The following is a 242,285-nucleotide window of genomic DNA, read 5'->3' as shown; positions in this document are numbered from 1 at the left end:
AACAAGTCTATCTGCTGATTACAAAACTAAGAAAATGAAATTATGATATGATATCATGATATAGAATAATGAGATGAAATTAAAGGTTTGTTTGGATATGCAATATGGGATTTTTGTGTTGTATATTTTCTCATAAACATAAAAATCCCATAAGTTGTAAAACTATTAAAATAGCTCCAATTGTTTATTCAATCTTATCAAATAAACAAAAAATTATAAAATCGCATAATAAATTATTACAAAGTTATTTGTTTTCCACTTAAGTAATTGTTTCATCTAACTTTAATTTAATAAAAAAAATTGAACATAAATTGTAGTGTACTAGTCTTTAATATAATCCTCCCACATAGTACGGACAATTTCCTTACGTTGAACTTGCATTTCTCGATCATGTGACCGAGAAGATGAACCAACATTGTTACTTTGAGCCGTTTGTTGGTCAATATCCTCCGCAACTAGATCTTCATGTTCATAGACCATAAAATATTTCATCACTACTTTGGTATTCTCGCAAATAATTATGTAACACTGCACAAACTATGACAATTTTCACTTGTGTATCAATATCATAATGGTTCATGCCTTGTTTCAGTATTCTAAATCTATTTTTCCAAGCTCCAAAAGTCCGTTCAATCACATTGCACAGAGATGAATGCCTATAATTAAATAGTTCTTTGGCATTTTGAGGCTCTCTTTCACTTCCTCGGTAATCTTGCAAATGATATCGTAGTCCTTTGTATGGAGCTAAAAATCCTTTTGTGCTTCGAAAACCAGCATTAACAACATAATATTTATCTACCAAAAAACATTTTATAAAGAATTACTAAAAGCATATGTGACGTAAGTGAGACAGCTTTGTGTAAATAAATAATATTTATTCTAAGGATGTAATTTAAAGTTACCATGTGACGGAAATGAAAATTGTGACGTTGGCTCAACAAGTGCATTCTCAAGTACCTTGCTATCATGTGCAGTACCTTCCCAACCAACAGCAACAAAGGTAAATCGCATATCAAAATCACAAGCACATAAGACATTTTGTGATGTTCTTCCTTTGCGATTACGATATGTTTGTTGCACCGCTTTAGGAACCTCCCCTTCTATATATGTTCCATCAATCGCACCAACACAATCCTACCAAATAAAAAATAAATCAATATTAGTTTAGTGAACATAAAATAAATTGGAAGCATTATAGAATGCACTTCATAAAAATAATGTTTGTAAGAGTAATAAAAATAGTGCTTCTAAGACAATGCAAAGTCATAAAATAAATATTATCTCTTTAAACAAAGTTGATAGAAAATATGTAACTAAATACAAATAACTTACACATAAAATATAAATGTTCACTTATTAAGGCCATAAAATAAATTTATCAATGTAATTGAAATTTTACCTTAAACCAAGGCCAAAATCGAGTATTATGTTGAATTTTGGAATGTACACCAGTCATATTTTTTGGTTGTATAAATGTTGGTGTCATCTTGCTAATTGCCTCGGCAACTATTTTAACATGCCGGTTAATTGTTTCAAGTGAATGTTGAAAAGTTTCACAATCGTGAGGTGTGAGTTAAAGTGACTATATGTTGGTGAGAATAATAAATTTTATGTCGGTGAGAATAATAAATTTTAATAAGTAATGATGTGATTATAAATTTATTTACATATGAAACAAATGGTTAGTAGATATAAATGTGAGGTTGTTTTAACAAAATATAAACTCATGGATTAATTATTGTATTAAAATATCTCAAATCATGATATGGAACCACCATATAATTTCATATCATGGTTTTTGGAGAGTATGATATCACCTCTAATGATATGGAATCATGAGATGAAATCAGCGTAAAATCGCATGTCCAAATGCTGATTCCATCTCACAATACCATATCGTAATATGGTATCACATGGCCAAACGCCTACTAATACTTATGATTTTATTTTCACAATTAGAACAGCTACTTGTTCTATGACTTAGACTAACATCTACTACAATAAAGTACATTGTGATTATTGCTTCATTGTGTTTGCCATAAAATTGATCTTGTAGTCATTAATTATCAATCCCAATCTTTTTCTGCATCATGCTAATGTGATTTTTGAGCCATTGTTGTTGATCAAAGACGGCGCCAAGATCATTTGAAGCTTGTTGATGATGATCAATTCTACGAATAAATGTTCCATGAGTAGTAGTAGTACTACTACTGGAGAAGGAATTCCCATATTTCTTGTACAGGAATTTAAATGGACATTCCTTCGGAGCATGATCAACACAAAATAGACGGAGAATCGCCAGAAGAACAACGAAGAATCCTACTAATTTTGCTGCTTCAGCCATGTAGGAACCCCAATTGTGATTGTCATTTTTACCGGTACTTTTCTCTGTATGCATCGCGATAATGTGATTTCTGAGCCATTGATGTTGACCAAAGAAGTCGGGATCATGAGATGTGTTGTTGTTAACATGAATTGAAGGGTGTTGTCGATGATCAATTGAGATTGAACTCGCATATTGTTGGTACAGATACTTAAACGGACATCCTTTCGAAGCATGAGCAGAGCAAACACAAAATAGACACAAAATCGCGAAGAAGACAACTAATTTTGTTGCGACAGCCATATGCATATGTTAATTTGTGAAGAACGGAGTAATTTAGGTGTTTTGGGAAGGGAATTAGTATGCTGTATATATAGAAAGACTGGACAGGGCATGACATGATAAACCAAATCCTTATTGTATTTGGACTATAATAATTTGGTGTTTTACCAAAAAAAAAAAAAACTGGTGTAAAATAATAAAATATACTGTATGAAAAAAAAAAAGTTGGCTAGAAGATCGAATTACCCGTTTTACTTTTTCCTATTTTTAGATGAAATGGGATCATTGAGGTATGAGAGGGTAAAACAAATTTAAAATTAAATACTAAAATTGGTCTAGGTAATAATAATAAAAAACAGCAATAACAATTTAAAACTTTACTTTTCCACCCTTAATTTGCTTTAATTTTAGATAATTATATAGTGAAAAATTAGGTACGATTTCAGTGTACGCTTCTGAAGATATATACTTGACGGTAATTGAATTATTATTAAAAATAATTTTTGAGTTTTTGGATCGAAATAAGGGAATTAATGTTCATATTGATCCATAACTAGTATAGTTACATATATATTGATGTAAGCACGCTTGATTAGTTTAACTATTTTTAAATTAACGATTTTCGTTGATCACTGACAATATTCTTTTCTTGACTTATTAACTTCTAGTTCTCGAGATAGATTTACATTGTAAGGGAGGTTTGAAAGAAATCTCATATGTTAATTAGTTTTTTCTTAATTTACTCATTAGGACACAAAAATCATTCAGTTTACTTCTAATCACTTTCCAATATCCATATATCTATTGGTTTTTTACTATTAAGAAAGGAGAATAAGATATCATCTCTCTGTCAACATATCTGTTTTTTGGATTAGATATTCAATCTGAGGCTATTTTTGTCGATTCATGTTTTTTTTATAATAATTCTTAATGAATTGATGATAATAGTGGAATCAGGATTTTTATTACGAATGTTCAAGCATAATGGTATGTAGCTGTTAAAATAAAATAAAAAAACATTACTGTATTTTATTTGGGATTCAAATTCAAAACTCTTTCATTCAAATGGACACACATTACCGAAAATTTTATTTTATACCAGGCAAACTCATTGTTAGTTGTATGAGGGCCTCTTTGGCTGGCATTTGTATATTCTGGGACCCACTGGCTACTATTTACCTATTTCAATTTCTTACTTTTTACCTCTTTGGTCTTCTTCTTTTTTTGCTTCTTTAACTCTTAACACAATTTTAATTTAAATTCATTGAGAAATTTTGGATTTAAAAATAAATGGTCGAAAAATAATATGTAAGATTTAAATCCAATTTTTTGGATGAGTTTGAAGAAATTAGTGATAGTGAAACTAAAAAATAAATTGCACTCTCACCAACAAAATATAAATTCATATAGTCAACTAATTGAACTACTAAAATTCAACCGACCTTAGTTATTACACTTAAATATACAATCTAATTTTAACTGTTTAAATTTTGGTCTTGATTTATTTTTCGGGTTTCAATCTTAACTACTCAATTCTTAATTATTAATTTTTTTTGTGTTTATTTTATAACCACTTAACATATCTAAATACGTAATATTTATAATAATATGTTAGTGATATTAAGCACCCAATTATCTTTTATTCTTTTTATATTTGTTAAATTCTTTCTTTGCTTGACATCAATACAATAATATATTATTGCTAATATTAAATTTGTGTTTCTTGTTCGAATTTTCTCTTTGAATTTTCTTTATACTTGATGTTTTAAGATATGAAATGAAATTTTTAAAGATTCAAATTTTTCCGAACTTTCAAAAATTAATAGTAATATCAATACCTTTTTTTTTGCACTAAGAGGTAGGACTTAAAAATAAAGATCTGTAGGAATGTTGGTAAAAAAACGATGCAGAAATAAAATTAAAAAAATGCAAATGAAAAATAAACTAAAATTTGAGAAAATGGAAGAGTGAGAGAAAAGGTGCGACAAGGAAAGGGACCCACAAATACACTTGTCAAAAGTAAATTGTGCTCTCATACAACTATTGTTGGTTGTACTTCAACCATCATAAAAAAAAATTCCACATTACCACTGTACCAAAGGCATATCTTTTGACGTCCAACTTTAAATATAGAATTTGACATATCTATACAACGTACTTACATATCTATACAACGTACTTTTCTACGCCACTGATTGGTGGTTTATTTGATAAGAAAATTGGGTAATTCGCCCCGCATTGATAAATCGGTAATTACAAAATTTTAATATGTTCATTAATTGTTCATCCAAAATCCAATACCAATAAGTCAATAACCAAAATTCACAATTAAATTATCGATTATGATTCGATTTTGAACAACTCAAATTAAAATATGGTAATATAAGTTTGGTGCAACATGGGAGTGGTTGGGAGTGCAAAATAGTCAAAACTTGAATTTTAAAAAGTATTGGAAAAAATTGTAAAATAATGTGTTACAATGCACTGCCCTCGTGAGTTTTAAATTTTCATTGATGATAAATATAACGTAATGGGATCCCTGACACAAGCCCAACATGAGGTCTTTTGGACAACAAAAGTGTGTGTTGCACGATCAACATGAGGTTTGTTTTACTAAAAATAGTTCTCAAATGGAGAGAAGGAAATAAAAGAGAGTAGGAAATAAAAAGCTTTTGTAGTTAAAGCCTTCAATTCAATGTATTTTGATATTTATTCGTTTTCAAGGAAGAATGTGATAATCTGAGAGAGTAGGTGAAAGCCACCCTTTTTAAAAAAACCTCATAATTGTGAACTTATTTTAGTAGGCGTTTGGCCATGCGATACCATATCACGATATGGTATCGTGAGATGGAATCAACATTTGGACATGCGATTTTACGCTGATTCCATCTCATGATTCCATATCATGAGAGGTGATACCATATTTTCCAAAAACCATGATATGGAATCACCATGTGATTTCATATCATGATTTGAGATATTTTAATACAATAATTGATCCATGAGTTTATATTTTGTTAAAACAACCCCACATTTATATCTACTAACCATTTGTTTCATATGTAAATAAAATTTATAATCACATCATTACTTTTTAAAATTTATTATTCTCACCGAAATAAAAATTATTATTCTCACCAACATATAGTCACTTTAACTCACACCTCACGATTGTGAAACTTTTCAACATTCACTTGAAACAATTAACCGGCATGTTAAAATAGTTGCCGAGGCAATTAGCAAGATGGCACCAACATTTATACAACCAAAAAATATGACTGGTGTACATTCCAAAATTCAACATAATACTCGATTTTGGCCTTGGTTTAAGGTAAAATTTCAATCACATTAATAAAATTATTTTATTGCCTTAATAAGTGAACATTTATATTTTATGTGTAAGTTATTAGTATTTAGTTACATATTTCCTATCAACTTTGTTTAAAGAGATAATATTTATTTTATGACTTTGCATTGTCTTAGAAGCACTATTTTTATTACTCTTACAAACATTATTTTTATGAAGTGCATTCTATAATACTTCCAATTTATTTTATGTTCACTAAACTAATATTGATGTATTTTTTATTTGGTAGGATTGTGTTGGTGCGATTGATGGAACATATATAGAAGGGAAGGTTCCTAAAGCGGTGCAACAAGCATATCGTAATCGCAAAGGAAGAACATCACAAAATGTCTTATGTGCTTGTGATTTTGATATGAGATCTACCTTTGTTGCTGCTGGTTGGGAAGATACTGCATATGATAGTAAAGTACTTGAGAATGCACTTGTTGAACCAACGTTACAATTTCCATTTCCGCCACATGGTAACTTTAAATTACATCCTTAGAATAAATATTATTTATTTACACAAAGCTCTCTCATTTACGTCATATATGCTTTTAGTAATTCTTTATAAAATGTTTTTTGGTAGATAAATATTATGTTGTTGATGCTGGTTTCCGAAACACAAAAGAATTTTTTATCTCCATACAAAGGACTACGCAAGTTCAACGTGAGGAAATTGTTTGTACTATGTGGGAGGATTATATTAAAGACTAGTACACTACAATTTATGTTCAATTTTTTTAATTAAATTAACGTTAGATGAAACAATTACTTAAGTGGAGAACAAATAACTTTGTAATAATTTATTATGCGATGTTATAATTTTTTGTTTATTTGATAAGATTGAATAAACAATTGAGGCTATTTTAATAGTTTTACAATTTATGGGATTTTTATGTTTATGAGAAAATATACAACACAAAAATTACATATCGCATATCCAAACAAACCTTCAATTTCATCTCATGATTCCATATCATGATACCATATCGCATGGCCAAACGGCCCTTATTGTATGTGTATGGACTTCTTTCAATTGATCAGAATGACAATTGTAAACTTTTTAAGTAGGTTAGTTTTCAACTTCTTTCTCAGATCATCACCATCTTCCCTATAAATAAATAAGAATATCAAAATACATTGAATTGAGGGGTTAACAACAAAAGTTTCCTGATAAAAACCTTCCTTAATATGAAATAAAGGAAATATTAATTATATACAATTTATATATCCCACTTTCTGAGTTGATTTATTTTCTTTTTAAAAAATCACTTTTTGATATCTTTCTTCAATATCTCATGTTGTATCTTTAAGATTTCAATATATTATTAATATTTTTAATTTAAAATTATAAAATTCAAATATCTCACTCATTTTATAAAATTTTGTACTCACTACTCATGATATATAAATAAAATGAAAAGCTTGTATTTATACATGCTCATAGTTATTACTCCATTGGTAGGGATGGCAAACAGAACAAGATGGAATGGTTACAGGGCAAATTTGCATAAATCCGCAAACACTCTAATATGCTTCGTCCCGCCTCATATAGACACATGTAATAATCTCTTTGAATAAGACACACATTCAATTCATTCGTTGGTCCCATAATTAATAGCAAATTATATTAATTTATAACCACACACAATAATAAATTGAAAGTGTAACCATATTGATATAATAAACTAATAATATTTGCCAACTTGTTGTAACACCCCGACTTTTTAAAACATCTAAATTAACTCATATCTTCGTGGAAAGATAATGAGGGTGGGTAATAAATCAAGAATGATGTGGTATGTCATATTTTAAGTGTTCAAGGGTTGTATCTCAAGTTTTGAAGTTAAGTAAGTGGCAAAATAAAAGTTGGCGAAAGTTATCATAAGTTCCTTTTTAAAGATTTCTCTGAAATTTGGGTCAAATGTATTGGATGTTTTCTCCCAATATATAAAGAGTTAGAAGTCCTATTATCCATTGAATCGAAGGCCTACGAGTCTAGTTTGCAACGCACAAAACCCCGTATCAAACCGACATCAGAATAAAAAGTTATGAGGGTTTTACTAAGGACTATCGGGGCAGGATCCGGATCGGGTAAAAAATATTGTATGTCAGCTTATTTAACATTTTAAGCTATGAAAACATTTCATTTCAGTTCTAAATTACGAGAGAGAAAGCTTAAGAGAGGGTTCCTATGGAGTTTTAGCATGATGAAGGTTAGTTTTTGACAATTTCTACCATTAAACATTGCTTCATGCCTAGAAACGTAATCCCTACACGTGACAATTGTTTTTCCCTTCTATTAACTACGTTTGAAACTGGTTTTTGAAGATATAAATTTGTAGTTATTGGTGTTTTTTCAAGGTTTAAACTTGGTTAACTAAGGTAATCATCTAGGGACTCTTTTATGATTGTTTTTATGAATTTCTATGGACGTTTCGACAAGTTGGGTTAATATGACAAATCTGCTTATTTAAGATTAATTATGAATTATTTATATGTGCGTACCAACTATGTGTATATAGTGTTTGCGAAGCTTAGAACATAAGGAACAACTTTCGTGAAGGAACTAAGGTCTTTCGAGCGTTCATTGGAAAGGTATGTTAAGGTTATTCCCTTCGTCAACATGTTTCCTTAGAAGTAGTTTACGTTGGTGATCTTGTAGATGTAATTGTGAGTGGTTGGCTAATTGAGTGGTTATAAACCCTCATTTTAGGGACTCATAATCTGTTAAGAACAACCCTACGTTAGAAACGACTTGGAGATTATTCATATATATTGTTTATAGCTAAATTGCTCGTCTTTAGCCTATTCAATTGTTTGTTATCACCCTTGGGGCTATTGTGGTTAGTTGTCAAGCTATGAACTGTCTATGAAGGTTATGATATTGTCTAATAAGACTATGTTATTTCCAAAGATGGATATGTGTTGCCCACGTGGCTATATTGATGCCAAAGAGTGTTATGTGTTGCCTACGGGGCTATTTTGACGCCAAAGAGGGCTATTTATTGCCTACAGGGCTATGTTGATGCAAAAAAGGTCTATGTGCATCCCATAGAGCTATGATGTTGCCTAAGAGGGTTATGTGCTGCCTACGGGGCTATATCGTTGCCAAAAAGGGCTATAGTGACTTCTTACAAAGACAAGGGGCTATCGATAGGGGTATGTAGATTGATTTGACACTTTCTGGGCTTATGAGGGCCTAGGTAGGTGGTATGTTGTTTGTACCTGCCGAGCTTATGTGGGCTTGGTTAGGTTGATGTTTGATAATTTTTGTATTTTTAGATTCAGTAGCGGGTTAACATGCTTATCTAAAATTTTGATTTCCTTACGTGATTGCTTTTGGTATATTATGATACTTGCTCACTAAGTCTATTGCCTTTCATACTTTATATATTATGATACTTGCTCACTAAGTCTATTGCCTTGGGGGTGCTACATTCATGCATGCAGGTCCTTACAGATGACCTAGTAGACCTGCTCAGTAGTAGGATTGACTTCTATCCGATTGGCTAGCCCCTTTCCTCCGGAGCTGCTAGAGTTGGGATGTTTGTTACCTTTTATTGTATATATCTTCATAGGTAGGCTGGGGCCCTGTCCCGCCAATCTTTTCTACTCTTAGAGGTTTGCAGACTAGTGTGTGAGGTGTATAGCTACGTTATAGCTACACTGGTCTAGGTTGTTGCTTTGCTGAAGCTTGTGAGTTGTTTGATATATTGTCTTAATATATACATGCTTTCAGTTTTGATATAGATATCATGGTGGCCTCGACGGCCCAATCAGGACTTCTGTGCTAGTTGGCTATTTATTTATATGATCTCTTGGGAATTGCTGTTTCTTTTATAAATCAGTTGACAGGGGCCTTGCCGGCCGATGGCTTAGTTTTAAGCCGAGATATACTTGTTTGTTTCCTTGATTGCGTGTGGCTACCATGCGCTAGTAGCAAATGGTTCAGCAGGGTCGACTCGAGCCTGAGTTTTGACATTAGGAGCCAGTTGCATCCCTCGAGTTTGGGGCGTGACACTTGCGTAATTTTCCCATATATTGTGTAAAAAATTGTATTTCATGTACATTGCATTAATATATTAAACAATAGTCAGTAGTATATATTTGTTGTCTATTACTTTGCTGGACGACTATTTATGTCAATTTATCTAAATTCAATTATACAACAAAAAGGTGTGCAACAACTAAACATAAAACAATCTAAACACGCGTTTGAATATGTGATATAATGTCATGATTTTCAGCGTGCGAACATGTGATTTTGGATCATGATTTTAAATTTTTAATTCTCTAAATTTTTTATATATATGATTAGAGATTCCAATTCGTGATTTCAATTATTTAAAAATTGTAAAACTTAAACCATAAATTTACATTTTGTTAAAAAAAAGGCTCATCATTTTAAATTTTTAAAAAGACTCATGCTCGTGTGAAGAGATTGTTCGTACAATGCACAAATATTTTATTAAAAATAATTAGTTACTAGTATTATAATTAGTGATTTTTTATAAAATTATGTGTATTTGATATTTTGCAACAGAAAATATTTATTTATACAAAGAAACATGTAAATATATGATTTATCAATACAACACTTCAAGATATTCTGAATTTTTATTTATGAACTATAATTTACTCATTTGGTAAAAATATATAGTAATTAAAGAGATCTTGATAATTTTTATAACTTGTGAATTTTCATGTTTATCAAAAAATGTCAATACAAGGGCCCTAAAACAAAGAAAATAAAAGGCTTAAGTCATCTACGGCCCCTTAAAATTGTCCGCATATTTCACTTTAACACCTCAATTCAACCTTCTACCTATATTGTAAGAGATTTATACCTATTGCTGACATGACAACATGTGTGTAATACACACACATGCATGAAAAGAGCGTGAAAGACATCATTTAGCAAAAAGATAAAAAATTATCTTTTTAAAAAAAAAATTAATTTAGCATCTCTTCTTCTTGTTAGACTCAATCACCATTGCCACCACTTTCTCGCCACCACAATCACCTGCGTCACCACCATTAAAGTTCATTCCCCTTCTTTCTCGAGTTGCAATCATTCTTCTTCTCCACACCACCTAGTTTTTTAATCAGATCTGCCGTCACCATATCCACGCTTCTCCTTTCCGTTCTTTCTCCGATCATCTTTTTCCCTTTTTTTTTGCTTGCCATCATCTTCTTTCCCTTTTTTTCAGGCCATCATCTTCTTCTCCTTTTTCATCAGTCATCGACCCATCTCCCACCATTGACACCACCTTAATTTTCTCCAAATCTATTGTCGTCAATATCTTTCTTTCTCCCGTTTATTGGAAAACACTGCCACCACACCGCTTTCTTTCTACCAAATCAACTCAAATATGAATCAAATCTAAGCTTAAGAACAATTTTTTTAAAAAAAATTAGAAAAACTTAGAAGATTTAAGTTTTGTTTAAAAAAGGGGAAGAAGATGATTTGATTAAAAAAGAAGAAGATGAAGGTGGGTAGGTCGGAGTCGGAGGTGGCAACACAATAGTTTAGGATTTTAGTTTATTTTTTTTAATTATAATTATTTTGGAGCCCAAAGACACACGACTTCTTTTAATTAGTTACTATTTTGCCATGTCATGGCAAGTGCATCACACACGTGTCTTTACATTTTTTTGCTGATATCAAAATGTGTCTAATAAGAACAATTTTTATATAGGGAAAAGTGTTCAACATGTAAGAAGTTTAATTGAAGTGTCTAAATAAAATATGCAGACAACTTTAAGGGGATGTGTATGACTTAAGCCAAAATAAAAAAATCTATAGAATGAATAACATTTAACAAAATAAATAAATAAATAAAAATACACACACATACACACAGTTGAGCGTGTGCATCCAACTAGGGTTTAAGCTGCACTTCTAAAACCCTTGTGTGCAGAATAACCTATAAGCTTTACCAGCGCTTCAATTTTCTCGGCGCCAAAAGCTTCAAAGTTTGTGGAGAAAAGGAATGGGGATTTTCGAGCCTTTTAGAGCAATTGGATACATTACAACCAATGTTCCTTTCTCTGTGCAGAGACTTGGTACTGAAACCTTCGTCACCGTCAGTGTCGGCAAAGCTTTTCAAGTTTACAACGTATGGTTTTCCTCTTGACCATTCTCAAGTTTTTATTTTTTTTTCTATTTCGATTAGGGCTAATTTATTTATTGTTTGAATCTGCAGTGCGCTAAACTCAGTTTGGTTCTCGTTGGTAAGCAATTTGTTGATTGATTTTTCTGTACAATTTTCAGCATTTCTAAGCAGTTTAATTCTTGAAATTTGTTTAATTTGAACTAGTTTTGATTCAGTTAGAACTTAAAAATCATGGCCCTTGGGTGATGGGGTAGTTGAAGTGAGAAAGAACGTAGTTTCTTTGCTGTTTGGTGTAGGTTATGTGAGGTATTGGATGTAGTCACTAGAATAAATTTCCTGGTAAGTGGTTTATGCACTAGATAGGCATCTTAAGTTACACAGAGTGACAGAGAAAGGGGAATAACGAAGGGAAGGAAAGCCTGTATTACATGGACTTGGAAATGGGTATGCATTACCTGTTCTCAGGGGCGGAGCCAGAATTTCGACTAAGGGGTGTCAAAATATGAAGAAGTAAAATTGCATAAAAGTCAAGGAGTGTTAATATGTAATATATATATACATAAAAAATATATTTTTTCCTAGATACACAGTGTAATTTTTCGACCACCCCTCAAATATATGTGGCTCCGCCCCTGCGGCTGTTCTTCAAGTTTTGCCAAGCTTTTTTTGCTGCATGTTGAAGGATCTGCGACATGCATACCCTTGTTTAACTTGTTAACTCTAAATTAGGAGTCCCATCTCTGTTGTCTGAAATTATTGCTATGTATTTATCTTGTTTTACCTCCTGCCTGTGGGTGATGTTAGACTGAAATATATTAATGTACTCTTGAATATTTTCACTAGTGTAGGCTGCAAAGTACGAGGACGTAGAGTTTTGAAGAAATTGGTTGGTTTTTAATTGTTATTGGGAGTGTAAAACAGTTACATATATTATTCACCTAAGAAGCCAAGAAGGTACAGTAGAAGTCAAAGTTAGATGATATAACATTGTACACATGAACTTTTGAAATGTAGTTGAGCATGATTAGAATATATTCTATACCGCACTATGTGAACCAATGAGTTGGACTATGATGCTATCTATTGGTGTCTCAACCTTCAGTTTGAATACCAGGCTGACAACTATTATTCTCACTGAACTCATCCAATTCTGCGTCCAAATTTATCAAGATACTTCTGTTGTAGAGGAATGGTTCCGAGCTGAGAAATAAATAGATGAATGTTCTATAGATATCGAATGCCTGACAAATTGATATGCCAAATTTAGTTGTCATTGGCTAGTATTACTGGGCTTTAGAACAGATGGAGCTTATTGTGTTTCTTTTCAGTTACTGCAATATATCTGGCTGTTGCTGCAAAGATATTCCTAATTTAGTGTAAACATCCTTGAAGAGATCACCGTCAGGGGAACTGATACTCTTAACACTCAAGTCTCTTTGAACCTTTCGTGATACCCTTTTTGGGATTCCATGATAGCTTCACTCTATTAGTTATTTAATAAAGTTCCATTTTTTCTATTCAATAGTTTTACCTTCTAATTATTTTTGAAAAAGAAATGATGCTTAGGTATCGCGACTTTATTGGCATCCCACAAACTGTATTTAATCAATAACTATAGGATGTGGGAATTAATGTCGATGGTTGGAACTGAACTTTTCATTTCAGGTTTTCTTTATGGAGTTCAATTTTAAATGTGTGAAGGGATTTATAAGAGGGATATAAAAATAGATACAAGTTCTTTATACAAAGAATTGAAATAGATACAAGTTTTAACAGAAAGCTGTCTTCAGAAGGAGATATGTGGGTTGTTCCTGCTGGTAGCCAACTCACTACAGTGTTTTGCAGTTATAGGCTCAGGGGAAGCTCAGTTGATTAATATATGGAAAAGGCATAATGTAAGAAGGCCATTTCTGTAAAATAAGAGAAACAATGTGCTGTTGGACAAAAAAAGGAAGAGAAACCATGGGCTCTACTCATCTAGAAACAATGATCAGTTTAATTTTACTTCTTATTATTAGTTCTAATACTAGATTGTGGCCTGTACTAGTTGGCTATACTGCCATGTTCAGATTATTGTCTAAAAATCAATGATGCCTCGATCCCAGAGTAGTTGGGGTTGGCTATATGGTTTCTATATCCATTCCACTCTATTTGCATCCTTTTCATTTCAACATCAATTCATCTGTCTTTTCAAAGCAATTTACTGGTTACTAAAATTATAGTTTTCTCTGAATCTTCATTTATCCCTATACTTAAATACAAGTGTCAAACCTGAATAAAGACTTCTGGCAAACATCAGACCTAATTTAAGTGGTGTTCAACCTATTGTGTGGTGGAAAAAGTAGTATCTAATTCTTTGTGGCGTTATTTAATTTCATCCTTAATTTTTTTCCTTGCACTTCCTCAACATTCATATTTGGATTTTCAATAAAGGCCCACAATTGCCAAAGAAGATTCGAGCTCTTGCTTCTTATCGTGAATATACTTTTGCTGCCTATGGGAGTGACATTGCGGTTGTCAAGCGTGCTCATCAGGTTTGTTTTTTCCTCTAAACATATTAATCTTGATAAGGGTTTGTAGGATCTTGCCTGCTCTCTCTCTCTATCTCCCCCCCCCCCCCCCCCCCACCCACCCACACACACACACACAATAGTAAAAACTGTGCATGTTACTTTGTTGAGGAGGCTCAAAGGTTTCCCAGCGCTAACGAACTTCCATGAAGAGATAAAAGAATCTTTTGATGATTGATCACATTACTGTTGTATCAGTTTGAAGAACGCCTTCTAATTTTCTAATATGCTTTGAAGATTTCTTGGCCTTGTGTCGGGGCCATTATTGCTATACTGTTACTTCTGTCATTTGTCATTCACAAACAAACCATGATCTCTGGAAAGTTTTACTTTTAAGGATGCGTTTTGACTTCCCATAACTTGTGGGTGGATGGATGATCTGAATGTTTCTAAAGTAGGATGACAGAAAGAATTCTACTGAAGCATCTGATATCAGAGGATCTTTCGTTGAATATACCCCCTTCTTGATCTCTCCTTTTGCCTTCATTTTGTTTGGATGAAGGTCAGACTTTGGTCAAGTGGTGCGAGGCTTGGGTCCTTATGATACCTGCTACTGTGTCATTCTTTCTACTTGATATGTTATTAACACCTTTTTTTCCCCCTCGTTTTTTCCTTTTAAGTATCTTGGTTAAGATTATTCTTTTGGGCTCATCGTCGACTTTCAGTGTGAATTAATGAGCCTTTTTATGTTTTTTTGGTGCAAATGATTCGGTTTTCTTTGGTCAGGTGGCAACATGGAGTGGACATAGTGCTAAGGTGAACCAATTGCTTATTTTTGGTGAACACGTCCTAAGTGTTGATGTTGAAGGCAATATCTTCATATGGCAATTTAAAGGTATAGACAAAAATCCTGCTCCAATCGGACACATAAAGTTAGAGGACGAATTCTCCCCTAGCTGCATAATGCATCCAGATACTTATTTAAATAAGGTATGAATTTTCTATTTTTAACTTTCGAATAACACAATAATTGAAGCATGGGGTTTGTGACAATAATTAATACAACCCTCACTCCCCCCTTTCCCTGGAAACCCCAAAACAAAATGAAAAACTCACGCATCGTAAATGAGTAAAAAGGTAATAGTTTAGCTAGTTTCTTTGGCTTCCTATGTTTCATTTGACAGATTAATCTCATTAAGTGGCTTGTAAACAGGTTGTTTTAGGAAGTCAAGAAGGTGCTTTGCAACTCTGGAATATAAGCACAAAGAAGAAAATTTATGAGTTCAAGGGATGGGGATCTTCTATTACTTGTTGTGTTTCATCTCCAGCACTAGATGTTATTGCTGTTGGATGTGCGGATGGGAAGATTCACGTTCATAACATTCGCTATGATGAAGAGGTAGCTTCATTTAGTCACTCTACAAGAGGCGCCGTTAATGCCTTGTCATTCAGCACTGATGGGCAGCCCCTTCTTGCTTCTGGAGGTTCATCTGGTGTTATAAGCATATGGAATCTTGAGAAGAGAAGGCTGCAGTCTGTCATCAAGGAGGCCCATGACTCTTCCATAGTTTCACTTCAGTTCTTTGCTAATGAGCCTGTCCTCATGAGTTCATCTGCAGATAATTCAATGAAAATGTGGATCTTCGATACAAGTGATGGGGAACCTCGTTTACTACGGTTTAGAAGTGGTCATAGTGCTCCTCCTCTATGTATCAAGTTCTATGCAAATGGGCGCCACATCTTATCTGCTGGTCAAGATCGAGCCTTCCGTCTCTTTTCTGTTGTTCAAGATCAACAAAGTAGAGAACTTTCCCAGCGACATGTTTCTAAAAGAGCGAAGAAGCTTAAGATGAAAAAGGAGGAGATAAAATTGAAGCCTGTTATTGCATTCGATGTTGCTGAAATTAGGGAACGTGATTGGTGCAATGTGGTTACATGTCATATGGACACCCCGCGTGCTTATGTATGGAGGCTTCAAAATTTTGTTCTTGGCGAGCATATTTTAACTCCATGCCCTGAAAATCCAACTCCAGTCAAGGCTTGCGCTATTAGTGCCTGTGGAAACTTTGCTGTACTAGGGACGGCCGGTGGTTGGATTGAGCGGTTTAATCTTCAGTCAGGAATCAGCCGTGGCAATTATGTTGATGCGTTAGAAGGTGAAAGTGCTGCTCACAATGGGGAAGTAATTGGCATAGCTTGTGATGCGACAAACACCATCATGATAAGTGCTGGATACCATGGCGATGTAAAAGTTTGGGACTTCAAATGTCGCCAGTTAAAATATAAGTGGGAGGTTGGGTGTTCCTTAGTTAAGATTGTGTTCCACCGTTCTAATGGTCTTTTGGCTACAGTGGCAGATGACTTAGTTATCCGTCTATTTGATGTTATTGCACAGAGGTTGGTTCGTAAATTTGAGGGTCATACTGACCGTATTACTGACATGTGCTTTAGTGAGGATGGGAAATGGCTTTTGACATCCAGTATGGATGGGACTCTCAGAATCTGGGATGTAATTTTAGCTAGACAGATAGATGCAATACAAGTTGATCTGTCTATCACTGCATTATCTTTATCGCCTAATATGGATATCTTGGCCACATCACATGTTGACCAAAATGGTGTCTATCTGTGGGTCAATCAAGCAATGTTCTCTGGAGCAGCCAGCTTTGCATCATATGGAAGTGGAAAAGAAATAGTCAATGTTAAGATGCCGTCTGCTGCTTCTGAAAAAGATGGTGACAAAAGCGACAACAGGACTATCTTTGTGCCATTGGAGTCCTCTGATACTTCTCAGTTTCTAAATTCCAGCCATCAAATTCCAGATCTAGTCACTCTTTCACTTTTGCCTAAGAGTCAATGGCAGAGCTTGATCAACCTGGACATAATAAAAGCCCGCAACAAACCTATCGAGCCTCCAAAGAAACCTGAAAAGGCACCTTTTTTCTTGCCTTCAATTCCATCTCTGTCCGGTGAGATATTATTTAAACCAAGTGAAGGTACTAATGAGGAGAGTAATGCACAAAATACCAGATTGGAAGAGAGCAGTAAGAAAACGGATCTTCCAGTATCCAAATTCTTGCAAATTCTCAAGTCATGTGCGGAGAAAGAGAATTGTAAGCTCCTCTCCTTCTCTTAATGTGTATCTACTTTCGTTATTGGACTGGCTCTAGGTATGACACATATATTGCCTTTTGCAGTTGCACCATTCACTAATCATATCAAAAGCTTGTCTCCTTCAATATTGGATATGGAGCTGCGAATGCTTCAGATAATAGATGACGATGACGAGCAGGAGCCTGAGAAGAGACAAGAATTGCATTTTATTGAACTGCTACTTGATTACTTTATACACGAGATTTCATGCAGAAGCAATTTCGAATATATACAGGCTCTGATTAGATTGTTTTTGAAGGTAAATTTCTGCATTCACAAGCTCTCTAGTATATTTTCTCTGTTTGACATTGATGAGAGAGATAATCAAGTTTAGGTTCAAAGAATGTTCTGAGGCTCCATTTCTGATAGTCCTGCTTAAAATTTCTCTATGATGTCTGTTTGAATAATACCATTTAACATCTCTTTTAATTTGTGCTGGACAGATTCATGGTGAAACAGTCCGACGTCAGTCAAAACTGCAGGAGAAGGCAAGAAAGCTTTTAGAAGTTCAATCTGCAGTTTGGCAAAAAATAGATAAATTGTTCCAAAATACCAGATGCATGATCACGTTTCTTAGCAACTCCCAGCTTTGATTAATTTCAACGTGACATCCCTTAGCTGTTGTAATGTAATTGCAATTTTGTTTTTTTTCTTATAGGTATATTTTATTAAAACTATTTCACTTTAATCCCATTTTTATAAGCGTAATTGCAATTTTGTTTTCTTGGTGTTCAGTTTACTACTTTTGAATTTATTAACATAAGAGTATTGTAGATGTAAATATGTCAAACTATTGGTAAGACAACAAAATATGTGCCCGAGTGTTGAAAGAAATGTAAAAACACTCATCCTTGTGGTGAATGACAGTTGTTTATGCGATGAGCAGTTAGAAGAAACTTAAGGATTGTTTGGTGTGAAGGATAAAAATAAATAGTGATGGGATAAATTTTTTGTGTCTTGTTTGGGATAACTAATCCCACCATAGTGATGGGATAAGTTATCCTAAGAAAACTAATTCTGGGATGACTTGTTCCCAACCAAACGGTCCGCTATACATTCCTATTAAAGAAGGGTATGACTAACATTTCTTATTTTCTTCTCTATGATGCAAAATTCAACTAATGAATAAGCTTGAGATTTAAAGGAAAACAGGAAACTAGGAATTAAATGAAAGAGCAAGAAGAATAATAATACATACCTGTGGTTTCTTATTTCTTAGAAGTGCAGCTTTTTAGTTGTGCCCTTTACATGTAATTTTGTTACTAGTTTTTATATCTTTTTTTTTTCTTACATACCATTTACATACATATTAGGATGTGTTCCTATGAAATACATATTGATTTCAAACAAACAATGTGAGAATATCAAGTTGCAAAAACATCAACATCATAATTTTTTCTTCCCAGTAGAAACAAGACTTGACCTTCCAAGTTACTCTATTGCAGCCATACAAGTTTCATAAACCACAAGGATCCATGTCTAATACAGTTTGGTTCTTACTTGGATCTTCAAGTCAGAAAATTCCAATAAGAGTAAATCTAACAATCATCTCCCTTTTTAACAATAATCCAACCAGTTAGTAGATTTTCGTTTGAGCTTGGCATCGTGAAATGTCAAAAGAACTTGTGAAGAAGTTCTAGGAATATTCAAAACTTTCTTCAATGCCTCTTCTGATTTCAGAGCATAACCGGCCCAAACAATCGTAAGTTTTTCCAATACCCGTGCATTCTTCAGAAAAAACTTTAGTAGTTCTATCTCGTTTTCTTCATCTTTGAAACCAATCAACTGAATCGACTTTAGATGAGAGTCCAAGCACACAATGCTTTCTTCAGGATCATGCATCTGCCAACAATGACAGATCTAAGATTTTCATTAAGGAAGTTCAAAAAATAAAAATGTTGTTTTTGAGATCTGAAACTTGCAACCCCAAGGTAACTTTTGAACTCCCTAAATCACTGAGTCAATCTCTAGTCTTGTGTTTAGGGGACTCAAAATCTATATATATATACATAAGTAAAGAATTACCTTATATGTACAGTGTAATTTTTTACCAAGGGGGGTCGGGTGGAAAACCTCATGCCCCCGGCCTTGATCTTCTCGTGCCGGCCAAAAGTCACACCATTCATAATACATTAGAGAATTCTCTCTCCATTCTCCATCCTAGCAGACAGTTGAGAGTCAGAAGAGAAACCAATTTCTCGAGTACACTAAACACTTATAATGAAACAACAATAAATCAGAATAAGCAAACAATCCAACATAAGTAACAATTTTATCCATTACAAGTGAAAATGCCAAACATGATTCACTTTCAAGTGTCACTGATTCATCAAAAATCCCAGTGATCTGTTCGTATTGCAGAATGCAGAGTATGATACGTACAATTCAAACCAAGCCATCCATCCAATCAACATGTTATTCATCTCAGGCTTTCATCACATCACTTCACAGTTCAATTCTATTTCTACCATTAAGTTCCATACACCAAACATGATTAAATTCAATGGCATGAGTATGCAGGTGATGCTTTCCAACTTCCAAAGTGAATTGTATTAGGTTAAAACTGATGAACAGTCAGATCCTCTCTGACTTTCATTGTGACATGTTTCAACATTTTGGAGAGTTGAATCTTGGATATAGGTTTATAGTTTAGCATTATTACAAAAAAATTCTCAACTAAAGTAAGCCCAGTTTTCAAGCGTAATTTCACCAACTTCTGATTTTGAAAGAATCTTTTCATGTAAATCAACTTTGAAAAGTTACAAGTTGCCTTTCGACCAACTACCATATAAAACAAAATGTAATTTGTGCACAAAATTCTTTAAAAAAGATGAAGAGCTTTACCTCATCGCACCACAATTTTAGAACCTCCAGATTAGGCGAATACTTGAGCAATTGTATCATAACTTGCATATGATCTTCATCAACTCCCAATTTCAGTTTTAAGGACTTCAGTTTATTAAAGCATATGGGAGAGAGTCTTACTTGGCGAATCTCTTCGTACAGACCCTAGAACAACATAAGAAGAAGCAAAAATTGAGAAAAATTAGACAATGTTTTTACACTTGTATGCTTATTCCAAAGAAAACTTTACCTTAAGGGAAACCTTGCATAGTTTCAGAACTGATATAGAAGGGACTTCCTTGATCATCTTATGCACAAGAATTCCAGTTTTCTCAAATGAGAAACCAAAATCATCACATTTTACATCATTATCCTGAAAATTGATGTCAACATATTCTATTGAAAAGAGATTCTTGATTACTATATCCTTTGGAATCTCACATTTACATTTTAAGAATTTGAGAGCCGGACAAGAAATTTTGATTTCACAATTGTCATAATAATCGCCCTGAAGAAAAGTGATGTATAAAAGAGATGCCGAATCAATATACAGCAACTTCATACGTTTTAAATTGCAATCAATTAATTCCAAATTTTCAAGGAGTTGACATTTTGAGAACAAGCAATTTGTCAAATGTTCATCTGATAACTTGACACTGCAAAGATGAAGAAATTTCAGCTGACGAAATCCGTCAAAATGATTAGGCAGTTTAAGTACATCACCACACAAGTTTAGTTTCAAAACTTGCAAAGATTCACAAGTTACAAGACAATGCGGTAACACAAATGGCTCACGATGCCAAAACAACAACACAAGTTGTTGAACATTTCTTCTTGTTGTTGCATGAATCAACCGCAACATATATGTGCTTTCAAGCATATCGCTACATGAGAGGGTATAACGGACAAGGTTAATCGTGTTTTGGGAAATTAAGAAGGTATACATAAATTCTTTGAATTTCTCTACATTTGAGTAAAGAAGTGAAGTACAGTAACTACTATGAAAGCGGAAGTAGGGGATGATAGTGCATATGTATTTCCATCTTTTGGACAATACAGACATATGAATCACATCAAAAATACAGAGATTTGAAAGGATGTTGTGAAGTATATCAACGGGCAATGAACTTATCCTATCAATCTCATTCATTGTTGATGTTTCCATTCTAATCTTCCGATTTAGATGCACAAAAGGGGATCCAAAAACCAAAACTGTCTATGGGCAGATGCAGAGAGAGAGGAGAACGGCAGATAGGGTTTTCCTGTTTATACAATGAGAAGTGACCAAAATGGTACTTAATGTATCTGTAATATTTTATTTTGGTCCTTAATTTCTTTTATTTGATTGAAATAGTCCTTAATGTATATCAAAGTGTTATTTTGAGGAAAATGTTAGGCAAAATGGTCTGATAGACCTTTATACTTGTTGAGTTTGTATTATGGACCCTTATACTTAACAATCTTTAAATTCAATCAAAACAAGATTTTTAAACCCCTCATACCATGTGTGTAATTTACTCGCCCATAAATAGATGACATGTCAAATTCATGTCTGATAAATTTCTACCTTAGCTTATGCATGCAGGTAGAAATTGAAATTGGCCACGAAATGAGAAAGAAGACATGTTGGAAATTGAAGTTGACTGAGAAAAGCAAAGTGACTAAAAGGAAACGAAGGGATGGATTTAGACTCTACACTTATAGGTTTAAGACTAGCTTTTGAGTTATATGGATCTTCCGATTAGCTCAACAGACAAGTGTACCTAAGGGTAAATATGTTTCTTTCTTTTAATGCTCCACTACCCGCCTTCCTGCCCACCATAGAGAGAAGGGGAAACAATTTTCTGCTTTTTTCCCTTCCATAAATCATATCAAAATCTTGGAACATTTCCAGCAGGATGGCTAAAGTGCAACAAATAACTTGAATGATACGAACAAAACTTAAACTATGTTTCTCCAGCCATTTCTGGGAATTTACATCTTCCGTTGTTCTGTACTCAAAATGCAATACATTTTCTTTCACATGTTTAGTATTCATGGTGATTGCAAGCAGAAGATATCAATGTTGATCACAGCCAAATATAAGTTTTACTTGAGCAAAATGAATTTTGATGACCTGCCTAGCACAAATATATATATATATATATGCTCAGCATGCATTGATAGAATGTTTCATAAAGAGCCTCCTTGAGTGATCTTCGGTATCATCATTTTTAGAGTTCTAAGGTGGGAAGAAATTTGGTGGATGGCCCAACTGAAGAGAAGCCTACCATCATAGTTTTCTTCCCTCCTGGAAGTATCATCAACAAATATCGCACGGTACTAGTTAACAACATCAAAGAGATGCATCTTTTGAGGTATTCATAAGCATTTCTCTAGTCCAAGTCATCAAGGATCCCAGAAAGTCATTCCTGACGGCACCTTAGAAAGTGTTGAAGGGGAAAAATTGGTCAAGTATGGGTTAAAGAAATAAATTATAAGAAACAACTGAAATAAATGAAGACCAAAAAGCAAACTGTTGGCTAAAACCAGCTGTTGTTAAAATATATCAATCTCACATGTAACCGCATCTCATACTTAATTGAACACCCCTATACGATGCAAGTATCCAATGATACGCAGGTATTCTGGCAACTGCAGCAATAAATTGTAAACAGTTAGGTCTTAAGCTTCATAATTTATGGAGAACTTCCATTCCAGTATGCTCCAACATCAAAACTGTTACAAAATCAAATAATCTATGCCAGAAATCACCTCAATGTTTGACCTAAGTCTTTGGAGAAGCTGAGAAATAAGAGATTGAGTGGCCTGCCGAACTTCTGCAGCAATGGCTTGAATGACTGGTAACCTTCAGGGGGAGACGAAAAAGAAACAAAAGTACCTTAGTAAGATTTCATCAAATTCAATTATATCAGTTCCTACAGAAAAACAAAGAAACGATCCAAGACTCACTTGGGGTGCATTGCTGAAAGCTTGGAAACAAATGCTTCTAAATCAAGAGCTTCATCATAGTTTCCATTTCTCACACATCTGCAAAATTAAGAGACCACTCAAGTCTAGCACCACCAAAGCACAGAAGCTAAAAGATATGAGTTCATTTTCTAATATGAAATATTAAAAATGTTCTGAGTCTCTCTTTTCGTGTGAATCATCCTCTATGATAAATGTTAGGTCTCTAACTTAGATCTCACCTTGCTAGCTTATGGTGATCCACTGTATTTTGCTACTAGTATCTAGGCACGCGTGTTGCACGTGTATCCCATATGAAAATCAAAACATATAATAAACTATTGGGAGGACATGCATGTTTGTTACAAGTGTTTCTCATATGTTCAATCTATTGTCCAGTAGATAAGCCTCAAAATAGGCATGGTCAAATTAAGCTTAGCCGTCTATAAGCAATTAAGTGTACTTACCGTCATCAACAACTAAAAAATACATAAAATTATTAGATATCAAGATTTGTAAAATATTCCAGGAAAAGCACCGCAAGTTGAAGAATTAAAAAGGGCATATCACATATGTGACGTTACTTAAAGTCTTTTTGAGCTTCTTGTATTCTCAATGTGTGTTCCGTTACAAATACAACTACTGCATTATATACTTTCAGATATACACATACACTTACATTTATAGGCCTACAACTACTATCACTGCTAGAGAAGACTTGGAGCTGCTACATTTGTTTACATTTTACTACAGCAACTACCTATATATTCCTTTGATAAAAAGTAAGTACCTATATCTATCAAGAAAAATTGAACAAAAAGATAATGTAATATATTTGCTAGCAAACAACTGCAATTTCAATATATTAAAAGTATAAAATTTATAAAGCATAGTTTCTTTTCTATAGAAATTATCATAACAATTAACTATCATGTTTAGTTTTATGGAACACTTCTAATATATGATTATAAAAATAGTTTCAGCTGCAATGCTTAGGTTCAAAGAGAGTTGATCATGATTAGGCATCAAATCACATATGTATAATACTTATTTCTTTACGTGTGATTATACCGTTCAAACTATTTCTTTCACCTATTAAAAAAATTAGAAGATTATCATTCAAATGAAGTTAGCAAATCAAACGGAAAAATCTAGACTTAATAAGAATGGACCTGAAAATTAGAAGACACTTTTCTACCCACTGAAGAACGGAAGCATATATTGAATGACTAACATTAGGTATGTTTTTATAGTGTAGTCTTGAAGATTTGATGATAAAAACTTTTTCATATTCCTCAATTACTTAATTTGATTCCTTTCAACTTCTCATAATTAGCAAAAATACGTGGCAACTTCTATATTAATTGAAAACTTTAGTGTTCACCCATTACCATCAAAAGAAAGAAAACACATATTTAAGGAGAATTAATCTTTAAAAAAGAATATAATATTCAGCTGTTTCAACACATAATAATAGAGTAGGACTTCGGAACTTCTCATTTTAATCCTTTATTAAGTAATTCAAATAATACTACTATATTAGATATTTAATTTTTGTTTAGATTAATTATTTTATTACATTTTAATTTAGTGTAGGGCAAAATGATAATTCCACTTTACACTTTGGAGCTTCTCACTTTAAATAATATATGGTAGGAGGTAAGGTCAATGTCCCCCTCCTATGTATTTCTACGTTATTATTAAAAAAATTAAAAAATAAACTTGACTACTTGCATGGCTATGCAATGCAAGACAATCCAGGCTGAATCTCCAGATATGACAAGAATGATGGCTCTCAGAACAACACAACATTGTTCATCACCCACCATATTAGAAAACTTGGATCTTTTTATATGCCAAACCCCACACCCCAACCCCTCTACCTAGAACAAAACACTACACCTCTTCCCACGTAACTCTCTTTGGTGACTCGTACCACTAACCTCATGGCTCATGGTTTGAGGGAAAAAGGCCTTTTCCAGCTAGACTAAGATACCTTGTCTTTTGGGAGTAAGAAACCTAAAGATACACAACAACAACTTACTTACCAAATGGATGTGGAGATAAAATTTGGAAGATCAAGCTCTATGGAAGGAACTCATTTAACACAAGTACGATTAGGAAGGTCAATGGTGCTCCGAGGAAGCGACAGAAACATATGCTGTGTGAGTATGGAGGATATAAGGAACACATGACTGACTTTCAGAGACAATGTAAGGATAAAGGTTGGCCGAGGAACTAAGGCTTTGTTTTGGAAGGAAGATTGGACTGGTCAAGGGTCCTTGGAAAATTTATTCCCTGGGCTGATTTCCATTTGCTTGAATTCTTATAGCAAACTACAAGAAGTTTGGTCTCCACAAGGATGGAATTTGCTCTTTAGGAGATTTTTTAATGATTGGGAAACATAGTGGGTATCCGATATGCTAGCTTTGATAGGAGATTTTTCTGCACAAATCTGAAAATAGATAAATTGCTATGGAGGCATCATACTAATGGTCAATTCTCTGTGAACAGAATGTATAAAAGGGATCTAGCCACAACTACAGGGAAGAAATCAGGGCCATGGAATGCTATATGGAAGAGTGTTGCCCCTACTAAGGTTAAGTGTTTCACCTGGTTGATAACTGGGAGAGCTTGACTGACACAAGATAAACTTCAAAAGAGGGGAAGAATTATTGCTTCAAGTTTTATCTTTGTAAAGAGGCTCTAGAAACCAACAATCATATGTTCCTCCACTGCAAAGTAACAACACAAGTATGAGCTCTATTCACCAATTTAGCTAGCCTAAATTGAATTATGCCAGAACATACATCAGACCTACTAAGTTGTTGGGTCAGAAGGGGAGGTAGTAAGAGCCAGAGGAGGTGGTGGAGAACAGTACCTGCTTGTATATGGTGGATCATTTGGAAGGAGAGAAACAGAGAATTTTTGTAGGGAAAGAATGCACTACAGAGAAGATTAAGTGGAAAGTAATTACCACTTTAGGTTTTTGGTGTAAAGAAATGAACATAGAAGAAGAAATTCAACTAGTGAATTTCATAGGATCTTTGTAAGTAGTCCTGTTTTTTTTGTTTTTTTGTTGTTGTTGCTATTTCTATGGAACTAACACTTTTGGAGGTGGCCAGCATAGCCCTTAATGCTGAGGAATGATATAGAATTCTGAAAAAATAAGCAAATACACTGTGAGAAAGGTAAGCCAAATAACATATAAAACTAAATGTGTTCAAATTTGTAAATTAAAAAAAATCAAATTTAACTAATAAAACTATAAGGTATTATGATAGAGTTTCATAACATTAATTAGTTCTGAAAGACAAGGCCAAATAATGGCGCACGTGAGACGTTTCTGTCAAAAATAAAACAATCACAATTTGGACAAGGAAAAGAATTTGGAGTCAAATCTGGAGTTTTAAGTAGAAGGAAGAGAATCACCTATTTTGGGTCTCATAATCTTTTGTAACATAAGTAATGACGATTTTCAACAACTTTATCTAATTTGAATATTCTCTATCTTGATTTTCTTTAATTTGTTATTTGTTAGTTATATTATGTTAAGTTAAATGAAGAAAAATAAATGAATCAACCCATATCAAACTAAAATATTGACATTTGAAAGTGTGGGTAAGAAATCATATTAAATGCTAAAATATTGATGTTTTGAAAATTTCCTCTAAATTTTATCTAAGAGTAAATTTTAGGTTTAGCAAAAATAAAAATTATATTTGTATGTTATAGCTATAGTTTGTATAATTGCGCTCCATAACAAATTTTATGTTTGCTATGACTATTAATCTATAGATTTCGGTATACTTATACATAAGAATCAATTGTATAAGTATATATTTGGAATATGTATACAAATAAGAAACTGACTTTATATATGCTTTTTTTGTTGTAATTTTCAGTCGTATATGTATATGTGTATTATATGTATCAAACATAAATATGTATATGTATATGTAGTTGTATTTTTGTATACAGATAAATTTGTATACAAATCTCGCTCGTGTTTTATACAAACACGAATTATACATTGTATTTTGTATAATTTAGGTTGTATAAAGCAAGAAAGATATTGGACAGAGGAAGATTTGTATTGTATAATTATAAGTATATAGGACGAAGAGATATGTATTTGTATTTATATATACAGTTTTCCCTCACTTTCTACAAACACAAATGCAATTTATAAATTTGTGTTTGTATAAAGTGAGAGAGACAGATGACAAAGTATTTACTACGAATTAGAATTAAATAAAACTGTGATTATAACATATAATTTGAAGTAATAATTTGTTATTTTATATAAATTTTTTCCCATTATCTAATAGGTCTAATTTGTTCCCTGAATTAGTTAGATGAGGAAAAGACCAAAGAAATAATTAAGGAAAAATTGTGCATAATGGCAAACTATTAATTTAAAATAAATAATATAGCTACTGTTTTATTTAATTCCTTTGAGTAGCTACAGTTTCACATATCTCGCTACTACTGACGGGTCCCACGATTTGTATAGGTAAATAAAAAAAACCGGAAGTTATTCCTTTTATACAATTCACTTCATCTTTTTCTGCTCTCCCATACCCTTCAATTTCTCCTAAATTCTCTCCACAAAATTAGTTTGAATTTCAAATCTTCATCACTACGCTCTCAATCGCGACTTCAAAAATTTTAGGTACCGCCAAAACCTGCCTAAATCGGTTTTTTTTTCTTCAATTTTTCAGATCCAAATTTGAAAATGACCCAATTAGAATGGATGAAATTATCACAAAGTCAAATATAAAAGGCGAATCTAGTTCAACATAGAAGAGGAAAGCAAAAGCAGTGGATTCTACCAGTGATCAGTCAAAATCATCTGAAGACATTGTCCCTAGCTTAGTGGAGCGAATGGATCTGAAGAAGTTAATGTATATGTATAAACAATAATTATTTTATTCTATTTTATGATTGTATAATAATCCCTTTTGTATATATGGAGTAATACTTTCTCAGATTTATTATGTTTAATTGTTTGTTTTTACAGATTTGTATATTTTTTTGATTATTTGTTATATACACCACTATCATGCATATAAATTTCCTTTATACAATTATATGTTGTATAAAAATTAATTGTATATATAAAACATATGTTTGTATATAATTTGTTGTTTGTATATGTGGCATAGTTATACATAACAAGATCTGTCTGTATAATTTCTTTAAGTATATATGTAGTAATTTTGTTTATATACAATAATTATGTTTTCGTTTTAGTTTGTTTATACAGATTCTATAAATTTTGCACAAAAGACACTGTATATACAAGTAGCAGTAGATATTAGCATTTGTTTGTATATAATTTTTTGTTTGTATATTTTCCATAGTTATACATAACAATACATGTTTGTATAATCTCTTTAAGTATATATATGTAGTAATTTTGTTTATAAACAATTACTATGTTTTAGTTTGTTTATACATATACAATAGAGTCCCAACTAATGAAGAAGTCGTAGAAGGAAAGAAATCCTATTAAAATATAATGTGCGTGAGTTTAGCGATTTTTTTTTGTGACAGAAATTAGCGTATTTTTCTTTATTTATTTTTTAAAATCAAATTGTATATAAATTGGCATGATTATTAAAATATACATATTAGAAAATCACAATGAAAAAGAACATATATTTATACAAATTATAGCCAAGTCAATTTAATATACATATTTCAAAAATATACTTATACAAAGTATATCTACATATACAAATTACAACCATATACAAATATTCAATTGACAAGCCTAACATAATAGGCATATACTTAAACATATTGTATATAATATACAAACTAAATTATCACAACAAAACACGAACCTGCACTGAATTAATATGCAAGTTCACAAAAATTGAACCACAACATATAAGATTATACAGAACGGACTAAATCATATAAAGATTCCACGTATATACAAATACATAGAGTATATGTATATATAAACTACAACTACAAATAAATATATAATTGACAATCATAACATAAAAGACTTATACATATACAAATTGTACACAATATACAAACTAAACTATTAGATATACAAACTAAACTATCAGAACTAAGGACGAATCGACACTGTGTATACATACAATTTCATTGTTCATTCATAGATTCAAATTAACGACAACAAATATACAAATCAGAACAAACAACATAGATTACTATCATAATATACAATACTGAAAATCAATGACTTTCAAAAAACAAATCTACTTTCAAAAATGAAGGATAAACAACAATATCTTCCGCAACATTTTAGAATCACAATTTTTTACAGAAATAAACGGACGATCTTACTCGAATTTGAATAGTACTTTCAAAAATGAAGGATAAACAACAATATCTTCCAGAACATTATACAAGCACAATTTTTTGCATAATTCAACGGATGATCTTACTTGAATTCAAACAATGATTACGACTATATGAGTTAGAATCTATTACATCTAAAAAAAATACAATTCAGATTGTTCATTCAATTGATGAATGTTTAAAAGCAAAAATGAGTTTCAATACACGAAAAACACCAATTTCGATATGAAAAAAGTAAAATCAAAGCATTTTTTGGCATGAAATACATTTTACTTCCTCTTGTTATCTCTAAAATTGATTTGATCTCGATTGCTTGAAGAGAATCACCAAAATTTGATTGATGTGATTTACCCAGTTACAATGGAGTCACTATTGATAAATGAATTTTCTACCCACTAATCCTTTTCCCTCTTTTCTGGTCTTTGTATGAACGTCAATGAATTTCCTCGGTGCCACCATCCATTAGACCTGAAACACACATTACTCATTTACCCTCAAAACTTTCATATACTTATTAGATTAAAGTTCTAGTATTTGGAGACCCAAGATTATTTATTTATTTTGTATTGACTATTTTATGTTTTGATTTACTTTTGATATTCTAATATTTATTTCACCATTTACGATTATGAACAGTAAGACTAGTGATTAATGACCCTTGTCAAATGAAGTTCTAAAATGTAAATGACGCTTTTCAATTGTAAATGACTCCAATTCTTTACCTCTATCTCAAATAACTTTTATTGAAAGGTATGAGAAGAAGTAGATTTCAATTTCTAATTTTTTATGTAGTTGGTGATCAATTTTGCCCATTATTTAAACTCAAATTTGTTTCTCATACGTTCATTTTCATAAATACTAAATGATTAATTAGTTATCAAATCCGTCACTAGTTTTAGCTTAATGTATTAACTTTAGTTCGGACAGTAAATTATTTTCCATTAATCTTAAAGAATGCCTTACTCCTTTTTTATAAAATTAATTGAATTTTTATCTTAGAATCTCGAATTGGTTAGATAGACTTTTAAAACAGAGTCAATAATCTTTATAAAAAAAATAGATTCAATAGTAGAAAATTTAGATGCTCTAACTCACCTTTGTAATAGTTAGGTGATGGCTTTTTAAATTACGTTATTTATTTTAGGAATCTCATATATGTTGTATTCAAATTTGACCTTGGTTAAATGGGGTAACAATATAGAATTAAATAGTCATTTACTTATATTTATATCTTTCTTTATTGAATTAGATAGGAAGCAAAGCTAAATTAATTAAAATTTTACCCTATATAAGTGGTTACTTACAATTATAACTATCTATTTTAATATTTAGGGTGAAAGGAATAGACGTTCTGAGGTTAATTATGATAGTTGCCGGCTTATATAAGTTGTTACTTAATTATGATATATCTAATAGGGGTAAATAGTTTATGAAATTAGATTACATTTCTTGCCATATTTCGGTCATTTCTTGTTGGAGAAAACCGTTGTATGCTTCTATAAATTGAGAATTATTTCCTTGTACAATGATATATTAGGTCCATAATATGGTCCTCATTTAGTCTTCTCCCGATATTTTTTAATCAATAAATCAATTGATTTATATATAAGTCTCTTTATATATATATATATATATATACATAATTTCTCTTTGTTATCCATCCTTGTTAAAGGTTTCTTTGTTAGTTTTTAATATAATACTTTAAAATTATTTTTATGATATTGTTTTTATAATAGATATGTCATTGTTAAATTGTATTTACCATTCTATTGTTGTAGTAGACAATACATGCGGGAAAATATCAATTAGACTTAGGCCTTTAAAGGAAATATAACAAGTTCTTAAATTAGTTGGTTACTTGTGTCTCCAAACTTAATCTCATTAACATCCTTTCATTAAATTTTTACTATATCAATATTAACATTTATGATTTTGCTTAGATAATTAGAAACTAGTTGAAAGTATAAATAGGCAAGCTATGATCATTATGAAAATGTACACTCAACTAATTCATAGAATATTTGAGACATACCTTTTCTTATGTTGGTCATATTTCACTTTCTAAAATAGTTATCGTTAACATGAATCATTCGTATCATAATTCAGTCTTTCTTTTACTACTTACTATGCTATATTTTGAAGGCATCCATTCACAATATGTTCTTATGCAACATGTGCTCCAATGGCCCCCGACATTTTGTCAGGAAAAAGTATGCAAACCAAACCTTTCAGAAAGGTTTTCAATACATGGCCTCTGGCCAGCGGATAGTTTACGATCAATGCGCTGCCAATGCTCCAATTCATCAATTGAAATAAATAAAGTAAATGCTATGGTAAGTGTGTCTCTCAATTGCTGCATGTTTTATTTTTATTTTTGGTTATATACTTCTTATTTAAGGGTGGTCTTTTAAGTTATAATTTGTTATGATTTGGACAGATGCGACAAAATCCAAATTTAAATAACCAGCTCAAAATTATTTGGCCAAATCTGATAGCTGGGGTTAGTGATGTTCAATTTTGGCAATATGAATGGATTCAACACGGTTATTGTAATCAAAATATAATCCCCATGATTCAGTACTTTCAAGCGGCGGTAAGAGTCTCCAAGATGATGACAAATCTGATTGACTACATGGATGTACCAGGAGGAGTACATCCATCAAAACACACATCATATTCGGAGTCTCACATAAGACAATCTATTTTTAATCTGGTTGGACCCAATATTGATGTCTTTCTGTCGTGTATGATAAATAGCACTGGACACGTGCTTCTCAAAGAGGTTTATCTTTGTTTGGACCGAAGTGTGACACATTTCATTACTTGTCCAGGACCAATTAAAAGTAAACTTTGTGGGGTGAACAATATATTTCTTCCAACTTTTTGCTTAGTAGGTAGTTTGGTATTTGTACGTGTTCTAAAATAAAAATACAACTATGATATGAATGTTATTACATAACTTTTTAAAATATAATTATGATGAATTTCGTTGTTGGAAATTTACCTTTCTCTTTTATTATTATGGTCATTTAAATATGAAAATTGACACAAATACATTAAGAACACCTGTGAAAGAAATAAAAGTTGCAACAACGTGAAAGAGAATCAACGGACTCAATTTTGATGAAGGGGCGTGATCCATTGTCTCTTTAATTTAAATAATACTAAAATAGCTGAAAGAGAATCCATTGTCTCTTTAATTTCTTGCCGAAGCAATCTTGAGTATAGTTTCGTCTTTTTTTCTGTTATTCAAGATCAACAAAGTAGAGAACTTTCCCAGCGACATATTTTGTAAAAGAGTGAAGAAGCTTAAGTTGAAAAAGGAGGAGATAAAATTGAAGATTTTGCTGAAATTAGGGAACGTGATTTTGTAAATATTGTTTCTTTTTTATTAGTAATAAAAGTGGCCTAATTGCCCGTTTGGATTATTATTTTTTTCTAAAAAAGCTTGGGTCAGTCTAAAGCAATGTTAATTAAGTATTATTTGTCCATTTATGGTATATTTTTAATCAGGCTGCTCTTATTTTAGATAAACGCTACAAGTAGAAATTCCTCTCCTTAAATTATTATCGACTCAAAAACTAATCTGCTCATTACCCAACATTATTGTAATTCCAAAAATAAAATTAATACAAAATTTTGATGCTCTAACTCACCTTTGTAATAGTTAGGTGATGGCTTTTTAAATTATGTTATTTATTTTAGGAATCTTCAATATGTTGTATTCAAATTTGACCTCGGTTAAATGGGGTAACAATATAGAATTAAATAGTCATTTACTTATATTTATATCTTTCTTTATTGAATTAGATAGGAAGCAAGGCTAAATTAATTAAAATTTTACCCTATATAAGTGGTTACTTACAATTATAACTCGATCTATTTTAATATTTAGGGTGAAAGGAATAGACGTTCTGAGGTTAATTATGATAGTTACCGGCTTATATAAGTTGTTACTTAATTATGATATATCTAATAGGGGTACATAATTTATGCCATATTTCGGTCATTCCTTGTTGGAGAAAACCGTTGTATGCTTCTATAAATTGAGAATTATTTCCTTGTACAATAATATATTAGGTCCATAATATGGTCCTCATTTAGTCTTCTCCCGATATTTTTTAATCAATAAATTCCAGATCTAGTCATTTTTGCCTAAGAGTCAATGGCAGAGCTTGATCAAACTGGACATAAAGAAATCTGAAAAGACACCTTTTTTCTTGCCTTTAATTCCATCTCTGTCCGGTGAGATATTATTTAAACCAACTAATGCACAAAATACCAGATTGGAAGAGAGTAATAAGAAAACCAATCTTCCAGTATGCAAATTCTCAAGTCCTATATCTACTTTCGTTATTGGACACTCTATGTATGACACATTTATTGCCTTTTGCAGCTGCACCGGTCACTAATTATATCAAAAGCTTGTATAAAAACAGTGACAAATGTTTTGAAGAATCTGCCCTGCTTCTCATTCCAAAAAAGAAGAATATATATACATTGAATCTTCTACTCCTAAAATATTTCCTAAAGATATCTTATTCCTATAATATATCATATAATATCTCATAGAATATTATATCTCTCACAAAATTATGTACCCAATCCAAAGTTACTATATTTACATATCTTTGCTTAATACCCCCTCTAGTTGGTGCCTGAAGATTTTGAATGCCCAACTTACAAAGAAGGTAGTCAAACTGATGTTTTCCTAATGCTTTTTTAAAAAAAAATCAGCGAGCTGCACTTTAGAGGAAACATTTGTTGAATGAATGTTGCCCTTCGTTATCTCGTCTCGGAGAAAATGGCAATCTATTTCTATATAAATGTTAATTCAAAAATTATATATTATAAGTTTTTTTTTTATAGTTTCTCTTTGTTATCATTACTAGATAAGTATTTCTCGTGCTAAGCACGGGCCCAACGTGTAATCTTATATTTAAAATTGATTAATATAAGTGAGACAATAACATATAAACACCATTATATAAAATAAATAAAAATACTATTATCTTGAACATAATATAGTAGTCAAACGTGTTATCTATATATTTTGTAATATAGTAGTCAAACATGTTATTTATATATTTTGTGAATGTCATTCTATTGAATGTTGTTTTAAAGTGAAATATTTACGTAGTTGAACATTATACATATGAGAGTACTAATTATATTTATATATACTATTTATAAATCAGTTACTAACAGATATATGCTTGTGATCAAAATTATCTATTACATTTGAAATGAGGATGAAATATCAATATTTTAATAATTCTAGAGAGTCCAGATTTAATCAATTCAAACAAAAATAACAGTTATTTTATCTTTCCATTAAATATCAGCTCAAATATACATAAGAAATGACCAAGTACAATCTCAAATTATTTGAGGTAAATTATATGTCTCATTCATACTAAAGTTTTTTCAATAATTATTGTTTTTAGAAGCAACTTTCGTATTTTAGTGCTTAGTTTTGTTGATTTATTTACATGGATGTGATATAGCTACAAATACTACTATTACAATTCAAATATTAACTCGTAACTAAATTAAATTAATTCAGATTTTACCTCTAAAGTAACCAAATTATATTTTCATGAACTCAGTCCTCCTCAGAAACGTACAACTCCCATCATAAAAATGAATCAAGATATACAATTTTTCTTATAATTAAATAATTCAATTTGATGAAAAAAAAATAGACGAGACTGTTTAAGAAGCAAAGATAACTTGCACCTATACTATCAATACATGTATTTCATTGGACATGTGCATTTGGGCACACCAACAATTTCACTTCTTGAATTAAATAAGGGATAAAACACAAGTACCCCTAGACTATGACCGAAATCTCAGAGACACACCTTAACTAATCTAAGGTCCTATTACCCTCCTAAACTCATTTTTTGTGTAATTTTTTTATACACCTTTTGGCTTACGTGGCACACTCTGTGACTCCACTTAAGTGAGGTGCGTGGGAGATGTTTGGAGGCCATGTTGGCCAAAAAGGTGTACAAAATTATAAAAAAATAAGTTCAGGGGGTAATAGGACCTTAGTTTAGTTAAGGTGTGTCTTTGAAATTTCAGTCATAGTCTAGGGAGGTACTAGTGCCTTATCCCATTAAATAATGACAAAAGATATGTCTACAATACACATGAATTCAGTTCCTCCAGATTCTTTGAAAGAAGAGGAGGCCAACAACATACCCCGTGAATGAGAAGGATAAAGTGTAAGCAGACCTTACTACTAACTCATGGAACAAAAGATTGTGTCATATTTGTGCAAGTATGAGTCTTCACATCAAAGGGAATCTCCTAAGTCCTGCACAATTATATCTGTTAGTGACTTTAAAATCATGTAAAACAGAATACACTGGCCTCATACCAGTTAACTATATCCATAATATAAACTATATCCAAAAATTTGTTACAGTTAACTTACCTCTGTATATTACCTAAATATGTGGATTATTGGAGTGTTAAAAGTACTCTTCTATTTTAACACCTATATATATATATCTACACCTATAGATATTATTAGGCAAGAACTTCAAAAATCAATCCAACACTCCCCAGAGTAAGCCTGGATCTTGGAGAATGTAAGAGAGCCATATGACATGACTGCAGAAGTACATAAAACAAAATATAGATATTTTATGCTAATCTGACCATCAAAAAATTATTCTTAATCATTGTCACTGAATCAGAGAGAAAAGGGTTCAATTTTTTCTGAATAAACTATCTTTATCTATACTTTTTAATGACTGGCAAACTGAGGTCGAAAAGACTATCAACTTATTTCTTTTTAATTAATATAGTCATCTATTCTTAGCAACAACTTGATATAATGATATCCTTAAGGTTTAAAACTGTGGCTAGCTATCTATCTAAGAATTTCTCCTTGAACTTGTAATGAATTTGTGATATGGCTTTCTAGATTCATGAAATAAAAAGAAACTTCAACTACATCCAAGAAATTGTAGTCCCTTACGGTTGAGAAAGGTGTGTTGATAAATCCTGGAACTCACATTTCATTCTATCCGAAGTAGGCCCCTTTATCTGTGCGAAGATGCCGCTTGGTCCCACATATTTCACACACAATATGTTGGTCTCTATGTGACACTCAAACATCTGCCGCAAGAAATGTTTCGTCAAGTAATCTGTTCCATAGTAACTGGATTGACATTCATCTACATGAAATACAAATGACCTTTGTTTATGCAAATTATCAAGAGTAAAATATTTTAAGCACGTTCTAATTTATGGAGGTCCTAGAGCAAAGTGCTTGTATGCTAATGAACAAAAAGGAAAGTTATTTTTGTTAAATCAAAGAGTGGTGTGTGAGCAACCTTACCCCTACTTGTGAAGGTAGAGAGTTGTTTTTCGATAGACTCTCATCACTATTTTTGGATATACTTCTGAAAAAACATGTTAACATAAATTTTCAACAACAACAATTGCTAGATACAATAGAATTGACTGAGCAAAAGAACAATCAAGTTCATTTAGTTTCTCTTATAAGCATAAAGCTTATACATATTACAACATAAAAGAAACTTGATTCTTTATTCAATCTACTTAAACAACATGCCCAGTGATTCACTATACTCAAAATAGAACATAAAAGTGATTTAAAATATACAATACATATACAACTTTAAAGATAAAATATAGGCAAGACAAACAATAATTACCTTTATTTTCATTATTGCTCCACATACAAGATATGAAAGATTTTTCACACTTATATTGGAACATAAATTTGGAAGAGATGATGGAGGCAGGAGTTCATTTTGGTCATGGTACTAGGAAATGGAATCCTAAAATGGCGCTATTGCAATTCTTTTCCTGATAGCGGGTCACATGTATAGGACCAACTGGGGTATTGGTCATGGACTTTAAGATATTTTAGAAGCCCATAAAGGTTCATTTACAGGTCAGGGCCGGTTGTGGGTGAGGAGGGATTCGAACCCCCGACACCATGGTTCGTAGCCACGTGCTCTAATCCTCTGAGCTACAGGCCCCACCCCGACTCCACTGGATCTGTTCCGGGGAGTACCCTCAAAAAAAGCCACCCCAAGATGAGTGCTCTCCTATTCCAACTTCCCCAAAGCTTCCGGTAGCACAACCGAGACAGCGACGGGTTCTCTGCCCCTGTGGGGATGGAGCGACAGAAGTTTTTTTGAGAATTCAAGAGAAGGTCACGGCGAGTAAATTGCACTGCTAAAGTACTGTTGCTTCATAATATTAGTCTTTTCCATGTTGTTTTGTGTACCCGTATTTTTGCAATTTCATATACTTGACATAGGCTTTGACCCAACCACATTTATTTAAATCTTCAGATTTCTTTAACTTCTCAATTTCTGTTAAGTCACAAATATAGCAACAAACATACATCTACTAATTGAATCAAAACCTACTAATGGTCTTGGCCCACTCGCTCTCCACCAATTCCCTTTTTGTAGTACTCTCATCTCCAGCGCCAAGATACGTCTTTTTTATGTTATATATATATATTTATTTTTTTATTTTTTTATTTTAATTTTTTTTTTTTTTTTTGGGGAGAGATGGTTGCATAAAAAACTAAAATATTTTACTCAACTTTCTCTTATTACCTCGAAGCAAAACTCTTAAAGTAATTACAATAACAAGTTTCTATTACACGATTTTAAAAAGTCAACCTTTCTCGTTCTCAATTCTCCATCTTAAATTAGATTAGATGTGCATCGTGTTATAATGAAAATCAGATTAAGTTTCTTCTATTGATCTCTCTACCCTCTCCAGTATAATAAAAATTAATTATTATCTTTACTTATATGATTCATGACCAAACTATTCATATTTTGTTACATACTAAGGATTGTGTCGATCATTTTATTGGGAATATAGCAAGAGTTAATGGGAAATGGAGGGAAGATGAAAAGAGAGGAACTTGGAAAGTTGGGAACTTGAAAATTCCTCTTATGCTTTAGTGAAAAGGCATTTCTCCTTCATCGGTGGTGGAAAGAAAAATAGAAGAGTTTAAATATAGAAACACTTCTATTAATTGTTAAAAGGGTTGGAAAGAGGGACCCACCTCGCGCCGTCGTCGTCGCTCGGCTTTGGCTTCGGAAAATGATCGATCGAGAGATTTATTTTATTCCTCTTGCTTATAAATACATGTTATACTTCAGACTTTTTACTTACGAAAATTTCTGATTTCTTCTACTACTTCTTTTGCACAAATTTCTTCGTGTACTTTACTGTTGTTGAGTGGTTCGCTGACACCAGCGTTTTGGTATCAATACACTGGTGATTGAGATCATTCTATCTTGGGAGGACATATTCCAAATCAAACCTCGTATACTAGAGGGGAATAATTTCCTTAAGGGGACACTGTGCATTCAGTGTGCTTGATCTTTTCCGTTCTGTTTTTCCAGATTCTAGTATGTTTACAGATTATAGTTTTTTTGTGAGTTAATTTCTGTTCATCTATTTCTTCACTGGTTCAGATAAACTTTGGTATCTCGTGTTTCTGCAAAGTTTGCTAAATCAATAATATTATTTTTAAACACAAATTGGTCAACAATCTTAAGGAAATTATTTTATTTATTTTAATCTGTGTTTCTGGTGGAGACAAAAACCTTTGTGGTTTTATACTCCTATCAAGTTTGCAATTTAAGTTATTGCTTACTAAGTCTGTATCGATTTTTGTTTATCAGAAATGACAAACAACAATGTTAAAGTGGATGTTGCTTCACCAACCCGAACTGCTATACCAACAACAGAGAAATCGGGAAAATTCTCTAGTGCGAATTTCAAAGGATGGCAGCAACATGTATTTTTCTGGCTTACCACTCTTAATCTACAGAAATTTACCAATGAAGAAACTCCAATGCCTGCTGCTGAAATGCCAGACAGAGAAACTATCATGATTATTGAAGCATGGAAACATGCAGACTTCCTATGTAAGGGCTACATTCTGAGTGCTTTAGAGGATGACTTATATAATGTCTATAGTGCAATAACAACTTCGAAAGAATTGTGGGATGCACTTGAGAAAAAATATAAGACAGAAGATGCATGCTTGAAAAAGTTTGTGGTTGCAAAGTTTTTAGACTATAAAATGTCAGATAGTAAAACTGTTGGTTCACAAGTGCAGGAACTTCAACTTATTTTCCATGATCTAATTGTTGAGGATATAGTAGTAAATGAAGCTTTTCAAGTGGCTGCAATGATCGAGAATTACCTCCTTCGTGGAACGACTTCAAGAATTATCTAAAGCACAAACATAAGGAAATGAAGCTTGAAGATCTTGTAATTCAGCTCAAGATTGAGGAAGATAACAAGACTGCCAAAAAGAAGTCTCATAAAAGTTCGACAATAATTAGAGTTAATATTGTTGAAGAAGCTCCTACCAAAGACAAGAAGAGAAAGAAGTCCAACGGACAAAAGTCAGAACAGGCCAAGAAGAAATTCAAGGGCAACTGTTACAATTGTGGTAAGGCTGGTCATAGGTCTTCTGAGTGTCGTGCTCCAAGAAAGGATAAAGACAAAGACAAAGGCAAAATTCAAGCAAACATCGTGGAAGAGATGGAAGATGCAGATGACCTCTGTGCAATGATCTCGGAGTGCAACTTAGTTGGAAATCCCAATGAGTGGTTTCTCAACTCAGGTGTCACTCGACATATTTGCTCTGCAAAAAAAACCTTTGCAATGTACATTCCTGCTGAGTTCGATGAAGATCTATTCATGGGAAACACAGCAACAACAAGGATTGCAAGAACTGGGAAAGTAATGTTGAAAATGACATCCGGTAAGGTGTTGACTTTGAACAACGTTCTGCATGTTCTTACTATTAGGAAGAATTTAGTTTCTGTTGTACTGCTCGTTAAAAACGGGTTTAAGTGTGTCCTAGTTAGTGACAAAGTTATAATAAGTAAGAATGTGATATTCTTAGGAAAGAGCTACCTCAATGAGGGCCTCTTCAAACTGAATGTAATGGTTGTTGACAATACTAATAAGAATTCTGCTTCTGTTTACTTATTAGAATCAAATGATTTATGGCATGCCCGTTTGGGACAGGTAAATTACAAAGCCTTGGGAAAATTGGTTACTTTAGAAGTATTGCCTGATTTTAAATGCGATAAATCAAAATGCGAAATTTGTGTAGAAAGTAAGTTTGTTAAACATCCTTATAAGTCTGTTGAAAGAAATTCAAAACCTGTAGACTTAATTCACATAGATATATGCGATATGAAGTCGCCATCATCTCGTGGTGGGAAAAGTACTTTATAACTTTTATCGATGATTACATTCGATTTTGTTATGTATATTTGCTTATAGTAAGGATGAAGCAATTGATGCATTTAAGCAATACAAAAATGAAGTAAAGAATCAATTTAATCTAAAGATAAAAATGATTCGGAGTGATAGGGGTGGAGAATACAAATCTCATTTTGCAGATTTAGAATATGATATTATTCATCAAACTACTGCACCCTATACACCACAGTCAAATGGTTTGGCGGAATGGAAGAACAGAACATTAAAGGAAATGATGAATGCTATAATCAGTTCTAGTTCACTGCGAAACCTATGGGGGAAACCATCATTACGTCTAACAAGATACTGAATAGAGTACCCCATAGCAAAACGCAATCGATTCCATATAAGTTATGTAAAGGAAGGAAACCCAACTTGAAATATTTCAAAGTGTTGGGGTGTCTAGCCAAGGTAGAGGTTCCTTTACCCAAGAGGGTGAAGATTGGACCCAAAACAGTGGATTGTGTATTTATTGGATATGTTGTGAACAGTAAGGCCTGTCGGTTTTTGGTTCACAAATCTGATAATCCTGAAATTCATGAGAATACGGTAATTGAGTTAGATAACACTGAGTTTTTTGAACACATTTATCCTTATAAAATTGAATGTGAGTCGACAAGTGAAAGACCTAAACAACCACAGGAAGAATTAACGGAAAATACACAACCTAACGAGGATCCTAGGCGTAGTAATCGCCAATAGAAATCCACTTCTTTCGGACTAGATTTTGTGGCATTCTTGCTTGAAAATGAGCCTCAATTATTTAAAGCAGCTATGTCTTCGTCTGAGTCAATTTATTGAAAATAAGCAGTCAATAATGAGATCGAATCAATTTTAAGTAACCATACTTAGGAATTGGCTGATCTTCCTCCAGGAAATAAACATTTAGGATCAAAGTGGATCTTTAAAAGGAAAATGAAAATCGATGGGACTATAGACAAATATAATACTAGACTTGTAGTCAAAGGATACTGACAAAAGGAAGGTCTGGACTACTTTGATACATACTCTCCAGTAACAATGATAACATCAATTAGGATGTTAATAGCACTAGCGGTAGTGCATGATCTTAACAGCCTTCTTAAATGGAGAGTTGGAGGAAGAAATTTACATGGAACAACATAAAGGGTTTGTGGTTCCTGGTAAAGAAGAGAAAGTGTGCAGACTTGTGAAGTCGTTTTATGGGCTCAAGCAAGCACCCAAACAATGACATGCTAAATTTGACCAAACAATGTTGGCAAATGGATTCAAGATTAATGAATGTGATAAATGCGTTTACATTAAAAACATTCTGAATCATGAAGTCATTGTTTGTTTGTATGTTGATGAATGTTAAAAATGAGTAAAGATATTGACGATATAAATGTTACTAAGCGCATGATGTCCATCAAGTTCAATATGAAGGACTTAGGAGTTGCTGATTTGATCTTAGGGATCAAGATTCTCAAAACTCCTTAGGGATTAGCATTATCTCAATCTCATTATATTGAAAGAGTATTGACAAGTTCAAGTACTTGAATTTCAATGTTGTCAAAACTCAAATTGATTTAAGCTTTACATTTCATAAGAATGTAGGTGAAAGTGACTCTCAATTGGAATATGCCAGAGTGTTGGGATGTTTGATGTATATTATGAATTGTACGCGACCAGATATAGCGTGTGTTATTAGCAAACTGAGTCGGTTCACTTGTAATCCGAATCAAACTCACTAAATGGCAATGAAATGTGTGTTGGGGTATCTGAAACATACACAACACTATGTTTTGCATTATAATAAATATCATGCCGTGATTCAACGATATAGTGATACAAATTGGATCACTAGGTCAAATGAAGTAAAATACACAAGTGGTTATGTGTTTACACTTGGTGAAAAAACAGTCTCTTGGAAATCGTCCAAACAAACATGTATTCCTCGCTCCACAATGTAATCTAAATTTATTGCTTTAGATAAGGTTGGTGAGGAAACTGAATGACTCCGAAATTTACTAGAGGATATTCCATTCTGGCCCAAACCTGTGGGACCTATTTGCATACATTGTGATAGACAAAAAGCAATAAGTAGGGCAAGGAACATCATGTACAACGAGAAGTCTCGTCATATACGACAGAGACATAACACCGTAAGACAACTGCTCTCTAGTGGAGTTATCACAATTGACTATGTGAAGTCAAGCGATAATGTGTCAGATCCACTAACGAAAGGCCTAGTGAGAGAGGCAGTTGAAAGATCATCTAAGGGAATGAGTTTACGGCTTAGGACAAGTCAGGATGGCGATAACTCTATCTAGCATGCTGGAGATCCCAAGAGCTAGATTCAAGGAGAAAAACAAAGTTGTGACTGACGGTTCGACATTGTCAATCAACTCAATCCATTCTCATGATGATGTTCAGGAACACGGTTAAGAATTTAAGGCTTGTTAATGAGTTAATAAAGCTTAAAGTTTTTAATGATTTGCTAAGTTTGGCAGATTTGATCAAATGGTGTATCTACGAGATGACACGGTTAGAAATCACCTATGTGAGTGTGAAAGTGTAAGCCGCTTCAAAGAGAATTATTTTGTCAAAAGCCTATTCTCTATACACTCGAAACCGAGAGGTGTTTATGGATGAAACGAACACAACCATAAGAACCATAAAAGGTAAAGGGTTAATTGTGTGACATATGATTGTCTAAGTATACACCAAAGCTCGACGGTTCAAAGATATCACATTTACCGATTGACCGAGTATATCCGACATATGTTCACTATGGAAAGTCCAAGGGGAAACCCACTTATCCAGATGCAATTGATCCTTGCTTGTAAAGTACACGCTCGTCCGTGCATTCCTTATGTTATAACAATTCCCCATTCATGTGAGGGATTTTTGGGTATATAGCAAGAGTTAACGGGAAATGGAGGGAAAATGAAAAGAGAGGAACTTGGAAAGTTGGGAACTTGAAAAGTCCTCTTATGCTTTAGTGAAAAGGCATTTCTCCCTCATCGGTGGTGGAAAGAAAAATATAAGAGTTTAAATATAGAAACACTTTTATTAATTGTTAAAAGGGTTGGAAAGAGGGACCCCCCTCGCGTCGTCATTGTCGTCGCTCGCTCGGCTTCGGCGCGCCGTCGTTGTCATCGCTCGCTCAGCTTTGGATTTGGCTTTGAAAAATGATCGATTGAGAGATTTATTTTTTGGATCCTCTTGCCTATAAATACATGTTATTCTTCAAACTTTTTACTTACGAAAATTTCTGATTTCTTCTTCTTCTGCACAAATTTCTTCGTGTACTTTACTGCTGTTGAGTGGTTCGTTGACACCAACATTTTGGGTATTAATACACTGGTGATTGAGATCATTCTATCCTGGGAGGACATATTCCAAATCAAACCTCGGATACTAGAGGGGAATAATTTCCTTAAGGGGACATTGTGCATTCAGTGGGATTGATCTTTTCCGTTCTGTTTTTCCAGATTCTAGTATGTTTACAAATTTTAGTTTTTTTGTGAATTATTTTTCGTTCATCTGTTTCTTCACTGGTTCACATAAACTTTGGTATCTTCGTGTTTCTGCAAAGTTTGTTGAATCAGTAATATTATTTTTAAAACAGATTGGTCAACACATTCTTTATACACTAAGGATCAAATAGAGTCAAAACAAATACATTGATTAAGGACAATTTTGACCATTTTCTCTACATGAACTCACAATTTCAATAAAATGTATGGACTTTTTTGATCATTTTAATACCTTGTGAATGTGCTTTGTCAACAATATTCATTTTGTATTGAAATATTATTTGTACAGGATACTTCCAATTTTTCTTATTCAATTCAGTTCATGCTTCAACTAACTTCTTAACTAAATGACCCTTTTGTTTTTGAGCCTAACAATTAATTCCAAGGATATATAACTAACTATTAATACTTATAGTGAAATTCTAGAGAAAATACGTCTAATTGGATCATGATTAAATAAGCTCTCTGTGCTCTTGATGGTTTATAAAGCGATCAAAAATGTGAAATTCCAATTTATCAATTTGCTTACCTTAACTAAATGATAATCTATAACACCATTGATATTAAAATTCATATCTGCACAGTTTGCTAATTTTACGCTCAAATACTTGCAATTAATTCATTTCACAAAAGAATAAAACACAAGTAGCAATTCAAGAACCTGATTTTGATAATGCTGATGCAATTAAAGAGCCATCAAAGTGCAGCAATACCCACTTCAATAAACCCTCATGAGGACTTCTAATCCCTGCAAATTGATGAAAGAAATAATTATAAATAATTAAAAAATCAATGAGAAATAGAATTCAAAAGCTCCTCGGTGAAAAAAATAATCATGATTGACTTCCAAAATTAATTTGAAGATAAAACTGGTAAACATATAGAACCAAATTATAAAGAGATATTGTAAATGGGAAACAAAGGTAATAGAAGTAGGTACATGAGTTTAAAGCTAAACAACAAGAATGATAAAAGTGCATCCCTTCAGAGCAACAAGTACACCATCTCTTCTACCTAAAATAGCTAAAAATTACAACATTTCAATGAAGCAAATATCACAAGAATGATAAAAGCGCATCCCTTTAGAAGGAGCAATAAACATTGAGCACATTAGTTCTCAACTCAAATCTATAATCTATCCCAATCAACTTGAAAAATGAAGTAAAATATTATTAAAACGATGGAAATTGAGAAAAAAGAATGTAAAAGAGACTATATCTTAAATAATTTAATGAAAAAAATAGAGTAAAATTTATACATATTTCAAGAACACAAAGAATGAATTTAACTCCTCGGGAAAAATCCTATGTGCATTTGGTGACTTTTTGATTGCTTGATCAATCTGTTGAATGAGAGAATATAATTACACTCTTAAACCCCCAATTTTCATTCAAACCTTAAAATAAAAATCTAAAACTCCTAAACAAACAAACAAATATTAACATAAGTGAAAGTCAAAAATTCAAACGCTCTCTAAAGAAAACCCTACAGCTGCCGTCAATATTTTATCTTTTCCGGACTGCCATGGCCGCCACGGCCACAGGTCATGTCACGCCCCAAGCCTACACCCTGGACTTGGCCGGCACACGAGAACCATTGCTGGCCCCCAGCGAACCCTTAGCCTGACTTACTTACTCAGCGGAAGACTTAACTCATGAAAAACAATACTTTTTAAAATACACTGAAATTGCTCAATAAACACTTAGAATGTATCAAGATAACATTCACTGGCCAAAAGTGGCAACTCAAGTCTCAACCATTAAAACAAGAAATAGAAAACTCAAGCACTAACATCTGACTGTCTATATATGAAGCCTCTAAACAACTGACAGGGATGCCGGGACAGGCCCATGACATCCTAAGGAACTAGCTAATAAAACTGAAAGCAATAAAAGGGATCCTCCGAAATGCAAAGAGGCTCACCAATAGACTCTGAATTGCTCACTGGATTAACGATGCGCTGGATGTTGATCCTAGTTACTTGTGTCTGCATCATAATAAGATGCAGGCCAACTGGCATCAGTACATTGAATGTACGAGTAGGTGAGTTGAAATGCTAAACACAACATAACTTAACTCATTTCAATATAAAGCAGTTTAAAACAAGTGCAATATAAAGAAAAGTTGTTTAAAACATAATGTCAACTCTGTGTGTATGCAAAGATACATATAACTCTAAGATGTATGTAAAAATACAAATAAACTGTGTACTTAAGAATACAATTTCTTCTGTGGGAGTTTCTAGGGATCGGCATAAACACCAAAAATCGAAATACCGAACCAAGCTGAAGAATTTCAGTATTTCGGTTTTCGGTTCGATATTCGGTATGAGTTTTTACATTTTTCGGTATTTCGGTTCGGTTTTCGATATGTAATTTTTGTATTTGGTATTTTGGTTTATCAAAATATATTATATTAAAAAATAAATATTATAATTTAAATTTAAAAGCAAAATTAAATTAGGTCAAAAGAGTGCACAAGACTCAAGACTTTACTGTTTACTCTTTTTTCCACTTTTGAGTTTTGACTCAAGCGACAAGCAGCAGGCACTAGGCAGTGACCCTTTCCCACTTTGGCACAGTTCCACTTCCGGCGATCGGCGTCGAGCAACAGCAGCTGCCACTCGCCAATCCCAGTCGACCAGCAGCACGCACAGCAGCAGCAGCCGCCAGTCCCAGTCAACCAACGTCCAACAGGCAGCACGCACAACAGCTCAGAGACCACTTTCCGGCTTCCGCAATCGACCGACGGCCATCATCAAATTGTATTCAATAGATTGAGCCCACTAAGTAGGCCCATAACAAAATAACTGAACTAATAAAAACCGAACTGAAATAACATAAACCGAACAGAAATAATACCAAATAGAATTATTTTGGTTCGGTGTTCGGTACACATGATACAAGAACCAAAAACCAAAAAAAAATGGAAACCGAACCGAAATATCGAATGCCTAGCCCTAGGAGTTTCCCTAACCGACAACCATCACTTAAGAGCTATGGTGATGATACAACATTTTGCCTCACACTGCCAGGGCCGTCCTATACCTTTCCGGGGGTATAGAACCTGAACTACTAAGTGGATCCACTAGTCTATGCTAAAAAGCACTAAAGAATCATCTAAAAAGTATGACCCTTTTCTACCCATGATGGCTACATGGTTTATGTTGGCTTGGAGTTTTCTGAACTCTCCCCCATATCGGTACTCAGTACTATTGCTAAAATATACTAGCTCTTTGTGTTTTAAAAACATACTTCTTTCTGTGATTTGAGATTAGTGCTCAAAAACATATCTCAAAGTCTATCTTGGAAATCAAAGTTTCTACTCTTGCTTAATTATGAAAGCATTTACTCTTTTATGAAAACTAGCTCAAAGGCTCTTTGGAAATCAAGGTTTCCTTTCTTATTTAAATATGAAAACATTTTAAACCCTTTGGGAATACATAGTCCCCATATACTCTTGGAGAAATGAATTTCAATTTTACTCTTTACTGAACTCAAAACTTAAGTCTTTAAACAAAGTTAAAATGTTTGTAAAAGACTTTTGGAAAAACTTTATGAACTCTTCTTAACTTGACTCTTAACTTTCCTTGAATTGAATTTATGGATTCAAGGATCGTGATTTGTGATAGAAAAGATCTCATGATGTTTAAAAATGAACTTAGATAGATAAACATGAGAAAAGACCAAAAATCAATATCTGAGGGTGGGTCCGCGACGCAGAGAAACATTTAAATTATTAGTTCAAAAATAACTTTTGAGGCAAAACGGTCTGTGACCGCTCCGCTCCGCGAAATGACTTTTCCCAAATCAGGAAACTAGCTCAGCGACGCAAAGGCACTACCAAATTTCGTCAGAGGAAATTTCTTCTTCGTTTTACAGCTCTAAACCCTCTAAACTTCATTGGTTCTTTCCCCAAACACTTAGAATCATTTATAACCTCAATAATTGATAGATTCAAACCGAAATTTCACCCAGAAACATGAATCAAATCGCAAGAAACTTCAACAACACAACCCACAAGAATTCTAATGAATTTCATCAAGAACTCAAAGGATTTTCTTTCAAATCAAACATATTTCACTGAATTGAATCATGATTGGAGCGTGGGTGAACTAACCCAATGTGAATCTCACATAACTTGTAGGGATCACCCCCGACGAAATCCACAAGCTAAACTCGACGATCTTGACAATTCTTGCTTCTCTTCTCCTTCTCTTTCTCCTCTTCTTTTCTCTCTTCTCCAAGCCCTAACATATTTTGGTAAAAGCATAAAAACTGATCTAATCCTGTTTAGACCCTAACTTAATTACCAAAAATGAAATAAAATAATAGGGTAAGGAAAAGACAAACTACCCTTTAAAAATCCGATTGGACTTTCCTTATTCTAACAACCCAACTTCCAAAAGTGCATATATCACTCATACGAACTCGAAGCAAACTCGGTGGCGTTGGAAAGATCATTCTAAGGGATTTCCTACCATATCTGGAAGTGCTCTTAACTCATCCTGAGATAGAAGTTATGGCCGTTTTAAGTTGACCAAAAACTCACTTTTTCCTAACTTAAGTAAAGTTCTAGATTTTCATTCTTTCCAAAAATGACTATTTCCAATTATTGGCTTCTTCCTATTTATTTCAAATTGCGAGATGCTATAGGTCAACCTCCTCCTGAGGTTGGCCAAATTACGTCTGCACCTGAATGTATATATGCGGAGAAGTTGAAAAAAAGAAGAAGCCATTTTTAACCCATTCTTTTAAAACCAGCCACTTATTTGCATAGAGAACCACAAGTAATATGGGAGCAAGATGAGGTGAATCAGATGATTGTTAACGAAAATCTTGAATATGCAGTGATTGGTAAGTTTTCATATGGTTGGCCAGATCTACAAGATGTGCGAAAACTCATCCCCAAATAATGCGAGTTAAAAAAAGATTGCAATATTGGATTGTTGAGTAATCGACATGTGTTGTTTAGGGTGACTTTATTAGAAGATTATGTTCACTTGTTATCGAAGCCTGCGTTCCACATTACTTAAAACAATTGGTCTTACCCAATGAGAACGTTAAAGTGGGATCTCATGTTTAATCCGGAGGAAAAGACATCAAAAGCGACAGCTTGGATCTCCTTCTCTTCTCTCCCACCAATTTTTTTTTAGCAAGGAGGCAATTTTTTCTATAGCAGCAGGAGTAGGGAAATCCCTACATGTCGATATGGAAACGAAGAATCAGACGAGGCCAAGTTGTGCAAGAGTAAAAGTGGAAGTTGATCTGTTAATGGAGTTCCTTAAACGAATTAAAATTGGAATAAGGCTGCAGAATAATGAAGTTGCGGAGAAGTGGATCAAAATCAATTATGATTACGTCCCAAAGTACTGTCAGACGTGTACGATTCAGGGGCACAATGAAGAACAAAGCTATGTTGTACATCTAGAACTACACCCATACAAGGAGAAATCAAGCCAGTAAGGGGATGACAAATGAAGTATACAATGGGGAGAGGAGAAGATAAGCTATATGCGCTTGAAGGGGAAGATTTATGGAACCAAGACGTAAATTTTGGGGAGGAGGAAGAAACAAAGAACCCCAAAAGGTATGGAATAAAGTGGGAACTATAACAGGAAATAAATTTAACATGTTAGACACGGGTAACCAGGAACAAAGTTTGAATCAAGAGGAGGTACAGACTAATGGCAAGGAAATTGAAATGGAGAATAGGCAACCAAATGACCTTTCCCACGGATTACAAGGCATAGTCACAACAAGCAAATGCACAAGCCAGGCATTTCCAACAATAATAAAGGTATGACTAGGGAAAAAAAGGAAACAAGCAGTGAACATACAATTAGTGAAGTCTGGAGCAGGATAGAGAAACATGGTGATTCTCAACATAAAAACTTACAACCAGGGTCCGATGAAGAAAGATTGAGGTCAAAAAGTAAAGGGGAAGGCAGTAGATCTACAACAAGGAGAGAAAGTGAGGCGACATCAAGAAATTTGTTTGCAACTGATTCTGGAGAGGATAAGAAGAATTGTTAAGAAGCGTATGAGATATCAAAAGGTACAGATTTAATAGAAGTTGAGGTTGAAGGAATGCAACATAAAAAAGATACAGAAGAAGATGAGGACATGGAGTACAACATTCAATAGATAAGTAAGGCGGGTGATTTGTGCCCACGGCATACCAATAGTCTGAAATATGAGGCACGAAAAAGTAGACAAGCAATTCCTTTACAGGTCAAAACAAGGAGCAACATGGATAGGGGATCTAGCATTGATCATTGATAAAAAAAATGATTTTTTGAAATATCAAGTCTATTAATACTCAAAAATCCTTTGAAAGGTTAATGGATTTGAATAATAGACACCATTACACCTTTATAGCTCTGATGGAACTGTTTTAAAATCCATCTGAGTTAGAACAATACAAAAGGAGGTTAGGTTTTGATAAGGCTGGAGTAAATCGAAATGGTAAAACCTGGTGTTTCTGGAAAGATGGCTGGGCAGACAGTATAATTTTGGACACTATGCAACAACTTACTATTCAATTTACAAAAAAAATGACAAGGAGTTTGTGATTTCAGCGGTGTATACTAGGTGCAATCCCTTAGAGAGACTGCAGTTATAGGAGGAACTACAAAATATAGCGGAGAATGTACAGTGTCCATGGATCATTGGTGGAGACTTTAGTGTGATTCTGAGTGAGGAGGAAAAGCTAGGAGGGTTAGATTCTACTCTAAATAAAGCCATTGACTTTGCTTCGTTCATTAGTAGTTGTTCTTTATCAGAAGTACAGTTTTCAGAAAGCAAATATACTTGGTGGAATGGGCAGATTGAAGAGGCGTGAATCTTTAAAAGATTGGATAGGATTTTAATTAACCAAGAATTTTTGGAGGTGTTCCCTTTAACTGAGGTACAACATCTCATCACGTAGGGATCAGATCATGCCCCTCTTCATATGACTTGCAACACAGAAGAGGTGCCCATAATCAAGCCTTTCAGATTCATGAATTTTTGGAGCAAGCACCAACAGTTCAAGAAAATTGTAGAGGATAGTTGGAGAATTGATTTTGTTGGTAATCGATTTCTTGAATTTCATGCTAAAATGAAGAATGTTAAAAAGGCATTAGCAACATGAAGTAAAGAGGTTTTTGAATGTTTTTCAACAAATTGCCACATTAGAGGATATCATCAAAGTTAGAGAGGCACAGTTGGAAATACACCCATCAACAATTAACTAGGCTGCACTAAGTAAGGTTGAAGCAAATCTAAGAAATATCTGAAGTTGGAGGAGGAATTTTGGCGACAAAAAGCGGGGATGAAGTGGTTCAAGGAAAAAGACATGAATACTAAATTTTTTCATTCGTATGTTAAAGGGATAAGGAAGAAACTTCATATTTCTGAAATTATCACAGAGTAGGGAATGAGAATGAAATCCAATAGTGAAATTGGAACTACGGCAATGGAGTGTTTCAATGACCAATTCGCTGAGGAGAATAGAGTAGAGGACTTCACATTGTTAGACCATATCCCCAAGTGTATAACTGCAGCCGAGAATGAAGAAATGGTAAAGCTTCTAGACCAAGAATAGGTTAAAAAAGTGGTATTTGAATTAAATGGGAGTAGCGCATGTGGACCAGATGGATTTACAGGACTTTTTTTTCAACGTTGTTAGGAGATAATAGGGGAAGATGTCACTAAGGTGGTGAAAGATTTTTTCTGTGGTTAAGCGTTGCCCAAGTACATAACCCATACTAATTTGGTGTTACTGCCCAGAAAAGAATCGGTGAAGAGCTTTACAGATCTAAGGCCCATAAGTCTTAGTTTTTTCATAAATAAGATTATCTCTAGGATGGTGCACGATAGGATGATATTGGTTCTACGAAAGATTATTTCACAGAACCAATCAGGATTCGTTAAAGGAAGAAGCATTACAAAGAATATTTTATTGGCACAAGAAATAATAAGAGACATTAACAGGAGGAACAAAAATGTCAATGTAGTGGTGAAGCTACATATGGCCAAGGCATATGACCGAGTTTCTTGGATTTTTCTAACAAAAGTCTTAAGAAAATTTGATTTTGCAGAGATGATAATAGATATGGCGTGGAGGATACTGTCTATTAACTGGTACTCAATTTTAGTAAATGGCACCTCACATGGTTTTTTCAATCATCTAGAGGAGTAAAGCAGGGTAATCCTTTATCACCTACCTTATTCATTATTGCAGCAGAAGTACTTTCCAAAGGGCTAAACAATTTACATAGGGATGAAACTGTGAAGGGTTATGGACCTCCAAAATGGAGCCCGGAGATAAACCATTTATCTTATGCGGATGACACAATTTTATTTGGGTCAGGAGACAGAGGGTCAATTATCAAGATGATGAGGATTCTTCGAGATTATGAGGTGGTTTCATGGCAAAAGGTTAATAAATCAAAGAGCTTCTTCTATCGTCATGACAATACTCTGTTGATAGTAGCCATAAGATTGCACAGGTTGACAGGGATACGACAAGGAAATTTTCCTTTCACATATTTGGGGTGTCCAGTGTTGTACAAAAGGAGGAAATCGAGTTACTATGAAGAAATGGTTCAGAAAATTACCAAAAGAATACTAACATGGCATAACAGGTTTTTGACATTTGGTGGGAAATGGATACTCATCAACAACGTACTCTAATCCATGCCAGTGTATATGTTATCAACTTTGAACCCACCCAGGAAAGTGCTGGTTCAAATACACCAAATTTTCACAAAATATTTTTAGGGAAATTTGGGAGGAATCAAAGGGAAAAACTGGGTGGCATGGGGAGAATTATGCTATCCAAAGGCAGAGGGAGGACTCGACTTTAGATCTCTAGATGATGTAAACAAAGCTCTATTTGCAAAGTTGTGATGGAATTTTTTGAGTTTCCACAAATTCATTATGGGCAAGGTACATATAGAATAAATATTGTAAGAAATTATACCTGGTGGTTACCACAAGCTTGGGAGCTTTACAAGTATGGAGGAAGATGATCATTGTTAGGGAGGAAGTGGAACATGACATTTGGTGGCAAATAAAAGCTGGGAATTCAAGTTTTTGGTTTGATAATTGGACCAGGCAAGGAGCTCTTTATTATACAAAAGGAGATCTGGCACAAGATGAAGAACTAGAAGTAAAAGATTTCATCACCCATGGAGTGTGGGATGAAACAAAACTTAAAAATTGTATTTCTGAGGAGATGGATGAGCATATAATCATAAACATCAGACTAAGAATTATGGAGATAGGCAGTGATAAGGCATGGTGGAGTGGTAATACGACTGGTATGTTTACTGTTAAATCAGCGTACTACAGGATAAGAAGCAGAAAGGCGGAAGAGGAATAGAGCAGATATGTGTTGATCAAAGGAATGCCAATTAAGATTAGTTTCTTCCTTTGGAGGGTATAGAGGGGGGAAATTGCCACAGATGATAATCTTAAGAAGATGAAAATAACAGTTGTGTCCAAGTGTTACTGCTACGAGAAAGGGGAAATGGAAACTATGAAACACCTTTTACTAACAGCTCACATAGATCAAAAGCTATGGAAGCAGTTTGCTTCTTGTGCAGGTATTACTATAAATGGGTTAACCCTACAACAACTCATTTTCAAATGGTGGGAGCACAAGGCCTCAAGTAAGGTACAACAAATTCTGAAAGTTGTTCCAATAGTTATTATGTGGGAATTGTGGAAGCGGAAAAAATTCTTATAAACATGGAAAAGAAGTAACTTATACTAACTTGTACTATCAATGTCAATTGATAATATGTCAGTTAGTAAGAAGGACAAAAATTCCATGGATTAATGACATATCATTAGCCACAAGTGCTGGACAATTTACAGAGTTATAGGCCAACATTACACTATCAAGTGGTCAGATGGAAGAAACCAAGTGAAGGATAGGTGACATGCAATACAGATGGAGCTAGCAAAGGGAATCCAGGGTGAGTTCATATGGGTACTGTGTAAGAGACATGAATGGAGATCTTATATATGCCAAGGCACACAATATAGGTGAGACCACTAACATGAAAGCGGAGGTCACGACAACATGGAAGGTATTACAATTTTGTTTAGACAATAACTTAAGGCAAGTAAGACTGGAAATAGACTCATTAGTTTTAAAAAACATGATTTACGGGAGCTGAAGAATACCATAGAAGATAGTCAAGAAAGTAGAAGACATTTAGGAAATAATGCAATAGTTGAATGTACAGGTTTGGCATGTATTTAGATAGGCGAATCAGTTAGCAGATTTCATAGCAAATACGACAATAAATACAGAACAGAAGATGATATTTCAGCACTTTCAATAAATACCAAGATAAGGAAAAAAAATTCTTAACATTGATAAACATCACATCCCTTCAGTTAGGATTAAAACAAAGAGAATATACAGCAATAACAACGGTCAGCATGCTTAGATACATCATTGAGGCCACAGGGTTCCACAGCTATGATATATACAATGTAGATACTATGTATTTTTGGAGCAAAAAAGTTGCACAGGAACTACTTCTAAGCTACGACAGCCAGCAAAAAGTGATACAGGGACCAACAAAAGGTGAGAGTCAATAAGCCGTATCTGAAATCAAAGCGAGCATCCAGTGGAGAAATCGAGATGAAGAAGCACGGGAGCAATCTGGGGTACTCGTATTCGGCCTCAACTGGAAAACACAAGGGATCAGAAGCACAAAGAGGACAGAAAAAAATCAAGAATTTGAAGAGTACTTACATGGATTTACAAAGCTGAAATACAAGGCTCACACTCTTTATTGAGCTCGGCTCAAACCTACACCAGAGAGTACACCTAGAAGAAAGGAAAGATCAACTAAAATGAGAAAATGTAGACAAAGGAAGGGGAAGAAGGCACAAACCTTTGAAAGTTGCCAACTACATCATATATAACATGCTGATCATGAAGAATGTTGATAACCCAAAAAAGAAGAGTCAAGAACTCAATGTTGAAAACCTCCATCGAGAACATATCTCAAGCGGCGGACAGAGAAAAGTAAAGGAAGATGATGAAGAAGAGGGAAGATGCAAGTGAACAAATTAGGAAACCCTAGTTTATAGGGTCTTATAGGAATAACCTGATGGGCTAGTTTGGACCGATCAAGTGTTTTTTTGAATGTTTTTTCATTATTGGACTTTTATGGAATAAATTAAAGGACATCAAGTCCAAATAATTTTATTAAAAAAAAAAACAAACAAATAACAACAACAACATAGCCTTAGAGTATAGAGTCGTGACAACACACCATCAAAAGAAAAATATGAGACTTTGAAAAAGTGAGATACGCCACAGACAACAAATTCAAAGTGATAAAATATAGAGACGGTAAACTGTAGAAAAGGATCCGCAATTCTCCTCTGCCACGAAACTACGCAGCTATACCTGGACACTAATATCAGAAAAAAATAAAATACATAGCATATAATAAGATAAAATCAAGGATCTAAATAACCAAAATTGTATAATAATGCTCTTCACCAAACATGGATAAATTTCATAAATATTTGGCGGTTATGCTTTATCAGTTCTCTTCCTCTTATATGTCGTGTGTTTCAAATTGGGGTATTCAACAGTATAGCTGATTTAACTCGTAACCCATAAGCTTTGACCGAATTGGGATATACTGTTGAATATCCCAATTTGAAACAGCTATACTGTTAAATTAGTTTTAACTCATAACCCATCCTTAATAATTTTGTTGGTGCAGATCAAAAAACATGATGCTATTTGTTGGAGATGAGAGAAGCAAATTGTATTGCTTGCTAACTCAACTTTGGAGGTTGAAGTAAAAAAAAATTAAGCTTCAACTAGTGAAAAAGTGAATTGAAACACTTTATTTTGAGAAAACAAGTTTTCTAATTTTGATTAATTGTGATAGCGCCAATATAATGGTTGAATACAAAATCGTTATTATAACGGTAAATTCAGACTCATGAGAAGAAAAGAAAATATTGTGAGATCGTATTGATTATTGGTATACCATCAATATTAATTGTGTTAAAATTATTTGTGATAATTTTGCAGATTCTTGAATTAAGGCCTTAGCAAGATAAAGAGTCTGAAACACATCGAGGGGGGTGAAATTGAAGCTCATAAATTCTAAGTCATATATGAGGAAACCCAACCTGGGGACTAGAGATCCTACAACCAGGTTCAATGGGAAGAACGAATCATACGATGTTCTGAAATGCACTATTCTTAATTTTATTCAATCCCTATGATGTAAGTGCATTTATCCTATAATGATTTGTGTAGGTTGAGTCTTTGAACTCTTAATGAAAGTTTGTATCTCGTATGAGTGGGGTGTCAAATTATAAGAGCACCCTTGACAGATTTCACCTATGTGGTGTGAAAGTAGGTCACTTTCTATGAGAATGAGTTTGTTCTCAAAAACACTCATGAAACCGGGATAGCACAAGGCCGTAATGTGCTGACTATTAAAACATATGTCAACACCTTGACAATTGTGTGTAAGCAATGATATTTTATTTCCCTTAAGCAGTCATAGTTCAAGTCTGAGACCACTACTGACTCTAGAGTAAAGGTTATTGTTTTACTAAGTGAATATTCAATGCAGCGCACACCTTTATTATGCATAATAGTCTACCTTCAACTGAGTTGTGAAGAAGTCTCTTATCTTAATATTAAAATGAGTGGGGGATTGTTGGTGTGACATTTTAATATTAATAAAAATATGTTATATGTCACATTATATAGCATGTTATGTCTATTGATTGACATTACATTTGTGCTTCTTTACACTCATCAATTGTGGAAGAAAGTGGTCATTAGTTTTTGGTAACTTATGTAACCACCAACTCTTCATTTCACCCATTATTCTATCTTTATGTCTTGTAACTTTCATTTGGAAAATTACTACCCACAATCTTCATATTCATTGCAAGGAAGAATTCATCACCTATAAATAGTGTGATCTTCCTTTGTGTTGGAAACAAGAAGAAATAAGAGAAGTACAAGAAAATATAGAGTGAAAAAGATGAGTAGTATTTTATTGTGTGTATATTGAGATTAGTGAAGTAGTGAAAGAGAGAATTGAGACAAAGAATAATATTATAAGTCTTCAACTATTCACTATATACAAAAGAGAATACTTATATGTTGAAGGAAGATGTTTTTGTTGTGGAGCTTTGGACTCTTCAACTAATCCGGTGTTGTTTGAGTTGTACATTGTTGTTGGGTTGTTGTATCCTGGAGGGGACAAGTCCAGAGTATTATTGTTGGATCAGTGTAGATTATGCCGCAGTGGGCTTGAATCTCCTTAAAGAGAGCGAAATATCTGTGCCTCAGCCTAAAGAATTATTTATTCATTTTTGTCATTTTATTTTCAACTGTAATTTATTGTATATGTGGTATATTACACCAACAATACTGCTCTTCACCAAACATGGATAAATTTCATAAATATTTGGCGGTTATGCTTTATCAGTTCTCTTCTTCTTATATGTCGTGTGTTTCAAATTGGGATATTCAACTGTATAGCTGATTTAACTCGTAACCCATAAGTTTTGACCCGTTAGGAGAAGAAGAGATTTGAGGGAGATGATCCATCATTTTGGCTCTGACACCATGGCAATTGTTAATAATAATAATATGGAAGTAGAGGAAAAAGATCTGAAACAATCGGGAATGGAAAGAAAAAGTAGTGTGGTTTGCTAAAATATCAATCATGCGTAATTACTATTTTACCCTTGCATGTGATAACATAATTATGAAACTGCCTTTGGTCGTCCTACACTTCATGTCTCTATATAAATAATAAATAATTAAAGGTTTCTTTGTTGGCTTTTTGATGAGATTATATGTCACAGTAATTAGTTGTTCAGTTGGTTAGAATTACTTACAGATTAGTTTTTTATATACTCCCTCCGTCCACAATTAATTGTCATGGTTTCCTTTTTTAGAGTCAAACAATAAGAACTTTGACCAACATTTTACGATGTATATTTTCATCATATTGATATGCAAAAAATTGCAACTTATAGTACTTTTCCTATAGTTTTTGAATATCTAAATTTTTTTTTAAAAATATCGAATTAACGTAATCTAATTTAACTTTAAAAATTAGTCAAATTGACTTTCGAAAAGCGTAACATGACAAATAAAAGTGGACAGAGGGAGTATTATATATATAAACATCATATTGTAAAGATTTATTCATTCATTTAATATGAGGCAATGCATACAATTTTTTCTCTCTACTTTCCTTCTTGTTATTGACCTCAACCTCCATTAATGGAGGAAAACAAATTCTTAATTACTTGATTACTTCTGCCAAACTTCATCTCATTGACTTCATTTTATTAAATATTACTATATCAATATTGTCATTTATTATTTTGCTTAGATAAGAAATTAGTTGAAATTATAAATAGGCTATCCTCATTTTGAAAATGCAAACACAATTAAATCATAGAATTGAGGCATACCTTCTTCTTCCTGCTTTATTTGTTGTCGGTCATATTTCATTTTATCATATAATTATTGTTAATATGAATTATCAATATCATAATTTAATCTTTTTTTTAATAATCACTATGTTATATTTTGGAGGCATCAGTTCACAATTTGTTGTTATGCATCATGTACTACAACGGTTCCCCACATTTTATTAGATAAATATATGCAAACCAAACCTTCAAGAAAGGTTTTCTACATGTACTCTAGGAGCTATATAATTCTTAATATATTATTTGGGTGTAGAAATTATGCATATAGGTTTCAAGCGACTTTTCATTTTTTATTTTTTGGTGTTAGAAATCATGTTCATAAACGTCATCAACCAATTTTCAGCATGTTAAGTAATTGAATTAAATCTATGCATATTTTCTGCCCATAGCCGATAATTTTTTGCAATATAATTAATTTCTGCAACATATTCCAGCATGCTATAACTAAAGACAATTTTTATGCATGACTATTTTCTGCATTTGTTGATGATCAGATATTATTTTCTGCATGACTGTTTTATTAATGGATTTACTCACTGCATGTTTGATAACTAAATCAGTGTAGTAATTGTTTAATTAAATTCTGAAACTGGTCTAAATGTAAAATTTGCCTTGATTTGTTATAGTTAATAAACCAGCATGTTTACACTTAGAAAGCATGTTCGTAGGATATAATTAATAAGATCAAGGTTAATAAATGTAAATAAACAGCTTGCTAAAATCGTAATCTAACAATTCTCAGCATGTTAAATAACTTAAATAATTATGCTGCAGCAATCCTGCAATATAATTTTGCTGTCAGTTAAAATAAAATTAATTAATTATTTCCCTGCATGCTATACTCTGTCCCATTTAGATAAATTGCATTTAAAGTCGACTCTGCCTTAATATACTGCCGGTAGTATAACTGTTTTTTTAAAACCAATAACTAATCTGTCCAAATTTCATCTGCATGAAAAATTAATTTTCTGCATCGTAATGAACTGTCTTGCCATTCAAATTCAACTACTAAATAATTTTCTGTATGTAACTTTAAATTTGTTGTCCTAATTAAATCCTGCCCAAATATTTCCTGCATTTATGAATAATTGTTTTTGCCACTGTTAATCAACTGAAATAATAAAAAAGAAAAAAAATCTTGCACTATGTCATATCTTTCTGTCCTTTTATTAATATTATTTTGTTGCTTGCTTGAATGTTTGTATGTCACACACTCAGTATGAGGCTTTTTTTACAATTACTTGTGTTTGACAGCATGTTTAAATAAAATATAGAGGCCAACTTGAGACTTTACACGCTAAATGAACGTCCTATTTGTTTGACTTGGTGTCTAGGTGGACCTATTAAAAGCATATATTTTATTTTAGTCTAAATCCACCCTAATAGTAGTCCAATGTCTCTTGGGCCTTAAGCGGAGGCACACTTTTAGAGACGAAAAGCATGCGGTGGTGGGGTAGGGATAGTTTAGGTCCTACGGATATGATGACATCGACTCAGGCTTAAAGCGACAAACCTTGGTTTTGTCTGTCCCTATACGGAAGCCTATCGAAAAAAGAAAAAAAAATCAAGTGTTGATCCGTAAAGTCCTTCAGAGTCTCCCTTTCCTTTTGTCCCTTTATTTGTTTATAATTATAATTGTTTGGGGTAGCTTAAATAAAATATAAAAATTGTTTGTTTATCTACTTGTGTAATTTCTGTCTCCTCGCTTATCTCTTTATTAATTGTTTAATGTGTATTTGTTACTATGTTATCACTTAATCTTGCATGCTTAACTAATTAATTAAAATAACTAAAGTATCCTTAATTGTTAAATATTATGTTATCATTTAGTCTTGCATGTTTAACTAATTAATTAAATAACTAAAATGCCCTTAATTGTTAAATATTATGTTATCACTTAGTAAGCATATTTAAGTTAAATAACCTAAATAAATGAAGTGACCATACTTGCTAGTTGTAACCCCCACATAAATTGCATGAGATACGGTCGGGACCCACATTTGTGGACCTCGAGGGATGCCTAACACCTTCCCCTCGAGGTAATTTGAACCCTTACCCGATCTCTGGTTCGTTGACCTTAGTTAGACTAGTTTAGGTTAGATAGGTGCCCTAACGCGCCTTAATTCGTTAGGTGGCGACTCTTCAATCCACCCTCAAAGCCCAAAAGAGTTGTTAGGTCGTGCATCCAAAAGGAAAACCCATTTTTGCGGAAAAAAAAAGGGGCGCGACATGTGTCATACCTAGAGCCTGTCCAATAACGAAAGTAGATACACATTAAGAGAAGGAGAGGAGCTTACAATTCTCTTTCTCCGCACATGACTTAAGAATTTGCAAGAATTTGGATACTGGAAGATCCGTTTTCTTACTGCTCTCTTCCAATCTGGTATTTTGTGCATCACTCTCCTCATTAGTACCTTCACTTGGTTTAAATAATATCTCACCGGACAGAGATGGAATTGAAGGCAAGAAAAAGGTGTCGGCTCGATAGGTTTGTTGCGGGCTTTTATTATGTCCAGGTTGATCAAGCTCTGCCATTGACTCTTAGGCAAAAGTGAAAGAGTGACTAGATCTGGAATTTAGAAACTGAAGTATCAGAGGACTCCAATGGCTTAAAGATAGTCCTGTTATTGCTTTTTTCACCATTTTTTTCAGAAGCAGCAGGCGGCATCTTAACACTGACTATTTATTTTACTCCAGAGAACATCGCATGATTGACCCACAGATAGACACCATTTTGATCAACATGCGATGTGGCAAAGATATCCATATTAGGCGATAAAGATAATGCAGTGATAGACAGATCAACTTGTATTGCATCTATTTGTCTAGCTAAATTTACATCCCAGATTCTGAGAGTCCCATCCATACTGGATGTCAAAAGCCATTTCCCATCCTCACTAAAGCCCATGTCAGTAATACGGTCCCTCAAATTTACGAACCAACCTCTGTGCAATAACATCAAATAGACGGATAACTAAGCCAAAAGACCATTAGAACGGTGGAACACAATCTTAACTAAGGAACACCCAACCTCCCACTTATATTTTAACTCGCGACATTTTAAGTCCCAAACTTTTACATCGCCATGGTATCCAGCACTTATCATGATGGTGTTTGTCGCATCACAAGCTATGCCAATTACTTCCCCATTGTGAGCAGCACTTTCACCTTCTAACGCATCAACATAATTGCCACGGCTGATTCCTGACTGAAGATTAAACCGCTCAATCCAACCGCCGGCCGTCCCTAGTACAGCAAAGTTTCCACAGGCACTAATAGCGCAAGCCTTAACTGGAGTTGGATTTTCAGGGCATGGAGTTAAAATATGTTCGCCAAGAACAAAATTTTGAAGCCTCCATACATAAGCACGCGGGGTGTCCATATGACATGTAACCACATTTCAGCAACATCGAATGCAATAACAGGCTTCAATTTTATCTCCTCCTTTTTCAACTTAAGCTTCTTCGCTCTTTTAGAAACATGTCGATGGGAAAGTTCTCTACTTTGTTGATCTTGAACAACAGAAAAAAAAGTGAAACACTCGATCTTGACCAGCAGATAAGATGTAGTGATAATAGTGCTCCTCCGATCTTGATACACAAAGGATTGGAGGAGCACTATGACCACTTCTAAACGAGGGTCCGAAGATCCACATTTTCGTTGAATTGTCTGAAGATGAACTCATTAGCAAAGAACTGAAGTGAAACTATACTCAAGACTGCAGCCTGTATATACTCGAAATTGCTTCGGCATGAAATGATCTCGATCGTGTATAAAGTAATCCAGTAGCAGTTCAATAAAATGCAATTCTTGTCCGTTCTCAGGCTCTTGCTCGTCTGAATTAGCTATTTTATTATCTCAGCTATTTTAGTATTATTTAAATTAAAGAGATAATGGATCACACCCCTTCATCAAAATTAAGTCTGTTGATTCTCTTTCACGTTGTTGTAACTTTTATTTCTTTCACAGCTGTTCTTAATGTATTTGTGTCGATTTTCTTATTTAAATGACCATAATAATAAAAGAGAAAACGAAATTCATCATAATTATGTATATTTTAAAAAGTTATGTAATAACATTCATATCATAGTTGTATTTTTTTTAGAACACGTACAAATACCAAACTACCTAGCAAGCTAAAAAGTTGGATGAAATATATTGTCCCCCCCACAAAGGTTACTTTTAACTGGTCCTGAACAAGTAATAAAATGTGTCACAGTTCGGTCCAAACAAGGATAAACCTCTTTGAGAAGCACGTATCCAGTGCTATTTACCATACACGACAGAAAGACATCAATATTGGGTCCAACCAAATTAAAAATAGATTGTCTTATGTGAGACTCCGAATATGATGTGTGGTTTGATGGATGTACTCCTCCTGGTGCGTCCATGTAGTCAATCAGATTTGTCATCATCCTAGAGACTCTTACCGCCGCTTGAAAGTACTGAATCATGGGGATTATATTTTGATTACAATAACCGTGTTTAATCCATTCGTACTGCCAAAATTGAACATCACTAGCCCCAGCTATCAAATTTGGCCAAATAATTTGGAGCTGCTTATTTAGATTTAGATTATTTCGCATCTGTTCAAATCATAACAAATTATAACTTAAAAGAGTACATATTTTCAACCCTTAAATAAGAAGTATATAACCAAAAATAAAAATAAAACATTGAGAGACACACTTACCAAAGCATTTACTTTATTTCTTTCACTTGGTTTACTGGGGCATTCGCACTTCATTGATTCTGAACTATTCGCTGGCCAGAGGCCATGTATTGAAAATCTTTCTGAAAGGTTTGGTTTGCATTCTTTTTCCTGACAAAATGTTGGGGGCCATTGGAGCACATGTTGCATAAGAACATATTGTGAATGGATGCCTTCAAAATATAGCATAGCAAGTAGTAAAAGAAAGACTGAATTATGATATTGATGATTCATGTTAACGGTAATTATTTTAGAAAGTGAAATATCACCAACAGCAAATAAAGAAGAAAAGGTATGTCTCAATTGTATGAATTAGTTGAGTGTACATTTTCACAATGATGATAGCTTGCCTATTTATACTTTCAACTAATTTCTAATTATCTAAGCAAAATAATAAATGTCAATATTGATATAGTAAAAATTTAATGAAAGAATGTTAATGAGATTAAGTTTGGTGACACAAGTAACCAAGTAATTAAGAACTTGTTATATTTCCTTTGAAGGCCTAAGCTTAATTGATATTGTCCATGCATGTCTACTACAACAATAGAATGGTAAATACATTTTAATAATGAAATATATATTATAAAAACAATATCATAAAAATAATTTTAAAATATTATATTAAAAGCTAACAAAGAAACCTTTAACAAGGATGGATAACAAAGAGAAATTATATATATATATATATAAAGAGACTTGTATATAAATCAATTTGATCAATTGAGTTATTGATTAAAAAAATATTTAAAAAATCGGGAGAAGACTAAATGAGGACCATATTATGGACCTAATATATTATTGTACAAGGAAATAATTCTCAATTTATAGAAGCATAAAACTTTTTCCTCCAGCAAGGAATGACCGAAATATGGCAAGAAATTTGCCACCTTTCAGAACAGTCATCTCCAATGGCGGAAAATTTAAAATAAAACGGGAAAGTGTTTTAAATAAAACGGGTCGCACGAATTTGAGTTGGGTCAGAATGTTTCGGTTAATTAACTAAATAATTGAAACGTTTTGGCCATTTAATTTAATTAAATAAATAATTAAAACAGACTTTGTCCAAAATTAATCTCTCGATCATTTTCAAAGCCGAAGCCGAGCAACAACGGTACGAGGGGGTCCCTCTTTCCAACCCTTTTAACAACTAGTAGAAGTGCTTCTCTATTTAAACACTTCAATTTTTCTTTCCACCACCACCAATGAGGGAGAAATGTCTTTTCTTAAAACATAAGAGAATCTTTTTCAATTCCTCTTTTCATCTTCTCTCCATTTTCCATTAACTCTTGTTATACCCAACAGATCATATACACGGAACGGTGAAATACAATTTCTTAACTAAGGAACAACCCAACCTCACACTTATATTTACATTGTTATGGTATCCAACACTTATCATGATGGTATTTGTCACATCACAAGTTTTGCCACTTTCACCTTCCAACACATCAAATAATGACAATGAGCCACAAACACACATTATACTTTATATGTATAATAAATTATTATTTTTTACATCAATTCAATAAATATGATATATAATTTAATAAGATACAATAATTTTGATGTATTCAATTTACTTTATGCATAATAATTTATTTATTTTTATGTGAATTCAACAAAGATAATACATAAATTAGTAAAATTCATTGATTTTGATGTAATCAAAATTAACCTTTCTTGAATCTCAAAACACTCTTTAAATTAATAAATATTAATCTATCGATTAAATAATACTTTTACAAAATAATAATATTTCGTCCACCTATATTAATTTAGTAAGGTTTTACTTAAGGAAAAAGGGCCAAAACTACCCTTGAACTATAGGAAAAGGTCTAAAAATACCCTTCATCCATCTTTTGATCTAAAAATATCCTTCCATTCACCTTTTTGGCTCACTTATACTCTTCCATTCACCTTTTTGGCTCACCTATACCCTTTCATTCACCTTTTTGACTAACTTATACCTTTATAACTAACAACCAAATTTATTTATTTTTTTAAAAATAATTTATTATTTGTCATTTTCTTATTAGATAAAATAAAAATCTCATCTCTATTAATTATTTCCCCATAATCTATTTAAATCAAAATATATATACCTCTTCAAGATCCCAAATTTTTTTATTAAAAAAAATCTATTAATTTTTGTATTTGCTCTAATTTATTTTCTTAAAAAAAGTTTGTTTTAAATAATTAATATATTATAGAAATATTAATAGTGCCACCATATCTATCTTCCTTTTTAAAAATAAATAAATAGAAAAAAACTGTTAACTTAATTTTGTTGCTAATCTGTGATAACTACTTTTCAAATAAAAAGTTCTACAAACAATATTACTTAAAAGATTAACTCATTAAAAAAATGAAAAAAAAAAAAAAAACAAACAGATGGATGGTCGTAATAAGGAAAATTTAAGTAGGAAAATAGAGAAAAATGTGTGTAACGTATTTGTGGATAAAATAATATATTGTTATGATTAAGACATGATAAATGTGTTTATAAAATAGTAATCATCTATATCATGTTTAAAATCTTGATTTAATTAATTAAATATTAGCCGTTAATTTTTTCTTATGTCATGAGTCTTCAATCCATGTAAAAATTAAAGGAAATGGAAAGGAGTTGGATTCAAAAAAAAAAAACTACAATATATTTTTTATAAAAAGAATATTGGGGTCTTGAAGAAGTATATTGCTTTGATTTGGATAAATAATGAGAAATAATCTAATTGAGTTGGGCTCTTTATATTATCCAATAGGATAATGACACATAATAAATATTTTAAAAAAATAAAGAATAAAGAGAGAATTGTTAGTTTCAAGGGTATAAGGGAGCCAAAAAGGTGGATGGAAGGATATTTTTAGACCAAAAGATGGATGTAGAGTATTTTTAGACTTTTTCCTATAGTTCAAGGGTATTTTTGACCCTTTTCTGTTACTTAATCATCATTTTCAAAAAACATAATACATAAACATGATCCTTAACTTGACTTCATTAAGAAAGAAAGCTCATCAGAAAACTCCGTTGACGAGGCTTGTCCCTTCTCCAGCTTCTTGTGGTCGGATAACTATGCCCTCCAACTTTAAGTATGCACAAGTAGACACTTAAACTTGTATAAAATTGAATAAGTAGACACACGTGTCCTACATGGCATAATACATGTAGGACTCCACGTAAGACACAAAATTTCCATATAGGGTGCCATGTAGGACGGATGTGTCTATTTGTTCAATTTTATATAAGTTTAAGTGTCTACTTGTGCACATCCAAAGTTAAAGGTCATAGTTGCCGGTTGACGTCAAGTTAAGGTCATTTTTATGTATTATGCCTTTTCAAAAACTCTCAATTGAACGTTTTCTATCCAATTCAACTCTATTGAAGGGCTCAACCAAAAAGGGGAGATTTATTTTGGGTGCTAAATTGATATTTATTTTGATCATTTCTCATTGTATAAACAGGAAAACCCTATCTTCCGTTCTCCTCTCTCTCTCTGCATCTGCTCATAGACAGTTTTGGTATTTGGATACCTTTTTCTGCATCTAAATCGGAAGATAGAATGGAAACATCAACAATGATTTCCAGTAATGAGATTGATAGGATAAGTTCATTGCCCGTTGATATACTTTACAACATCCTTTCAAATCTCTGTATTTTCGATGTGATTCATATGTCTGTATTGTCCAAAAGATGGAAATACATATGCACTACCATCCCCTACTTCCGCTTTGATAGTAGTTACTGTAATTCACTTCTTTCCTCAAATTTTGAGGACTTCGGAGAATTTATGTATACCTTCTTAATTTCCCCAAAGACGATTAACCTTGTCCGTTATATCCTCTCATGTAGCAATATGTTTGAAAGCACAGATATATTGCAGTTGATCCATGCAACAACAAGAAGAAATGTTCAACAACTTGTGTTGTGGTTTTCGACTCGTGAGCCATTTGAGTTACCACATTGTCTTGTAACTTGTGAATCTTTGCAAATTTTGAAACTAAACTTGTGTAATGATGTACTTAAACTGCCTAATCAACATGCGATATAAAGAGTTCAACTTGTTTATGTCACGACCCGAGTCTACACCCTGGACGTGGCCGGCACTCAAGAACCATTGTTGGTCCACAAGCGAACCCTCATCCTGGCTGACTACAAGCGGAAGACTAACTTAAGCATGCAAAAACTTAAAACCGAATAAAATTCCATAAACTCAACTTTTCAAAACTTTAACTCAAATGAACAACTTAGAATAAAAATAATATATTCAACTCGCCATAAAATAGGCAATTTAAGTCTTTAAAACATTTAATAAAATAAATGAATAATACAGACTTCTCAACTATACTGACTATCTATGAAGCATCTAACTGATAAAGATGAAAGTCGGGACAAGACCCACGACATCCTAACTAAATTGAAAAGTAAATGAAATCCTCCGGAAACAAGGAGGCTCACCATAGCTAACTCGAACTCCCAGATATATCAACGAATCTCCTGTTGATGATCCTGAATACCTATGTCTGCATCATGAAAAGATGCAGGCCAAATGGCTCAGTACGTGGAATGTACAAACATGTAAGGGGGATTCTAAAACATAAACATAAGCTTGAAAGTTGATAAAAGGGAAGCATACTTACCTCTTCTCAAACTTACTCAACTCAAGGAATACTCAAGGATACTCAAAACTACTCAACTTACTCAACTCAGAAGTATTCAAGGATAAGATACTCAACTCAGAGATTAGATACTCAACTCAAAGATATGATATTCGACTTTGGGTACTCAACTCTGGATACTCAACTCAATATAAAGCAACAATAAACATGCAATATATGGAAAGCTTTATAAAACAGTAAAACAACTTACTTCGTTAAAGAAAATGCACTAACAAATTCAATTTTACTTATATAATAAAGTAATATAGTTTCTATGGGAGTTTATCTAACCGACAACCATCACTATGAGCCTAAGTGATGATACAACGTTTTACCTCACGTTGCCAAGGACCGTCTTATATCTTGCCATAGGTATAGAACTTGAACTACTAAGTGGATCCACTAGTCTATGCTAAAAGCATCTTAAGGAGCCATCTAAAAAGTATGATACTTTACTACCCATGATGGCTACATGGTTTATGGAGACTTGAGTTATCTGAACTCACATCCCCATATCGGTGCTCAATACTACTCCCAAAATATACTTAGCTCATATGTTTGTAAAAACAAAACTCTTTCTGTGATTTGAGATAATTGCTCAAAAACTTAGCTCAAAGGTTATCTTGGAAATCAAGGTTTCCTCTCTTACTTTATTGTGAAAGAATTTACTCTTTAACTGAAAACTAGCCCAAAGGCTCTTTACTGAAAACTAGCTCAAAGGCTCTTTACTGAAACACTAGCTCAAAGGCTCTTTACTGAAACACTAGCTCAAAGGCTCTTTTGAAAATCTCAGTTTTCCATTCTTATTTAAATGTGAAAACATTTTAAACTCTTTTGGGAATACATAGTCCCCATATTCTTTTGAAGAAATGAACTTCAACTTTACTCTTTACTGAACTCAAAACTTAAGTCTTAAAATAAAATTAAAACATTTGTAAAAGACTTCTTAAAATATGGTTCATGCCAAATTATGGACGTGAACGACTCGATGCAAGGTTTTCAATAACCATAGATAGATCTCAATACTTGGAACTCAAGAACTTCACTAATACTACTCATTTCAAGAATGCTCAACTCAGAGTTCATGCGGAATTTATGAGCATGAAATATTAAACTCAAGGACTCAAAGATACTTCTCAAAAGAGATTAGGAACTCAACACTTAAAGTCTTAGAACTTGAAGATACCACTTCTCTGAAGGATACTCAACTTACGAGGTTCATGCAGAATTATGGGCATGAAACAACTCGACTCGATAATCTACATAACATTATGAAACTCATGTATACGACTCTTCTCATTCTCTAAATTACTTCCCCAAAACTTAGTTCAAATCGATAGTTGATCTCAAGGATTCACAATTGAACTCAAAGGCTTTCTTGAACTCTACTATTAACTCTCTCTTGAATGTGAATTATGAATTCAAGAGTTATGGTTCATGATATGAATGATCTAGGTGATCGTATAGACTCATGAATACATTCTCCTCACTCTCATGCTTACTTACTCGAGTCTTGAAACAAGTTATTAGAAGTTGTAGAAGACTCCTCAAAGGGACTTTCTCAACAAATGTTTGAGATAACTCTCAAGACTTGACTCTCAACTCTACCTTGAATGTGATTTATGAATTCAAGGTTGTGATTTATGATAGGAATGATCTCGTGATGTTTAGAAGTGTGTTTAGATTGTTAAAATATGAAAAACGATCAAGAAATCATTGTCTGGAAGCAAGTCCGCGACGCGGAGATGAATTAAAATAATTGGTCGCGAAATAACTTTTGAGACAGAGAGGTATGTGATCTCTCCGCGACGCGAAGACAACTTTATGAAATGGGGAGGCAGGTCCGCGAACTGCCTAAATTCGATTCTTTTGCTCAACTTTTCTTTAGATTCAGATAACTGTCACATGTACACAAGAATCTAATTCTAACCCCTCTATAAATCGACACATTAACCTCAAGAACTCCTCAATCTCAACCCAATTCAAGAACGGAAGCAAATTCATGAATACAAACAAGAACATCAAAGCTTCAACTTTTTGAACGAATTTAAAGCTGAAATTAACATGATTGGCGTGTGGATGAACAAACCCAACACTATGGAAGATTACATACCTGAAAGAATTATCCTCTTGAAGCAACTTGAAGGAAAACCTTTGAAGAAGAACCCTAGCCTTAGTTTTTTCTTGAATTTCTTGAGCGTAGAATCTTTGGAGTAAATGAGAGGGTTTAGATTTAAGAAGACTGATTTTCTACACGTTTAGGGCAATTTAGATGACCTCCTAAGGGTTTTTAGGACTAAAATACCTCTAAAGAAATAATTAAAACGAGCTGGGAGTCGGAAAGATCTTTCACCAGGCAGTGAGGTTCGTGTTGGCTCCGCGTAGCGGAGCTATCGCGGAGTTGCTGCCAGGTTTGAGCGACGTTAGTAAATCCGTCATAACTTTTTATTCAGAGCTCGAAATTGAACTAGGTGGCATTGGAAAGATAATTCAAAGACCTTTCCTAAGGTATCTGGTAGCACACCTAAATCATCATGTATTAGGAGTTATGGTCATTTGAAGTTGACCCAAAACTTAAGAGAAACTTAGGAATTACTTGAATGAACTCTCTTTGGTTCTTCTTGGAAGGTGCTACATCTAGTGACCTTAATACTCAAGAAATCTTAAATTCCTTGCAAAAATTTCACTCACTGCGAAGAATGGTTCGAGTCTTAGCTCAAAAAAATTCTGAGGTGTTACAGTTTAATCAAATTTTAGCGATATAAAAAATATTTTCAAAAGATAAAAGACTCTTAAGCGATTTAAAATTATAAAAGATATAAAACTTAAATACTAATAATAAACTTAATTAAAACATAAAATCTGAAATATTTAGTCATTAGGATGACACTACAATATATATATATATAGAATATTTTAAGTAGTTCATTATTCTAAAAAGTTATTTAGTGAATTTAACGAGCTATTATGACCGCGCGAAGCGCGGCTAAGAAAATCGTCAAGTGAACTACTGATAGTATATGCTAATACTCTCCACAATGAATCATACTCTCAATCTATGGAAGTGCATCCAAATCTATAGACTATTTTTGTTTTATTTATCATCAAATGACCAGACAGTAATTTAAATTTTTTAGTTTGTCTTGTGTGGAAGATAAGTTGTACAAATTCTCTACATCTTTAATGATTGTTAGTGGGCCGCTTACAATTGTCACTTCACCCAGACTCTTAGATCGTTCTTGACTTTGATAATTAGTACAAGGAACTTTTTCCTCCTAGATAATTCTCCCAACATTCAAAATCATCTTTTTCCTTCGAGCATATATAATTCTCCCAAAATTAGTAATCATTTCTTAAATCTAACACCACATGTTCAGCAGCATCCTTTAGGAAATTACTAGTTGTCACTTCAATATTCTTCGATGGTAACACAACTACAAAATTGTGTTTATGGTGAATCTGTTGGAAGATGATTGATCTTGAAAGGGGGATTTGCTTTTTCATTAAACAACACATCACCTGTCTTTTTTATGTCTAATAACTTCTAAGGATGACTCCATGACAACTTTGTGAATTCAACTAGATCGATTTTGTGTGTATATATACTACTGGTATTTGTGTTTGCTTAATAAATTTATTTAGTTTAAGTCCAAACTCCAAGATTGTAGGGAAATAAAAAATCGATTCTACTTGATAAATCTAGAGCATGTCAATCATTATTTGTCAGTTTATGGTATATTTGATTTGAATCACGTTGCTCTTGCTTTAGATAAACTAGTAGGAACTTCTCTCCTTCAATTAGTATTGACTCAAAAATTAATCTGCTCATCACCCAATATTATTTTATTTCAGAATGGAATTAATATAAAAAATTAGTTAATTTCAGAATGGAAAATTACACAAAAATCTTAAAATGAACTTCTGATAGAGTACATGTGAGGAAATTATCAAATTCAGAAAGCTGTCCGAAGCTATTACTACAGTCTACATGAGATAGTATATATTATTCATCAAGGCTTTTGGATATTTTAATTTGATTTAGCACTAAGAAATAATAAGACATAAATTCTGAATTGTTTAATTTTTTTTAAGGGAGCATACTGCTTTATTTTTGCCCCCTGGACAGTATTTTTTGTCCTTAGACATTAGTCTATTTTTTTTAATGATAATATAATATGTTGTCTTACATTTCTACCACACTTGTGTCATTAGAGGCACAAGTTTAGTTCAGAACCCACAAGGCAAAAAATTTCAAAATTTATGCAGATCGAATTAGAATACTACACAACTTATGTTGGATATCTTATGACAAACAAAGCAAAAGTTCTCTATTAATTAGTCACAAAGCGCGGCACATTTATAAACGAATTCAAAACAATATAAACTAATAAGTGACACTAACAAGCACATGAAAGTAAGACCGAATTTCGTGGCTTCAATTTATAATCACTGTTTTTTTTTTTCAATTCATGTATATATGCATACAAAAATAACATTCATGTCTAAGTTCCAAACAAGTCAGAATTTGACTATATATATAGGACAAAAACTATGTATGCATATAAAAAAAAATTAACTTTAAAATTGATTAACTCTAGATCGTGACTATCCCGATCAAATCAAATAAGATTTTGTTGCATAAATTAATTGATTATGTCAATTGTGGAAGAAATAAGTTGTAGACATCTTGACTTGAATTCATTACATCTTCAATGATTGCTGATGGGCCGTTTACAATTTCCACTTCGTCCAAGCTCTAGAAGCAACTTCTTCCTCCAAGCATAGATAATTCTCCCAAAATCCATAATCATCTTTTACCTCCAAGCTTTGATAATTCTCCCAAAATCCATAGTCATCTCCAAAATCTAACACCACTTGCTCAGCAGCCACCGCCTTTCTCTGTAGGAAAAGACCTTAGGCCCTTCCACTTTGGTGTAGTTTTCATTTGTATTGGTACTGAATGAACATATCAAACAAAGGCGTGTGACGGGCGGTGTGTACAGGGCCGGGTACATATTCACCGCGGCATGCTGATCCGCGATTACTAGCGATTCCAACTTCATGTTTATAACTTCATGTTTATGGATCTTTGAGAATTTATTTTCATTTCCCTGAGATTGTGGAGAAGACATGTCCAGTCCAATGCATTTCAATCCCTTATCTCTCGGCTCTATGCTTTTCGCCTGCTTTCCCTCTAGTAAAAGATTAGCTCGTACCCTCTCTTCCTTTCGAAAACTACTAGTTGTCATTTGAACATTCTTCGAATTGATTTTTGGTGAATTCCTTCGAAGGGGATTCGACTTTTTGTTGATCAGTGCATCATCTGACTTTTTATGCCTAACACCTTCTAGAGATGGCTTCATGACAATTGTTTTATGAATTGAACTAGATCTATTTTATATATATAGACTACTAGGATTTGTGTTGGCACAAAAGCCTAATTAAGTCCAAACTCTGAGATTGTAGAGAAATAAAAATTTAGTCTAAAACTAAAGCATGTTAATTATTATTTGTCCGTTTATGGTATATTTTTGTATCACGCTGCTCTTATTAGAAATAATACATATGCTCTTATATGTTCAAAGACGTTACAAGCCCATCTGATCATAATGAATCAGCCACAATCACTCTCTCATTGGTTGAAAAGGTTACTCCCTGGATTTGAAGCAGGAAAAACAAGCATATTTCTGAGTCTTTTTAGTACTTCATCAGAAAATGCAGAATATATAAACTGACTTTCTAAATGCATATGCTCTTCACATCATGATGACACATTACCAGGCTTCTCCTCGTTTTCTGAGGGGACATTATTGGGTTCCTCTTCTGCGTTCGTACTCTCAGGTTGTTCAGTACTAGGAATTTCCCCATTTTCCTTCTTAGGTACGTCGCCATTTTCTGATATATTAATGGCCTCTGAATTACGAACTGGTTTTGGAAGTTCTCTGGAGGAAGAGGTTACCAATAATCGGCTAATTCCATCGAATAGAGTTGTGGCATCGGCTATAAGAGCAGCTCCACCAGGATAACAACGACCAAAACAAGTAACACAGTGTGGGAAAGCAACCTGGAAAGGTACATAATTTGTATGTTTGAGTCAACTGGTGCACAAACTAAACGTACATGAAGGTCAAACAAGTTCATATGATGCTACCTCAATAAATGCTCGGCATAGTGATAAGAAAAGCAGAGACTCATTTTCTCGAAGCATGCGAGTAGTGTTATATCTCAGTAAAGCATCAGAAACAGCCTGCAATCCTTTCGCCAGTTCTTGTGCAAGCACATGTTTTAAACTCAAGGGAGCACAAGGTCGTAACTCATTCATTGCCGCAGAGACACCTGAAAATTATATACGGAGGATGCAAAAACAACTGGATTAGTGTAAAAAGACTATTTAGCAATTAGTTGAATCATAAGCCGACAATATTCTTTCCCCTTTTTGGAGCTTTAAACATAAAGCCAAAGGTGGTTTGATCAGTGCAAAGGTCAATAATTCTTAGTAGTTGGTGAAGCTATTGTCTTAAAGATGCCAAATTACAATGGCCAAACTGGCTTTCTTTTGTTCATTTTTTATTGGTGCTGATGGACCCGTGAATAGTGAGTATGGAAGGAAAAGGCCTTCAGTGGGATTGGAACCTGACACCTACTTGATGCAGGGTGGTGTTGAAACCATTAGTCATGACAGTATAAGCTCATCAGTAAATTGATCAAGATAACAATTCATACAATATGCCTTGAAAATGTTCCCGTGATAATTAAAGCTCAATTTTCAGCCCATATCAAAGACTCAGGTTTTACACACCTGTAGGTGGTAGCACTCAATGAAGATATATTCACACAAACTAGAGATGCTTAGATAAACAGTTTTCAGTTCTATAAGTGAGTTCTCAATTACGAGATAATCAGAACTCAAAAATTCTAGCAACCATATTTTTTTCTTTCAAAAAAATGGCCTAAAAATCGATTTTCAACAAGATGAAACAGGGAGAACTCCACACAAGTTACAGAAAAGTGAGTATATCTCTAAGATCCTTTGTTCTTTATTCATTAAAAAAAAATCCAATGAATGAACTTGCAGGATTCTAAAAGAAGCTTTCCTTTGCTTGGTACGAGACCACAGGCAGAGTCGCGGACATTTAAGCATTTCTAGTGACCTACTAGTATCCATAACACCATTACTTTATTGGAGTACTCCAGCAGGAGCCCAAAGTACATTTTGAATTCAAAACCTAGATATCTCTCATGCTGACCTAGAAATCCCATTCTTTGGTACTTGTCCTTTGCTTAGTGTGTTAACAGTTGCAGGCAATGAACAAAAGGGAACCTTTGCAAAGGTGCTTACTTAAGTAGTGAAGTGAGCTTGTAACGTACCATTAACAAAAACAGCCAGAGGTGGGTGCTCCATTAGACTTGAGGGAGGAGTAACATCTTCATGACTTTCTTCACTCAAACTGCTGGTAGGAAAGCCGACTGCTGGTAATGGAACCCACCGATGAGAATCGAGGACCAACTGGAATCAAGTAAAGTTTGCATATTACCAATTCTGAGTGAAGAATGATAGGCTGCTTACTTCAAAAGATAACTTCAGATAAAAGTGTTCCCATTTAGGCTAACTGTGCTAGTTATAAGAGTTCTACCATTGGTCTAAAATATATACCTGGAAATTCTCAACAGCTGCATTCATGTTCTTCGAAAACAGATTTAGGACCGCCCTGCAAGAGTAATCAGAAAATGAAATGCATAAAAGAACTAGCTTAGAGACCAATTTTAAGATTCCAGAATCACAAAGAACCAATCAGGTATGTACTCTTCAAAAAGAGGGGGAAGCAAGCCACGGAAGTCCAATCCAACCCAACCAAGTCCCATAGCACAATACTGTCAACACAAAAAGAAAAAAGCATCAATAAGTGAACAAAACCCAAAGCTTGATTCAACGCGTGAATAAGTAAATAACAAATGCAACAATAGAAACAACTATTGCAAGACTATGAAACAAGCAATAACTATCTTGCCAATGCATCAAAGCAAGTATGAACCCCTTATAGATGAAAACAAAACTTGCCTAAGCTTGATTCCGGATGGCTTCAAATCATACCTGTATTCACCTAAACTTGTAGGTAATAACCAGCAAATAACTGATGGTTAGTGATCCCTCTTCAACCCACCCCCACCCAAATAAAAATCTTCCAAAAGAAGGGGGGACACACTTCCCTAGTCACAATTTCAACAACAATCTTTCCTTCGGAAATTGTTTGACACAATTCTCAAAATAATACAATTCTATAGAAGTTTCACAATTTTCAAGAACTTAAATCTCATTTAGTATACAAATTCTAAATTTTGGTGCTATTCATACTTTCTTCTAGTCCCTCTGTCCCAATTTATATGATTCGCTTTCCTTTTGAGTCGGTTCAAAAAAGAATGATATAAGTTTCAAAAGTCTTTCTTTCTTAAACTACGTGCCAAGTCAAACAACATCCCATAAATTGGGACGGAGGAAATATTACTAATAAAATATAATGGCCATATTATATCGTAAATTGCACACCAGTCAAATGAAATCACATCAAACAAGACAGAGGGAATATCGTAAATTGCACACCAGTCAAATGAAATCACATCAAACAAGACAGAGGGAATATAAGAAAAAGTCTGCATGCATACTCTTTTAATAAATAGTTATCATTCTAAAAGAACATACAATAAGGAAATTTCTACCTTAGCTTATGCCATCAGAGCCAAATTTCAGTTTAGAATTTAAATATGTGAAGTGATTGAACTTTTCAGCCTGCAGAGAATTGAAGCCTAATCATTTTCTATTGTTAACATGGAAGGACAATAAAGATAATGCCATCTGCTTTGGTTTCATGGAGATAGAGGCCAAAGAGTGGAGATAGATCACCAAAATGTGACAAAGATGTGTTGAAAATTGAAATTGGCCACAAAATGAGGAAGAAGATAGGTTGGAAATTGAAGTTGACTAAGAAAAGCGAAGTGACTAGATGGAAACGAAGGAATGGATTTTGACTCTACACTTATAGGTTTAAGACTAGCTTTTGAGTTGTATGCCTCTTCTGATTAGCTCACCAGACAAGTGTGCTAAAGGTAAATACGTTTGTTTCTTTTAGTGCTCAACCACCCGCCTTCCTGCCCACCATAGAGAGAAGGGAAAACAATTTCCTGCTTTTTCCCTTCCGTAAATCATATCAAAATCTTGGAACGTTTCCAGCAGGATGACTAAAGTGTAAAAAATAACTTGAATGATACAAACAAAACTTAATCTATCTCTCTCCAGCCATTTCTGGGAATTTACATCTCCCTTTGTTCTGTACTCAAAATGCAATACATTTTCTTTCACATGTTTAGTATTCATGGTGATTGCAAGCAGAAGACCTCAAGGTCGATCACAGCCAAATAGAAGTTTTACTTGAGCAAACTGAATTTTGATGACCTGCCTAGCACAAATATATATGCTCACCATGCATTGATCAAGAATGTTTGATAAAGAACCTCCTTCAATGATCTTCGGTAGCATCATCTTTAGAGTTCTAAGGTGGGAAGAAATTTGATGCATGGCCCAACTGAAGAGAAGCCCACCATCATAGTTTTCTTCCCTCCCGGAAGTATCATCAGCAAATATTGCACGGTACTGGTTAACAACATCAAAGAGATGCATCCGATGACAATTTACCATTCCTTTGAGGTATTCATAAGCATTTCTTTGGTCCAAGTCATCAAGGATCCCAGAAAGCCATGCCTGACGGCACCTTAGAAACTGTTGAAGGGGCAAAATTGGTCAAATATGGATTAAAAAAAAATTAGAAGAACCAAATGAAATAAATGAAGACCAAAAAGCAAACTGTTGGGTAAAACCAGCTGTTGTTAAAATATATCAATCTCACCTGTAAGCGCATCTCATACTCATTGAACACCCCTATACGACGCAAGTATCCAATGATACGGAGGCATTCCGGCAACTGCACCAATAAATTGTAAACAGTTAGGTCTTAAGCTTCATAAATTTATGGAGAACTTCCATTCCAGTGTGCTCCAACAGCATAACTGTTACAAAATCAAATAATCTATGCCAGAAATCACCTGAATGTTTGACCTAAGTCTTTGGAGAAGCTGAGAAAGAAGAGATTGGGTGGTCTGCCGAACTTCTGCAGCAAGGGCTTGAATAACTGGTAACCTTCAGGGGGAGACGAAAAAGAAACAAAAGTACCTTCGTAAGTTTTCATCGAATTCAATTATATCAGTTCCTACACAAAAAAAAGAAACGACCCAGGACTCACTTGGGGTGCATTGCTGAAAGCTTGGAAACAAATGCTTCTAAATCAAGAGCTTCATCATAGTTTCCATTCCTCACACATCTGCAAAATTAAGAGACCACTCAAGTCTAGCACCACAAAAGCACGGAAGCTAAAAGATATGAGTTCATTCACTAATATGAAATATTAATAATGTTCTGAGTCTCCCTTTTCGTGTGAATCATCCTATATGATATATGTTAGGTCTCTAACTTAGATCTCACCTTGCTAGCTTATGGTGATCCACTGTATTTTGCTATAGGAGGTAAGGTCTATGTCCCCATCCTATGTATTTCTACGTTATTATTAAAAAAATAAAAAATAAACTTGACTACTTGCATGGCTGTGCTATGCAAGACAATTCAGGCTGAATCTCCAGATATGACAGCAATGATGGCTCTAAGAACAACACAACATTGTTCATCACCCAACATATTTGAAAACTTGGATCATTTTATATGCTAAACCCCACACCCCAATCCCTCTACCTAGAACAAAACACTATACCTCTTCCCACTTTACTCTCTTTGGTGACTCGAACCACTAACCTTATGGCTCATGGTTTGAGGGAAAAGGTCTTTTCCAACTAGACTAAGATCCCTTGTCTAAAAAAGAAAAGTTAGATATTATAACTCAATCACAATGTCAGCACCAAAATCAATTCTCTCACTAATTTACTAGTCAAATACATAAACTACACTTTGGAAGGTAACATAGATCATTAGCAAAAACCACTGACATTTCATCCTTTCAAAATCATGGATGCAGTTTCAATTCTAACAAGTGATCCTTACAGCATTGACGAAAACATACGTGTCCATTAGCTGAGGAATTTCAAGCAAGTCAAGCAGAGTACTATGATTTGCAAGCAATGTTTGATTCATCTTCCTTTTCTCCAAGATATGTTCTGCAGAGGTGCTGAACTCACTGCAACCTGAAGTTAGCTTAGGTATCTCATTGATCTGCAAACCAAGAAACACAACCATAAGTTTTGATGCCCTTTTCTACCTAAAAATTTTTATATGAGAAATTATGATTGCAGTTCCCATTTGCACAGTTACACTGAGAAATAAAGGAAGCAAGAGCAGAAAACAAGCCAACAGTTTCGCAATTACAACTGCAGCATGTAAAGGTTACTACACAAAAAATCACCAGTGAAGCAGTGTTCTTAAGCTTTGCCCAAAACAATGGCAAATAGGGTTGAGATAAAATGAAGATAGCATACGAGATGCTCCTTGGTTCTGATCACTACCAAATTTGATGTAAAAGCTGAAAGGTTCAGATAAATATAAACTCAATTTGGTTAAATCTAGTTAAAAAGTTAACGTTTGCAGATTAGTTCTCTAACTTTGAATTAGTTTAAGCTGCTAACCTAAAATTTATTTCTGAAGAAAGCAAAGAGGAAAACTTTTATTTAAAAATAGTTCAGACTTCAGTGTCAAAATAGCCAAAAGACAAACTGATGGCTTGATATTCATACGGATAAGGCAATCCTTTTAGCTTAAATTTGCAAAGTCCTTATGGCATTTTATTGGTTTCTCTGATTTATTTTTGTTGCACTTTGAATTAAATGGAGAGATCTAGCCCATATTTAACAATATATCATGTTATCACTCAATTTCAAGAATTAACCTGTATAGGTTTATAATTGGCTTGGTTGTAATAATTGGTGAGATCATGTCTTGAGTTTATTTTCCAAAAGATCAAGTAATTAGCAATTCATACCATCCTAATACAAGATATAGTAATTTCACTGAAGGTGTGATACGCTGACTGCTGTTCGTAACAGACCGTGCTCAAGGAAATATACCGTGCAAGACGGAGAGGAGTAGATAAGATGATTCTTTTTTCTTTGGAGGCCTTCTACAATCCAGGAATAGATTGTTGGACATCCACCTCTACTTAGAAATGGCTTACCCAGCTCTACTAGGAAAACTTTATAACTTTTGAAGGTTTATGATTTTGACCTCTATCGATAGAGAACAAAATGGTTTGTAAGAATTTTTTAAGGGAGGTCCAAGAACACCTTTGAGCTTCAAAGATAGAGAAAAACCCTCAGATGACAACAAGAGAAGTAGGAAAAGCCGGAATAGAAGATCAAGCTACACTGACAGCACCCAAGTTCTTCTTCAATTGTAATTAGCATGATAATATCTTTTGCGCTACTATTTGGTTTGTTACTGCTGGAATGGAGTAACTATTTGATATTTATGTTAAGGTAGAGCCTAGAGGATTTGAAACACATGACTAGAGTTTGCTTTATTGATCTCAATGCTTTTTGGTTGTTTGATTTTGAGTTTAACATAGTGATTTGTTGAAAAGAAAAACTAAGTTAGACAAATTCTTTAACGATTAAACTGAAATGATACGAACATTGAAGCCAATAAGGAAAACCTAAATTGAATAAGCTATTGGAAAAGGGTCTTTAGAAGCATTCTGTGGTTAGCTTAAATCTTCTTCTGGAACGAGATCTAACCAACAAGAAATCATGCACTAATATTCCAGACACACTTTTTTGGAAATCTATTTGAGCTATAGGCTATAGCAGTGCAGCAGACCAAATCATTCAGTGTCAGTTAGTTCCTCAAGTTAACTATATTGTTTATGGACCAATATACACTTTTAAATCATATGACAGCTAAAAATAGCAATTCAACAAATCAAAATCAAAACAATTACTAAAATTTCTGCAAGGAAGTATAACAATTACCAAGGAGTCAAGATGCTTATCAACAGAAGAAACTTCTTCCCGAATCGCATGTAGTGCATCAGCAGCAGAAATGAAGGCACGGTAGTTTCCAACGGCAACCTCTTGCATCTGCCTCCGAATTCTTTCTGCATCCACTCTCAGAAGCTCCGGTTCCTGCACAAATACAATCATATATAAAAACCATCCAAATCAAAACAACTACATTTCAATCTTGCGTAGGTAACAATTTAACGTTACTTTGTGAAGACGATCGAGAGTGAAAGAAAGGAGTTCGGAGATGTAAGGCTGTTGTGAAGCCGACGCCAGTGGGAGAAGTCCGGTGACCGGTGAAGCTTCGTCCATCGGATCTTCGGAATCCATCGACATTGCTGAGACGAAGCCGAGAACGTATGAGATCTGGAATTTCAGGGAGGATCTACTGTTAAGTCGCGGGTTCCGGAGAATTATGACTTGAGAAAAAATAAGAATAGGTGTAAAAATGAAATTTTGCCAGATTTTACGAAGTTATTTGTTCAGTGCAAAACTTTTTGTCCCTGAATGCAATTAAAGATACTATTCGGAATTAAATTTCCCCTTACGGGGAATTTGCCACTTAGTCCCTCTAATACTAGGAAAAAAAAATTTGGATTCTTATAATATCTAGTTAAGCATATTTAATCTTAGATCAATTGAAATTGAGTGTATTTGATCCCTCAAGTTGGAAAATTCTCAAATTTGATGAATTATTTAGCATTACATTATTTAGTTATTTGTGTGTTATGTTGAGTTTGTATTATTGCTCCATATTTGAATGTAATATAATTTTAAAATATTCAAAATGTAGCATGTTTTTATGAAGGAACTAAATAAACATTTTAATCAATAGAGGGTTAAATGTACACGTGTCTTCTTATTTGTTTGAACTTAATGATGATCTTGATTTTAATTATGTAGATTTTGATCATTAAATATATGTGTTTTTAACTTAATCTAAATTAATATCTATATTTTTTTTAATTTTGGAGGTGTACAATTAGATACTTCAACTATTACAAAATTGAATAAGTAGACACATACATCATATATGGAAAATCGTGTAAGATTAGCCATGCAGGACATATGTATCTACATATTCAATTTTAAGATAATTTAAGTGTCAATTTATGTCATTCAAAGTTGAACGACATGAATGTCAGTTGAGACCAAATTAAAAGACATGTATATATATTATGCCTTCGTTTACAAGTATTCAAATAGATTTGAATGATTAAGATATATAACAAATTATTAAAGTCGTTAAAACATTATCCACTCTAATATCTTTGCAATACGACATTTCAACACTACTCTATTCAATTACACTGTCGCCAAGGGTGGACCCATGTTGAGCGAAGGAGTATCTAGCGACACTCATTCTTCGAATTTTTTTACTAAGTGTCCTTATTTGACAAAAAGTTATCTATCTATTAGCATGTTGGTTTGCTAGCTGATTTTGTTGTCTGAAGTTGGGCATTCAAACCCCAACCAAAACATATTTTCTGTAAGGGGTTAAAATTGTGGTTAAGTAAAATTAAACACAAAACCTCTTCCAAATGGTGGTTAAGTAAATTTAAATTCAAGACCTCTTCCAATGGTGGTTAAGTAAATTTTACCTAAATATTTTTAAAGTGTTTAAATATAAATTTAAATTAAATTTACTTAAAATAAGTCAATGGAAAGAAGTAATGAGTGAGAGATATAACCAACTCATGCATATGATGGTTACACTTATTATATCTTATCTGCACAGCTTCCTAAAAATTCGGCTTAAGCCATTGTCGACAGTCGACACCGATTGCTGCTTTGCAGTTTGCGAAATAGAATTACATTTCAGTATTGTTTTTGAATAACATCTGGGAATGGACCGTAAGAATATTGGAGAAGGAAAGGTAGTATGTGTAACAGGGGCATCTGGTTTCATAGCTTCATGGCTGGTCAAGTTGTTGCTACAACGTGGATACACTGTCAACGCCACTGTTCGCAATCTCAGTCAGTTCTCTTTCTCTCCTTATTTCTGTTTTTTTTTTTGGATTTCATTTAGACTAAAATTTGACTTTGGATCCTTTACAACCTTGTTTATTCTATTTGATCTCTGGATTGATTTAAGTTTCTTGTGTAGACTGTAGTCATGCTATCCCTATACTCGATATGTATTTGTGGGAGCTCTAATTGCAAACAGGGAATCAATTTGTTATTATACATAGATAGTAGAACTAGAAAACGAATGCCCAATGGGATTGTAGTTATTATACATAGATACAGCAGCTCTGAGCCTAAATTTCGTAGTGGATCATGAGTAAAACCTTATATTTCAACTATATAAAGTGTTAAAAGCCTACAAACTATGGTTTCACCACATAAATTTCCTGCTAATTCGCCTTTCTTAGCTTATCAATCACATATAGCTACATGAAATAGGGTCTATACATCCATTATGCCATTAAAAGTTTTGCCATAGTAAAGTCAGTGAGCTAGTAAGTTATTGATTTGACGACAATAATGTGAAATTAGCTCTCACAAATGTTAACTACATTCAATTCTTGTTTTAGTCAAACCGGAATGGTGGTTTCACAAACATTTGATATTCAATTAGTTGTGGATCATGGACTTAGCTGTTACTCTTAATCCTTCCTCTTTCGTATATATAAGAGTGTTCCCAACTTATTAAATGTTAATTATAAGCACGCAGAGGATACAAGTAAAGTGGATCACTTGCTAGGCCTTGATGGAGCTAATGAGAGGCTGCATCTATACGAAGCAGAGTTACTTAAAGAGCAATCGTTTGATCCTGCCGTTGATGGTTGTGAAGGTGTCTTTCATACAGCTTCACCTGTTTTTCTCACAGGGAAATCTAAGGTCAGAAATTTATTGTGACATCAAAATATGTCAAGAGATGTCTTTAAGGAGGAAAATGTTTGTTTGCTGTTAAATAGATCTTGATGCTTTAGTTTCTCTTTCAGGAGGAACTTGTGGATCCTGCTGTGAAAGGAACGTTAAATGTCCTTCGGTCATGTGCCAAATCACCATCTGTCAGAAGAGTGGTGATAACTTCTTCTACTGCTTCTGTTATATGCAATAAAAATATGTCAACCCCTGGAGCTGTGGCTGATGAAACTTGGTATTCAGATCAAGAATTCTGCGAGGAAAGAAAGGTTATATGTGTCTATAAATTGGTAGTTCTTTTCAACTTGATGAGGCTTATCCTTTTATTATTGTAACAAGAGGTTTGAAAAATGTATCTTTCTAGGAGTTGCATTGGAAGTTGATTTGTTTTCTTGTGCTCTTTCTTTATTTGATCTTTTCCACATCTTTTTTATTATGGGATGAAGTCCAAACTTACACATAGACTATAGGAATATCTTGTTTTTCGATAACATCAAATATTTAGAAACAAATTCAGTTTGCTAATGACAAAAATAACATGGACTGGAGATAGTATTATATACTTCATTTGGTAAATGAATTTGAGAAAGAAATGAAAGATTTCAGCACTCTCTTCACAATTGGCTTGCTGAAGGTGTTCTGTTTGCAGGAATGGTATCAACTCTCCAAAACCCTGGCTGAGCAGGCTGCTTGGAAATTTGCAAAAGAGAATGCGATTGACTTGGTAACACTCCATCCAGGTCTAGTCATTGGTCCACTTCTGCAGCCTACACTCAATTTCTCTTGCGAGGCTATAGTGAACTTCATACAAGAAGGTAAGTTTGTTCAGTGACATAAGACACCTTGAGATATTCTTACCTCCTTCTCTAATTAGCTTATATAACATCCTTGATGAAATATTTATCTATAGAATACATAATAGGAACATGTGTTCTCTTGTCTGTGTTTGGCTAGCTGGAAATGATCTTGGAATTTTATGATCATTTAACTGGAAACTTCTTTTACGATCGTTCATTTTCTAGTAATGTTTTCTCAATTCAGAATCACAGACCTCTGCTTCTGATGATCTTTTTGAATGATTTTCTTTTCTAAAGCTTTATAGATTATAATAAGAAGAACCGTTATATACAGAAGTAACCATTTATTGAATTTGGTCTAGCTATATTACAAGCTTCTGTTTTTAGGATCTTAATCTAATTATATAGTAGACAACCTACTTTATTAAGATTTTCTAAAAGCCTACTTTCTATTCGTTACCCTGCCACTGATGAACATTTTATGAGAACAATCTTTTAGCATTTTTTGTTTTATCTACACACAAAATTAACTCTGACCAAATATCAGATATTTGCGGATGAAATGGTAGGTTTGGTAAATGCTGCTAGCGTCCCTTCTTAACCTTCTAGGGCAGTCTATAACCTACTGCCCAACCTTCTTAAGAATTCAAACCAGCCAATATACTTCAAGCTCAACTCGCCCTCTTTAACAAAACTCATCACACCCTTCATGAATGAAACTTTTAGGAGAAACAATTCACCTTCCTTGTCTTGGAAAATATAAGTCGGGAAAGGGATGGTCAAGCTGAGGCAATATTTTAAGTGAGTTGGTGCAGAACTCCCATGGTGTGGACTTGGTGTAAATATATTTTGTCTCTAATCTGGTTTTGAAGTATGCATAAGGCATACATGGAACTTCATCTTAACTCCTCTGATACAGTTCACTCAAAATTAGGGGTAGTTTTTAGATAGAGTCTTTACCATTAGGATAACATTTTGGAAAAGCTCTTTGGTCGTAAATAAGTGTACCAAAAGTCCAAAACAAACATGTTCTCTCAAGAAGTTTCAAATACTTTCTTGAAAAACTTAAGCAAACAAGTTGCCTCAAGAAGCTTTGCTAAAGCTCGCAAAGCTTTTAGAAGTTGTCTGGCCAAACGAATTATGCATTTTTCTTTTTTTGGATTTTCTCCTTGTTTGGAGGTCAAATCAAGCTTTTGATGATAAATAGTACTGAAGCTTGACACATTGTCTTTATTTGATGAAGGAAAAGAGTCATGGTCTGGTGGAATATATAGATATGTTGATGTTAGGGATGTTGCTAATGCACATATTCTAGCCTTTGAGGTTCCTTCAGCAAATGGAAGATATTGTTTAGTTGGGGCAAACGGATACTCTTCTTTGGTTTTGAAGATTATTCAAAAGCTTTACCCTTCCATCACTCTCCCTGAGAAGTAAGTATTGCCAATATCACAGTTCTAATTTTCTTTATACTAGTTAGTTTATATTATTATCTTCGTTTCAGCAGAGAAAAAAATCATCAATTGCATCCTTCTTCTAGGACAACTAATGTGTAGAGTTGAATCTTGCTAACACTTAACAAATGTAAAATAGGAGAAACAAAGGCAGAAGAGATGTAACACGTTCACAGTTACTGAGTAATTAAAATTTTTGCAAGTATTGACGTAGTGAAAGTTTCAATTTTAGGAAATGCAGCACAATTTTGAAACAAACGATCGAAAAGGAAGTAGGATAGTCAATTTTGACATAAGTAGTCAATTTTGCTTTTCCATGTCACATGATTTCTTTTATGAATTCAGAGGTGTTGAAGTGGACTATTTTTTGACACTGCAGGCTTTATAGTTGAACATGTCTTGCTTCCTTAAGCTCACTTATCTTTCTCTTTAATTAAGAATTTTTGTTCTAAGCAATTTGAGGGATTCATCATAATTCTTAAATTTGGATGCAGTTTCAAAGATGGATTGCCTCTTACCCCACACTTCCAAGTATCGAGTGAAAAAGCAAAAAGTTTAGGAATCAAATTCACATGTCTTGAGTTGAGCGTGAAGGATACTGTTGAAAGCTTGATGGAAAAGAACTTCCTCCACATTTAAACAACATTCAGTTGGTGGAAATGGAATACACTGGGCCTAAGCTACAGTCTGCCTGCGCGCCTACACCCTGCATTTGTGGGTGAAAAATACACTTAATAATTTATACACAGATAATGTAATCCTTTTTTCTAAATAAGTAACAAACACTGAATACATAGATAATGTAATTCATTACAGGTTGGTTTTGTACTAGTAAAAGTTAACTATTTTCAGGTCTTGATTGACCCTTTATTTTCCAGCTATTTTTCTTAGGATTCAACCCTTGTTTTGTGTGTGAAAAGGTAATTAACTATTAATTGTTCTTGTGATCAAATAGATGTGTCACATCACTTGTATATGACCAAATGGTGATGTCTAAGTTGAGACAGCATTTCGTCTTCATTCTTGAACTCGGGAAGACCTTGATGTGATTGATGAAATCCTCTCTTCACTGCCACCTTTGTGTTATCCTTCAAAACTACCTTATAAACCCAAGAGTTGTTACATCCAATTACTAAGCACATCAGTGAAGGGCTAATGAAAGCAACAGGGGCTTTTTGATTGACATCTACAGAAAAGTGGGCAGAAGAATGTAATTGCTACTATTGATCAAAAATAGTAACAAAATTGATATTAAAATTGAGTTGGGCTCGTCTTGTCAACATATCTTAGTTGATAAGAGATGTCAGGAATATATACTAAATAAAAGAGAGATGTATATTAGTAAATTATTATTTGCTCCATGAGTGGCCACAGAGAACAATATCAACCAACATGGCCATGGCCACCACCCTTTGTTGTGGTCTTTTATTTTATTCCTTCCTACCCACCCCAGGCGTTGTCGCACAAAAAGAGAAAAGAGAACTGAAGTCTCTTATGGTAGTCAAATTAGAATTACTTTGTCTGTATTGTTTTTGAATAACTCGGATTACCAATGGAAAGCAAGAATAGTGGAGAAGGAAAGGCAATATGTGTAACAGGGGCATCTGGTTTCATAGCTTCATGGCTAGTCAAGTTGTTGTTACACCGTGGCTACATCGTCAACGCCACTGTTCGCAATCTCAGTCAGTTCTTTTTCTCTCCTTCATCTTTAAAATATTATATTAAAGTCACTGCTCTTGTATGTTATTAATTTGATAACAATTATGTGAAATTAGCTCTCACAAATGATAAGTACATTCTATTCTTGTTTAAGTTAAACTGAAATGGCGGTTTCACATACATTTGATATTCATAACAGAACAGAAATTCTGCAATAATTTTATGTGATCATGTGCTTAGCTGTTTCTATTTATCCTTCGTATGTATAAGAGTGTTTCTAAAATGTTAGTTAAGCACGCAGAGGATACAAGTAAAGTGGATCACTTGATGGAGCTAATGAGAGGCTGCATCTATTCGAAGCAGAGTTACTTGAAGAGCAATCATTTGATCCTGCTGTTGATGGTTGTGAAGGTGTCTTTCATACAGCTTCACCTGTTTTTCTCACAGGAAAATCTAAGGTCGGAAACTTACTGTGACATCAAAATATGCCAAGAGATGTCTTTAAGGAGGAAAATGTTTGTTAGCTGTTAAGTAGATCTTGGTGCTTTAGTTTCATACTAATAAATATTCTTTTCCAGGAGGAACTTGTGGATCCTGCTGTGAAAGGAACGTTAAATGTCCTTCGTCATGTGCCAAATCACCCTCTGTCAGAAGAGTGGTGATAACTTCTTCTACTGCTTCTATTATATGCAATAAAAATATGTCAACCCCTGGAGTTGTGGCTGATGAGACTTTGTATTCAGATCCTGAATTCTGCGAGCAAAGAAAGGTTCTATGCGTCTATAATTTGGTAGTTCTTTTCAATTTGATGAGGCGTATCCTTCCATTATTTTAGCAAGAGGTTTGGAAAATGTATGATCGTCTTTCTTGGAGTTAAATACTATTGTCCATATGTGTGTGCTATCTGGAGTTAATCTGTGTTATGCTGCTCAAGTAAGATATGTTTCTTAGACCAGAAAGAATTAATCAATTCTGCATTCCCTGTGTCCTTGTATTTGTTAGTGTAGTCAGTTAATTATTACATTCAATCTATGTTATTTGTCTTTTAAGGTTTTTGCATACACATTAAAAGATACATATAATAACCTTAATCATAAGAGTATATGTCTAAAGTATCCTCTTTTCCTGTGTTAAACATCTCAAGTAATTATTAACACTACACTAATTGAAACAGTTAAGGTGATTTTGAAAATAAAAAATAGTAAGTGCTTCTTTGTTTGCAGGACTGGTATCGACTCTCCAAAACCCTGGCTGAGCAGGCTGCTTGGAAATTTGCAAAGGAGAATGGGATTGACTTGGTAACACTCCATCCAGGTCTAGTCATTGGTCCACTTCTGCAGCCTACGCTCAATTTCTCTTGCGAGGCTATAGTGAACGTCACAAAAGAAGGTAAGTTTGTGCAGTGACATAAGATACCTTGAGATATTCTTACCTCCTTCTCCCCCAACCCCGCCCCACCAATTCCTTCTTCTCTAATTTGCTTATACAACACCCTTGATGAAAATATTTATGTATAGAATACATATTAGGAACATGTGTTCTCTTGTCTGTGTTTGACTAGCTTGAAATGATCATTTAACTGGAAACTTCTTTTGCGATCGTACATTTTCTGGTTGCATTTCCTCGATTCAGAAGCACAGACCTCTGCTTCTGATGATCTTTTCGAACAATTTTCCTTTCCAAAGCCTTAAAGATTATAATAAGAAGAACCATTATATACAGAAGTAAGAATTTCTAAAAACCTACTTACTTTCTATTTGTTACCCTGCCACTGATGAACATTTTATGGGAACAATCTTTTTATCACTTTTTGTTTTATCTCACACAAAATGAACTCTGAACAAAAAACAGATATTTACGAATGAAATGGTGAGTTTGTTAAATGCTGCTAAAGTCCCTTCTTATACTTCTAAGGCAGTCTATAGCCTACCGCCCCAACCTTCTTAAGAATTCAAACAGGCCAAATATACTTCAAGTTCAACTTGCCCTCTTTAACAAAACTCATCACACCCTTCATGGATGAAACTTTAAGGAAAATATTAGTCGGTAAAGGGATGGTCAAGCTGAGGCAATATTTTAAGTGAGTTGGTGCAGAACTCCAATGATGTGTAAATATTTTTTGGTCTCCCCTCTAATTTGAAGCATGCATAAGGCATACATGGAACTTAATCTTAACTCCTCTGATACAGGTCACTCAAAATTAGGGGGGTAATTGTTACATAGAGTCTTTACCAACATTTTGGAAAAGCTCTTTGGTCGAGAAAAGTGTACCGAAAGTCCAAAACAAACATGTTCTCTCAAGAAGTTTCAAATACTTTCTTGGAAGATTTGGTAAAGCTCGCAAAGCTTTTAGAAGTTTTGTCTGGCCAAACGAATTAAATATATATTTGGTGGTGAAATAGTATGAAGATTGGCCAGCTCAATTGATATGTAGATCACTCATTTTATTTAATTACTATACAAAGGTCCTTATGCATTTTTCTTTATTTGGATTTTCTCCTTGTTGGGCTTCAAATCAAGCTTTTGATAATAAATTATACTGAAGTTTGCACGTTGTCTTTATTTGATGAAGGAAAAGAATCATCGTCTGGTGGTGGGATATATAGATTAGTTGATGTTAGAGATGTTGCTAATGCACATATTCTAGCCTTTGAGGTTCCTTCAGCAAATGGAAGGTATTGTTTAGTTGGGGCAAACGGATACTCTTCTTCGCTTTTGAAGATTCTACAAAAGCTTTACCCTTCCATCCAAGGGTGGACCTACAGTGGGTTCATATGAACCCACTTCATTGAAAAATAACACTGTATATATATGTATATTTAATCAGTTTTATATGTATATATTTACTTTTGACCCACTAACACAAGTGTGACCCTTGACAGAGTGGTGAAGAGGGTTCAAATTCACAAGTCTTGAGTGTGAAGGATACTATTGAAAGCTTGATGGAAAAGAACTTTCTCCACATTTAAACAGCATTCAGTTGGTGGAAATGGAATACACTGGGCCTGAGCTACAGTTGTGCTGCCTACATTTGTGGGCGAAAAATCCACTTTATATGTATAACTAATGTATACATAGATAATGTAATCTTTTTTTCTAAATAAGTAACAATCACTGAATACAGGTTAGTTTTGTACAAGTAAAAGTTAACCATTTTCAGATCTTGATTCTAGGATTCAACCCTTGTTTTGTGTGTGACAAGGTAATTAACTACGTATTAATTGTTCTTTATGATCAAATAGATGTGTCACATCACTTTGTCTATGACCAAATGGTGATGTCTAAGTAGGTGTTTGGCCATGCGATACCATATCACGATATGATATCGTGAGATGGAATCAACGTTTGGACATGCAATTTTATGCTGATTCCATCTCATGATTCCATATCATGAGATGTGATATCATATTCTCCAAAAACCATGATATGGAATTACATGGTGATTCCATATCATGATTTGAGATATTTTAATACAATAATTGATCCATTAGTTTATATTTTGTTAAAACAACCCCACATTTATATCTACTAACCATTTGTTTCATATGTAAATAAAATTTATAATCACATCATTACTTTTTAAAATTTATTATTCTCACCGACATAAAATTTATTTTTCTCACCAAGATATAGTCACTTTAACTCACACCTCACGATTGTGAAACTTTTCAACATTCACTTGAAACAATTAACCGGCATGTTAAAATAGTTGCCGAGGCAATTAGTAAGATCGCACCAACATTTATACAACCAAAAAATATGACTGGTGTACATTCCAAAATTCGACATAATACTCGACTTTGGCCTTGGTTTAAGGTACAATTTCAATCACATTAATAAATTTATTTTATGGCCTTAATAAGTGCACATTTATATTTTATGTGTAAGTTATTAGTATTTAGTTACATATTTCCGCCACATGGTAACTTTAAATTACATCCTTAGAATAAATATTATTTATTTACACAAAACTGTCTCATTTACGTCACATATGCTTTTAGTAATTCTTTATATAATGTTTTTTGGTAGATAAATATTATGTTGTTGATGCTGGTTTCCGAAACACAAAAGGATTTTTAGTTCCATACAAAGGACTACGCTATCATTTGCAAGATTATCGAGGAAGTGAAAGAGAGCCTCAAAATGTCAAAGAACTATTTAATTATAGGCATTCATCTCTGCGCAATGTGATTGAACGGACTTTTGGAGCTTGGAAAAATAGATTTAGAATACTGAAACAAGGTATGAACCATTATGATATTGATACACAAGTGAAAATTGTCATAGCTTGTGCAGTGTTACATAATTATTTGTCAAAATACCAAAGTAGTGATGGAATATTTATGGTCTATGAACATGAAGATATAGTTGCGGAGGATATTGACCAACAAATGGCTAACAATGTTGGTTCGTCTTCTCGGTCACATGATCGAGAAATGCAAGTTCAACGTGAGGAAATTGTTTGTACTATGTGGGAGGATTATATTAAAGACTAGTACACTACAATTTATGTTCAATTTTTTTTATTAAATTAAAGTTAGATAAAACAATTACTTAAGTGGAGAACAAATAACTTTGTAATAATTTATTATGCGATTTTATAATTTTTTATTTATTTGATAAGATTGAATAAAAAATTGGGGCTATTTTAATAGTTTTACAACTTATGGGATTTTTTTGTTTATAAGAAAATATACAACACAAAAATTTCATATCGCATGTCCAAACAAACCTTCAATTTCATCTCATGATTCCATATCATAATACCATATCATGATTCCATATCATGATACCATATCGCATGGCCAGACGGGCCCTGAGTAGAGACAACATTTCGTCTTCATTCTTGAAATCGGAAAGACCTTGTTATGATTGATGAAATCCTCTCTTCACTGCCACCTTTGTATTATCCCTGGAAACTACTTACATCCAATTACTAAGCACGCCAGTGAAGGGCTAATGAAAGCAACAGGGCCTTTTTGTTTTTTTGGTTGACCTCTACGTAAATGTGGGCAGTGTTGAAAATATCATTAAATAATAAAAGTGTGTTCTTTCTAACAACTTAAATTTTTAGATGAGATGACCATACACTTCAACCGGTAGAAGAATGTAATTGGTACAATTGATAAAAAAAATAAGAACAAAATCGATTATAAAATTACACAAATAACTAACAAACGTGAAAGAATACAGAAGTAGCAGTACCGTTCTCTATTGAAGTAATTTTGTAAAGATATTTTATGTGTTATTTTTAGATATCATGTATACAAATAAAAATATAAAACTATAACTAAATTTGTAAAGCAATATAAAATCAATGAAAAAACCTTTAGAATAACCTGTCTTATGAAAGATGACTCATGAATATCGTTACTCTTTGATCTAAAAATTTTGGCTCAAAAATACTCATCAAATTAACTACTGAATTTTCACAAATTAAAATAACCATGTGACATATTATGATTTGACATATAAATATTAATTTATTTAAAAATTAAACTCACACATCTTAAACTTAAATCTACGGATAAAAATCTTATTCGTACTTTTAACGTAAATTATCCTCGAAAATCACAATCACCTTCAACACAAATATAAGAGCATAACATAAAATTCAAATGCTTTAACTCAAATTGTGTTTGCTAAAAGTGTAATTTCTTCCTCCATGAGTTATAACATCTAAGTCTTGATTATATATGTGGTGAGTCATAATATATCACATAATTATTTTAATTTTTTTAAAAATCAGCAGTTAATTCAAGATGTATTTTTAAGTAAATAAAATATATTAAAAATATTTTTAAATAAACAAATGAACGGAGGATATTCATCAATTAGTATGAGTTGTTTTTTTACCTTTTTTTATGAAAATCAATTATATACTGCCAAATATTCAATAATAGTAGTATTGAATCAATACTCTAAATTGGATTTGCATGATTTTAAAATATTAAAGTTGTGTCGGTTATTATTGGAAAAAATAAAATAAAGGTCAAGTACTAATAATTAAGCTACCATGTGGTGGACGAGAGGGAGTTGCTAGGATGGTAAGCACCCCTCACTTTCAATTCGAAGGTTGCAAGTTCGAGTCACCAACGGAGCAAAAAGGTGTGGGAGCTCCTAGGAAGGGTTTAAAAAAAAAAAAAAACCTAGTCACCAAGGGAGCAAAAAGGCATGGGAGCTCCTAGGAAGGGTTAAAAAAAAAAACTTAGTCACCAAGGGAGAAAAAAGGTGTGGGAGCTCCTAGGAAGGGTTAAAAAAAAAAAAACCTACCACGTGGTGTCAACAGTTGCGATAAGACATGTATATATATAAAAAATTTAGTGGTTAGATGTAAATAAATAATGCTTCCTCCATTTTTAAAAATAAATTTCACCTTAATAAGTACGTCCAAAAAATTAACAGATATAAAATACAATTTATTAAATTAATTTTATTTCAATAAATATAAAAAAAATAAAACATTGTTTAATTATTAAGTATAAAATATAATTACAAATATTCTATTTTTTATCTTCTTGATTTTTTAAAAATTACTTATTTTGGAATTAAAAAAAAATAAATTGGTTTGATGATATGTATTTAGTATAACTTACAGAAATCTCATATATTTGAGGTTAATTATAGCATATTCCATAAATTTCTTCAATTACAAAAATTTCAAATTTTCACTGCTTTCGAAAATTCGGATACATTTCTTGATTGTCCGAGTCATTACAAATGATACATTACTTAATGAGAAAGATATATTCGAAAAGGAATAGAGTATATTCGAGAGAATATAAAATGTATCTGAAAGGAGATTTTTATAAAAAAAATCAATTATAATTTGTTTTAGAAATTATAATATCTTAAGTTATGTATTTACTTAATTTAATGACAATTGACAATAGGTTGGATTAGTACCGGTTAGCCTGGACCTACTAAAAAGGTGATATGGGCCACGTTACGACAATCAAAATATATCTATGGGCCAACGGTATCTTTGCAGTCCAGAAAACAATACAATATTATTTCTAATTTTGGCCTAATCATGTAAATAGTATGAGGATAACTTATACAAATTTTACTATTTTAAGAACTAATTATTTAGATTCACATTAATTTAAAATATTACGTTCTTTCAGATACATGTAAGACAACTATGTATCAACTAATGTGTTTAATTAAGGGATATATATATATGAAAGCTACACCCTCTGTCCCATTTTATACGATATCGTTTGACTTGACATGAAGTTTAAGAAAAAAAGAAAGATTCTTGAAATTTATGATTTTAAAAAATCCTTAGATATTTGTGTGGTTGTAAATCATTTCATTAAGGATAAAAAAAATTAAAATAAAATTGTTTCTAATTATAGTAAGGTGACATTCTTTTTGAAACGGACTATAAAACAAAGGGTATCACATAAAATAGGATAGAGGGCTTATTAATTAAGGAATATGTCTAACTAAAGGATATAACTGAAATATATTAATTAAGGAGAAGATCATACTTATTACAACTTTAGAAGATATGAGTATCACAACTCCTAAAAAAATACAATTAAAATTCTTCTTCTTCTTTATTTTAAATTTTTTTATAAGATTTAAAATATTTTTTATTTACTTAAACTGTATACCAAGTTAAAAACAGAAAAATAAATCGAAATATAGAGTGTACTTCACAATAACTTTACGCAGTTTTTTTTATCATAATCTTTTTAAAATAATAAAAAAAATTGATCACCTTTTCTTTCTTCATCCATACTCTAAGTTTCGAACTCTTCGTTGTATTTGTTTAGATTATAAATAAATATTTTTGAGATAATATTTTTTGCATAGGTACCAACACAAAACAAGTAAAAACACACTTAATTTTCAGTAAAATATTTTTCATTAATATTTATTTAAGCAAAAGTTATTAAATTCGACTAAGTACATGATATCGCTGTTAAAAAAAAAGACTATTTAAGGGAGCTAAAACGGGTAAAATAATGTTCATTGCGAAATTAATTAATACTAATATTATTAAAATTCACTAGAAATATATGTATTTGGTATATTAGACATTAATTTAATGGAAAAACTACATATTATAGCATTTTTGGGGAAATGTTAAAAGGACCCTCTGCTGACAGCCTGACACAAACTCATGTGATGTTTATATGAAAAGGAAACATATGCAGTAGTATTATTTTCAACATGTGTATATTGCTATAAATTGCAAACGAACGATTCTTTTTATACATTTTGTAATTATGTATCTTATTTTTTTTCTTTCTATATACAAAATGAATCTTTCTGTATTTTGTCGGTTATTACTTGGAGCATGTTTAAATTGGCAGAAAAAAAATAGTTTTTTCTTTCTATATATATATAAAAAAAAGAATCTCTGTGGATTTGTCGGTTGGTACTTAGAGCATGTTTAAATTGGCAGAAAAAAATTGTTTTAAGTTAAAAATTAAAAATCAAATTTAAATGATTTTTTAAATAAAAAAAGTAGAAAGAGTCTTACTTTTGAATTTCAACTTTTTTAAAAATATTTTTTATCTTACTCGTTCAATTTGTTAGTGGACAATAGTGGTGGCAAATGGAAGAGTTGGATCAAATTTGGGCGGGTTAAAAATGAGTCAACATAAAATGGGTAATAATTTAACCCATCCATATTTAATATGGGTAAAAATGAATTGGGTAAGAAATGGATTGGGTAAAATACTAGTTTACCCATATTTTCATGAGTAAATAGTACTCTACTTAAGAATTCAACTTGAAGAAAATATTTTAGTTTTTTTTTTAGATGAAAAATATTGAAAATGTTTCATTTAATTTTATTGTATCATAAAAGTAAAAAAAAAATCATATAACTTTTCAATATAAAATAAAATTATGTAATAACAAGGGAAAAATATTTTTAATTTCAAAGTAAATTAATATTTGCATTTTAGGACTAAAACATGTTTAATGTACTTTAAGCAATGTCAATACTAATACATGATTTGCTTATTTTACACTATTATTTATAATCCAATATAAAATTAAACAAATAAAAAAAATGTAATTATAAGTAACAAAAGAAATGTACATTTAAAATATATATTTTTCGAGGGCCAAAGACTTCACCTTTGTTGTAAAATTAAAACAAAATAAGACAAGAAATATAGAAGATGAAAGCAATAGAAATAGGGAGACAAGAGATGAGAGCTTTTCTTATTATTCCAAGTCTTCAAGTCTATACAATATGAACCCTTATGCCTCTATTTATAGTGTAACATAGAGGCATACAAAAGGTTAATCATAAACATGGCATTAACATGAATATAATGGAGGAGGTTATGGAAGTGAAAGGTTATAAGAATAATGGTTATAAAGTTAGAGGTTACGGAGGTTATGGTTGTCTTCATAATGGAGGAAAGTAATGGAGATAATGGGTGAGAGTAACTTCTTGGTGTAGTGGACATCCACACTATAATATTTTATAACAACCTTTTCAAATTATAGTGAAAAATAATTAGTTCTATTGAAGAACATAAATAGCAAGAGAAATTACAATATTTCTAGTGATATCATGAATTTATAGTGAATAAAAGTTAGAAGCTTAACCCATTTGACTAATCCATACTTTACCCATAGTTTACCCATATTTTTATGAGTTGAATATGGGTATTAACCTATATTTTACCCATGTAAAAAATCACTCACCCAACCCATTAAAATATGGGCGGGTTACCAAAATATGAGCTCATTTTGCCGGCACTAGTGGACAACAACAATTCGGGATGCACATGGATTATATTGTTCGAATATTTTAAATATCAAATTAAATTATTTGTATTAAAAAATTTAAATCTATAAATCAAATTAAATTAATCAAACTCAAGTTATTCAACTTCAATTTTTTTTGGGTTTTTTAGTAAAATGTTCATATAAACATTGATTAACTTGTGTTTCAAATATCTCTTTAATCATATCAAAATCAGAGGTGTATCCAGGAGGGGGGTCATCGGGTTCACATGAACCCATACTCCCCTCCTGAAATCATATATCGTAGTGTTATATTTTTTAAAATATTTAAATATAGATATGTGAAATTATAGTTGAAGTACCATACCCGTGCAAGTATCATATCGTGCGAGTATGATTGGGTGCACCTCTCTAAGTGAGGTTAGAAATTTGAATCTTATATTTATCTCATTTTATTTTCTTTTCTAAAATTGGGTAACGCCTCTCTAAGTGGTTTGGATAGGTAAAAATAATTTTGGACCTGTAATTTTAAAATTTTAATTATTTTTAGTGAAAAGAACCTAAATGTTAAGCCGATCAAATTTATATCTTAGATCCACCCTTTCATAATAGTGCACCCATCATCTCAAAATTTTGAATACGACTCTGAGTCCAAAATGCAGTTATTTAAGGTGTTTCTTAAATAAATAACATAAAAATATGATATGAGTGATGACACTATAATCTTCAACAACAAAAAAAAAAAAAACTAGTCTAGTTTGTTTTTAAAGTACCAAATCAAGTCAGATCAAACTACTAGTCGATTTTTGATTTGCGATGTAATGTGATTTTCAATTCAATTTTGTTTAGAAAGACTAGAACACACAACCTCAAGAAATTTTCACAATGTCTTAACCACTAGACTAAACCGTGTCACTATATATATAAACAAAATTTAACCTCTATATACAATATAATTTTCCGACATAACTATGAATAGGTCCCCACCCTACCCTAACAACAATAACAAACTCGATGTAATCACACACATAAATTTTGAATCTGTTTTGCACTACATATAAAAAAAAGGACCCATATGTAGGACACTGTTTTCAATGTATATTATATACTACTATATATATTTTCACTATATAAAGACATGCATGGTGGTATTACCACAAAATAAGCACTTGAACAACAACAACAATAAAAAAAAAAAAAAAAAAAAAAGAGTAGGCAGCATAATGTGTATTGGAGGAGGAAAGGTGGTGTGTGTAACAGGGGGTTCTGGTTTCATAGCTTCATGGCTAATCAAGATGTTACTTCAACATGGATACACTGTTAATGCTACCCTTCGCAACATTAGTCAGTTTATACATTACATCTCTCTTTATTATTATTTTTTAAAATTTATGTTTGGATGTTCTCAAGGCCATTTTTTAGATGTTTAATTTCTGGATTATTTGCTCTCATTCTTGGAGAATCTTAGTAGCTCAGTTGATTGATTATCTGAACTCACACTTAATTGATGAAAGTTCATTTTCCCACACTGTAACCCTCTCCTCATTTTCCCTTCTTCTATCCTCAATTAAAAAGAAAATTTGCTCTCATTCTATCTTGTTAACATCTACTCCAATTGTAGTGATTAAGAAAAGATTGTAACTAACATTTTTCTTTCATGAAAAAAACTTGTAAGATAGTGCATATTGGTGTGTTTGGTACAAAGAAAAATGAGTGAATTTTTTATTTATTTTTTATATTTGGTAAGTAGATAAAAAAGAATAATATCTCAAAAGTATTTATATGTAAATGGTCAATAAAGTGGTTGAGAACCTTGATGTCTCAAGTTTAAAACTCATTGAAGACAAAAAAAAAACACTAGGTGATTCGTCCTATCTGTCCTAGCTTTGATGGACAAAGTTACCTGATAGCTGTTATTGGTGGGAGATGACATGTATACCGTGAAATTAGTTGAAATGTACAAAAAAATTGGTGTGGACATCATTCGTAAAAAACCAATGATTATAAAGGGTTAAATCAGGTGGGGAGTGGGGTAGAATGTCTAGAGAGGGAGGTTGGGAATGTTAGTTGGAACTTGAAAGTTACTTGTGAAACTTGCTTTTCTAAGTCCATGAAGAAACATTATTTTTCTTATTTTTAAAAAGTTTGTTTTTCGAAGAAAAATAAATTTTGACCAATCAAATATAAATGATTTTCTCCATATACCAAACACAGCCCATTATTGATTTTGATGATGTGATAAACTTGCAGAGGATAAAAGTAAAGTGAGTCACCTGTTAGGGCTTGATGGAGCTAAGGAAAGGCTGCATCTATTCGAAGCAGAGTTACTTGAAGAACAATCATTTGATGCCGCCATTGATGGTTGTGAAGGTGTCTTTCATACTGCATCACCTCTTTCATTCACTGCTAAATCCAAGGTAAGCATCTTACTAATTTGTTTTTTCTATGTATAACCGATCCCAATTTCCAGATAAATCAATAAAAAAAACTCTTTGATTTGATCTATTAGGAGGAACTTGTGGAGCCTGCTGTGGAAGGAACCCTAAATGTCCTTCGATCATGTGCCAGATCGCCATCTGTGAGAAGAGTTGTGATAACTTCTTCTACGGCTTCTATGATATGTAATCAAAATCGTTATATTCCTGGAGCTGTAGCTGATGAGACTTGGTATTCAGATACAGAATTTTGCGAGAAAAGAAAGGTTTAATAATTACTTAACTTCAATTTCTGCTGCTACTTTCCGATTTGATTAATGCTACATTGTGTTGCACCATCAAAGCTTAACATCACTAGCTACTGCCAGCCTATTTCCTTATCTAGACTGAAAGATTAAAAAACACACCTAAAGTATTCGATTTTTTGAGTTTTCTGTCTAAACTATCACCAAATGTTCATCGAAACACACCTCAACCACAAGTTGTTCACTTTTTCTACTTGAATAATGGTGATGGTGATATTTCAAGTAGAAAAAGTGAACATTTGATAGTCTAGGTGTGATTAGATAAACATCTGCTAATACTTCAGGTTAGAAACTCACACATCTGGTAGTTTAGGTACTTGAGATGTATTTGACTCTTAACTCTTCTATCTATAATAGTATAGTTGTTTTTTAGTTAAAACATTATCTCCATCGATTATTGATGTGCAAGAAGTTGCAAGTAGAGTTTGACATCCCAAACTTTGTACCTGATCATTGAGAAGAGACTACTAAAGTTTTTTTGAAATTAAATGAAGAGATTACTAAAGTTGGTCCTAACCAAAAAGAAAAATGTACAAAAAGTTATGTAATTTTTTAAGATGGGGTGGATTAGTTATCGCACCACATATATGAGATAACTTATCCCATCATTATAGTACAAGCAGTGAAATAAATGATCATGGGACTGACTAATACCCCATAAACCAAACTCTAGATAAAATAATCTTGCACTTTATCCCGAGATTGTTGTCCCTTATCCTTCATACCAAACTGCCCTTAATAGTATAGCTGATTTTCAGGGATTTGTAATTCTAGTTGAGCTCGTTCCTCACATGCATTTATATAGTTGTATTCATTGAGTAATGACAGAAATTCCTTCATTACCTTGTTCCATATATTTCAAACATTAGATGTATTAGTGTATGTGTGAGCACAGATCGTGCTATCTGGACATAATCTTCCCAAGTAAGAAATGGTTCATTGTTATACCAGCAATTCACTTACTTAATTCTGCATTCCCTGTTATACCGAGCACGAAACAAAGCCTTTATTATTTTTGAGATGCTAAGTACGTGTCTGATTATATACTTCATTTAGAAGAAGTATTTGAGAAAGTAATGTAGAATATACTAATTAGCATTGATCTCTTCACTATTTGCTTATTGGCGGTGTTTTAAATTTGGATTTCTCAGCAATGGTACAATCTGTCCAAGACCCTGGCTGAAGAAGCTGCTTGGGAATTTGCAAAACAGAATGGGATTGACTTGATTGCCCTTCATCCAGTTCTAGTCACTGGTCCATTTCTGCAGCCTACACTCAATTTCTCTTCTGAGGCTATGCTCAACTTCATAACACAAGGTATGGATCTCTGCTTCTGATTGTGGGCATTATATATTAAATCGGGTTTTTAGCAAGGTTTATTAATGTATTCGTCAAATATTCAAATATGATTCCACAAGATCTTGTTTCGTTCAAGTAACGGATTCTAGCCAACTGAAAGTATCTATTAAAGTCATCAGAGATTTTGGCAAATGATCTGAAATGTCTGTAGAAGCAAGATTTGCAGAAATCCTAAGTATTTCCTGTCTATTGGGAGAGTCTTTCCTCTGTACCGTTCAGACAATAGAAATTTTTTTCTGTACGAGTATTTTGGAAAAACATTATGCATGTTTATACAGTTGTAATTTTTCTCAAGTTAAGATGAGTGAACTTAGTTTCAACAAAAAATCTTCTCTGAGAAACATAATGTAATACTCTGTATCTTGGTTCAAAAACTTGCTCAGTTTTGACACATTGTGTTTTATCTGATGTAGGAAAAGAAGCATGGTCTGATGGAGTATATAAATTTGTCGATGTTAGGGATGTTGCTAATGCACATATACTAGCATTTGAGGTTCCTTCAGCAAATGGAAGATATTGTTTAGTTGGGGCAAACGGATACTCTTCTTCGCTTTTGAAGATTCTACAAAAGCTTTACCCTTCCATCACTATCCCTGGGAAGTAAGTATAAATTGCCAATGTTATACATGTGCTTATTCTTGGACACCTCATAATGTGTAGAGTTGAATCATGCCAACAATTAATTAACTAATGTGATGATTCGAAATCTAAAGGGGAACAACAAAGGCAATAGAAATCTAACAAGCTAAGTTTACGGTTACTAGCTAATCGCTCTTTGTTTTGAATTTAGAAAAGCAGAAATGCTACAAGGTCTCCTTCACAATCCTAAGAGGAAGTAGGACAGTTAATTTGCACATAAGGAGTATGCAACAAGAAACAATTTCAGCCATAATTAATAGGGATAAGGGTTTGAAAAATACCCCAACTTTGATCGGATTTGTTGTTGCGATACTAAATTTTCATGAGGACCTATTACCTCCCTAGACTATTTAATACCGTATTTTAAACATATATATTTGCCCATGTGGACATAAAAAATAATGCAAAATTATAAATAGTAATGTGTCCACGTGGACACATATATACCTTTACAATACACTATTAAATAGTTCAGGGGGTAAAAAATACGGTATTAAATAGTCTAAGAAGGTAATAGGTCCTTGTGAAAGTTTAGTCTTGCAACAGAAAATCTGACCAAAGTTGGGGTATTTTTCAGACCCTTATCCCTAATTAATAATATGTAAATTTTAAGCCCCTAAGATTCATGTTGATGTAGTAATTTTAGTAATATGTCCTGGATGGCACTATATATTCCCATTGCTTATGAAAAATAAGATTGGCGACATAACATTCCACTTTTTTCTGAGATGTATTCATTTTAACTAATTTACCATGCATGATATCGTTGTGTTTCCATGTTACATGATTTTGATGGTGAATTCAGCATTGATCTTCACTCACAATTCTTATATTTGGATGTAGCTTTGAAGAAAATGGATTGCCCCTTACCCCAGCCTTCCAAATATCGGGGGAAAGAGCAAAAACAATAGGCGTCAAATACACATCTCTTGAATTAAGCGTGAAGGACACTGTTGAAAGCTTAATCCAGAAGGACTTCCTCAAAATCTTACCCCAAAACTAGTCCTTCCTGCTTTGCTCTTGTACTAGTGTTAAAGGCTTAAAGTAGAACCTTTTTATCCTCAATAAGTGTGTCTAGTACAAAAGCTCTGTGATGTATCAGCACGATGATTTATTCCTGTATTAAAGACGATGATTATCACCTAGTGAAAATTCCTATCTACTTATCAGGCTAAATGCACCATTTTACGACACTATCTGTTTTTAGTATGTCCTAAAAGGATTGATATGTACGTTCATACGTTTGAAACTCCTGTTAAGTATTTTAATTAAAAGATAGGCTTAAGTCATATGCGGGATCCGCATAATTCAATTAAGGCTTGTACCCAGGGGGCGGAGGCAGCATATCCGAACCCTCTCGGCAGAAAATATTATTATTTATACATGATTAGAATTATTTTTTATATATGCATAATAGATGTTGAACCCCCTTCCACTAGTTCGTGTGTTTACTTCTCAGATTTTGAACTCATTTATTAAAAATTCTGACTTCGCCACTGTTTGTACCAATTAAACACTTACATTGTTTAAAACATGTGTCTATTAAGCACAAAATGCTGATGTGGTAAAATAAGTGTATGGTAGTGCGTGAATTGGTCCAAATTTTTTTTGTAGAATAAACTTGTACTTTTTTCTCCTAACAACACTTGGCATGCATTAATTAAAAATATTTTATACCCAAAAAGAAAGCAACCCCACCCCTGTAGGCATATCAATGGTCTTCTTCTTCACCCCATTTTAAGCCTTTTTAAACTCTGTTTGTTTTTGTTCGTTTTTTTTTTTCACTCTTTATAAAATAAAATTGAATTTGTTAATAGAATTTGCAACAAGAAAAAAAAATGGGACATCGAAATTATAGAAGCAACCTCTGTCCATCTTTATTTCTGGTCACTTCAATCAACAAATATTACCAACCATTTATTTAAAATGATATAATTCATTTGAATCCTCTTCGTTATCGATTTCGAAATAAATTTATTTTTCACAAAAAATCTTAACAATCACTCCATTAATCTATCATGCTTCATAATTTATTTCACTATTTGCATCATACTTGATTTCAATAGCCCATAGTTTATTATAAGAAGAAAAACAATTAATCTTTTCAAAGGAATAGAAAATGACAAGTAACAGAGGATGAAGAAGAAGAAAAAGATGAGTCAAATGATTCAGTGGAACAGGGTAGGGGGATTTTCTTTTTTCTTCTTTTTGTTGTCATCGCCGGAGGAACAAGGTTGACATTCGTAACAAGAAGTTTTAGATGGAAAAAAGGCAATTATACTTGGTAATTACCGGCCGCTAATTTGTTAGTATTTCAATCGTGTTAAACAAAACAAAAAGTCCAAATTTGTTAAATCTATTTGTAACTCGTTCAAAACCTCTTCAGAAGTAAGCCAGCGATATTGCTAACAATAAAGCTCAAGACACAGTCTCTATTTTTTCCACAGCAAAATTCATAAAATTGATAAGAAAATCTAAGAGCACATATGGCATATGTAAACCCTTGTACCAACCAGACACATGACATTCACAGAGTTGAGCATTTTCCTTAAAGTTGATTAAACATGTCAAACTTTACATTACAAGCCAACAATCAATCTTTTATTTAAAACATGGCAGCTGAGATACGTCCACCAGTGTATTTCCATCACATGATAAACCTAAAATAGGACACGGAAACAACAGAATATCAATGGCCGAAAATAATACTAGATAGATATGCTAAAAGTAAAACAATGCCATTGAAATACGATAAAAGCAAAACTTGTATCTCAATATCATACAAGAGCAAAGTCCGTAAAAAGTTTCTATCACTGTTTAAGGGAAAAGTATACGCTATAAAAGGGCGTTATCAATGTATTAGTTACTCTCCCAAAAAGCAACTCTGTCGAAACTCCAGAATCAAACGCACTATGCTATCCACATTAAAGGTAGACAGCCAAATCCAAACATTATTTTCCAAACCAACCCAAACACACGATGCCATCCACAAACCAAACTTAAAACATCCAAAAACAAATAAGAGTAAGCTTTTAATCAAACAAAAAGTCGTGAGACCTAAGTGTAGAAGAACATAATAGCTAAAAAGTGTAACATTATACTATGCAAATAACTTTTATACCACCAATTTATTCACTGAAGCTCCAGCTCAAATACGAAGAATAAACATACAATTCCAGTTAGATATAGATAACTAAGCAACCACCTTCCAGTACCCAGCAGCCCAATATCACTATGATAAACACAATCCATTAGTATCTAAACACATTTCTCATCAGTAGAGGGATAATTCTACACAAACTAATACCACACCGCTGCACACTGAAACCAACTCCCTCAAGATGGCATGCACAATAATTCTGTAGTTGCCTAGGCATGCCCAAATACCAATTAATTGACTACTAAGCATGCATGATTAACAACTTGAACTGGAGCTACAGGTAATACACTCACTTCATTGTACTTACACCTACCAACTACAACAAAGATTGGTACCCAAATAATTCCAGTTCCATCTCTTTGAAGCTTACATTTTGTCACCAGATATTATAAAGCCAAATAGAAAACCACATCATTTTCCACATAGAATCATTGCTTCATCTTCCGCATAGATGTCTCACACAGAGCAGCAGGGAATATCCCCTACCTTCAATCTAGGTCCACACATCCTATTCAAGGTTCTTTGCTCTAAAAGACAAATGTTTATGTGTGTCGACACTTATTGTGTGGCTAATCTTTGGCTAAAAAGAATGCAACAGCAACTCGTACCTATGGCCCACAATTACAACAAATTTTGGTGAAACTTAAAAGAGTTCAGATCAACCAGAGTTCTTACAGATCAAGAGTGGCAAATTTTGTTCGAAGATTGTTGATGTTGAGCGTTGAGGAAGGTCAGAAAGGCAACACTTGCTAAAAACTTGAGGTAAGTTGAGGCTTACTCTCCTAAGAGGAAATTCCGTTAAGAGCCCACATGCTCCGTGTTAGATAAATTCCTAGACCATCTCTTCTTGTGCTCAAGTATTACCTTCACTCTATTCTTTCGGTACAAATTTACATGAATTGCGACTGTATTACATGTTTATGTGTGTTGCCACTTATTGTGTGTCTTATATCACATTCAGTTTCAGCATTCTTTTGATGCAATTATGTGATCACATCCATTAGAGAGAAGTGGCCAACCTCCCCCAGCATGAGTGCTAGAAATGCCTAGTTAGCTACCCAGGCTCGCATGAGCCAAATTGCTTGTTAGGGAGATAGGCCGACCCTACCACGTGCGCGTTGCCAGATTCTCACAGATGCAGGGTCATCGTATGAAACTACTTTTGCCCACTTTTCAGCTTCAGTTTCAATAATTAGTTTTTGACTCAGTTTTCAGTTCAATTATATCAGCTTACAACTTCGGTTACCAACTTATCAACTTGTGTCAGTTTTCAGACTTTATATGATTTCCATGCCTGCTTTTGAAACGTATTTCCTTGTTTATTATATTTTTATCCCAAGAAGTCTAGCTCCACCATATGGGAGGTAGCCTATGAGTCTAAGGAAGTATCCTACAGAGGTACTTAGCCTGTTCGGGCATACCACATCGTGTGGCAGGATTTAAGTGCACAGGTGACAAAACATGTGGCTAGGGGCAGACATTTCTAGATTCAGTGACAGACTCCATTGACTTCATCGAAGTGGTGGCGATTCTTTTCAGATTTTTCTTATCTCAGATAGTAGTATTATTCTCGGGAAATGCCTCATAGATTAATGTATTTAGATATCAGTTAAGAGGCTCATGACTTGTTAGTGGGTATTAACTTTCAAATATTTAGTGTTGATTTACTATTCACCTTTCAGACTCTTGAATTTGAAAACTTCATTAGAAGTTACTCAAATGTTACGTTTTGTCAGACCTTCATTCAGCAAGTTCAGGGTTGACTCGATGGGTAAGAAGGGTTGTCATTCATGTCCTACCCCAGTGGTTAAAAGTTAGTAATAGAAGATCACACCATAAGTTTTGAGGATAAACAAGGAACAAGAAGTTAAGGTATACAAATTTGTCAAGTTGCACCTAGCACCTTTTTTGTCACACAATCATGCTTTACTTTGTCATGCTTTCTATAGTATCTACTTTGATACGTTTTTCCTTGAGCCAAGGGTCTATCTGAAACAACCTCTCTACTTACCAAGGTAGGGGTAAGGTCTTCAGTCTTCACACACTATACCTAACCCAAACCCACTTGTGGGATTACACTGGTTATGCTGCTGTTGTTATAACTTGCATCACCCTAGATAATTTTTGTTAAGTAATGGATAATTGGGTGAAAAGTCATCCAATATCTCTATTGGTAACAAGTAGTACAGACTTAACAGTACACGTCTAAATACATCTGCCCCTGACCCACTCTCCACACAGGACAGATGTATAAACAACCAGAGTGTTAAAAGCTGAACAAAACTCAACAATCCAAGGCAACTTAAACCTTTGAAGCAAACAAAAAAGCATTAATTACATCAGTAGCAACAAAAAAATATTGTTATACATACAGCACAGAGCTTCTTAGTAGCCTTAATAGTATTCCTTAAAGTCGATAGTTATTATAAACTAGATACTACTAAGGCTTCCCCTATTATGGAATACATGAAGTCGCTAGCAAGTTTTACATATGCGGAAGCCTCTGGGCTACGATGACACTTACAATGTGGACCTATTGACTATATCAGATTTTAGATATGTATATAGTTGTGTCTTTGGTGATAAGAAATATAATTAGATTCATGATGTGTACCTCTCCTTTATATATACTGAATCATAAATTATGCCAGAAGCAAGAGTGAAAGCAAAACAATGTGAAGACCAGTACTTGATTAAGGCTCAAGAAGTCGTAGGATTGCACTTCCGCTTCTAAATCTATGCTCCAAACAGAATATTGCAATGATTCAAACCACCAAACCGTCAAATTATTTTTACTTTTCGCATACCAACAGCAAGGCAAAGGAGCATTAAAACTTAAATCACATAAATAAATTAACTATTCAATTCGAATCCAACTAAAGCATCAGAACCAAAATAAATCTCAAAATTTAAGCTCTCAACACAACAACATCATAAAATAGACCACCATAAGATCAAACTCCAAAAATTCAAAACTAAAAGAAACCTCAAAAATTCTACGAATCCAAAAGTTACCTATAGTTTATTCTAGTTGTAGTAGAGCTCAAGGCCCATTCCATCATGAATTTCGTAGTCCTTGAGGGTAATATGATCTTTGTACACATTATACCACTTCTGAATACGAATCTTATCGGCGCGTGTACCAGTCTGTGCAGCAACCAGCTTCTTCAAATCACCAATGGTGTCATCTTCGTTGCACTTCACCTTCACTTTCTTCCCCAATCGATCGTTCAACACTACCTCGATCATCTTTGAAGCTTTCGATATGAACAACGCAAACCCTAAACTTTTTTTCTCTGTATTTTGTAGAGCGCGAAGCGTGTATATATATACTGTGTTGGTCTTCGCCGCCCTTTCGCGAATAGACAGAAATACCCTTGAAAAACTTGGGGAAGAGGGGTATAAATTGGTATTCAACCTTACACGGGATACACACACAAAAAAATTTACTTTTTTTGTTTGTTGTTATAAATAAAGGAATATTCAACTTTTTCTTTCTTGAATAAGGGGGTAATATGTCCTATTCAACTTTGAAAAGGAATAGATGCAAAGTAGAGATGGACTTGGTTTGTTCGAATTGAATTTGAGCGGGTTAATATAGTTTAAGTAAAGAAAAAATTTATATATAATTGTAATTCAAAAATATTATATTACATAATCATACTTAGAAGTCGTTTGGTATAAGGTATAAAATATAATAACTTTGAAATAAAATATAAAATTACTTTGTTATCGATTTGGTAGGAGCTGGAGGTATTAGGTAGTCATTAGATTGTTTATACCATTATTTATATCATAACAATGGATAAATTGTCACATATACATGGTGAAATAATTTATTCAAAAATAATTAATACTGGATAACTGTTTCTAACCAAACTAACTTTTTTTTATAACAATTTCATCCTGTTTCAAACTTTTGTGGAGAGAGTTCATGTAATTTCTTTTTACAGAATAACTTGTGCAATTTAATTTTTACGAGTCTTGCAATATATTCTTTTCATTGACTTTTATTTGTTCATTTTAAATTTTGTATCACAATTCTTATTAAAGTATTATATAACTTAATTGATATATAATTTTTCTTAAAATTAAAATAAATAATAAATATTTAAGATAAAATTTGAAAAAATATGTAAATTAAAGAAAACCATATTTTCTCCCTTGATATGCAAAAAGGTAACTTGCAAAAGACTAAAAAGTGATGTAACCAATTTTCGAATTCCTTTGTCAAAGATAATAAGTCGATAGAAATTATGAAGACAACTAAGAACACTAAAGCAAAATTATCACTTAGTGGCTCTAATTGTTTAATTAAGGTTCCCACATTAATAAACCTTTTAAACTTTGAAATCTCCAAGTTCTTACCCAAAAACCTAACAAAGAAAAAGACACTATCCACCATTTGGTATTCAAATTAACATAGTATATATGATTAGCAACCATTAGACTTGTTTCTGAAGCTCCAAATTCCAAGAAAATATGATAAATTTGAAGTCTTGGTTTCTTCTTGCAATTCTTTCTGCGTTCCTATGTACAACATTGGGATCAGATGCTGTAGATTCTGTGCTAAGGCGTTTGGATAGCAAACAGGCGCAATCTGTAGTGCAAGAATCTGCAGCTAAGGGTGTTTTGCAGAGGTTACTTCCGGCCCATTTGCACAGTTTTGAATTTAAGATTATCTCCAAGGTACTGTACTATTAGCTCCATTGTCTTTTTTCCAGTTTTGGGTCTCTATCATTTAGTCTCTTTTTGTTTGGGAATTGGTAATTTATTGTTTCTGTTACTTAAAGTTTACTGCTTTTCTTTGTTAGATAAATGCTCAAGATTGTTGAGATTGTCATTTTTGAAGAACTAGTTGACTTTTATGGTTATAAGCTTACAAATGCGTCAGTATATGTCCTTTGTGTGAACTTTTCATTGGTTCAGTAATAAATTTTGATAACCGTGGTGTCCAACTCTAATTCCACGGAATACCTCTCTCACCAACAACACGTATGAAGTAACTCTTATCTAGTAAGGCTAGGATAGATGTGAAGAAATCACCTAGTGTTTTTTGGCTTTGCTGGGGTTTGAGCCTGAGACATCATGGTGCAAATTTTGGGAAGAAATTATTGTTGTAACACTTGTTAGTACCATCAGAATAGGTTAATGATGCTCACTTAATGATCATTGTGTATATAAGGATACAATATGTAGATGTTGAATAAGTGAAGGTAAGAGATTGTATTTAAGTGGCTTCCCGTAGCTTTATTCTCCCTAATGATGTTGAATAATCGTCTAGGCTGCTGTAACTAAGGATCTTCTATATTTGTATATTTTTGTTACTGGCGCATTTTTTTGTTGCCAAACTGACTTGTTACTTGAGTATTTGAAATCTATACGTGACATTTCATATGTAAATGTAGGATCTTTGTGGTGGAAGAAGCTGCTTTCGTATAACAAATTACAAGAGTTCATGCAGAAATTCACCTGAAATTTTGTATGTTAAACAAGGATCTTATTATGTTACTTTTTGACGTGTATTTTCTGGGACTCGTTTTGCTTAAAATGTTGTGTTCTTTTTACTGTAGAAAAGTTTTGTTTTCCTTTAAGCACTCAATGGTGGTTTTATACTCCTAATTTACTTCTTCCACGTGCACATTGTTTAATAAGTTATTGTTTGGTTTAAGTCCTTGGTTCATAATATTGCCAACTTTGCCCCCATACCAGGTGCTGCTGATTTCTGCAAAGGGCAAGTTTCTTGCAAAATTCTTAAAGAGATTAGATTGTTGATATCAATTAGCACTCTCCGTAATCAGTACGAGCTTTTGAATATGATATATTTAAGTCTTAAGGGTTGACAGTTGATTGCCATAGCCTCTTTTGGCATCTGTAGTCCAGATTTTCTTTTCAAAGTAGAAGAGAATATAATATTTAGAATTTTGTTATCCAGTGCAGAGATACAGTTGAAAGAGGCTTAAATTAGATTATGAATCTATTTTTGATTTTTTTTCTCTAAGAATTCAAGGAACTACAGCTGTTGAAATTGCATCGGGTCTACACTGGTATTTAAAGTATAAGTGTGGAGCTCATATATCATGGGACAAGACAGGGGGTGTTCAGTTAGCTTCAGTTCCCAAGCCAGGTGCACTGCCTCTTGTAGAAGCGAGAGGAGTGACGATCCAACGGCCAGTACCATGGAACTACTATCAAAATGTTGTCACATCCAGCTGTAAGCATACAACTCTCTCTCTCTCTCTCTCCCCCTTCCCCAACAACCTTTTATGCATAAGTCATTACGCATTATAAAGTGCCCTTACAGACTCACTATCACCGAAATTCTGGTAGTAAGTCTTCCCCCAATACATAAATGATGGAGAACATAATGCAGTATTTGGTTGATTTTTTAAAAGTGTGTGAGCATCTGTCTTCTGATATCCAAAGCCTTATGCCACTGCAATTTCCTCTCTGTGATTCTGCAAGTGAAGTTGATGTCTTCTTTTGCCTTCTCTTTTCTAGTAATTTTTCCTTGCTCTCTGTAGAACTCATTCCTTTTCTCATCTAATCATAGGATGATGAAACCAAATTCATGATGTTCCTCGATCCTCCATGGCATACTTGTGCATAATTAAAGACACTTATTATTAGTATGTTAGCGATGTGGTGTTTGAGGGCTTTCATTTGGATATCTTATGCAAAACCAAGGTTCTCTTAGATAATTCTCTCCTGTGCCTGAACTTATTAGAAAATGATATCCTAACAGCAAAATAGAGAAGACAAACAGATCTATTTGACGGTTTGTCATCCCTATCTTTTCTAGGCTGTAACCAGTCTTACTCTGTTCATGGACAACTTATCAGGACGTCGTGTCAATCAAGAAAGCAAAGCATTTATAATGAGTGATGGAGCTGTAGATACCTCACGATTTCAGCCATTTTTGTGAACTATTCCAGTAGGTTTAAGCTGTTCAGATTGAGTTGAGCTTGATTGAAAACCATTTTACTTGATAAGTCTACTCTGTTGAATGTTGACATTAGGAGAATCATGTTTTTTCTACTTATGGATGCTTACTGTTGGTATTTTTTGAGATGCCTCTGGTATAACAACTTGGCATATTTCTACTTCTTGGTATTTTTAAGATGCTGCAAGTGTAACAGCTTAGCATATTTCTACTTCTCCATGCAGATTCATATGTTTGGTGGGATTGGCAAAGATGGGAGAAAGAGATTGATTGGATGGCACTTCAAGGAATCAACTTACCTCTAGCATTTACGGGACAAGAAGCTATCTGGCAAAAAGTTTTCTTGGTATTTTTATAGCATTGGATTTTGTGGGTTCAACTAGTTTAATTTAGACCATGGTTGTTTCCATGGCAGTTCCTGCCTGATATTATACAAGGAAAGTCATACAAGCTGTTTGATACATTTGAGCAAGGGCCTGAGTTGTGTGTATGTTAGGGGAATCAGTTGTGGTAGTACCATTGCTATAAACCTATCGTTTCTAACCCATGCGTTGTTTTCATATTGCTAATCTTAGCACTTCTGTCTTGAATCTACTTCTATGAAGTAGACCAGAACTTAGGCACTATTTCAGATGAAGTTTGTTAATTAAAATGTCTATTCTTTGTGCTGAAGTATTTAAAGTTTCAGCTGCCATCAGATCATCAATTTTCTCTTAGATTTACTGAAAATATATACCCTTCATTCTTTTAAGTCTTGACTATTTTATTTGGTGCTTAAAAGCAATGTGCCAATATCTGCTTAGTGTTAACTTCCTAGTTCTTTAATAGTCAATTTGTCCTTATCTTATGTTCCTACAGATAATATATCTGCTTGATGTTTACCTTGGGTTTCTTAATACTTTGTGTGTAAGAGACAAATACCACAGCATTTGATTAGTCATAGTTCATGACAGTCTGATATTGATTTATAAGAAGCTTTGTTAGACGCTTATAAGCACTTTCTGTCTCATGTTTGTTGATGGTCAGGATTATAATATTACTACCCAAGAGTTAAATAATTTCTTCGGTGGACCTGCCTTCCTGGCTTGGGCTCGCATGGGAAACCTACACGCGTGAGTGCTATAATCTGTCCCTTACTTCTAACTTCTCTTTCAGTGAAGGGCATTTCCAGCCACAACATATGCTGGCAAACTGAATATTGTAACAAATATTATCTGGTTCAGGTATCTTGTGAGGCCAGGGTATATAATTTGTAAAGATTATGTGATTTAAATGTCATGCAGAAAATGGACTTTGAGCTTTGGTATGGTGCTCAAAGTTAAAGGGTGTAGCACCTAAGAAATGAGAATACCTCAGATGTGTTGAGCAGGCCTATTTTAGGCTGCTCCACTACATCTAAGTGAGTTTTGCTTGTCTATAAGATCTATAAAATTCTAAATTTTCTTGTCATCTGATTGATTCATGCAATCCTTGTCATACGATTGGATGGCCAGCAGGTGATAAGCTAGGTCACCGTATCCATCTCCATGCTTTTTTTGCTGCCTATTATCCTTTGCCATAGTGTCTTGCCAATTTCTTGTCGAGGTAAGATAGACCAGATGGGACGTTTACCTTCATGAGGTTGTTTATCTTAGCACAATCCCTCATTTTTCACAATAGACTTTGTATTTCTTAAAAATGAAAGTGAAAGCATGGATCGTTATCTGCACTCTTACTTGTCCATATAGCAGATGTGACTGAATTCATCCTTATTTGTATTATGTTTCTCTTGGAATCTATGCTTCAAAGTTTGCTGTGTATTGCTCTCTGTATCATATTGTGTTTCATTTTCGTTAATTTACACCCCAAAGCTATATTCCACTGCAGATGGGGTGGACCTTTATCTCAAAACTGGTTAAATATTCAGTTAGCATTGCAGAAACGGATATTATCTCGGATGCAGGAGTTAGGCATGACCCCAGGTATGCCAGTATTTTGGTTTCAAAGGAACCTTCCAACTATTTTGCCTTTCTTCTTTATGACCGATTTCTGATTAGCAGACCATGGTTTCTCGTAGCCTAGTGTACCAATTAAGCTAATGGTGTTTCTGTTTTTTACTTCTTCAATACACAATATGCTTACTTACATTTATTTGCTTGTCTTTTTTTTTCTTCTCTAATGTCTGCTAGTGCTTCCATCATTCTCTGGAAATGTTCCAGCTGCATTGAAAAAGATATTCCCGTCTGCAAATATCACGAGGCTTGGGGACTGGTATGTCAATTTGAAGTGTGCAGTTTCACTAACTTCAATTCCAGTTTATTGTCTCCCTTAAATGTTTCTGTTCCTTTCATTCCTCTTAGATCGTATTTATTAGAAGTACTAACATACTGTGTCCCATATGATTAGCATATTTTGGGTAATATTCTCCACTTCCACTGAATTCATGTGAGACGCTCTGCCACCATAGCATGTGAGATGAGGTGTTGATCCTCATTTTATGCATTTGTTGCCTGCCTCTTTTTGATTTTTAGAAGGCATAGGAAACATCACTCTTGTTGCTACTCTTTGCTGAATATTTCTCATTCTTTAACATTTTCGCTGAGCCTCTGTATAGTTTGAGATGGAAACTGACATTGCGCATTGGGAGACATCTCTTCCTTCCCTCCTATTTTTGACTAGTAAACGTTTTTGTCAGAAAAAATAGAGGATGTCAAATACGTACAATTTTTTTTTTTTTTTTGAGAATGGTAACAAGTAATAGAAAATCTTTGGGAAGAACTATTTTTAACTTTCTCTCTGGATATAGTTGACCACATTTCCATCTTGCTGGTCCTTTTCATAACATTGTCTTCTCTTGTTTTTGTTTTGAGAATATGCAAATATTTCACAATCTCTTTCTTTCCTGTCGCTTCACTCTCCATGAAAAGTTATAGAACTTCTATTCAACATGGTTCTAACTAAGTTTGATTTCTGTGATGTGTGCTAGATGATAAGCTTATGACAGCTAGTGAGATGTGCCATTTAGTTTGTTTCTTCTGTCCTCTAAATTTCTGACCGACTTCTCTTCTATAATCTAAAAACGAACAAAGAGGTTTCCAATTTTAAATTTGTATAGAGCAATCTACGAATTCCAATGAACTTTTTTTTTCTTTGTGTTGAAGAGGTAGAGTATTTCAAGGACTCACTTTTGTTACAGGTGATGATGAACCTTTTGTTTCTGAAAGTAAAAATTCTATCCCTGATAATTTTAATCTTTCTATGTTTCTGAAGTGCTCCCTAAAAAGTACATCTAACTTGGCTGGAAAACATTTATTGTCAGATACTGGGAAGATTTGATCTTTTTACCTGATGGAGTTTATACTTTTCTTAGGAACACTGTTAGTGGTGACTCTCGATGGTGTTGTACTTTTCTCCTTTCTCCTTCCGATCCCTTATTTATCGAAATTGGAGAGGCATTTATCCAGAAACAGATTAAGGGTAAGCTATACTTCTGCTTTCAGTTGAAATGATTTCAGGATTCTCCTTTGATGAACAGAACATTGACAAAAGTTTGTTTGGTCTTGAAAAATGTAAAAGGATTCTAGACTTTTGTGGAACTTCCTAACCTCTTTTATTCTTGTTCTGTTGCTTTATCTTTATCCATTTTGAACATAGAACATTAAGGAGCCAAAGATTTTTAACACATTACACTTATCTGTTTCCAATTCTATGTTAAATGAACTAATGGAAAGAAAAAGAATATACAAAAAAATTACATGCCACTACACTTCACTGGGAAAACCAATGAGTTCCCCACAACTCTATACCTCTAAAATCTTGTCCAGAAGTCTAATGCCAGTATGAAGAGATGAACCTGCACCAACTTAGGGGATATTCTTTGTGTCCACATTGTCACAAACAAACTTAAAATATCCTGGTAAATCTGAACAAATTCGAGAGAACGATTGCTTTAGTTATTTACATACTTTTGCCTTCCTTGTACATTTAGAAACAGAAAAATGATGAAGCTTAGAGAAAAGCAAAATTCACATACATGACAAGCACATGACTGAGCACTTCCCTAGGAAAGAGATAAATGGCCAGCACTTGAAAATCAGCACTTCTCTAGCAAGATCAACTTGTTTCATCCTGACTACATATCTGTTGGGACTTCCCCGGGAATTAGGACCCTATAATTTATGTTGGATCTGTACTATTCTACTTCTGAAGTTGTATTCTGTCAGTCTGTTATAATTCTTTTTTGGGAGCATGGGTTTGTTCCTACAGAGGATCTTTGTATTAGGTATTTATGTGTTTACTGGAATCTACTAGTCGTATAACATGATTCCAGTTTTCAGCAATTTCCGCATCTGTACTCTCAGTCCAAAATTGGATGGTATCCTTTGTATTTGTGCCTTTAAAATAACGAGTTATATGATTTACTACTGATGGTTTAACAATTAGCACTTGTATCAGTCATGCCCTAATGAAAGCTTATATTAAATGTGGCTCTGTCTTCTTTTTCTATTTGCTTTTTTAAGTGTAATTATTTCCTTAAAATCCTTGAGCAACCATTTGCGGAGCAACACACCTAATATGAATTCATTGTATGGTTCGCACTTAGGTTAAATCTAGATAACATGGTAGGGAGGGGAAAGCGCATACAGTGCTTGATGCATTTTCTATTCTGACAGATACCTCTTAAAGAAGAAAAAGCATCTTGGCATAAATATCAGAAAGCCGATGAGTGTGGTGGTCCTGCCAATAATCGATATATCATTAGACTTCTATGATCATTGATGACTTCAATTGAGCTCAAAATACTTAAATATTGTTGTTTTTGTTGATAGTATGTGCTAGAGGTTGCTAGTTTTTTCTATCTTGTAGTGTGAATATTGTAAATATAGGACTATGACTTAAGACTCCCCAAATGAAAAGAAGCTCAGAATACCATCTGCTCCACTTGGGGCCTCCTTTCACTAGAAAAAGAAAAGATAAAAAAACTATCGGTGATTTAATTCCAACCCCTCAAGTAGTACGACTTTCAACATCTAATTCCTCTCTCTCTCTCTCTCTCCCTCTCCCTCTCCCTCTCCCAGTGCCTATATTTTAGTCCAACTGCAGTATAAGGTGCTTTAATGGATCAAAAAAAAAATACTTGTTTGACCTCAACTCATGCTGAGGAAGAAGGCAAAGCACATATCTAGTGGATCTAGTTTCATAATGATGATCATATTTGTGGGGGTGGGGCTGTGATGCAAACTCCCAATTTCAGTGATGTAGCCATATAGTTGGTTATAGTTCATGAATCATTGTTTATATTGTTTATTTGGCAAGTCGATGCAGGGTCAACTTCCTGGCCTTGTCTTTGATAAAAATAGAGTCAATGTTTTGCAGCCTATAATAGGATATTTGCTGTCATTTGATCTCAACTGACTCTTTTGTGATTCATGTTTTGTATGTTCACTGCAGAATACGGAGACATCACTGATATCTACAACTGGTAGTCCATCATCCCACTAAACTACTTCTTCTGGCCTAATTAAGTGCATTGAATTCACAAGCAGTTTCAAGTTTTTCCACTTTGATCTACTCTATTAAAAAAAGTTTCTTCTTTCACTTTGATCTGGTTTACTATTCATGTTTTAGGGCTTCTTTCTTTTCAAGCCTGAAAAAGTTGATTTTTTTGCTCTTATCTTTTGTATGTTGTTGCCTAACAGTCTATTGATTGAACTGAAATTCAGTTAATGACATTAGGAGAGATATGAGGCTATAAAGATTTATAATTTATAACTTAAAGCTAAATAAAAAATTAGATTTAATACTGAAAGACAATGTCCTACTTGTTCATTATGCCCTTAAATGTACAATCATCACCTCTTGCAGCCTGTAAGTACTAGTCATAATATTCTCTTTTTTCTTGAAGTATCTCTCCTCCTAAATGATCCATGTAAGATTGGATAGTCAGAACACTTTTTGATCAGAACATTTAAGGGTGGAACTTGTAACAGGGTCTTGCAAACTAAGTCAAGAACTTCTTGATCTTGACAATTAATGCCTTGCTTAGGGATCTTATCTGGCAGTTTTAGGGCATCAAATTTAGAATTCTTTTAACTTCCACTCAAGGTTTATTCTTAGTGCCTAAAACAGGGAAATTAAAAGTTTCATATCAATTTTTGGTTTATGATTCATAATCCGATAAGTTGCATGTTTACACAGTGATACTTTCAATGAGAACACTCCACCTACTGATGATCCAACATATATTTCATCTCTCGGATCTGCTGTGTACAAAGCAATGTCAAAAGCAAATAGCAATGCAGTGTGGTTGATGCAAGTATACTTCTTACTCTTACTTGGCTACTGATTTGTTTAATGATAGCATAACTTGAGCTCTATTGTGCTCTGTTGTAAATTTTGACATCTTAAAACAAGTAGTATAGAAATTTTTTTTGGAAGTTAAAAACATAAGAAATGTGAACTCAATCCGCTGTTTTTATTTTATAAGAAGAGAATTATGGTAAAAGCTTCAGTAAAAGGTTGAAAACAGCCTGGCCATTACTCTGTCAAAAAGAAGAAAAAAGCAAACTTAAAGAAATGTGGATTTAGGGTGTGTGTGGTGGTGTTAGAGCGGTAAGATAAGCGAATTGACTACCAATGGGTGGGATCAATCAGTTGTGAACAAATATATTATACGCTTGAGTTTCTTAACCTAAGTTTTACATTGATTCAAACAGATACGGAAAAGACTGTTTAAGTTGTCAAATAAAAGAACCCCTCATGAGGTGAAACTACTTGTCTGGAAAGAAAAACCCCTAGTCGATGGAATCCACTTTCTGGTTTTTCAAATGGTCTTTGTATATGTTAACCAGAAGATGGAAAACCTCTGAAGCTCAATGGTTCATTGTGTTATTACTTCAACAATATATGATTATGCATGTGAATCTTGGATCCTGGTGGCTTAGAGTGAAAGTTGAATCAGTAACAGGATCTTTCTTTCATCACTTTTTAGCAATCCACAGATGAAGTAGTATGTCATTAGGTTTGGATCTTGTGGTGAATGAGAGTTCATTTGTCATTAACTCCATTTACAGTATTGGTATTTGTATAAAGATATGCCTTGAGACAAAATTTTCTTGTGATTGGCCTCTTTGCTCTAGAGTACATTAAAGTTTAGTTTTGTATTTCTACATTGCTGCATGAATTCATGAACAAACTTCTATTTGATTGACTATATGCAGGGCTGGCTATTTTATTCTGACTCCAAATACTGGAAGCCACCACAGATGGAGGTACAATTCAGTAGAGGAAGTAATCTTATTTCTTTATATGACATGGTCAGACGGCCATGCCATTTTGTACTTTAGTATATCCATTTATTGCTTCACTAGTAAAATGACCAGCGCTTCGCGCGGGAATTTAACATCACGGAATTTATAAAATAATACTTAGAAACCTATCATTCATTAAAACTAAAACACTATATTATCTTACATACAAGATTACGTAGAAACAAACATTAATGCCACCACAGATGGAGGTACAATTCAGTAGAGGAAGTAATCTTATTTCTTTATATGACATGGTCAGACGGCCATGCCATTTTGTACTTTAGTATATCCATTTATTGCTTCACTAGTAAAATGACCCGCGCGAAGCGCAGGAATTTAACATCACGGAATTTATAAAATAATACTTAAAACCTATCAGTCATTAAAACTAAAACACTATATTATCTTACATACAAAATTACGTAGCAACAAACATTAATAATGTTAAAGAAAAATGAAAATTATTACATCTTATCATTTATCCTTAATAACATAAGCATAACTTAATGACTGTAAAAATACATACTAGGATCTGTAACATAAGCAATGGTGTCAGTGAGCCACTCAACAGGAGCAAAGTACATAAATATTTATATTTAATTGTGAAGAAGAAGAAGAGGTTCAGAATTTTCGTTGTTTTAAAATGAGAGGAATTCCTTCTATTTATAGACAACAAAGGGCAATGTGAACAAATGTTAATTGTGCCTTATCGGAAAGGTTACAACAATTTAGAAAAGTTGCAACCCTTCGGAAAGGTCATAATCTTTCATAAAAGTCACAACTTTTCATAAAAGTCGCAACTCTTCATTAAAGTCACAACTTTTCATAAAAGTCGCAATTCTTCATTAAAGTCGCAACTTTTCATTAAAGTCACAACTTTTCATGAAAGGGGAAGGCTATTTTTGTAAATAAATAAATTAATTAAAAAGGAATTCTTGTTTGTGGTGGCGCCACGTAAGCAGGCCTAAGGTTCTCTTTTATATATATACTAGTAAAATTACCTGCGCTTCGTGCGGGAATTTAATATCATGGAATTTATAAAATAATAGTTATAACCTTTCAGCCAATAAAACTAAAACACTATATTATCTTACATACAAGATTACGTAGTAACAAAAATTAATAATGTAAAGGAAAATGAAAATTATTACATCTTATCATTTATTCTTAATAATATAAGCATAAATTAATGACTGTAAAAATACATACCAGAATTTGTAATATAAGCAATGATGTAAGTAAGCCACTCAACAGGAGCAAAGTACACAAATATTTAATTGTGAAGAAGAAGAAGAAGAGGTTCATAATTTTTCGTTGTTTTAAAATGAGAGGAAATCCCTCTATTTATAGACAACAAAGGGTAGTGTGAACAAATGTTTATTGTGCCTTATCGAAAAAGTTACAATTATTTGGAAAAGTTGAAACCCTTCGGAAAGGTCACAACCTTTCATAAAAGTCACAACTTTTTATGAACGTCGCAACTCTTCATTAAAGTCACAACTTTTCATAAAAGTCACAACTCTTCATTAAAGTCGCGACTTTTCATAAATTAAAAGATAATTCTGGTTTGTGGTGGCACCACGTAGGCGGGCCTAAGGTTCTATTTTATATATATGATATGATATATGATATATGTAATATGATATGATATGATTATTTTTTATGTGTTGTGTTGTACTATTTTTAGAATGTTAGAACTATTAAATTCTAAAGTTTTTTTTTATCAGTAAAAATGCTTGTATATTGTCACACATTTGACAAATATCATATGTATTGAATTTGACACTCATCAATATGTTTGTCTTGTAGTCAGATTAACCAGTCATCAATACATCTTTTCTCTTCTCTTATTTTCTCATCTAGTATTAGTCGCAGTGATTTTGGTTGAGATCCAGGTAGCTTCTGGTTTTGTGCTTACTGAGTAGCAATCTTATGTAGGGCAACATTTATCTTTCTTTTCATAATCTTATAATATTCTTTTCATACTTTATCTATTCTTTTTTGTTTCTGGCGATTGTTCCGGAGGCACTACTCCTTATTTCTGGTGACTACTCTATGTGCCGTCCCTATTTGGGGCAATCATTTTGGGACCTCTTCTATAGTAATTTTTTTGCGGGTTTCCTATGGTTGTTTCAGTGTCACTGCACCGCTTTCCGGTGATCGCGAGTATTTTAGGTGACCAATCTGGTGGCGCCACACCTCTTTTCTTTGGTTGCCATTGATGTCTACACTGCCTTTTGCCCTTACTACTCTGGTCACTTTCCTGTGTACTTGTCCTTCGAGTTTCGGTGATCAAAACTTCTCCATCAAGATTCCTTTGACCATAACTTTTACGGCGCCTTTCTTGCAAAATTTTCTGATAGTTGTCCTGGCATACTATTATGTGATTATTTTACTGTTCTATGCTAACAAGATAAGTAAATTCAAGTTGATCTTCCCATATTTCAGTTTGAGGCTGCTTGTTAGAGTTTAAATGTTAGTGTTAGAATGTTAGATTAAGTTTTTAAGTTGCACAGTATCCCATAGATGGTGTTTGACACGTATACATATAAGTGTCTTGTTTTCACCAAGTTATGTGGTATCAATATATTTCTTCTCTTATTTCTTCACAACTTACTACACAAAAAAGTGTTACTAAATGTCGCTTGCTATTTCACTACCCAAATTCCCTTTTCTGCTTCTGCTTATATACATACATTCACTTAAAAACTGAGTGAGATGAACCAGGAGAAAATTAGAAAAAAGGATCTCTGATTTGAAGTACATGCGAGTGTGTGATTCTTACTTTTCTTTATCTCCTTTTTAGTTATGTAATAGTATCATTTATCTTGATAGTGTCGTGATCTTCATGTTTTTCATTACAAATATAGATACCATGGGGAGCTTTTGTGTTGAGTGATACGGTGTACTTGGATAGTACTAAATGTCACTTCTTGAACATCTAAAGGTATTGTAGGTTTTCTGTCATTTATGTGGTGATTACTAACGTCTGCAGGAAAAAATTATTGATCATGTTACTTGCGTGATTAGAAGGCACTTATTATTTCACTGCCACAAAATTCTCAGTTTAGAGGACAATATGATCTCCTTATTCCTTCCATATTTGTAAAGTCAATCTTTTAACAACAAAAAGGACACCAAAACATCGCACCCTTGACAAGAACATATTTTCTCCATCAGACTCTTCTAATTTGCAGACTGTTGTTCTTACTTAATTTTACTTTTTTGCTTTCAAACAGGCACTTTTACATTCTGTTCCACGTGGGAAGATGATAGTTCTTGATCTATTTGCTGATGTTAAACCAATATGGAAATCATCCTCTCAATTCTATGGCACTCCTTATATATGGTAATCAGAGGGTTCTATGTAGAAACAACTCTGTATAATTTGGTTCCTGAATATGTTGTTTCACCTATTATCAAAGCTTGAATATCAATCAATTCTTTTTCTAATGTTACTCTAACAAAACATAAAGGTGTATGCTGCACAACTTTGGAGGCAACATTGAAATGTATGGAGTGTTAGATGCAGTGGCTTCTGGTCCTATTAATGCCCGCACAAGTGAGAACTCAACAATGGTAAAATCTCTTATCATTTCATTAAAAATATTTTGTTATTTGTTTCTTTCTAAAGGTAATATTCAGAATCTCAGACTTTTTATGATTCTATATCCTCTTGAACAGTTGCATACTATGATTTTACTTGAGTTTTTAATCCATTTCCTTGAATTTGTCGAATGTCCATTACTATTTTCTTTGCTTGCTGGATACTCTTTGGCAGGTTGGTGTTGGAATGTGCATGGAAGGAATAGAACACAATCCAGTTGTCTATGAGCTGATGCCCGAAATGGCATTTAGAGGGGGTAAATTTCAACTTCAGGTAACAATCTTGTGTTAATTAGAAATCATGAGGATTCATGATAATTATCACCACAGAAATTTTTTGCTCATTTTCTGTAAGAGCCTTTTCTATTCAATCTCCCTTTCTGTTTTAACTTATATGCTTTCTAAGCTCGTTATACAACAAAACTGTTGCATAAGGCTATACTTTTGACTTTAGAATTCAGAACTGTAAATTCTATAGAACTGAATTAACTTTCAGCCAAGAACTCTTTGTTTCTTGGTTTTGCTGTATTCTTCTGCTTTTGTCAATTTCTCCTGTGATCTTTTGAAATTTTACTATAAAATAATTCAAACCTTGTGAAAATATGTTGATTTGGATCAAAGGTGATTTTTAATCTTGAACTATATGCTTGACACAAAAACAGTAGCAGTGCCTTGAGGATGAGGTTTGAACTGATTGGCCTCTATTGTGTGCATATCAATTTTTTATCAAAAAACTCATCTTTGTGCACTATTTTTTCCTATGCAAATGCAGGAATGGGAATTACTGAGCTTAATAATCTTTGATGAGTTCTACTGACCTTTTTGGACATATTTCATTGAATCTCTTTCTCTATATAAAGCTGGTATTGGTGCATGTTGAAAGGTGTAATATAATTCAGTAGTTGTTTGCTGTCTTACTGAAAACTGATTTATGCTACTGTAAGTTCCTTTGATACTTGCTGGGCTCAATATCAATCAATCTTGTAGGCTAGTTCTATAAGAAAATCAAAAGTCTCCAAATGTCATTTAATCTGACGAGGATGTGCAATTTTATCATTGATTCTTGAATACACTCTCAATATACCATTTACTTATGTCATATTATTATGGTATCTTTGAAGCTCATAATCACTTGCCTCACCTGTGTTTAAATCTCCTAAAACCCAAAATTTGTTCTTAGCGCCGATCCTCACATCAGATTTTATTTGTTTCGCTGCTAGGGATGGTTGAAATCCTATTCTCGTAGACGTTATGGTAAAGTGAATGATCAAATTGAAGCTGCTTGGGAAATCCTTTATCATACAATCTACAACTGTACTGATGGAATAGCTGTAAGTTCTTCATAATTGTTTGTGCTTAAACATCTAATCCTACATCTTGTGATTCTAAGGAGAATGGATTGTTAATCATTTCTTGTATATGAGGACATGTAATATTCTGGAGCTTCTGATGTATTATATCATATATGCTAGATTAGTTCTGTTAGGGAGTCATCAGTCTAAGATAGTATGTGTGTTTAGGTTGAAGTGATAACTAGTTAATATCTTTCTAGCTAAAATTATGATGCAATTAGCTGCTCATTGTATCTCTCAGCATCTAATTAGTGAAAACTATATGAATATCCAGAACTAATTTCTGTCTTCAACTTAAAATGTATATCTTGCACATTGGAAATCCTTCACAAATTTCTTTCCTCGTATGTATGCTTGCTTATCAAATCATGTTCAATTATCATAACCTATTCAGGAGAAAAGAGGAGAGAAATCTTATATTAAAGCCATGATCTGAAAGAAAATTCTTCGAAGCACTAAATGTCTACATCCCAGTTTTCATGATTTGTCACTGGCATTTGTTTCTATCCCTCACCCTGGCCTCTTCCTTGTGCAATTTGTAGTTTCACAACACAGACTACATTGTGAAATTCCCTGACTGGGATCCCTCAGGGAAGACAGGAACTGGTATATCGGGGACTGATATGTCCAATCAGAACAGGATGCAACAACTTGCAGGGTTCCAGTGGAATAGACGGTTCCTTTTCTCTGAAAAAAGCTCCAGTCTACCAAAGCCTCACCTATGGTATTCTACTGAGGATGTCATCAAGGCATTAAAGCTATTCCTTGATGCAGGAAAAGAACTTTCTGGAAGCCTCACATATAGGTAAAGGCTGATTCTGACTTTCACAAGTGATGAAAAATGACACGTGATCCCTTTTATTTGCAGGCACATATAAAGTAATCCAACTATTCATTCTAATTCTTAAAAAGAGGGGTGAAAACTAAAATTTCCAAGAAATCTTTGCATCTGTACCAATAATGTTGATCCAAATTTGTCAGTTTGTAAGCCTAAAGAATTGCATTAGTGCTTTATTATGCATAAGAAGACTCTACTATTGTATAGATATAATCCAGATTAGACATGTTATATTATTTAGAAAATATAGAAGAGAAAACCAACATACCAAAAAAAGTAGTTCTTTCCTTCCCCCAATCTATGTCAGGATACTGTAAAATGTAGTATCGAATGAACAAAATTAAAGCCACTTACATAATTAGCAACTTCAAAAGTCTCAGAGCACCCTATAAAGCCTAGTGTTGTACAATGGTGACATTAGTGCTCAAGGGGAACTGCAAATCCGAGTAGCTACTTCTGAGCAAGAAGCCCTTACTCATATAAGTGGATTCTATGCCTTTCATGGCAAAGCAGCTTATCAGATGTCCCTTATATTGTACAGAATTCCATAATGCATGAAGAATATTCATTTTTTGGTGCACTTGCGGGAAACTCCTTGCCGAGGGCCTGTGCACCCCCGGGATTAGTCGGGGCTCAAAGAGACTCGGACACCCGGTGCAAATCAAAAAAAAAAAAAAAAAAAATTCATTTTTGCGCTCAACCGATGGCTTCAATAAACTTACAAAGGCAAGCTGCTTGATGTTCTGCATCTGCAGGCTTTACCTTTTGTCAATATGAGCTTCGCCTCTCCCATTTTCCTTCTCCAATGCACCTTAAGATGAACCAATATTTCTAACAAGTCTGTAATTTTTAAAAGAAAGCGTCTGAGCTGTTTAGTGGCTTTCTGTCAACAGTTACCTCATAATTTTAGCAGCTTCTTTTTTATGATAAGAATTTTCAAATTGAACCTGTTATTTGGATAATTTCTTTGTTATTTTTTCCATTCCCTTTGAATATTAAAAATATTTTTAGCTAAAAACCAGCTATTGGTTAAGCAACTTTTATGAGGAGCTGCTTTTTCCAAATGATCCTGTATGTTAGTAATTATTTTTTATAAACCAACAAGGGTTGTGGTGGAGTGGTAAGTACTCCTTCATCCTTAACCAAGAGGTCTTGGGTTCGAGTCCCCTTGGGTACGGAGTCACCTTTGTTAGGGAGCGCTTTACCCCCCAACGTGGGACTTCCCAGCGCGAATCTGGATTTAGTCGGGCTCCAATGTGGGTACCGGACACCGGATGGGAAACCAAAAAAAATAAATTATTTTTTATAAAGGTATGCTGTAACAATTTCAATAGCAGTACTGTTTTAAGAAAAGAATTCAAATTGCTTGTGAAGATACCTTAACTTCTACTTCTGAATCCATTTTCCTTCAAGTATAATAAAACCCCAACTTTTACCTTAATAGTTGTGCCTAAGCTTGTGACCTCTAAATTGGGAGGAAGAGATTGCACCCAATGGTGTCAATGAAGTGGGTTGGGAATCATGAGGTCTCAAGTTTAAAAAATCCTAGCATAAGCAAAAATAAAAATAAAACACCAGGTGATTTCTTCCTATCTGCCCAAGCCTTGTAGGACAGAATCACCAAGTAATTGTTGTGGTGATGGGAGATAGCAGGTACCCCGTGGAATTAGTCAAGGTGGGTGCAAGACGGCTCGGACACTACAATAATAAAAATACTGAGAGAAATGGAGTATAATATCTTAATAAGAAATTAATGGTGATGTACTGTTTTCATTAACTATATAATACTCTTGAAGAAACGTAAACCGAAAGTCTAGGATGTTTATGTGTGCTATTTCAGATAGTGGGTAGTAGAAGTCAAGTTCAAATTCCAAAACTACTTTTCTTCTTTTTTGATAACAATTCCAAAACCTTCTTTTCAAAACCATTTAATGTATTCGTGGATTTCACATTGTCTTTCATGTACATGGCATGCACTTTCTGATTAATAGGAACTGCTCGCTATGCTTCATTTTTCATGAAGGTTGTTGAGTCCCACATAGGATGTGGAAAGGGAACTTGAACTCCTTATATGACCTTGGGAAATTGTCACCTCATGAGCTAGTTTTTGGGGGTTATGTTAGGCCCAAGGTCCATTTCTTTGTCAAAGGTGTTTGTTCGGTGGAATTTAAGAAAGAGAGACTTTTAACATAAAACTTAAAACACAAGATAACAAAAGTACCCTGTTAGTATCTAGCAGTCTTCTATATGCCGTGTCAATTCCTATGAGAGCATGTTATTAATACAAAACGAAACTGTTAAGAATAAACAACTAATTAAAAGAGAGTGTCGTATAAAATGCAATAGAGAGAGTAGTTATTATAAATAAGAAACTTCAAAATCCTGTAACAAAAAAGAAAGGCATTGCGAGGATTTTCAATAGAATAGAATGGCAACATGTAAAACCTTCGACTCTGGAATTCTAGCCATTTTGATTTCACCGTAGGAGATGAATATGTATTATTCTTCTCATGTGCACAATGAAAATGATCATAAATGTGAGAATCACCTCTACTTGGGTATTTGGTTTCAACAGATATGATTTGGTGGATTTAACCAGACAATCACTTTCCAAGCTTGCAAACCAGGTTTACTTGGATGCAATAACTGCTTTCCACCATGAGGATGCTAAAGCATTGAGTCTGCATAGTCAGAAATTCCTTCAACTTATCAAGGACATTGACAAGCTTCTAGCAGCTGATGATAATTTTCTACTTGGAACGTGGCTGGAGAGTGCCAAAAACTTGGCGATGAATTCTGATGAAACGAAGCAGGTGAGAACAGCTAAATGAAGATATCTTATATCTTCTGCCATTTGAGTTACTTGATTTAACAGGAAAGGAAAACGAGAGTGGAAGTTCTTATTAAATTTGCTAGTGATTCAAATATACCTTGTGTTTTTAGACTGATAGAAAAACAGAAGAATCAACTAAGTGAAATTAATAGATTCAATGAGCTTTTTCTCCGTTTGCAGGCCATAGACTTTGTATGTTATCGAGTTTTCTTAGTTTGGGACTTTTGTGGTGAACCCCAAACTATGACTCTTGGCATTAAATTATCCCCTCATTAACTCACATTACAAAGCTACATTCTTTTATCAGAAATCCTATGAGTAGCCCCCTTCGATTGGACCAACCCCATCACCCACCCCATGGAAAAGCTTGCTCTGACAAACACCCTCCCATAACCATTAGAGACCAGCTTCTTTTAGAGGATGTTATTTTCCAACTTATGGAATGACAGGGATAATAGTAGGAAAATTGCAAGATGCAACATAAGGTAATCCTTCCAGTAAAAAAGATTCTCCTTTATTATTTATTCAGCTTACACCAAGCTTTGAACAAAATGTCGTTATCTGATGAGGTTCAGTCTGCTGACTTCTTGGAGATTAATAACGTAACAAGTTCTTCCTTACTGTTTACTAATCCTTTGGCATTTTCTTTTTAGTATGAGTGGAATGCAAGGACACAAATAACTATGTGGTATGACAACGCAAAGTACAATCAGAGTAAACTTCATGATTATGGTAAGCTCTATTCCCATCAGATAATTCAGCCTCTTCATTTTTACTTCTTGTCATAAATATTGTTAAGAATTTTGATCTTTTACTTTTCTTCAATCAGCAAACAAGTTTTGGAGTGGCTTATTGGAAGCATACTATCTTCCACGAGCATCGATGTATTTCAAGCTCCTATCTAGAAGCTTGGAAGAAAAAGTGGACTTCAATTTGTTGGATTGGAGAAAGGAGTGGATAGCATATTCAAATAAGTGGCAAGAAAGTACAGAGTTTTACCCTGTGAAGGCTAAAGGAGACGCCCTTGCTATTGCTACCGTTCTATATGAGAAATATTTCAGTTGAGATGAGATTATCCATTTCCAGAGTCAAACATGAACAGAAATGGAAAACTTTTTCATGATTGTACAATAAATAACGTTGGTTCTATGTTTGTTTCATCTCTCGGTGGATCATGTGTTTGATAGAATGTGTTGTTGGTTGTGACAAAAGTTGATTAATCTGGTTCTAATCTACTAGTTTCACAGCAGGTGGTTGCATGCCTCTCAAAGGAAATGTTCTCCCCTTTTACTTTAAACTCATGAGTTGATTGAAGTGCAGATTGATATAATTCACTGAGATTACCAACCACTGAACTCCCATATAAGTGTTATACACCTTATTACCATCAACCACTGATATTGAAAAGAGAGCTATAGTTTTCATGGGACATCCCAGTCTTTAGCAGTGTCCAAATCTAGGAAGTTGGTGAGTACTACCTGTTGTGAACAGCTTTTCCTACTACAAATCCATCAACTTTCATTGTCCTGCAATCATGCAACTCAGTCATTTACTGCATAGATTCTTGACTGTTCTTGTTAATAACTTTCTGCAAGGTTCATCAATGGAACATCTTTACTGCAATTTCAGTTTCTGATTTCAATCTCCTCTGAAAATAACTGTTAGTATATTATTCAGACAATTGTACACGAGTTTAACCATTCAAATACACGCACATATTTTGCACAACAGTTGTCTCTAATATCAACTAATTCCCACAATCCACAAAAGATATAAAAAAAACAAAAATGAATCAACTAAGGTCGTACATAAATTGTCAAGGTGTTATCAGGTGGATGACAAACAGAGGAATAAGCAGTTATTATAAGAATACACACTTGAAAGACTGATAGAGATTGCTTAAAAGTCATCTATGAATAAGTAAAAAGAGCTACAAGATATCACTATATACTCTACCTTTTTTTTCTTTTTCCTCCAAGGTGGGAATGAGCAATTGGAAGAGTAACTCTATTGTACATGATGTTGTCTTCTACAACTTCTAATATTTTCACAATAACATGAGATCCTAAACCAATTCCATCAGCAAAGGGTCACCTGCTGCCATGAGTCTTATCAACTTTATAAATTCAGATTCAGTGGAAACAGCCAATGGGTGCACAGCTGGTACTTGAGCAGAATACAGTTTCAATGAATTGGTAGACGATGCTCCTGTCTTATAAACCATTTTATTCAGCAAGGTATCAAAATTCTGAGGTAAATCCATGGCCATGAAGAACATAGGTACAGCAATTTTCTGGTGTATATCAAGATCACCAACTAAGTCTACTAGATCAACAAAGTCCTGAACAAAACGCCGAGGAACATAGAACACCTCAGAGCCGCACAAGGCGATGCTCTGGTCAGTTGGACCACTCTCCTTGTAGTTGACTTGGAGGTGAACGGGCATTGTGCTTACCACTTTCTTCACCAATTCTGCTTGCTTTACAAACCATGAAGAGTCCTTTCCGTTAATCATGTTTCGAGACGTAGGCACCTGATTCAATTGATTGTGGGATGAATATTTTGCCTTTTGAGATAATTGAAATTCATGATGTAAAGGGTATATTACCTTATTGGCGATCCACAACTTAGATTTGTCGGCTTGCAAAAGGTTCCAGTAGTTCAAAACTGTATTGTCCTGTAGGAAGAGAAATCCTTCCGTGCTATTGAATCTTTCGAGTATCCTTGGAAGATACCTGAGAGACGATTTGAGTGTTAGCAACAAATGTACAAATCAACTCCTTCAACATAGAATTGATCAACTTTTACAAAGCAACAAACAAGTTCTAAGTACTAATTGTATTAAACATGTCTTATTATAAATTACAGAAAATGGCTACACAATAGAAAGAAATGTACAAGTCACCATGAACCATTCATCGAAAAAAGCAGAATATTTGCAGATTGTGACCAGTTTCGTGCGAAAGTTTCACAATATCATATATTACTACAAATAGGATTTAACAGTTTCTTCTTCATTAAGGAATACTACCTATAACTGTTAGCCAGCTTAATCTTGATGAATTAGGAATTATTGTACAAATATTAATACACATCTCAAGTTGGGGAGTAAAGTTTTAATTGCCTGGTAGGTATTCTTAGCTTGGGGTGTCCAGCTGCAGACTGTATATACACATGTAGGCTGTAGCATTACTCCATAATCAACATGCCATCTGTATTTCTACTACAGGATGCCAATTCCACCATCTCTGGTCCATTTAAATTTCATACCCATCAAATTTCTGTTAATCTCACTATAGTTATGCCAGTAAATGACCATACTGGAAAAAAGAGCTCCAAGAGATGTAACTTGAGACCTTTCATTTCAACATGCTACCAGCAATTAACTACATCTCTCTGTCTCACCCTTTCTTAAGACATACTAGCTACTGGAAGATGATATTCTTTCCTAGTGGTAGACTAGAGCATATTTTTCATGGATAATTTACAGCTTTCCTTGTGAATAGAAGTTAAGAACAAAGGAGGTCAATGTTCTTACTACCCAAGCTGGGAGAAGTCCAGTCCAACTATTCAAGTAAAAGGGAGGAGAAGTCAAATGTAAACATCATGCTTGGAGGCAAGCTATATGCAATATATTTCCAAGAGACAAATTAACAAGTGGAAGATGAGACGGTAAGAGAATGAGATTTCCCATGGACGAGAGCATATTTCCTACAACAGTTTAGATTTCACTACAGTCAATCAAATACATAAGATCATCCAAAAGACTTTACACCATACTTTGTGCTTTGAATCAAGAAAAGATACCACACCTTCCTTTTTTATGTGTGTAATTGTCCAGATGGCATTGCTATATAGGTTTGGAAATGCCTTGGAGAAGTTGAAGTTGTATAACTAACGAGTTAATGTTATATTAAAGGGAGGAACATTATTAAATGAGTGGAGAAACAGTATCTCAGTTTCGATAAATAAGAACAATGGAATAAACAAAATTATCCAGCAACTGTAGTACCAAAAGTGAGTCATACAAGTTTTAGAAGAAAGAAATCCATGTCAAATATATAAATGCCATAAATGATATGTACAAGGGAGTAATACCAAAAAGTTCCCCATTACTTTGTTTTATATCAAGGATCTACCTTGAACCTCTACTTGTTTACCCTAGTTATGGATTAACTAACCAATAGTATACAAGATGAGGATTCATGGGGCGTGTTATTTGAAGATGATATTAATTGACGACACTAACAAAGACGTCAATGAAAAGTTGGAAGTACGAAGATGTACCCTAGAAAGTAAGAGTAATTACATGAGTGGAAGTAAGGCAGAATAGTTGCACTACAAGTACAGTTCCCATAAGAAGACTGACAGTCATGTACATTAGATTGGATTTTGGTGCCTAAAGGTAGAAAATTCAATCACAAAGACAGTGGCATGACATGAAGAAATATCACAAAAAATGTGGTTGAAATGGAGGAGCTACAGGAGTGATCATCGATGTGAAGATGTCTAACAAAGTGAAAGATAAATAATATAGAATGGTTGTGAGACCAGTAATGTTACATGGAAATGCCTAGGAGGCCCATATCCACAAGATGAGTGTCATCAAATACAAACATTAGACTGGATATATGGTTATATAGAATTAGAAATGAGCACATGGATAGATGGTATATGTAGCACACCTAAAAGGATAAAATTATAAGGATAACCAGATATTGTTTGGCCATGTATTATGCACACTTCAAAATGCACCAGCCTACAGGTACCATACTATGATGATTGAAGAAGATAATGGAGGAAGGTTATCCCAAAAGATCAGCAATATCTTGGAATCGATACATACCTAGTGAACAATAGAACACAATGGAAGCAAAGGATCCATACTTGTTGTTATACTTATGCTAAGTCTGGTATTTTGAGGAGTTCAAAAGTTCTGTTTAGACTGATAGATTGTACATCGATGCAGGGTACATAAGTGCAAGATTTATAGAACTTAAAAAGGTAAGATTTAGAGAACCTCTAATTATAGATAACCCCTCATTTGTCTCATAAATATGGATTACCTAGTATAGCAATAAAATGATTCCAAATAGAGCAAAAGGTATATAGACGATGCGTTTAATGGGTTAAAAGGTAGTTGATTGATTAGTTCAATAGCTTGAGGGATAAAAAAAATTTCAATTTAAGGAAACATGACAACTATACTTGGACAAACCAAAAGAGAAAGAAAGCCAATTTTTTCCTGTGAGGATGTATGCTTTAGGATGTCAAAATGTATGCATCAGAAAATTATGTGGACATAGAAAATGTGCTGCAAAATGATGGGAAGTAATACTTTGTGTTCCCCATATCCTTGAGAAGACATTCCATTAGATGGTAATACTAATTACTAAAATTCTAACAAGGGATAAGTACACTCACTGTATAATGAAAAGAATGATGATGTATACTTACTTGTATACTTGGTCCAACTGTCCTTGCTCAACAGCAAGATCTGCATCAGCTTGTGTTGACAGAATAACCACAGTTTTGAACACTCTTCCATATAACAATCTCCATTCTAATGCAGTTTGTTGCACGGGTCCAGCGACAAACATAATTAGCACAACATTGCCAAAATTCTTCCTCCACCTTATCAAGTTCCCAATTTCATAATTCACCGTACCTGATTCCTCAACCCCAAGATGTACAGAAGGTAGTTTTCGGGGGATGAATTCCTTTTTATCTCCACGTTGAACAGTTGCCTTTTGCAGATCCAATTGTACTGCCATCAGTCTTGGCTGCTGATACCCTACAGCAGCCAAGTCATGCAACCATGCAGCTGTAAATTTGACATCATTCTCGCTCCAAAACCCCTCTAGTGCCATTGTATGGCTCAATTCTAAGATTTTCTCATACAGCCCTTGTTTTTCAGATCTCCAAGAAACCAAAAAATTGATCAAGCGACCCACATTTACATGCAAATCTTTTTCCTCTGAAAATGGGTATGCTTCAACTTTGTCATCTCTGTGTACCGAAGGAGGATACACCACAACAAATCCACCGATTTCCCATAACAACCGTTGTGCCCAGTAACCTCTTAAGACATCAGAAGCCATTGTGCTCACTGACACTGGAAGCATCAATGACCAAAATGCATTATAGTGAAACAACGTGTTGAATGAATTGATTGGCACCATTAGACTTTGAGGCAATGCCACTTTCGGGGCATGTTCATCAAATATAATATCAAGTGCTTCTGATCCAACCTTCCTTGTAGAATAAAAAACCGAATCAACATCAGGTAGCCCATTTGATATTCCCTGTTGTATGTACTGTCGTCCTCCAGACACTTCAGTATAGAACTCTTCATGATTTACAAAACCAACACTTTCCAGTGGCAATCCTCTAGGCCAAACTGACCTTTGGCCAAAATGTATATAAGGATTAACAACAGTCTTATTCTCAATCTCAAGACTATACTGCAAAATCCTCTGCTGCTTAGCAGCAGCACCATCCAACTCCAAATCAAAATGTTTCCCAAGATCCCCACCAATCACTTCCCCACGATCATCAGCATCAAATATTCTCTTTGCACCATGTTGGATTGCAAAAAGATACCCAACACTCTTCCTCACATAAGAATCATAAGGAAGGAAATCCGTCACCCTAAACCCCAAACTCGCTTGTTGTTCCAGAGAAAGATATATAGCACCTTTCAAGTTCCAATCTTTCGGGGTTCTCGAATTGCCTATTGCAAGAACTTGCCAACCCTTTAACCTAACAAGACTCTGGAGTGGACCAGATGGGTAATCTGATACAGACACAATAATCCATTGCTCCGAATGAAACGACGAAAAGGGAGACGACTTATCTACAATAGGCTGAACCGAATCAAGATCAAGTTTTGGTAACTTTGGTTTCTGAGGCTGACTTTGGTGGGAATTTTGGAAGCATAGGATTGTGGTGGGTACACTAGAGGTACGTAAGTAAAACAGGGCTGCCACACTAATAGTCAACAACGAAACAACAAATAGTTTAACAGAGTTCTCAGATACCCATGTGGAAAAATCAAGATTTTTAGTCTCAGAATAGTGTGAAACTTTGTGTTTCATAAAAATGGGTTTTGAGGGTTTAGGAGATGAATGATCTTGGACCATCATTATATACACTATTTTCTGAAATGGGTATTAGATTTAAAGCTCATTAACACCACACCCACTTCGTCTTCTTCAAATCAAATCAAGAAAACAAGAAGAAAATAACAAGATTTACTACTACTTTCAACTTGAACTGATAAAATAAAAAAGTATATATTGTGATCTAAGACTGTGAGTCTCACCTTTGCAGTGTAAAGGGGTTCTTGAGCTTGAATCGCAGATTCACTCAACAGGAAGGTAAGACACACCGACAGTTTTGTTTGTTTGTTAGCATTTCCTTTTCGGTATTCAATGTTACACGCGTTTGAATTGGCGGCGCGTGAGACTCATAACTTTACTTAATTAGTTTTCTATTGGTAGCTGGTTATCAATCAATGTCACTGTTGTAACAACTAAATTTTTTATTATAACTAAAAGACAAATGGCTCAAATATATAATCGAATTTAAAAAAAATTCATTTATGTTATCCATTAAAAGTTTATGATATATTTAAGTCTTTTTTAAAAAAAAAAAATGATTGATTAAGGAAGTGGCCGAATCATAATTGACCACGTGTTGAAAAAAGTTTTGCAAAATCGAAACTTTTTGTAGTTAACAAATAATGACATAGATGAGCCTCTTCTCAAATTGAAATAACATAAATGAACCAAACTTTTAACGATGTCATAAATAAATCTTTTCTCAAAATACGATCATATATTTGATGAGCCTTTTCCCAAACTAAAAAGATTAAAAGTAGTTAAGATATAAATAACTTTTTTGGATATCATGAACATTGTTTATAATAAAAGGGGGTCATATCTCTGGTAAATCATTTTCAAACAACTACTCCAACTATAATTTACATTTTTATTAAATATAAGTCATTTAAACATTGAAAAATAAATATTATTTAATAGCAAGAGTAAAACAAATACAAAATGATGAATTATTCATTGATTTTATAAACTGAACAAATATTGTTAGATATTCCAAAGTAATTGTATAATGAACAAGTAAAGATGAACCGAGAGAGTATAATTAAGGAATTTAAGAATAAAACAATCAATAATATGTTTGTGTCTGAAGAAAAGAAAGCACTTTCTTTTAGTATTTGTAAATTTAATACATCTCTAGTAAAACAGGCGTACGAAGACTCAGCATGGCTCTTCGATGGAATTATTGGTTTTTTATTACAACTTAAAATGTTTATTTTCCTAAATATTGCTTGTTAAATAAATTTTAAGTGTATAAATGTGTACGATATATAGCAATTCTAAAAGAAATTGAAAGTTGAAGAGTTAGTAATGGTAATAAATATAGAGTAATCTATCTCAATTGGACAGAAAACCAAAAACCAAAGTTATGTTTTGATATACAAACTTGAGGATTACATTAGGAAATAATAATTGATTGAAAAGCAACTGAACATAATCAGTCATCTTGTTACTTAATTTTCATGTACTGAATATCATTAGTACTGCAGTCTGCATGATACCTTTCTATGACTTTACTCCTAATAACAATTGTATGTTATCTGCAATGAAGAATATCCTGGAAACTACCCTATATCCTTCTCTCAAGTTTCTTTGCTCCTTTTTTCTGTTAATGGAACAAAGGACTTGTACCGTCTTTTTGTCAGACTCCAGCAAATCGAGTTTATCAGTGATTGGATGGATATATAGCAACATCTGTCAGAGTAAATTATATCCAGAGGTTCATTAGTCTCATAAGATAGCCTCTGCCAAGTTGTTGTTACTAAGGAAGAGTTGTCGCGGAATATCACATTTGTGGAGACTTGATACAGTCTCAGCTTGTGTCAATGTCAAAGATCCTGTTAATGCTAGCAATGGTTCTAACAGAAAAGCTTGACTCTCATTCTTCCTTCCATCATCCCTTCTCATTTTTTCAAGTAAAGCATTGCTACTGTCTATACCTGCCATGCCAAGAAACGTATGAAATCATGTTTTTTGTCCAATTGATTGTTGCCTATGGAGTTTTTCTTTATAGTTGAACTAACCTGAAAGGTAACCTCCATGGACATAGCCACTAAATTTTTCACTTGTGTGTTCTCCTGTGAAAAATATCCGCCCCACTGGTTCCTGATGAAAGAAAGAATGTCATTGCAACAAGAGCATTAAAGAAGTAGTTTTCTCAAGCATAGTTTGTTCCCCATTACACTGGCTAATCAGAAGTTTGAGGAAGCTATTTCCACTATCATTGTGGTTCCAATTGATAGTTCTGTAATTTAAATAAGTTAGAGGAAAGTTTGAAAATCAACTTATATACAGGTGTTCCCAAAAGTTTGATGGCTCAATTCAATTTGAACGTTGTTTTGCTAATATAACAAACAGTCTCTGAATATTAGAGTTGGCAGTCTTTTCTATGTAGTAGTCCTATTCTATGTACTCTTGACATAGAAGACTCGCAAATGAGACAATTCTTCTATGACACAATTGTACAATTTAATCAAGATTGTCAATAGTCTCGTGACAATTATTCTAAATTATGTAAATTTGTTTAGATTGGACGCTGTAAAATTACTATTGCCAAGTGAGAAAAGAAGAAGACTGCTGACCTTAATATCATGGACGAGTTGATGATTTGCATATATGGGGTAATTACTGTAGCTACCACGCTGAAACCGATTATTCCACCAACGTGGGACTAATATGTCGGTGGCGTCGGGAATGTCAGGCCCAAACATGTTTCTTAACACTTCCATTGCTTCTCTTAATGTGTCTTGATCAGATTGAGCTTCCACACGTTTTGACTCACCATTTGTCAGGGTTACCACCAGCATATTGGAGCCCGGATAAGCATTTTCCATGTGCTGATGACATGAAAACAGATCAACATTAACAAACAGCTAGGAGCACATAATGATGACTAGATGATGCATTCAGCAGCCTTCGAATGAATAGGTCCTCCATATTATAAAGCTAGTTGAAAAAGTTTCAACTGAAAAAACAGTAATCTGAAGTTGATGCAATGTAATCTTGTATTCTCTCGATGAGATATCTTAAGATAAATAATTGGTGGTCAAGTTTCGTAAAAAGAGTAGCACTTTATGTTATGTGTATGTACGCAGAAGCCAAAATTATGCTCAGATGAGTGTACAATTGTATAACCAAGAAATTTCTTCGTGCCTAATCAATAGATGTACACAAGTTAAGCACTATACTGATGTTCACATAAGGAAGTGGTGCTCAGGAATAACATAGTGCATCAGAAGGACCGACATCATTTTTAAACTCATCAAGAACCTCTGAGATTAGTTACTGGGATATATATATATATATATATATATATATATATATATATATATATTTATATCAAGAACAGACGCCTCACCTACCTGTGCTAATAAGAAGAAAAAAAGGTAACTGGATCTAATCCTACAGATAAACACATTTAGATAATTTGAGCTACCCCATCAACAGTACTGCTTATGCCAGAGAAAAGGAATTGTAGAACTGCAAAGCTAATGCAAACACATTATACTATATATTAGAAATACTGTATGGATGTACTTCTGATGACACTGACACAATGGGATTCTGTGATTGCAAAGTCAAGTGCCTGGTAGTAGATTAAACAAGAGTCTGCAAATTTCTCCAGATTCATTAAGATGCACGTTCCCGCACGTACAGAGCCAGGATTACTTGATGTTAATAAAATGTTAAAGTACCTAATGTGGGCCATATCATCACAAGTATTGACAACATTGCATATTATATTAGCTAAAGCACAGTTCAGATCATCAGTTTCCTGCGTTAATCCATTTGTTAGACAGACAAATTACGGCTGTCACACATGGTCTAGTCTTATTAGGAAATATACATAGAATGAGCTTGACATCAAGGTCCAGATTCCTTATGGTGATTAAATATATAGAAATAATAGATTATAATAAGGAAAGATACTTGAAGCAAAGTCACCCTACTATTAAGCCCCTTATAGTATTTTAAGGCAGTCATTTTGTTGCAAGGTAGCAGTATCTTTGTATTAAATAATAATTTCTCTTTGGACAGAGAAGAGAATGAAAAAGAAGTCCTCTTATCAACCATATCCCTGAATGTTAGAGGACTTGAAAAAAGGCTAAGATGAAGAAGGTGTCATGCAAGTAATGAACTAAAAGAATGCAGCACTATGCATTAAAAAGATACAAGATTATGACAATAAATTGTGCAAACCTGCCAGAAAGTATAGTAGCCTCTTCGCTCGTGAGCATAGATAAAGAACTCCTTTTCAGGTTCACAAGGCCAGAACTTATAAGGGAACTTGAGAAAGATCTTTGTATAAACCATCACATCCAAGTTTCTGATGGCTTCCATCTTCCATCTCTGTTTCAATTATTAATACAGATAAGAGCATAACTTAAAAATTAGTAATACAAATGGTGAAGCTGATATCAAGTGTATTTGAAACCGCACTAAGAAAAAATGTTAAACAATTGACCGTTTCATTAATAATTTGATTACAAAATTAATAAGTAGTTTATCTAGCAAAAGAGAGATTTCTATGTTCACTAAAAACAAATAAAGTTACTCCAAGTACTGCTAACCAACCTGTTTTGTTCGCTATCAATTAAATATATCATTGATTTAGACATTGACAACTAGTAATTTTGAAGTTCTGCTACACTTTGCATCAATTAACCTTATTTAATCAATCAAAAAAGAAAAGAAAAAAGACAATTATTTATTTTTATTAGCTACAACTACGAATTGTCATTGATAATAAGCAACATCACTATCTGGATTCTTTAATGTATTGGTAGGTTTTACTCCACTAAATAAAAATAATAAATTTAGGAAATGGTCCAATTTGAAACCACATCAAGAAAAGAAGCTGTATATCAACTGCACATTACAGTTCAAGTAGTCCATACTTGGCACATAACCAATTAAATCATGAATGTATGAGTGGAGTCCATTTTAATAAGCAAGTTCAGAAATTAATGTGGGTAGTTCACGGTCTAGAAATGCTGACCTGTTGAGTATTTAATATCCCATAGATTCAGAATCTCAATAATTTGCAGGTGACCAACTTTAGATTGTCTAACAGGAAACAGGGGACCCCTCCCATATTAAATCCTAGCCATAAGCCTCAACCTATTACTACTAACATTATTGTACTGTAATAAGTGCAATGTACCTTTTGTGAACATCAAAGACTTAAGATCTCACCAATCCATCCATGTGCACGTGAACCAAATATACGTGTTGGCATTAAATTATTTAGCAGGCCAGGGCAGAGCGGGGGGAGGCAGACATAAAGATTTTCTCTAATTCAACTTTATGGATATGGATATGTGAGATTAAAATATTGAATTCAATTTAACATATGCGGAATGAAAGAGTTGGGAGACGTACAGGTAAAGGGGGTGAGAATGAAATGAGGTCGCTTTGGAGAACACCAATGCTAACAGACAAAATGACATAATTGGCTTCGTAAAGGGGACCATCTTCTGTAGTCACCAAAACGCCGTTTCTCGAGTGCTGCACTTCCCGAACAACCTGCCCCAATATCATCCGTGAATTGTGAATTACTACACCAATATCATCATAAATGCATCATTTCACAACATCAACACAAACAAACACAGTGGCCTAGACACCCTTAAAAAGGACAAAAAACCAATCTCATCTACTAAGTCAAAACTAGTAAGTAAGAAATACATAACACTGTATGTTGAATCAGTTGGTTAGCCTCCTCTTTGCTACATTTAGTGGATCTTTGGACCCACGTTTGATTGCATTTATGTAAAAGTCCCATTTTCTAAAGGGATGAAAATGAATACTAGACATCATACATGAATATGCCATTTAATTTAGTTTCAGCTGACATCTAATCTCTCCAACTTTTGGTGTGCACAAATAAACATTTAAATTTGTATAAAATTGAATAAGTAGATACACATATCCTATGTGTCATAACACACATAGGATGTGGCACTATTTGACTTAACATGATATTTAAAAAAAAATGACGACCTTTGAAACTTGTGATTTAAAAATATACTTAAATATTTGTGTGAATGCAAATCATATTATTAAAAATAAAAGATGAATTTTAAAATAAAATTATTTTTAATTATGCTAAGTAAGAACTAAAAAGGAAAAGTATCACCTAAATTGACAAGGTGGGAGTATAATATGTTAGAATAGGAAAGTTCTCTCTTTATGGTACCCATTATAATGATGAGAAACAAGTCTTTTGTCATTTTATTTAACTCTTATCATCATATCAAACAAATGAATCCACACATAAAAAAAGAGATCTTTATTTTGTATGAATCGAAAATCACTTTCATGGGCTATTCGTTTTCCTTTTCCATGCCTTTTTACTTTTCTTGATTTATGCCATCTTCCAATAACAAACTGTCACGAGATTACTTTCACAAGTGATGAAAATCTCTTAAAAATTATATCCTTTTTGCTTAGTAAAGCACATTTAGGAAGATTTTTCAATTAAAAAGATAAAAATAATTGTAAAAAATGTCCTTTTCTGGAGACTCTTGGTGGGTCATCAATCAATCTTAACAGACCCAAAAAAAGAAAAGGAATGATAAATTACACCATGCAATAAAAAAATAAATCTTCAAAAATCTTATCAGTTGCATCATCATCATCATCATAAATTGACCCATCAAGAGTAAATATAAATTACCGTATTGAGCTTGAGTCGGCTGTCCATAATTTTACCCTCAGAGGTAAAAAGGAAATTTTCTGCCATTTTATAAAGCAAATGTTCATATCCTCTTTCATCAGCAACCAGAAATTCACTTTCACCAAAATCCACATATGTTGATATTGGCTCAACCTCTGTAAAATTCAAAACCTCTTTTGTAAAAAATGTATTCCTAATTATTATTATTCTCTTAAAAAAAAATACAATTGATAATTGAAAATTTGACCTGCCATTTCAAAGTCATGGAGAATGAAATCAATCGCCAGTTCTATTGGTGTTTTTGGAGTACTGCAAAAAAAAAAAACCGAAAATGTCATTTTTTGTTAAAATAAGAAAAAAACAGTGTTGTTGTATGAGTAATTGTTGATCATACGACGGCGTTTCAGCAGCATCTTCGGTGTCTTCGTTATGATTTCCTTCTTGGCTTCTCAGTTTCTGAATCGCTGCGTCCACCGCTTTCTTATACGAGTCCGCCGCTATTCCACTTGGAAATATCTTCCCACTGTAACACAAAAAAAAATCAATTTAAGAACAGTTCACAGTTGAAATACTCTTTTTTTTCTAGTAATTTTTACGAACCTGTGATCATAGATGTTGTAACGAGCATTACTGTAATCGGAGAAGCATGTTCGGAGATTGGCCTGAAGTGCAAGTTCCCATACAGGATTAGATTGTTTACCGCCGACACCGGCGATCCAACCGGCACCGAGTTCCGCCGCTACTCCGCCGAATTCCTCTTTCCTTATCCTACCGCCTATCTTATCAGCCGCCTCCAATATCACCACATCATCCACTCCATTCTCCGATAACACCTTCGCCGCCGTTAATCCTACATAAAATTGATCCACACATACAATAATACAAATCAAAATTCACATTTCTCTCCGGTGAATGCAGAAGCATGTAAAAACAGAATTGCAGATCCAGAATTCAGATTTGACAAGTAAGTAGTAATTTTTCGCATATATTTGTACTTAAATGCCGGAATTGACGGCGATAAATTACCTGAGATTCCGGCTCCGACGATGATTACAGAGGACCGACGGGGAGTTTCCATGAAAGAGGAAGCAGAGAGTGTGTTGAATGTTGAGTTTTTAGAAGAGAGATAATAATAGGAGAAGATATAGCGGGAGGCGGTTTTTATAGTTTGGTTTCAACAGATTATTAGGGGAACGCCGCTCTCTATTTCCTTTTTTTTTTTGTCTTTTTTCGAATCTCCGCTCTCTATTTCCTTTTTTTTTTTTGTCTTTTTTCGAATCTCCGCCCTCTATTTCCTTTTTTTTTGTCTTTTTTCGAATCTCCGCCCTCTATTTCCTTTTTTTTTTTGTCTTTTTTCGAATCTATTCTCCCTTAATTTACTCTATGCTACTACTACTTTTTACTGTATTAAGAATTATCCAATAAAAAATCATTTTTTTTTAAAAAAAACTGTTGTATTACTTATATTAAGGATTTATAGCAAGTTTATTTTTTTTTTGTTGTTGATTATCTTCTTCTTGTAATTTATGGTTTTGGTGAAGGATGGGATCGATTTGTTTGAGTTATTCTGATTTAGCATGAATTTTAAAAAAAATAAGTTTTGAACATAAAATGTAAAAGAGTTAATTACTGATTTTGAATTTTCTTATTTAAAAATAAGTAAAATGTATTGAAATTCTTTAATTTTGTGATCTAAATATCATGTAAAAAGTCTTAATATTTTTTTAAAACTAATTTATTAATTTTGAACAATAAGAAAATCTCAACAATTCATCTAATATGAAAGAGATGAAATATTGTCTTGCCTTTTTTCACACTAGATATAACTTATTAAGTTACTCATATTTAATAAAAGTAGAGTGATGGCTTCTACTTAAATATTGTGCTATTAACGGTATAGTTTTATTAATAATAAGATTTATTCATATAATAGATGAACTAATCTGGATGATGTAGTTTTCACAATATCTCTATCGAGAGCAGATGATACAAAAGAAGAAGATGCTTTAAAAAACATAAGACTAATTACTTTTTATATTCGGATCCTTTAATTTTCTTTCATATATTGCTAATAGATCTACCATTATATTAGTCTCCCTCAATATGTGCTCCATGTATGATTCTTCCATTTGTTGGAGCAATGATGCAATCCACATAAATAGTAATGTGAATATATAGGAGTATTGTTATTAAGGGTAAAGCTAAAAACAATTGAATCAATTTTAGCTTTGAAATCCTAAAATTTAGGGACAATTAATTTGAGAAGGGGTGGTAAATTGCATTTACAAATTAGTTAATTGTTTTTTTGTTTAAGATCAATTTGCAATAAGAGATGTCGTCATTTTAATTATAAATTTATAAAGATAACATTATAAAATGCTCCTTGTGTTCCTTTCAAATTAATTACTCTCTTCATTAAAAAATAAGTGAATTATTAAGGTAATGCACACGGCACACCCATTAAGAAAAAAATTAGGACATAAATCGAACATCACTTTCCACTTTTTTCCTTTTAGTTATTCTCAAATTATTTTTGAAAATATTAATAATTCAAAATAAAATTATAAATATGAACAATTAACTCTCTTGAAATTAAGATGAGATGAGGGGCAAAAATGGAAAAAAATTCCAACAATTCTCTTGAACTTTGAACAATTCACTTATTTTGAACTATGAAAAAAACCCTCAACAAATCACTTAATTTAAAATGGAACGGAGTATTTAATTTCTTAAATTGATTTTAAATAAGTGATTTCTAAGAATTGGAGAAGACGTTATCTTTTTATTCTTCCCCAAAGTTACGATTACTTCTTAAATTATTGACTAATAAGTTTCTACAAAAGGATTGACAATTTCATATGAATAAATTTTAAGAAAAATAAAAGAATTAATATAGTCAATGATATTTTACGTCCAAAGTGATTTTTTTTCTTGTACAAAAGGCTAAAACAATCACATAAGAAAGAATAGAGGGTGTAATTTATTGGATAAAAAATAAGTTTGCTTGGGACAGAGTGGGAAAATAATTTTTTAAATGGTACTTGAACACTAAAATTATGAAGAAAAAAAATTAAAATATTATTTGTTTCAAGTTGAGAATACAAGAAAAACAGGAAAAGCATTTTTTTTCTTCTCTTAACAAAAACACCAAAAAACATTTAGCTTCGTGAAAAACAGTCTTTGTCTCCTAGTAATTCAAAGAAAGGATTTGGAGCAGTACTTTCAGTTCGTAATTTAATTCGCTGCAACAAGATACATAAATCTTATATTGTATCTTATTTATATAAAAATTATTACATTGTTATTTTTGATAACTCAAAAAAAGACAAAAAATTTTCTTCCTATTATATTCTCAATTTATTAACATCGAGTTAATGTATTTGAAAAATATAGTGAGTAAATATGTTTAAGACTCATCAATTAATCAGGCTAAAATAATAAACTCACTATACTAATCATTTTTAATAAGTGTGTCAAGTCAAAATTTAACAAATAAAAAGCGACGGAAGGAGTATTAGATATTGAATAATATTTAATATTAGAGATAAAATAAACACAAAAGAATAAATTATCTCTCGATTTTGAAAATGAATAAGTATTATTAAATAATTATTTTTAATATAATGGACAAGTAAAGATGAACGGAAGATATTAGATAATTCCGATAAGAGGTATTTTTTTTGTGGGGTCAAAGGAAAAAGGAGTGTGAAGTCAAAATTTAAGAACGTGAATGGCATTGACGGAAAGAAAAAAGAAAAAGAAAAAAGAAGCGGCCGTGTTGTATTGTTAACAAACACGTGTGGACAGTTAGCACACACGTGCGCATTTTATTTAATAATTATCTCAATCCGTGTTTCCCCACAGCTGTCACAGCTATTGACATGGCACCAACACTTGTTTTTTAAATATTTTCTTAACTCTAATTTTTGTTTTATCTTTAATCAAGTAGGAGTATTAATTAATCTAATTTAATTTTGACACCCAAATTAGATAATTGGAATATTAACGACATAACAACATGGCGATATTGAGCTTCTAAAAGATAATGAAGTATAGTTAGAGTGAGATAAATGAGTGTGGATTGAGTAAATGTACTTAATAGTATAAAGTTTCTTTAAGGTAATATTATTGCTTATGAGTGATCTTAATTTAATTTAATTTATTTTTCAAATGTACTAAGAAAATTAAGTTTATTAAAGTATGATAAGATTATCATATTTCAAACTTATGGATTCATGCATGGATGTGTCCAAATCCCTTTTGTAAGCTCAATGAAATTAGTAATACTATTATTTTTTGGGTTGCGTCTTCTATGATAATTGTAACCACGTTACAAATTTTTGTACTACGTATACTTAATAGAATCAGGAAATAATTAATATTAATACTGTACCATATAATAGAGAAATTGTCTAAATTTGTCCTAGTGATTAAGAGTTTGGTTCAACCATAAAGACGGGTATATCAACTTTGATTAGTAGAGGATAAACTAGACCATTTCATGTACTACCTACCTCCGTCCTCCGTTCATTTTAGATTTCACGTGCATTAAAAAATTAAGAGCCCGTTTGAATTGACTTAAAAAATAGCTTTTAAATCAAAAATAAAAAGTTAAACTTAAATGACTTTTAAGTTAAAAAAAATTAATTTATTTTAAGTTATTTTTAACCTTGTCAAACACTTCATAACTTATTTTAAGTCATCTTTGACTTATTATAAGTTATTTTTATATATTGTCAAACACTTCCAAAAGTCAATACTGAATTAAAAATAGGTTTGATCAACTTATAAGCTCATTCAAACACCCTCTAAGCAAGTTTACTATTCTATCCTGATTTAATGTTTTTTGAGTCAAGTTTTCAATCAATAAACATGAATTAATTTATTTTGATTAATTAATTTAACTGATGGACATGAATTATTAACTTAGTTTGATTTTTTAAATGTTGGTCAGATGTATACTTTCAAGGCTAATAACATTCAAGGATAAAATAGAAAGAATAATGTTATTTATATATTGATTTTGTGAAATGACAAATATAAATGATCATCAATTTTTAATAAGGACGACATATGATTGACAAATTTGCTTAGTGCTCCTTATTTTTTATTTTTTTTTATAATTACAAAAGTGGGAAGTGTTTTTTAGGAATAAAATATATTAGGTCATGACTCATGATATAGATTTTAATTCTATTTGGAAACTGTCACACTTATTGCCATGTCTAGGTGCAAAAATCCTCCCTAAATTATGATGTAATTAATGGCATGATAAATAAGGTTACTAATATCGTAACTAAAAAGATGCCCTATTTTGTTATTGAAAAATATTCCGTGATTATTATTCCCTCCATTTCATATTAATTGAATTCTTGAGGTGTTTCACACACGATAAGAGAAAAGAAGATTAAGACATAAATTAGATTTAACTTTCCATTTTTACCCTTATTAATTATTATCAAAATTATGTTAAAATAACTAAACATTAAGTAATAACTAATTTCAATACTAACAACTAATGAAGGGTAAAATTGGAAAAAAAACATTCTAAAAGTAGTCTTGAAAATTGAACAATTAAATTAATTTAAAAAATAAAAAATGTCTCAACAATTTAATTAATATGAAATGGAGGGAGTATCATAAATATTTTAATTGAATTTATAAGGAAATTTCTACACAAAAGCATTATAAATATAGTATAGCAAGTGGTGGTTATAATTGGTTAGATATGATGCTGACCCATTAATAGAGGAGAATGCTACGCTCTAATATCAAGTTTATCAACCTCTAATACTTTAAGGATTGTTTGGTACAAAAATTAATAACGCAATAATTTGTGCTTATTAAACTTTTTTAATATGCTTTTAAGTATATTTTTCTTACATATGCTTTTCAAGAAAATACAAAAGCAGAACAAAACTGTTTTTGTAGCTTCTAAAAAAACATCTTATGTTATTTTTCAATAGCTCTTATTTTTTCATTAAAACTTAATCAAACATCTTATTTTTTATAATTAAAAAAAACACTATTAACCTTCTAAAGACTTTGCTAAGCAAACTAAAAGAAAACATTATTAATTCAAGTAATCATAAGGAGGGATAAGATATTGCACCTTAATTTTTGTTTTTTCTTGAACTAATAATATATAGTGGATAAAAATTAAATAAACGTTTTTCCATGCTCTAATGACTCATGATTATGACATATAGCTAAAAGTAGTTTATATTAGTCACAGTACATATTACAAAAAAATAAGTTAGCTGAATCTGGCACTGGAATTAGTTGTGACTTGTGCTTGATCTAAGATTAATATTATATGATTATCTCTCTCAATAGTTTACACTTATCTAGTTGCATATTATAAAGTTCTAATTAACCATGAATTTTGTATTGGTAATATAACTTGTCGATGGTCCCTCATCATTCATCTCTTGGAGAATTGCTTGTTTATTCGAGAGAAATATTAAAAACACTTTTAAATTTGACGCGAATTATTAGTTTCATCTCTGAACTATTGATAGTCGTACGTAAAAATACTCATTTACTTGATTAACTGAACTTAAATACACCCCTGATCGTGCAACATGAGTGAAATGTGGCCAAAAATCTCTCCAAATTTAGAGTGTTTTCAACACTTCTCTTGGTTTTTTATTAAGAGTTTCATGTTCCTACAAGGGTTTGGAACCACTTGTTATATCATGTGCTAGATCGGGGGTATACCGAGGGTGTATCTAAGTTTAATTAGTCAAGTAGAGGGATGACTTTAAGGCTGTCATAGTTCGATCGGGGACGAAACTAATAATTTGCATTAAGTTCAAAGGTATTTTCAATGCTTCTCTCTATTTATTTTGAATATTAATTTCCACATGTGTAAGGTGTTAGTACAATATAATTGAAATGTTTCGAGAGTTAAGAAAGGTAATCTTAGACAGTAATTTTTTAATAACTTTTAGATCTTTTAAATTAAGTATTTTGACTTGTAGTACTTTTTTTAATATAGTTTTCATAGATATAAATTTTATTTCACTATATTAAAAGATTTTGTGTCAAAACTATGACCAAAGTGTTGAATCTGAGAAGTGACAAGTATCACATGAATTATGACAAGAAAAAATAATTGCATCGTGAAAGTGATTAGTGTCTGATTATTGGCCCAGAATCCAGATTCACGTACCATAAAATTGTCATTAACGATTACACGCCAATATTCAGTGAACAACTTTGTTTATATATACTGTGTATTTTGTCTAATAATTGATAATGACTTCATCTGGATTTTGGGACAAGGATTAACTCAAAGTTACTAATAATTACAAATATTGTAGTCATGCTAGGGTTACAAAGATAATCCCATGATGTTGATATTGTTGCTAGCTAGCAAATGATTTTAGCACATAACAACAAAATATAAATAATTTAATTATGTCACTCTTATTCAACTGCATACGTACCTTTAAAATAATTAAATACTGGATAAGATGGGGTTATTATGCATTAACGATCATTACATATCTTTCGGAAAAACTATCTAATTATAGAAATAATACAATTATATTTACTAATTTTTTTTTTTGTAGTTTGAAAGAATTTACTTATTGTCTGATTAATAATTTTGTATCATATTTCAAGTTAAATACACATAAATATTTTTTTTACTACCACATACACTGAGATAGGGAGAGAGGCGAGTGAGAGGGTCAAATTAAATATATACATATGAATTCACTTGGCTATAATTTATCTTAAACAAATTACACCAAATTTTAACCCTATGTATGTGGCATACATGTATCTGACCGCGCCAGATACATATATTCGAAATCCAAATTCTGATAAGTTCGTAATATTTGAAACTTGCATGAAGAAAAATAATTTTCTCCTAAGCCAATGGAATTTGTGTTGTTATTGTCCTATCATTTTTCGGAAAGCACATTCTATTGCAAATTAGTTCGCAGTAAGTACCCCTTAATTAATACTAACAACTTATTAAGGTTAGAGAAAAGACATAAAGTCATCATTGAAGTTGTTTCGAATTTTCAAAAAAACACTTTAACTTTGTGGGTGTCCTTAATTAATACTAACAACTTATTTATAACACTTTAAGAGTGTTATAAATATCCCATTTTCACCCAACCTCAATTGCAAGAAAAGAAGTGCAATCACGCACCAATTATTGTTTGCCACATATTAAATTTTTTTAATTTTTAATTTTTAATTTCATTTTCATTTTTTCTATTTTTATTAACTTTATTTTCATTTTTTCCCTCTTTCTTCTTCAACTTTCATTACTCAAATCCTTTGTTCTTTGCTGTAAATCCTCCAAAAGTAGCAGTCATTGTCGCCTTCAACGTAGCCTCCATGATCTTCCCTGTTACATCACTATTTCCGTCTCTAAATCATCACTAAAAAAAGATTAATTCAACTCTCAAGTTACTAAAGCAAGGTAATGGAGTTCTATATTTAGACCAAAAATAAGAATAAAAATGGAGTTTCATATTACTCTCTAATCAATCGAATAATGGAGTTCACATTTGTTTTTATTTTTTATTTTTTAAAAAGAGGATAAAAGAAGAAAAAGAAACAAAGAAAGGCAAGAGACAAGAAAAAAAGTGATAAAATGGGATGAAGTAAATGGATATTCTAAGTTGAAGAAGATGAATAAAAGGTAATTGGGTTTTTGAATATGGGTGAAGAAGATAATGGAAAAAAATGAATTCGTCTAAGAGAGAGCACCAACGTTGAGCTTGCTTTGGAAAAAAAGTTGAAATCGATTTTAGGGCTACCAATAGCTCTTTTCTCTTTAAATTTGGGGAAGATGATGTAAATTAATTAAATAATTAATAATAAAGAAATAAAACGACACAGGGCATTTTATTGCTGGTTAATGGCAGTGAAAACACTACCTCACGCGCCTCATGTGCGTGGTAACAACCCAGACGAGGAAATGGATCAAAATGGCCCATTTACAAAGATATTAAATAGTTATGTGGGGTGATAGGACACTTCCAAGTTAAGGTGTCTTTATGCAAATACGAGATAACTTTAGTGGTGATTTTATGTCTTTTCTCTTAATATTACTTTGTACAATTAAAAATGATGATTTATTTTAAATGATTAACTTATTTGCGTAATGAACATTCGAAGTTAAAAAAAAATAATTAAAAATAACTAATCAAAACATTTATCATGTGTACAAGCAATAATTCGAATAGCTTAATAAAGAGACACGTATATATATATATATATATATATATATATATATATATATATATATATATATATATATATACATATATATATATATATATATATCACTTTCTTGAAGTATCCATAGTCTAGTTTGGCTGCATGATTTGATACAATTAGCTCAATGTGGTCCTCATATCACTAGATACTATTTAAATTTATCGATGAATTTGACCCCAAAACGAATCGTGAATCACTTTGAATTTAAAAACACTCCATGTTCAGCCATTAAAGCCCTTCAAATCTCAATTTTATCATTCGATGTGTCACAATCGTGAATCACTTCGAATGAATAATATATCAAAAAATTCAAAATATCAAGAGGAGCTCATATTGAAAATTTGAGATTGTTTGGAGGAGATTTAAGTAGGTCGGAGTTGAACAAATATATATGTATATATAAACATTGTATAAACAACGTATATGAATATATATACATCTCTGATACATAATTGTATATCATATATATATACACAGTTATATACTACTTAATAATAAAATATCGATATATATATACAGATGATTATTTTTGTTAATTTTTATTTATTTTTTGTTATGTAAGAAGCCATTAAAAAATTTCATTGTTTTCAGTAGATATACTTGTAGTGGTAGGTCGTTGATGAAAGTGGTGGAAATATATATATAATGTTGACAAGGACGAGCATAGATATTTCTACCAGTAAAATAAAATAAGAAAATGTTAAAAGGGAGTATATATTATTTTTTGAAATTATATAGAAAAAAAGAAGAATAAAATATAAACATGGCGCAATCTTTAACAAGTTTGGTTGCATTTGGGTGTGTTTGGCAGGACAGAAAATGACTACAACGAAGATATTTTACGCTGTTTGATACGATAGAAGTCAATTTCTATGAATTTTTTTTTTTAAAAAAAAATATTGCATTAAATAATATTCTAAAAAAATATTTTCCTTAAAAATATGATTGCTATTGTACCAAACACACCCAATTTTCTTTAGTTATTTTCTTGGAAACGTAGAGTTGCTAGCTCTGCCAATAAAATATTACATTTGTTGAACTACGTTGAAAATATAGTAGTAGTACTTTTTAGAACTAAAAGCCACTAAGATATATATATATTTTTGTCACTAAATAAAGCGTTAAAATAAATCATATTATAGTTGAAATCTATTTAAAAAGAAGTTGTTGAAGCCCATGGAATATAAAATAATTGTTCATAAGACTTGGGATTTGAGATAAAGGAAACAAGTGTCACCGCCCCATTTTGTTTGATAAAAGTCACTATTTTCCTACTGAACTGAAAAATGTTTCATAGCTATTTCCGTGTATATTTTTTTGAATAAGTTAATTTATTTGGAATCTTGCAAATCCACTCTTTTTCTTATTCAAAGATTAGTTCCCTGACTCAATGTTTTCATATCGAGAAATAATTGCAGATGAAGAGATGGTTTTGATTGAATCGACGAGAAAAGAAAAAATTAAGAAGTTTCTCACTATTTCAATAAGAAATCGTATTTCATTATGTATTTTTCGAACGAGTTGATTCAAGTGAACATGAATGAAAAAATTATATTTTTTAACAGAAATTTTCTATTGATTTATGATAGACAAAAATCTTTATTTCTAACAGTGAAATTATATAATTATTGCTAATGTAAATAGAGAAATATCTAATAATTATTAAAACCAAACCAAACACCCAAAAAAAATGAAAGAATAATGTTTGGCTCCACTTATAATAGTAAAGTAATTATGTGTGTGTACGACATTAATATGCAAGAAAATCTAATGAATACTAATAATTTGAGGTTGAATTGACATGTGTTATTACATTAGATCATTCATTATTTCATTTAATCATTATATTATATAGTGGAAAATGACATTACAAGTTTGGTAAATCCACTCTGGATAAATTCAAAACCTAGTCTAGCCAATTAGGGTTTGACAACATATACATGAGGCCCCACACTACTCTGTGGCGGGGGGCGAGGGTGGTAGGGTGTAAAAATAGAAAACTTTTGGTAAAATTATAATAAGTGGAGAATATATATTGTGGAGCCAGCAAAATCATTTACAAAAATTATAATAAGTGGGAGCCAACATCCTTCAGAGAAAATGATTTTTAGGGTTAAATCAAATTTTGGATTTTGGTTTTATTGGTTGTTAGACATTTCTCTATTTTCATATAGTGTAAGTAAAATTTATTATTATTTTTGTGTCAAATTAATTGATTTAAAAGCACGCTCTTTATTTTTATTGTTTTTCATTCTGAGTCAAATTTTCATATTGGAGTGTTTTTCCCAAAACTTGCGCTCAAATAATTTGATATTAAATGGAGTTTGGTCAAAAACCATTTATAGACACTAAGTTGAGGTGAGAATTTTTCTAAACTACATAAGTTTATCTAAATATGAATTTGATGGAAACCATTTTTGACTTTTAATTATTCTTTTCTGATTGATTAATTTCATACCTCTTCTAGACATAAAGAATATAAATGACACAATTCTATGCTTTTTGGAATAAAAATATTTTCTTTTTCGAATAACATTTGGAAAATCATTTAAATTAGAGATTACCTTAATTAGAAATTTGAGAAATAAAACATTAACGAACACAAAAGGCTTAAATTTTGACAAAACTTTATTCTGGGTGGACATATCTTCTTTCCTCATTTTCTATATCTAAAGTATCGGATAATTTAATAATACAATTAATTGAACACCTGAATTTTTTATTTTCTTGATGAGGACTTAATTTTTCACCTAATCTTTCATCCGTAACTAAAAAATTAAAAAATCATACGTAAACAAAATGCCAATCTGAAAATTTAGAGCAGAAAAATCATAGTCCATCGATCTTAAAATACTTGGTAAAATTTTAGTTTTAGAGTCAAATAATAAAAATTAACCCCATCATATTATTAATATGAGAAAAACTCTAAGTATTTTTCATATAATTTTGAATATCTAAATTTTAATTTTAAATGTCAAATTAATCAAATCTATCTTAATTTTAAAAATTCAAATTAATTAAAAAAATGTAGCAACAACTCCTTTGTTCTTTTAGTTGTCACCATTTGAGATTTTTTGCTTAATATAAGTGTATTTATCTCACTAATTCAATTAATATGGAATTGAGAGAGTACTCTGTTAAATGATATGGATATTTTACCAAACTATTGCTTGATAAATGATGTGTTGAAAAATAAGTATTTAATGCAGAGAGTAAACTATGGAAAAATTTATTGTCTTTTTTCTTTCTATATGAAAAGTAACAAATAAAAATAAAAATAAAAATATATTTTAGGAATGAGTGATAAGTAAAAGTGAATTTGAAAAATATTAAATAACATATATTTATGAAATATAATTAAGAACATATTATTTTGAGATACTCAAAAAAGTAATCTAACTAACACATTACACGTGCCCCCAAACTTAATTGCAGATGGACCCGTCTACATGGATCCTTTCCTTTTTACCAAATTCCGAAATTTTATATCCAAAAGGGAAAGCTTAATTAGAGAATCAAAATTCCAGCCAACATTATTCATTTTCTTCAAGGAATAAGCGGAAACAATTTAATTTTTTCTTTATAGGATATACACGTGACAGCAATAAAATTGCTTATTTTTGGAATACCAAATAATACAAAGTCGAGAAAAAAATTATCTCGACGTGCTTTCAAAGTGTTGAATTACATTACGTGAATTATCTAATAAAAGGACTATTCGACTTATTGTTAAAAATGTCTATGAAATTTAATGACCACAAGATATAAATGTTTAATTTGCTATCATTATACTAGTTTTAAAAAAAGAGACAATAACAAAACATATTTATAATAATAACAAATCTAATATAATTTTATGAGTGAAAAGATAAATTTATACCGATCTTATTTGTATTATTATTTTTCACGTATTTAGTTCGAATAAATTCCATTGTTTCAAGTCTTTGCACTTTTTCAAAGGAAGTGACTTAGAATTGACTTTTGTGTGAACTTAGGATTCTAACTATTTAAATTGATGCTTTTCAGACTTGTGAAAATAAACTTAGTATGTTCCAAAATCTATTCAATCTATGAAATGATTAGTTATAATAGGTTCAAATTGATGATTGTAAGAGTTAAAATAACAAATTGATTGATCCCACTAGAAGCTTCTTTCTTCAAAACAAAGGTCAACTCCCCATCTTTGATTCAACATACTTAATAAGAAAATTGACCAAGTAAAAGTCCTACTAATAATTTTGTTTTTCATAGTTTCTTGGAAGGTTTCCACAGTATATTGGGGGGTAAGTTTCATGTCATTCTATGAGTGCACTAGTTTAATTTTCAAAGTTCTAATCATTCTATTTGTGTTTCAAATTAGATGCCTTTCACATGCATGCATTTACACTTAATGTCAAACTAATTATGGATGGTCAAATTTATTCATCTAGTAGTTTAAGGGCATTTGTGATCTTATCGTGAGCATATCGTTTTGTATTTGTCGTTATTTTTAAAAATAATAACAATATCATACTTAATATAATTTTATAAGTGAGCAAGTGGAGTTTAGAGAGAATGGGGTATATGCAATCCTTATCTCTATCTTCGTGTATTCTATTGCAGTCCTGCTCAACCTGAAGCCTTTAAACTTTAGCGTCAGTCTCCAAATCTCATGTATATTGTTAATTAACTCTATTTCATGTCTTGTCAATCAATACTATGTCATCTGCAATTAATATACATAATGGTACTTCCTCTTGAATATGTCGAGTTAGTTCATCCATCACTAAGGCAAATAAAAAAGGAGTGATGGAGGATCTTCAATGCAACCCCATCTCGATTTGGAAATGTTTCGAGTCTTTTCTCACTGTACTAACTCAAGTTTTGATGTATCATACATATCCTTAATCACTCTAATATATATTATAAGTACACATTTAGATTCCATAATTTCTCTCTCAAAAGTATATCACATATCTTTCTAGGTCAATGTAAACCATATGTATGGTTTTTTTCCTCCATTCATACTCCTCCAACAATATAGCTCCTTAGAAAGGTGAATGACTTCTGTTGTCGATTACCCAGACATGAATCTAAAAAGTAATTTTTGTTCAGAAATTATTTTTAAATATATTTGAAACTGTAACTTAACTTTAATTGTCGGCTTAAGAACTAATCATTCCACCTAATTTTTGTGCTAGTACCAAACATAGTGTAAGCATGACCAAGTATTGGGCCTTGGACGGTTTAGATCCAACAACAGAGCCCATTTCCCTACAAATTGGGCCAATCCTCAGCTGAAATTGGGCCAAATTTGCTATCTTAGAGAATTAATTGCACTGCGTGGCCCTTTTGAGAACACTCTTTAACTTTTGGTCACACTGTTTAAAAATTACACCCTAAATTTTAAATCTTTTCACATCTATCTATTTTAGATAAACAGAAAATAATTTTGACAAAGTCGCACTTCAGAGAGAATTTATAGGTAAACATACAAAAAAATAATTAATAATGACGTTCAGTCACATGTGGAACATTAAAGTTTAAACACGGCATATCTAATATAGGTAAACATACAAAAAAATAATTAATAAACTATATATATATATTACTCTATCTGCGTTCAACTTAAAAAAGTACCTTCCTAGGAGGGAATCAGTGAACGTTTATGTCAATATGAAGGCTATAACTAATATCATTAGTAGTAAGAGTTTTGAACTCAGTAGTTTTCGCCGTAAATATGGGTTACGCCCGTTGGACCAACCTGCTCAATACGTAATTTTAAGGGGTTAGAATTATTAAGAACGAGACCTTTTAGCCTGACCCATTAGACTCGAGCAATGTGGGTTGGGCCGTAAGATTTGTGTACATCATACCTCCTTAGACTTAATCTCATGGGACTACACTAGGAATTTTTTTTTTGTAGTATTTTAGATCGATTTTGGTTGAAACAACTTAATTCAGGAATATAATTTTATTGAGCTTGTTTGGAGAAAAAAATTCAAAGTAGATATATTCACTTTTAAAGGTTTGAGTGGAATCTAACTATTAATTTTTTTGAACCAGTAAAGCATTGAAAGTGAATTTTGAACATTAACATAAGTATAAAGATGAAAACAAATACTAACAATTACTTCACTCGTCTCATATTAATTGTCACATTTCTCTTTTACACGTCCTTTAAAAAATGGTAAATAAAATGTATTTCAATACTATTTTATCCTTAACATTTTCAACGTAATCAATATTATTTACCTTAAGAAAACAATTAATTATAAGAATAAAATGAAAACTAATAATTTTATAAATTAATAAATATATTTTTGATATAATATTTATATTTACAATTAATATGAGCTGTGTTGGAGAAAAAGTATGTTTGAAATTGGAAAGATGTTTCGTGGACCTTCGTCAAAATAGTTGGTCCAACATGTCGTTCCAAAGGAAAAAAGAATTATTCCATACTTTGCATTTGCATTAATAATATATACTCCCTTCCTTCCAATTTCCTTAAAATAATTATCATTTTAAAATACTAATAACGAATTGATTCTTAATATTAATAGGGTGAGCCTTTTTGTATAAAGTGACCAATGTGGTGATAGCTCAAGAAATATATTAGTCAAATTATTTTTAACATTAATGTTTTATTCAAGGGTGTGTAAAATTTTGACGAACACAATAATGAGAAAAATATCTAATTAGACATACATCCATACCATATATATTAATTCTATCTATACTTTCAAATAATGTCATATTTTACCATTAATTAAGAGTTTCTTACCATATATTAAGGAAGATACAATTTGATACATATATTTTGCTATCAAATATATTAAAATAGGGAGAGAGACAAAGGAAATGGAGAGAGAGATAGTTATGTATCTCAGATACATATGAGAGCGGCAAACAAGATATGAGGGATGCAAGCGGGATTTGTCTATGTATCCTACGAATTCACATAGATACAATGTATCTAGAATAAATTACATATAATTTTGACCCGATGTATCAAGAATCTGTATGTATCTGGACGCACCAAAAACTGATAAGATTCGTAATATTGAAAATTAGAATGTACTATAATTTTTTTTAAAAAATAATTGTGCCCTCCACCCACCCAACCAACCAATCAAACCTAACCAATGTGGTCAAGTATACAAAGAAAAAAATTTGGACCCATTCAGCACAAAGAACTTGTAAAAGGAAGTCTCATGGAAAGGCAAATAGTCAAACCAAAAGAAGAGTATAAAAGACTGGTAAAGCTCATTCTATTTTTTTCAAATTAAAATTCAAATACTACCTTTTTCTCAAGGAAAACTAAAATAAAAACTTTTGTGACTTGAGAAATGGGAAAGTACGTAGAGCTATTGGATGCTGGAATTAGAATTGTCGCTAGGTTCAATTCTCATTGTCCTCAAACATCGCGGATGTATTATCATCCTCCCATTCCTAACAAGCTTGATGAACATCAATATTCCGATGATCGCGATCTCCACCACCATAATTATGGTGTTTCTAGAGGTGGCGCGACTGGTGGGGGCGGCTCATCGGTGATGATGGGGTTATTTTTGTCAAAGAGGATTTATTGACACTATTGATTTATTTTTTTATACTGTATGCTAGACGCAATTCGTCAAACTATACTCACTAATTTTGTTCTTTATTCATTGTTATTTGTAATTAATTACAACGAAAACAAAGAAATTAAATTTACTATTTCAATTTATAGTGATCATTCCCACAACTCTGTTATTTTTATTTTCTTCTTTGTCATGCAATGTCACATTCAATATTTTTTTTAATTTGAATTTCTTCTTTATCGTGCCACTTTATACGACTTACTCATAATTACTTCCCCCCCTCTTTATCATGACTTCACACGACAAGGCTTATGATTCTCCTCACTTTTTTGTTTCATAGACAATCTCGGCTCATATTTTAAAAATATTTTTATGCATATTCACAAACGTCTATAACATAAAGAAATTTTTTGCACACAAATTTTATGTCTTCCCACGATACAATATACTAGTACCAAGCTCACCAAAAAAGATGAAAAAGCACATAAACAACACGAAACATCTTAGATATAAGTTATAACAAATGTTTGAAATTGGATAAATATTTCGTGGAAAAGCAAGAATGAATAAGTCAACACCGTTGTGAGTTTTGAGGACCTTCATGTGTAATAGTCAAATTTCTTGGTCCAACATGACGTTCCAAAGGAAAAATTGAATTATTCCATACTTTTAAATTGCATTAATAATCTAATCTCCCTTCCATCCAGTTTCCTTGGCATTTTTAAATACAACGAATTGATTCTTAATATTAATAGACTTATCTAATATATATGTGTTTGAAAATTTGTGACTACAAAATATGTTCACTTTAAATTGGGAATCTACAAAGTGTGTTCAATTTCAATTAGGATTCTTGGAAGCTCTCAACCCTAAATCAGGTTCTAGATAAAGGCCTCGAGGCCCCTAACCCAGCCCCGCCTCGAGGCCCAACGCCCCGCCCCGACCCCAAGGCACCGTGCCTCGAGGCCCTCCGCCCTGCTTGGCCCCAGCCCCGAGGCAGCGGGCCTCGAGACCCCCGCCCCGTCCCAGCCTCGAGGCATCGGTCCCCGAACGAAAATGACGTGTTATAACGAGGTGCAACTGTGTCACGACCCAAAAAATGACGTGATGACACTTGTCTATTCCCACCAAGACAAGTCAGCCTCAACCTAACGAACGAAAGAAATGCCAAAAGATAAAGCAAAAACAAGATAAAAGCAGAAAAACTTATTCATTCTGTTAACACTGAAAACATGGTTGTTATGTGTACATGTCTCTAATACAAATTCATAGAATATTCATAGAGAGATCAAAATCAATCATTCTAGTTCGAGAAATACGCCACTAACGGTCCTTGAATCATGAATAAATCTCATGAGAGAAGAATCAAGGTAGGAACAGAATTGTACTCACAATCTTGATCATAAAATCATGTTTCTTCATATTTTATTTGTGATTGCAATTTATTTTCTATCACTTTAAAATTTGTTGCAAACAATGTAATATGTTGATGAGAGTCCGAAGAGACTAGTTAATAATTTTTCAAAATACCTATGTTAGTGAAAGATATAAAAATTTGTACTATTTTTTTTTTTCAATCGTCATTTAAAAAAAAAAAAAAAGAGAGCAAATAGAGCATCATTTTGCAGCTTAAAAACGTTGACTACGTGTAATATATTTTGTTAATTAATAGTGCCTTCCACCCACCCACCTACCCAACCAATCAAACCTACCAATATAGCCAAATATACAAAGAACAAAGAAGTGGACTCATTCAGTCCTTTTATAATTATTAATCAAAAGAACTTTAGGAATCAATTAATTCAACAACGTGTAAAAGGAACGCTCATGGAAACACAAACAATCAAACAAAAAAAAGACTATATAAGACCAATAAGGCTCATTCATTTTTTCTCAAATTAAACATAAATCCTTAAAAAAAAATTATCAAAGAAATTAAAATAGAGTGATTTTGAAGTTTAAGTGAATTGAGAAATGGGGAAGTACGTAGAACTATTGGATGCTGGAATTAGACTTGCAGCTAGGTTCAATTCTCACTGTCCCCAAACATCGCGAATGTATTATCATCCTCCCACTCCTAGCAAGCTTGATGAACAACAATACTCCAATGACCACGATCTCCACCACCATAATTACGATGTTTCTAGAGGCGGTGCGACTGGTGGAGGCTCATCGGCGATGATGGGTTTATTTTTGTCAAAGAGGATTTATTGACACTAGTGATCATTTCATTCTTTATACTCACTAATTTTGTTCTTTATTTATTGCTAATTGTAATTAATTACAAGGAAAACAAACAAATTAAACCAATTGTTTAAATGAGTTATTGTTCACTACTTTAAATATTGAAGCTGAATTTCCAAAAAAGACAACGATTTTGGAGATTAACCAAAAGGGACAAAGAGTGGAGTCCTGGAGATAAATGAATTCCATTGATGGTCACACAAACGATTTTGGTCATTTACTTGTAGTTTACATTCCAACAACTCTAATATTTTTATTTTCTTCTTGTCGTGCACTGTCACACGACTTACATTTTCGAAAGAAAAAATTCTTTCTCAACTTACTGAATACTGCCATTCATGTTTTCCTCTCTTTGTCGTGCCACTTCACACGACAAGGCATAAGATTCTCATCACTTTTGTTTCATAGATAATCTCAGCTCATATTTTAAAAATGTTTTTATGCATATTCACAAACGTCTATTAAGTAAAGAAGCATACAAGATTTTACATCTTTCCACGATACAATATACTAGTACCAGCCTACCAGGCTCACCAAAAATGATCAAAAGGCACATAAACAACACGAAACATAATATAAAACACAAGCAAATCAAAATTACTATATATAGAGAGAGAAAGCGCATATATAGTTTAATGAGCATATTATGCATTTAACATTAGGGATATTTCTAATTATAACCAACTCCTCCCTTTATTCTAGAAAATGTTTTCTTGGAAAATAAGTGGGTCTCTTACTTGTTTTCTAATGTTTGGTAAGTAAGCAAGAAAATATTATCCTAGTATTTAGGATATGTTATCTAGCAAAATTTTATGGATGCAGGTAGGGATGGAGAGCGGGAGTTCTAGTGGCAGGGGGTCGGATGGTCAAAGGATGAAGGGTGGAGGTGGAGGTGGGGGTGGGGAGGAGACAATAAACTTGGAACGTCACTTATGCAACTTGCTTTCCCTACTTCTATTAGGAAAGTTATTTTCCTCATTTTAATGAGTTTATTTTCCTAAAGTCCTAACCAAACATAGAAAAATTAAAAAACATTTTTCCGAAAATATTTTCATCCTGACCAAGCACACAAATGTATTTGATTAGTCTTTATAACCCCTCCAATCCCAAAACTTTTGGGGTTGTCCATGTTTACTCTAAGTTAGTATTGTGGTGTAAATTGCAATTGTAAGGGTCTTTATCTAAGAGGCCTTTATATTCTTGTCTAATGAAAAAGTATAGCATAGTAAATTTTAATTCTTTCTCATTTTATTGGTGCTTGTTACTAGTTTGGTCCTATGCTACACTAACCAACCCATAATAATTTGGACTTTTCATATCCTTGTCTTGTTTTCTATATACAAGTTGATGGAAACGATTAGATATGTGGGATTCCTAATTTTTGTCAAGTCCTAATCAAGTATGAATAAAGATGGAAAAAAAAAATATATATATATAGGAACGTGTATGGTATAAAGATTTTCATGTGCAGCTTTATATTTCAAATAAATAGTACTACTCCATAGGGATATGGTCGGGTTGGTTCGGCTTTTTCAAATATCAAATCAAATTATTTGTGTTGGATTTTTAAATCTATAAACCAAACCAAACCAAACCAATAAAAATCGGGTTTTTCAACTTCGGATTTTTTCCGGAAAAGTATTCATACAAACATATAATTTACTTGTACTTCAAATATTTCTTTAGTCCTACCAAAATACAACTATCTAAGGTGTTTCTTAAGAAAATAACACAAAATATTATATGAGTAATGATACTAAAATATCCAACAAAAAATAATAATAATGAAATCGCATAAAACAAATATTGCAAATTAACAAGTCATAATGAAAATGATCATAATTTAAAAGTACTAAATCATGCTAAAATAAGTTTAATAAGTATTAGTTACATGACTAAATATTAAAGGAAATTAAAATTAGATTATGTATTTGAATAAACCAATGTAAAACCATAGAACAAATATTCAATATTATTGTCATTCTTAGTGTTGAATTGATTTTTTTTCCTTTAGTATTAATTAAATTTTGATCTAAGCTTTATTATAATTACCAATATCTGTGGACTATAATCTTTATTGAACCATTTAGAATTCTAAGTTTCAAACTTGAAATAATAATATATTAAAAGATAAAAACTATGAAAAAGTATAAGAAATATTTAAAAATTATATCAAAGTAAATATTTTTATGTATAAAATAAAAATTTAAAATTATATATATAATGTCGGATTGGTTTGGTCTCGGGTTGATTTTTTTTAGTTAAAACCAAACCAACCCAAATATAGTCGGGTTTTTTTTTTCAATACCAAACCAAGTCAAACCAACCACTAGTCGAAATTTTTTTCTTGGTTTGACTCAGTTTGCGGTTTGGTTCGATTTTCGATTTGGTTTTGTACACCAATACTCCTATATATCTGTTGGTTGAAGTTTGGACCACTCTTCTCATCCTTATACTTGGCCTCTTCATGTCTTTTTTTCGTTCTCTTTTACTTGTTCACTTTAAGTAGCTAAGGGCCATTGATTAGGGCATATAGCCTAGGCCTTTGTGTTATCCAAAAGAATCAGTATATGAAGGAGAATATAAACCTTAGCCTCCGAATTGCCAAATGAAGAAATGATGCATATTGTTCTTATATACAAAAGATTATAAAAGATAATATTAGATTACTTGTACATTTTGCATTTTTCTTCTAATTCCTTTAAAATGTTAATTAAATGTTTATTTTATTAAGTTATTCTTATTGATGGTATTACTTTGAATTAAATCTGAATTTAAATTATTATTTTTTGATTTGCTAAATGGACAAATAAAAGAAAATGAAAGAGTTAATTAAGGAATTGTTGATGTATTTTACCTTTATATTTTGCACCTTCATTTTTCATTTATAAACTTTGATTCAATTGTTTTTTACTACAAAGGGTTGGAGCTAGGGTGTCACGGGTCGGTTATTAATCAAAATCAAAATAAAATAAGCTTAATCGGTTTTAAAATTATCAAAATCAAACCAAACAAAATATAATATACATTTATCGATTTCGGTTCGATCGGGTTCGGTTATTCGATTATTAACCATACATAAAAATAAAAGAAACAATTCATCCAAAACATGAAAAAAAATGACAATAGTCCATTCAAATCGAAAAATAGTTGAAATAACTAACATTACAGAACTTTCTATCACTGAATTTACTATAAATAGAGTTTCGAAATTCACTATTTTGGCCTAAAAGGAAGAGACAATGACATTTTCAGTCACACAAAAAATTGTCATAGACACTCATATACAAGAAACCAATAAGATAAATGTTCTCACCATGGGCTTTTTGCTTTCATAAGTAAATTACAAATAAATTTTGATGAAAACACATATAAGATCTTTAAAATTGTTTATAAAAATAATATATTATGTATGTATAATAATAAAATTTATATAGTATATAATTTATCGGTTGGGTTCGGTTATTTCTTTGAATTTTTCGAACAAAATCATAATCAAACCAAACACTATTGATTTTTAAAAATCTAAAATCAAACAAAAATCAAATCCAAATAAAATCAATTTATTTAATCGATTTGATTCATATTTTTAATTTAGATCGACTTTTATTCAAACCGTGAACACCCCTGATCGGAGCCAATCTTGCTTACAAAAGGTTTTTTAATATGTTGGTAGATCTATTCCTCATCTCAATGGTTGCGTGGAATCTTCAAATTTAAAAATAATGCAATTGGCATAAATTTGTTGAGAATAAACCAAACACAAGTTGAACACCTTATGCCAATTGGACCAAAGCATCTCACTTTCTTTTTTAATTAGCATCTTTATTATTGCAATCAATGAATGTTGGCTTTCAAAATAAGTTGTTGTATATTCCCTTGTTCATATTAATCGATGTATAATGGTAAGTTTTTGGGATGACTTGAGTAGTAATAAACTAATGTTTAGGGTAAAATAGGAAAAGTAATTATTTTTTCAAAATATATTAAAAATAACTAGTAAAAATGAAAAATTTAACATAGAAATACTTGACACAAGTAAAAATGAACGAAAAGAATAATTTGAGATAACTATTTATAGTAAGGTAAATGACTAATATGGAAAGGAAGGAGTACATCTCAAGACTTGGAAATTACGTCCTCCTCCGTTTACTTGTACTATTTGTCCACTTTAAATTTTGCATGCTTCTTAAGAAAGAACGATTAATACGAATAGTTTACCATAGTAATATATATTAATGGGATAAGGGTCTGAAAAATACCTCAACATTGGTCGAATTTATTGTTGCGATACTAAACTTTCATGAGGACCTATTACCTCCTTAGACTATTTAATACCGTATTTTTTACCCCTGAACTATTCAACCAAAGTTGAGGTAAAAATATGATATTTATCTACACGTAAACATAACTCATAAGTAGGTGTTACTAACCAAAATCATTGTCTTTCTTACATTGGGGGTAAGAAATGACAGTAAATCAATTTAATGGTTCTAGTGAGAATAAATCCTTAGAAACTTGCGTCACATGTAACATATTTCCTTTTTCAAGAACACAAAAATGGATCATTAAAGGATGAGGTGCAGTAAATGAGGTTATTTCTTTCTTAATTAGAGGTTTCGTAGGTCAGTTTTGAGTATGAAAAAATCATAATAAGTAGTGCTAGTTATCCCCCAAAAGGGGCCTTACCTGATACAAATCTAAATTAGTCGGACTATTGAAAGAAAAAGGAAGGAAAAATAGGGATGTGATATTTTGTCAATGAATTTTGTCAAGTATTTGCTTAAATTCTTTCTAGAATATTGTATTGTTTTGGACGGTATGAAAATGATTATAAAACATATCTCCTCAATCTCAATAACATATTAGCATTGTTATATAATATATACTACTATTATTTGACTTTTGAGATTAGTGATATTCTTCATCATTTATTAAGAGCCTATACTTTTTGGGCAGACTAAAATAGATAATAGGATGGAATATTGTGTTGTGTATTTGACTATTTGTTTGGCTTAGAGAAACACATATTTTTATTTATAAAAAAGTTAGGGAGGGAGGGCAAATCTTATCATATAAATTTCGAGGGAGGTAATAAATGGCAATAGGACAACCCAAGTGGCTATTAGGAAATGACCGTTAATACCAAGTGAGCAGTAACTAAGAAAGCGTCTGAACATATATTTTTGACAAGCTATTTATGAATGAAGTTATATTATGTGTTTGACTATATGTAATTTTTGAAAATTTATTTGACTTTTTAAAGAAATATGATTTATACTCATTAGTTTACATTATTGTTTTATAATTAATATGTTTTGTGATAAAAATTAAATTCATAGTTTACTTTTATACAAAGAGCATCCATTTTTTATGTTTACATTACTCTTTCAAGTTCTATGGAACAAGAGTCAAATAAAAATTAAAAAATTAATAAAAAATATATTGGTCAAATGTAATTTTTTTCTTAAGCACGGTAACAATCCTTATCATAACAACTAAAAAAGAAACGGACAATTATGTCATAATTTTTCAAGTGGAGGTGATAATAAATGACAATAACACTAAGTAGATGGAGTTTGTAGCAAATAATAATTATTAATACCCTAGTTGCATATCTAACTTTTGTAACTGAAAAAGAAAAAGTAAAAAACTCAAATCACTATATATAATGCCTCTCACGCCTCTTATTTTCCTCAACTCTCTCTTCTATCCCCAAATTTTATGGGATCCGATATTTGGGACGCTTTCTAAACCCTTTTGTCTTTTTCTTCTGGTTTTCCTTTCATCTCTCTTTTGAATCGTTTTTGCAGAATCATCGAGAGAGAGAAAGATGAGTAAGTATGTGGAGCTGTTGGATACCGGAGTGAGAATGGTGGCTAGATTCAATTCTCATTGTCCTCAAACTTCCCGTATGTACTACCATCCTCCCGCCAGGCACGATGAAGATCACCACCAAATCACCGGCGGAGATGGCGGGAAGAACCACCAGATTGGAGTCTCCGGCGGTGAAAAAGTGTCCGGTGTGAGATTTGGGAGTGTTGTTGCTAAGATGGGAACTGATAGCAATGATTTCATTCTTTTTACTGTAGTTTAATTAACCATATCATTGTTTTTGAATGCTCGACGGCGATATTTATTATACACTTGAGAATTTATTTTGATGTGTTTTTTTTTTCTGAGGCTTTTTTTTGCTTTCGTTAATTTTTATTTTTTTTGTTTCTGAGTATCTGATCTGGCATTCGAAGCATGTTTTATTTTATTTATATCCCTTGAAATAATCTTTGATAGGAAGCGCTCGATTAAAAATTAAAGATTGCCTTATAAAGTAGGTATAACTTTTCTTTCCCCTTCAATGTCTTGCGTGAAGTTACAGCATTATTATCCTCTTTATTTGGGGTGGGGATGAAATTTTTAGGCGTTTAATCACTATTTTTTCTTGCAAAATAAGTGCAGTTTTAAATTATTTCATATTCATGATTATTTTATTTTTACTAATTGATAGGATCTTAAATCTATTTATTTATGTTATAAATATGTTTGTATTATAGTAAATTTCTATTTCTTTGAAAAAAAAGTTAAGGAATTTTAGTTGGGAACCAGATTAGTTTTTGGGGATTTTCCTACATTGTAATTCATTAACACATTCACTCTATTTTTTGAACGAAAAAGTTAAATACTTTTTTTATTTGTTAAAAATAAAAAGTAAAGTAGAAATCAAATTAAGAGATATTTGAGATGCTTCAATTTTTAGGCGTTTATTCACTTTTTTTTTTCTCTTTCCAAATAAGTGTTGTTTTAAATTATTTCACATTTATTATTATTTTACTTTATTAATTGATAGGATTTTAAATATATTTATTTATGTTATAAAAATATTTGTACTCTAGTGAATTTCTATTACCCTATTTGGAATAATTATTATTTTTGTTTTAATTTCTAAAGACTTATTTTGAGACAGGTTTTTTTTTTTTTTTAACTAAAGGAATATTTACTTTGAGACCGGGGAAATATTAATTAAATATTTGATATACTCATTTTATAAATCAAATTTTAGATTTTCTCAAAAATATATATTTTATACTTGATAAATTTTGTTAAAAAGCTACTCAATTCAAGTACGGAAACAATTCTACATCTAACGATTTTCAAATAGAGGTATTTCTGTTATAACGTTTATAAAAAAGTGGAATAATACCTTTCCGACGCAAGTTTTTAACTTCTCAAATAAGCAAAATTATTTTGCCTAAAATAATTTAAATTTATTTATTGTAATGAAGGTAGGTGGTATATATTAGTCCAGAGGGAAAGCCAGGATAAAAGTTTGAGGGTTATAAATTTCATTTAGAACTGTCAATTAATTTTATTAGGGATTCACAAATTAATATACATATATATTTAATCAATTTTCTAGTACAAATACAAGGTCTGCAGAAAAACTATTGGATTCGTTCGAATCCATAAATCTCCACCTAACTCCGCCTCAGTATATTACATAAAAAAAATGTTTATAGTAATGTGTTCAAAGGTGAAGCAGGTAAAAGTCGAAACATTCAATAGATGAAATTCATCATCTACATAAACAAATGACCCAAGTTGCAATTCTAATTTAGAGTGTGTTTGGTACGTAATATTTTTTATTTTTAAAAAATATTAGGTTAGTCAATGTAAAAAATTATTTTTCTTAATTAGGAAAATAATTTCTATAGTAGAAACAGAAAAAAAATTTGTGACTTTCTAGTTGTTACGCTTCACATGCACATAATTTTTCCCAAAATTCTTTTTAATCCCAAACTCGCACGCAAATAATCGCCTAGATTATATATAAATATTTTTTAAAATAATATATTTTATTTGCTTACCCGATACTAAACAAAAATACAAAGTAGGTAAAATATTTATTTTCAAGAAAATATTTCACTTAAAATGATATTTTTACCGTGTGAACAAAATCCTTGAAAAATCATCGGCATTTATCATCTAGTAAATGCTATATTGGACCAAACTATTATTTTGGTCAAATAATGAAAAGTAGGAAAAAAAGAGAAGCCAGAGAATTAAATGGTAAGTTATTTAAAGATACAAAAATTTATTATTACTCCTTCCATTCTTTTTTATGTCATACTAACTATAAATAGTTGATCTATAATACTTGTCATTTTATAGAAATTAATATATTCTTTCTATTTTATCTTTGTGAGTTATTAACTTTGAAAATATATATCGACCAACATAGAAAAATTAAGTAAATAATTCAGGTTCATTGGTCAAATTAATTAATCAAAACAAATTAATTCATATTCATTGATTGAAAAGTCTACTTAAAAAAAAAGTTAAATAATGATAGAATAGTAAACTTACTTAATTTCTTAATATACGTAAAATAAAAAATGGTGAGATATAAATAGGAATAATGAGAGTATTATTTTTTTTTCCTTTTTACTTTAAGCAAATTTATATTTTATATTTTTATTTATTTCATGACGCAATTATTATACAAGCAACTAAAAATTATAAATAAAATAAAAGTGAAATAAATAAATAGAAAGCGACTTAACGTGCGCCGCGGCGGACATTTCACGTTTACAGCAAAGGTTTTACGCGGTTTCAGTAGAGAGAGAGGAAAAATATTTTTTCATTTTAGCCCTTGTACTAATCTATTTTAATATCTGCTCCTCCATTTATTCTGAATTTCCATTTCGTCCCTGTATGTTTAATCAATTACACTTTTTCCCCCTTTAGAATAAAATTCTATGGCGTTGGTATTCTTTTCCCACTTATTTAATTTTGAAACTTACTTTTTTTCGCGTAAGAAGTTTTCAAAGTCATATAGGAAGCATCTTTATATTTTATTTTTATCATGTTGTTATAGGGATATGTATAATTTTTATAAAACAGTGTCAATATTTAAGAAGTGAATTTAAATTGTTGACATAATTTAGTACATTATTATATCTAATTGCTTCAAAAATTTTGTATTCGTGATAACCTCGTTAGAGATATTATATATTTAATCTTCAGTCTCTTGTTTATTCTTCTGTCCCTAATTACTTGTCTATTTTTTCTTTTTTAATTATCCTTAATTACTTGTCCATTTTGACAAATCAAGAAAGAACAGTTTTTTTTACTTATTATATCCTCAATTAATTACTTTGAAAAATGTAAAACTTTTTGAAAATCTTAAATTTTTAATTCACTCACTTCATAATTAATAGGGGTAAAATTATAAATTCACTATGTCAATCATTGTTTTCTTAATAGTGTGTAAATTCAAAAGTGGACAAGTAATTAGTAACAGAAGGCATATATTTTTAAAACAAAATAGTTTAGAGGGTGTTCGGATTGAATTAAAAGTTGGTCAAACCTACTTTTAATTCAGTTTTTGACTTTCAAATGTTTGACAAATATAAAAATAACCTAAAATAAGTCAAAAATGTTTTAAAATAAGTTAGGAAGTGTTTGACAAGGTTAAAATAATTTAAAATGATTTTCAAATGACTTAAAATAAGTCAAAAATCAAAAGTAAATCACTACCTACTTTTTATTTTTTGACTCAACAGTCATTTAAATTTGACTTAAAAACTACTTTTTTAAGTCAATTCAAACGACTATTTACATAATTGTTAGTATAAAAAAAATAGGGTGAATAATTACAACACATCTTAAACAAGTTGTCAGCAAGGACATTCTCATGCATGTGTTTTTTTTTATTTTACTTTTTATTCGAATAATTAATTAATTTAAATTTATATCGGAAAAGACTTTCACTCGGGAGATAGCATTTTCTATAAAAAAAAATTATATTAAAAGCTCGAACCTAAATTTTTTAATTAGGATAAAAATTATCATTGCACCGCATCTTTTTAGCGGTGTGCATGTGCCTTTTTATTACTAGATAAGTATACCCGTGCTAAGCATGGGCCCAACATGTTGCATTTTGAAATAACTTTTTAATTTGCTACAAGTATTTTGAGATGTATTAATCGAATTTAAACAATTTACTTGATATTATTTGTGTCAATAAGAAACAATTTCTCAATTCAAGATCAAAATAAGAAACATTAGATAGAAAGACTTTGTAGAACTACATCTTCATAAAGAAGACACTTTTATAAACTCTAGGAAGAATTTAATCTCAAAGAATACAGAAATAATACAAAATTATCTCATAAATCAAATACTACAAGACATTTATAAACTACCTGTCACTATTAAGTTGTTTTCAGAAAGCTTCTTTACCTGCAAGTCATCAAAACTTTGATCATATTTTGGATTCAAATAAGTAAATTATGGAATAGTAAAAGACTATTTTCTATAGCTTCTAAAACTTCCCACCAGCCTAGCTATGGACTAAATTTAAAAGAAATCTATAACTCTAACCTTTTCAAAATTTAAAGAATTGTCAACCTCAGATCATGTGAAAGTCAGAAAAGATCTTGTGAAGAAAAAACAATATTCAGTTAGATTGATTCTTTATTTTCTACAATTGTTTGTAGTTGAGATAAAAGCAAATTTTTATTGTGTAAGAATAGGAGATGAAGCAACAAAAACACCAATTTTGATGCACTATATATGTTCAAAAATATGATGTTGTTGTATTAAAAAAAAATCAATGCACCAATTGACTGATTTATCCTTGGTCGTCCATCCTTCACATTTCTATATACTTAACTTAAAATAAAATAGAAATTAAGGAGAAATGGAGAACAACATACTATCCTCTTTAATTCCGATATTATTTTTATTTTTCTTCTGATCAATTTATTCTTTATACTAATGTTTAGACAAAGTATCTAAAGTTTCTTTTGAATTTGTTATGAATTATTAGTTGCATATTTAAATTATCACTATTTTAAATTATTTTTATAAATCTAGTTATTTGTCCCAAATTAAGTATTTCTTTAGCTCATCATGTGTATTGAGATAAATGATAAATATAAGGGATTGTTTAGTAAATTATTCCTATTTATTAGTATTTCTCAACAATTGATGAACACTATTAAAAATAAGTTATTTAAGGATATAGTTGAAAATAATTATTTATTTTTGTCTCAATTTTCTAAAGTGAGTTATTTTAAGAAAATTATTTTTTTGCTAAAACGATACTTGTTTTGAGATGAGAAAGTAGGTTCTATCTTTCTCTCTCGCCTGAAATAAGAAGAAATAAGCAATTGTAATAAATAAATCATTATAGTATATGAATACGAGGTTATTAACGTTGAAAAATAGTTTACTTTAGTAGCTACATTTAGGAGGTAAACACTATCAAATTGTCAAGATAATAATTAAAATTACTTATTTAAACTGCCGTGACAATAATTAAAATTACTTATCTAAACGTGCAATTAATAATGAGTAAATTTTAGGTTTAGCAAACATAAAAATCATATTTGTATTCTATAGCTATAGTTTGTATAATTGCACTCCATAGCAAATTTTAATATGTATATTTCGGTATACATATACATTAAAAATATGTATTTGGATCTATTTGTATATTTCGGTATACAAATGGATCCTGCATTTGTATATTTTGGTATACAAATGGGTTATGCATTTGTATATTTTGATCTATTTGTATATTTCGGTATACAAATGGGTTCTGCATTTGTATATTTCGGTATACAAATGGATCCTACATTTGTATATTTCGGTATACAAATGGGTCCTGCATTTGTATATTTCAGTCTATTTGTATATTTCGGCATACAAATGATATGGCAAAAAACATGAAATGTTTGATGTGAATTACAAATAAAAGAAACTATGGCTATAACATTTAATTTGAATTAATAGTTTGTTATTTCATACAATTTTCCTATTAATAATTAATGTCAAATTACGCAAGATCTTTAAGTATTCTATCTAATTTTATGTTAGTTATAGTACTTTCTTATTATTACTTTTAAAGGTTAATTATAAACGGATTTTAAATTTGTTCTATACTTATTTTAATATTTGAACATAGATTAGTACCAATAGTATAAATTTTAAGGGATTTTTCCAAAAATATACAATTTATACACATTGTTATACACCTTATACATAATTATACACATTTCACATCATTAAGATTTAAAAATTCAATACAAATAATTTGATTTGATTTAATATTTGAAAACCCAAAAAATCAACCCGGTCCATATATACCCCAAGTTTGTATAATGATGCACATGACATACAATAATTTATATTTATCAACTCTCAAGAAGAACAACAGAATGTATCACCTTAATGCCATTGTCATATATTTAGCAAAAGGCCCAACTTTATCAACAGCATATTTTTCAGAACAACAATCAATGGCAAAACTAGCAACAATTAGGAGTTCAGAACAACAACAAATGGCAAAAATGGTGACAAACAAGCAACGCAAGAACAACAAATAGCCCCCAATCCCCAAGCGAAAAACGAAACAACCTTTGATTAGCCTGGCCATGTAAGTTCAAGGTCAAGAATCTCAAAGATTTGCTAACTAAAGCAATGAAGCTAAGTCAAATATTACTGTGAGTCTGAAATTGGCTTGCGAACCAAGAAGAAATACATCGGTGTGAAGATCCCTTTCCTGAAAGGACAACGACAGGTTTTAAAGGTTAATATATCATAACGTTCGATATTTACTAATATGTATGTATATGAAGTAGAGTCATTATCTTACTTGGCACCACCAACAAGACCTTCTGCAGCTTTTTCTAAGAAAGCTTGAACCCTTTGACTACCTTTAGGAGCTACTCCCACGTATTCAAGTGCCGACACCTAACAAAACATTTAAGGGATCGTTTAGTTTATGCTCTCCTTACGCAAAGGATGGTAATGCATGCATGACTTGTTATGAAATCAACTAATAATAATACATGAACTGTTATATAGGACAGACCAACTGTTATCTAAAGTATTGCTAATACATAAAAGACCACATCATCCAATATATAATTATTTTTTTACAAATCACCATATAAGTAACGAAGTTAGTGACAGGGCGTTTGGCGTTCAGTATTGAATTCAGCATAGGTCATGTAGCCTAATCTTGTAGTATGGTATTAATTAAAGTGGCAAAGTTTGAAAGGCACAGGGTTTTGAAAAGAAAGGTGAACTCTTCAAACGTTTGTGTCAATGAAACTTTTGGCCTAAGACAATCTATAACATTTGTGTGTCTACAAGAGCTTTCTCAAGCGTAAAATGGGAAGTTCAAGTTAAATTGTTTGCAAATATAGAAAGCTAATGGAATACAAACAGAATATTGCCACAGAAGCAGGATATCTCATACTTCAAAACAAAACGGATCCTTCAGGTCTTTCTTCCAACTCTTAACATTGAATTAATTGGGATGTCAAAGTTATCCAACCTCCCATACAGGTCTACAGATGAACCATCAAAAAACAAAAAGAGATAGCTTTGTAAGAAATCTTACCAGATTTCTGGTGAAAAGTCTGCCAACTGCTGTTAGGCGGAAGCTACTGAATGAGAAGTGACTTGTATCTAAAGGCATGTACCATGAAACAGGTGAGTCCTCAGCGAGATCCTTATCCCACACAACCTACATATCATTGACAAGTAGAATTTTAGTAATCAAATGGCAAAGAGCAATCAAATGCTTAATAATATTATTAGAAGAAAAGGACTTAAAACTTACTTCAAAACCAGCTTTTCTCGCTGCTTCTAGGCACTGTTGTGTCGATCGAATCTCCGGGAGACCATTTCCGAGCTCAATTTCTTCCTATGGCCAATAAACAACTAAGATAAGTCTAAATATCCAACAAATAAACACAAAAACGCACAGAAACAGTCCAATAAATTGATAAATGACTTCAAAAATTTAAGATTCACCTTGATCCTTTTCTGCTCTTCATTATTTGGATTGTATGCATCAGTCATGCACCACTCATACACAGCAAAGCACTGACCAGGCTTCAGCACCCTATAGATCTCTCTATAGCATCCAACCTGACAAAAATCAGATGTATTAAAACAAATTAGAAGAATACAATTGTATGAATCAGGTCATGCACTGCATATACATAGCAAAGCAAGTGGTTTAAAAAACACAAAGTTAAAATTGAACACAGTAAAAATATACACACCGGATCTGGTGCATGGCAGGTAGCTTCTATTGCGTATACTGCATCAAAGCTATTGTCAGGGAATGGCATTTTCATGAAATCACCCTGCATAGACACCAAATGACTATCAAGCACTGCACAGGCAGTTCAAAGGAGATTGACTTGATCTGCCAGTTTACTACCTTTACAAAGTTGCAAGTTTGATCCAATCCCACCTTGCGGTTCAACACCTGCAGAGTAAAGGGTGTTAGACAACTACTCGGAAAAAAATAAAAATTCCAACCATTTAAAAAGGAAGAGCAACATAGTCATCCTTCTTGTTTTTGTATATTGACCAGAATACTAGATGACATGTGATCTTATCCAAGTACAATCAAGTTTCTGACGAAAGTAAACAGGTCCTACATGCTTCAATTGTGTTCTAATTTGTTATAGATCGTCAGAATAACAACAGGCAATCTCTGCCTAATTACATCACCTCTTGCAACAGATAGTTTTACAAACAGAACCAGGGAGCAAGTAAATACCTGTCCCCTAGATATCTGATATTCATTGTTGTTGAGGCCTGTAACTGATGTAGAGCTGCATGATTTACAATAAAAATGATGAGACTCTACAGAAATTGCTATGTAAGATAGGCAGATTACCATAAGTAAATTCACAGATCAAGTTATATACAATTTACCACTATTAGAAGTAAAAAGAAGCAGGTGAGGAATTTGCAGGCCTTGTTACGTGCTTTAGTTGTGTCAATTAAAAATGTTAAACTCAAAAGCTTTGTGAACACTCTAACAAGCACCTAAATGAACAAGCATTCCTTTTGTTGTGTTCCCAACTTCCAAATGTTCAGTACAGACATTCAACCTCAGCTTTGATAGAGTGTCTATGCATAACTTAGCTAAAGATAGGAAATTGAATGTACAAAGTTTAAGTCTAAAGAGTCATGAGATGAGTGGCAGTTGCCAAACAAGTGCACACCAATAGCCTAATGTTCATCCTACCACTCGCCATGGGATAATGTGGGATATACACTTAGAGGAAACACATGAAAGAGACAGGCTAAACTGCCATCATGAGGATCCATTATATTGGTTGCGTGGCAGGGTTGGCATTATATAGCATGATGCAATATGGAATTTCATCAAATTTCAATTGAATAATCACCCAGTAAAGGATAAAGTGGAATATGGGGCCCAAATGATAGTGGGAGCTCAATAATTCAAAAAATATCTTCATTCACCTGAATCGAGCAATTTCTCTTAATGGCCCTCCAATTCCACATCCTACATCCAAGACCTGCAGTCATAATCTCGGTTTCAACAGGTAATTTGGAGCAGTAATATAAGGCAAGTACTTCATTATGTCTTCTTTTTCATTAATGATAATATATGCAAGCCAAACCTTTTGTCCTGGTTTCAATCCCAATTGCAAGGCAAGGAAGTGCTCATGCCTCTTAATGCTTTCCTGGAGTGATTCTCCTTTCCATCTGCAGGCAATGTGATCGAAATAGTAAGTAATAACTAAGTGACCAAAATCTAACATTCATTCACTTATGTATGAATGGACCAAGATAAACAAACCTGGGTGCAAAATGGAATGACTCTCCCCAGCCGTATTCATAGAAGCTGGTGCAAAGATCATAGTATTTGTTTACCTGAATATAAGATGTATTACTAATTTAGCAGTTACACCAGATTACATAATTGTGCTTCAACGAAATGTACATGAATACTATATGTTAAGCAAGACAGTGAACTGATTGGAGGATAAAAGCTTCAATAGCAAAATCAATCTATCATCAGCCAATAATCCTCAATCTCAAACAGTTGGGGTAGGCCACATGCATCCTCCATAGCCGTTCCACTCTATTCAGATCCATTTCATTGCAATTTGCAATATTGATATAATAAGGAGATTCTCTAAATCCTCATACCGAGTTGAAAAAGGTTTGTGGCAACTGGCAAACATCAGATCAATGTAAGTGTAAATACAACAACTGTCTTAATTCTAACCAGCAGGTATTGCTAGTACCACCTATGTAGAATTTCACTTCGTGTAATGATCTTAACAACTCTATTCATAGCAACTTTGACATGAATATCCTTTGAGTTATAATTCTTGTAAGCTTTTTGCTGGTGCGCAGGAGGAAGAACAATGCGAGGACTTGCATAACAAAACTAAGCCATATCAATTCCAAGGGATTGCTGGTTTATTGATACAGCTTTTCTCCAACTTACTTTAGATTTACACTAATCCCATTTTTGCACTATCAGTCATCGTAGTAATAGACCCTGTTTGGTGCATTTAGAGTTTATGTAAGACATGAGTACATGACTAAACTATATCTGCTGTAACCCTAATCCAACATCAATCCAGATCTTTAGTCTCGAAAATTTTGCCTTTTCCTCAAATATAAGAACTTATTTTCTCACTAAAAGCAGAGTTCTAGGTTCCAAAATGCAGAAAAGTGACAATATACTTGAAAGCTGAAACGAAAGAGTCTTTGTCTAGGAGAAATTAGTTTCCTATATTTCACCTCCAACTAAAACCAATAGTATTTGCTACCTCAAAAACCTTCACGATCACCATAGCTTTAGTATTTCCCATAAATATCAATAATTTAGCTTAAGGAGCAAAAATAAAAGAAAAGGAGTTGTCTGTCTACATTTATCCAAACAAAAAAATGTGTTCTCTTTGTTCATTTTGTTCAGCAAAATCAAATCTAAGAGTCAGGAGCAAGGTGTAAAAATCATTTTTTTTCCTTCTCTTTCGTAAACCAATACACCCCTGCTCTCAAAGGGATAATGAAGTTATAAGATTGATAGAATGTCTCTCACCATGTCAGTGTAGTTATCCTTTCTCTCGTCTTCTTCACCTCCATAATAACCATGGTACTTCTCATACCTAAAGCATTTGACAAAAATTTCAAATCAACAAATACAATTCTAAAAGCCAGAAGGTTAGCAATCATACAAGAAAAAGGAAGAAGGAAAAAAGGGAAGTCAACTGCAACTAAGAAATTGGCTGGTAGCAGATATTTGGCATCCATTTCTAGTTTTAGGACACTAACAGAGGATTCATATGTTCATTTATTTGACTACAAATGATCCAAGAACCTTCAAAAACAGAGATATCCACACATGTCAAAGAAACTCTCTTTAAGAGATCCACCAAGTTGATTATCATTTAGAGTTAAATCAACCGTCAAGGTTTTAGTTATGCATATATTAGTTATTTCAATGTATACTTGGTGTGTTGTATAAAGCGCTGAGTTCTATACTCCCATAGCAACTAAAATGCTACGAAACATGATATTAATTATGCAGATTTTAATACATAAATAATTCACTTCCTAACCGTCCACCAAACTTAAGAGTTTCTCTATTTTTTATTACTAGAAAACCAATAAATAATACCACTTCACCCCTTTGGATAAAAACAAATGAAAGAAGAAAGGAGAATACATTTTTTTATACTCAACAAAGAAAACAGGCATTTAATAACATGAATACAAAACAGGACAGCAGAGTAACTTACTCCCAAAAAAGATCTATCCTATCACCATAAATATATATATAAAAAATATTGTGGGCACCAAGGACCCAAGTAAAAAATAAGTCAAAAATATAGCTTCCAATTCAAATTTTCTTGTACTTTAAAAATTGTGTTGTCAGTGAAACATTCTTAACTTATCCAACACTAGGTACATAATGTTGGCACAACAGAATCTTTGACGAAAATGACAGATCAGCATCACAAACTCCATTTACAACAAGTTATATGCATAACACAAAAATAAAATTGGATCTACAGTAGTAATCAACAAAAAGAAGCCTCTATGATCCAGCCCAATCAAAATACATAACTTCTTAACCCTAACAGATCAATCAATCTAAACAAACCTCACATAAAGTTAAGACTTAAAACCCATGAAAAATATATGATAAAAATTGAATCTTTTTAAAGAAAAAGAAAAGATGGCCACTTTTTTTTGTTTTTCCTTTTGAGGGGTTGCATACAAAATTCAGATTTTTAGCTTCTAAACCTTAAAGGGTTCATCTTTTTTTCTCTTTTTGAGGGGTTGATTAAGATTTCTACCAAAAAAAGAGGTAAACAGAGGGAGATGTATATACTTGTCAACAGCTGAGAGAACGTCATCCTTGCCAATTCTTCCTCCAACCCCAAATGCCAGATCAAAAGCCCCTTGTTTTGACATCTCTTTTTCCCAAATCACAAGATCTAAAAACAAGATTAAAGAAACCCCATTGATGAAATCAATAAAAGAGAGTTTTACATGAAATTAACAACAATGCAGAAGAAAGAAAAGAAAAGAAGAAAGCTTACAGCTTTAAGATGGGAAAATGGAAATGCCAAAACGGAGACGGATCCTAGAAAAAGCAAATATGCTGGAAACAACTACAACAACAACTCATATATATGCCTAATGCCAGCACTCAAAAATTGAAAGACACCATAACAGGAGTGGGGGTTCGTGGCCACGTCAGATATATCTAACCACGTCTCTTTCACTCATCTTTAGGGCCCGGTTCATCATGCGAATCACTACAAATTTCAAATTAAAGACGAGGGCGTGAGTCGAGACGCTTTAGATGTGACTAATGTTTGGTTGGATAAAATGTTTTTCAAATTAACTCATTATCCTCAAATTTAAGAAAAATAATTTTCTTTTAAAAATTAAGAAAAATATTTTCCAAAACTTTCACACAACTTCAAATTGCATTTTTTTTGTTGAAAAAAACAAATTTACAGAAATGTATATGTCATAATTTTATACATTTTGCCGTACTAGAAATGTATGTGTCGTACTACATAAGAGCGTGAGTCGAGACGCTTTATGTCGAACTAGATAAGGGATAAGTTCCAATCATGGTTACAAGTCATATAATGTCATAATTTTATAAAAGAAATTTCAATACTATCAATTTTCAGGCATGATTATCTGAAAATAAAATTATGACAAGTTATTTTATTGTTTATTTATTAATTTTAGAAAAAATATTACAATATGAAAATTATGATTGCATAAAGTATAAATATTATTACACCAATAATTAAAAAATTAAGTTTAATAACAAAAATTACTTGAAAATAATAAAATCAAAATTAACGTCCAAGACATACCTTTTTACATTCAGGAGTTACGCTTTTATGTCCAGTACTTACATCTTATGGGTCTACACATTTAATTTACGTTTTAGAGTGTTTTAGTATGTCTTGTTTGGGTTCGCACGAAAACGTCTTTGAAAATACTCGCTTTTTGTTTGGACAAGTAATTTGAAGTTCTTAAATTAAAGAAATTTCAATACTATCAATTTTCAGGCATGATTATCTGAAAATAAAATTATGACAAGTTATTTTATTGTTTATTTATTAATTTTAGAAAAAATATTACAATATGAAAATTATGATTGCATAAAGTATAAATATTATTACACCAATAATTAAAAAATTAAGTTTAATAACAAAAATTACTTGAAAATAATAAAATCAAAATTAACGTCCAAGACATACCTTTTTACATTCAGGAGTTACGCTTTTATGTCCAGTACTTACATCTTATGGGTCTACACATTTAATTTACGTTTTAGAGTGTTTTAGTATGTCTTGTTTGGGTTCGCACGAAAACGTCTTTGAAAATACTCGCTTTTTGTTTGGACAAGTAATTTGAAGTTCTTAAATTAAATCCCCTCCCCCCCCCCATAAAATGAAAATTCTTTGTGAAAATTATATTTAAACAATTGTTCAATTTTTATACAATCTTATTATATAAGCAAATCATAATTCAAAAATACGATATCTAAATATTCTAAGAAGGCATATTATTGACTAATCACATATATTCATATGCTTTTTATACATAAATACTTGTGAATTTAAATTTTCAAACATACATATTTTTAAATGATTAACTAATCAGAAATAATAATAATAATAATTATTTATTCTTTAATATAATTTTTTGCAAGAAACAAACATGGGCCAATTTTTTTGAAACTTTTGAATAGCAAGTCTTCTTTATTTCTTTTTACAAAATATATACTTATAAATAAAATTTAATATTTAAAAATTTAAAATTTTAACTCCAAATCACATATTCAAACACTAGTAACAAAATTATATGTCCATATGCAAGTTTAATTTTTCCATTTGTCCATCTTTATTTTATTACTTTGGTCTATATTGCCGCTTTGGATTTTACTTTGAAACCGTACATGTAATCTAGAAAAAGAAAAAAATATATATTTATATTAGAAATAATGTAACTAAGGGTGGATCCAAAAATAAAGTGAAAGATTCTCGAAAATTCGATAATTTTTAAAATATTTATATGATTTTTTTATTAAATACATATAAAAATGGTAATAAAAGCATATCCTTTGAACAACTGGAATTTGAGTGGGTAATAGTGTTGACTAGATATCCAACTTTAAATAGGGAAAATGGGCAAGCAAAGAGCTGGCCAATGGACCACATATAGAAAGGGTACATAAAAAAAGTAAAATAGTCAAATACTAGGCCAGCTAAAGACTATTCATCAAGATTTTTAAGATGTAAAATTGTTAATATATACATGGCAAAATGAATAAATATATTTCTAAATTATTGTAAATGGCATATGATATCCTTCGCTATATTTTTGGGACATTTATGTCCCTGTCGTTCAAAAACTAAAGAATATATGTGTTTCACTCTAACGGAAGACTAAATAGGGACGTGGTGCAATCTTATCCGTCAATCCGATATTTAATAAATATCGAATCAATGAATAAGATTATGACACGTGTATGTCTGTTAGTATAAATGATATATATGCTTTAATTTTTAGACGACAAAAGCACCAATATCTCAAAAGTATGAGGAAGAGTATCGAACACCATATGCTTTAAAAAGTTATTTAGACTCTAATACTTATGTCGAAAGCTATTTTCTAAGACAGCCCAAGACAGATGTCTTGTTTTCTACCACATGAAGCCGGCCGCCATGTCAAATACATAGAAAATGAATCTAATTTGTCTTCAATTTTTATTTTTATATTCCACTTTAGTTATATTCCATTTAACACTCCAATTCCTTTTTCATATACCTTTCAAACATAAAGAATATTATTTGGTAGCAATTATTTAGTGTGATTGAAAATATAAAAAGTAAGATAAAAATATCTAATTAGATAACGTCTTATATTTTGTTTTTCATATTATTCGATTTTATGATTTTTATCTAAGTTTAACTCGAATATCTATTTTTTAAATTTTTAACTCAGTTTCAATACATGCAAAGAAAAAAACTCCGATTCCTTGTTAATAATATTACTAAAACTCAACAGCAATAAAAATAATGAATTCTAGAGGTTTGTTCTAATTTGCTTATTAATTTCTTTTTGAAATCAGTGAATCTTAATACAATCGACGTATTTTCATTGAATATTTTGTGTTTATATGAAATATAAAAAATGGAATTGAATAATTAAAATGAAACATAATTGAGATAAAGTATTACTGTGAAAATTAGGAACAAATTAGAATTGTATGTGTATTTGACCAAATGAAATTGTGCATATTCAAAATGTGTTTTATTTTTTGCTTTCTTTTTTTTTTTTAAAGAAAAAACTTATGCTATTTTTGTATTTTGATAATAAAATCCTTTCCTAAAGAGATAGGGAAAACCAGGGGCGTATTAAGGGAGTCAACGGTTTCACGTGAACCCATGCTTCCCTCTCGAGATCATATATAGTAGTGTTATATTTTTTAAAAAATATTGAAAGATTTGTGAACCCACACTATAATGCGATAATGATGGGGTGCACCTCTCTACATGATTTTAGAAATTAGAATTTTCTATTTATCTTTTTTTTTTTAAAAAAATAGATAATACCTCTCTTAATGGTTATTGGTAGTTTGACATTTTCATTAATTCATATATATATAATATTAAAATTTTAACAATTTTCAGTAATAAAAACCTAAATATCAAACCGGTCAAATTTATATCTTAAATCAATTTTTTTATAATTACCATCATCTTAAAATCGTGAATACACCTCTGAAAAACTTACCATATTGATGAAGAGATTTTAGGTTCAAACATTTTCTATTGTTTGAGTAATGGGCGGCTGATGGGTCCAACAAATATTCTTTAGCTAAGAAGGAATCATAATAACATCTTACAGCTTGTTTAAATGAGTATTTAAGTATAGTTTGAGATCTAAATTATGTCTTTTTATAATATTTTATCTTAATGAGAACTAACATTCCATAATGTTTTCCCCCCACTATATAGAAATGTGAGTGGTGGACGTGTCTGTTTTTTTTTTAAAATTAAAGTTCATCTTCATGGTACTTTAACCTTTTTATGAGAATCAAGCATTGTTTGTTGGAAAATAAAGTAAGTATACTTTTGAATTTCGTCATTTAGAGTGAATGTAATTTTTATTAAAAAATAATCTATATATATTTTTATCATTTAAAATAGCATATTTAATAAATTATATATATTTATCACTTTTATTAATATACTAATTTTTTTAAAAAAAAGTAGTTTTCTATTTTAAAAATACTACATAGCTTTAAAAAAAAATCCATCCATTTTCTTTATATCCTTTTAGATCCAATCCATTTTTTTATTAAAAAAAATCAATAATTTTTTATTAGATCTGATCCAAATTTGTTTATGATTAAGTAAAAGAGAAATTTTTTATTTTTTTTCATTTGATTCGGGTCTGAAGGAATGAAAATTAGTGAACTAATGTATTAAAGTCATGTAATACTTTTGAAATCAAATAATCAATTTTAAAAATTTAATAAATATAGATATATTAACGAAAAAAGTATATATACATTATTTGTAAGAAATATATCAATTCTAGATCACAGAGTTTGAGAAAATATATTTATTAATTCTTTTCCCTTGTTTGTTTATGATGTATCTTCAAATGACAAATATTCGAAGAACCTTCTTTATAATAATTTGCCGCCAAACATGTCCTCATATTACAATGAAGTTCTGTCTGCACATTCGATCATAGTACAAAATAATTGTCGTAGTGTTAATAAAAAATGTGTTGAGAAATTTTAAAATATTTTAATATATGTTTGAAGGCGATTTCAAAATACAAATGTCATGTATCTAAATATAATTTAACAAGTGGAACTTTTAAAATCTAAAATATTTTTTGTGCAATCATTTGCTATTTGATACTCAAAAAATTCAAAAGATGATTTTTATTCCTATTGTTATAGTGAGATACTATATTATAAAGAATATGTAATAAACAGAATTAAAAAGTATTTTTTTTAAATCTTAAAATAAGTTTTTATGCGATCATTTGAAATCTAACACTCAAAATTATAGTTCAAATGGTGAGATTTAATTTATTCCTATTATACTAGAATAGTACTACCATCATACTTCTCATAATTGATGATGTCTTTTTTTTAAAAAAAAATGGTATAAAAAATTAATAATGTAACATAATATAAAAGATGATTCTAAAAAGAATTGATCATTATAGTGAAATACTATTGTAGAGAATGATTATTATAAAAAATATATATATATACTTATAATTTTTATGTAAATTTAGTCAGTCATTATATGGTTAAATTATTTACTATATAATGATGAAAGTGATGTTATGTAACTACTGATTTGATTTAACTATAACGTTATCTTTTTTAATTATTATTATTATTATTATTATTTAATATTTATATTTTGTTATTTATTCTAAAAGAAGTTGAACAATAACTCTATCTTGTACAATTTTTATAAGATGGCAAATTTGATTTGTATGCATTTTATGAACATTATTAATTTGGCCAAAATATTGACTATTTTATCTTTAATATTTTTTTAAAATTCTCAAAATATTTATCCCAATAGAACACCTCTTTTTTAGAGTCTAAATATAAAACCTAACTTCATATTTGTTATATATTCACGTTTCTCCTTTTTCATTAAAAGGATATTAATGAATTTTTTATTTGTTTAATAACAATTTTAAGGATATCTTATGTATTTTAAACAAAAAGTAGCTTAACATTAATTGTTTGTTAGTATCAATTTTAATATTTCCCGTTTCTCCTAATCAATAATTTTTTATATATTCACTTTTCTCCTTTTCATTAAAAGGATATTAATGAATTTGTTATTTTTTTAATAACAATTTTAAGGATATCTTAGGTATTATAAACAAAAAGTGGCTTTTCATTAATTGTTTATTATCAATTTTAATATTTGTATTAAGTATATCTAACTACTTATTTATAAACTTAGTTTCACCACTTAATTTTGTTAACCATTTGTAATTAATTAATATCATATTCCTCAAAATAAAATAATGTAATACAATGGATTATGAAAACGACAATAATTATCCAAACAAGGTGCTACATGCGTGGTTCTCTTTTTATCATTATCTTTGGTATTATTAGAGGTGTTGCTTTTTATAGTTATTTTTTTTTAGGGAAAAATGTTTGAAAAATACTTCACTTCGCCTAAATTGTTGTTACGATATCAAATTTTATGGAGAATCTTTTACAATCCTGCACTATTTAATAGTGTATTTTAAAGGTATATATGTGCCCACATGGACACATTACTATTTATAATGATGCAATATTTATGATATCCTTTACCAATATTAAATAACTTTATTCATCAAAATTCTAATAAATAATCTAACACTTTCCACTTTTACTAAAAAATGAAGTGAAATTTTATATCTTTTGACCCACCACTAATTAGGTTTTTTTGATAATAATCAATTGTCCTTTGCATGTGTCGATCTAAAAGCACATGACAAGTGGGAGTAGGGGGACAAATCTAGAACTCACCAGATTTGAATTTACAACATACAAAAAAAATAATATCATTCGAGATTCGATATTTATATTGCAGTTTAAACAAATCTAAATTAACGTTAAAAAGTTTTACAAAAGAAATAAAGTATTTCTTAACAAAGATAATTTTGTACCCAAAATCGGAAAACTCAAACTACTATTTTACAACAAAATTAAAATTCAAAAATTATAGCAAAATATTTTTTTAAAACGGACTAAAATTATGATGATTAATGGTCAAACATGCTTGCCGACCATGGGAAGTTGAGAAATTAGATATAAAATAATAGAAATTACTTTATGTTTTATCTTATTATATGTTCAGTTCTCTATGTATACTTTTGATAAATCTAATCCATATTTAATTTGAGCATAATTTGTACTTTCAGAAAGCATGTTTGACTAACAACTGACAAAATACTCTATAATTCTTCTTAGAATTTTAAGGAATTCTTCACCATTTTTCATGTACTATTAATTTCAGTATTATTTTTTTCTGACAACGAGTAATATTTTAATATTAAAATATATATTTTTTTAAAAAGGTTAATATAAATTCCATATAAACCGGCTGAATTCACAAATCATTAGTCTCTATTTTGATTTGAAAAGTTATTATAATGTAAATTCCATAAGTAAATCTTTCATTTTTTAAGTTTACAAATAATGAAAAATGTTTTCTTCCTTTCAAGTGCACAAGCAAAATGCACTAGACGCTTATAAAAAAAATAATACTCAATTTTATTTTTCTAAATTCAACTCTCAAATATATATATATATATATATATATATATATATTGTGAAGTGAATGATCAAGAAAATAACAATTTATATACCGTGCACAAGATTAACAAATATAGGCATGCTCGAGAGCATATTGTTAACATGACAAAAATAGGTCATATTTTTTATACTTGTATGAAGTTTGTAGAATTAGATAGTTTAATTCCTTATGATTAGGTTCATCTTAATTAGATGGTTTTTTTAGACGATTTTTTTTTTAGATAATTTTAATAGATACTGTTAACTTTGCTTTTACCATTTTTAACTCTTCTATTAGGTATAAGATTTGAAATAAATTTCAACCATAAATTATTTTATGATCCACATGACATTAATCTAAGAGGCTATTGAACATTATCGAAGAAAATAGTAATTTTTTCCCCGAAATTTGAACCTGAAATTGTTAATTACAAATAAAAAGGAACTTACTAGTATTACACTAAACTACTATGAGAGCTCTATATATCGTCCAAAATTTATTAAAAAGTATTAATGTCTTTTACTGTTGTTTATATTAGTACATCGACATAATTTCAAATTAATTATTAGTTTTAAATCATGTATAAATAGGCCCAACGTATAACAAAACCTAATACTATGATTATAGATGTAGACACGTAATTTTTGACCGAACTTGATATTTTACATAAATTTTAGTGGTTAAATATTTCTTTTACTTTTAAATTAAATATTTTGATTTTATCATATTTTAGTAAGTTTAGTGTAAAAATATTCGAAAGCCACAAAAATAGAGTCATGTTTTAAGTTAAGTTTTATTTTCAATTTATTCAAAAGAGAAGAAAATGTTCAAAAAATATATGTTTTCTTTTAATGTATATTTAATAAATAAACTAGTGTTTCTTAATTATATTTTTAATTAGCTATTTAACTTTTCTTAAATTTATAGTAATTTAAAATAATTAGTTAGTAATTTTAATTATTATATTTATATTTATATATACTACACACTACTCCACTACCCCACTTCCTCACTCCACATCTACCCACTTCCCACAACACACCACCCCCTATCTACATATATTACCCATTCCCAAAAAGAAAAAGAGAGGACACACAGCAACACAAACGGACAGAAAAAAGAGAAAAAAAAAAAAAAACAACACTATACTACACGAGCAAGAAGAAAAAAAAGTAAACACTTCCATTTTATTTATTCTTCTTTCAAACAATAATCATACATTCACATCTTTTCTTCCTTACCCATTTTTTTTTTCATATCAACACAAACACATATACCATCACAAACAACCTACAAAAGTTGTGGGTGTTCTAATCGAGCTTCGGTTAAGATTTTGCGGTATTCAACTTTACTTTATCTTCTTATTTAATTTATTCATGGAATTTGATATAATTATTATGATAAGTTTTCTTACACTTTTATTTTATTCATAATTTGATTAAAATGAAGAATGTGTTAAGTGTTATATCTCTTTAATGAATGAAAGTAGCTTTATTGGTGGTTATTTTTATTTATCTATTTTTGTTCATTAGTTGTGATGTCTTAAAATGAATGGGTCATGATGTTGTTCTTTTCTTGATTTCGATGTTAATAATGATAAAGTAGGAATTATTGGGTTCACAAAATAATTGTTGTTTTATTTATTAAATAAAGAATGAGATTTATTTTAGCAATTCGTCATTGTTTTGTTGGATTAATAAAAAGTACAATATGAGTATGCCTAATTTCGCCATTAACTCCAAGATAAAAAAAATAAAATAAAAATATAATATGTGTAGGCCTAACTTTAACATTAACTTTAAGGGTGAATAAAAATAAAAGAATATAAGATAATCCAAAATTTATATTGTATCCTAGAAGTTTAGATTTGTTTTATTTTATTTGATTTTATTTAATATTTTCTTATAACATTAGATGGGTTTTAGGCATGTAAACAAAAAATAATATTTGTTTCAATTAAGAATGTGGTTACACATCTTTTTTGAAACACTTAAAAGAAATTCAAGGATGTGGTGACACACCTTGATAAAATTATTCTAATATATATTTTAACATGTGGATTAATTTAATTAAAAGTATCATCAATAAATATACTAATGAAATGAGAAGATTAGTTGTCTAGAATTCAGAAAAATAAGAGTAAGTACTTTTAATACTAGATGAGTTTTATGCACGTTAAAAATATCTGTAAAAAATTAAGAATGCGCTTGCGCATCTTTTTTGAGACATTGAAAAAAAAACACTCAAGGATGCGGTGACGCACCTTGTCCAAAAATATAATAACTTTCATTAATTTAAAATAATATCACTTATAGATAAAATTAGGTGATGCACTCGAGAGAAGAAAACAATTATGTTCATAAGCTATTTATATGTCAAAAGTCGAGAATGCAGTTATGCATCCGATTTGAGACCAAATAAAAGTTCAATAATAAAAATGCAAGCAAGTCATGACCTGAAAATAATATATCCACAAATGATTTAAAGTAGGTAGAAGTCAATAAAAGCGACCGTGCTAGAACCACGGGACTCGAGGGATGCCTAATACCTTCCCCTTGGTCAACAGAATTCCTTACCCGAATTTCTAGTTTGCAGACCATATAAAGAGTCATTTCCTTTTGATTAGGGATTAAACAAAAGGTGACTTGGAACACCATAACTCAATTCCAAGTGGCGACTCTGAAACAAATAAAATAATCCCTTAATCAATAACGTCACTTTAATTGGAAAAACCCTTCCAGCCTTGCGCGAAAAAGGGGTGTGACAATAGATAAAAAAGAAAATCAAAAGTCTAGGTTCTTAATAGGACAAATTACTTAACTACACTCCTTTACTTACCTTAATATCCATTTATCCCTACTTATTTCAAAATTTTCAAAAATCTCTTATTTACCTATGTATCCCGCATGTATCCCGCTATGTGGAATGTATCAAACCTAATGTATCCCGTGCACAACGCTATGTATCTCGCATGTATCCCGTGCACAACGCTATGTATACCGCTATGTGGAATGTATCAAATCTAATGTATCCCGTGCACAACACTATGTATCCCGCTATGTGGAATGTATCAAACCTAATGTATCCCGTACACAACGCTATGCATCCCGCTATGTGGAATGTATCAAACCTAATGTATCCCGTGCACAACGCTATGATCCCGCATAGAGGCGAATCCAGGATTTCAAGAAAACGGGTGCACCATTGCTTTAAAGATAAGACCAAACAATAACTAAGCGAGCAAAACATAAAATATTACATTACCACAAAAAATATCATCAGTTTACAATTATACCGACTTCATATTTTTAAAACGACTTTAGAATTTCGCTTCTTTTTAAAAAAAATGTGTAGTTTTAGTTAATAAAAATATTGAAGCAAATTATGTCTGGCTGGGATCGAACTCAGGACCTTGGTGTTAAAATCTAACGGTCAAACCAGTGAACCATCCAACGACTTTTAGAATAGGTTCCACAAGTTTTAATTTAATATAATCTTTAATAATTATACAAGTAATATATCGAGTTTAGTCGGATAACCACGGGTTCTGATGACCCAAATTTAACATATAGATTCGCCCCTGATCCCGCAAACATCATTTTAAAGAGATTTTTGGTAAATAGAAAACTAAAAGGGATAGGATGTTATTTAGTAGTTATAATATGTGGTTCCTATAATTTATACTTGTTAATATTAGTGCCTTAACAAATTTCAAATTAATAATTGACTTTAAATGAAAAATTGCCATAGCATGACATGCTATAGTTAAAATTGGCTATAAATAGTCCATTTATAATCTTTTAGCAAAACAAAGATTTTTGAAAATCTATTTGGCATTTATTAGCCATATTTTCTTTTACTCGAAAGTGGGGTTTTTTTTTTCTAAAAAGTTATTTTATTCCCTAATTTTCTCCAAACTTTTCTCAAGACATGTTTTTTCTTTCACCGATCCTTTATTTATTGAAAAGTTAAAATTTTATTCTTTCTTCTCCTCATTTCTTATTTTAAACAATTCTTTGTTAATAATGATTCTTTCAACATTTCTCTTTACCTATTTTTTTTTATCTTCTTACAAATTCTTCATACATGCATATAATCTGTATTTGCTTAAATTTTCTCTTCCATATTTATGTTCATATACTAAATCGTTTCTTTTCATTGTTCTTGACTATATTTGCTCTATCATATATATATATATATATATATATATATATATATATATATTTAATCTGTCATTGCCAAAACTTTATATTGTGGAATTGAATATTTCAATTTAATTGGGCAAAAATTGAGATTATAATGTGTTTATTTTTTATATTTATTTTCATGGGTAAAAAGAATCTCATGAGTCTTTTGAAAAAATAAATCTTAATTTCATATTTTTTTTGGGTGGTATAAGTACAGAACAGTGTGTAACTTGAATGTAGAATTTGTTTATAGAATTTTATTTACTGCAATTCTATACATTTTTTACAAGAGAAAGTATTTTTTAAACTTGAATGTAGAATTTGTTTATAGAATTTTATTTACTGCAATTCTATACATTTTTTACAAGCGAAAGTATTTTTTATTAGTAATGCCATTTGGTTTGAATTAGTAATATTTAACACATAATAATTGTATACATGATTCTGTATACATTGGTATAAAGTCATTCAATTTAATGTATACAACTACTAATTGAATCAATACACGAATTAGTCATATTTAATGTATACATAAATGTGTATACATTGCAGTAGAAACCATACGTTTAATTGTATACATAAACTAATTGAATGAATACACAATATTTTTATGTATACACAATTAACAATGTATACATAAATTTATAATGTATTCATAAATATTCTTTGAGTGAAACATTATGAATTCATACTGAACTGATTGAATGCATTAGCCTAATAAACTCGTTACATAAGTATATACATAATTTAGTTTAGAGAATGCATAATGTATACATAATTGTTTTTTTAATTGATGATACCTTGACGTATTTAAACTTTTCACCTTAAATTGAAACATCATTCGAATAGCATAATTATTTTTATCATAGATATTGGAGAGGGAAATTTCTTGTAAACTTGACATTCTGTTAGTATAGTTTTAGTAACACAAGCAATAATATTGCATTCATTAAAATTAAGTCTCTCGGACAATCATATGATTGTAACCAATAAATTATAAAGTGTTTTGTGTTGTTGACACCAATAGCAATCAAATTGGTATTGACAATTCCATCTTCAAATTTAGCACTTGAAAGTGTATAATGTATGCCAATAACTTTTCAAGTTATACATGATGGATAGTATTTGAAAGTTTCCTATTCTTTCTTAAATTGCATGTATACTAGAAATTCTATATTGTTTCGTTTCAACATCGATATCGAACGTCGATTTTATAATGAAATTCAAAAGAATTAATAGAAGTATCAATATATAAAGGATTTGAAATCAATATCCGTATTGATAACCACCGCTTCTATGGAACAATCTACAAAATTATTATTACTATCCCATTCTCCATTATAATGAATCAAAACAATCAAAGGTGCCATTTATATCTTGATGCTCTTATTTGCTCTACGTTGTTTTTTATTTTTTTTAAAAAAAAGATATACTAATAATGGAGTTGGGTTTAGAAATTTAAGGAAACTGAAATGCTAACTTCCTTAGTTATAGGAATTAAAATCACAAAACAATCCCACATCTTCTATTTATTGCCAATTGGTTGTGAGATGGTAAAAAAGTAAATCTATAAAAATACAGTTAATTTACTTTTGGGCTAATATATGCTATTATTTTTTTTGGACTATTAATTGCTAAATAAAATTGGGCTATAAATTGCTAATTCTATGTAGCAGTTCTTCCTTTGTGTCAATAATCATGCCTAAATAGGCCCAACGTACAACCAAATTTAATATTACTGCTATAGGTAAAAAAGAAAATTTAAAGTCAAGGTTGTTTTTTATATTAATACACCAACATAATTTCTAATAATTGATTTTAAATCATGTACAGGCCCAACATATTTTTTCTAAACTTTGAGTTATGACTTATGAGTAAGGGCTAACCTATCAACCTCATATTTGGAATAAAACTTTTTTTTTCTAAATTTGAGTTATGACTTATGACTAAGGCTAACCTATCAACCTCATGGTTTTCTGGTTAGATTGGAGTCCGACTAAATTCGAATTCGTGTTGGGAAGGCGATTTCGTACTTAAAGGGACTCGAATTCGAGACCTCAGATTAAAAATGAAAAAGTACTTTTCATAGTTTGTCTCAATTTATGTAACACTTTTTGTTTTTTAGAGTCAAACAATAATTTTGACCGTAAATTCATGCGTGAAATCATTAATTTTTTTGAATCAAAAATTATATAATCGAAAACAACGTAAAAAATAGTACTCCCGTCATTTCTTTTTTAGTTATCATGTACAAGCTCTCCATTGATCTAAATCGAAAACTAGGTAAAAGGTTATCTAATTTTCATCACAAGTACGGTATGTACAAGCTCTCAATTGATCTCATTGTTTGCTTAATTGAAGAAAAGAAAGTGTGAGAAGATTATTTTTTGTTTTATAAATTATTCGTCTGATTTTTAAAAATAATTATCTTAAATTATTCCTGAAGACTATAAATATATTAATAAAGTAAATAACAAAATTAATATTTTAAAACATAAATAATTAAAAATTAATCCTAATTAATATTTTGTTTAAAAACATGTATAATAAATAATTTGAGCGAGAGTAATAAATTCTCTATTTTTAGCACCCATATTATAGATGCAAAATTACATATTTTTTTTTATAAAAATAAAATAAAATTTGCTGTCAATATAAGAAGTATGTTACAGGGTGCATGATGGAAGCATGTGATCTCATTAATAATAGATATCTTTATTTAATCTTAAATAATGAGTAATAATGTGAACATGGACAACGATTAATATAGGGATGGAACTTGGAAGAGAATAATGTGTACATATTTATGTTGTAGAGATCCACTTATTATTTATAGAATTTTTATTCGAGTAAAATAAATAAAATTATGTATCAAAATATTTATAATAATATGTTAAAAAATAAAACAATAGTAACAATAATAAATAATATAACGAACCATTAATAAATAAAAAATTCATTTTTTTTCAAAAAATAAAATTTTAATTCATCATTTTAAATTTTATAAAAAAAAATTCATACTCAACGTGAATACATAGTCCTTACCATTTAGAATAATTGTATTAAATGATAGTTAGTTATTATCATATTTATTTGACTGGTAAATTTTTGTATGAATTATGTGAATTTGAATGCTTGTAGTGACATGCAATCGGAAAATTTATTTAGAAAAAGAACATGAAGATATGATTTATCAATATGACTCGTTAGGATATTCAGATACCTTGTTTATATATTATGCTTTTTTTATTTCATAAGATTGTATAAAAATTGAAAAAAGTTTAATATTTTTTTAAAATTGAGGGATTTTCATATTTATGAAAAAAGAAATATTTAACTTAAAAGTTCAAATTACACTTGTTGAAAACAACTTCAACTTTAACCCAACATAATTTCTAATAATGATTAATTTTTAATTAGGTCCAAATAGTACCAACGTACCACCAAAATCTACTACTATTGCTATAAGTAAAAATATAAATATCCAAACTCGAGGTTTTTTAGTAGTATTAGTACATCGACATAATTTCAAATTAGTTACTATTTTTAAATCATGTCTAAATAGGCCCAACGTATAACAGAACCTAATACTGCAGCCTACAGCAGTACAACTACAAAAAAGAAAATCAAAAGTCTAGGTTGTTAATATTAGTACATCGACATAATTTTAAATTAATTATTAGTTTAAATCATGTCTAAATAGGCCCAACGTGTAACACAGCATAATACTACGGCTATAGATAAAAAAGAAAATCAAAAGTCTAGGTTGTTCATATTAATACACTTAGATAATTTCAAATTAATGACTGATTTTAAATATGTCCAAATAGGCCTAACGTACAACCAAATTTAATAGGAAATTTTCGCATATAGCCACTCAAAAATAGCTTAATTACGATTCTTAGCTAAGCGAATTGTATATGTATATTTGTCGAATTATATATGTATATTTGTCAAATAATTATATATATGCAACTAATATACATATGTATTTGTATATCTGGTGAGCGAGATTGGGAGAGGGAGGAGAGAGGCCAGCAAGAGAGGGCAAAGAGTGGAGAGAGACGAACTGTATATGTATATCTGTAAGATAATTGTATATATATAACTGATATACATATTTATTTGTATATCTGGCGAGAGAGATTGGGAGAGGAAGGAGAGAGGAGAGAGGCGAGTGAGAAAGTCAGAGAGTGGAGAGAGGCTAATTGTATTTGTATATATGTCATATAATTGTATATGTATATATGTCATATAATTGTGTGTGTATATATATATATATATATATAAAATTTGTATTTATATATGTATAAAAGTATTACATATTTGAGTGAGGTTACTACTCACTCAAATTATGTAATATTTTTAGGGGATTGGTCCTGAATTTTGTACTCTAAGATTTGAAAATATATAATATGAATCTTTCATCTGAAAAGTTATTACCTTCAAAGGTTCCCTAAAAATATATTTTGACAATTTGTTATCTGAGTTTTGGTAACTTAACACATTCTTCTTTTAGACTTTTGATACACTGTGTGTGCTCTTCTGTCCATCCAAGTCTATTGGATTTTCTTATTAATTTTTGTAGTATATTCCGTTTTTTTAGCTAAATCCGGAATAAAATCTCCTAAACGGAATATACTACAAAAATTAATAAGAAAATCCAATAGACTTGGATGGACAGAAGAGCACACACAGTGTATCAAAAGTCTAAAAGAAGAATGACTAGCACTTTCGTATACTAGTTCCATTTCTTTGATCGTTTTATTCATATGAAAAAAAGCCTTTTTATGCTTCCATGCTCTTTTTCTTATGTTATGCAAAGATCTTTGTAAAAATTTCATTTTTAATGGTATCAGAGCCAAGTAACTATATAAGATAGACAATGGATCTGAAGCAAGTCTAGCAAACTCTTTTTTAATAAAAGATTGGGACATGAATAAAACTAACATCTCTATGATTGGAATCACAGGAGATAAAGAAAAACTTTCAAGGTCTAAAGAATAAAAGTTTACATAATTATCTTCTATATCTTTTTAGGGACTTATTACCTTCAAAGGTTACTACAATAAGTATGTAAATACTGTTTTTAAGCAGTGAATACTCTATAATTTTTTAAGTATACTAGTAACTTATTATATGTTATAACAAGTCATAAGTTTATAACAAATTTCTAAACACCATTAATAATCATTAATACTTTAGAGTACAAACTTTGTATATCTTGCAATTCCTGCACATTCTTGATTTATTTCGATCATTCCTTTATTTTTATACACTTTACCATAGTTTGAATTTGTAACTATGTATAATGCTTGGTAATATATACTCATTATATGATTACCTGGTTTAAGTAGATCATTTCTTGGTAATATATACTCATTATATGGGTCCTTAGTCCTTTTCCAAAATTGACCCTATGCTATTTTATTCTTTTCCTAGCAACTATAAGACCTTTTTATGACTTAATTCCTTTCATTTAAGTCACTCCTCTTAGAATTAAAAGAAACCTATCTCCTTTCATATATTTCTTTCAAGTTCAAGGAAGAAGAAGGGTGAGAACTAGGGTTTCAATTGGAGGCTTCTTTCATCGATTTTCGTGGGCTTTCTCAATATTAAGGTATGGGGACTCTTTATCTTTGATCCCTTTTCAATCAAAGAGTTAATTCAAAGTATTTTCAAAGTTCTTGAAAAATTCTAAAGTCCTAATTTCGATTCTAGCATGGGTTCTTGCATAAAAAGGGTTTTAAATGATGATTTACATTGTTATTAATGATTATTAATGGTGTTTAGAAAGATATCCCCATGAACCCATGTTTTCCCAAATTCTCTAAATTTCACCATAAAGTGGGTGTATTGATTTTGGGTAGATGATTATAAAAATTGTGTTTAGTATGATATGGACTGTTCATATATGGTATTATATATGTGAATTGTTAAGAATCTTTATTGAATTGAAGGATGTGGGATGTTAGCCTTGAATGGGCAAAAAATTGTGAATTTGTCTTCATGTTGATTATGGGCTTATGCTTAGCTTAAATGGTATAGTTGAATACCATGATTACCTATGCTTTCTATTGTGAATTATTTGATCATGAGAATGGTGAAGGTGGCTTGGAAAGGATGGTAAGTTGACCTACTTTATGAATAATGTTAAATTAGTAGGGAATTGAGTAATGTTGGTTATGGCTTTGGGGAATGGTAAGATGGCTTAATCTCTTAGTATTGATATAATTTTTTTTGATTGGTTTGATCCACCTTTGGTGGAGGTGGTTATTTGTTGTATTATTGTGAATTGAGGCCATGAAGGGCATTTTATAAATGTTATTATATTGTTGTATTATTATACACATATGAGGCTATATGTAAAGTCCTATATGAGGCTATATGTAAAGTCCTATATGAAGCTATATGTAAAGTCCTATATGAAGCTATATGTAAAGTTTTATGTGAAGCTATATGTGAAGGTATGATGTGAATGAGTTTTATGTGAAGCTATATGTGAAGGTATGATGTGAATGAGTTTTATGTGGAGCTATATGTGAAGGTATGGTGTGAATGAGTTTTATGTGATCTTGTGATGATCCTATGTAAAGTGGATAGCATTGTGAGTTAAAATATGACTTCTCATGATGTATATATGAAATGATGTTGGATTATGAAGTATCCTTAGATGATAATGATGTGACTTGGTTGATAGACTAAAGTGTTTCTCCTTGTTACTTAAAGTCTTGAATGCATGAATGTGTGAAGTGGGCTAGAACTAAGAAATGGTGCCATTTCTATAAATGCTAAAAGAGGAATTCTAGGCCAAGATTTGAATTGGCAAAACTAAGAAATGGTGCCCTTTCATAAGTCTAGCTTTCCTAAGTAAATGTAAAACCATGAAATCGGTAGACCTAATGGTGGTAGCCCTTCTCATGTGTGAAATGATGAACCTTGGACCGATAGGCCTAAGGCACCCTTCCAGGGGGATTTAATGAGCTATCCTTTATAAACCTTGATCGGTAGATCCTTGTGGTGCCCTTCTTGGTAGATGTGCTATGGGTCGGTAGACCTAATGATGGTGCCATCTCTAGCACATACATGTGAATGAAATTACTTTATGGGAACTAAGGCTAAGCACCGAGTGGATATGGTTAAGATGGTAGCTCTCCCGAGTATGAGGCAAGAGTACAATGAACATATTTGGATATCCCCTAAACCATGTGCCTACATGGGATGTGTCCTAGGTCTACCCTTGGCAAGTAGAACACCTTCCACGGTGTAGGGTTTTATGACACCGGATTCCATGTCTAGCTCGCATGGTCTATGTCGGTTAATGCCTATTCCCATCATGTGGGATGTGCACTCTAGTTATTGGATAGGTTCTACAACGTGTAGGTAGTAGTATGAGATGCTATCTACACATGGCACGAGTAGGCTTTGAAGATACTAAAGTGAGTTCCCTAAGTCTAACGACTATTATGTGAAAGTCCCCTTATGTACTTGAATGTCTCCAAAATGGTTTCTTAAAGAATGTTGGTCTATTGATGTTATGTTGTAAAGGAAATGTCCTTATCTAAGGTAATCTTGGGGAACACTTAAGTGTGCTTGAAGAGGTTGTATGGGCGGTCACTTCTTGTCTCACTCAAGTATGTCTTAAGATTATATTAGGTAGAGGTCCTATGGTAATGAAATGACATGTGTTTTTTTAAAGTTAAGCATGGGTTGTATATGGACATATGTTGAGTATATGTATGGTTGGCTATGGTCTTATATGTTAATGTTGACTTGTATTATGTTTCTTATACTTGTAAATGAAAGGTTTTATCAAATGATATGAAAGCATTTACTTCTTTGAAAATGTCCTTTTTGGCATGTTTTTGCATGGTCTCCATACTTAGTACTTAATTGTGCTAACCCATTTCTTTCCCTTTTTGAGACATCATGTATAAAGTCTAGAAAGTCTTCTGCTTGCTATTGTTTCTTTTTTATGAAATGTTTTCTTGGTAAAGAAAGTTTTTAATTCCTTATGGTTTTAGTGTCTATGCGATGAATGAATTGCTAAGAGGCTTGTATTAGACCTCTTCGAGGTCGAGTACGCCGGTTACGATTAGGGGGTGATCCCGGGTCGTGACAAGGTCTAATACAAGCCTCTTAGCATTCATTCATCGCATAGACACTAAAACCATAAGGAATTAAAAACTTTCTTTACTAAGAAAACATTTCATAAAAAAAAAAACAATAGCAAGCGGAAGACTTTCTAGACTTTATACATGATGTCTCAAATCCATCTAATACTTTAGAGTACAAAATTCGGGACTAATCCCATACACAACTTAAACAATACTAAAAAGACATAAAAGAACATATGGGGTATTGTCCTCGAATATATGAGGACTCACCAAGTCTTCATCTTCAATACTTAGAAACCTATCAAATAGCCATGACATGTCATCATCTCCAAATTCCTACACTTTAGTCCAAAAAGGGAAAGAAATGGGTTAGCACAATTAAGTACTAAGTATGGAGACCATGCAAAAACATGCCAAAAAGGACATTTTCAAGGAAGTAAATGTTTTTATATCATTTGATAAAACCTTTCCTTTATAAGTATAAGAGACATAATACAAGTCAACATTAACATATAAGACCATAGCCAACCATACATATACTCAACATATGTCCATATACAACCCATGCCTTACTTTAAAAGAACACATGTCATTTCATTACCATAGGACCTCTACCTAATATAATCTTAAGACACACTTGAGTGAGACAAGAAGTGACCGCCCATACAACCTCTTCAAGCACACTTAAGTGTTCCCCAAGATTCCATTAGATAATGACATTTCCTTTACAACATAACATCAATAGACCAATATTCTTTAAGAAACCATTTTGGAGACATTCAAGTACATAAGGGGACTTTCACATAATAGTCGTTAGACTTAGGGAACTCACTTTATTATCTTCAAAGCCTACTCGTGCCATGTGTAGATAGCATCCCATACTACTACCTACACGTTGTAGAACCTATCCAATAACTAGAGTGCACATCCCACATGATGGGAATAGGCATTAACCGACATAGACCATACGAGCTAGACATGGAATCCGGTGTCATAAAACCCTACACCGTGGAAGGTGTTCTACTTGCCAAGGGGATATCCAAAGATGTTCATTGTACTCTTGCCTCATACTCGGGAGAGCTACCATCTTAACCATATCTACTCGGTGCTTAGCCTTAGTTCCCATAAAGTAATTTCATTCACATGTATGTGCTAGAGAGGGCACCATCATTAGGTCTACCGACCCATAGCACATCTACCAAGAAGGGCACCACAAGGATCTACCGATCAAGGTTCATTAAGGATAGCTCATTAAATCCCCCTGGAAGGGTGCCTTAGGCCTACCGATTTTTCATTAAGGGTGCCTTAGGCCTACCGATTTTTCATTAAGGGTGCCTTAAGCCTACCGGTCCAAGGTTCATCATTTCACACATGAGAAGGGCTACCACCATTAAGTCTACCGATTTCATGGTTTTACATTTACTTAGGAAAGCTAGACTTATGAAAGGGCACCATTTCTTAGTTTTGCCGATTCAAGTCTTGGCCTAAAATTCTTTTTTTTTAGCATTTATAGAAATGGCACCATTTCTTAGTTCTAGCCCACTTCACACATTCATGCATTCAAGACTTTAAGTAACAAAGAGAGACACTTTAGTCTATCAACCAAGTCACATCATTATCATCTAAGGATACTTCATAATTCAACATCATTTCATATATACATCATGAGAAGTCATACTTTAACTCACAATGCTATCCGCTTTACATAGGATCATCACAAGATCACATAAAACTCATTCACACCATACCTTCACATATAGCTCCACATAAAACTCATTCACATCATACCTTCACATATAGCTTCACATAAAACTCATTCACATCATACCTTCACATATAGCTTCACATAAAACTTCACATATAGCTTCATATAGGACTTTACATATAGCTTCATATAGGACTTTACATATAGCCTCATATGTGTATAATAATACAACAATATAATAACATTTATAAAATGCCCTTCATGGCCTCAATTCACAATAATACAACAAATAACCACCTCCACCAAAGGTGGATCAAACCAATCAATAACAATTATACCAATACTAAGAGATTAAGCCATTTTACCATTCTCCAAAGTCATAACCAACATTACTCAATTCCCTACTAATTCAACATTATTCATAAAGTAGGTCAACTTACCATCCTTTCCAAGCCACCTTCACCATTCTCATGATCAAACAATTCACAATAGAAAGCATAGGTAATCATGGTATTCAACTATACCATTTAAGCTAAGCATAAGCCCATAATCAACATGAAGACAAATTCACAATTTTTTGCTCATTCAAGGCCAACATCCCACATCCTTCAATTCAATAAAGATTCTTAACAATTCACACATATAATACCATATATGAACAACCCATATCATACTAACCACAATTTTTATAATCATCTACCCAAAATCAATACACCCACTTTATGGTGAAATTTAGAGAATTTGGGAAAACATGGGTTCATGGGGATATCTTTCTAAACACCATTAATAATCATTAATAACAATATAAATCATCATTTAAAACCCTTTTTATGCAAGAACCCATGCTAGAATCGAAATTAAGACTTTAGGATTTTTTAAGAACTGTTATTCTTATGGTATCTAGTTGTATAGGTAAATCTGATACTTTGAAAATTGTTTCTTTTGGCATTTAGTTTGAATTTGTTATTCAACCAGTTCAGAAGAATCTGACTAAATGAATAGAGAAATACAAGAAAGAGATGATTCTGTTCAAATCCTAGAAACAGAAGAAGATCATCGAGGATACGCTTTAAAGGCAACCTTTGATGGAGAAACATTCAGAAAAATCCAAGGATTAAAACTAAATCTTAAAGTAGAAGACAATCTACTAAGCAGAATGCTTGAATTGTAGCACTTGCATTTATTAATTGTAGGACAGAAACTTATTGTAGTAACCTTTGAAGGTAATAACTTTAGTTGTAAAATATTTGAAAATCGAGAGTATGAATTTTAGTGAGTAGTAACCTCTCCCGCCAGGAAAAGGTATTTTCTTATTATGTTGTGAGCATTGTATGAGTATGTGATAGTGTATCTGTAAAAATTATAATATGAAATAAACAGTTGGTTTTTATACCTCTCTTCTTATAACTCCATTAATAGTCTTAAGTGAAGGTTGCGATCTTCAGCCTTAGGGAGGAACAGTGTTGAAGTAACCAAAAAGGTGAATAACTGTTCATAGCCTAAAGGGAGAGCTTCTGCGGAAGTGATAACGACTGTTCATCGAAGAAAGAGAAGGAAGGTATACACGCAAACTTTTATTCATATTATATATTTTACAAATATACTATATAGTGCATATACTTTACTTAAACATAGAAAGAAATACCTAGTACCTATAGGGAAATAAAAAATAATATTGACAATTTCTATGAACAAAAACAATCATGCTATTTGCATACCATGTTTTCTTTACCAAGAAAACATTTCATAAAAAAGAAACAATAGCAAACAGAAGACTTTCTAGACTTTATACATGATGTCTCAAAACCATCTAATACTTTAGAGTACAAAATTCGGGACCAATCCCATACACAACTTAAACAATACTAAAAAGACATAAAAGAACATATGAGGTATTGTCCTCGAATAACACTTTAAACATATAAGGGGTAACGACTCAAGTAAACAGCCCATCAACATGCATACAACATCAATACAAATGCATAAATATAGGAGGAAACATCAACTCCACATCAATGAGGCTCAAACAACTTCATGTAATTCAAGAAAGTAGGAATACATCTACCAACTCCTTATGCATCAAACTTTACCATTTCTCATTTCTCATTTCAATAAAGATTCTTAACAATTCACATATATAATACCATATATGAACATCCCATATCATACTAAACACAACATATATAATAAAGCCATGTTAAGAATATATATAGTATTTACAAAAATACCAAGTTTGTCATGACCCGAGATCACCCCCTAGTCGTAACCGGCGTACTCGACCTCGAAGAGGTCTAATACAAGCCTCTTAGCATTCACTCATCGCATAGACACTAAAACCATAAGGAATTAAAAACTTTCTTTACCAAGAAAAAATTTCATAAAAAAAAAAAACAATAGCAAGCGGAAAACTTTCTAGACTTTATACATGATGTCTCAAATCCATCTAATACTTTAGAGTACAAAATTCGGGACTAAACCCATACACAACTTAAACAATACTAAAAAGACATAAAAAAACATATGGGGTATTGTCCTCGAATATATGAGGATTCACCAAGTCTTCATTTTCAACACTTAGAAACCTATTAAATATCAAGGCCCAGCAGAAATTACTTATTTTTCGACATGTCATCATCTCCAAATCCCTACACTTTAGTCCAAAAAGGGAAAGAAATGGGTTAGCACAATTAAGTACTAAGTATGAAGACCATGCAAAAACATGCCAAAAAGGACATTTTCAAGGAAGTAAATGTTTTCATATCATTTGATAAAACCTTTCCTTTATAAGTATAAGAGACATAATACAAGTCAACATTAACATATAAGACCATAGCCAACCATACATATACTCAACATATGTCCATATACAACCCATGCTTAACTTTAAAAGAACGCATGTCATTTCATTACCATAGGACCTCTACCTAATATAATCATAAGACACACTTGAGTGAGACAAAAAGTGACCGCCCATACAACCTCTTCAAGCACACTTAAGTGTTCCCCAAGATTCCATTAGATAAGGACATTTCCTTTACAACATAACATCAATAGACCAACATTCTTTAAGAAACCATTTTGGAGACATTCAAGCACATAAGAGGACTTTCACATAATAGTAGTTAGACTTAGGGAACTCACTTTAGTATCTTCAAAGCCTACTCGTGCCATGTGTAGATAGCATCCCATACTACTACCTACACGTTGTAGAACCTATCCAATAACTAGAGTGCACATCCCACATGATGAGAATAGGCATTAACCGACATAGACCATGCGAGCTAGACATGGAATCCGGTGTCATAAAACCCTACACCGTGGAAGGTGTTCTACTTGCCAAGGGTAGAACTAGGACACATCCCATGTAGGCACATGGTTTAGGAGATATCCAAAGATGTTCATTGTACTCTTGCCTCATACTCGGGAGAGCTACCATCTTAACCATATCCACTCGGTGCTTAGCCTTAGTTCCCATAAATTAATTTCATGAAATGAAAATATATAGAAGACAAGAGTATTTTGAATACAAGAATGCTCTATCAATCTTAAAAAATTATAGAGTATTCACTGCTTAAAAGCAGTATTTACATACTTATTCCGCAACCCTGTTTGAAATAAACAGCTTCAAAATTAATGGTATCAGAGCCAAGTAACTAAATTATGAATACAGATTTTACATTTGTAAAACCTATATGGTATATAGAAATAGAAACTCTTGTAACGATTTTACAAGTGATAAAAGGCTTAGATGAAAATCTAAAGAGAAAAATAGTAAAAATAATTACTTTAAAAAATAAAAAAGACGAAGAAAGATATAATATAATAAATTATAATTTCTTTGATACCTCTGATTATTACTTTTCAGAATAATGAGCTTAAAAGAAATCTCAGAATTACTAAAAGATCTCGTAGAGAGTAATAAACAACTAACCTTACGGTTAAAAATGATAGAAATAGAAATCAACTATATCAAAGAAAATCTTCCAGGAAGAATTACAAAAATAATAGAAAAGACAGAAAATTTTGACAAAAAGGTAAGTCAAAAATATATTAAAGAATTATTGTCTAAAAAACTAGCAAGTGGAAACACTTATCAAAAAGGAAGTATGGATGAAATATTAATCCAAAAATTTCTTGAAAAACAGAAAATAAAAGAAAAAGATTTATACGATCTAGACGATCTAGAATGCAAGGCTGAAGAAATTAATTCTGAATCGAAAGAAAAAGAAGCACAAAGAGATGAATGAACTAGATGAATTAGTTTATTCAATGGAAGATCTTAATTTTTCAGAAGAATTAAAAGTATTCATGAATAAAGGGGAAACAGGCGGACCCCAAGGAAAATTTGAAGCATCTACTTTAATGAAAGAAGAATGGCAAGAGCCAGAAAAAGACGATAAAATTTTTGCAAATAAAGCAAAGAAAAATAATGATTTTACAAAACATTATCATAATAGTGATAAATCAAAATTCATGCCAAATAGGCTCCCAACAGGAGATATCGGGGCTCAATTCTTAGATCTCGAATGCAAAAGAGATCCGAAAGATAGCTTAGACCTTTGGTCTCAAAATATGCTCCTATATTTCCTATTAGGAAAAGGAAATTATACAGATGAAGAAAAATATATCATAATGATAAACACTTTCATAGGAAAGGTAAATGATTGGTTTTCTGGATTAACAGAAGATGCAGAAAAAATAATCAAAGATGATACCTTAGAAGGATTAAAGAATTTTGTACAAGAAGGTATATCAAATTTAAAACAATACATAGCAAATGAATTCTTTGGTGGACAAGGAAATATAAAAGAAAATAAAGAAGTTATAAGAACTATTGCTAAAGGGAAATTAGAAAAATTACAAATTTGTAAAATGAGTTAAATTCAAGAATACACTTAGCACATTCTTCTAAAGATGAAACTTAGAGTGAGTAGTAACCTAAGTTTATAACAAATTTGTAAAATGACAATGTCATCATTTAAAACCCTTTTTATGTTATAACAAATATTTTTTAAGTATACTAGTAACTTATTATATTGTTTACATAATAATGACAGGTCAACTTACCATCCTTTCCAAGCCACCTTCACCATTCTCATGATCAAATAATTCACAATAGAAAGCATAGGTAATCATGGTATTCAACTATACCATTTAAGCTAAGCATAAGCCCATAATCAACATGAAGACAAATTCACAATTTTTTGCCCATTCAAGGCTAACATCCCACATCCTTCAATTCAATAAAGATTCTTAACAATTCACATATATAATATCATATATGAACAGCCCATACCATACTAAACACAATTTTTATAATTATCTACTCAAAATCAATACACCCACTTTATGGTGAAATTTAGAGAATTTGAGAAAACATGGGTTCATGGGAATATATTTCTAAACACCATTAATAATCATTAATAATAATGTAAATCATCATTTAAAACCCTTTTTTATGCAAGAACCCATGCTAGAATCGAAATTAGGACTTTAGGATTTTTCAAGAACTTTGAAAATACTTTGAATTAGCTCTTTGATTGAAAAGGGATCAAAGATAAAGAGTCCCCATACCTTAATATTGAGAAAGCCCACGAAAATTGATGAAAGAAGCCTCCAATTGAAACCCTAGTTCTTCACCCTTCTTCTTCCTTGAACTTGAAAGAAATATATGAAAGGAGATGGGTTTCTTTTTAATTCTAAGAGGAGTGACTTAAATGAAAGGAATTAAGTCATAAAAAGGTCTTATAGTTGCTAGAAAAAGAATAAAATAGCATAGGGTCAATTTTGGAAAAGGACTAAGGACTCATAAAGTCTTAACTTAAAAATTCTGCCCCTTCCCGTCTTAGTTCGCCCTTTTCTTCAGTCTGACAGTGCTTCAATATTTCGGGCATAACTTTTTACTCCAAGGTCGGAATTGGGCAAAATCGATGGTGTTGGAGAGAGGACTCAAAGACCTTTAATTGGATAGGTAAAGGTCCACCTAATTCATTTTGAGCTAAAAGATATGACCATTTAAAGTTGACCCTTACAACTCACTAGTTCAAATGACTAGTTTCCGGACGTCACAGTCATTTCTCATCATTTCATCAAGTTTATAACAAATTTCTAAACACCATTAATAATCATTAATAACAATGTAAGTCATAATTTAAAACCCTTTTTATGCAAGAACCCATGCTAGAATCGAAATTAGGACTTTAGGATTTTTGAAGAATTTTGAAAATACTTTGAATTAGCTCTTTGATTGAAAAGGGATCAAAGATAAAGAGTCCCCATACTGTTTTAAAAACAATTATGTAAATATTGTTTTATATTCACAATTGTCAAGAATATATATATGTATTCTTGACTAGTAACCTAAGTTTAAAACTGATATTTTTTTAGATTGATAGAGTATTTTTGTATTCAAAATACTCTTGTCTTCTATATATTTTCATTTCATTTATAGAAAATATTAGAGTTTCATAAGGATGACTAGCACTTTCGTATACTAGTTCCATTTCTTTGATCGCTTTATTCATATGAAATAAAGCCTTTTATGCTTCCATGCTCTTTTTCTTATGCTATGCAAAGATCTTTGTAAAAATTTCATATTTAATGGTATCAGAGCCAAGTAACTATATAATAAGTTACTAGTCAAGAAGCATTATACACAGTTACAAATTCAAAATAAATCTACAAACTAATTCCCCGATTTCGTATACTAGTAACTTATTATATGTTATAGTGTATCTGTAATATTTTAGGGAAGTCCCTAAAAATATTTCCTTTTTTTTTGGACAAATTATATATATATATATATCTCAAAACCATCTAATACCATTAATTTTGAAGCTGTTTATTTCAAACAGGGTTGCGGAATAAGTATGTAAATATTGTTTTTAAGCAGTGAATACTCTATAATTTTTTAAGATTGATAGAGCATTTTTGTATTCAAAATACTCTTGTCTTCTGTATATTTTCATTTCATTTATAGAAAATATTAGAGTTTCATAAGGATGACTAGCACTTTCGTATACTAGTTCCATTTCTTTGATCGCTTTATTCATATGAAATAAAGCCTTTTTATGCTTCCATGCTCTTTTTCTTATGCTATGCAAAGATCTTTGTAAAAATTTCATTTTTATGCTAATATAAGCATGAAATTATGCAAATAACATGGTATGCAAATAGCATGATTGTTTTTGTTCATTGAAATTATCAATATTATTTTTTATTTCCCTATAGGTACTAGGTATTTCTTTCTATGTTTAAGTAAAGTATATGCACTATATAGTATATTTGTAAAATATATAATATGAATAAAAGTTTGCGTGTATACCTTCCTTCTCTTTCTTCGATGAACAGTCCTTATCAGTTCCGCAGAAGCTCTCCCTTTAGGCTATGAACAGTTATTCACCCTAACGACCTCAGTCTTTTGGTTACTTCAACACTGTTCCTCCCTAAGGCTGAAGATCACAACCTTCACTTAAGACTATTAATGGAGTTATAAGAAGAGAGGTATAAAAACCAACTGTTTATTTCATATTATAATTTTTACAGATACACTATAACATACTTATACAATACTCACAATATAATAAGAAAATACATTTCCCTGGCGGAAGAGGTTAATACTCACTTATATTCATACTCTCGAAGGTACCTAACATTTTTCTCAAAGTGTTTTTCTCTAGGAAAATGTAGTCTGCCTTCTCCGTATGAAGTTCCTCTCCTTTTATAGATATAAGGAGGGACTTATTACAAAAGGAAATATTTTTAGAGACTTTCCTAAAATATTACATAATTATCTTCAAGTCCTTTGCTTTTCTGAGTGCTTTAGGCTGAAGATTCCTTTGTGATAAGATAATGGACTCTCCATTGTCTTCTTTTGAATAATTGGTCGATGATGCGACCTTTCTTTATCATTGAGGAAAAGAAAAGGATTCCTTTTCTTTATTGCTTCATGACGTAAATATTGTTTTAGATTCACAAGAATAACATTGTCATCATTTAAAACCCTTTTTATGCGAACTAAATGTCAAAAGAAACAATTTTCAAAGTATCAGTTTTCATAGAAATAACATTCTATGATACAAAATTAACAACATGTTGTCAGATAGACGATGGATCTAAAGCAAGTCTAGCAAAATCTTTTTTAATAAATGATTGGGACATGAATAAAACTAACATCTCTATGATTGGAATCACAGGAGATAAAGAAAAACTTTCAAGGTCTAAAGAATAAAGGAATCTTCAGCCTAAAGCACTCAAAAAAGCAAAGGACTTGAAGATAATTATGTAATATTTTAGGGAAGTCTCTAAAAATATTTCCTTTTGTAATAAGTCCCTCCTTATATCTATAAAAGGAGAGGAACTTCATACGGAGAAGGCAGACCACATTTTCCTAGAGAAAAACACTTTGAGAAAAATGTTAAGTACCTTCGAGAGTATGAATTTGAGTGAGTAGTTATAATGACCCGAAAGGTCATTTTGGTAATTTTTCGTAAAAATGACTATTTTGCCCTTTCGGTAGTTGCCCCGAGTCCCATGTTTTGTGGTTGTAAAGTTGGTTTGAGGAAAAGTTGGTCAAAAGTTGAGTTTTTATGAGTTAAAGTTGGTTAAAAAGTGCTTTGTCGAGTCATTTGGAGTTTCGGGACTCGGATCAGATTTTCGTAGATTCCGACAGTTCTAGAATGTCGAAACGGGTCTGTGTGAAGTTACGGAGTCGAATTTGGAGTTGAAACGAAGAATTGAGGTCCTAAGTTGCTAAAGTTGTGAAATTTTGATAAAGAGTTGACTTTGGTCAACATATGAGGTTCCGAGGCTCAGATTGAAATTCCGAGAGTACTGTTGGTTTCGGGAGGCGATTCTAAGTCTAGAATGAGTCTTGGTTGAATTTTTAGACGCTACGTTTGAGTTTCGAATTTTTTTGGCGTTAAACTAGTTTCTTGGCATCTTATTGAATTTCGGGTCAAAGAGTCCTCGAATTCAAATTCCGACGGTTCCATTGAGTCCGGAACGTCGAATTTAGTGGGGGTACATATTTAGTTTGTGTGCACGAGATTCCGAACGAATCCCGAGGGTCCAACGGGGACTTAAACTTTGGTGTTATTGTTGTGTTTCAGCTGCAATAGCAGTCCTTTTTAAGTCAAAAAAACAGTAGCCATTTTCCCCCAACTTGAAAAATACCCATTTCTCCATTTTTAGACTTTGAGACCTCGAAAATAGGTGATTTCAAGTGGGTTTTCGCAAGGAATTCATTGGGTAAGTTATTTCCAACTTATATCTTTGATTTCCATCGATTATTTATGGATTTTAACATCAAAATTTGAGATCTCAACTGTAAAATTTGGGGGTTTTGCCTAATCCGAATTTAATAGAAAATTTGAGTTTGTGAACTCATTTCAACTCCTTTTTCGAAACGGTTTTCACTATTGGATTTTAAATTTCTTGGGGAACATTTTTCACTAAAAATTTCCAGATTTCGAGAATATTTTCCGGAACTAGATTTTTTTGACCATTTTACCCTTTTCTCCAAATTTCACGATATTGGTGTTGTTAGATTCGTATTGATTGTGAGATTCCATTTATGAATAGATTGTGGTGATTTGGAGCGTGCTCGGAAGGGTAAAACTCAAATTTGAGTTACTAGTTGAAGTGTTTTGAGGCAAGTGACTTCTAAACTTTGTTAAACTCTTAGACTACACATGACTACTTTTCTAATTGTGTTGGGTAGTAATGGGGATTGAGGATGAGTTTTATTTGTTGATTGAAATTGTTGTAATTGAAAGATGGAGAATAAAACGAGCTAAATGTGTTATATGTGACTTAAATTGTTGAATAAGTCATGTGATAACTGATATTGAGGGGATAGAAGAGCATGAGTAGGCTATGATTGATACAGACAATGATGTTGAGACAAATGATGTGTAATACTATGTTGTGGTCGTGATATGGTTGTGATTGAGACAGACGATGTGTAATACTATGATGTGGTCGTGATATGGTTGTGATTGAGATAGATGATGTGTATTACTATGATGTGATCGTGATATGATTGTGATTGAGACAGATGATGTGTAATACTATGATGTGATCGTGATATGATTGTGATTGATGACATGTGCATATTCATTATTCATCTCATGTGTGAACTATCTGTTGCATGAGTTTTGAGACACTGATATGAGGATGGATGGATATGAGACACAGTTGAGACTAGCTCCGGCTAGAGATATATGAGATGGACTAGCTCCGGCTAGCGATTTGGATGCCGATGAGATCTGGTTCCCGCGGTGATACATGGTCCATATGTGGCCCCCATGGGTTTTGATTTGAGTATTCAGCGCGGTCTGATTACGTCAACAGATATGTATCTTAGGACAGACATGCATCACGACTACATGACATCATTATTGCATTTACATCGCATTTGACTTCATCTTTGTCTGTGGTGTGTGGATTTTTCCTATTTGCCCCTCTTCATGGGATATATGATCTATTTGCTCTTACATGAGGATATGAGGTTGATGTTGAGATACTGTTGGATATATCTGTTGATTATGAATTGTGTAGTATAGGTTGTTGGTTCGCTGTTAGAATGAAGTTTCGGTGGTTCGGTTGGGATTGAAAGGAGTTGTTTGTAGCTGCTAGTTTAGCTTAGTTTAGTGTTACTTGCGAGTACCTGTTGCTTTTGGTACTCACCCTTGCTTCTACACAGTTGTGTAGGTTGACAACTCTATCAGATCCGGCTTATTACTCATCTTCTGATTAGAGCTTCCAGACTTACTTGAGAGGTAGCGGTTCTGAAACGACCCCAAAAATGTCCGAAAATGTGCTTCGGAAACACCTATAATTGTAATTTCCATATATCTCAAAATCCGTGCATGATTTCGGAAATCCGACTTCATATTCTTGTTTAGGGGGTCAAATTGAGTGGGGAATGGGTCTAACCCAAATTTTAGAGCAACCGTATCAAAATCCAAAATTTCCAAGTGAAGCCTTTTTCGAGGGTCTACTTTGGAGGGTCATATCTCCTAGCACACAAATTATTTGGTGGCCAATAATATATCCATGGAAAGCCCTTTGAGTTAGCTATCTAACGCATTTCGTTTCACCTTATTCGGAGTTCGGACGAAGAAGTTATGCCCATTTTCGTAAAGTCTGTCCGGCAGAAAATCCAAATTCCAGTAGCTGATTTTACTGTTCATCTACTGTTCACCCGCCTATTTTTTTTTCTAAGTGTTGGACCCTTTTTTTCAAAGGACTTATATTAATTCCTAGATACCATAATCCAATTCCCATCCCAAAAAAAAACATTTCCCTCTCTACAATCCTCCATTTAAGAAGAAGAAGAAGTGGGAGCTAGGGCTTTGGATTCAAGGCTTTCTTCATCAATTTTCGTGGGAGATCATAGCAAAGGTATGGGGGTCTTGATCCTTGTCTAATTTTCCATACAAGGAGCCAAATCCAAAGTTACTTCAAAATATGAAAAATCTAGGTTTTCACTCAATCTCATGGGTTCTTCCATCAAATGGTTTTAAAAGGTTTCTAATGGCACTTTATGGTTATATTGTTGTTGTATTGACGATTTAAGATGAAAATACTCCATGAACCCATGATTTCTCTCTATTCCTAGTTTATGCCTTTATGAAGTGGTTGCTAGATAATGAATGTATATGAATCAAACTTGTTTAAAGGTCTTTAGATTGTTGAAGTATGTCATTACCCATGCTTATTTTATGGTGTATTGTTGGTGTATTGGTATGTGAGGCTTATGGCCTTAAAGGCATAGTATGAGAAATTGGAGTGTTATCATGACATTATATGAATGAGAATCCAATGAAGATAATGTGATCATGTTATGAATGTAAAGGTGTTGTTGTAGGTTGTTCACTGTTTTGGTTGCATAATTACTACCCTAATTTCCATGCTCTTTGATTTCATTACATGCCTTCAAGGTGTTTGACAAAATGTCCAACTATGGAGAATTGATAAATTGATGTTTTAAAGCTTGAGTTATGAGATGTATGGAACTTCAAAGATGTGTTGATGACAAACTAAGCTTGTGTATATGTTCATTCCATACGTGAGATTGCATTAGAGCCTAATGAGAATTTCCTATATAAAGTGTTGCATGACCATGCCCGGTCCGGGGGAAAAGAACCGGACAACCATGTGAGAGGTTTATATCTCACCACCTAGGATGTTTGGGGTGTGACCAACATCAACCATGTGAGAGGTTTATATCTCACCACCTAGGATGTTTGGGGTGTGACCAACATCAACCATGTGAGAGGTTTATATCTCACCACCTAGGATGTTTGGGGTGTGACCAACATCAACCATGTGAGAGGTTTATATCTCACCACCTAGGATGTTTGGGGTGTGACCAACATCAACCATGTGAGAGGTTTATATCTCACCACCTAGGATGCTTGGGGTGTGACCAACATCAACCATGTGAGGGGTTTATACCTTGCCACCAGGGTGTCCGGGTGTGAACGGCATCCCCCATCCTAAGTTGGGGTTATAAATTGGTTGGATCATGTATACACATATGATATCTACTATTAGTATAGAGTTACTTAAACATGTTTTGAGTTCACTTTGATCATGTATCCTCATATTGTTATTCATAATGCCTATGAAACTATTTCTTGTATTTCGATTGTGTCCTTGTCTATTGTTGTGTTGCACCCCGCATACTTAGTACATTCCAAGTACTAACGCATATTTTGCCTACATGATGTCACCATGTAGGGACCGGAGTTACTCTTGATCCTTCTCTTCATTCACGTGGCTAGTACGGTGCTTATCCGAGTTATTGGTGAGTCCTCAATGATTCGAGGGCTATGTTATGTTTTCTACTCCTATGTTTTGAGACTTTAGCTTGCAATTGTATTTTGACTATGAGGGGAGCCGGTAGAATGTCATGGCCCCGTCCTATCTATGTATGTAGAGGTGTGCGTTGGACGAGTATTTTGTAAATGAGCTTGACTCTTGTTCTATGATGTCATTTTGAAATGGTTTGCCCTTAGTCCCTATTTCCCGTTAATTATTGTTGAATGTACTTCCGCGACCGATGAAGTGTGATGACAAGTTTGAGAGGCTTGCTTGGGGTTCCTTCGGGTTCCTCATTCGCCATGTCACGTCTAGGCCCTAGGCTTGGGTCGTGACAGGTTCATTCCAGACGTGCCCTCAAGTTATCTATATTTACTGTTCTGTTCTATTCTAGAACTTTACTATGAGACTTGTATATTTTATTCAGATTATGTATTAGAGGTTTGTACATGTGACAACCAATTCTGGGGTTATGTTGAGTTTATTTAAAGACTTCCGCTTATCTTTCTATCTTATTCTTGTTTTATAAATTCTGTATCGTCGGGTTTTTGGGTGTTAGGCTGACGTGTCCGGTGGGGTTTGGGCACGTGCCATCACATCTGGTTTTGGGGTGTGACAGTAGTAACCTCTCCCGCCAGGGAAAGGTATTTTCTTATTATGTTGTGAGTATTGTACGAGTATGTTATAGTGTATCTGTAAAAATTATAATCTTATTATGTTGTGAGTATTGTATGAGTATGTTATAGTGTATCTGTAAAAATTATAATATATATATATATATATATATATATATGTATAAAAGAAGACAAGTGGCATAATTAAAGCTAAATTTAAGCTGTGAGCCGTAATTAATTCAAACTATAGCTATATTAGCTAATTAACTAGTATATGTTTGTTTTTCCGTGTAATTTTCCCAATTTAATATTACTGCTATAGGTAAAAAAGAAAATTTAAAGTCAAGGTTGTTTATATTAATACACCAACATAATTTCTAATAATTGATTTTAAATAATGTACATTCCCAACATACAGCTGCACCTAATATTAATGTTCTAGGTAAAAAAGAAAATCCAAAATCAAAGTTATTAATATTAGTACACCAATTCACTTTTAGTACAACAATATAAAGCATGGGTGTAACTTGTAAAAGTAATAAATTAGATCATAAAATTATAAATGAATTAAGTTATTTAAGTTTAAATGTGTCGATGAGTTATTCATTTAATTTATTTTGATCGTGCAATTTAGGTCATTCAAATGTTAGACGGACATGCAACTCAATTGACTCATATATATATATATATATATATATATATATATATATATATATATATATAGTGGCGGATCCAAGATTTAGAGTCTCTGGGTGCCAAACAGACTCATCGCCTAAATTATCTTTATGTTCGATTCGAATACCTCGTCTTTTCGATTTATATGACAAATCAATCAATAAAATTGGAATAAACATGTATAATTTTTTTAAAAAGTGCTTGTTGGCTGTTTATGAAAAATTTATGGTGGTTCATAATGTTCATTTGTCAAAAATCAAATAAACATAAATATATTAATATTTATTTTGATTTAAAGTCAAATAATTACGTATTTAAAAAAGATTTAAACTAAGATAAATTAAGATATTTATTTTTAACCTTTACAAAATCAATTGTATTATTTTTAGGATAAACATAAATAGTTATTTAAAATTACTTGTCAATCAACAAAATATAAATATAATTAACCTATTTTTTTATTTTTTTTTTTCATTTTACTCTCTCCATTAATTTATAGGTTATTTTTTGTTCTTGAAAGTCAAGCTATAAGGTGTATTTTTTTGTTCCTTTTTTAAAAAAAATTATATAAACATGACAAGAATCGCAACTAATAATGTTTTTGGTTGAATTGCTACTTAGCGAGAAGGTAATATTTATGAACAAACATAAGTTGCAATTCTTATTATGTTAATGTAATAATAATAAATATTTTAAATATTAATAAAATTTCACGTAGCTTGAATTTCAAGAATAAAAAAATATCATATAAATTGAGAGAGTATGTATATATGTAGGAGTTTATGACTGATTTTCTGTTTTGGGTTACATGATAATAGTACCAAAACTTATATAATTATTGGTTAAAATTAGTAATGATCTTTTTGTTATATTTTCTTGTTGCAGAATATTTGATGCATTTAAGTGTTTATGAAATTATTGAGAAGAGAAAAAAAACAATTTATACCTCTTTCTATTAGTTATTAACTTTTTCTTTTACTTCTTTAAGAAATTATAAATAAAAATGATAGTTTACTATTTTAATCTTTAAGATAAACATTTTTGTAATTTTTTACAAATTTTGTTTACACTTTAAAGAAAAATTAATTGTCAGGATAAAGAAAAAAAATAAAAATTGTTGTTTAATTTTGTTAATTGACAAATAATTTTTAATAACTATTTTTAGTAAAATATAAATAATTAATATAGGATAGAAAAACAATATCTAATGTTAGGAGTAGGATGAATTAGGCTAAATTTCTTACTTATAAAATTACTAGATATGGGACCCCGTGCCAGCACGGGACCCAATATATGTTACTGTTTCTGTTCCAATTTCAATTTATGTGATACATGCATATGAAATTTGAAGTTGATCAATTTTTTAGTATGTTTTTATATATTTTAAGTTGCTAATTATTTTTATTTAGAGTGTGTTTTACGTAAATATATTACAAATCACAATAATTAACAAGTTAATATAAAAAAATAAATTATAAAAAATTCATTGACTTTTGAAATTTCATTTGTATCACACAAATCAGGACAAAGCCAGTAATATATATGAAAATTACATAAAATGTACTATAACTCACAATAATTAGCAACTTAAAATATCTATATATCTATATTTCTCCCAATTTATGTGGTATAGATGAAATTTTGAAAGTTAACAAAAACTTTTTATATGTTTTCAAATATTTTAAGCTATTAATTATCATGATTGATAATACTTTTTACATAAAAAATTTATTTATATAAAGTATAAAAGAAAAAAGTTAAAAAAAGAAAACATAAATGTCAACACGAGTCCAATCTATGTTAATTTTTATGTTTTAATTATTGTAATACCGATTGAATTTGGAGAGCCAACTAAATTTTTTTAAAGGATTTTTTTTAATAAATTTGAAGTTGTTAATTATTATAATTTATAATATTTTTATTTATTTTAAACCAATATATCTTTCTCTCTGTCTCAATTACATGACACATATGGAATTTGGAGAGTCAACTAAAATTTTAAAATATGTTAAGTTGTTAATTATTATACCTTATAGTACTATTACGTGTTTTTCAAATAAAATGTGTAATTTTTTTATTTCAATTTATGTGTCATTGATATAATTACATATATTAAGTAATAAAGAATTAATGTCTAAATTATGTGACACCTATGAATTTTGGAGTGTAAATCAAATTAGTTATATGATTTTAAAAAAATAAATCGGTGAATTTTGGAGTGTAAATCAAATTAGTTATATGATTTAAAAAAAATAAAGCGGTGAATTTTGGAGTGTAAATCAAATTAGTCATCCTATGTCACATTATAAAATGTTCCAAAGTAGATATCAAATTTACAAAAATGTCGATGCTAGATAAACTAATAAAATAACATCTAAGGGCATGGGCATCTCTCTATGGCCAGTATTTCTATTAATTTGTTTTCTCCTTTTTTTGACATTTAATCTTTGTTTTGTATTTTTTTTTAAAAAAGTATTTATGTCATACCCAATTAATTATGTCCTTTATAACATCCATTACACTAATATAGATTTAAGTAAATGGAAATGGAAGATGAAAAGATAAAAACTATTCATTTTTCATAACTGTTTATAATTATTTAGCCTATAAAATAAAATAAAATAGTTGAACATTTGTAACAAATAAGAACAATTTTCTTCACTTTGGCTCTTCTTCTTCTGACGATGATGATTAATATATGGTATCAACTTCTGTCGCTAAGATGTCCATCAAATTTCTAGGTGATGTGACTTTTTTAACAAAAGAGAAAGAGAGAATATCTCATGATTCTTGTGAAGACATTGATGTAAAGAATGAGATCATGTAACAAAAGTTTCTCTTCAAAATAAAAGACTTTTTGAAAAAAATGTTTATTCCTCCTACAACGAGAGAAAATTCATTATGGTTGAGAAATTTATAAGAAGGCTGATTAGTGTTTCAAAGGGTAAGAAAAATTATTTGGAGAAAAAATCATTCTATTTATGAAATTCATATCAAATTAGGAGGAGAACAAACAAAAATTTATTTTGTGATTTGAAAAGAGAGAAAATTAGATATTATTTCTTTCAACCTCATTATTCTTATAATTTCTTTCTTCTTTTATTTTGTCTTGATTTTTTGTATCTTTAATTAAAGTTTTTTTTTCTTATTTATCTTTAATTAAAGTTTATATATATTTTCTTAAAAAAGAATTTAAAAAGATGATCATATTTAGTTCCTTTCCTCATCAATGCTATTAATCTCATAATTAGTGTTATTTATATTATTTTCTTAATTACTTTTTTTTCCTTTCTTTTAATTATTTATTTGAAGAAATTAGTTATTATAACTTTATAAGAATTACACATGTATTTTTACATAATTGATTTGTCATTTTAAAATTTTTTTGGATCATTCTTCATCTTAAAGTTTCTATCTATATGTAATAATAAAGATAAAATAGAAAATGTGGGGTGACACCTTCTTAGCAATAGCTACTTAATTATTCTTATCAATGTTTCTGAGATTTTTTGTTATTTTTTCCTTAAAATAATTGTTGCCTAGATTTTTAGTTTTAGTTTTATTTTTTTAGCATTTTCTAATTTCAAAAGACTGAAAAATTTATAAAATATAAAAAATGATTTATTTAACTCCTATCATCATCAATATTATTATTAATTTCTTTTACTTCTTTCCTTAATCTTCATTTCATCATTAATGTAATTTATATCATTTTCTTATATATATATATATATATATATATGTGTGTGTGTGTGTGTGTGTGTGTGACATTTCTTAGATGTTAGGAGTATTATTTATTTAATTTCTAAATATTTTGAATTCTTTTGTCATACTAAATACAACAAGTTTTATTATAATTACATTCAATATATTAATCAATATGTTGTACGAATGAAAAGAAAATTATCATTTCACAAAAACAAAGGTTAAAATATAATTTATTATGATTAAGGAAAGATAAAAAATATTATTCCAATATCCATAACCATATTTAATACATTAAAAATTAATTGAAAAGTTGTAAATGGAAAAGGAATCACCATTTAAGGAATCATTATTTTTAAATTTTTGGATCATTTCTTCTTCTAAAAGTTTCTATCCATATGTAACAATAAAGTTAAAATAGAAAATGTAGTGACACCATTCTTAGTAATAGATACTTATTTATTCTTATCAATTTTTTCTGACAATTTTGGTTATATTTTTCTTTAAAATAATTATTGCCTCGATTTTTATTTTTATTTTTAACATTTATTTTTAATTTTAAAAGATCTGAAAATTTATGTTAAAAATTTAAATAATAGAAAAAATGATTTATTTAACTTTTATCATCATCAATACTACTAATTTATTTGACATTTTTTCTTAATCTTCATCTCATCATTAATGTTATTTATATAATTTCCTTAAATCACTTATTTTTTTCTTTTTTAACTCTTTTATATATATAAAGTTGGATATGTAAATGATGATGTGACATTTCTTAGAAGCTAACCTTACTATTTATCTAATTTCTAAAAATTTTGAGTTCTTTTCTCATACTAAATACAATATGTTTTATTATAATTACATTCAATATAGTAAACAATATGTTCTAGGAATTAAAACAAAATTATCATTTCAGAAAAATTAATGTTAAATTATAATTTTATTATGATTAAGGAAAGATAAAGATATTATTTCAATATCCCATAACCACATTCAATACATTAGAAATTAATTGGATATAACTATAAATGGAAAATGAATCACCATTTAAGGAAAATAAATGTTTGCAATACCATAATAATTAAGGAGAGAGTAAGGTATTATTTTAATATCCTAATTCGGAACTTTTAATCTACTACTCAATTAAAAAGAAAATGCATTTAATAACATTAAAAAGTTATTAGTTTAATATTTTTTGTCATTCTACTAATTCAATTCAATCAAACTTAATTTTAAAGATAAAATAACAGCTCTATTTTAATTGTTATCAATATATTTCAAAAAATTATCGTGAAAAGGCTTTTCTTGCACCTTATTTTAATTTGCATTTACTATTATTATTTTTTCTGTCATTTTTCAATGATTTTTTATTTCGATTTAAAATTTAATGTTTATTCTTAAAACTCTGATGGTACAAATTAAGGTGGAGTAGAATATAATAAATGATGATTCTTCTACTAAATAAGAAGATATAACGAAATTGAAAGGGTGAATTTTTTTTTTAAATGGATAGGAAATTCTATTAAGGTATCATTACGTCATTATTCAATATATTTTTAATATAAATTTCATTTGTTGATGCATTTGTTTAGTACTCCCTCTGTCCCTAATTACTTGTTCACTTTTCCTTTTACAGTTGTCTCTAATTACTTGTCCATTTTGACAAATCAAGAAAGAACCATTTTTTTTACCTATTATACCCTCAATTAAATGACTAATTGCTTTGAAAATTGCAGAACTTTTCATCTACTTCATAATTAATGGGGGTAAAATGATAAACTCAATATGTCATTAATTGATTTCTTAATAAATGTGTCAATTTAAAAGTGGACAGGTAATTAGGAACAGAGGGAGTATTACAGTGTTATTTCACATTGCGAGATATTTCTTAGACATTTAAGGAGAATGGTACACCGGAAAATATATTAAATATTAAAGGATCAACTTCATGCAATGGAAGAATTTGTTATTAGCAAATATAGTTTAACTTATTTGATAAAATATATATTCTTCCTCATTTAATAGATGTAAAATTTGTCAAGCTTTATTTTTTTTCACAATCTTCATATTATTAAAACAAATAATAATATTACGATTAAACAATAGAGTAAATATAAAACTAATAAAAAATATTTAATTTTAATGCTCGCGCGAAGTGCGGCCAAGTTCTCTAATTTAAAACAAAAAGGTAAAATTTAAATGGGTCTACAATAGAATTCCTAGAAATCCGACTTGAAATATTATGTTAAAAATGAAAAATAAAAAGTGAAATAAATTTAATTGAGAGTTATCCTTCGTCTGTCCCATTTTATGTGACACTTTTTATTTCTCGAGAATCAAATAGTTTAAGTTTGACCATAAATTTGCGTATCGTATCTTCAATTTTTTAAAATGAAATTTATATATTTGTAAACTACGCAAAAATCAAAATATTATAATTCATAATAATTAATAATTCAAAATATTTTAAAGATGTATGAAAAATTTAAGATCAAAGATAAACTAAAGAGAGTAAAAGGGGAGAATGGAAAGTAGGAAAAAAGAAAAAAAACGAATATATAGAGAGAGAAACTGAGGAAAAAAATTCAGAAAAATAATTATTCATGTGGGTTGTTGTATATGTAGAAAGACACGTGTACAATTAATGAGACACAATTAATTTTATAGTACAATTTGAAATGATTTGTGTACAACTTGGTAGTGCCGTGATCGTCCTCTAAAGTCTCACTTCTAATCAAAATCTTTAAATTGAGACAGTTAAAGTAGTATATATTTGGAGCTATTGTGTCTGGTAACTGTATATATATGTATGAGTAATAAAAGGTAGTACACATGTCTTCAATATAATGAATGATCAGACAGCTGGTGACATATAATACTCCTATTTATTCAGAAGTTAATGTACAATTCTTTTTGCACGTTGTACAACTAATTTAATAAAGTTAAAAGTTAATGTAGAAAATTCTTTGCACGTTGTACAACTAATTTAATGTAGTGTTAGTCCTTTTAACTGTTATTTCTAAATAAGAGTAAAATATTCTGATGGTCTTTAGACCTTTGAAATTCTGATGTTGAAATGCAGATATAAAGAAAAATTTTATTTTGTACCAGGCACACTTATTGTCAGTTAACTGTATGAGGGCCTCTTTGGCTGCCATTTGTATATTCTGGGACCCACTGACTACTTTTACCTATTTGAATTTCTTACTTTTTCTCTCTTTAAATACAAATATATTTTATTTTGTCAGTAGTGTTAGTCCTTTTAATTGTCATTTCTAAATAAGAGTAAAATATTCTGATGGTCTTTAGACCTTTGAAATTCTGATGTTGAAATGCAGATATAAAGAAAAAAATTATTTTGTACCAGGCACACTTATTGTCAGTTGTATGAGGGCCTCTTTGGCTGCCATTTGTATATTCTGGGACCCACTGGCTACTTTTTACCTATCTGAATTTCTTACTTTTTCTCTCCTTAAATTTTAATCTTTTCTCTTACTTTTTCTTTCTCATCACACATTGTCTTCTTTTTTCAGCTTCATTTTAACCCTTAACGTAATTTTAACTTTAGTTTAATTAATTATTTCTTTCATTTTATTCTCTCTTTTAATTTATTATTTTTTGCTCTCGAAATTCAAGCTATAAAATATTTTTTATAATATTAACATGACAAGAATTGCAACTAATAATATTTTAGGTTGAATTGCAATTAGTGAGAAGGTTATATTTTTGAACAAACACTATAAGTTGCGATTCTTAACATGTTAATATAATAATTAAAAAAATATTTTAAAAATATCAATTAAATTTCACATAGCTTGAATTTCAAGAATAAACATATATCATATAAATTGAGAGAGTATGTATGTATGTAGGAGTTTATGGATGATTTTCGATTTTGGATTACATGAAAATAGAAACAAAAATTATGTAATTATTTGTGAAGATTACGGATGGTCTTTCTATTATATTTTCTTGTTGGAGAATATTAGATACATTTAAGTGTTTACGAAATTAGAAAATTATGAAACTATTGAGAAGAGAAAAAAAATTGATTTTATACTCTTTTCGTATTAGTTATTTTACTTTTTTTTACACATTCTTTAAGAAATTATTAATAAAAATGATAATTTACTAATTTACTCTTTAAGATATTTTTTTTTTTATAACTTTACAAAAATTTTGTTTATACTTTAAAACAAATAATTGCTAGGGTAATGAAAATTAAAAAAATGATAGTTTAATTTTGTTAATCGATAAATAATTTTAATAATTATTTTTAGTAATTTATATAACTAATATAGGATAGGAAAATAATAGCAAATGTTAGGAGTATGATGAATTAGGCTAAATTTTATACTTTTAAAATTATTTAAAGATACGGAAAATAATAAAATTTGAAATAATGGTTAAAACAAAATAAAAAGTGGAAAAATTAAAATAAAGGGAAAAAGTTAAAAAGTAAGAGAGAGAAGGAACTTTGACCCATTTTTTTGAAAATGAGACCCAATTATCCAGTTGTCAAATTATGAAAGGAAACTGATACAACTTTTGTAGGCCACCTCATACTTGTCCCTCAAACAGCATAAAAATTTTCTAGATATAAATGCAAATTTCCACGTGTTTAACAGCCAATTGAATTGGGCCAGAAAGGGAAAATTTTCATTGTACACTTTTAATTGCTTTTTGTACAATAATGGGAAGCTGTGTTCGTCCCATCAAGTCCCATTTCTATATAGGAGTAATTTAAAGATAAAGAAAGTAGAAAATAATTTGAAACAATGGTAAAAAAGAAAAAAAAGTAAAAGGTTGAAAAACTATTACTATGATTTATGAGAGAAGCCTTCAGTTTTAAAAAAAGAAAAAAGTGAAAATGTGTCAAATGGGTCCGATCCCGCGACCTGAGGCTCAAACATTTGACCTTTTACCACGGGCACCACATAGTACTTTGGTATTGTGGGTGGCGGAGTTATTATTTATATATAGACTGTGTATATATATACCTATATGCTTAAAGTTTCCGTCGAAGCTCGTGGGTGGCATGACACCCCCACCCGCCTGAATAGATCCTCCCCTGTAATAATATATTTTTTGAAAAATCAATAACTAGATATAATTTCTAAAGTACAATCAATAGTAGCAACAAATAAAATAATTGATAACAGTCCACTAGAAATAATAAATAACCAACTAGAAAATCTTTATAAAGAAACGAAAGAAATTAAGAAAGAACTAAGTAAACTTAAAGACTTAACCCTTTCATAAACAACTTTTTTTGTTACTTGAACTTGAACCGGATGCATCTATAATATATTGAAATTATTAAATCCACAAAAGTTTTATACAATACAGTACTATTTTCATCAACAACATATTTATACAAATATTATAGAGAAGAACAATTGAGTGTATCAGAAAACGATAATGAAAGTATAAATTTAATTAGTAAAGAATCTATGCAAGAAATACAAAAAAGACAAATGAGTCTCATGCATATGTGCTTATGTGTATATATTGTCATGATTATTATGGATGACTACTAATTCCTATCACTTTTTCCTTAAAGTTCTTTGTTGAAAAGAAATATAGTACGTATCAATAAAATAAGACTTGAAAAGAGATAGTGCATCTTGACTTTTGAGGAATAAACATTATAAATGTTTATATAGCATTTAAAGTCAAAAATACAATAGGCGTATGTACTTATTTGTCATGCATGGTTTATTTCATAAGTCTAATAATTATTACATGTGCCATTCTTAATTAAGAATGTTCACCCCACACAGGGGTGGATTTAGGCATATGTAAGGTGTGTCACGTGACACGGCTTCGTCGAAATTTTTTACCCTGCTTCTTTAACCACACCCTGAAATACACAGTCCTTTCGGTTCCCTGACCATGGTGGACTTTCAACTTCCCTAGATATTTACAGGTTAATCCATCGAGGTTACTAAAAAGGTAAATAACTAACCATTTACTAAGAGTAATTTAAAGAGTATATGAACATATTAACATCATAGTAATATAAACATCATATTATACATTCATAATAACAGTACATAATAATACATTATATAGGGAGAAACTTACTAAGATCTAGAAAACAGATAACTACTTACATGATAATGGTCAGAATGAAGTTTCCCTTTCGGGAGTCCTCGGGTGACCTTGCAGTTACTTGCAGAAAATAAACACTCACACTCTTTGTACACAAACACTTACACTCCTTTTATTTTTGGAAAGGGAAAGGAAATATCAAACTAATTTTTAGAATTAAATTTCTTCTTTGCTGTATGCTCTGCTTACTTTTCGCTCTGTCTTTCTCTTCTTGCAAATGGTCTCTATTTATAGGAGTAGATTCGGATTTGAAGTTTGGATTTCAAATGTTGAAAATAATCTCTCTTTAATGTCGGGTGCTCTTTGGGCCCCATCATCACATGGTCTTGAAAGACTTTTTTCAAAATAATTGTCCGTTTCTGAGGAGTGGAGTCTTCTTTATAGGTAGTGGAGTCTTCTTTATAGTAGTGGCTTGTGATGTCATTGCTTACATATTCTTTTGTTGACATCATTGCTTACGTATTTCTTTAAGTATCCAGGTTGTGTAGTGCTTCGGAATTGAAACAAGTTAATTTTATCCAAAAATCTTATAAATTTTATTTAAATGTATTTATTTGGTATCAGAGCATACATTACTATCCTGAAATAACTTATTTATGCAAGTGGTAACATATATGTCATCTAGAATATATAAGAAAAGATTTAGGTCATACGAAAAACAGATAATAATTGACCAGGAGTATCATTGGTATCTATTAAAAATAAGACAAAATTATTCAGATATATACGACTTCTTAATAGGACAAAGACAACTATATCTAGAACAATTAAGATTATATTCAGATTTATTAACATTTTCACAAATACCGTCTATACTCCAAGAAGTAAAACAAATAGATTTACAAATACCTACAATAGGAGTTAGAATTTATCATTACATACAAGAAATTAGACTATGAAGTAGATTTATCAACAACAAAAGCTAAAGAAATACATCAATCAAATAAAATAACTTTGTTTAAATGTAAAGGTTGTAAATTAGGAAAAATAGAATTTTCTATAATAGAAAAACACTTTAAAGAATGCAAACATAGAACAAATAATTATGGATATAGACAAGAAGAAGATACCCAAGGAGAAAGCGATGATGAGACAACACGCAGTTTAAAAGAATTTATGAAAACCGCTTCCTCGAGTTCAAGTCCCTTCCAAAAAACAACCCCAATAACACCAGTAGAATATACTATAGGTAACTTACCACGACATCGTGTGTTTAGACAAGACCAGGCAACAGAACCCCAAATATAAGTTTATTTAATTTGATTTTGGGGAAAAGGTCTAAAATATATCCGAACTTTGATCGAAATTGCTGTAACGATACCAAACTTTGGAAATGACCTTTTACCCCCCTGCACTATTTAATAGTGTATTTTAAAGGTATATATGTGTCCACGTGGACATCATAAATATTGCATAATTATAAATAGTAACGTGTCCACGTGGGCACATATATACCTTTAAAATACACTATTAAATAATGCAAGGGGTAAAAGGTCCTCCATAAAGTTTGGTATCGTAATAACAATTTCAGCCAAAATTGAAGTTTTTTTCAGACCCTTTTCCCTTTAATTTTCATTCTTCACTATAAAAAAAATAGCGTTATAATTCTTATTTGGCCATAATTAAAAAAGTATTTTGAAAATATTGTTTGGTTATAGAAGTGCAAGTTTTTGGGCAGCTTTTGAGGTGGAGTTTATTAAATTCCAAAAAGTGGTTTAGATCAAAAAACAATTTCGAGTTTTCGAAGTTTTCTGCTAGCAAAATTTTAACTTCTTTTTGAGTAAAATGCATGTCACAGTTAAACCTCTCGATATAACTGACATTTTCTATAATAACATTTCGCTATTTTTTAGTTCACTAAAAATCCCCATACCAACTCATTAACATAAAGCCTTTCAAAGGAATTTTTTTTTAATCTTTCGCTCAAATTCTCTAATTTCATTTGATTATCTCTAGTCTCTACGATTCTCATAGCAAAAAAGGAATATTATGTTTCAAAATCGAGCAAATCTTTAATTAACGACAAATAATAAGAGGTACAAATTTCTATAAAAAAAAAACCCTCATTTAATTTTGAAATCAATTCTTTGGTTGGAAACATGTAAAAGGTATTAACTTCCAACTATGCCACGTTGGAGATGTAATGCCAAATTGAGAGAAAAGACATAAAATCACCATTGAAGTTGTTTCGAATTTTTAAAAAGACATCTTAACTTTGCAACCGCCCTATTACCTCACTAAACAATTTTGAACAAATATTATTATATTATTTTTCGATTAGCCCCAAATTTTAAGAAGCAAATGTGTTCACACACCAATCATTATATGACACGTGTTAATTTAATTAAAAATGTAATTTTTTTCATTTTAAGTGTTTTCTTTATCCTTTTTTTTCTTTATTTCTCTCTCTCTCTCCCTTACTTTTTGACTTATTTTAATTTTGATTCCATTTTAAATTTCACTATTTTATTTCTTTTTCTTCACCTCCCACCCTCACCCCACCCCCACGTCAAGTTACACCCCACTCCCATTTTTTTTTCTTCTTTTTCTTCTTCGTCTCCGGTATTCTTTATAGAATTCATACTATTTTTTAGACTTTATTGAATTATTGATACAAAATTAATTATTTTTCTAAGAAAATTTAAAATATTGAAGGTATCATCAACTACTCCTTTTCATATAACTTCAAAATTAGAAATGATAATTTTAAAAGAATCAATGAATTCCCCGAAAATTGAAAGAACTTAATTGAAATCGGATAAAAAAAACTATATGATACTTCCTAATCATCTTGAAATCTAATAGGTTTATCAAATTATTCGAAATGTAAGAAAATATTTAGATAAAATTTTAAAATTAAAGAGAGTAAAACTAATAGTAGTAAAAAAAGGAAGGTGAAGTTGTGGTAAAATGATGGCATTGAAAGTGAGAAGTTTCAATGGTGATGACAATCAATTTTTGAAAAAGAAAGAAGAAAGAAAGAGAAAAAATAAAACGGTAAAAAAGTTAAAATAATAAGAAAAATAAGAAAATATATTTTATAATAAAATACTTATAAAAATAAAATTATATTAGTTATTTTAGGTTGCTCACTCTCTCAAGAGAGTGAGTGCACGCCACTCTCTAGGGGTGTGCAAAAACCGAACCGAAAAAAATGTTATTGGTTTATTGGTATTGGGTTAACGGTTATTTAATTGTTTTACAAAGTAAAATTATTGGGTTATCGATTCGTTATTGGTTTTTGAATATTGGGTTATTGGGTTAATCGATAATCCATTAAGACTATAATAATTTACTATTTTAATTTTTAGTTATACATATATATAATATATTAAACAAAAAATATTAATATAGTTAATAGTATATTAGACTAAAAATATAATAACTTTACACAATAATTTACACTACTTAACAGTTAACTCTCCTCTCTACTTTTAGTTATTTAACCTTTAGGTTTTACTTTTTAGTATTACTTATTTACTTTAGTTAGTTTATAATTGACTAATATTAGCTTTTGCATGATTGTAAATATCTGCAATTTGATTAACGTTAGAAATTCAGATTTTGTGCTTTTTTTTTAAAAAAAATAACGTAAGAACTTCATTTAGTTGGGTCTTTTCTTTATATATGATTTACCATAAGCATGGTCTCATTTGCTACTGTTTTGACTTTTGTCTATGATTTGATTTTATTTGATTTCTTTATTGCATAAAGGGGACCTCGCTTTATATATTATGGTGATCGAAAATTAACCAAAACTTTGTTGTGATGACCAAAATAAAGCAAGTTGGTCCCTGTTGTCCCGTTTGGGATGATTATTTCAACGTATGCATATCGCGTCAAATTATTGGATAAGTCATATATTTGTTTTGAAAGCATTTTCTTATTGGTTAAACAGAAAACCGAACCATTAAAGACCTAAAACCGATAAATCTAAAACCGATAACAAATATCTTATTGGTTTGGTTACCGATTTAGCATATTTAAAAATCGAAAACCGATAAATCGAACCGATAATACTTAAAACCGAACCGAACCGACCGATACACACCCCTACCACTCTCTATGTCAGGTGGACGAAAAATAATATAATAATATCTGTTCAAAATTGTTTAGTGGGTTACTAGGACAATTGTAAAGTTAATGTGTCTTTTTGAAAATTCGAGACAATTTCAGTGGTGACTTTATGTCTTTTCTCCTAAATTGACTATATTTTATTATTAAAAAAACATGTAAATAGGCCTTGCTCTTAGGAATGTTCAGAGAGAATTAAAAAATTAAGAGAAAGATAATTTCATATTTCATCCCTCATGATATTGTTAGAGTTTTGCCCTGATTTTCTTATCATAATTTAAGATTTATTTTTCCTTAAAGAAAAGACAAAACATTACCATAAATGTTTTTACTTTTCTTGAAAGGAAAATATAATATTCTTTCATATTTGATTTATTCTTTCCTTTTAAGAAAAGGTTTTTGAGTAGCTAGTTCTTTTCTAGTAGAAAAAGTTTTAGGACTCTATAAATATATGTTTGTTTCTTCTAACACAACAACAATAACATCCACAATGTAGACGTTTAAGAGTTTAGTTTATGGGGAGATTTATTCTCTCTAAAGTTTATAATATTTTTCTTTTATACTAGTTTTCATATAATAATATTATATTTTTAGTATAAGTTTTTTGTTATCTAATTTATCAACTATATGATTTGCAATTTGACAGCTTCCGCATGACGCCGTAATCACCCTTCAGAACCCAACAAGTGGTATCAGAGCACATGGTTCAAAGATCCGGTGGTCCTATGGTTCAACAAGATTGAAGAAATGTTCAAGTGGTTTCAAATTAATTTGCAACAAATTTGATGATAATGAAGATTTTTTTTGCTACTATATGTGGAGAAAAAATTTCAAATATATTTTCAATAATATCCTGCTGCTTCATCCTTAAAAACAAAATCAATTTTCAACCCATTTTTGCTTTAAACATGGGCTCCAACTTTCAACCCTTGCAATTTTTAATGCTGGGGCTCCACTTTTAACTCATGCATCTTACTTTTAACGCATGAGTTCCACTTTCAACCCTGTTTATAACTTTTAATACATGGCTCCATTTTTTTTAACCCATATCAATTTTTAAATCATGGTAAGCAGCAGTGATACATGAAGATTTTGTGAAGAACAAGATTATCAAACATATGAACAAGACGGATCAAGTTTTGCCAAGAAAATTCAACCAAAAGGGGAGATTTGTTAGGATTTTGCCCTGATTTTCTTACCATAATTTAAGATTTATTTTTCCATAAAGAAAAGACAAAACATTACCATAAATGTTTTTACTTTTCCTGAAAGGAAAATATAATATTCTTTCATATTTGGTTTAGTCTTTCCTTTTAAGAAAATGTTTTGGAGTATCTAGTTCTTTTCTAGTAGGAAAAGTTTTAAGACTCTATAATATATATTTGTTTCTTCTAACACAACAACAATAACATCCACAATGTAAACGTTTAAGAGTTTAGTTTATGAGGAGATTTATTTTCTCTAAAGTTTATAATATTTTTCTTTTATATTAGTTTTCATAAATAATATTATGTATTTAGTATAAGTTTTTTGTTATCTGATTTATCAACTATATGATTTGCAATTTGTAAGCTTCCGCATGACGCCTTAATCACCCTTCAGAACCCAACAAATATTAAACTTGCAAGTAATATCTTCATTGGAATAATTTCATTTTCAGTTCGTCATTGAAAGAGAGGTAAGAAAAAAAATTAATTTTTTTTTCTTAAAATTACTATTGAAGCCATAAAAATGGAAAACATGATCATCTTACTTTTTCAAGACTGAACAAATAATATGTTCTTACTTTAAAATCATTGTTAGCTGCTTTTTCTTTTCTTTCTTTATTTCGATTTCTTCAATTTTATTATTTTAGGAAAATAAGAAAAACTTCAATTTGTCAAATTTATTAGTTTAGTTTTAAAAAGTAAAGGGGCAGTTGGTGGTACTTCTCTTTATGCACAATGTACCACACTGAATGCAAGGAATCAGAAGAAATTCAAGATTGTAACGTAGCGTAGGTAGTCCGACTGCCCATCAGCTTTGAACGAACGTTGTGTCGGCTCCGACAAGCAGCGAATTGGAGGGAAAAACAGCCCTTCAAGATCAGGTGAATTTGATAATTTGAATTGTTATTATTAGTCTTTGTGATTGTATATATGTTGGGGGTTCTTAAAATTGATTAATTGGTGAAAAGTTGAGCCTTTTTAATGATTATAGGCAATTGGGTGTGTGGATTTTGATGGGTTTCTTCAGCTAATGTGATATTTAGAGTTTCTTGAAGTTGATTGGTTGATTCATATGTGAAAAGTTTATCTTTTTCTTGGTGGGGGTGAGTTTGAGGATCAGCTAAATGTGATTAATTTAAGTCAGTGATGCTAGAGTTTCCTTCAAGTTAACTGCTTGATAGGTGAAAAATTCGATCCTTTTAGTGATTAATTGTGTTTGGTTGAGTTTGAGACTTATATGCATATCATCTAAATGAGATCAAACTAATACTCCAATGTTGTGATTTTTTTTTCTGGAATTCCAAAAGTAACAAGTTGGAAATTTTGAACAATTCATCTTCTTAAATGGGTATGAAGGTCATGGTTTTGTTGGATGTTTTTAGTTAATTTTTGTTATATGTTGGGGAGATTGTGATTAGACAAGATGTGATGCTGCTTCATAGTATTGAGGACTTGACTCTAGATAGGAAAGAATGGGGGTTGTGTATTAGGGTAGAAGGTTAGTAGGGGTAGAATGTTGTCTTGCTTTGCGAAGGTTTAGTCTTGTTAGTGCCTGTCGTAGTACTAGTCGCACCTTTTGTAGTTCTTGCCATATATAGTTATTGTTTCTTTCTTGTAGACTTTACACTGCTTTTCTTAATTTCGTTATGGTTTCTTCATTGTTTTCTTCTTCCTTTACTTGAGTTGAGGTTCTTTAAAAAATAGCCTTTGTACCTACACGAGGTAGTGGTAACTCCAACCATCAAAGGAGCCCATTACTTGCACACTCTAAAGATGATCAAAATTCAAGGTCATATTTAATGCTTTCTGTAATCGACTGCCAAAGTGTGTATCCAATGAAAAACATTTTAAGTAATAGTAGAAAACTCGGTGCCAACTTCTGGATTGAAAGTCCTTGTACATAAAATAAATTTGGCAGGAACTCAGAACTTGAGCAAACTGAACTTTAATACTACTCCAGCCATATGACTTAGGAATCTATGGACCATCATTTCAAGCATTATCTCCATTGTGTTTGTCTTTGCTAATCAAAATATAAATCATGCAGTTGCCTAAACTGCCAAACAGAGGGGGGGACGGTCACAATTTATCTCATCCTCCTTAGATGCGTAAAAGAAACATCGTATACACAACCATTCCCTACGGCCAGTAGGAATAGTATCCCTAGCCAACAACTCACTGGGTTGCGTCTAAATAGCCAAAAGCCTCATGCAGACCTTCATCTCTTTCACCTAGTGCTCGAGGCAGTTTATAAGAGGACCGAGGTGTCATACTTCACAAATTTTACCAAATTTTGTCTGCTCCTACATTATTACATTGGCATTACCTTAAAGTTGATCTCACAAGATACACCAATAATTGGAAGTATTTTCTTGTAATATATATGCTAGTACACATGGCACACATATACTCATTTGCTATGAAAAAATTCTAACTTGTTAAAGTGAAGGGAAAAAAATAGAGGAATCACCACTCTTAGTAGAGATGATTCCCTTTAGTGACTTAAAAAATTTAATTTTCTTAGTCAAGGAAATTTCATCCAGCTAGGGCAAAGTTAATATATAGAAAAGCATTAAACCTTCTTTTCTATCTTATCATCTGATTGGATCACCTAGATTCTTTCAAACCGAAAGGCTTGGTTTATTAAAAAAATGCTTACATAATGAATAAGCAAGAAACTCCGGATGCCACTTAAAGCTATAGAAAACTCCAAAGATAAGACACGACCTATTCTGTTCTCAAGACAAGTAAGCAATCAACATTAAATAGAGCTTTCCAATTTAACTAAGGGGAAAACTTTTAAAGGGAAAAGTGAGATGAAGGCTTGTTTTTTTTTTTTTTACTTTATTTGGAGACTCTATATCTGTTTCAGGTTCCAACAAATAGTATTATAGAAAGCAGTGATGAAGAACCATGGGAAATGATATAGTACTCTTTCCAATTTAATCTCAATAGGCCGAAAAGGAAAGATAGTAACACCAAACTAACTGAAATAGCTTCAAAGTTTTCAATTTTCACAATGCACACAAGAATTTTAAGCTGGTAGAGGGATGCATGTCTCACTTATTGGGATTGCACTGGGTATGTTGTTGTTTTAGCCGTTTCAGTTAGATGTGATTCTTACTCATGAGATCAATACCCCATATAATTGCTAATTGCCAAATGTGCACTACACATCATTGATTTACTAGGAAGTTTGGACCCCAAGTTTTAGTCTGTGTTATTAACTGTGGTCTGTGTTTGCGCTTGCCAGCGACATATCTGGAACAAGTGTTTAACACTAACCTAAGAGTTCCTCTTTCTGTTTTTTAAATATAAATACTAATGTCAGCTATATGGGGCAGTCATATCACTGTACAGGACATAGAACAACTTGTCAGTACTGTGCCTTTTAACTACAAATTTACAATTGTAGAAGAATGACGTGGTGTTCTGTAATGAATGAGTTATGACATAATAAAAGCTCTCAATCCCTTTTATCTTTGAAGACAATCGGCCATAAATGGGAAAGGAAGAGGAACTGACCTTTGTTTCGACGTAAACATATGTTTGATCAAAGATTTTGATAGTCTGATATATGTTCTCTTCTTTTATTCTTACAAATTTAATACTAATACATTCTTAAATTCAAGTGTGATGTTGAGCAGCGTGAATAATATTTTTCTTATGTTGGCATCTCTAAATTTACATTATTTATCTTCTATTGGGTAGTTTGTTAAGTTTTTGTTGGTAGTTCAATTTATTTTGTGACATGTAAAAACAAGTCTCCAATTACGATAATGTTACCTCAGTTTTCAAACGCTACTTGGGTGTTAATGCTGCTACCTTATATTTGGTGATTGAATATTTCCGGAACAAAATCAATCTAACTTTTAACTTTTTTATTTGCACCAGATTCCTTGGAGAGGACCTTTTTGGTTCGTGTCATTGCTCAGCTGAGCTAGTAATGGCTAATGATGATGATTTCACTTTTTGTCAGGTGCGTGCCATAATAACATCTTGTAATGAAGGACATCTGAGACGTTAATGCTTGAAGATCAAGTTGTATTACCTAGTTAAATTTCTCTTTTATCAATTGAACTTGAAAGGTTAATTTGCCTATTTAGGTTGGTGCACCTGATAATCAAGATTATGTGGATGCACAGAAGATTGCTCAAGATATTAGTGAAATTAGAATAAAAGATGAGCCCTCAAATAATGATGGTACTAGTCAAAGTAATGGTGCACCATGGGAAGGTAAATTGGGCAACATTACTACCTCAAAGAAGCAGGGAACAGTTGGTTCTTTGTCTTTCACTGTTATAGACACATCTCCAGGCAAGCAAGCAAGTGGAACTTCTGGTCAAGTGGCATCAAAAGATGGTGGATTTTCAGTCCCAACTTATCAGAAGCAAATAAAACCTGCTAGGAAGCCTGTAGCTCGAGCCAAGGTCCCCTATGAGAAGGGTTATAGTCAGATGGACTGGCTAAAGCTTACAAGAACACATCCTGACCTTGCAGGTAAGAATCTTTTGGTGTAAATCTTCTACTCTTTGATGAAATTTGTCATTCTTTTAATCATATTGATAAAGGATAGAATAAAAACTGGGAATAAATACATTTCTAAGTGTGCTTGTTGGCTTTATTTCTGCAAGCTTTATACAGTTTATAGTCAATGGACGTATAAGTACTTCATACGTGGAATGCTTTGTAGAACAATGGAGACGTATTATTGGTTCGCATTATTCTATATCAGTTTAAAACAACTCAATTTTGTTTCTATGCATAGACACTTTTGTACTTCCTTTTGTTAATAAAAGTAGTTAATACATCAACTAGACTTGACATTAAATCTATTAGGTAACACAAGGTAAGAAGTGGATGTGTGAGTTTCTGGTCTAGTACTGGGTATTGTGTCCTTTCTGAGCTTGAATGGTATCAAAGCCCAAAAGTCCTGTCCGATAATGGATCAGAAAACTCATTGATGCACTCCATCCTTGTCACACCTATTTACCAGGCTTCGCATGCAATGTTGTATAACTTTTTAAAGGGAGGATTGGAACCGAACTTCATGAGCTTTTATTGGGCTCTGACACCAAGGCTGGTTAGGAATCCTACGGGCCATTTAAGAAATGCCAAACCTTTGGTTTAAGAGGTTTTTGATAAATGAAAGAACTACTTAAGAAGATCATGTGATATCAATCAATCAATTGAACTATTATCCCTCTACTTTAAACTAGTTGGGTAAGCTATATGAATATTCTTAACCTATGCGACATTATTTTTGGGACATGTCATTCCAATACTGAATAGTTTGTCTTTTATGGTAAATTAAGGGTCCTCTAAAAAGTCACGTGATATGAAAATTTTATTTCGTGTACAAGCTCTGGACACGTTCCTGTCCTTTAGTGTGTGGAATGATGTTCCACAATGCATGATGCTTGTTGTTTGTAGATGATATTGTGTTAATACACGACACTGTTTTATTAAAAAAATAATACTACATGTTACTGTCTAATTACAAGTGAAGTTGAGCCTGCCATTATACATAGCCTTAAACAAAGAGGTCTTATTTTGCTAGCTTTTTGGTGCATCCTGGTTATTGTACAGGATGTTGATGCAATTTTAGATACAATAGGGGATCTGCACAATCTGGAGTTATGTTTTCTTGTACTGGCTTAATGCAAGCGTTTATAAAATCTTTGATTACTTATCAAAACAAAAAAGTTGAGCCTGTGCCATTCAAGTGTCGAAGCCTCAAATCTAAAACATGCTTTAGTGGGGAATGGGAAGTGGCTATTACTCCACAGCATGGAATTGTAAAGCTCGGTATATTGCAGCTTGCTCTGCTGTAATTTTCATTTTGTATGTCCTTGGAATGAATCTTCTGAACCAAGATTAAAAGTTTATAGCACTCATAACTATGGCTGGTCTACTATATGGCTAAAAAGTTCTCTCCTATAAGAGAAGTGGAGTAACAATAAACAGAGAATGCAATGCTTATTGTATTCCATCAATTCAATTTTCTATCCTACATAATATGAGTTGAGAGAACTTCTTTATGACCTAAATCCTGACATATTTTAAGTGCATAATTGTCGGTCACACGATTGGCTTCCTCCTATGAAGCTTCTCTTTCTAGTGCTTCTTATTCCAGTCGTCATGTATCTATTGTTCAGGATTGAAAGGACAGTCCAACAGGAGACTTATATCAATAGATGAGGTTAAGGAACACCAAAATGCAGAAGCAATGTGGACTGTTCTTAAAGGGCATGTCTACAATATAACACCATACATGAAGTTTCACCCAGGAGGTATGGATCAATGCTTGCTTTGCTCTATCTCATTAATCAGTTATGGAAATCATTTCTTGTCCCTTTCTTCTGCATGGCTTTCTACTATACATTGTTGTACCAGATGATGTGAAAGATGCATTCCAATCCTAATAGTTTTTTTCTCCACAAATATACTCGATGCTGCAGTTAAGAGTGTGAGTTGGCCAGCTTGTCAACTTAGTAACATACAGTTATGAGTGTGAGTTTGCATGCCTTTTTTTTTTGCTTCATTGTAAATGATATGAAGTTGTACTATACTTAAAGAAATGCATCAATAAGAGAAACCCAAAATGCAAGCCTTCATGTAGCAAGTACAACTACTGTCAGTATAAGAGATGTACATGACTGCGATATCTTTCACGCATATTCCTTCATGAATGCAAAGGCCAAGTCTTATCTTCGTCGTCCCTTTGATTTAATCATCTTGATTTGACTTGAAGATAATCTGATGTGACTACTATATCTCACGTTTTTGAAGATATGATCTCTGTTACATGTATATCATCATGCGAGACTTGACTGTGAAGGTGACTTCTTCTCATTCCTGATTCTATGAAGAGGATATGGAAATGATGGGATGGTGGAGGGTGGCATGAGGTTTATGGATCTAATTTGTATGCTAAATGTTGCTTACAGTAAGCGGTAAATTATAGAATCACCACATTAGATGTATGTTGTGTTGAAGGCAGACCTAGGAAACCTGCATATTTACCTCATCTGAAAAAGTATACATTCTCTTCCACCTTCCTCATCCTTTGGCTTAGGAATTCCCTTCTGTAAACATTGTCAGAGAACCACTTGGATAATCTTTCTGACCTTACTATTTCCTGATTTCCATGTGTCCTCATTTCGGAAGTCATTGTCTGTTGAAGCATTTTTTTTTTCATTTCTTTTTTCTTTGGGAATTATCAGGGGCTGGGGGCAGATTGTGCACTTTTGATCTTAAAAAGCATTCCTTCTAAAGCCTGGAAATTAGGCTTCTTAGTAACTGGCATCTTCATGATTCCTTGCAGTTCAACTTCCATTATGTGTAGCAACAAAAAAGGCATGTTTATGGATTTGATGATATACCAAACTGCTGGTAAAGATTCCAGAATGGTTCAGAACTTGAAATTCTTTCAAAGTCAATATTTCTATTATATTTGACATGACAGAGGTTTTGATTTCCTTTAATATTTTGACCTATTTTTTCTGTCATGGAATTTGTAAAACGGAAAAAATTCTGATTTTAAAGTAGCTGTTGCTGAAGTTTTACAACTGTGAAATCAACTGATGTGACATATTCACTTTCAAATTTTAAATGATGCTTTGACAGAAGCATACATAAGAAGTTCCTTATTCCTTTCCCATGTTCCACCTCTTGTAATTTGTTTGCACTCGAAGATAATTGTCAATTCTCTGTGCTGTTATTTTATTCTCATGCATCAGAATTTCTGTGTTTTAGCTATCCAACTTGCATGCATTCAATAGATTATTTTAGCTATAACCAAGGGAAATTTTTAGTTGGTATTTAGTTATGAATGGTATTTATTTGACTAGCTTACACCTTTCTTTTTAGGTGTAGACATGCTGATGAAGGCCGTAGGAAAAGATTGCACGGCATTGTTTAGTATCCTCTGCTAGCTCTTGTTGTTTTTTGTAGTTGATAAGACTCATATAATGGTACTACATTCAACTAGAATTTAATAGGATACTCATATCGAATCTGTTCACAATTACTAGTTCTCGGATTGGTTATACACAGTATACGAAAAGTGGATCCTCTTCTGCTATTGCTGATGGAGCTCCTCTTCCAGCAATATTGGCATCAGGCTTCATGAGTACCATTTATATGTTGTTCCCTTCTACACAAATCCTCCCCTACCACAGTTTGCTAAATTTATCTTGACTCTCCTCACACTGCCCTGACCCCCTCCTTCCTGCCGAGAGAGAGAGATAGAGATAGAGAGAACATATAGGAAATATGAATGCCATGATTAGTAATACTGACATCAGGCTTTATAAGTACCATTTAGATGTTATTCCCCTCCACACAGATCCTGCCATATCATAGTTTGCTAAGGTTACCCTGACCTTCCTCACACTGCCCTGACCCTCTCCTCCCTGCCAAGAGATAGAGAGAGAGAGAGAGGAATTTGAAAGAGAGTGAGAGTGAGAGTGAACATATAGAAATTATGAAACCTATGTTAATAATGGTCCATGTCACCAAGAGAATGGTCGATGGTCTAGTGGTTGAAGCATGGGAATAACAACCTGGAGATTCCGCTTCTGAATCATAATTACAACACTTGGTGCGAGCCCATGTGCTCCAACTTTAATCAGCATGAGTAACTTGGTGACCTATGCCTTGTGGGTTGGATAGACTGCCTGGTGGATTAGTCGAGATGCTCGGAAAAAAATGATTTAACAATGGTCATAGGGTGATATTTGCCGTAAATTTCCAAGCCAAGATCATAGGCAATAAGGATATATTTGCTTATATGGTGTCTGATGAATGCCAGAGCAAAGAACTTCCTAATGTTAAGAATCTGCAAAATTAGTATTCCTTGTTTAGAATTTGATTTTTCTTTGTGTGGGAGAGGCAAGGCAGGTGGCTAGCCTCCTCCTCTCCGCTCCTCTTCTTCTTTTTAGTAGGTATTATTTAGTTATTGCGTAGTTTCTTACTTATCAATTTGTATTGCTATTTGTTGTTGCAGTTGTTTTGTATCTTACTCTTTTTGCTGTCTTATTTTTCTCACAATCATGTGTTGGCTTTTTCTCTTTTGAGCGTAAGATCTATTTGAAACAACCTCTCTACTCTACAAAGGTCAGTAAGGTCTGCGTACATCCTACCCTTCTCAACCTCACTTGTGGGATTATACTAGGCATGAGAATTTGAATTTTCCTTTGTTTTCATCAAGTTCTGCAATTCCTTAACGCTTTTTCAGACAAATACCATGCTTGGGTTAATGCTGAAGTTCTAATGGAGAAATGTCTTGTGGGCATTTTGGATGACAGCAAATGAAAACTTTGTTCCATTGATCCCAGAAACTACTGTATCAGAGAAACATTCTCACTACAAGAAGATTGTTCTTAACAGAAGACGAGACATTTTTGCTTCTTCTGAGGAAAAGCTTACATACCATAGTATATTGGACTAACTATTTACATACTCAAGGGTTTTGAATTTTTAAAGCTGTATGTCAAAGAAACTGTCTGAATCTTGGACTAATAAAATTTCAAGAAGCAGAAGTATCCTCTGTTATATTCATTACTTGGCTTATTGTGTATTGTTTTTAATTGCATGATCTTTGATCTTTTTAGCACCAAGCACATCAAGAATGCAGATGAACTAAAGTTTGTCTGGCAAAGTGATTTCACTTTTCCACTTGGAATTAGCTGTTTCTGGCTTTTTTATTACAGCCACTGAAGAGGACAAAACAGTACATTTACAAGCTTATTAAGCTTCAAGAAAAGACAGTTCCTTCTTCTGAAGGAAGGCTATAAAGCCAGAGACACTGTTGGGATTTATATGGCATACTTCCATTACATAAGGAATTACTGTTGGGATTTAAGCTTTTGTTATCGAAAAAGTCACATGTTGGAGTTTCGAAATCCACAAAAACTCTAAGATAGACCTTTTTTAATGACAAGATTGGGAAGTGGCTAATCAAGAACAATCGAAAGCTAATAAAGTAAACCAATGAAATGAGATTTGTAATCTAATTACTACTATATTTCATCCTTCAGATAACATAAAATCTTTGAAATGTAATGCAACTTTGTATGTCACTACTACTTAATCAATTTAGGAATGAGGATCAAAGTGCACATAGTAATGGAGAGGAAGCTCTACTAGTTTCACACTTACTTTGTAAACAAATAGTACACAACTCTTACAGCAGCATTAAGCAATTACATAGGTAAAATACAGGAATTGCCTCAAAATGGGTCCTATTGATAAGTGGGGAGTATGATAAGACCATTGCAAAAACTCTATGACAAACGCTTTCTTTTGTGGAGTACTCTAGAGAGCCTAAGCAACAGGGGTCACCTTAACTTCATCAACAACAGGGCCACAAAGAGCGCCGTAGTCATTGATTTTTGTGTGGTAAAAAGAGCTGTAGAAAGTAATTCTGGTCCTGTCTGCAATAGCTGTGAACTTGAAACTAACAGTTTTGAAGCTGCCTTTGCCTTGTGATTTGAAGGGAACTTTGAACGTTTCTTTAGCAGCAAATGCTTCGACCATCATATCGCCATGACAACCGTTCTTTGCATCACCAACACTGAATGTGAAGGCGTAGACCTTCTTAGGGACCGTCCTAATGATTTGGGCTAGAGCACTTTCTCTCCCTGCAAGAAGTTCCACTGCAGCTTGGCCAAACGGGACATTGAAATGAGCTGAATCCAAGAATTTCACTGCTTTGAGTGACTCAATGATCCATCCTGGAAGCGGGGATGTCAAATCTTCCTGCTTGGGAGGGAGGAGAACTCCATGTGAAGAGTTAATCAAGAGGTGAGGTCCTTCTTCAAAACCAGCATTTTTAACCAAGTTCACTGCAGGACACCAAAAACCAAAATCAAGAAAACAAATTTGCACACTTGTATGATGTATCCAACAAAAGTCCTTCATATACTAGACATATATAAATGTATAATATCCTCTCATTCAACTTTGGAGTCTATTTTTTTTTCTTGCATATGGCAGGTACATGGATACCCCAGCACCTGGGGCTGCTGCCTACTCACAAAATTCACAGGGTTCGACAAGCAATAAAGTCAAAATATAGTAACCTATATATCAATCAACTACAACTCAGTACTAAATTAGTTGGGTTAAGCTACACAAATCCCCTATGTCCACCCCGCTTTGTTGAGCCATTTCTTTCCAAGATAAGAATTTAAACATATATAAGGAAAAATATCCATTTGGCAAGACTTCTTCATACACCTATGATTGATACACCCTTAAATAATAGCACATCTTTAACGGTGACTTTGTACAAATAATGATAATAAGTGGAACACCAGGTAATCGAGATGTACCTCCTGTAGGGCGAGGTGGAAAAAGTTCTTTGATAGCAACGGCATCCAAGAGTGGACCACAAGCAGGATCCTCTTGAACTCCAGGATTATGAAAGGTAATTTTAACAACATTAGAGGTGGCATAGAAACCCCAAGCATAAGTATCACCACCATTGCTGCTATAAAGGGTCTGCAAAGGAAGGTCTCCTGTTTGAGGAGGCACTGACACCCTCAACACCTCTTCTTGAGCACAAGTTCTTGATGCCCCAAATGTGAGTGCATACAAAGAGCCTTTCTTGACTGGAATTGTCTGAGAAATTGAAGCCTCATTCCCAAGC

The 242,285-nt window shown here is 32.0% G+C and overlaps 12 protein-coding genes and 1 pseudogene across 14 annotated transcripts in view; 5 read left to right on the top strand and 8 right to left on the bottom strand.

The window, feature by feature from the left end:
* The first annotated feature begins 11,810 nt into the window (after positions 1 to 11,810).
* LOC125814853 (uncharacterized) lies at positions 11,811 to 18,632 on the top strand. The gene is made up of 7 exons (XM_049494301.1): positions 11,811 to 12,076; positions 12,164 to 12,191; positions 14,507 to 14,607; positions 15,370 to 15,573; positions 15,797 to 17,696; positions 17,781 to 17,995; positions 18,180 to 18,632. The coding sequence occupies exons 1-7, from the start codon at positions 11,951 to 11,953 to the stop codon at positions 18,327 to 18,329; spliced, it is 2,724 nt and encodes a 907-aa protein (XP_049350258.1). The 5' UTR covers positions 11,811 to 11,950; the 3' UTR covers positions 18,330 to 18,632.
* A 661-nt stretch (positions 18,633 to 19,293) lies between these two features.
* On the bottom strand, positions 19,294 to 21,460 carry LOC125814875 (putative F-box/FBD/LRR-repeat protein At5g22670). The gene is made up of 5 exons (XM_049494324.1): positions 20,831 to 21,460; positions 20,581 to 20,745; positions 19,996 to 20,082; positions 19,810 to 19,896; positions 19,294 to 19,578 (listed from the first exon to the last, which is right to left on the bottom strand). Exons 1-5 carry the CDS (start codon positions 21,458 to 21,460, stop codon positions 19,294 to 19,296), a joined length of 1,254 nt encoding a protein of 417 aa, XP_049350281.1.
* Positions 21,461 to 61,462: 40,002 nt separating this feature from the next.
* On the bottom strand, positions 61,463 to 64,805 carry LOC125814874 (U3 small nucleolar RNA-associated protein 21 homolog; annotated as a pseudogene).
* Positions 64,806 to 74,162: 9,357 nt separating this feature from the next.
* LOC125814857 (conserved oligomeric Golgi complex subunit 8) lies at positions 74,163 to 82,037 on the bottom strand. Its single transcript, XM_049494304.1, has 12 exons — positions 81,813 to 82,037; positions 81,576 to 81,728; positions 79,679 to 79,827; positions 78,851 to 78,928; positions 78,654 to 78,747; positions 78,458 to 78,532; positions 78,034 to 78,330; positions 76,363 to 76,430; positions 76,213 to 76,267; positions 75,927 to 76,065; positions 74,710 to 74,894; positions 74,163 to 74,622 (listed from the first exon to the last, which is right to left on the bottom strand). Exons 1-12 carry the CDS (start codon positions 81,939 to 81,941, stop codon positions 74,320 to 74,322), a joined length of 1,725 nt encoding a protein of 574 aa, XP_049350261.1. The 5' UTR covers positions 81,942 to 82,037; the 3' UTR covers positions 74,163 to 74,319.
* A 1,333-nt stretch (positions 82,038 to 83,370) lies between these two features.
* On the top strand, positions 83,371 to 230,903 carry LOC125814861 (phenylacetaldehyde reductase-like). 3 transcript variants are annotated; one of them, XM_049494310.1, is made up of 6 exons: positions 83,371 to 83,582; positions 84,283 to 84,449; positions 84,554 to 84,745; positions 85,126 to 85,291; positions 86,517 to 86,724; positions 230,889 to 230,903. In XM_049494310.1, the coding sequence occupies exons 1-5, from the start codon at positions 83,453 to 83,455 to the stop codon at positions 86,705 to 86,707; spliced, it is 846 nt and encodes a 281-aa protein (XP_049350267.1). In that variant the 5' UTR covers positions 83,371 to 83,452; the 3' UTR covers positions 86,708 to 86,724; positions 230,889 to 230,903. The 3 variants fall into 3 exon arrangements, with proteins under 3 accessions (XP_049350267.1, XP_049350268.1, XP_049350266.1); XM_049494311.1 differs by lacking the exon at positions 230,889 to 230,903 and adding an exon at positions 229,962 to 229,976; XM_049494309.1 differs by lacking the exon at positions 230,889 to 230,903 and adding an exon at positions 87,219 to 87,605 and having other exon boundaries at positions 86,517 to 86,703.
* LOC125814865 (phenylacetaldehyde reductase-like) lies at positions 100,344 to 104,133 on the top strand. The gene is made up of 5 exons (XM_049494314.1): positions 100,344 to 100,523; positions 100,616 to 100,807; positions 101,998 to 102,163; positions 102,619 to 102,805; positions 103,688 to 104,133. The coding sequence occupies exons 2-5, from the start codon at positions 100,721 to 100,723 to the stop codon at positions 103,845 to 103,847; spliced, it is 600 nt and encodes a 199-aa protein (XP_049350271.1). The 5' UTR covers positions 100,344 to 100,523; positions 100,616 to 100,720; the 3' UTR covers positions 103,848 to 104,133.
* LOC125814866 (ubiquitin-like protein 5) lies at positions 105,376 to 109,305 on the bottom strand. Its single transcript, XM_049494315.1, has 2 exons — positions 109,020 to 109,305; positions 105,376 to 105,504 (listed from the first exon to the last, which is right to left on the bottom strand). The coding sequence occupies exon 1, from the start codon at positions 109,251 to 109,253 to the stop codon at positions 109,032 to 109,034; it is 222 nt and encodes a 73-aa protein (XP_049350272.1). The 5' UTR covers positions 109,254 to 109,305; the 3' UTR covers positions 105,376 to 105,504; positions 109,020 to 109,031.
* LOC125814855 (alpha-N-acetylglucosaminidase) lies at positions 110,311 to 129,982 on the top strand. The gene is made up of 19 exons (XM_049494302.1): positions 110,311 to 110,693; positions 111,413 to 111,486; positions 112,007 to 112,218; positions 113,172 to 113,293; positions 113,974 to 114,059; positions 114,814 to 114,908; positions 115,116 to 115,197; positions 116,297 to 116,403; positions 118,378 to 118,408; positions 119,125 to 119,242; positions 120,147 to 120,197; positions 123,476 to 123,585; positions 123,713 to 123,815; positions 124,018 to 124,116; positions 125,063 to 125,173; positions 125,737 to 125,999; positions 128,608 to 128,845; positions 129,519 to 129,597; positions 129,695 to 129,982. Exons 1-19 carry the CDS (start codon positions 110,487 to 110,489, stop codon positions 129,928 to 129,930), a joined length of 2,424 nt encoding a protein of 807 aa, XP_049350259.1. The 5' UTR covers positions 110,311 to 110,486; the 3' UTR covers positions 129,931 to 129,982.
* On the bottom strand, positions 130,654 to 136,222 carry LOC125814856 (probable glycosyltransferase STELLO1). Its single transcript, XM_049494303.1, has 3 exons — positions 134,323 to 136,222; positions 131,474 to 131,600; positions 130,654 to 131,398 (listed from the first exon to the last, which is right to left on the bottom strand). Exons 1-3 carry the CDS (start codon positions 136,008 to 136,010, stop codon positions 130,931 to 130,933), a joined length of 2,283 nt encoding a protein of 760 aa, XP_049350260.1. The 5' UTR covers positions 136,011 to 136,222; the 3' UTR covers positions 130,654 to 130,930.
* On the bottom strand, positions 137,334 to 143,820 carry LOC125814858 (polyamine oxidase 1). Its single transcript, XM_049494306.1, has 10 exons — positions 143,689 to 143,820; positions 143,263 to 143,512; positions 143,057 to 143,185; positions 142,910 to 142,971; positions 142,663 to 142,817; positions 141,366 to 141,509; positions 140,184 to 140,333; positions 138,566 to 138,820; positions 138,008 to 138,089; positions 137,334 to 137,923 (listed from the first exon to the last, which is right to left on the bottom strand). Exons 1-10 carry the CDS (start codon positions 143,738 to 143,740, stop codon positions 137,715 to 137,717), a joined length of 1,488 nt encoding a protein of 495 aa, XP_049350263.1. The 5' UTR covers positions 143,741 to 143,820; the 3' UTR covers positions 137,334 to 137,714.
* Positions 173,897 to 180,037, bottom strand: LOC125814860 (cycloartenol-C-24-methyltransferase 1). Its single transcript, XM_049494308.1, has 13 exons — positions 179,911 to 180,037; positions 178,615 to 178,681; positions 177,358 to 177,431; positions 177,179 to 177,263; positions 177,018 to 177,073; positions 176,305 to 176,359; positions 175,960 to 176,007; positions 175,799 to 175,882; positions 175,545 to 175,661; positions 175,351 to 175,434; positions 175,129 to 175,254; positions 174,376 to 174,473; positions 173,897 to 174,282 (listed from the first exon to the last, which is right to left on the bottom strand). The coding sequence occupies exons 1-13, from the start codon at positions 179,991 to 179,993 to the stop codon at positions 174,219 to 174,221; spliced, it is 1,041 nt and encodes a 346-aa protein (XP_049350265.1). The 5' UTR covers positions 179,994 to 180,037; the 3' UTR covers positions 173,897 to 174,218.
* A 3,610-nt stretch (positions 230,904 to 234,513) lies between the features above and the next one.
* On the top strand, positions 234,514 to 240,193 carry LOC125814867 (cytochrome b5 domain-containing protein RLF). The gene is made up of 5 exons (XM_049494316.1): positions 234,514 to 234,608; positions 234,736 to 235,129; positions 236,788 to 236,922; positions 238,502 to 238,552; positions 239,871 to 240,193. The coding sequence occupies exons 1-5, from the start codon at positions 234,576 to 234,578 to the stop codon at positions 239,945 to 239,947; spliced, it is 690 nt and encodes a 229-aa protein (XP_049350273.1). The 5' UTR covers positions 234,514 to 234,575; the 3' UTR covers positions 239,948 to 240,193.
* Positions 240,194 to 240,948: 755 nt separating this feature from the next.
* Positions 240,949 to 242,285, bottom strand: part of LOC125814827 (uncharacterized) — a 2,158-nt gene continuing 821 nt past the window's right edge. Inside the window, exons 2-3 of the mRNA XM_049494269.1 lie at positions 241,969 to 242,285; positions 240,949 to 241,479 (exon numbers count right to left, since the gene is read on the bottom strand). The exon at positions 241,969 to 242,285 is cut by the window's right edge and continues 184 nt beyond it. Coding sequence (XP_049350226.1) covers positions 240,959 to 241,479; positions 241,969 to 242,285 — 838 coding nt within the window. The 3' untranslated portion in view covers positions 240,949 to 240,958. The remainder of the gene's footprint in view (positions 241,480 to 241,968) is intronic.

The sequence above is a fragment of the Solanum verrucosum genome, unplaced genomic scaffold, assembly GCF_900185275.1.
Source record: "Solanum verrucosum unplaced genomic scaffold, falcon-dt-bn FXZP01000034.1, whole genome shotgun sequence".
Classification (NCBI taxonomy): Eukaryota; Viridiplantae; Streptophyta; class Magnoliopsida; order Solanales; family Solanaceae; genus Solanum; species Solanum verrucosum.
Note: the sequence above shows the minus strand (reverse complement) of the source record. Positions and strands in the feature narration are given on the sequence as shown.

What these genes read in the sequence shown, in the direction of transcription:
- LOC125814867 (XM_049494316.1), top strand. Translation starts at nt 234,576, where the DNA reads ATGGCTAATGATGATGATTTCACTTTTTGTCAG. An exon ending in ATGATTTCACTTTTTGTCAG is followed by an intron (nt 234,609 to 234,735) that starts GTGCGTGCCATA and finishes TTGCCTATTTAG; the next exon opens with GTTGGTGCACCTGATAATCA. An exon ending in CATGAAGTTTCACCCAGGAG is followed by an intron (nt 236,923 to 238,501) that starts GTATGGATCAAT and finishes CTTTCTTTTTAG; the next exon opens with GTGTAGACATGCTGATGAAG.
- LOC125814865 (XM_049494314.1), top strand. Translation starts at nt 100,721, where the DNA reads ATGATATGTAATCAAAATCGTTATATTCCTGGAGCTGTAGCTGATGAG. An exon ending in GCTCAACTTCATAACACAAG is followed by an intron (nt 102,164 to 102,618) that starts GTATGGATCTCT and finishes TATCTGATGTAG; the next exon opens with GAAAAGAAGCATGGTCTGAT. An exon ending in TCCATCACTATCCCTGGGAA is followed by an intron (nt 102,806 to 103,687) that starts GTAAGTATAAAT and finishes ATTTGGATGTAG; the next exon opens with CTTTGAAGAAAATGGATTGC.
- LOC125814861 (XM_049494309.1), top strand. Translation starts at nt 83,453, where the DNA reads ATGGACCGTAAGAATATTGGAGAAGGAAAGGTAGTATGTGTAACAGGG. An exon ending in CGCCACTGTTCGCAATCTCA is followed by an intron (nt 83,583 to 84,282) that starts GTCAGTTCTCTT and finishes ATAAGCACGCAG; the next exon opens with AGGATACAAGTAAAGTGGAT. An exon ending in AATTCTGCGAGGAAAGAAAG is followed by an intron (nt 84,746 to 85,125) that starts GTTATATGTGTC and finishes TTCTGTTTGCAG; the next exon opens with GAATGGTATCAACTCTCCAA.
- LOC125814857 (XM_049494304.1), bottom strand. Translation starts at nt 81,941, where the DNA reads ATGTCGATGGATTCCGAAGATCCGATGGACGAAGCTTCACCGGTCACC. An exon ending in ACATTCTTGATCAATGCATG is followed by an intron (nt 76,431 to 78,033) that starts GTGAGCATATAT and finishes TTGTGTTGACAG; the next exon opens with TATTGTGCTATGGGACTTGG. An exon ending in TATGCCGAGCATTTATTGAG is followed by an intron (nt 74,623 to 74,709) that starts GTAGCATCATAT and finishes GTACCTTTCCAG; the next exon opens with GTTGCTTTCCCACACTGTGT.
- LOC125814860 (XM_049494308.1), bottom strand. Translation starts at nt 179,993, where the DNA reads ATGTCAAAACAAGGGGCTTTTGATCTGGCATTTGGGGTTGGAGGAAGA. An exon ending in GTTCTCTCAGCTGTTGACAA is followed by an intron (nt 178,682 to 179,910) that starts GTATATACATCT and finishes CAAATGCTTTAG; the next exon opens with GTATGAGAAGTACCATGGTT. An exon ending in AAACTTGCAACTTTGTAAAG is followed by an intron (nt 175,883 to 175,959) that starts GTAGTAAACTGG and finishes GTGTCTATGCAG; the next exon opens with GGTGATTTCATGAAAATGCC.
- LOC125814875 (XM_049494324.1), bottom strand. Translation starts at nt 21,460, where the DNA reads ATGCTTGAAAGCACATATATGTTGCGGTTGATTCATGCAACAACAAGA. An exon ending in TATGCAAGGTTTCCCTTAAG is followed by an intron (nt 20,746 to 20,830) that starts GTAAAGTTTTCT and finishes ATGTTGTTCTAG; the next exon opens with GGTCTGTACGAAGAGATTCG. An exon ending in TGGATAAAATTGTTACTTAT is followed by an intron (nt 19,897 to 19,995) that starts GTTGGATTGTTT and finishes ACTGTCTGCTAG; the next exon opens with GATGGAGAATGGAGAGAGAA.
- LOC125814858 (XM_049494306.1), bottom strand. Translation starts at nt 143,740, where the DNA reads ATGGAAACTCCCCGTCGGTCCTCTGTAATCATCGTCGGAGCCGGAATC. An exon ending in CATTCTCACCCCCTTTACCT is followed by an intron (nt 140,334 to 141,365) that starts GTACGTCTCCCA and finishes TAATTGAAACAG; the next exon opens with AGATGGAAGATGGAAGCCAT. An exon ending in CCATGGAGGTTACCTTTCAG is followed by an intron (nt 137,924 to 138,007) that starts GTTAGTTCAACT and finishes TTGGCATGGCAG; the next exon opens with GTATAGACAGTAGCAATGCT.
- LOC125814853 (XM_049494301.1), top strand. Translation starts at nt 11,951, where the DNA reads ATGGGGATTTTCGAGCCTTTTAGAGCAATTGGATACATTACAACCAAT. An exon ending in ATGTGCGGAGAAAGAGAATT is followed by an intron (nt 17,697 to 17,780) that starts GTAAGCTCCTCT and finishes TGCCTTTTGCAG; the next exon opens with TTGCACCATTCACTAATCAT. An exon ending in TGATTAGATTGTTTTTGAAG is followed by an intron (nt 17,996 to 18,179) that starts GTAAATTTCTGC and finishes TGTGCTGGACAG; the next exon opens with ATTCATGGTGAAACAGTCCG.
- LOC125814855 (XM_049494302.1), top strand. Translation starts at nt 110,487, where the DNA reads ATGATAAATTTGAAGTCTTGGTTTCTTCTTGCAATTCTTTCTGCGTTC. An exon ending in AAATGTTGTCACATCCAGCT is followed by an intron (nt 112,219 to 113,171) that starts GTAAGCATACAA and finishes TTCTCCATGCAG; the next exon opens with ATTCATATGTTTGGTGGGAT. An exon ending in GGAAGCCACCACAGATGGAG is followed by an intron (nt 120,198 to 123,475) that starts GTACAATTCAGT and finishes GCTTTCAAACAG; the next exon opens with GCACTTTTACATTCTGTTCC.
- LOC125814856 (XM_049494303.1), bottom strand. Translation starts at nt 136,010, where the DNA reads ATGATGGTCCAAGATCATTCATCTCCTAAACCCTCAAAACCCATTTTT. An exon ending in CAGTTGGACCAAGTATACAA is followed by an intron (nt 131,601 to 134,322) that starts GTAAGTATACAT and finishes ATCGTCTCTCAG; the next exon opens with GTATCTTCCAAGGATACTCG. An exon ending in AGTTGTGGATCGCCAATAAG is followed by an intron (nt 131,399 to 131,473) that starts GTAATATACCCT and finishes CAATTGAATCAG; the next exon opens with GTGCCTACGTCTCGAAACAT.
- LOC125814866 (XM_049494315.1), bottom strand. Translation starts at nt 109,253, where the DNA reads ATGATCGAGGTAGTGTTGAACGATCGATTGGGGAAGAAAGTGAAGGTG.